The sequence below is a fragment of the Archocentrus centrarchus genome, chromosome 4 (assembly GCF_007364275.1).
Source record: "Archocentrus centrarchus isolate MPI-CPG fArcCen1 chromosome 4, fArcCen1, whole genome shotgun sequence".
Classification (NCBI taxonomy): domain Eukaryota; kingdom Metazoa; phylum Chordata; class Actinopteri; order Cichliformes; family Cichlidae; genus Archocentrus; species Archocentrus centrarchus.
Window position 1 is genome coordinate 28,346,103 of NC_044349.1, and position 258,184 is coordinate 28,604,286.

At 41.1% G+C, this 258,184-nt stretch overlaps 13 protein-coding genes and 1 pseudogene across 29 annotated transcripts; 8 read left to right on the plus strand and 6 right to left on the minus strand.

Moving 5' to 3' along the window:
- The first annotated feature begins 21,222 nt into the window (after nt 1–21,222).
- LOC115778929 (capping protein, Arp2/3 and myosin-I linker protein 3-like) lies at nt 21,223–55,743 on the plus strand. The gene is given in 41 exon segments (XM_030727308.1): nt 21,223–21,304; nt 23,957–24,051; nt 26,820–26,870; nt 26,960–27,019; nt 28,885–29,006; nt 29,167–29,261; nt 29,568–29,638; nt 29,762–29,835; nt 29,913–29,988; nt 30,077–30,165; nt 32,075–32,169; nt 32,482–32,568; nt 33,094–33,203; nt 33,309–33,386; nt 33,706–33,782; nt 34,351–34,455; nt 34,596–34,665; nt 35,497–35,578; nt 35,763–35,859; nt 36,094–36,148; nt 36,772–36,944; nt 37,050–37,118; nt 37,544–37,637; nt 39,899–39,997; nt 40,084–40,203; nt 40,289–40,402; nt 40,492–40,667; nt 40,793–40,880; nt 40,967–41,086; nt 45,975–46,041; nt 46,372–46,559; nt 46,911–46,990; nt 50,659–50,832; nt 51,369–51,567; nt 51,647–52,391; nt 52,515–52,621; nt 52,764–52,823; nt 52,825–52,891; nt 54,649–54,720; nt 54,867–54,974; nt 55,221–55,743. Coding segments are annotated over 41 exon segments (4,803 nt in total). The 5' UTR covers nt 21,223–21,246; the 3' UTR covers nt 55,457–55,743.
- Nucleotides 55,744–78,156: 22,413 nt separating this feature from the next.
- On the plus strand, nt 78,157–84,783 carry nrl (neural retina leucine zipper). The gene is made up of 5 exons (XM_030727905.1): nt 78,157–78,307; nt 80,282–81,097; nt 81,204–81,491; nt 82,519–82,734; nt 82,991–84,783. Exons 2-5 carry the CDS (start codon nt 80,480–80,482, stop codon nt 83,150–83,152), a joined length of 1,284 nt encoding a protein of 427 aa, XP_030583765.1. The 5' UTR covers nt 78,157–78,307; nt 80,282–80,479; the 3' UTR covers nt 83,153–84,783.
- Nucleotides 84,784–85,551: 768 nt separating this feature from the next.
- LOC115779383 (GTP-binding protein REM 2-like) lies at nt 85,552–94,519 on the plus strand. Of its 2 annotated transcripts, XM_030728018.1 has the most exons (6): nt 85,552–85,936; nt 86,082–86,133; nt 89,171–89,480; nt 89,599–89,672; nt 91,506–91,683; nt 93,918–94,519. In XM_030728018.1, the coding sequence occupies exons 2-6, from the start codon at nt 86,089–86,091 to the stop codon at nt 94,208–94,210; spliced, it is 900 nt and encodes a 299-aa protein (XP_030583878.1). In that variant the 5' UTR covers nt 85,552–85,936; nt 86,082–86,088; the 3' UTR covers nt 94,211–94,519. The 2 variants fall into 2 exon arrangements, with proteins under 2 accessions (XP_030583878.1, XP_030583876.1); XM_030728016.1 differs by lacking the exon at nt 85,552–85,936 and having other exon boundaries at nt 85,969–86,133.
- A 1,837-nt stretch (nt 94,520–96,356) lies between these two features.
- Nucleotides 96,357–98,101, minus strand: LOC115779116 (multifunctional protein ADE2-like). The gene is made up of 7 exons (XM_030727604.1): nt 97,926–98,101; nt 97,660–97,839; nt 97,439–97,552; nt 97,254–97,337; nt 96,862–97,042; nt 96,618–96,776; nt 96,357–96,523 (listed from the first exon to the last, which is right to left on the minus strand). The coding sequence occupies exons 1-7, from the start codon at nt 98,058–98,060 to the stop codon at nt 96,357–96,359; spliced, it is 1,020 nt and encodes a 339-aa protein (XP_030583464.1). The 5' UTR covers nt 98,061–98,101.
- Nucleotides 97,499–167,183, minus strand: LOC115779111 (multifunctional protein ADE2-like). Of its 3 annotated transcripts, XM_030727595.1 has the most exons (16): nt 166,772–167,183; nt 166,053–166,550; nt 165,919–165,978; nt 165,220–165,828; nt 164,640–164,717; nt 164,230–164,387; nt 159,396–159,435; nt 159,111–159,308; nt 157,824–158,002; nt 157,558–157,737; nt 157,341–157,454; nt 157,156–157,239; nt 156,763–156,943; nt 156,519–156,677; nt 156,191–156,406; nt 97,499–97,533 (listed from the first exon to the last, which is right to left on the minus strand). In XM_030727595.1, exons 1-15 carry the CDS (start codon nt 167,139–167,141, stop codon nt 156,240–156,242), a joined length of 3,075 nt encoding a protein of 1,024 aa, XP_030583455.1. In that variant the 5' UTR covers nt 167,142–167,183; the 3' UTR covers nt 97,499–97,533; nt 156,191–156,239. The 3 variants fall into 3 exon arrangements, with proteins under 3 accessions (XP_030583455.1, XP_030583454.1, XP_030583456.1); XM_030727594.1 differs by lacking the exon at nt 97,499–97,533 and having other exon boundaries at nt 156,066–156,406; nt 166,772–167,182; XM_030727596.1 differs by lacking the exons at nt 97,499–97,533; nt 164,230–164,387; nt 164,640–164,717; ... (2 more) ...; nt 166,053–166,550; nt 166,772–167,183 and adding an exon at nt 159,592–159,633 and having other exon boundaries at nt 156,067–156,406.
- Nucleotides 99,395–106,383, plus strand: LOC115779114 (amidophosphoribosyltransferase-like). 3 transcript variants are annotated; one of them, XM_030727601.1, is made up of 11 exons: nt 99,395–99,663; nt 100,305–100,371; nt 100,672–100,878; nt 102,125–102,237; nt 102,341–102,486; nt 102,683–102,755; nt 102,921–103,072; nt 103,160–103,287; nt 103,381–103,602; nt 105,511–105,631; nt 105,737–106,383. In XM_030727601.1, the coding sequence occupies exons 1-11, from the start codon at nt 99,536–99,538 to the stop codon at nt 105,907–105,909; spliced, it is 1,530 nt and encodes a 509-aa protein (XP_030583461.1). In that variant the 5' UTR covers nt 99,395–99,535; the 3' UTR covers nt 105,910–106,383. The 3 variants fall into 3 exon arrangements, with proteins under 3 accessions (XP_030583461.1, XP_030583460.1, XP_030583462.1); XM_030727600.1 differs by lacking the exon at nt 100,305–100,371; XM_030727602.1 differs by lacking the exon at nt 99,395–99,663 and having other exon boundaries at nt 100,368–100,456.
- On the plus strand, nt 116,241–122,433 carry LOC115778896 (cytochrome P450 2J1-like; annotated as a pseudogene).
- On the plus strand, nt 160,055–172,934 carry LOC115779115 (amidophosphoribosyltransferase-like). Its single transcript, XM_030727603.1, has 11 exons — nt 160,055–160,182; nt 167,609–167,675; nt 167,977–168,183; nt 169,195–169,307; nt 169,407–169,552; nt 169,749–169,821; nt 169,986–170,137; nt 170,225–170,352; nt 170,446–170,667; nt 171,499–171,619; nt 171,715–172,934. Exons 1-11 carry the CDS (start codon nt 160,055–160,057, stop codon nt 171,885–171,887), a joined length of 1,530 nt encoding a protein of 509 aa, XP_030583463.1. The 3' UTR covers nt 171,888–172,934.
- LOC115779113 (uncharacterized) lies at nt 172,307–178,246 on the minus strand. 2 transcript variants are annotated; one of them, XM_030727597.1, is made up of 9 exons: nt 178,088–178,246; nt 177,919–177,982; nt 176,245–176,300; nt 176,079–176,112; nt 175,956–175,981; nt 175,756–175,804; nt 173,644–175,134; nt 172,556–172,598; nt 172,307–172,470 (listed from the first exon to the last, which is right to left on the minus strand). In XM_030727597.1, exons 1-9 carry the CDS (start codon nt 178,163–178,165, stop codon nt 172,461–172,463), a joined length of 1,851 nt encoding a protein of 616 aa, XP_030583457.1. In that variant the 5' UTR covers nt 178,166–178,246; the 3' UTR covers nt 172,307–172,460. The 2 variants fall into 2 exon arrangements, with proteins under 2 accessions (XP_030583457.1, XP_030583458.1); XM_030727598.1 differs by lacking the exons at nt 172,307–172,470; nt 172,556–172,598 and adding an exon at nt 173,467–173,516.
- A 339-nt stretch (nt 178,247–178,585) lies between these two features.
- On the plus strand, nt 178,586–189,129 carry aasdh (aminoadipate-semialdehyde dehydrogenase). Of its 2 annotated transcripts, XM_030727428.1 has the most exons (15): nt 178,586–178,966; nt 180,139–180,259; nt 183,983–184,272; nt 184,380–184,572; nt 184,658–184,899; nt 184,981–185,087; nt 185,166–185,338; nt 185,671–186,007; nt 186,104–186,216; nt 186,310–187,006; nt 187,089–187,252; nt 187,538–187,549; nt 187,699–187,824; nt 188,281–188,412; nt 188,685–189,129. In XM_030727428.1, the coding sequence occupies exons 1-15, from the start codon at nt 178,701–178,703 to the stop codon at nt 189,078–189,080; spliced, it is 3,369 nt and encodes a 1,122-aa protein (XP_030583288.1). In that variant the 5' UTR covers nt 178,586–178,700; the 3' UTR covers nt 189,081–189,129. The 2 variants fall into 2 exon arrangements, with proteins under 2 accessions (XP_030583288.1, XP_030583289.1); XM_030727429.1 differs by lacking the exon at nt 187,538–187,549.
- A 530-nt stretch (nt 189,130–189,659) lies between these two features.
- Nucleotides 189,660–214,070, minus strand: cracd (capping protein inhibiting regulator of actin dynamics). 4 transcript variants are annotated; one of them, XM_030728166.1, is made up of 9 exons: nt 213,933–214,070; nt 197,023–197,182; nt 196,453–196,585; nt 196,199–196,354; nt 194,966–195,178; nt 192,496–194,869; nt 191,821–192,011; nt 191,566–191,728; nt 189,660–191,234 (listed from the first exon to the last, which is right to left on the minus strand). In XM_030728166.1, exons 3-9 carry the CDS (start codon nt 196,492–196,494, stop codon nt 191,074–191,076), a joined length of 3,300 nt encoding a protein of 1,099 aa, XP_030584026.1. In that variant the 5' UTR covers nt 196,495–196,585; nt 197,023–197,182; nt 213,933–214,070; the 3' UTR covers nt 189,660–191,073. The 4 variants fall into 4 exon arrangements, with proteins under 4 accessions (XP_030584026.1, XP_030584022.1, XP_030584023.1 ...); XM_030728162.1 differs by having other exon boundaries at nt 194,966–195,181; XM_030728163.1 differs by lacking the exon at nt 213,933–214,070 and adding an exon at nt 200,144–200,187 and having other exon boundaries at nt 194,966–195,181.
- A 4,135-nt stretch (nt 214,071–218,205) lies between these two features.
- chst14 (carbohydrate (N-acetylgalactosamine 4-0) sulfotransferase 14) lies at nt 218,206–220,838 on the plus strand. Its single transcript, XM_030727757.1, has 2 exons — nt 218,206–218,499; nt 219,567–220,838. The coding sequence occupies exons 1-2, from the start codon at nt 218,206–218,208 to the stop codon at nt 220,392–220,394; spliced, it is 1,122 nt and encodes a 373-aa protein (XP_030583617.1). The 3' UTR covers nt 220,395–220,838.
- Nucleotides 220,839–221,014: 176 nt separating this feature from the next.
- cep135 (centrosomal protein 135) lies at nt 221,015–231,501 on the minus strand. Of its 4 annotated transcripts, none has more exons than XM_030727417.1 (26): nt 231,239–231,501; nt 229,766–229,940; nt 229,479–229,669; nt 229,214–229,381; nt 228,961–229,102; nt 228,766–228,850; nt 228,533–228,661; nt 228,209–228,424; nt 228,055–228,120; nt 227,818–227,968; nt 227,513–227,742; nt 227,262–227,417; nt 227,047–227,184; nt 226,890–226,967; nt 226,613–226,764; nt 225,680–225,795; nt 225,435–225,589; nt 224,177–224,232; nt 223,881–224,049; nt 223,672–223,782; nt 223,354–223,539; nt 222,986–223,195; nt 222,649–222,851; nt 222,457–222,561; nt 221,568–221,723; nt 221,015–221,402 (listed from the first exon to the last, which is right to left on the minus strand). In XM_030727417.1, the coding sequence occupies exons 2-26, from the start codon at nt 229,876–229,878 to the stop codon at nt 221,381–221,383; spliced, it is 3,504 nt and encodes a 1,167-aa protein (XP_030583277.1). In that variant the 5' UTR covers nt 229,879–229,940; nt 231,239–231,501; the 3' UTR covers nt 221,015–221,380. The 4 variants fall into 4 exon arrangements, with proteins under 4 accessions (XP_030583277.1, XP_030583279.1, XP_030583276.1 ...); XM_030727419.1 differs by having other exon boundaries at nt 228,209–228,409; nt 228,596–228,661; nt 229,766–229,944; XM_030727416.1 differs by having other exon boundaries at nt 221,016–221,402; nt 229,766–229,944; nt 231,239–231,500.
- A 634-nt stretch (nt 231,502–232,135) lies between these two features.
- exoc1 (exocyst complex component 1) lies at nt 232,136–245,622 on the minus strand. 4 transcript variants are annotated; one of them, XM_030728226.1, is made up of 20 exons: nt 245,535–245,622; nt 242,647–242,778; nt 242,432–242,562; nt 242,169–242,328; nt 241,865–241,882; nt 240,268–240,455; nt 239,859–240,086; nt 239,197–239,329; nt 238,958–239,067; nt 237,710–237,859; nt 237,399–237,507; nt 236,478–236,522; nt 236,002–236,165; nt 235,708–235,821; nt 235,378–235,457; nt 234,975–235,203; nt 233,284–233,467; nt 232,978–233,177; nt 232,668–232,862; nt 232,136–232,581 (listed from the first exon to the last, which is right to left on the minus strand). In XM_030728226.1, exons 2-20 carry the CDS (start codon nt 242,768–242,770, stop codon nt 232,429–232,431), a joined length of 2,715 nt encoding a protein of 904 aa, XP_030584086.1. In that variant the 5' UTR covers nt 242,771–242,778; nt 245,535–245,622; the 3' UTR covers nt 232,136–232,428. The 4 variants fall into 4 exon arrangements, with proteins under 4 accessions (XP_030584086.1, XP_030584087.1, XP_030584088.1 ...); XM_030728227.1 differs by lacking the exon at nt 241,865–241,882; XM_030728228.1 differs by lacking the exon at nt 236,478–236,522.
- Nucleotides 245,623–258,184: the final 12,562 nt, after the last annotated feature.

Consider the following 258,184-nt stretch of genomic DNA (forward strand, 5'->3'; position numbering starts at 1 on the left):
AGGTTTTCCCAAAATTTCAGCATCCCAGGAGAATCATCCGGAGTTTAGGGATGGTTTTTTATTTCTTCTGTTATTGGGCAAAGCAGAGGTTGTTGGGCTTTGAGCAATTTATACTGAGATAAAACAATCAACCTATATGCAGGCCTGGTAAATGATTAAATAGCATATGGAAAGTATGTGGTAATAATGCATTTGTTTACTGCAGTCTCTATTTTAATGTCAATCTAAGTGTAACCACAAATATTTTTACAGGAAGTTGTGTAGCCTATTATTTCCTTGATGGGCACAGTTACCTAATTCCAGGAAATTCTATCTCCTATAATACAGCAAAATTCTTTTCATTTCAGAGTTTGTGTTGATTGAAGAAAGTTTCCTGGCTTTATGCTAACCTGCAGACAATGCAGGAATATACAAAAGATTTAAAGAAACACTTTTAAAAACACATCAGAGCTCAATGGGGAAAAATATGCTCGATATCTATACTGATATGGACTGGGTTATGTATTAGAAACAAAAGGATGCTTTGATGAAAATTACCAACCTACAAAGGGCTGAATTCAAAGACACTCTGAAAATTAAAGTGAAAAAAGTCCATTTTTATTTCATTGCAGGAACTCCAAATGGTGCTCAGTAGTTTGTATGGCCCTGATGTGCTTGTATGCATGCCTGACAATGTTGGCTATTTTCCTAGTTAGACCACTTATGGTGTCCTGGGGGAATCTCCTCCCAGATCAGGATGAGGGCATCAGTGAGCTCCTGAACAGTCTGAGGTGCAACCTTGTGGTGTCAGAGGGACCAAAACATAAAGCTCCAAATGTGTTTTATTGGATTTAGGTCAGGTGAGCATGTGGTCCAGTCAATTCCTTCATCATCCAGGAACTGCCTGCATACTCTGTAGGGTCCAGTCATGGCCTCATGCGACTAGTAGTGACACTGACCTTTCCAAATACAAAACTAGTGAAAAAATAGATGAGAAGGGGGAAATGTCAGTGTCCTCCACCTGTAAAACCATTCCTCTTTTAGGGGTTGTCTCATTGTTTCCCCTCTAGTGCGCCCTCTAGTGCATCTAGTACTACTTAACTGACCAGATCAATATCCCATAAGTTTAACTGACTTGATACTACACTCTGATTAAAAAGTGTTCTTTAATTTTTTGAGCAATATTTATGAATATCTCCCCAAGGTAATCCCCACAGGTGAAATACACTGCCAAACCCGTTCCCCTTGGAGCTTCATCTACTCCTCCGCACTCATCTTCTGCTCCACAGAGAAAGCTGAGTCTATTGGAATAACAAAGAGAACAGCATTTGATCCAGGTGGACATCTGGATGCATTGAGTTTAAGCCTTGTTTGTCTCCCCCTGGGATCTCAGCAAGGAGAGGGAGCTTCTCCAACCAGGAGAAAATATCACAATTTTTTATTCCTGCTAAACAGAAATAAAGAATGACAGTGTTACAAGTATTGGGCTTTTATTAGGATTGTGGGACAACTTATTTGGGTTGATGATAATGCAGTTTGTTGTGACCAGATCAGCAGAGAAACTTTAAAGAAGAAAGGTGGGTGAATGTCTTCAAACTGAGGAGCAGAATGCAATCATTCGGTGTGACATTGTTATCACAACAGCTGTCTCAGCTGCTTTAGATGACTGGCATGAGGGGGAATGCTCTAACAAACATGTGCATGGCAGAGTTATTTCTGATCCTTTCATTTCTGAGACTGTCTGAGGAATAACAAGTCAAAACTAAAATAGTGAAACGTTTTTAGAATGACCCTGAACCAAAATGAATAAGTGAACAGGAGCTACAAGGGGGGAAAAAAATTATTAATTCAGATAAGAATGACTCAGCACCTCTCATTGACAAAATATTGCATTGAAACAGCTGAAGCTTAAAAGCTTAGTGATGCAATTCAGTGCAACACAAATTCTCATTTTTTTAACATCAAAAACTTAAAGGTCAGAAGATTCTATAGAAGACACTACAGAGAAAATTAAGGAGAATTACTCAAAAGTATAATTTTGCAGGTCACTGGCAACGAATTGCAGTACTCTTTTGTTTTTACTCTCACCTGTATTTGCATTTACAATTAAAGCTGTTTAAAGCTTCTTAGGTTCTCATAAGGAAAAATGAGCTGTCGGGAACTTAAACTGTTCTTTCCTTCCTGGCACAAGAAAATTCTGGCTTAGCTGGTTTAGTGTGTAGATCATGCTGTCTCTTTTCTAATGTAGCACCCCACCGCTTTATATTGTGTTCTGACCGGGAACCCCAGGATTGACCAAACTAGGTGGGGTGTGGGTCCGATGCAAAGTGGATACCACGAAGGTTCACTTGTGGACAATGATGTGATGACTATTAAGAAACTTAAATCACACACTATTTAAAATAACACTGACTCAGATGACTCTTTAACTCCAAAACTGAACATTTACTGAACGTGAACGCAAGATAGAAAACCACACTTTTAAATGCAAAATGTAAGACACAAATGAAACACTAAAACACTTGTATTCTTATAATACCAGTAAAAATATTGAACTCAACCTTAGCTTTTCCCAATCAGTCCGAATGGATTAGGCTTATAAGGGTTAATTCTAACTACTCCGTCATTCAAATATACACAGTCACTTAACAGTACTCATACATGGGCCCCACACACACGCTCGCATTCACACAAACGTTGCAGGCCTGATTGTTGTGTGCTGCAGCACAGTGGCGAAACTCCTCTTCACTCACCGATAGCTGCACCAGAAACGTCTGACTTACAGTTCCGCGTTGCGAACCAGCTCACCCTCTCGTCCCCTCCGGACGACAGTCAACCAGTTCTCGTCTGCAGTCTGTTTCCGCTCACCACTCGCCACCGACAGGGCAAAGAAGATGGCGCTCGTCACCACAACGAGCTCCTGCTAGCCGTTAGCTGCTAGCCGCCGATGCTGATGCCTCGCTCTGAATCACCGTCGTCTGCGGCTGCACAGCTGTCGGGCAGGCGGTTTCCCAACGCCTCCTACTAACAGTCACTGGGTAGTATTTACTAGTCAGTTCTCTTCTGTTAGTTTATCGTGTGCTAGCGCGCTCCGAGCCAACACTGCTGCGTCCGTTCTCCGTTTTTCTCTCTTCTCCTCTCCTTCCTCTCTCATCACACCCAGCCAAATACAACAGGTAGACCTGCACAGACCACCTTCACTGACCACTCAGAAAATACGAACTAAGAGTGTTAGCTCTGTTACATTCAGCAACTTTGTAAGAAAACATTATATTTACATAACATTATTCCTCTTCCATTACACAATACACATTATATGCAAAGTACATTACACTCCTGTTAACTTTGCTTTTATGTTCAAAGGAATTAAGCTTATTTAATCCCCATTTTTCCATCCGGGCTACACCCTCCCCCTTCTAGAATGTTTTGATGTCCCCATCAAACCAACAGCTTAGCTAATTTGAATCTCCATGCACTGTCTAGTGAGATTCAATTTAACGCAGGAAGGGCATAAGGCCATAGGGTGACACCAGAGGGTCTGGCAGGGGTGGCATCGTGAATCTCTGTACGTGCCGCTTCCAACCAGCACTCCCTGGCTCAATACAGTTAAGGGCTGATCAGATGGTCTTCCCAGCTCATCATAACTCAGTCTGACAACTGGCTTCTTGACTCTCTTTGTGCGTTCCGTTGGAGGGTCCCTGTCTTCCAGTAGCACCTCCCTCTCCACTGCTACTGCCTGTAAGTCAGTAACTGTACCTTCCTCAGAGTTGTGAAGCAGATTTGGGGAGTCGAGAGCTTCTGGAGTTGAGTCACCCTCCTCCAGTTCAGGGGATGAAACTTCTAGAGGAACTACGCTTGGGGCTTGACCTTGGCCTTGGTCTCTTAACAACAGACCTGGCCGTGTCAGAAGTTTCTCACAGTCCATATGTAATGATCGTGATGGGCCTGCATATTCACATTCAGACTCTGATGAGAACATGGCATATTCCTGATCTACAGTTTGTTTGGTCATTGCAAGTCTCCTTTGTGATCTTGTGACCGGTGTCTGAAATGATTCAGGCTCAGTGTCGTTTGGCAGTCTCACTAGATAGCCAATTGGTAGTAAGTGGTTGCGGTGTACTATCTTTTCTACCCCCAGTCCCTTCTCAGGTTTTACTCTGTAGACTGGTAGGTTGGGAAATTTCTCCACCACGACATATGGTGTAGGTCGCCACTTACTTTTCAACTTGTGTTTGCCGGTAACACCCAAGTTTCTCAGTAGTACTCGGTCTCCTTTTCCCAGAGTCTGCTCTTTCACATGTTTATCATGAGCTTTCTTGTTTCTCTGATGACTCTTGTCAGATGCTTGTGTTGCAAGGTGGTATGCTTGACGCAGATCAGCTTTCAGCTTAGCCACGTACTTGTGATGTGACAAACTCTTTTGATCCTCATCCAGTGCACCAAAACAGATGTCCACAGGTAGACGCGCCTCCCTGCCAAACATGAGCAGGTAGGGCGAGTACCCTGTTGCTTCGTTTTGAGTGCAATTGTAAGCATGCACCAAATGACTGAGACTCTGACTCCATTTCTGCTTTTGCTTCGGATCTAGGGTTCCGAGCATAGACAGCAGCGTACGGTTAAATCTCTCTGGTTGCGGATCTCCTTGAGGATGGTAGGGCGTTGTCCTAGACTTCCGAATCCCCAACATTTTGAGAAGATCTTGAATGAGTTTGCTCTCAAAATCCCGACCTTGATCAGAATGTATCCGTGCCGGAAGTCCATAGTGCACAAAGTATTTCTCACAGAGAATCTTGGCAACTGTGGACGCCCGTTGATCTTTGGCCGGAAAAGCTTGGGCATATCTGGTAAAATGATCGGTTACTACAAGGATGTTGGCATACCCCTGGGAATCTGGTTCCAAGGACAGAAAGTCTATGCATACCAGATCAAGTGGTCCGCTACTGGTAATCTGGTTTAATGGTGCAGCTCTTTGGGGCTGAGCTTTACGCGTGATACATCTACCACAGTTTCTTATGTACTGCTCTACTTCCGCACACATTTTGGGCCAGTAGAATCGATCCCGTATGACTTTAACAGTCTTGTCCACTCCTAGATGACCAGACTCATCGTGCAGCGACTTCAGAACCATGGCAACCAGCTCCCTTGGTAACACTAGCTGATATACCTCATTACCAGATTGCCTCTGCACCTTTCTGTAAAGCAGATCATCTCGGATCACCAACTTATTGGCTTCTCTCTGAAGCAGTACGGCTTCTGAGTTGGCCTCCTTGTCTGGTGAAAACAGGAATTCTCCATTCACAGATTTCTTGACTGGAGCAATCACTGGATCATTATCTTGCACTTTAATAAGTTCTGCCTTACTTATCTGGGTCAAAGCACTGTGGTCCAATCGAGTGGGGAAAACAAAACACTCTGGGAGTGCCTCAGGGGAAACCCCTAATGACTCGGCATATCCCATGTTCCCTCCTGCCGACTTTCTGCAGGAGATTTGCTTGCAGAGGGCTTTGACACTGTCGAGGGGCATTGTTTTCCACTCGGGGCTCTCCGATGGCAGAGGATTGCGTGACAGTGAGTCAGCATCAATATTAGTGCTTCCAGGTCGGTACTGTAAAGTGAAATCGTAAGTTGAGAGGGCAGCCAGCCAACGATGACCAGTGGCATTGAGCTTGGCTGTGGTCAGAATATACGTGAGGGGATTATTATCGGTCCTCACCGTGAACTGAGCACCATACAAGTAATCGTGAAACTTGTCCACTACTGCCCATTTCAACGCCAGGAATTCAAGTTGGTGCACCGGGTAGTTCTTTTCCGAGGAACTGAGCTTTCGGCTAGCAAACGCCACAGGTCACAAACCTTCAGGATGTTCTTGATTGAGTACTGCGCCCAAACCATGAAGGCTGGCATCGATGTGTAACACATAGGGCTTGGATGGATCGGCGAATGCCAGAACGGGTGCATTTGTGAGACAGTGTTTAATCTTTTGAAAAGCCTCTGTGCAAGCAGGACCCCACCTATCTCCAAAGGGTTGATTTACACTGTAATAGGTCTTTTCTGGGACTTTAGCAGTTTTCTTCTTTCTCTGAGTGGGTGGGTAACCTTTGCAGAGCTCGGTGAGTGGTCTGACTTGAATAGAGTAGTTTTTTATAAAGCGACGGTAGTACCCACAGAACCCCAAGAATGACTGCAGTGATGGAAGGTCAGTGGGTTGCTTCCAGCGAGTTACTGCTTCCACTTTGCTTGGGTCGGTGGCAATACCATTTTCAGACACTATGTGTCCCACATATGTCACTTGAGGTCTGCAGAACTGACATTTGTCTATTGCCAACTTCAGTCCAGTCTCTTCCAGTCTGTCAAGGACCTTGAACAGTCTTTGTTCATGTTCTTCCAAGGTTTTTCCAAACACTATTAAATCATCCAAATACACTATGACCTCAAGCATGTGCATGTCCCCAACCGCTTTTTCCATTACTCTCTGGAAGGTTGCTGGGGCTCCTGTTATCCCTTGGGGCATCCTTTCGAATTGGTAAAATCCCAAAGGGCATATGAAAGCGGTTTTTTCCTTGTCGTCTTCTGCCATTGGGATTTGATAATACCCGCTGCGCAGATCCAGGACTGAAAACCATCTGCTTCCAGACAAACAGTCCAAGGCCTCGTCAATTCGAGGAATGGTGTACTGATCAGGAATAGTTCTGCGGTTCAGTGTTCGATAGTCCACACACATCCGCAACTTCCCCGTTTTCTTTCGTGCCAATACGATGGGTGACGCATAGGAACTCCTTGATTCCTTTATTACTCCTGCAGCCAGTAGTCCTTGAAGGTGACGGCGCAAATCATCCAGATCAGCAGGGGCCACACGGCGAGACCGTTCTCTGAAGGGGGTGTCGTCATTTAGTCGTATATGATGGTGCACTCCTTTAGCCAACCCAACGTCCCACTCGTCGGTTGAAAACACATTACTTCTCTCTGCAAGTTTCTGTTTCAGCCTCTCTTTCCATTCAGCTGGTATAGGGGAATCCCCAAAGTCGAACAGTGATGGGTCCAGCTGAGATGAAGCTCTTGTGTGTGTGCCAGGGATGTCAGTCACTATATCCACCACATGCAAGTGTGCAACCACAGTACCCATTGGAATGGCAGTGGCTTTGAGGGACTCATTGCGCATAAGAACCAAGAACTTGTCTTTGTCAAGGGTCTTGGAGAACAACACCGTTGGCTGCACTAACACACTTGGGGGAAGAGCATGTGAAGGTGCACGTTCTGTGATCAGGATACTGTCTCCGATCGTGTGTGTTTCTTTGACTTTACAGATGGCTATATGGTTTTTCCCAGCCGGAATAACCAGTGGTCCAGGACCCGTCCACTTTACTTCGGCTACAGGAAAGTCATCATCTGTAGGCAACTCGGACTTAATGGTAGGTAAGGGCTGAGACTGCGAAACGTTCACCTTGCTGGTGCGAACAGTTTTTGGGCTCCCCTCTTTCTGACTTGAAGACAGAGGTCTAATTTTGTGAACATTGGTGCCAACTAGAACAGGTATGGTATCTGAGCAACGAGGATCTGGGTACACTAAAGCAAGAACTGGGACAGCCTCCACGTTCCCTTGGGTCTTTCCAGGCAACTCCAACTCAATTTGGATGTAGCCTCGGTAGGGGTAGCTGGTCTCTGACTCACTTAGGCCCCAAATATCTAAACCAGTGACAGGTTGGAGAGGCACATGAGGCAAGTACCTTGAATACCAACTGTCGAAAACTATCGTTACCTGAGACCCGCTGTCTAATAGGGCAGTGCAGGTTATGCCATCCACCTTCACACAGGCAGTGGAGGGTGGCCCTACAAGTCCTTCTGGGACACCAGCTGTGTGTACACTCACAGCGCTCCGGTTGACCCCTACATTTGTGGTAGTTTGTTCTTTTGCACTACCAGGAGCTTCTGGCTTGCTTTCAGTTTCCGTTGGGCATGAAGGAGTTTCTGTATCACTTTTGGGTAGTTCTCTGGGGATTTACATTTGGTGGAAATGTGCCCATCTTCGCCACAGCGATAACAGAAAAAATCACTGGGATCTCTGAGTGCCGTAGCTCTCTGATGCATGCGCACAGGAGAAGTCTGGTTACGGAGTGGTGACACTACGGTCTCTTTGCTGGATTTAACAGACATAACTGAGATCTGCTTTCTTAGTTTCACCACTTCTTTCTTTAAAGCTTGAATGTTGTTGTTCTCTTCCAAGCTGTTGGGCTCTGCCTCATCAGTGGGTGGAAACTCAAGGGAAAGGACACATGGAGCCCCTGACGCAGCCGTGAGCCCACTGACTTGGGTTTTGAGGTCTTGGAGCTCAGCTCTAAGATCCTGGACATATGCCCCTGTGGGTACAGTAGCACTTTTGACATGCACAGCTTTTGTGGGGTTAAGTCTACGGCGGGAGGCTTCATACTCTTCTTCAATGCGCACCTCATTCAGCAGCTGCAAGAAAGTAGGTGGATTATCTCTTCGCTCCCTCAAACGCAAACTTAATAACATCATGTCAGACCTTGCGGCTCCTTTAATGAGTTGATCAAGGCGGGCTTTGTCTATGGAAGTCGGGGACAGACCTCCTTTTTTCACTACTTTGTTCAGGGATCTTTCCATCCTTCGCAGAAACTCAGAAAGTTTTTCACCGGGATGCTGGCATAGCATTCTGAATGAGAAGTACAGTTCTTCTCCTGTCTCTGGTGTGTCAAATGTGTTCTCAATCACATCCACGTACCCTTGGGGTGTGGCCTCTGGGTTATTAAAGCGGACGGCCTGCAATATTTCCAGAGCAGGACCTTTTACACTTTCCATTATTCTCATTTTCTTTTCTTTGTCAGGCCGATCATATTCCTCTATCATCAACCGAGCTTGCAATATCCAGTTCTCCAATGGCTCCTCTCCTGGGGGAGTAGGGACAATCCCTGAGAAGGTTCGTAGCCTCCTGTAGTTGCTGTTATCACTTACCGGCTTGGCTGTGCTTTGCAGAAGGTCTCCCACAGCTCTGATGATAGCTTCCGGAGAAGAGGCCTGAAGTGGTGGAACAGGGCCTAACTCTGTTGGTGGCAACTGCAAGTCCTCTGCGAGCACTTGGTCAGCTGACCCTTCCTCCTCCTCTGAATATCCAACAATTCTCCATGGTGCATTACTACCTTCCGGCAGGATGTCTAAGGGAATAGCTTTGGGATTTACTTTCTCTCTGCATTCACACAGTACAGTCAAACATTGACTCTGAGGATCGTACATGCGTCCTCTGACTTTAACACGTCCAAGAACTTTAATGGATTGCAGAGTTCCTTCTATGCGTTCAATCTCAGTGTCTTCGGGAACATCTTTGAGCAGAATGGCATGGGTAGGGTTAATGCCCTCTCCTTTACACCAATGCCGTAACTGTGCCATCCCTCTGGTGTACCAATTTCCCTTCTATTACACAGAGTCTGCTTACTGGTTTCCTCCGAGTTTACCTATAGCTTATTTTCATTTCAGATTATCTCTACTTAAAGAGTTGTCTGAGCCAGTAACAAGGGTAGACTAATATTAGCATTTATCCCAGCGGTGCCTCCATTTTATGTAGCGCCCCACCGCTTTATATTGTGTTCTGACCGGGAACCCCAGGATTGACCAAACTAGGTGGGGTGTGGGTCCGATGCAAAGTGGATACCACGAAGGTTCACTTGTGGACAATGATGTGATGACTATTAAGAAACTTAAATCACACACTATTTAAAATAACACTGACTCAGATGACTCTTTAACTCCAAAACTGAACATTTACTGAACGTGAACGCAAGATAGAAAACCACACTTTTAAATGCAAAATGTAAGACACAAATGAAACACTAAAACACTTGTATTCTTATAATACCAGTAAAAATATTGAACTCAACCTTAGCTTTTCCCAATCAGTCCGAATGGATTAGGCTTATAAGGGTTAATTCTAACTACTCCGTCATTCAAATATACACAGTCACTTAACAGTACTCATACATGGGCCCCACACCCACGCTCGCATTCACACAAACGTTGCAGGCCTGATTGTTGTGTGCTGCAGCACAGTGGCGAAACTCCTCTTCACTCACCGATAGCTGCACCAGAAACGTCTGACTTACAGTTCCGCGTTGCGAACCAGCTCACCCTCTCGTCCCCTCCGGACGACAGTCAACCAGTTCTCGTCTGCAGTCTGTTTCCGCTCACCACTCGCCACCGACAGGGCAAAGAAGATGGCGCTCGTCACCACAACGAGCTCCTGCTAGCCGTTAGCTGCTAGCCGCCGATGCTGATGCCTCGCTCTGAATCACCGTCGTCTGCGGCTGCACAGCTGTCGGGCAGGCGGTTTCCCAACGCCTCCTACTAACAGTCACTGGGTAGTATTTACTAGTCAGTTCTCTTCTGTTAGTTTATCGTGTGCTAGCGCGCTCCGAGCCAACACTGCTGCGTCCGTTCTCCGTTTTTCTCTCTTCTCCTCTCCTTTCTCTCTCATCACACCCAGCCAAATACAACAGGTAGACCTGCACAGACCACCTTCACTGACCACTCAGAAAATACGAACTAAGAGTGTTAGCTCTGTTACATTCAGCAACTTTGTAAGAAAACATTATATTTACATAACATTATTCCTCTTCCATTACACAATACACATTATATGCAAAGTACATTACACTCCTGTTAACTTTGCTTTTATGTTCAAAGGAATTAAGCTTATTTAATCCCCATTTTTCCATCCGGGCTACACTAAGATGCATTCACAGGCTGCCTTTTTTCTATTTGTTTTGTTCTCAACTTTTGTGATTTAATTTCTTTCCTCGTCACACCATCATGTGTAATGAACAGCTAGTGACTACCAGCGATCTCGAACCGCGTGCAGCTCTTTTTTCTGCCATTGTTGGACGTGAATCTCTACATGCTCTTTACATTGCAAACCTGTATGCATCAAATAAAAAAACAAGAAAAAGAAAGTTTATTATGTCTGTAACTTCTAGTTATCAAATATAAATCCAAAAACATAAAATTTGCAGAGGAAAATAGAGTATTTAACAATGTGGAGAGATTTCTGCGCTTTCACTTTCAATGCTGCCGACTTACTGGTTCGCACAATCTGCAGTGAGAAATTATTAAACAACAATAAAACAATGAAGATAGACTTTATAAGTTGACTAGCCTTCATGATAAGCCTCAAATATGTTTTGCAGATTGTTTTTTTATGAAAATTGCTTCTACAATCTACAATATTTCTTGACTGACTAACCAAGACTGACTTCCAATTTTTCTTCTGCTTGAATATTTCCTGTGAATGCCCCTGAGCTTTCCACAGAGGTCAGAGTGGATCCAGTCTGTATTCAAGTAAAAATATCTTTTAATAAACAGGTATTCAGGCATATTTTACCACCAGTTCTCACAGCCTTCACTGTATGAATTATGACTGACAGAGCAAAGTGAGTGCATCTGAATGAATCAGAGCAGTCAAAGAATGCAGTGGTGGAAAAATGTCAGTGAATACCAACAGTGTTTCAAACTTTCAAAAGCTTTATTGTCTGATTTATAAAGTTTTAATGAACAACATGTTGAGCAAATACAATGAGGTAAACTCTGGTCCTTCACTTCTCTGCAGCAAAGATCAAGCTCCAGTATCAACACTGCACACCTCTCCATAAATAAGTTTGTATTCATGAGGCTGAACTCTGACTGTCTCTTCCGGAAGGTTTTTGGAGTGGTGAGTCTTTTTTAAATCTCTTTGTCTTGCCATGTTGAAGGCTCCTGTAATAATCGTAATCTCTGTCTTAATTACAGCCCTATGACCTCATAATGCACTTGCACTGACTAAAAACAAAGGCCAAGAAAAAAGTAAAAGAAAAATTAAACTAATCAGACATTTCCCTGCATGATTTGGTTGACAGTGTCAGCAAACAGTATTAGTTCTTTGCTGCTTGTTTTGCACACAGACTCATTCTTCTCCATCCAGAATATCTTACAAATTAAATAAAATGCTCCTTTTGCTTTTATTTTGAATTCTTATTATATTTAATGAAAATATGAGTGTTTTATGAGTGTAAAAGATAGCAAATTGGTTTTCCCTTTAGTTAAACCCAAAGATATAATGCTATAATGAGATATATATATATATATATATATATATATATATATATATATATATATATATATATATATATATATATATATATATATATATATATATATATTTTTTTTTTTTTTTTCCCGGTGATGTACTTTCAAATTACAAAACTATTACATATTCAAGGACGAGTCATCTAGCGTGTCATGCTATAGTAATTACCCTCACAGATACATAATGGCATTGGGTCTCCACACAAAAGAGAATCATTTATATCCACAGCATAAATTAGTCTCCAAGGGATTGTGAAATTATAAACCTGACTTGCAGTAAGTCAAGCTGAAATGGAATAGGCTATTATTAGTATGCAGAATATTTACAGGGCTTAAATATGAATTACTGACTCTGGTTTTGGCGCCACCCAAAATGATTGCCCAAGTGACCGTGGAAAATTTATGAGGCAATTTATAGTTGCTGTCTGTTTGTAGTTGTTATCTGTCTTCAAGTCATAAACATCAGACATATGACTAACAAAAATACACGAGTCGTTTAAAGGAATAAGAGATGAAGAGAAAACTATAACAAAGAAAACGACTTTATACCCCATTTAGAAGTGAGAGACCTGTAAAAATTAAATTACTGAAATAATAATTAGATAATATTTACATACCATGTAGTGGACTGAATAAGAAACAAAACCAAGAAACCAAAATATATATTTGTGGATCTTTATTACTCCCTGTTAATATTTATTTTGCACTGAGGAAGCTCTAATTGTTTCGACATGAGTACCAATAGCTAGAAAACTGTTCTGACATCATGTTAGAGACATTATGTTGGCTGAACTACATCAGAGGATCATCTTCAGCTGCAGCTTGCAGAAAATACTAAACTGAATGTAAACTCTAAGTGCCAGGATATAACTGCTTATCCAACAGACTGGACATCTCCATCCAGGACAGGTCCCACTGCACTTCTGTCACGTCCTGCTTAGTTGCAGGAAGCGGCACCGCTGGTATGTCTTCTTTGGAAAATGGCCAGTGGCTCTGAGTACCCAACATCTGGCATCTTTAGAAAAAAAACAAACAAGCAAAAAAAACAATAATCCCTCAAGCATTTGACAGTATGTTTGATTTGTGAGTCACGCTAGGATATCATCTGTCTAACAACATATTTACAATAGAAAGTGAGAGGTAAAGCTGGCTGAAGAGCTCCTGGGTACTGTAACTTACCTGTGGCGACAAACAAGCCAGACAGATACAGGAATAAGACACAGAAGTACAAGCCCAATGGACAGGATAATCCATTTCCAGTAGCCTGATGACAAGAACAAATAGTATTTGTTTTAGTGTTAAAAGGATCAGCCAGTTTGTACACACACACATTGCTACACAACATCATTTAGTCGTATTTCTCATTAGCAGCTGAAATCACACCAAGAAACCTGTTAATAAGGTGCAAAGTAATGTGATTCATAGGATGTTATTGTTATTGCTTATGCGCAATGAAATACTGTTACATCTAACTACAATACTCAGTCAAAAAAAGAAGAAAATAGCACAATAAGTAGGGAGATTAACCCTCAAGATTAGCATTTTATGGAGTGTTCATTCCCAAATATGTTTTCAACTTGAGTCAAGTTTTTTGTTATTATTTGTGTGAAAAGAAATTAATCTCCGATAGAGGACGGGACGCTAGCATCTGGCCTCAAACTTACAATTTTTGGACTAATAGTTGGACTTTCTAACCTCTGGCTATGGCTACACCTACAGTACTTTCCAAGATGCACATCAATTGTTTCTACAAACCCAGCTTAATATCGCAGGCTAAAATCAGGCTGTGTGCATGCTCGTGCATATCACAATAGGTAAAATTTAAGAAAATGTGGCCATGAGACAACAGAATTTGTTTTGTTTCACCCATTATTATTATTATCATTGATCTCATTATTACAGATTTGCATCTGGAAACCTGAGAGGTATGCTACGAAGGAAGCTCAACACAGCCGGGCTTTCGTTGCAATCACCGGCTTGAAAAAACCTGCAATCCTGGTGGGCGATCACAGGTGTCACAGTGCTACTTAGTATATTCCTCTGTTAAGCTCTGTGCATTTCACACATCATACGACTCTTCTTCTGCACTAAAGCATCCCTAGGAGTCCTGCATGCTCCAATCAGAGACATTATCAGATGATGATAATAAAATGGTGATAAAAATCTATAAAGAACATTAAATATATAACCGTAGAATGCAATACTGTTGCAAATAAGACAGGGGAGTAATGCTGCAGAACATCACTAATCTTGGGATTTAGTTCACAGAGCGATAAAACATTTTAACTCAAGCTAATTATTTTAACCCTGCTGTTTATTTCTAACATGATGGCTGCACATCACAGCTCTAAGACTTTAAACTTGACATGTTTAAATATTAAAGGTTAGTGTTCCATGGCCTACTGAATGAGACATGGAATTTGCTTTAGTTTGCTGCCAGATGACTAAAATTAATTTTACTGAATGAATAGATGAGGATTTTGGATACATTTTATACCATTGTTACACAGATGATACTCATTTCCAGTGGACTTAAGACCTGTGGAAACTGCAGATACCTTTAACAAGAAGCTTAAGACCCACCTGTGCAGGACTGGTTTTAATTAGTTTTATCCACTTATACTGTCTTAATTGTTGTATTTTATATTATATTATAAGGCACTTTATGACTTTTATTCTTGAAAAGTGCAATATAAATAAACTTTGCTTATTTATTGTGTTTCTATGTTCATGTCTTCCTCATGTCTCTGATGTTTGTCTCCCTCTGTTTTGTGCACATTATTTATCTTGACTTTTTTGACCACTTTGTTTTGTTTTGGTACATGATCTTCCTTGTGTGTCATAAATCTTTAGCCTCCTGTCTTCCTGTTGATTGTTTCCACCTTTGCCTTATTCTCATCTGTGTCTTACTTTGCAGTCATCCCTCTGTGTGATTGCATAGTCTTGTTTTTTCCCTTTGTAGGTCACCTGTTCATTTTGAGGGTTTTTATCTCTAGTGTGTGAATTCACATCTTCCCTTTTTTGAACTTTGCTTATCTTGGGAATTTTGTTCAGCCAAGAAAAGCTAGCTTTTTTTTCCCCCTTAAACCTGCTCAAGACTCCTCCATTTCCTGTATCACATAACATATGGTGTATAGAACGTAGTAAATACATTACTGGACACTGCTGCACCTTCTGTTGATGTGAAATTACCTGAAAGACATTTGAACAAAATATAAGCAAAAAATATAAAAATATAAACACAATCATTATGATGCGATTATACAGCTGACCTTGGGTCTCAGTGTTGGGTCTCACTGATAACCAGCTCTCTGCACTCTCCATCTTTCGATCCTGAGACGCACACTTGTAGGAACCTTCATCTTTCCGTGTCACATTCTCAATAATCATGTTCACCGCTTTGTTGTTTGAACTGGGAGACGTGACAGAGACAACTATTCCATTTTTAAAGAAGGTTGTTCCACTGTAGTTCGTCGATTTGTACTGACAGTACAAAATAACTTTCTCCCCCTCAAATACAGGGAAGGCGGGAGTCTTCAAGATGATATTGTCATCTATGGGATAAAGATAGCAGACATAAATAACTCCTCACTCATTATTGTCACATTTAAAACAACAAAAATGCAGTCACTCATGCATCACATCTAAAACCTCACTGTGTTATTGTCTGTCTGTAGTGTGTTTTCCCCAGTTTGTCCAGAGTCACTGATACACAGGACTCACAGCTTACTGAGATCCTGACTGCGTTGCTGCGACCCTCAGGTCCCTCACACCAGTATAGGCCACTGTTCCCACTGGTAGCATTAAAGACACATGCATCAGATTTGCTTGTGACCTTGGCGCCCTCTAATGGCAGACACTGGTCACGTTGGACGTCCATCGTCCTCTGTGCACGGCCTGGAGAGTAATGCCTCAGGTTCCAGTCTTTGGAGTTCGTCTGAGATGAGGGGCACTGCACAGTGAAGCTCTCCCCTCTGAAGATGAATCTGGTGCTGGGAGTCAGAGTCAGTGAGGGAGGGGTCAGCTCTGGAGTAGAAAGATCCAAAGGGATTAGAAGAAGAAGCAGAGTAATTTCATACTGTAGCAGCTGATACATTTTTCCATGTTAAAGTTTTACTCATGAATGTGATTATCATAAATGCACTTGCGGGCCTTGTTTGGCTGCAGAATAAGTGGCTCACATGGGACCGCAACTGATAGAACTACATATCTCTGTAAATTATATTACAATTATTGCACAATTACACTTTACGCACTGCAGCAATGTGCAGTAATGAAAGAAGAAATCTTGTTCTGAAGCTCAGCAGCAGCGACTCTGGAAATTCAGAGATGACAGATATATTTTGTCCTACTAAGGTAATTGACCTTTCTTATGAAACGCAACTTAATTTTCATACCACTTAAAATTTGATGCAAGCATTCACGTGTCCCTTTGGTGATCCCCTCAGTTTTTCTTATTATGTAATGCATACAAAACCCATTACTTACAGATCAGCCTTAGCTTCCCTTTGTGTAGAATTACTGAATGTTTGCTAACTAAAAATGCACACGGTTGGGATAAGCATGATACCAGCGTGTGTGTCTGCATGTTAGCACACAGCTCAGACTCACAAAGTATTTAGAATGAACCTAGACTCCAATTCTTGCTGCCTTGAAGGATTTTAAAACAAAGTATATATTGCAAATACATTTTTTGGGATGCAGATTGTTTAATGTTGTAATATTTTAATTTTCATTCCACAGTTCAGTATTATACAGAACATACTATATCCTGATAATAATAACTGTAGAAATTAAAGCTGATAGACTGCAAGAAATAATCCAAAAAATGCATAAAATTTATCTTAAAGAAAGAAGAAGAAGCTCAGGCCATGACAGTTAAAGTGGGCCCACTATGCCTTTCCTAATTTTATACCAAAGTAACATTATTTAAATAATGTTACAATGGTAGATGTTCATAATAAACATGGCTGAAAACTGAGGTCAGGGTACGTGTATATAATACACGTACCCTGACCCTGACCTGTCTCTATGAGTCAAAAGCTCAGCCTTCAGACTGCTTTAAATGCTCAGTTACATACATTTTTTTTAAATTCTTCACTCTTTATGATGCCATAGAGAGTGGATATTGTTAATATGGTCATCTCAGGCACACAGCTTGCGTTATGAGCACAAAAGTCATACTCACATGCTGTTTGGACATTTTGTTTGCAAAAGGCAGCCAATCAGAAGAATGCTGGCTTAGAGGGAGGGAAAGAAGCTAAAACAGCATCATTTTAGATTTTACAGGTTGAACTGAAGTGTTGCACTAAGGCCCAGTATAAGATAAATACAGATTATTTTGAACTTTGAATAATTCAAAGTTACTTGTGGAGAGTCCAGAATAAAAATATGGTGCTGAAAATTAGTGTTTTCCCTTTTAAGAAGTTGTTTTTAAATTCATTTAAAAATTATGCACATTATGGTTTTAATGTCTGTTAAACCAGGCGGAACATTTCCACATGCGCGTGTTCTTGTGTGCATATAGGAGAAACCTGATGCCTCACTGCAGAGGTTGTAGCTGCTCACCTGACACGACGAGCTCCGCCGGCTGGCTGTAAGCGTGCCCTGCCTTGCACCTGTAGTTGCCCGCGTCCTCCCGTGTTACAGCAGTGATGAAGTAGCTGTCATCTGAGATCAGGTGCCCGGAGTTCGGGGTCAGAACAGTTTTTGGTTTGTCCCACTCAAACTTCCACTCAACAGTGGAGTTTGACTCGACTGTGCACTTCAATAACACAGATTCGCCGAGGTAGACTTTTGACCCTGGAGGCCACACGGACACAATGGGTTTTAGAAAACCTGCGAAGCAAGAAAGTCCCATTATGGTCTTTCTCCTGCTTGTGTCAGATATACTGTACTTATGTGTGTTTATAACACCTCCCATACCTCCAAGTGTTGCAGCTTGGAGAACAAATGCCGCTAGACCTGAAATACGGACAAAATGTTTCACAGAAAAAGTCAATTTTTTTTTCATATTCTACCACAGATTGTTCCTGTCACATCAATGACATTTTGGGTACAGTATGTTTTCTCTATTCTCTGTCATTCATGAGTAAAATATATCAGCATGAACACAACAGGCAGCTCAGATGGCTTATTCCCACATGGCTGCATGCCAGATAGTCAGTCACGGTCCACTGCCATTATTTTTTTTAAGTTATATAATCAAGACATAAAGTAATATTTTTAAAGTAAACCTCCGCAGGCTAATTTAATACAACCAGAAGCAATAAACCTGTGTCTATAAGACATAACAATCTTTTGCTGTGCTAAGAAGTTGCTTTAAAGACCATCTGAGCCACATTTCTTTGCCAACACTCGCAGTCACAGGACTGCCACACAGTGTGACAGAGAGCAGAGCTTCCTATGCCTTAATGAGACTCTTTAGACAGTTATCATCCCCATGGGAACAGAAGGAATGTACACAGATCTGCTGTATTTCCTGTTAGACACCCACGCCATGCACACGCATATACAACAGTGTCACATAGTGCTACTACCATCATATAGTTTTAAAACGTAACTCATGCCTGCCTTGGATGGAACAGCTAGCACAACAATTTGACAGCTCTGTCCAAATCATTTCCATTAGGCCTATTCAAATTCTGGCTGGTGCACATCATTTTAATTTAACACTGTCTGAAAGTCCCGGCTGCAGGCTAACAGCCTGGTAAAATTTATAACCCTGCATACCATACTACTGATATCTGCATCAAATAAGAGTGCTCGGCTTTGGCTCCACATCAGCACTACGCTGACAGCAGAGTGCAGATGCCTCTTAAACTACTAGGACATGGTTTTGTCCACCGGTACCAAGAGTTTTGTCATGACAACGCTCATTTTTTTTTTCTAATGCTGCCCAGCAGAGGTGTGACAGAAGGTGTGTAACAGTCAATCAAGTGTTATCTGTGATACTCACCCAGCAGTGGGAAGATAAGGATGATGTTCATTCTGTCAAGGATTGAATGTTCAGATTTAGATGTTCAACTCCTCTGCTGCTCTTTGGGGGGAAATAAAGGAAAAAATGGAAAAAAAAAATGGGAAAAAAAAAAAAAAACGTTTTTGAGATTTCCAGTTAATACGATGTATATTTCAGAAGTCCAGAGTTGTTTTGCAGTTTGTTTTCTTTCAGAGGCTATAAGACGGAGACTAATTGGATCTCTTAGGAGGCGTTTCAGCCGACTCTCACAGCAAACCACACACAGAGATTAGCATCTTGGTGGAGATATTTCCTTCCTCTGTCAACTAGTTAACAGGTGGAGCCTTCAGACAGACAAAAAGGCAGAGAGGTGAAGATTTAAAACCACAGCACATCCAATTTATCAGCGAGAAGCTTAATTTTCTCTCTTTCTTTCTTTTTTATTGTCATCTGACCTTACATACTTGCCGCTGAGGTGAAAGTATTTATATTTATTTATTCTCTTTGATCTGTCTCAAATCATGCTGTGGCTGTTTTGAGCCTCCTGCCAATGCTAAAACCCTGCATTTTCACATTTTTATTTACTCGTTCAGGTTGTCTTTTGTTATCTTTTGTTTGCTCCATTTATAGCCTCTCTTTCTTTCCACTGCCTAGTGACGCCGATGTTCATTTTTCTCTTTGGGGAGCATTTCTCTATATTCACTGTAATCCAGTCAGTTACAGTGTGATAAAGTTTTGGCAAATTGATTGAGAGAAATCTCAGTCCCCCAGTCTGCAAGTTTATATTCAGCCCAGGGCACAGGCCAGAACATTGGTTCAGGCTGAAATATCTCAACAAATATGAGATTGTTATGGATATCCATGGTGCCCAAAGGATGAATCCTAATGACTTTGGTGATCTCTGGAGTTTGAAAGTGTATCTATTATGCTTTTCCTTATTTTCTCTCACATACATGCTGCTACATTCGTGCTCATATTAAACATGGCCAGATTTTCAAATAATGAGATCACTATATGTGCAAGTAATCCCTGTGAGCCAGAAGCCTTTCTAATCTCTGAACTGTTAGAGTGTCTGAATATCCCTGATATGGTTATCTCAGGTACACATCTGGCTGTAAGCACAGAGCCCAACCCAGCTGGTTTCCAGGCCTTCTGTTTCTGAGATGCAGCCAATCAGAATAAAGTGAGGGTGGTCTTAAAGGGAGAGGAGTTAAAATGGCTTGTTTCAGAAATTGAATGAAGTGAGTAAATAATAATGAAGGATTATTTCGAACTGTGCCTCATGCAATGTCTAAGAATAAAAATTGAAATAGAAATGGGATTTTTAATAGATCGAATTTATCCTAATGCCACTTGCAGGCTAGTCCTGTGAAACATCTACATACTGTCCCATTCATATTCCCCACAGGGTGAATGATTGTCCCATGGTTGGTATTTATGTTTTTGTTTGTTTTTCACTTGAAGTGCCTTGAGATGTTAGAATCTTGCATGACCCCCCCCCCCCCCCCCCCCCCCTCCCCCCCCAGAATAAAGTGTGATAACTTCAGAGACCTCTAAATTTCCATGTGGATCTCTATCAGCCTCAGCTGTGCAATTAAGAAATGTCAGTTTGCTGAACATTAGTGCTCTTTAGAATATAAATGAGAATGAATTTTATTTTATTACTGTTAGAAAACAAATATTGCTCTTTATAATATTTGATGAGCTCCGCCTACATCCATCCCATTTCCTGCCTCTTCAGTGGAATACCAGGGACAACCAAACAGAGACCCACAGGACAAATCTTTTTTTTAATTGCACATTTTATGAGGTCTTATAACTCTCATAATAATATCTAGTTTGAGTGTTGCATATGTTTCCATAGGTTTGTATCTTGTGATTTCTAACTTGGGGGTGCTCTCACAGGTAGGCTAACCACAGCCTCATTATCCCACAGTGATCCCCGCCTCCTCCTCCTCATCATCATCACCCCCTCCACCTCCCGTCTCTCCCACCATCCAGCCTCCCGACATCCAAAGGGTTTCTTCCAGGAAGCGCGTTGGGCAGTCGGATGCTCTGCTGGAATGCCTGGGAGAGAGAGAATCCTTTCTGTCCATTTCTAAGAGAGAGAGAGAGAGAGACATTGGGGAGGAGGTGGAGGAGAGGAAGAGGAGGAGGGGTGGCGGCAATAGGAGAGAGGAACAGACATGGCTTCGAAAGAGCTCACTGCCTCTGGTTTCGTGAGTGTGAACAAGGATATCACAGGTGGGTAAAGACTGCCGCTTGGTTATTTTGCTCCCCGTCTTGTGGCGGTGTACTCGCGGTCGCCCCGGGCGCGTGTGCGGTCAGGCTCCTGGTGCTTTTTCTGCGCGCGGCTGTCGGAGGCTGCGACCGTACAGACGCATTGGATGATTGTCATGAGCTACACCTTTTCATTCAGTCCTGAAGATTTCCGGGGCGTCTCTTTTTTTTCCCCTTTCTGCGCGCATATGAATGAGTTAATCTGCAAATTAATTATTTACAGTGCAGGGAAATTAGCTTTGAGCCTGCCCTCTCTGGGTAGATCAGGTAATAAAAAAAAAAAAATAAAAAAAACCCAGCCCTAGGCCAAAGAGGAAAAGGGGCGTTGTGAAAATAATGGTGTGTACTCGTGGGTCTGGTAGCATCTTGTTCCCTGCACGTTTTTTTTTATTACCAACACACCCATTTCACAGTGAGGTTTCCCCCACTCTAACCCTGAACTCTTGAGTATTTCATCTTTGTTTTTCTGCAGCCTAACCAGCCAGAGCGCTGATGCTGACTGCACGCGTGCAGGCGTGTGTACGCGTGCGTGGGAAAGTGAAGAGAGGGGCACCGATAAAGGCAGATGTTCACCGTATCTTGCCAGCAGAAATGCATAAGCTATACAAACTCAACAGCGCGACAGAATGCACAAATATTTACTCCCCTTTTCTCAAACAGCAACAGCTTACATATGTCAAAGTCACAGCATTGCCTCGATTTTAATATCATACACGCGCGCAAAAGCACTTGCACATGCACCAACAGCACACATGCTCAGGGTAGCAGGGACTCTGCTGCTGTGTTAATTACTCCTAATGGCTCTATTAGGCTCACTGTGATGATTAATCCAGTGGAATCCCTGCCTCTTCATTCAGCCACCTGCCGGGCGGCTGCACCGCCTCATCCCGCCCTTCCTGCACTGACTGACAGGTGGAGAACCCGGTGGCTTGCCGGCGTGCACAAGGTCACTTTAAAGAGCCTTTCTTACATCTGAATGGACTTTGGTTATCAATCTTTAGCTCACATATCTCTATTAATATGGTTAATTCTGATGTTTAAAATGTATTAAAAGTGTCAAAAAGTACTCCTCTTGTTGTAGGCAGGTCATAATATTTGATTATCTTTCATGCATCAAGTGTGTGTATCTGGTTAGGATCATGACACTTGACTGATTTATTTACAAAAAGGTAGCTCATCTAAACCCCTTCATATGACATCAGAGACCAAAGTAGTAAAATAAAAACTGCTCTTTTTTTGCTGAAATTTGATGGGGTAGAAGTGTAATGGGGCATAAAATATAAATACCCAAGTAAAGTACGTACATAACTTGACTAAACATACTTAACTGCAATTGAGCTTGGCCACCCAAAGCCTCGGGTGCACCTAAAAATACAGATGAATAGTGCCATGAAAAGAAATGTTGGCTTCACTGTCCATTGTGACTGTATAAACTCCACTGCCCAATCACACCAACCCAGCCTCTGTATCGATTTCCTCATAAACTCGTCAGTCAGGATGCTGTGCAGCCAGAGTAATTGAGATGCTGAATCATGTGATTTCTGCAAGCGACTGTATGTTTCCGTGATAGTGTGTCAGTGCTACGTGCGCCCAAACTGTGAGTAAGATGCTTCCTCTGGCGCATCAGGCATGTTGTGTGCTGGATATACAAGTCAAGGGTCAGAGCACCGACAGTGACGCTGTTTGACAGGAACAGTTCTCAGTGAATCACAGACACTGATGCTCAAATGTGTCATGTTGCTCCTGTGAGGAAGAAAACAACACTGCAGCATATTGTGAACCATTCTGATGATACCTCAAAGGAAATACCTCAGAGGCAAAACATTGTTATGTATCACAGTCATTCAGTAATTAATCCATGAAATCTGGTAACTTCCCACTGAGTGCTTTTGTGCTTTGGAGCACAACCTGAAGCACTGTCAGTCGTTCTGGTTCAGTGTTAAGTGTATATTATATTATTACATATAATCATTTAGATCACCGGGTTAGTTTTATCATTTAAAATGCCACAACAGGTCAAGTCTGACATACCCCTCAGATAATGTTGCGCAGGTTGATCTGTATAGTGATCTGAACTTTAAAAAAGTTCTAATTTTGTTTGTTGTTGTTGTTTTTTGGCACATTTTACTCCATTTAATTTGAATTTCTGTCATAGCACTCCTTATTGCTTTAGGTCTCTGAAAGTGATTTTTCTACTGTGTCCCTTTAGGCAACTTCAGCTGCGCAAAAATCAATGTGTACAGACATGAGGTCCTGTAAATAATCCTGCACAGTGAACACTATGTCTCATTTTATGTCCATCAAAGTGGTGGTGTTGTTGTAGGATTTTGCTGTGCCTGTGTTTTAGAATTAGTGCACATTAATACCAGACAATAGCATAATTAACAAAAATAAATACAGACAGAATTTCTTTGTGATTAGTCTCTGGTTTCTAGCCTCTCTGCAAGAGACTTTGGAAGAATAGAAAAGCATTCGCGAATCTACAAGACAACAGCTTGCAAGCAGTTTTTTTTATATGAAAAGCTATAAAATTTGCACAAATGGTTGTTTGTTCCTTTAGCAGACTGAAACTGAGAGAAATTATGTTGTAACATATGTTAATGTTGTCATCCACAGAAAGCATCAGGAAGATTATTGATAAATCATCTATAAAGTTTGTCCGTGGCATTAAGATTGACACTAAAAATGGCAAAACAGAGGACAGAATTCTGGTAAGTTGCTGCTTTCTGTTTCTTTGCTGAGAGCGTGGCTGTTAGAATGGGTTCTGCTTTAACACTGGGTTGCTGATGCAGAAGAAAAAGAACACCATAATGGTGCTACATAAGAAGCCTGACACATGCATCATGTATGTGCTATGACTTTGATGTTAACTTCCCCTGCAGTGTTAATAGATCTCTGTCACAGTGTTGATTTCTGAGACAGCAGAGGCAGAAGATCCTCATTATTTAACAGCGACAGCAAACATCTTGTTTCTTTGGTCACTTGCTAACTGCATTATGGCTGATGCCCCTCTTCTGTGACTGCTGTTGGCGGCTTGGCAGGATGAATATTGGATAGACAGGATCTGCGGGAGCGGCTGTGGATCCCTGTGTGCCTGTGGAGGCAGTGGGGGGGCCGCACAGCTCACAGCCTTTGATTCTGGGGGTGCTTTCATGAGAGAATATAGGACAGAAATATGAAATTTGTATTTGAGTGAGTGAAACTGAGCCAGCTATCTGATTAAAATCTGGGGCAATCAGCTTGTACACTGTGGACAGGAAATCAGACTGGACCCTGTATGAATGTCAGTGTTTGCGAAATGCATAACACTTCCTCTGTATTTGCAGAAAAGGACACAACTCATGCATACTGGAGCTCATTCACATGGGGAACACACACTGCAGAGCAGGTATAATTGATTGAGTGCACCATTAAGTGCAGCAATGCAACCGTACATCTTCATAGGCATAATATAAAACAATTCCTTGTCTGACTGGTGTAGTTTTTATACAGTTTTAACACACTGGTGACCTCTGTTGCCTCTTCTGCAATTCCCCCAGTGAGTGAATGAGCTTTTAGAAAAGGGACTTTTTTTGCCTTGGTAGTGCACATTTTCACTCATTGGATGCTGTAATGATTCATCATGTGGCGAGGATGGGCAGTTAGGAGAGTTTCTCCTTGTACAGCCTTTGATATTCAGGCACTTTGATATGTCTGTCTGCCAGAAACATCTTTCCAATAATCTCTTTCCAATCCTTGTTTCCTTTACTGCTTCCGATTAAAAGCTGAACTGGAATGCAAGAGTTCTATCTCCTGCTGGGCGCACATAGTGGATGGAAAAATAGATTGGAGGTTGATCAAATGTACTGGGTTAGCATTTGGCGGGAGAGAGGAGACTTTAAATGTGTTAGGTTATTGTGTTCCTATTTCGTTGGAAGTTCAAGGTTTGAAGTAAGGAGTTGAAAGCTTGCTTTGTGATTGGTGGTTTGCTTTGTCACTACGGTTTACATGAATTTATCCTCAGAGGCCTCAAAACTGTCAAACAAAGCAGAATTAGACTATCTGTTATGTAGCTGCATAATCGTGCCACAGTATGTGTGAAGTGTGTGTGTGTATAGTCTCCCTTTGATGTGGAAGACTCTGATAAGTGTCTCTCTCCTGCTGCATCAGCATGATTTACTTCTGTTTACTTGTAAGCACCCTCTTAACTACCACCCGTAACCCAGACTCATCACCGTAATGCGATACAATCTGGTCCTTCTAATCAACTCCTTCAGACAGTCTTTGAAGTGAAGCACAGATCTTCACCTCTCTCTTTCACTCTCTCCATCTCACATGCACATTTTGAATTTTGAATGATTTCATTTTCAACACCTCACTTGCTGTGTGGGTGTAAGAGGCTGTCAATGTGTGCTTCAGACAGGCCTGTGTCAAGCTTCCTTCTCCAAAAAACATAACAGTGGCGTGAGCGAGCTGTAATTTAATTACTTATTTCACTGGGGAGAGCCACATGGGCATGCATTAGGTCGGGGGGGGGGGGGGGGGGGGGGGGGGCTTTGTCTTTAGGGAGTGTTTTAGCAGGCCCATCAGAGAGAATGGAGTAAATGATTGGAAGCGACGGAGCAGAAGAGGAGAAGAAAAAGAGCAGAGGGCAGTACTCAGGGGCTGGTGGAGAGCTGCAAAATGCCAAAGAATCGCTATTCTTTGTTTGCCTTGATGGATGGAGACACTGACTTTTTTGCAAAAAACAAAAAAGAAAGAAACTGTTTCTCATGAAGAGGAATCAGGGACAGAATCATATTTATGCAAGAGCTGCATGACATAAATGTTTCCAAGCCAAAAATGAGCAGGTTCACGCAAAGAAATGCTGCGTGTGCACCTTCAGATGGAGATATGCAAAAAAGCTCTGGACTTGTTTTCAAATTTCCATTCACACCCATACTCCCATCAACTTTGCATTGAACTAAAAGTGATCCAACATGCCTCTGACTGCACACACCAAATTAGAAGAGATGGCAAAGCAAAAGAGCTAATTTGATGTTATGACCCAGCATAACCCACATTTCTGTGTTTAGAACAGATCCTATGATGCGAAGGGTAGTGAAGACATCTATTAGACTTGAAATTTGGCGGTTCTCATATTAAAGACCTGGAGCGATGCTAAATGACCAGAAGAGATTGCTTGCTGGGCCCAAAGGCACACTGCAGTCTCAAACTAAATATATGAGCCACTGTCATCTTTACCCACAGCAGAAGTAATATAAAATTTTGCTTGATTGTGATTAAAACATTGCAGCCTGTCACCATTTCTCAGACTTTAAGATGTCAGTCTGTTAGTGTTTGATGGCGTATCCCTGACATAGACAGCTATTTCCTGGATGAGCAGATGAATACTCCATTACCATGGAAACCCCTGGGACTGTTTTCTCCCTCGGGAGTATGACTGTGCAGTGAACTTTTCAAGTGTCTTGATTCAATTTGTTTTATTTCCTTTTTCTAGGTTCTCACAACATGGCGTCTCTATTTCCTGGCGCCAAAGATTCCCGCTAAGGTACTTGCCACACTCTCACGTTAATGTGCGGTGTGAGGCTTTTAGATTCGTACCAGCTGAAATGTCAACTGTGTGTCTCTTGACTACAGGTAGAAACCACATTCAACTTCTTGGAGATTCGAGCTTTGAATTCTCAACCTGAACACCAGGTGAATTTTTACATTAACATTGAACTCCGTATGCACTCCACTGCACTTTTACAACAAAGTTGTCTTTGCAGTTGTATAATGATGCAGTTACATCACTTTGGCCTTCAAAGCAAGACAAAAGCATTTTAGACATTTATCAGCCACTGTGACATTAAGAGCTCTCCTGTTAACTTTTTTCCCTGTTTTTATTTAAGCCTTTGCTTGTGAAATTAAAAAGGCTTCTTTTTCTACTACAGGAACTCGATTACCTGTAACCACACGATTCTTGCCAGATCTGCTTTTTTCCCTCCAAACTCTTCCACAAGACCGCTTTGCAGGCTGGTCCCTGGATCTAGATTTTAGCTCCACTCAGGAGGTGGTATTACATTGAAGGATATAAAAGCTTGTTTGTTGCACAGCAAGGGCTACAGTGTGTTGCACAGTTTGGAAAGTGTGCTGTTATGTCTAGGAGTAAGGTATTAAGGCTTGTGGTGTGAGTGATCCTGGATGAGCCCCCTATTTATTTTACATCACGCCTCAGGGAAAAGTGACTCACCTCTTTCTACACTAAGGTCCAGTGCCGAAGCAGAATTGCAATTTAGAACAGAGTCAATTCACAGATATCAATCTAGTGACTCTGATAACTGTGGTCAAGTTCATGACTAGTTAGGAACAAGGAATAAGGTGGAGTGAAGCCAGCGTCATCAGACACCAATGTAAACAACTCACCGTTAGTCTCAAGTTCAGTCAGCCATTGCTAGCTTACACAGAACTGAGTGAACAGCAACTCCCTCAGGCAGGCAAAGAGAAAATATACTGATGTTCAGTACAAACAATCAAGCATAACTTTAGTTTAGAAGACAAGCTTAGATGCATTTTCAGCGGGTCAGCTGTTCTCACTGCCAGCCCATATCAACTGATGGCAGAGTTGATACCCCTGTACACAACCAATTAGCAAATCCCATATAGGGTGTGCTTTTCAAGCTGCTTTAGCCTACCCACAGTTGTTGCACCTCTGCAAGCTGCCTTATAACCCAGCTCCACCCCAGTTCCTGTTAATGATGTGTCTGATTAATGCCTGCTGTGTTCTGTGTTGGGGTCTTGCTACTGCTCTCCTTGGCTTATGTTTCTTATGTATGTGCATGGAAGAGCTGTTAGTTCCCAGAATAAGCCATGCCACCAAACATAAATTACTGCAGATGGAAATAATCATCTGCTTTTGACTGTAGTGGGCCTAACTAAAATACAAATTGCGACCCATGTGATGACAGTTTTCACATTGAACTCGTGGTAATTAATGTCAGCAGAATCAAGTCTGGATGTTGTCCAAAGTTGTGCTACATTTAGTGCACAACAGGAGATTCTCCAATTCAGACTCATTTTCACTACTAAAAATACCCGAGGAATTTTCTGCAGTGAGGTCGAAATGACCCACTCACTATTCTCACATTGGCTCAATTTTACATTATGCAGACTGTGTACTAGGGAGCTGGCAAGGTAAGAACCAGTCTGACTGATTCAGACATTTGCTTTCTTACATGTCTAAAAAGTCTGGAGATACAGTGAGTGTGTGAAAACGACTATAGCGAAAAGCAAGAAAGATCTTACAATCTAGACCTTAGGGGCTCTTAAAGGTTCAACTCATAGGAATCTCCAGGTCAGTAGTCATCGAGTTGCTGTTGTGGAAAAGAACTACAGCATAACAAAGATTAAGCTGCAATATCAGTTATAAAGGTGAACTTGGTTATGTGCTTATGGAAAGGATAAATTTTTCCCATCATAGTCAAGTTATTTATTAAGTGAAGTATAAGATTCAGCCGCCTCCTGCCACTGCCACAATACTTTTCAGCCTCTTACAGACACTTTTTTTTTTTTTTTATACACAGGTTGTTATCGACACTGACAAGTCCAGTTACTCCCTGAGGTTTGAATCACGCGAACACCTCAATCATGTGGTCAGCCATATAAATTTCGCTCTGTCTCGAATATTCAACAACTCAATTTTTGCGTAAGTGTGTCACTGTCTCTCAAGATAAAATGAGAATAAACTGTCACGTCTGTGCAGTGGTTGAAAAATTGGAAAGTTTAAAGAAGGATGACCTTTATTTGCGCAATTATCAAAAGATAAATGATTCCTTACAGTATCTGTCTTTCTTTCATGTTTGCAGCCCTTCCATCTGTCATTCAGACAGTGACCTTTCGGAGGGCAGCAGGAAGTATTCACCCAGCTCTGAGACTTCAGTGGAGACGCAGAGGGCCTGTGGTAAAAGAGACGTTATCATCAAACACGGGAATATGCATGCATGCATACACATGCACTCACACACAGATATGAGCACGTGTACACCGCTTGGCAGACTCAAGAGGAAGTTGGCACACATACTTCACAAATGGTCTCCCAGATGTTCTTTTTAGTGCTGTCACACATATAAAAGATTGATAATTTGGACAAATGTTTCTGTGTGCATTTTCCTCCCTTTTCTTTCCCTTTACTGCTGAAGGAAGCAGCTGTTCTCATCATCTCTCCTTTTTTTCCTCCTCTGTTTGTTCCTCCCCCTGCCTCTCTCAGGAGGCTTCTCAGAGACTTACGCTGCTCTGTGCGACTATAATGGCATCAGCTGCAAGGAGGAAGTGCAGTGGGTAAGAGCTGTGGGACTGTGCCTGTGTTACTGTGAGTGTGTTTGAGTGTTACATATATGACTGTGCACAATATGAGGGGTCATACACTGCAGCAAACAGGCTCATGGATGATGTTGCTCCTAGGATGTGGACACCATCTATCACTCTCAGGACAACAGGGAGTTTAACCTGTTGGACTTCAGCCACCTGGAGAGCAGGTAAGGAACGAAGGGCGGTTGAACAATATTACCAAAAAAATATAGTACCTCATTTATTCAATTTTTCCCTTTTCCAGGGATCTGGCAGTGATTGTTGCATCAATGGCTTACAACACCTGGTTCACTAAACTCTACTGCAAAGACCTGCGCATTGTAAGTATAAACTTGTCTGTTACAGCTTAATGTATTTCTGAAGGGTCGCCAAACTGGGTTTCAATACTGTATGTCCTCCTTGCATCAGGGGTCAGAAGTCACTGAGCAGGTCCTGCACACAGTCAGCAAATCCTCCAGCCTTGAAGAGATCACTCTGGAGAATGCCGGGTTAAAATCGTGAGTAGCGCCTTTCATTTGCTTTTTGTGCTTTCACTTTAATATCAACTGTCTGAAAAGGGTTCTCCCGCACTTTCACATCATTAATGTTATCTTGGCTTGACCTTTTAACAGAAGACTTTCAATGCAAATGACAGCATTTACTGAGCAGTGGCGATCTAACCAACAAGACAGTTTAAATGTGTTTTGTGAACTGTGGTGTTTTTTGTTTTTTTTTTATTTGTTTGTTTTGAGGGGGGATCTTGAGCCATGCTAAGAACTTAAAATCAGGATACATCGGCCTCTGATGCTTCAATGAAAATGTCTTGGTCTTATTTTCTTTCACCTTAATGAAAGTGCAAGGCTAAATCTCTGCAGTTCTGTATTACTGTAAATGATTCTCTGTGAATGGGGTGTTTAAGTTCATAATGACACCCGAGGCTTTGTCAGTCATTTGAATTGCTGCAGTTTCAGTTGAATTTCATTGAATATCTTTATGTTTTAGAATGTTATGTTATGTTCATGCTACCGGTAAAGAAGTATCTTGCTACAAGGGACTTTTCAAAGGCACTTTGTAACTGCAAACGGCAGTATCATGTGACAAATACAGCTTGTTTTGGTAGTTGTTCATTGGAACTGTTAATGCGAGGTCCACAGAGATGCCACCAGAAGTCAAAGAGGCTATCGTTAGGTTGAAAAACCAAATTAAACCAGTCAGAGATACCAAAAACTTTAGGAGTGGCCAAATGAACAGTCTACTGCATTCTTAAGAAGAAGCAACACCAAAAGGCCCACAAGCCCGCAGAAGACAACTTAAATGGATGGTTTCAGAAGCACCTTGGTCAAGAAAAACCTTTTGCAATTAGTCAAGTCAGGAACACTCGATGAGATAGGCCTCTCATTGTGGAAGTCTATATTCCAGAGTCACCAGAGGGTTTACAACAAGGTGCAAATCGCTTGTTACACTCAAGAACAAGAAGGTCAGATTAGATTTTGTAAGAAAGCTTCTAAAAAAAAAAGAGTCTGCACAATTCTGAAAATATTCATTGGATGGATGATACCAAGATTAACTTGTATCAGAATGATTGAAAGAGAAAAGTATGGAGAAGGAGAGAAACTGCTCATGATCTGAAACATACCTCGACAACATGGTAAAGGCAATGTTTGGCATGAGCGCTTATAGCTGCCTGTGGAACTGGGTCGCTAATGTTTATTGATCACGTGACTGCCGATAGACGTAGCAGGATGAATTCTGAAGTCAGTCACCTGATCTCACCCTAACAGAGCATTCATTTCAGTTACTGAAGACAAAACTGAGTACAGAGAGAACCACAAAGACGCAGCAGCTGAAGCAAAAGCCTAGCAGAGCATCTCAAGTGAAGAAACACAGCATTCGGTGATGGCCTGGGACTTCAGGCAGTCACTGACTGCAAACTTGCATCCAAGTATTAAAAACAATCCTCATATTTAAAATTATGTTAGTTGGTCCAATAAATTTTGAGTCTCTGAAAATGGGGTAGTGTGTATAAAAATGGCTGTAATCCCTAAACAGTTCATGCCAAAAAGTTGAGCTGGCCTCAACTTTTTCAGCTCTGCAGTGATTTGGTTAAACATCAACTATCGTATGCTTTCATGTCCCCTCTCACAGACACAACCCCAGGGACGATGTCGACAAGTACTGGAGCAACACTACCAACACTGTAGCTGGCCATGCATGGCTGTTGTAGCTTTCTAGCTTGTAGTGGGAATGCAGCACAAGCCAGGCAAAAAAAAAAAAAAATCATATTTCAAGACATCATAATGGGCACTTATCCTTTATAAACCAAGTGATTTATAGACTTATGAAGGACATTTTCTGCATAATGTCCGATAATGGAAAATAAGTTGCAGTCCTTAAGCAGCTGTATGTAACTGTGCACCCGTTTTACAGAGACTTCCCACAGAAGATGTCAGTAGCGCTTTCAGAGAATCCTGCTTCTGTCATCCACTCCCTCAACTTGGCCCACAACTCACTGGATAACCAAGGTATCGTGAAACATGAGCCTCTTTTTGTCAAATTTACTGTTTGGGTGTGAAGAAGACCTCAAGCCAGTGTTTGATGTGATAAAGAAAAACACCCCTATTTTTATTGACTCTTAATGTTCTATAATTAAATATTACCCAAAAAGGGTCTGTTGGGTCAAACAGTGACAGAAAACAGTCCTTCGTTTTCAGTCTCATCAGGTACCTGAGCTGTTTTCTCAGAAGCAGGTACAGCTGTTAGAGTTAAAAAATTGCTTTCAAGTGATGAAAAAATTCTGTGACTCACTTTATAGATCTCTTGTGTGCATGCTGCAGGTGTGTCCAACTTAATCCAGCAAGTGTGTCGCCTCAGCAAAGGACTTCGTCTCCTCAACCTCTCCAAGACCTCTCTCACCTCCAAAGGTTAGGACCTGCCACCCTTTTTTTTTCCCTTCATTTCTTTTTCCCATCTGTTGAGTTAAATAAAAGTAAGGAAAGGCTGTTACTCACCAAACTCAGGAAGAAGACAAGAAGACAACTCGGGTTAGATCATACCGTGAGGGGATATGAAGTCTCCAGACTTTATATGCAGATAATTTTCTTCTGTAGAGTTTTGTTTTATGTTTTTGCCCCGCTATGACTCCATATTGACTTACAATGTCTTGTGCTGCCCTGCAGGCAGCGTGCCTTCTGTTACTGTCTCATCTTACAGGGTACCCAGTGGAGAATTTAAATATTACATTGAATTGCACTACTTCCCATAACACCCACTGATACCTGCTGCTACAAGATGTTTATGAATAATTTAAAGACACAAAATGTTTTGAGAGCATTCTCGCTCTCTTTTTTTAATATTGTACAACTACCAACTCTCGCTTTTCTTTTCTTTTTTTTTCCATTTTGTCCCTCGGCTCCCTTCTCCCCTTTCCCTCACGCTCGCTCTCTCAGGAGTGGTGTCTCTGTCTCAGGCTTTGTGCTCCAGCGATGAGTACTCTAACTCCCTGCTGCACCTGGACCTGAGCAAGAACCCCGGGGTCCTCTCGGGAGAGGATGCATCGGTCAGAAAGCACAACCCATCCGGAAACACAAATACACGCTGCCCCATTTATCCTCCACTTTTCCAGCCTAATATGATGTTTCTCTTCTTCTCGACCTGTTCACAGAACCTTTATCTCTTCTTGTCTCAGCCCAACTGCCTGGTCCACTTAGATCTATCGGGCACAGACTGCTGTGTTGACTCAGTGAGTATTTAATGTGTGAATGCGATCAAATGCGTATGCTTGGGATGCACCGGCCAATGTTTTTCCTGCGGTTTCACTTTAATTCTGGGCTGACTAAATGTTCAAAGAGTGTGCGATGACATGCTCAAAGTTGCTTTTTTTTTCTAACTGAGATTTCTGCAAAACAAACAAACAAACAAACAAAAAAAATCAAAATAAGCGACAATGCCATCAGTATCTGCGCATCCCTAATGCATGTGCAATGTTAAAAAGAAATGCATTTCTCTTTCCGTGCGATTCTCAGCCCAAATTAATCGTTTCCACCCTGTGTGTCACGCAGCTATTTGGGGCTCTTCTGAGGGGGTGTTGCGCTGATCTCTCCTTTCTGAATCTTTCCAAAAATTCCTTCTCCCACAGGTTAGTCATATCTTTAAGATTACCTAAACAATAAATGCAGCTCCAAATCCAAATCTGGGAAGATATCATCCCTATTTTACCTCAAAGGCATCATCTTTCCGCTCGTGTCATTCGTTTACCATTTATTTCTTTAGCAGTTCTTTATTTATTTATTTATTTTTTTTGGTCAGTCGTTATCTTAATTTCTTGCTTAATGGGAAATCAGAAATGTGCTTTGTGGGAATCACTGGAACATTGTGTTTCCTCTCTGTGGGAGTGTCTGCTGCCGTTTAAAAGCAGAACTCTCAGCAGTGTCTGCATAGATAAGACTCATGAATATTTAAGCAGAGCTATCTATCATTTGACCCCACTCACTCCCTCCTCTTACACCAAAGCAATATTCACTCATATTTCTCATTCTTTGTCAGTACTCTACACTCAGCTCTGCACTCAAATTTACCCAGCATGTCAACAATGTGACTTCATCTCCTGTGTGTGTGGTCGGGTTCATCCCATCCCACTCTCTGTATTATCTCTTCACCTTTACATCTCCTCTCTTTGATCCTCTGCCTTTTTTTTAATCCAATAGGAAAGTGAAGGATACGCTGCCGTTGTTCCGTCAGTTTTTCAGCTCAGCTTTCAGCCTCACTCATGTCAGCCTGGCCTCTATGAAGCTGCCCCCTGATGTTTTGAGGTACCTACCATGTTGCCTCTAGTTCTCTATCCAAATATTCTCCCTTTTATCTGAATTTCTCTGTGCCAGCAAAACCTTTAATATTCCCTCTCCTTGTTTTTTTTACTTGTCCGTCACTTCTCTTCTTTCTGGCTCCACAGGGCTCTCCTCACAGGGTTAACCTCCAATCCTCATATCAATGACCTTCATCTGGACATCAGCGGCTGTGAGGTGAGACCTCATCTTCACATCTATGCTGGATTTCAACACAGGAGGTGTCCAGGCGCAGTACTGAGCTATAGATCACCTGTGATTTTGAAGCACTCTGAACCAAATAGACAGTACTGACGTGAGCTTTTACTTATGCTTTCAGTTGCATTGACAAGTGCAAGAAAATTGCAAGTCTTCGTGGCCTCTATATGCAGCTGGATTGATTTAGATGAGAGTGTATATCTGGCATCAGATGACGTTGAGATAATCAAAAAACATTTCTCCTCATCCAGAATGTGTGAAATTCACTGATATATTTTCAAATTGGACATTAAAGACATTAAAAGTGAAAGTGTTCAGATCATTTACTGCAAGCTGCTATAATCAGTATTTGTAGACTGAAGTGTAGATGTACTTCGAGGATAAGTACCTCCAAATTATATCTTGTAATTGTAGTTAGTTGCATCTTTAAATAACTGTCACAGAAGTGTCAGGTATGAAATATGGCTGTCATCTGTCAAAAACTGTTAATTTGAAACTGTAAATGTATTTTACTTATTTTATTAGATTTAACCAGCTCACAAACGGTAATGTTTTATATTTTATGTAAATAAAAAAAAAAAGCTATGCTAAACAGTACAGAGGATGTGTACTGAAGCATAAAGGGTTTTCTCTGTCTTTGAGCTGAACTGCTGCAGATCACAAACAAAGCAAAGCTTGCACGGACATAAATCCATAAATTTGCCCCACTGCGGGAAAAATGGAACAATTCCCCAAAGACTGGAGTTAAAATGACTCTGATTCATGGCTGTGCACATGTTAGTTTTCCCATCTGTCTCTATCTTTCTCCAGCTAAGGTCTGCCGGAGCTGCTGTAATCCAGGAACTCTTCCCCAGAGTCTCCTCCATCGCCACTCTGGATATCTCTGACAACGGTACAGTGGCACACTGCCGCACATCCCACCGTGACCTTGACTTTTTGTCTTTGGGCAGCCGAGGTTAGTGTGGGCTGCTAATGGGTCCTACCATATTGAGCTGTGTGTGTGTGTGTGTGTGTGTGTGTGTGTGTGTGTGTGTGTGTGTGTGTGTGTGCGTGCGCGCGCGCATGTGTTTTGACAGGTCTCGATGCAGACTTGCTCACAGTACTACCAGCCCTCTCCAGACACTCGTCCCTCAAACACCTTCATCTGGGCAAGAACTTCAACATCAAAAACAGGTGCTGTCAGTGCTCTCTGTCGCGCTTTACTGCATCTATTTATGGATATACCCTATGGATATACTCGATGTGTGTGCAAGCATGCTTACACGGCATATGCCAGCTTGAATATACACATTTGTTATTTTATTTCTGTTTTCATAAGTGGCTGCCACTCCTCAGGCAGCAGAAGATGACTCAACCCTGCTCATCCTGCTTTGTCTCAGTGTTTGTCTCCACGGTTTGTGTCCGCAGGGTTCTGGATGAAGTCTTGCAGAAGCTAGTTCAACTCATGCAAGAGGAGGAATGTGTGAGTAATTAAAATATGTATACAAATTGTAGGGTATGGTGTTCTGATGGCAAACACTAGAAATAGAAAATCACAAATCAGCTGCAGAGACAAAAAAATTCATCATATTCTGGAAAGGAAAACGTATAAACTTAATTGACTCTTATTTAATTAATTTATTCAAACAATAAATAATGCTTTGTTTTACCAAAAACTGAATCATTATACAACTTTTTTTTTCAAAAAACAATAACATTTCTCAGTTTTGCCATTTCGTATGTCAACTTCCTTTATGTGGTCTTCAAATAAAAGTATGAATTAAATCACTTGCAGATAATTGCGGTCTGTTTTCTGTTTACAGTTAAAATGCTACACAGATTCCTGCACACATAATTTTTGCATTGTGTTTCACTGTAGACGTGTCACTGTTTCATCAATTATTACTCTTGCTCTGTTAACATTGCGGACGCAGTGTCTGTATCACTGCACATATTGTAAATAATTCATGCAAACAGCATGTAAAGTCGTGCTGACAAGAAGTCAAATCACTATTCAGTAAATTTCACCTCTGCGCTTTACCCTCTTGGCTTCTCTTGCTGTCTTCTCACACGATTCTTCCATTTTTGTGTCCCCTCCTTCTCTAGGCCCTTCAGTCTTTGTCCCTCTGCGACTCACGCCTGCGTTCTCGGGGCACCGTGCTGGTCAATGCCCTGGGCAGCAACACCTGCCTGAGAAAAGTGGACCTGAGCGGGAATAGCATGGAAGACATTGGAGCCAAAATGCTGAGCAAAGCCCTTCAAATCAACACGACACTCAGGTGAAGGAAAGACTGTTAAGTGCAAAGTTTTTTTTGCAGTTTTTGCAGCGACTTGTGTTCTGTGTGGAAGTTTGCATTCTATGCAACTCTGACCTTGCCCTGCAGGAGTGTGACATGGGATCGCAACAACACCTCCGCAGCAGGATTTCTCGATGTGGCCCGAGCGCTTGAACAGTAAGAGTGTTAAAAAAAAAAAATCATCTACATCTATTCTGTATATATGCCCACTGGGCTCTAATCAATGAATAAGAGCATGTCTTATACATCAGCTGCGAGAACTATTTTTAAGAAATGTTTTAAAAGTGTGATTAAGTACATTTAACCATGTTGCTGAGCTGAGCAAATTGTTGTTTTCCACTATGCTATCTTAAATGGTCCAGACTTGCCTTTGGGCAAAGAATGACATGGTTGCAAGGATCAAAGTATTACTCAGTCACTAAATGGCACAGGAAAGATATTTTAGGATGAGCTCTGTCCGGTGGGGATATTAACCTTAACTAACCCTGGAATCTGTAACCCACTTTATTTTCTCTTTTTAGTCCATTACTGTCTTGTTCAATAACTTGTCCCTTGCCTGCTTTTCTGCTTTCTCCTCTCAGTAATTTCACCTTACAGTACATGCCTCTACCCTTGAGTGACATCAGCCAGGCATACCGCAGTGCCCCTGAGAGGACAGAGCAGGCACTGACCAAGGTTGGCATCAGAGATATACCACCATTACATTAATTCAAGAAATATGTCAAACTGGGAAGATTTAAAAAAAAAAAAAAAAAAAACTCACAGCAGTATTTCTCCATCAATGTTCTGAGAGATGATGGGGTGAAGAGTTGTCAACCAACCCTAAATATCTGCAAGTTGTTACGGATAACCCAGCCCCCCAAAGCAGTCTAGTAGTAATTCATTAAATGCTTTGAGACCACAAATGAGCAGATGTTTAGGGCTGCAGACAAGTATCCAAAAAAGGAAGCAAATACAGTAGAAGAACTAATTATTTGATCCTTATTTGTTCACTTACAAAGAAATAGAAACAGTCTCTATTTTTTTTGGGTTTTTTTTAATGGAGAGAGACAGAATATCAATAAAAAAAATTACATAAAGATTATAAATTAATTTGCATGTCTTTATTTTTTAAACCCATCAAGCAAACATGTAAACGGGGATAAAGAAACAGACAGAAACAAAACCAGGCCGTGTGGTGATTTATGTTGTGAGGACACTGATTTGCATGTCATTGACTGAAGTAAGTATTTGATCCCAAAGCAAAACATGAATTAGTGCTTGGTGGTGAAACTCTTGCTGGCAAACACAGCCGCAAGACGTTGGTCACCAGGTTTGCACACAACTCAGGAGGGATTTTGGCCCATTCCTCTTCACAGAATCTCTCTAAATCCTTCAGGTTTCTTGGCTGCTGCTTTGCAACTCGAAGCTTCAGCTCGCTCCACAGACTTTCTATAGGATTGAGGTCTGGAGGCTGCCTAGGCCGCTCCATGACCTGAATGTGCTTCTTCTTTAGCCACTCCTTTGTTATCTTGTCAGTATGTTTTGGGTCATTGTCATACTGGATGACCCAACCATGACCCATCTTCAGTATTCTGGCTGAGGGAAGGAGGTGTTGACGGTGTTTCCACCACCTTTCTCATGATCATCCTCACCCCATGAGGCAAGATCTTGCTTGGCACTCCAGACTAAATTAACTGATGGTCAATATATATTTCTTCCATTTCTGAAAAATTGCACCAACAGCTGTCACCTTCTCACCAAGTTTCTTGCTGGTGGTCTTGTGGTCCATTCCAGCCTCAGGCAGGTCTATCATCTTGTCCCTGATGTCCTTTGACAGCTCTTTGGTCTCACCCGTGGTGGTGGAGAGGTTTGAATGCAAGAAATTGATTCTGTGGACAGGTGTGCTTTATACACATAATGAGTTGCAATCAGGAGTATCTGTAACTGATTGATTGTAATCTGTGTGCTCGCCAAAATTCTGGCTGGATTGCAGGTGATCAAATACTTATTTCACTCAGTAATGTGCAAATCAATTTATAACTTTTATGTAATATGTTTTTTGTTTTTTGTTTTGGTTGATATTCTGTCTCTCCCCATTAAAATGAAACTGCCATTAAAAATTAGAGGCTATTTATTTCTTTGTAAGTGAGCAAACTTACAATTTTAGCAGGGGATCAAATAATTATTTTCCCCACTATATGAAGTCTTTTCAGTTAAACTTGGACCTCTTAAGAAATCTGTACAGTTCCAAACTAAACAGTGAGGTTCACGCATTCATTAAGAAAAGACCTTTTTAGGTTTCCCTAGAAGCTTCATATGTCTAAGATGATAATGTCCTACAAGCTCACAGCGAAAGTAAGAATATCTTAAGCCTAACTGTGAAAGAGCATTTTTTTTCATGTGTTCTTAAGCTTCTGCAGCACTTAAGTTTGAGTGCAACCATCTACCATAAAGAGTCTCTTAACATATTCTGTTTGCAGTGCTGACAAACAGACAGTGATAAATAAATGTGAATAATAATTTTGTTAATTTATTTTTGTCTTTAGTTGTTTATGAAGACATATGGAAGCTCAAACAGTGTCGGGAAAGTGGCATTTTAGGAGATTCATAAATTAGACTTAATAAGCTAATTCTAGTTATTACTGTAATTATTACTCTGTAGGGGATAGGAGCGAGACAAAGGCACTTGATAGAAGACTTTGTTCATTTCTAAGAGCTTTTGGGAGACACCTCTAAAGCTTAAAGAAGGAGTCTACAATCATCTTAGTTTTAATATGCTTTTGAGAACCGGGACTCTGAAGTTTGTTGTAAAACGACAGCACCCACCACTTGGCTCTTTGCACTTTGTTCCCTCTGCTGCAGTCTACCTTTTGCGTCATCATGTTCTCATGTGCTCTTCGTGTTTTCATGGCCAGATTATAATTGTGACTGTATCCTGACGCTTTGCCACGCAGATCCAGCGCGCTCTGGTGAGGAACAACCAGACTCAACGCTTCTCTCAGAGGCAGGCTTTGCGGCTGCATCAGGGCCTGGTCACCAGCACTGCTGAACAGGTAGCACTCATCGGCGTGTCTCTGAGCTCCGCGTCTATTTATGAGTGTTTGCACTTGTAACACTCCCCCGCCTGTCTGTTTCCAAGGTGATGGAGCGCCTCTGTGTGCGTGTCCAGCAGCAGGTGTGTTTGTTGCGGGGCGTCGGAGAGCTGGAGGAGATTCAAGCTGCAAAACAAGTGCTAAAAGAGGCGAGGAATTCTCGCGCTGTGAGTGATGTGAAATGTGTAAGTGTAGTGTTCGCATTTTTGTCACGCTGAATATGAATGAATCCCTTCTCTGTGGTGCTCCAAGCTCTACCCTTCACTGTGTGAGCTGGCTCATGTGCTGTCTGTGGATGGGCCGGTGCGGCAGAGACTGGACTCTTTGGCTGGTGAACTCGCCAAAGCTGCCGACAAGGAGCTGCAGGTACATCACACAGCCTCTTTATTTTTCTTTTTTTGAAACTGTGATCCGTAACAGATGACAAAGTCACCAATACCTGGCATCGATTGCAGGTGATCGTCGACTCCATGGTGTCTCTCTGTCGCGAGCTCTGCCCTCTATCTTCTTCTGCAGCAGAGAGATTAAGCCCACCCCTCTCATCTGTCTCTGAGCGTGTGTCCATCCCTCGCTCTGCCATTCGCACTGCCCTTATGGAAAGAGCAGCGCAGGACATTCACAGGGCCTTGGAGTAAGTGAGACGATGAGGCAGCAACAATAAGTCTGAATTTGATAAGAAGAATATTGATTTGCGCTCACTTTTACCAAGCCTCTTCCCGTCAGTGTCTCCCTTTCCTCTAACCCAATCTTCTGCAGAGAAGTAAAGCTGTCAGTGGTTTCCTATCTCACCAACTCCATCGTGGACCAGATCCTTCAGGAGCTCTACGCCACCCATAAGAACCTGGTAAACACAAAGCATTGACTGTAAACTTGTGAAAGATAAGCAGTTTGAGTGTGTGTCAAAAGTTTTAAGCACACTGTCTTTCTCAGACTCGGCAGGTGTCTCATCTTAAATGCTGGGAAGGGACGTGTGAAGATGGGACAGGCTGGAGGTTTAACAGGCACAGAGACTCTCTGGACATCACAGATGAAGAGCTTGGCACAAGCATAGTGAGTGTGGACATATGGACATATGTTTGATTTGGGTCAGAGCCCAACAGAAGATCAGAACGGTTTCCAGTTTTTAGTTTGTTCTTCCTTCTTTATCGTATGTGATAATGTTGGCAGCGTCTCAGAGCATTTCCATTCTCTTCTACAGTACTGTGCAAAACTTTTGAGCCCTTCATTTCTTTATATTTTGCTTCTAAGGAGCCTTGTAGTTTTTTTTAAAAACACATAATGCCTTCCTATTTGTTTAGTTGAATCTACAAAAAAACCCAACTTGGCTTATTTCAGCGGTGTGCAGTGTGTCCATTTGGAGAAAACTGGAGGTCAAAAAAAAAGAAGTGGTAAACCCCCAAAAAACACTATCAACAGCAGATGAACAATATCTAAAAGTCATGTCCTTAAGAAATAGGAAAAAAATCCAGCAAAGCCCTGCACGTATTTCCTAGACTATGACTTCAGGAATATGATCTTTCAAAAGTGTAGCAGAAGTTCAGCATTAAATTCTGAGAGTTTGAATTTACTTGAAATTTTGATAGTATGGCCTGCACTACCATATTTGAAGGTCTGTGGAAACTATAGTCTGTAGAACTATTTCAAAGATAGAGGGTTGAAATTAGAATATACAGTCTGACTGGCCGTGGATGCTGCCTGTAAACAAAAGTATGAATTTTTCAAAAATTCATTTTGGGAAAGTTAGGCAGAAAACAATCACAGATGTTATAACCAGACACTAAATCTTTCTAGACATTTCAAATTGAAGTTTTTAGACAAAGTCATATCACAACAAACTAGCATTCTTTTTTTTCATTTTCAAACTCAAATATCTTCAATACCATTGATCTGATTAGTTTTAAGTGGCACTTTTCCTATTAAGAAGTGTGTGCCCCCATCCCGAATTTTATATTTATTTATTTGGGTTTTACTTATTTTTTTTTTTTTGAGGAAATCAGTGATGGTCAGGATGGAAGCATTGGTCAGTTGACATGTAACGACCCAGGGTCCTAACAGGCACTTGGGCACCGACCCAGTGCCCACACTTTAAGATTCTAGCTAAGTCTATAAAGAGTTAGGCTGTCACACTGTCAGTCTACTTTCTGCAAACTTTACCTAAGCGCGTTATCCAGGGTTTATACCCTGTGACGTTAAATGTGTGGTTGTAAGTGACAGAGAGGAGGATTAATTACCTTCAAACTTACAAGAAATGAGAAGTTTACTGAAAGTCATCCATTATCTGAACCATTTATCAAAATCATGGTTGTGGTGGGGCTGATGCCATTGGCACGTCTAGTCAGCAGTTGATCACAGGGCCAACTCTGAGAGACAGTTAAACATTCACACTCAGTGCCAATTTTGAATTGCCATTTAACTTAACATCCATGTCTTCAGACTAAGGAAGACAGTCAGAGTACTTTGAGGAAACATCCTTGTTGACCAGGTGGTTTGAACCTCAAACCCTCTTATTGTGTGGCGGGAATCCTAACCACTGCACAGCATGCACTTACATGAAATTAGAGGAAGGATGTTATAATTAAATATACTAAAAATTAGCTGTATAAATATATATATTTTTTAAATGAACTGAAATAGAAATGAAAACAAGAGGAAATCTAACTGAAACAATAGTATACACTTAGAAAACTAACCATCCATCCATTTTCCTTCGCTTATCTGGGGCCGGGTCACGGGGGCAGCAGCCTAAGCAGAGAAGCCCAAACCTCCCTCTCCCCAGTCACCTCTACCAGCTCATCTGGGGAGTACCCCAAGGCATTCTCAGGCCAACCGAGAGAAATAATCTCTCAAGCGTGTCCTGGGTCTGCCCAAGTAGACATGCCCAGAACACCTCACCCAAGAGGTGCCCAGGAGGCATCCTAGTCAGATGCCCGAACCACCTCAACTGGCTCCTTTCGATGTGGAGGAGGAGCAGCTCTACTTTGAGTTCCTCCCGAATGGCTGCACCCCTCACCCGAGAGGCCAGCCACCCTTCGGAGGAAGCTCATTTCTGCCGCTTGTATACGCGATCTCATTCTTTCAGTCACTACCCAAAGCTCATGACTATAGGTGAGGGTACAGACGTAGATTGACCGGTAAATTGACAGCTTCGCTTTCACACTCAGCTCCCTCTTCACCACGACAGACCGGTGCAGCGTCCGCATCACTGCAGAAGCAGCCCCAATCCACCTGTCAGTCTCCTGCTCCCTTCTCCCGTCACTCGTGAAGAAGACCCCGAAAACTAAATAAAAATAAATATGTACAGGAAATATTTTACTTTTTGTCAGTATGGCCAACTATGTCTACACAACCAGGCTGAGGAGGCTTTAAATAGATTTTTATCCCATCTAACATTACCTCTTATCAATATTAAGCAAATGAAAAAAAAGCCCAGCGAGCTGGATGTTTTTAAACACATTGCCTCCAGCATTTGTTTTACCTATAAGCAGCTCTGTGTAGAAACCGAAATCCTGGAGATATGATAAAGTATCATAACTCCCAAAAAAGACCCCGGAGGACTGTGATGTTCATAAATATTAGTTCAATATTTCAAACCATTTTCAATTTCTGTCTGACATGGAAAGGAGAATTGTTTCTCAGTTTTGTATTTTGTTACATAATAACGATATTTCATATTTGTCATCACAAATCATATATGCTTCAGTGAGTTTGGTGTTGATTAAATTAGGTTTACGATCCCCTGCTCGTTTTTCACCTTATTAAACTTGAGCACTAAAACTAAGCCAGAAACAGTGTTTCAGTAGTGACAAAACTTGCAGGAATGAGGACTTTCTCCTTGGAGTTTTGACATTTGAAACATTAAGCTGACTTTCCTGACAGGAACACTACAGTTAAAGGTCAGAAATTTTGAAAGGCTCCTACTCCTTCACTGGAGACGTTCTAACAATACTTGAATTGATGATGTATAGTCAATTCAATTGTGTTTTGGCCTTTAGAAGCTTCCACTGATTGTAGTGATTGAAGCACGATATTGAATGCCCATGTTTCAAAAGGCCAATAATTGCTACCCTCAAAGCCTGACTGGCATTAAACAGAAATCATGTTATTGTTACACACAATAGACAATGGACAAAGAAGAGAAAACTGACTTTTTACATATGAATTTATATAAGTTTGGCTCTCTTCATGATGTTGCACAAAACTATGAAATTGTTAAAAAAAAATTCTTATCTTTTAATGGAGCAGCTTCACCTCCATCCCTATTCCAGTTTTAAAATGAGTTCTCAGTTGTGTGCTGTATCTACATTTACTCATTAACAGTAAATTAGAGCTTTTTTTCTCTCTCTGTCTATTCCTACCTGCAGAATCATTCTTATCATCTCTCCAAATGAGGAAACTAAACCTGAAACCGAATATTATCTGAATGCTACCAATATGGCTGGAATGTAGGGAGGCCAAATTAACCTGAAAAAAAGAATAAAAAGAGAATCTCTGCTGACACACAAAAAGAGCAGCTCAATACTGAGCAGCAGGTTAAAGCGCTGGAGCAAACCGTTTCCCTGGCATCAAGCACGGGACCGTCGATATCAGCTCAGTCAATGCCTGCCTCATACGCCTCGATGTCTCCTTTAAAACCTGCAAGGAATTTGAAACACTGGTATTTCATTAGTTAATGCAGCTAATGAAGAAACTTGTTGTCTCACTCATATAAAAGGCTGGTTTACTTTGGCATCTCAGCTCTTTATGTCGGATCTATCCATTTCAAATTTCTTACACATTTCAGTCAGAGTTCAAAAATCAATAATCTAGAGGGGAGTTAACAGTCTTTATATTATCTTCTCTTGTGCCTGAGTTTGGTGACGGTAACATCTCAATAGACTACCAACCTTGCTAATATTATATGTGGAGACCCTCAAGGATCCATCCTGGGACTCTTTTGTCCTCTTTAAATTTTTCATTTGTATATTTACTTCTGATCTTACGCACAATAACCAAACGCTCAGTTATCTTGATGGGCTGTTAGTGTTATATTCGCGTGTTAGCAATTTTGTGAAGCTGGTTTCTAAATGCTGAGATCATTTTAGTTTTGCAGTATATAAGCTAAATATTTAACATTGCTGAAATTTTGACCCCATTATTGTGCTACTTTCTATGTCAGTATGGACCAAAATGGTGAGACTGACTCACCATTTTGCTGACATTGCCATCCTTAGAGCAGCACCTTAGAAACCCTTAAGCAGCTGTTTTTAAGGCTTTCTCCTTAAAAATCTCTTTGCAATCATTTATTTTAACTTAAAAATTAGGTTTCCTTCAGTTTGTTTGTGCTTCCTTACCCAATCTGTGTCTCGTAACTGTAGCAGGGAGACTTCTGGTTTATGCGATCCTATTCTAACATGGCTCTTGGCTGGTAACTACCTTTCCATCCACCAGCTCCCCAGTGTCTCGATATGGATGCCATCATTACTTTGCACAACAGCACTTCTGCCTCTCTGAGGCCACTAACACATTGTAAAGCAGTTCTGTGACTGTCTTCATTTTGCTTGGACTTACCTAGACACGTCTGGCTGCTATAACTGCCATTATGCATTTTCACAAGGGCGAGAATTTGCAGTTGTTCCATTTTTCTCTAACACACAAGAGAGTCGCTCTTTTTCCACTAGACCAACATTATATACGTGAGGCCATCCGGCTGAAGGGGAGCGCTCAGCTGGTTTCTACATGTGAAATTCATAAGCCTTTGCTTGAAATTTAGTACAGCACCATGTTGAACATATCTAAAAATTGTGCCTTGATTTGACAAATCTCCACTGACAAAAGCACTGATTGCCCTGAAGGGCGACTTGTATAATATTTGTGTTGACCTGTTTGCCTGTTTCTGCATCTCACTCTAATTCAGCATTGCAACGGCTTTTTTTTTTTTTTAGTGCTTGTTTCGGCCCCGGACACAATAGCCATTAAGAAGCACAGCTCTAGAACAAGACGAATACGACCTGTCTCCACCAGGCTGAGTGAGTACTGCTGTATAGCCTATTATCCTCTCTCCTCAGTCTAGCTCTGACCCCTTCCTTGTCTCTCCCAAAGCTCCATTAGTGTTTTCGGTAGTCTGTTTTCCCCTTTTTCCATCTCTTCTTCTCAGAAGTCTGTTAATGGCTGTTTTAATCTAACCGGAACCAAGCCTGAGTCATTATATGTCAGAGCAGTTGCCGATTGTTTTGAATTTGATGACTTTGAAGCAGAAATGATGACTCCCTCTAATCTCCCCACTCCTTGACAGTTCCTTCTCAGTTTCTTGCCCTCGCATCCTCTGTAATCCTTTTGCTGCTTTTTGCTGCCATCAGGCCTGTGTGATGACTCCAGCTCCTCTCCACCCCCTTCCGTGCCATCATACTCATCGCCGCTCTCCCGCTCTGCATCCTGGGAGGGCCTGTCAGAGCTGCCCACACAGGGTCTGCCCCTGCATCACGTAACGCGAGTTCGTCCGAGGCCTCCACGAAGACACAAGGGAGGGCACATCCCAGCTGAGAGAGTAAGGCTGGTCTGATCTTGGCACGGTCTGGCACATATTAAAATGTTAAATAATCTGAAGCTACACCCAATATTCCAGTATACATCACCTTTACGCAAATCTGCATCCATTTATCAATATATATCTATGCATAATTCTCCCATTTCCCAAAATTTGTGCCTGCTGGCAGTGACTGCTGTCTTTACAGAAGTAATCTATTCAAAGTGGGTGCCTGCAATTGGATTATGTCATCTCAGTAAAGGCATTGTAATCCATTCATTTTATTGCATACATAAGATTTACAAATGGAATCCACTAAACTGACCTCTCTAAAAAGAGTTTAAGCATGTTTTTGTGTCTGTGTGTGAACAGCACTGCAGTGAAAATGGAGGGATAAGCCCTCTGGATGATGGACTCCCTGATTTCTACACAAAAAGAGTGCTCCCTGATAGGTAAGAGTTCCTTTTATATTTCCACTTTGACAATACTTCCTCTCTTTTAGAAACCTATCTACTGTAAACCTGTACTGACCTTACAAAACATCCCCTCGATGTTGCGTGTTAAAACTGTGGCTCACATTTACTTAAAATTACTGCCATTTTCAACAGTAAACTGACGGCTTTTAGATTGAGCTCCTGCTTTTCCCAGCAGTCATCATTTTCCATTACTGCTGGAGCTAGGTAATCCATCACAGTGGACGTGTTGTCACTTTAAAGTTATTGTTGCAAATTCATGCTACTAAACTCTCCCAGTCTTCAAGAGTTGGTCGTTTCACAGCAAATACAAGAAGACATATTTACTTACTGGTTACCTTTGGGCTTCTTCATCCAATCATGTGGCTTGTGAATACCGAATTTAGACAAATGAGCATATCTTTTAAAAAGGCCACGACTGACTGACCAGATTTAGCCCAGAAAATAATGTCAATGGACAGCCGGTGCTTGGTGGGCATAGTCAGAAGAAGATTGTTGTTTTGATCTGCAGTAAGATATATTTAGCAGGTTTTGTTTTGGGACAGATCCCCGCCCTTCTGTGCACAGATTTGGAAAGCAGAAGGCAGGGAAAAAAACACCTAGCCATCATTTGCATATATGGAGAGCAGCAGCAAGACCCTAGCCCAGAACGGAGCGGGCATCAGTGACAACAGACATCATGTTAATTAAGGCAGACACAGCATGAAAAGAAGGAACTGCAAATATGTGCAAGATAAAACTGTTCAAATAAAGTGTCTGGTATGTGATGTGAAAACCAGATGTGTAAACAGACATCAGCTGAGCTGTCAGCTGATGTGTGGACTGGTATTGAGATCAGGCGATCTGTCAAAATCGAGGCTGAACTTGACCCGAGCTGCGTCAGTGAACGGGCGTATGGGTTGCAGTGATTTTAAAATGTATATTATGTTTAATGCACACCCATGGATTGCATTACGGGGATTACAAAGGGAACATTTCATCAGTCAATATAATGATTTCTATCCGATTATGTAACAAAGAGGGAAACTGTCTCAGTGGCAAGGACAGCCAGTCAGAGGGACAGCCAGTCAGGAGAAAGTTGGCTTAAAGGCAGGATGAAGGAAGCTAAAACAGCTCACTTCAGAGGATGAACTGGGGGGGGGGGGGGGGGTGCACCGAGACCTAGTGTGAGATGAAAGAATTAGTTTGAACTTAAAATTGTGCAAAGCTGTTTTAGTCGAGTCCAAGAATACATATATAGAGAGGGACTAAAATCTTGGGTAACCTACTGAAATGTAGCTTCAGCATTTGTTTGGTAGTGTTACCTGTTGTATTCATTATAAACAAAAGTAGTTCTTCTGTGAAAGGCTGTTGGAATTGATGTTTTATTCTCAATTATGCCTTTTGAAAAGCTGGCTTTGTGTGTGTTTACATTTGCCTGCTTCACTGTGTGGAGTGTATTTCTCCTTCAGTGGATTTGATTATATATTTAAATGTCAGAATAAAAGGAATTTTTAAAGCAGATGCCTTCAAAGGGTTGAAGGTTTTATTGGTTAGTCGGGAGTGGTTTCTGCATCTCTGACTTTTTTGCCAGGCTTTGTTTTTGATAATTTCTAATTGCTGAATGGGATGTTTTTAAAGGTTCCATTCCATTAGTTAGTTGACAGAGATACATTTAAGCAATCTTACCTCAACAATCCTTCAAGTCATCACAATTTAACTGACCTGGATTCAGAAAAAAACATAGCATGTCAAGACACAGAATCAATGATTTTTCCTCCTTTGTTGTGAACCCTGCTGAGTTCTGACAGTGTGTGTGTTCACACCTTCACTGAGCTGTTATTTTAATTGGCTTATGCTTCGTGATTTTCATAATTCAAGAAGACTATTTCTCTGGTCAGTGTGTTGTCTGTCTTTGATGTGATCTCGTGGCTCGTTCCTTATGTCCTGCTGTCTGCTCAAACATTCAGAGGCAGATCGAGCAAATTCTGGAAACCATCGTCTCTTTTTAATTAAAACATAAACTTTGCGATGATTAGTGGAGCTGGAGCTGACTGCGTGGAGCAGGTTGGGTTTGGTAGCACATTGGTGGCTGTATGTTGTTGATCAAAGGAGTCTGAGATTTCTGTGAGGTACTTTGTGACCTAATGTCACGTCTAGTTTGGTGATTTTGTTCGAAGTGTAATTGGTTGCTGCGGTATTATAAAAATAAAGACACGCAGACACAGAGCATGCAGTTCAGCTTCCACACTGCATCTCATATCAGACACTGCAATGAATGCTGAAAATATTTCTGCATAACTCTGTTCCGGCTCTTAAAGCCCACAAGTCTGCATCCACTTTTCACAGTTACTAAAAAAAAAAAAGAATACATTTTTGCTGTAGATGTTCGACAGTTTTACATGTATTTGATATAGTCTTCTATTCAAGCGGCGCACAGTCACACTTGCATCAAAAATCGCAGAGTAAAGTTAATATCCTGAGGAGAGTTTTTTCAAGGCGACACTCTGGGACCTAAAACTCACAATATCACAGCATGCCATATAGCAGTGTGCAGCGTAAAGCTGCTGCCTGAGGCTGTCACAGGTCACTAAACTTTTATATTTCCACATAAATGATCAAACTCTTACAAATTTAGTGTACAGATCAAAACTTTAGAGGAAAGTCTTTTCGCTCCACACCAATTTGCAATGATCTGGAATTGATGTTATTTTAATCTCCTGTCTAAATGGATAGTTTTTATGTAACTGTGACATAAAAACTGCATGTATAGAATCACCAGTCAAACCTGATAAAATCTGCTCAAAAGGTACATTTGTCCTAAAATTAGGGTTAAAAACTGTATTTTTTTTTTATTGAACTATGGATGTGCATAGTAAAAACAACATTACAGCTTCATTACTGGCTCAGTACAGAGTGCCGACACAATCGGCATCTCTGCTCATGCCTCATCGCAACAAAATTGTCCAACATATTTCCCAGTTTGGCTGTTTAGTGGATCTTTGATAGCAATGACGACACAGAGCACTCATTTGATCTTCCAGATTATATCTGGGGAGTGGATGGAGGTCTTTCTCCCTAGCCCCGACTCCACCCAAATGCTCTAGACATCAACACAACCACCTGAAATGTAGCTCTGCTTTACTGCGCCCTTGTACAGTTTTCTGAAACATAAATATCGCTCACAGGTGACAACAGATTCCTGAGCCTGCTAAAAATTAACACTTAGCAACGTGGATAAATTAAATTGGGACGCAAAAAGTGGCCACACATTTTTGGATGTGTCTGGCATGCAGAGGCAGCATTTTAACATTTGGAATTGACGCAGCCTTTATTTTGGTGAAGCTGAATTCATAAACAGCAGCCAGAGCTTATCAGAATCATGTCGCTCCTTTCCGCACAGAAGCTCATGAGGTGAAGTCAGTGCTTTTAAAGTGATTACTTTTATCTAAAGTGCACTTTTTTTATATTATAAATCACTGTGTACCACAAGATGTAGCTTAGCAACACACAAAACACAGCAGTAGAGCAGACAGGCAGCCAGCCCGGATGGCTCTGATGAATTCAGTGATAGATTCAGTGACAGAGGTGACTCATGTGTAGACACCAAAGATGAATATGATGGACTGAAGCATGTGTGTTTCATCGACCTCTCTCACCTCTTTCAGTCAGCTCTCGTCTCTGCACAAAGCGCACTCTCTCAGGAGGAAGAAGAGGAGAAACATGCTGGCGATCTTCGGCTTCCGTAAAAGCCGCAACCAAACTCTGTCCCATCCAGGGCCTGAGTCAGAGGCTGAAGCTTATGGAGATGGGAGTCACACTGTTGCTACAGCACCCACGGGGTGAGTGTGTTTACACACACTCACGTGCACACGGATTCTTTTCGAGAAAGATTTGGCCTCGAACACGGATGGAAATACAAAACGTCTCCAAGGACTTTTTCTTTCCATGTTCAACTCTACATCTTCACATCTTCTGCTCACTAGCTCACTTCTAGGGAGGACAATCCTCAGCACTGAACCCCATAAATACTCCAACAAATATCACTCTAAATCTTCCGTATTTCTGTGTTGATATAAGAAATGGCTGATAGCTGCCAAAGTGCTGGCTTTCTGATACCAGAGTGTGTACACAGATGTAGATGGCAGCTGGTGTCTCCGAATTCGGGATCCAACAGTCAGCCGCGTGATTAGAAATGAACACGCTGCATGTCAAATACAGATTACAATGGTGTTACATCTGATTTTTGGCAGGAAATTGATACTTCCTGTTTGCCCTGTTCTGAAAACTTGTTACAGTTTTTGTGTATTTTAAATATGTGGAATAAATGAGCAGATTGTGTGGCCAGGTTTTCATCTTCGTATCTTCCACCTTCTAGGACAGCAATGGAGAATGTATACACTCTCCTCCAGCCTCCGAGATCTAGTGCCAGAGCCGGATCTCCCAGTGACGGAGCTGATGGGAAAATGAATGACCACCAAGGGAAAAGTACTGTCGTTTTGAGTCCACCACCAGTGCCAGGCATCCCTCACACGAGTGTGGGTGGAAGCAAACACCCATTTTATTCTCCAAGAGAGGTAGGGCTAGTAATCCACTACTATTATTTACTCAAAGTTAGCAATGTATCTGTAACCTCTTCTTGTTTTGTTTTGACAGAAACCTGAAGTGGATGCTGTGTTTGAACAGCCGGAGGAGACAGACAAGTACTGGGCGGATGACAAACAGAGGACGGCAGAGGTGCTGCAAGCAGACAAGCAGTGGATGATAGAGGGAAGGCAGAGCGATGTAGACAGACAGCGGTTTGACGACAGGCTGCAAGATAGAACTTTAGGAGAGCCGAGAACGACAGACAGACAGACAGACAGGTACTGGACTGAGAGCAGGCATCCAGACAGGCACATGGACAGACAGTGGACTGTGGACAGACACACTCAGAGGCAGATTGACAGAAAAATAGAAAGACAGTGGATGGGCGGCAGACAGATAGAACGGTCGTGGTCGGAGAACAAACCAGCGGATTTACAGGTGGACAGTCAGTGGGCTGAGAGCAGACATCAAGGAAGAAAGACAGACAGACAGGTCCAAGCGCTTCAGCTGGCTCAAAGGCCTCTTCCTCCATACCCGCTGGACAGGACGCCCTCTCCAAAACAGGAAACGGACCCTCTGAAAAGCATAGAGGTCGCAGCCATAGAGTGGCATCCGCAGGATATGCAGGGAGACAGACATGCATCCCTCGATGCAGGTGGAAGTTTCACAGAGGGCTGGAAGACGAGCGGAGGAGGAGGTGGTGTCCCTGCCAGTCGAGCGGCATCAAAACCCGATCCCCCGCCACAAAGCAGCAAACCCAATCTGTCCAAACTGAGGCAGAGGCATCGACTCGAGAGCTCAGATGCTCTGCCAGGTATTACACAGGTCAACCATGTTCATTTGCTGCAGGTCAGAAAGCAGATTTTAGCTTGCAAAGAGTTTTCACTGCAGTCTTTGCTGCAAGTCTACAAGCCAGTCACTTCTCTTTCATCTGTAGCTACAGAGGAGGAAGGAGATACAGAGAAGGATCCTGGAAATATGGAGAAGAAAGAGAGAGAAAAGAGACGAGATTCTGAAGGTCACCCTCCTCCGATTCCTGAGAAGGTGTGGAATTTAAAGCCACATACAAGTCAGTTTGTTCCATTTTTTTTTTCCCTCCCCAATTCTTTTTCTGTAACTTTAAACCAAATTTGCTCATTGATAATGTTGTCCTTGTGTTTGTTCACAGTCTTGTATGCATGCCCAGCCAAAGACCTCCTCATTTGTGACTTTTCCAAAAGAATCAGCCAATGAGAGGAACTTACCGCCCTCCTCCTGTCCCACCTCCTGTTGATAAGCCAATACATGGGTTGCCAGACAGAGCTGCAAGCCAAGGTACCTGCGCTGAAAAGAGTTAACAGACAAATGTAACCTCTGCTTACATTTCTATTTTGAAAAGCAGTAAGTTGTTTGCTAATATTTTCCACTTTTGTGAAGCAACAGCTAGTAGCCAGCATGGCATTAAAAAGAGTGCAAATTCTGTTTTTAAACTAATCATGCTCATTACCTCAATTTCACAACATTAAAGGTATGTGACTTGTACATTTTTTTTTAAGTTAATTAAATCAGCTGGTGCATTCCAGCTTATATTCACTTGGACCTAAAAGTGGTATTGATCTTCTCTAACTCTAACAAGAACTGAACAAACACCACACAAATACTGCCACATGTGAAAGATCATTTGTCTTGCCAGAACTGAACACCTTACAGTAGGGTGGCATGTTAATCTTGCCACCCCAAAGACCTGCTTTAAACCACAGTGCAGACACAGTGATAGAGTGAGGTATGTGCACTTCTGGATCAAATTCTTGGCATTGATCCTGCAAGTCTCTGGAACTCTGCTGGAGCCACAGAACAAAAATCTTGCAAAGATTTTTAGTGGTTCGATAAAGGTTGCTGGTTGACAGTGGTGTATGGTTCACATGAAATGCATTCATATTCACCATCAAACCATTCAGAGAGCCCTTGTGCTCTCCAGATGAATGCATTGTCATCTCGGAAGAGAGAACTCGCATCGGGACAGAAATGTTTCATCGAAGGGTAAAATTCATCACCTAGAACAACTTCGTATTGATTATCAGGGACACTTCCCTTTAAGGCGACAAGTGGACCCAAATCATGCCTCCAAAATCCCTTCACTGCTGGAGCAAAGGCTTTTCCTTTGTCACCCCTTTGTATATGTAAGATGTAAGCAGAGCCATGAGACTGCAAAGGTTTTGCAAGGAAGACAAAAGAAATGAGGAAGATGAAGAGAAAAGGAGATAAAAACATCCATCCATCCATCATTCTCTTCTGCTTATCCTTTTCAGGGTCGCCAGGGGCTGGAGATGTCATTTAAGTGAATATTTTGATTGATAGAGATATCATTGATTGAACTTTTTAACAGCAATGGAAAAAGAATTTGATAGATTTTGATCAGTTAGAACCCTGATCTCAGATCTAACAGGACATTCAATAATTTATATGCAACACTTTAAAGAACAATGTTGGCAGCGTGACGTAACACATCTATTGCAGAATCCTCCATCAAGGTCTTACAGTACTGTACGTCTGTGGCCACTGCAGGGTCATAGTTGCAGCTGCTCCTCTGTCCACACATGCTGCATGATTTCCTTTCAGTGAAATGAGTGTTTGCAAGATCGGAAAGTCCCACATTCAGAGACTTTCGGTGATTTCCAATCACTTCCCCTGGAGAAATAGTTCCACCGACTATAAAACTCTAGCTGAAATTATGCTGGTAATTTCAGTCTCCAGTGTAGCAGCAGAGGGAGGGTCTAAGATTGAGAATAATAAGACGAAAGCCTCTGCAACAGATGCATTTATTACAGTAAAGGAGGCCCCCAGCTTAAGGCCACTTAGTTCATATTTGCCCGCTTAGGCACAATGACTGTTTTAATGCCGCTGCTGTACCTCAGAGAAAAGTCGGTGACTGTATTTTGCATTTTGGTGCGAGAAGTAACCACACAGTCTGCTGGTGTTTACTTTTCTCTCCATGCACATGAATTATTACTTTTTTCTGTGCATTATTTAATGTGATTGAGTTTTGCTTTAAAAATATCTCACTGTCATCTCAAAACAAATGTGCTGTTCAGGCGATGAAGGACTCAGACCTCAGGCACCAGTGAAACCACAGAGGAACAGAAAAGCAATGTCCTGTGACGCAGGTATAATCGCATTATGAGCTACAAGTATTCACCTCACAACAGTCGTAATGCACACACGTGAATGAAATGTGTTTCGTTGATCTCTGTTTGTGTGAAGCGTCTGTATCTAACTGTTAATTTGTGTCTCCTGTCCTCACCGAACTCAGGCACTGACAGGGAAAGCCCTAATAACGTTGAGAAGCCCCCAAATCGCAAACCCCCCGTGAAAAAACCTAGACTACCCCAAAACAGAAATAAGTCACTGGACTTGTCTGGTACATGTCTCTCTGTTTTTATTTATGTGTTTGTTTGTGTGTGAGAGACCAGCTGTAATCAGTTACTGTGTGTGTGTGTTGCTGTAATGCAGACTCATAATTACTGCCCATATAGAATGAAACACAATTATGATACAGTGGGTGCGTCTTTGTGTGTTTCTGTTTTCAGAGCATTAGTTGATGTAGCTGTTGCTCTCCAGCGGAACAGTACCGATGACATACTAATGATCCCGTTCCACTTCACAGACAGCTTCAACTCAGCACTGGGCAAAGCGAGCTGTTGTGATACCTGCGAACTTCACCTGCCGCTGTCCAGCCAGAGTTGTCATCCAACGAGGTCAAAGAGTGAAGAGGAGAGAAAACATCGCAGCGGGGCAGACATCATAAAGCGTTGTTCACTCGCTTCTGTTCAAACACTTTCCTCTTGTCACTTTCCTCCCTCTTCACCCTACCCTGAGTTTCTTGTCTTTTATCTCATGTGAAGCTTTTTTTTTTTTTTTTTTGTGGCTACAGTATTTTAAAAGTATTTGCTACTTTAGAGGAACCCATAAGATCATTGTCGTGCGTGGACGGTCGGCTGAGTGCTTGAGCGTTGTGGCTTTGCTAGACAGAAGAATAATTAAAAAAAAAATAATTCTTTATTAGAACGTGGTTTCTTAAAACTGCAATGCATTTTTTTGACCGCTGATACAGTTGATTGCCTTGGTTGACACTTGAAAATGAGTTGCTTCTTATTAAATGAAACTTGATGATTTATATCTAGTTTTGCTTTCAGGAACTGAAAGGTAATATATTTTATAGAAAAAAAAAAAAAGAAATATTATGTTTGAGCACCCTCACTGTATGAATAAAACCCTAATGAAAAACATCCAGGACTTGTTGTGACTGCGTTCTTATTTGAGTTATTAGTCACTGAAGTAGGACGTGTTTCTAACCTGTGCAAGTCCATCATATCACATCAATAATTGGTAGTTTATATAAACAATACAGGGCTGGTTTTAACTCCTGATGGACCAAAAATAGTATTATTATTTACCTACACAAACACATAAAACTAGCAACAAAATTGTTGATCAGCTCCATAGTTATTTGAGACAAAGTTAACTAATATTTGATTACAGATTAATTGATTTAAAAAAGAGGAAAATTCACTGGTTCTAGCTCCTAACACTTAAACATCTGCTAGTTTGCACAGTGTTCTGATGGTTAACTCAGCATCATGTGAGTCTGCTAAGGCAGTAGATTTTATTTTGCGCACATAATAACAATGTATTAACAACAGCTGGCTTTGCCCAGGTGCTAAGTAGAAGCTATCTGAAAGGTGGAACAAGATCATTAGTATGCAATCAGTATGATTCCAAGCAACAGCTACATTAACTGATGCTGTGAAAAGAAAAACATACAAGAACGCTGTCTTGCACACAGTAACAATTTATTATCTCCCTGTTTCTTCCCTATTATCAAGTTATAATTATAGAAAATAATAATGTGCAAACAAGATAAATATTCCTTTATGGTTTGTTTTGACTGATAGTCAGACAAAACTGAAAATTTTAATATTTTGATTGAGGTAGAAAATTATGGAGTTTTTTTATGGCATTTTATACAACAAATATTAAATAATTTTTTGTTAATTTGTATTGATAATGATAAATTATGTGATAGTACAACACAAAATTCCTGCAAGTTTCCTAAATTCACTAACAGAAAAAAAAAATGAATTTGATGAAACAACTTTAATAACAAATCATGGAGGACCTGGTGTTCAGAGTTGTGCAGAGGTCTTGAGCCACGCCTTATTTCTTTATATTTTCCATCCCAGGACTCAGACTTTTTGGTCTTGTTCTCTGGGCTTACTGAAGGTTTTTCTTTGAACATTTGTTGCTCATTTTCAGCCCAGTACTTGTACCTGACCATTTTCAGCAGAATGTTTGTTTGTTTGTTAATCCACTTAACACTGACCTATGACTGATTCAAGCATAAAAAAGGCACTTAACTCGTTGTATCTTTAGGCGCTTTGTTACTAGCAAGTCTGTCACAAAAAACACACAATATGTTCCCATTTTTTGAAAAATGCCAAATATAACGGTTTAACAGGCATAAGGTAATATTTGTGCACCAACAAGGAGATTACCACAGAGCTATGGTATTAGTCAAAAACCTGGCGTATCTCGGCATGGTCTCAGTGGAACAGTGGCAGTCAAAAAGCCATTCTTAAGGAAGAGAAATAATAAAATACAGAGGTAATCCAAATTACACAAGACCTGGACTGAAAAATCAGTGGCAACAGGCTTGATGAATCAAAATTTGAAATTTAGTTTAAATCGTTATCTGTATGTACAGAGGAGGTCAGGAGAAAGGTACAACAGTGAGTGTCTACAGGCATCTGTCAAACATGGTGGAGGCTCTGTCATGGTTTGGAGCTGCTTTTCAGCCAGTAGTGTTTGGGATCTTGCCAAAATTCATGGCATTATGAATGCAGATGAGTTTCATCAAATTTGATCCAGCAGGCAACATCAGCTGGAAAGTGTTGCAGTGGTTACAGCTTCATTTTTCAGCATGACAATGATGCCAGGCACACCGACAATGCAGTTAAAGCACACCTGGATAGAAAAGTACACAGTGGACCACTATCAGTCAGGGACTGGCCCAGAAAACTTGCTTAAGAGAGTTCAGGTGTTGTTGAAGAATAAAGGTGGTCCTACTGAATACTAACTTTCAAGCTCATTAGAATTGTACAAACTCTATTTTTGCCTTATATGCTGCATTGTGATTTATGTTTGCAAGATTCAGTAAATCGCTGCACGTATTTCCTATTTTCCTTGCAAAATATAAAGCAATGAGGGGTGGTTCAAGACTTTTTCACAATACTGTCACACTTCAGTGAAGCATATTTGTAAAACACACAAAAAAACCATAATTGATCAGATTTTATAAATGAAACTGGGGGAAATCATCCAGTCTTGGCTTTATAGCATTGCTATTATGGCCAACAATTTTTTTGTTTACTGACATCTTTGTTTACTGACATTTTATTAAGTTGTCACAGTTGTACCACAATATCAAATTAGAGCTGCATGAATATCCTTCCAAATAGCAAGAAATGCAGTTTGAGATGAATGCCCTTAGCACTTGATTTAAAGGCAACCAAACTTCTATTTAATCTCTAAAAGGGTTATTACCATATTATTACCTTGGAGGTGGGCCCGAGAATTACTGACTTCTAACTCTACCATTGTGTGTGCGATTAGGTCCACATGAGCCAAGGGATGAATACTTTGTTAGACATTATCCCACCCTGCCATCATGTAATTATTAAGATCACATAATCAGTGTGTGAGGGGGATTTGAAATGTCCGGAAATGGATTTATAGGTGGCTGATACTTAGTAGCACAGGCCACCACAGGTCCAAGCAGTAAGTGAGGAGTGCTCAGACCTATGCATAGGAGAGACCAAACACCCTCTTCACAAACACATGGCACAACAGAACTTTTAGAACTGAAGAAGCTCTCAATCATCACATCAGTGTCATGTTGTCTTGTGTCTTTGAATGTGTAAATAAGGAGCTAGTTTGCAAAAGTCAACTTTAAGGCAATAATGTAATTTTGGATTTGTTTTGCTGCCCCCGTGTGGCCACAAATGCTAAACTCATGTGGCAATTCCTGTTGCTAAAAGATATTAATAAATGTTTTTTGTTTTTTAAATCGATTACATAAAGTTAGGGCCCTGCACACAGAAAGGCTCCCTTAGAAACAACAAATGGCAATGAAACTCAGTGACTTGTAGGCATGATAGAAAAAAATGCCCATTACAGGGTTAAACTAATTAAAACTTTGAGATGAGTAGCTGAGGCAAAAGTAAATGTAAACTGACTGACACAGGATGCAATGTGAGACTTACAGCTGAAACCTCTCCATTATAATCTTTCCAAAGCCTTATTTTAGAGCAAAGTTTGCCAACTTTTTGATTGGTTTTCAGCACTTTCAGTTTTTATGTCCTAGAGACCATTTAAATTAAATAGACAGTGCTTCAGAATTACTGCCTGGAGGCATGTTAGGCACAGTTATAGCCTGTGACGACTCTTGCTAATCAGGCATTTTTAGCTTATAACTATTGTCTAAATTTATTATTATTATTAATATTATTTCTGGCCCAATAAAACCAACACTGTGGGAACCAAAATAAAAAAATCCTGGCTTCAAAATAAGAGTTGGCAATCCAGTAGGTAGCTCCACCCATCTTTTATGTACAGTCTATGGTCTCAACATCAATGTCAATGTTTTTTTGTTTTTTTTGGCATATTATCTCATCTAGCTCGTGTGTGTATAGCTGTAGAGTTAATACCCAAAGCTCCAGCTATGGTTCTGCAGTGTCAAACTGATTTTCACGATCACAGGTGGATGCTAAATTTACTTCCTGACTTCAGAAATGCCCCCCTCTGGTTGGCATGACAACCTCACATATCCACAAGTCAAAGAATGTGAAACAGCAGGGGGCGACTGATCCTTACAAATGAGGCAAACACTGGGCTTTAGACACACACAAGCCACACACACACACACACACACACACACACACACAATCTGAGAAAAGAAGCAGTCTCGCAGGTTGTCATTAGCAACCGTGCTGTGACCTTTTTTTCTAAAGATGCTATAATGACTCAGATAGGAGTTACAATACTGCCACGCAGCCAGGAAATATTTCTGCAGTTGCTGAAATGGAGATAAAGAGGTTGTTTTTTTCCACCGAATCAGTGATTTTTTTTTAATGAGCAAACAGCCTTTGGGGGAAATGCTAAAGAGGTTTTTCAGTTGACTTAAACTAATTGCTGTGTTCATTAAATGTAACACATGTATATTTTGTACAATTTACAAACACATTTCTGCAATAGATCCCAAAAGTCCCTTAGATCGCCGGGAAATACTGAATATACAAGCTTGTATTGATGTAGTTAATCAATCAGCCCCCTTGTTACTTAATTACATTTTCTGGCTAGATATTCCTTTTTCCCCACAGCTACTCCGGGCCCAGCCACTCTGCTTTGTCTCAGAAACAACCAGCTGTCTCTTGATGCAATTTAACATCTCAAACTCAGATTTATGGGGAGTTTAGATGAAGTGTCTTGGCAGCAGCCTCAACAATGACTTCAGAACAGCGGAGTGAAATACAACACAGGTGTTTGTTCGAAAACTGATGTGGAATCCATTTTAGAATAATATTTTCCAAAACGAATGTGCCCACTGTTACAGATCTGCAAAGAGAGTGGGTGCAGCAAGCAGTGTGTGTGAGTGTGTGTGTTATATTATTTGAATTAGTATGCGTGTACTTGGTCTGGACCATCTCAGGTCCACCATTACAATTTCAGCCTACAGATGATCTAACTATTAACATACACTCTAACATCAGTGCTTTTTATGAAGCCAAATACTTGGAGTCAATTCAGAAATGTTGTGTTTGTAAACACTGATGTCTCTGAGATCAGTACAGCTCTTCACGTTTGTCATAGTTTAGGCATTAAACATAGAAAGTAGCTAAATTAATTGAAACCTGGGGCAGAGCAAAAACCTAAGCGTCCATCTTGGTCCGGGTCACGTGTTTTCTTAAAAATCTTGTGAACACGATGACAGGAGAATGATCTTGGCTAGGATTTTCAAATTGGCTTCTGCTAAAATGTCGGTCGACTTAATTTTTACCATAATCATGCCAATCATTTCTTATTCCTGGTTCTTATTTAGCTATGTGCTTTTGAATTGATATGGCGACTAAAGCCACTGAGGCTCATGTGCACCTCATTATGATTCACTGACACCTGTATGTGTGCCCTCGAACTTCCAGAGGATTCGTGCCACCTAAACAGCACTGACAGCTGACAGCATTTTTTACTGTCTCACATATCTGTGTGTATTTTCCCAGAAACGTTGGATTTTAAGTGTGCGACTCACTCTGACACTATAGCAGCGCGTGCCAATTAAAGCAACAAGAGACCATCACTCTGATCACACCATACTGGATGTTAATCCTCATTCTTCAGCACAACATGGAGCTAAAAGTAACAATGGCACCCTGGTATACTGACACCCTCATAAATACACTACAAACGCCACATATGTTCTGGTTATTGCTGAAACTTTGTGTCATCATAAAGGGTTTTTTTCCCCATGTTTCCAATGTTGCGTGTTATGGTTTGCCTCTTAACAAATGTCCCTCCTTTTTTTGTTTAATGAGAATTTTTCATGATTGTATTATATGCAACATGAGTGTAATAATGTTCGCTTATTTAAATAAAACATTTGATGTCTCACTTTGTACTGATTAGTTCACTTCATGTCACAGATACATTAAATACATGTGTTTAGTTCAGATGTCTCTGATGATAAATCCCTGGTGTTTACTATAGATAAAGATATGGTAACAAAATAAGGAGCGGGTGAGTGTACATGCCCAGTTTTTTCACACAAAAATAAAACGAATAGAGGTTTAATAAATGCGTGTATCTTTTTGTTCTTTCTTCATCTCCTTCACCAAATCCATGAACCTACTCTGACGTCTTCCCCTTGTTTCTCCTTCCTAGCAGCTCCAACATATCCACTCTCCCTCCACAGCATGCCTCTGATGCACTCAATTCTAATCCTGGTCACTCCCAATGAAGATCTTGACCTCTGCCTGCAGTCTTTTTGTCAGCGACTCCAAACCATACATTGTAGCTGGTTTCCCTACCAGCTTGGAAACCTTCTCTTTCATTCTTGCTGTCCTTTTGTCACAAATCCTGCTCCAGTCTCTTCTTCATCTCCCTTGTGCTCTGCCGGCCACCACGAATGGCTGACCCCTGTCTCCCTAAACTGACATGTGTGAATTAGCACTTGTCCACTCTTTTAACAAAATCTCTCAGTGATCACGCCAACCCTGTGACTTTAAAGAAACTGTGGTGGTCCTGGGCTGTGTGCCCAGCGTTCACTGAGTTCTGTTATGTTCCTAGTTTGTTTTGATCACCCAGCTTGTTTCCTGTCTGGTTATTAGTTATTGTTAGGTTTTTATTGCCTAGTTCCCTTTGTTCCTGTCTCCCCAGCGTCTGTGTTCTTGTGTCTGTCTATAATTTTGTCATGTCCCTGGCTGCCAGTGTTGTGACTAGTCCGCATCTCCGTCCTGTGTCTGTGTGTTTCCTGTTTTACTTTGATAGCCCCTAGTTCCTTGTGCTTTGTGTTTAGTTTTGCTTCCTCTGTTATTAGTTTCAGTGGTTTCACCTGTTGTTTCTCCGCTTGCCCTGATTACCCAGTGTGTGTATTAAGTCCTTATTTTTCTCTGTTCTTTGTCGCATTGTCGTCTACGATCCCTGCTGTGTGTCTTCCCGTTTCATACGGTCCCTTAGTTTCATTCTGGCACCTGTCCAGCCCAGTTTGTTTGTGTCTTTTGTCACCCTAATCAATAAACCACATATAAGTTCAGTTTTCCTTTGAGTCCTACATTTGGGGTCCAACCTTTGCTTGCCTGCCTGTCTGCCACAGCTACCATGACAGAAATGAAAGGAGGAAGGCTTAAATGCATGAAACAAGATTTTCCAAGAAAAAAAATAAACAGAGTTCAAAGTGCAGAGCAGAGCCCTCCCTGCAACGTCCGTGCTCTTTAACACAGTTATGTGGTAAATTGTGAATTAGACACCCTCATTCCAAAAGCATCAGAATCCAGTGCTCAGAAGATGTATTATTGCAGATCATGGTGATGAAAATTGATATAGGGTCCTTTCAGGAGAAAAAATAAACCAATGACTGCACAAATTTAGAAAAAGGTAGTTTATTTATCCAAAGCAATCCCACAGTCCAAAGACATGCAGTTACTGGGGTTGGGTTAATTGGTCACTCCAAATTGCCCATGAGTCTCTCTGTGTTGTCCCTGTGACAGGCTGGCATCCTGTACAGGGTGTACTCTGCTTCTCGCCCTATGTCAGCTGGGATAAGTCCAATTCATTATGATAGTTTACTCATAAAAAACTGGCCCAATCTTATCTGCTGGAAATCTGATGTTTTGACTGACAGGGGCAGAGGTACTTTGAGTAAAGGTTTGCTCATCCTTTCAAGTGAGTTGCTTAGTTAGAACATAGTTTAAGCATTTTTATCCAATGGTTAAACCAAAGCAAATAGGAGTGGTATACAAATTGTGTAGCTTAACAAAATACACCATGTGACTACACAGTCACGAGTCCTGTGTGCGTGTGTCAAGCTTGGAGTGAGTAAAACAGTAAAAGATGCAGGATGTGATCATCTGAAGTTATAGTTAATTTTATGAGCACACACAGCTTATGTAGCAACTTTGGATTTTTAAAACACAAACAACAAGAGAAACTACATCATGAAAATGCTAGATACTTTGATACTTGTTAGTGGGCAATGCCCGATCAAGAAAATATGTATCAGGGAATATTATATATGTTTCTCTGCATGTGAGGAGGGGGAGAGTTGGGCCTTTGTGATGAAGTAATGCAGGGCTCTTTCTGTGAGTTCAAATGTACGTTTTTCTGCAGATGGTTGGAAAATGGAACTATGTTAGTAAAGGAACTGTAACAGAATAGTTTTGCTTATAAAAAAAAAAATGGACATGCGATGTAACTGATGTTTTGAAAGAAAAGACGATTAAATATATTTTTGAAGAGACACAGGACCGCTAGGCGGATGGGATGGGGCATGTGTAAGCATATCTAATTTGAAACGCACAAGTGTGAGGTGTGATTCTCACACAAAGTTACAAAAGATATTTACTTATATCAACCAATGGTTCATCATACAGGTAACAAAATTGAAACAGTTCTGTATGACATTCAGTTAGAGAGGCTACATCATGAAAATGGCGGATGTTTCATGAGAGGAAATGTATGCTCAAACTCTGTGTGTCTGTGAGGACTTATACTACCTAGCGGACCTCATCTGAGTGAAGGTCCCATTGGTCTCTTTGTGGCTGCAAATAGTGCAAACTATTGTTTTCATTATTATTATATTATTATTTGTTTTTAAGTACTCTAGCAGGCTTCAGAGTAATTAGCAGCGCTATGAGTCCTGAATTATTTGCATCAAAATTAAGTCTATCATATGTTAATGGCATAAATATTGTTCAGAATGATTTGAATCATGTTAAATCCTGTGACTGATTAAAGGTTTCCCGTGCTAACTCACCCTGCTGCCTTAGTTTGAAACCTCGTTTTCGGACACTAGTTAATCAAGTTTTAATGTCTTTGGACGTTAAGTAGTAATTTATTTTCATAGAACCAATGAGCAATCCAAGTTCGGTTTGTGTGGGTCACAATGCTTGTTTCCATCTAGTGGTTGATTAGAGTCACTGCAAACGAGATCACTCTACCTTTATCTAGACGGGGGGGGGGGGGGGGGGGGGGGGGGGGGGGGGGGGGGGGGGGGGGGGGGGGGGGGGGGGGGGGGGGGGGGGGGGGGGGGGGGGGGCGATAACTTAACTACAAACAACATTTTAAAGCAATTCTTGGCCCAAACATCAATTTAGAGCCACAAACATATTCAAGCATTATGATATCTGCTTATTTACGCTATCTGTTGTATTTTGTGGTTTTTAATTTTAAGTTTAATTTTTTAAACATATTTTGACTAAAGAATTTCCCAACTTTAGGCCAATGAAGGATATCTGTAACCTATCGCAGCTGTCATAGGGAAAGAGGCAGGGTGCAAACTCTTATTTTTATCTTATATACTGTATTTCCGTTCATGTTTGTACATTTCAATAAATAACTGCACCTGTTTCCCATTTTCCCAGCAAAATCATACTGTAATGATCACAGCATATGTATGTATGTTTGTATAGTTCCCATTTCCTCCAACACGAGTGGACCGATCCTGATGAAATTTTGCATCAACATTGCCTGGGGCAACCGTAAGTGCCAACATCTTTATGGCATATATAAATATTTAATACAAATCCCACAGTCATGTATGTATTTTGAAATTTGACACTTAGACAATGGAATGTTATAGTACAGAATGGAATGATGGAATGTTATAGTACAGAATGGAATGATGGAATGTTATAGTACAGAATGGAATGATGGAATGTAACAGTACAGAATGGAATGATGGAATGTTATAGTACAGAATGGAATGATGGAATGTCACAGTACAGAATGGAATGATGGAATGTCACAGTACAGATGGAATGATGGAATGTTATAGTACAGAATGGAATGTCAGATTAAAATGATGTCACAAGATAATGTATCATAGCCTCATACTGTAATGATTGTAGTGTGTGTATTTATATATGTTTATATGTTCTGTGATTGATTACAAACAAAACAGAATAACTGTGACATGAAAAGGAAAAACTACCAACTTGTTTAAGTGGAACTGATCACAGTGAATCTTAGCTGAGTTGGTGCAAATGAATCAAAATTGACTAAGCCTATTCTGATACTATGTAAAACATACAGCAGCTTAAACACTTATAAAATAGTAAAAGAAAAGAAAAGCACATTGAAATTTAATTACAATTAGTTTTATTTTCCAATTCCTTTGAAATTTCAATTTTGAAAAGTTTAGAGTTTCATGGAAGAAACACAGGAACATGGGAAGAACATGCAAACTGCACACCAGAGAGAAGCTGAGGAAGTAAAATACCCCCAGCCTTCCTCCAGTGAGCCCCGCAGAAACACAAAAGTGCTTATAATTCAGTTTGATGCTATATATAGTATCAGTCAAAAACCTTTGACTGGTACTGTATATATAACATCAACTCAACAACCTTATATTGTCAGGCAAAGGACCCAACAATATAAAGAGAAAAAAACCCAACAATCAAAATGACCCCCTATGAGCAGCGCTTGGCGACAGTGGGAAGAAAAAACTCTCTCATAACAGGAAGAACCTTCAGCAGAACCGGGCTCAGGGAGGGGCAGTCATCTGCCACGACTGGTTGGGGGGTGAGAAAGGTTGGTACTCTCACTCAAAAAAATGTCAAAGTTTTTTAGACACTTGTTTGAACAGCATCACTAGATTACAAATTGGTGTCCTATAATCATTATTATCTATGTGCACTATTTTAAAAATAGTTGCAAATATCCCAACTTTTTTGAAAAGACAGGTATAACCTTCACAGTATATATGTCTTTTTAAAATTGGTAAGCTTGACAAAGTAGGGGCTAAATTCTGCTTTGTCAAGTTAAATTTCTCAAAGTATTTTAACAAACCCTACATTGTATTTCTTTATATCTTGAAAATGACGCTGGTGATCATTTTTCAATAAGATGTTAAAGAAGAGGGTTTGTTCAAACTAGTGATGGGACTGTAAAGTCAAGTCTGAATTTCACTGTCCAGGCCTCTATTTAAAAAATTTACAACATTAGAAGCTCAGCGTGAAAACTTCTTCCTGAGGGTTCTGCCCAGTGATCGATTTGAAGGAGAGGGCATTGTTTGTTTGCTCCTTCTCTCTTCGCTGTGAGGTTCGGTGTTTGAATCTCAGGCACTGGAGAAAGGTTTCTGAGCTTGAAACAGTCCATTTTTCTTAGTGGTCTTAGATTTTTTTGAGCAATAATATTAAAGTCTCTGAGACAGCAAACTCAATGCTTTACCACCTGATTCCATGCAAGCCTGCAGCACGTATTTTGGATTTAAATTTCTGTGTGTGCAGGCTGTCAACACTTGTGTGGGGGAGCAAAATTCAGCACACCCCTAGTCCTCATTGTTGCACCACACACTAATGGAGCAAGAGCCACTTTAGTATGGATGTCTGGTTTTTAAGCAATGTGGTCAATTAACTTCGCAAGAAGTACAATAATAAAGGTCTCATTGATTAGGTAATCAGGAGACAGCGGACTTGATAAAGAACTATCCATCCAGTGTGAGCTTACGAAGTTACGCAATTCTAGCAATCAGAAAACTGTGGAGCTGGCTCAGGATTCAACTGTCCATGCAGGCTGAACTCCTCTGATAAACAGTTGCTTCTTTCTGAATTCTGTGCTGTCCTGCTCAACGTTTTCATCATTCTCACTATTTGATCCAAGTTGTAGGATCTTTCCTGTGCTACATCCAGGGCTTCACCAAAATAGTGATAAGGCTGTTTCTAAAGCAAGCTTGAATATTTTTCTCCATCACTCTGCAATAACTGCACCACCCTACACAGTTACATTATTGCCACTCGAATGACGGTGGCCCGAGGCACAAACCTGAGGCTCTACACCTTCAGGACCATGGCGCTAATTTCCCTTATAACTGTGGCAGCAGAACGGCAACTTCTGATTGAGCATCATTAGCATCCAAAGACATCCACTCACTGAAGAAAAAAAAAAAGACAATATGGTTGAGCAAAAACAAACCTTTAACCAGCGTACACATGAGTATATTTATGATAATTTCTGCTGCTTGTTTGCTTGATGACTTTAACTTGTGACTTACTCGTGTAAAATATCTTGCATATAGTGGGTGACGACTTTCCAAGGAATTCTGGGGTCACCTGAGGCCACTTTAAATGCCTGCATCCATTGCTCCCATTTCTCCTGACATCAGAAGACAGTCAGACTTTAGGTATTTATGACACATCAACAAAAAGTTCTGCGATGGGACTTTGAAAGAATCACTGTTAACCAAATTTAAAAGCTGTCTGCATCTAAATAGTTCAGATAATATACATATATGTTACATATAACATTATATATTAACAATTCAATGTTGGATATTAACATACAGCAATGTGCTGAATATTCTTTTTATCATGTCCCTCAGGATTAATAAAATTAATTTATCAAAATATACAGATGACAAATGCTCAACTTGTTTTGTTTGTTTGTTTGTTTGTTTGTTTGTTTGTTTGTTTGTTGTTTTATACCTTATTCTGTTTGTGTAGTTTGAACTGAAGTTTTCCATAATATTCCACCTTTTCCAGCAACGCAGTCACAGTTTTGAACAATTGCGAATGCACGTTTTCCAGGTTATTCCAAGTATTGATTCTTTCTGCATGAAAAATCTTTGCAGCGCCTAAGAGGTCCGGGTTATATTTAAGGGTTTAGCAGATTTAGCAATGTTTTTCCAGTTTTCTCTTGATGGAAACCAAATAACATCTTGGCTTAAACAAGTCGATTTTGCTCTGAGAGAAGTTTTAATTAGACCAAAACAAAACTAAAAGACATAGGTGATGAATAAAATAAACACAAGACTAAATTTTCCTGTCCCAACATGAACCAAAAAGTAATGGTTATAAGTTTTTTCATGCTCACGCTTTAATCCCTGAAGTGAAGCACACTATAATAAGTTTCATGCTGTAGTTATGGTGACTGTAGTGCACTGTGTTTCTTACAGCTGATGTGAACACATCCTACTCTTCTCCTCATCATTCTTCTGCTTGTTACCAAGCAACATGATGATCATATAAAGGCTGAGGGGAAGAGAGGAGCTAGAGAGAGAACATGTGTGGGTAGAAGAGAAAGATAAGTGAAAATAAAAGGATGCAGACAATCCAAAGAAATGTGTTCATGTAAAACCCTGAAAAACCCCTCCCATATTAAATTCAAATCCTCTGCTATTCCTTCTGGGTTGAAGAGAGATCCAGCTTGTATGAGTAAAGCTTCTGAACTTATTCAAAGTGTAGAATAAAACTTAAAAAACTGCTTCTTTTTTTTTTCTAAACTGAGTACATGCCTATTTAAACTACTGCCAAAAATCGTCTGTGCTCTGTGAGCTGTTGTTGCATGGGAAGTGACTCGTGAACACAGGCAATCATAAGATGCAGTGTAATTTAATGTAATTACAAGCACGTCTGCAAAGGTCAAAAGTGAGCTGTTCTGCTGGGTTGTCATAGGAACTGCCTCCCTAATGGGTGACAGAGGCTACTGCCTTTGGAGTCACATTTCGGCCCAAGAGCTTGTTTGTTAGACGGCGTGGCTCAAACGACGTCAGGTTTGTGGCAGCTAGCAACGTAACCTACACAGGTACTGCTCACTGCTAATCAGGATTATGTAATTCTGTTATGTAATTACAGTTTTAAAAGAAGAACTTGGCAGCTTCTTGCTAAAGTGGGCTATCATATCTGAAGTCAAAAATGCACACATGTAGATTTAACAAGAATTTAAAACGAGTTTTAAGCATACTAAGTGATGGGAATGTTCATATTTTTGCTAAATTTAGCAATAGAATAAAAGTCAGAGTGTGATTAGAATGTATCCTGAGGGGAACATGAATAGAATCAAAACTCCGTAATTAGATCTCAACTGCTGCGCCAGTTGGTAGAAATTCAAAATGGTGAGCTTTGATCTGTTTCATTAAACTGCCCACATAACCAGGTGCTCACTGATGTGTAGCTGCATCTATTTTTAAGTGATCTCAGGACAGGCAGAATATTCTGTTCAACACTGGGATCATTTTAAGCCATGGCCCTGAAAAATGTTAATCTGGCCTGCGCAACACATTATGTTCTCAATTAGGTTTGGCCTGTCCAGTTGTAGCTGTCCGTGACATGTGCTTCCTGCACCCACATCATAGCACAAAAAGGAAAGGAGGAAAATTGATGTTAAAATGTTGAAGGCATACAATTTTAAGACAGTTCAGACATCATTTGTCATTTGTGCACACCGCAGGCTTTATAAGCGACATCTTGCTAGTACTGAGTTGGATCCCTTTTGCCTTCAGAACTGCCCTAAATTATTGTGGTATACAGTAGATTCAACAAAGTGCTGGAAACATTCCTTAGAGATTGAGGAATAACACCATCACATGTCAGCTACACATCCATGATGCAAATTGTTCATTTCACCACATGCTTTAACTAGATTGAGATCTAGTGGCTGTGGAGGCCATTTGAGTACAGTGAATCACTGTCATGTTCCAGAAACCATTTGACATCATATGAGTTTGGTATATGTCACATTATTCTGCTGGAAACAGCCATGAGAATGGAGATGGCCAGCAACAATACTGTTAGCCTGTGGCATTTAAACAACACCAAGGTGCCCAGAGTGCATCAAAAAAATGTTGTCCACGCGCTAGATATCATGGATCCAAGCTTTCATGTCCTTTCCTGCCAAATTCTGACTCATCAGACAGATCGTGTTTTTCCTGCTATTGTCTAATCTTGATTGTCCAATTTTGGTGAGCCCGTACGAACTGTAGCCCCAGTCTCCCTGTTCTTAGCTGACAGGAGAGGCACAAGGTGTGGTCTTCTGCTGCTGTAGCTTATCTGCTTCAAGATCAAGGTATTATGCCTTTAAAGACGCTCTTCTGCATACCTTGGTTGTACCAAGTGGTTATTTGCATTGGTGCTGCCTTTCTATCAGGACAAAGCAGTCTACCCATTCTCCTCTGAACTCTAGTATTAACAAGGCACTTGGCCCGAAGAACGGCTGCTAACTGGATTTTTTTTTTTTTTTCAGACCATTCTTTGTAAATCCCAGAGATCACAGTAGATCAGCAGTTTCTGAAATACTCAGACCAAACCATCTGGCACCAATAGCCATACCATGTTCAAAGTCTTTATACCACCTTCTTAACCTTTTTGATGCTCAGTTTGAACTTCTGCGGGTCGTCTTAACCATGTCTACATGCCTAAATGCTTCGAGTTGTGTTAACATCAGTTGAAAGGGTGTACCTAATAAAGTGTGTGGTGAGCATATGTATGATGTTTGATGTACCAGCAGAGCTAAAGAGTTAATGCACCTACAGCACAGTGTATCCAATTTCATGCCAGAGGATTAGGCTGTATGATACATGTGAACTACATAAAAGAGGGGCGCAGTACAACACTGAAGTACTGCTGCACAGCAATCACACACAAATAAAAACAGATGGCAATAAAAGTAAAATTATGCAGTATAAATATAAAACCCAGTTATCAGAATTGTTAAGAGATACAGCTATTCCAAAGAAAGATCGCTCAAACCCACAGGACTAACCAGATTAACTCTGAAATAATTTGTTTAAAGGTTGTGCCTACACTGAATACAGCTCTGAATGTCCAACTAAAATAATGTGTTCAAATATTCTTTTAGATTTTTCTTGCAAATTACATACTGTCAAAAATGTCTGAGATCTCACTGTGAATCATCTGAATCATCAATAAGTTTGGCTCATTATTGACTCAGGGAATAGTATTAGTACTAAAGTGTACAAAGTGTTTGTGACATTAAGAATGACAGTAAAAATATCGTAATCCTGCAAGAGGATGATGGGGGGGGGGAGAACAATCATATGAGTGAGGGAGGGGCAGAGAGGGGGATGAATTAACAGATTTAGTGTCATCGCTCAGTCTGGGAGAGGAGCCAAAGTATCGACCACCTTAATCCGTTCATCCCTCTCTTCCTCATGCTCATCCTCCAAAACCACCGCCTCTGTCTCTCTGTCTGCTGCCACCCCCCGGTTTATATCTCTCTTCATCTTTGTTTTTTTTTTTAGATTAAAGTCGTCTAATACTCCATGTTTGGTGTGTGTTATGCGCCTTGAGGCGACTGTTGCGATTTGGCGCTAAATAAATAAAATTGAATTGAATTGTGATGTTGTGCACATAGACGCTACACTGTCAGATTTAGAGTCTTGCCATTAATTAATCATACAAAAAAATTATACTGTTTATGAATCAATGAAGAGGTCATTTATTTGTGGATTTTACACACTACAAGTGCATAATTATGATGCCGGCTAAAGTGATAGCATTCAAACATCATGTGTATGAATAATAATAAGAACACCAGTAGTAGTATCTATTATTTTCCTGGCAGATTATAACTATAATCATTATCATTAGATTATAATTTTGTGGCAAACTCATTAAAATAATTAGACACTTAAATATCAAAATAGCAGCAGATGTGTGTAAATGGATATGATATCATTAATGGGACATGCATCCATTGGATCTGAGGTTTGGATAGATGGTTGAGGGCCGGGGCGGGTGAGGTAATAGCAGCGCTACTGACAGCTTATGTGTACATTACAGACGGCACGGTATCTGTTAATCTGACACTAGTTTCAGCTCTAATCCCGTGACTAGCCTGATAATTCCATTCACATGAGCAAGATGGTCTGGAGTGGCCATCAATAAAAGACAGTAAATAGCTACAGGATATGAAATGTGTAATCTTATAGGTGCACAAGTTCAAAGTCAAACATAAATGGGCATTTTAAAGCTTAACAGCTGAAGTGATGGATTAGAAGCCTGTTAGAAAAACACTCAGATTAGAGCAGCCAGGAGAAGGAAGTTAAATGATGAGCAATGTCCCCAGAGAAAGAATGAATATAAAATATTTAGGTAAACTGGTCTTTGCCCAAGATATGGGCATCACAGTATACTGCATGGGATTTCTGCTTGTTAGTCATAAGACAAACTGTTAACAGTCTACACTTACACACCAATTCAGGCACAACAATAGCCTTCTCTGACCTGTTGAGGCATGAATGCACGACCTCTGGTGATGGACTGTGGTTTGCACTGTGAATTTGGCAGCAGGGTCAGGGCCTCTGCAGATCTGCACGTCCCGCAGACTCGACCAGACTAGGAGACTGAAAGCTACATCATTCCCAGCAGAGCATTGTATCGGAACAAGATGATCAATGGCATTCACTGAATTTGTCAGTGGCTTTAATATTGTGGCTTATCTGTAAATACAGTATATTTAAAACAGGTGGTTGATAAATGCTGCAAATATGCACTTTTCACAAAAGACACATAATAATGCTAGACTGTGTATATATAAAATACCTGCATTCTTTGTAATGGCCAGTAATGTGCAACTCCTCAGGTTGCAAAAAGATACCCAGTTGTATACAAATCTATGGTAAAATGATCTACCTGCTTCTCCTGGGATCTATGACCTCAGTAAATACTTTCCTGATTCATTTATATGGCTTCACTTCCTAGTTATGCACCCTACTGAGTCCAGTAAACAAACTGTGTAAATTGTGATAAAAAACAAAAAAACAAAACATAAAGGGTGTTGTAGAAAGGAGAATGCAGTGTCCCTGGTTCTTCAGTCATGTCTGGTTTGAAAACAACAAGATGGCCAAACTAGTTACAAAGAAACTTTATTAATGATGGATGCGTCCATCCTTTATATACAGTCTATGATGATAATAAGAATTACTATTATTAATAAGTCAAAATCTGTGCTCTAAAATAACCTACTGGAATGCATTCTAATGCTATACTTCCAGGTACTTCCTATGAATTGTTTTCATAGGAACTACTTTCTGGAGTATGAACAGCTACAAACAAAATTTCAGTGACCTCTATTGTAAGTTGAAAATTTATGTGCAGATATCGCAAAACCTGGACAAAACTTTATCGATAAATACAGTTAACACTACTTTTTTTCCCCCAGCCCCCTATTAATCAAACATTTTTGCCTTTGGCATGATTACATGATTATGATATAACTATGTAAATTCACGTATCTCTTTCACCACTGTGTGATCATTTCTGTGCATTTGCGTGTATAAGTGAAGAGTGAAGAGACAAAGAGGAGGAGGAGGAGGGATGGATCCCCTGTGAGGTGAGACCGGTAAGCCTGTTGCTTGTAGCAGAGTTAGTCAGGATTAGGACATGTATCTGTGGGATAAGACCGAGTTAGAGGGACCCAACAGTCCTCCACCTAACACCATCTGTCCAAACAGTCCAGGTCCATCCTCAAATCAGTCACTCTCTCATATCCCTCTCCTGTCTGTCTGCATTCTCTTAGGTCTCCTGCTTCTTGTCAACAAGTTGTTTCCCCCTGCTGCTTGTAGTTTAGCCTCATCCTGAGTTTCTCAGTAGCTCCTGTGGTGCAGGATTCATTACAGAAGTGGGGGAGTGGGGGAGTGGGGGGGGGGGGGGGGGGGGGGGGGGGTGGGGGGGTGGGGGTGTGGGGGGGGGGGAGTGGGGGGGGTGGGGGGGGGGGGGTGGGGGGGGGGGGGGCACGCACAGTGACAAATACAAGTCCAACTCATGACCTCTGTTGACCTCAGAGCTTCTCAGTATAATGCTCAAGGCTATGAAACCAGGTTAGTAGGTGATTCTTCACATTCAGGGGGTTGGGCGCAATAGATATGGCTTACTCAAGCTTTGGGATCTTTCTGCCAGATCATCGGTTTACTTTTAAAGCATCTACTGGGGACTTACTACTTGAGGTTGTGAGTGACTACTTTATAAAAGAAATATGCGGCATTTATTTTCTTTTATATACATTGCAAGACGTATATATGTGTATGGTAGATATGAAGCTATACCAAGGAGTCAGTTAGCTCAACATAAAGACTGAAACAAGTGAGGTGAAGACAAAGCTAAGCTGAAGATTGTCTCAGGTAGTCTAACGCTGGCTACAAATTTAGCTTAGCAGCAACAGGGCAAAAGGTTATGAAATTCCCTTACAACCTCAAACTTATCTCATTATTATGGAAGCTTGTTTCTGCAGCTAAAAATAAATAAATAAAATTATGCCATTCATCATCCATCCATTTTTTTCTGCTTATCCTTTTCTCTGTCCATAAGTCAAACTTTGGGTTATTAGTTGTCTTCCACACAGAGTAAACTATATTAGTTATTATAAGCATCCTGCGAATAATGAGTTAGGCAAATAAATTAGTAGGAAACAGTGAGGAACATGTTTAAGCACACATTGTGTTGCTTCTGCATTCTGACTGAGAAATGTTTGTACTTCAGCAAAAAAGGTGTAATGGTGTGGAAACATTTTGCCTTCCAGCTTTCATGTTATTATCTCAAATTCAAATTATTTTCTCAGAATTTCAGTTAGTAAGTCAAAAGTTTTAGATGCCAAACTTGAAACTTTGAGCTAATAAGCCCAAATTTGAAATAATGGTACAACTTAATATCATATTATAGAATAAAGCCAAAAATAAAGATTTGCAATACATGAATTTCATCATGTTTCTCCATGCCTTCTGTGGTTCTTTGCCTCTGTCCTCATTTGTTGGTCCTTATATTATTTTGTCCTGGACATCCTGCCTTTATTTTGGGAACTTATTTTGAGTGCAGTGTTGCGTTTCTTTTTTTTTACTTTCTGTCTTTATTCCTTTTTCCTTTCTTCCTGATTGCCTGGCTCACCTTTATTTTTCCCATTTGTGTCCTGTATCCTAATCAGCCCAAAGTCTATATATAGTTTATCTTTCCCTCTGTCTTTGTCAGATCATCTGTTTTCCCGCGCGTGCATTCCCATGCTGCTTGTCCACATCTGCAGTACCTATCTGTTTGCTTTTTATTTTTGTTTTAATGTAACTGGGCTTTTGTTTATCAGAAACTTATTAGCAAGTTACTCCTGGACTTTGCACCACACTCTGCTCAGCTGTGATGCTGCTCTGCTACATGTGCTGCAGATAGAGCTGAGAGTACTGAAAATAATGGAGTCAGGGTTGCTGTGGTAGACAAACTATGTGATTACATCATTTTTTAATTATTACAATAAGTTTTTGCTGCTTTGCATTCTATAAGATTAAAAAAAAAAAGCTGTCATATCAGTGAATGTTTCATAACTGGTGACATACACACCAATATGCTCTAAGTCAACATCAGCCAACAGCAGTAGCTGGTGACTGTAATGGTTGACCTCTACCTGTGTTCAAGTGTTTGCAGTGTTTTGCAGTGTTTAAAAAAAAAAGCTTAATAAAATATATGTCTCTGGAATAATTTTAGGAAGAATTTTAGGCCTCACCTGCATATGCTCTTTGCTGAGATGCTGCAAGATAAATATGTGCAGATGAGGGAGGGGTGATGGTATGTTTGTCATGAAGTATGAGGTAAGTTCCTCTGTGTCTCTCCCTCTCTTTGTCCCTCACCCTCAACAGGAGGCCCTGTTGATTTAGCTGCTAAGCTTTCCCGGAAACACAAATGATGGACAGATAGAGAGGTTAAAAGTAGAGAGCAGAGGGAAACAGAAACTGAAAGAAGAGAACAGAAGCTTTCTATTTAATATATTATAGAATTGTACTTATTCCTCAATAACTTCTCCTGCTTATTAAAGAAAACACGTTTTGTAAAATACATGCAGAGTAAAATTTTAAATTTCTGTTTGTCAGTCTTATGCTTTTTTTTTTTTTCCACGAGTCAGCATGTCTGCTTGCATTAAAGGTTTTGTTTACAGTCCAAATCAGATTTGTGAAGGCACTATTAACTTACTGATTCCTGAACGAGACGCTATTAAGACACTGAGAGACTCAAGCCTCAGGATTAACAAGTTTAGCTTTTAAGGAGCACTTGTTAAATGCTTGTTATGCATTTCTCTGCTCAGCAGATTTAAATTGGTTGGAAGGAGAAAAAAAAACAGAATTAGTTCACAGATTTTGAGCCTAACTGTGAGAGGCAGGGCAGTGTGGCGACGCAGGGGGTGCTAATTTCTGAGAACAAATCACGAAACCCTCTGTTGAAATGTTTTTGGTCTGCACCCACAGTGTTGGAAATCTAGTAGCTGAAAACAAATCCAGAGGGATTAAGACCACTGATGTATTTTCAGTCATTCATCTAAATCATCAGCCATTTATGTTAAAAACTGTGTTAAATTATATTGCCACAAATTAAACCAGACGTAATGAAGTGCAGTACTGCTGTTTGCCTTCTGGACAAATCCATAATTAAGACTCATTACTTTGTTTGAATAATCAATAAATGGGATGACACTAATGGGTGAACATCATTGCTTAAATTCACTAAACGGCACTGCTCAATATTATCTTATATCAGACTGCGGTAAAAGAGATTGCACCTGCAAGTCTTGCATTCAGAAATATTAGTTATATTAGAGCATCAAATGCAAAAAAGCAACATTGAGCTGTTATAGAAACGTCAGCACACTGGTCTTGCATGATTGAAAATGAAAGCCATTCACAAAAATAATATCCTTTCACAAAAAGACTTGCATGTCTGCATAATGTTTGTGTGTAGCTGCACTGCTGAAAGCGGGGGCATCAGTGTTTTTATGTTAATATGTATGTGTGGTTTTCACAGTCAGGAAAGACTCCTGTCTTACTCCAGTGAAATCACACAGAGATGAAAAACAAACCTCTAAAAATAACATTTGAGACAATCGGCTCAACTATTCTGACAAGTGCTTTATAGATGTAGTTTTGCTCCGTTAGGAGCCAAACGCATGTAAAGTTTTAATTTGAAATTCAACTAGAGCTGTTAATTAAATGTCTACTAAAAGTACAATATATTTTTCTGGTGAATTTAGTGCAGTCGAAGAAATGATCAAAAAGCAATAAACTCGGTTACGGTAAAATACGACGTGCAATGCATGAGTAAATTGCACCACTGCTAACAAGTCCTATGGATGTGGGTTTAATTCACCAGGTGTGACATATTTTTAATCATGTTTGTTTCAACAGATTTCTTCAGTATGGTCGCTCATATTTCTTTGCTCTTTCGGGGGGGGTTTGTATTATCTGTGGGATAAGTGGTTAAACAGCTTTAGGTCCAGTGCACAGTAAAACTCCACAGCTGCTTCTTTCAGCATTTAAATCATCTTCATCATTGCAGTGAAACATTTGGCCACAGAGGAATCAATCAAATGGAAGAACAGCACAACCGCCGTAAAGCTTTAGGCTCATTTCAGTATCTGAGCTAAAGTGATTTAAAGGTCCGCAGGTCTGAGTGTTTTTAAAACTTTAGCTTTAATCTGTTTGACTGTAACTACTCACAAGGTTAATATTTAATAGCACTTTTGTGTTAAACCAGAGCTGCTCTTGTCTCATTTTCAGTCCAGTGGCTCTGACTATCCACTGTGAGGCAGTACAGAGCCTGCGGTCCAACTTGTAGCAACACAACTGCTAAACTTTGTTACACTCTGAGGTAAACACTCAGAGATCATTTTAGGAAAGGGTAACCCTTAAGTGTAACCCTTGAAGTAGTTGATGTGCGAGGCAGTCCATGTATTAAATATTTTGTTTTTTATACAAGAAAAAAATGATAGCACCAAAGGAGAGAGATGGGAATTTACAGGTGTGTGTGTGAGAAAGATACAAAAACCCCAGAAAGGAGTAAAATGAGAATAGAGAAACAGAAATGCACAATATGAGTCAGGGGTGACAGAGAGGAGAGGGGGAGACATTGCCAGAGAGTGTGAACATGCCTGTGAACCATGAGAGAGGGATGTGGAGGGGAGAGAGAGAGAGAGAGAGGAGGGGATTGTTGCAAACAGGGATTTGCAGCACAGAGGACAGAAAGAAAGGGGGCAGTGGCACTCAGTGGCAGAGTGCTATACACACTCACATGCGCACGCACATGCACACGCACACACTCTGTGTTTCCTCTGTGTCTCTTTCCAAACGTGTCAGTCAACCAGTCAGTCGATTATTTTGTGTGTGTGTGTGTTCAGTGGGGATGTTGAAAGAGCTCCTAACCATCCTCTTCTCTATGACTGACGGTAAGATCGTTTATTCACTTTGAGTGTTTGGCCATCTCTCACGCCGGGCCGTTATTTCTGCCTGCTTTCATTTTACTTTTTTCTCTCGTGTGTGTTTTTGCTGTAACTCTGGTCCGGAGCCAGACTGAGGCCTCCATGGAGCCCTGTCACTGTTTGCTTTCTTTTACAATCCATTTTGAGCCACAGGGGTGAAACTAATGAGCTGTGAAGCAGAGGCACTAGTCAAAGGTGGATTTTTAATTAGGTGTTCATTTTAATAATAACAACTATTAAATCTGAAGGTCTGTAATTACTGTTGGCGGAAACCATTTTGCTCCTCTACGGCTTTCTTTAATGTACTTGCCAATGTAGCACAGAATAATAAAAATGTTGGAACTTTTCATTTATATTGTGCATCTGAAATTTTTTTTACTTATTATATTAATAATTAATTAATTTATCACCTCAAATTACCTGTGAGTTATTCTGAAATATTTTTATGTAACTCTTTTTTATGTAAGACAAGTTTTTGATCTTAAATATATATATTTTTTTAAAAGGTCAAATTCCTCTATCTTGATGTGTAACCTTTAGCACGTTACCAGTTTCTGCAAAAAAAACCTTTAATTTTCAGCTGTATGGAGCTGTTTTAGAAAGCCTTGGGCTTGAAGTCTGAACTGCTCGATAATTGGATTTGGTCTCTGAGACTTGGAGCTCTTTCTGTCAAAAATGATTAAGCCTGTGAATTCTTGTGCTTCAGTTGATTATGAGTTCGGCGAGCAGATGTTTCTAGATATATTACATCTGCTGGGAAATATTTCTACATGGCGGTGCTCAAAATGCAAAACCTGACATGCAGAAAAAGATATTTTCAAAAAACATCTGACTTCATTTTTTTAGTCGGGAGCTCTCGAAAAGAAGCAAAGTGACAGTTATCGCTGACATAATTACATGAAAGGAAATGCACTTGTTGAAGCTGCACGCAGTCTTTACCCTAAATTTTTATGGTTTTTCTGTACACATTGTGAATGCCTAATATCTTAATATATATAATAATAATTAATATTATATATATTAATATAATTAATATTATTATATTAATTAATATAATTAATTAATATAATAATAACACACAAACACAACCTGTGTTCATTTTTACCAAATTCCAGCTGAACCTTTTTTTAAGGCATTTTTAATAGAATCAGTTTGACTGTAGCATTTTGTTTAAATTGTGCAACTCCAACTCAAAATGACCTCAGACATAAAAACTGAAAATAAATAAGGAATACAAAGATGGGGACAGGCTTTGTAAAGGGTTTATAATCTGTAATTTATTAACGCTCTTTGCAGAGAGAGTTAATACATTATTTAATCGTGCTTTACAGATCCAAGAGAAGTCACGCAGAATAACATAATGTTCATTTTAATAGTAAATGAATATCATAATGTAGTATTGATGTTGATATGTTATTAAAAATGCTAAATTAAAGGGCTTTTTATATGAATTCAAGAGTAAGCTGGAGGACCTTGGGGAGTACTAGGAGCAGTGCAAAGTCTGATTAAAAACAAAATGTCCTCAGATGATATTGTATAAGACAGCATCAGTCAGGGCAGAAATAATCTGGATGTAGGTACACGTGAGCTTACCAAACCTCTGCAGCCCACTTCTCATCTCTGCCTAAGGCTAGCAACTTAAGTATAAATTAGCATAACACACCAAAAATCTCAGTTGTCAACTTTTATTACAGGTAATGTAGGCATCTGGTTTTAACAAGGAAAAAGAATGTGTGAAATAAAACAAAAGCATATACTTCTGAGGCTGCAGCATCAATTTTTTTTTACTAATAAAAATTTGTAGGGTACAGTATTAATAATGTTAGTTACAGGTTATCAGCCCTTTATAGTGGGGACTGAATAAAAAGAAGCTTTATTATAAATGTTTTTAATTTACTGTTCAACCATCCATGTCTCTCATTTTTCCCTTTGTTTCTTCAGGACAAAAGGAACAGAGACAAGGAAACGGGAGCGTACAGTTTCTCACAGAAGAAACACACCAACCAGTGGACTTCCTGACATCACTACTGCTGCTGTCTATGAGCTGCACTGTGGCAGAGGACTGGACTTTCCAACAATCCTGACACACGGAAAAACCCTGTTGAAACCCCCCCAGCAGCAGCAGCAGCAGCAGATATCATGTCCTCTCCTTCCCTCCCCATGCCTTCTCTCCCCCCCAGCCCTCTGGCCATGGAGTATCTGAACGACTTTGACCTCCTTAAGTTTGAGGTCAAATCTGACACTCCTCCGCTCCCTCCTCCATGTGCATACCCAAAATCTGGCCTCCCCCACGACCCCTCCAGCTCTCCGTACACCAGCCACCCTCCGCAGGACTCCAGTTTAAGTTCCAGCCCTTACAACTCACTGCCACCTTCGCCCACATTCAGTGATGCCCACCCACCGCCTTCAGGCTCTTCTTCTCTTTCTTCATCATCCTCCTCCATCTCCTTTCCCCTCTCCATATCCAACAGTCTCACCTCCAGCATCAGCTCCAGCTCTCAGGGGAACGTGGAAGGCAGCCCAGCCCACGGAGGCCCTCAGGGTCCGACCCCAGCCTCGCTGGAGGACCTGATCTGGCTGGCGGCATTGCAGCAACAGTTTGGAGGTGAGGTGACGGGGCCTGCCACTTTGCTGGGAGCCTTGGGAGGGGTGCCAGAGAGAGGGGACCGGGAGAGGGGGCAGGTGAATGGCTTCCTGGGATGTGAGGATGCTGTGGAGGCTCTACTGAACTCAGCTGCAGCAGCTGTCAGCTCACAGGTAAGGATTCCTTATATTATTACAATATTATGATTATTTTATTATTTACATGTAGAGTTGACTTTGTACTTTTCCCTCTCCCATCCTGTGCACTTGCTCCCTTCAGTTCCCAGGTCTTTCTCAGAGTTCAAGCAGCAACCTGGGAGACTCAAGCAGCGACAGTGGAGGTGACATCTCCTGCGCCAAAGCAGCAGACATGTGCCATCGCCCACTCGTTTTCCTCTCATCAGGCCCTCCCTCGCTCCCCAACACTAACCCTGCTTCCGCTCCATACCCCCAACCCCTCAGCCCCCAGGGCCGCCTTCATCACCACCAGCATCACCATCATCAGCATCACCCGCACCACCCCATGCATGGCAACCATCACCATCATCATCACCCACAAACGAATCAGGTACAAATCTATCCAGAGTTGAAGAGAGTGGCTCATTATGGTGATAACACTCAGCAGGAAGTGGTAATCAATAAACCATGGGAAATTTCAGGAGGGGGAAGAAGTGACGCGAGAAAACAGTCGCATTAAAAGGCTGGGCGGAAAGAGGGAGGGATTGTGCAGTGAAGGATTAGGATTAGGCCATTACAACATGGTTATTAATGTCTTTGTCTATTTGAAGTATCACTTTAAGGGTTGTTTTCCACATGGCAACAGTAAGGGAAGTTAAATCTTTATCAAAGCTATGCAAAGATTTAGGAACATTTATGATCCCAATTTAACATTTGCAGGAGTTATATAATTTACAGTAGTTGTAGTCAAATATCTGGAAATCACAAAAGTGTCGACAATTGAAAAGTCACACTGTGCATTATTACAATTAGAGGCTTAGTTGCCAGCTAAATTGATAATTAAACTTTGGTATCAGTCCAGAAGTTCACAACTGGTTGATCCCGTTATTCGTTATGTGCATATACAGCAGTCTCCTTATGAATACCCCGAGGAGGAAAAATATTCGTTGATAATTATTTGTGCTTAAAACTACAGCTCAGTGGGTTACTAATAACTCAGTTCTGAATACTCTCCTCTGTGTGTAATAGGTAAATAAACTTGCTCTGGTTGATCAAGATGTCTGGGTGGATCTCTATATGGAACACAGTGTGAGCTTATGATAATATCTGCTATTATTGCCGCGCCTAATCCCGATAACTGTCTCCCATACTTAGTCAGATTACATGACAGATTATGGACATGTGGTGCCAGAATGTGCCCCCTGACAGCCGGGCATGCTCGCACACCACATGCACACTCAGTTTGACACATCATGCGTACACCATTCGTGTCATCTATAATTCTGAATCTTTGCCAAAGCCAGCTTCACACTCCTCTAACTGCACGCTCTCCCATCACTTCCTGCATGTGTCTCGTTGCCAATTAACAGTGAGAAACAGCATATTTTTCTTGTGTGTCTTCTCCATCTGTTCATCAGTGTGGGGTGAACGAGCGTTTCTCTGATGAGCAGCTGGTGAGCCTGTCAGTGCGCGAGCTGAACCGACACCTGCGTGGAGTGAGCAAGGACGAGGTGGTGCGCCTGAAGCAGAAACGCCGCACGCTAAAGAACCGAGGCTATGCCCAGTCCTGCCGCTACAAGCGTTTACAGCACCGGCACGCTCTGGAGTCTGAGAAACACTTGCTTACACAACAGGTACACATTCTTGCATTTTTTTTTTTTTTTTTTTTTACCCTCGTTGAGATCTCACCTCTAATATTAATCTTTAATCTAGCATCAGCCAGCTTTTTTATGGAAAATTCTGGTTTTAAAGTAGGTGAGGACAGCAAAAACATGCAGCATCTGACTGCTGACACACTCTGCAGACAGAATAAGTAATGCATATCAAGTGAGCACCTTTAGCTCAGCAATGCACAAAGAAATTATAATCTTTCTTCTCCCTGCTCATCAGTTGGAACAGCTGCAGTGTGAGCTGACTCGAGTGCTGCGGGAGAGAGACGCCTACAAGGCTCGCTACGAGAAGTTGCTCAGCACAAACCATGGTACCGGTGGCGACGCCCCACCGACCCACACCAGCAACCCACCTTCCCCGCCCCCTGACTACTTCCTCTGAGTTTAATCCACAGAGGAGGATGAAGAAAAAAGACAAGCCAGCATGGAGCAATCAGTAACGAGTTATCAGACTTTGGGGAAGAAACAAGTACATGTATGTGCGTGTGCGTGCATGTGTGTGTGTCTGTGGGTGGGTGCATGTACGTGTGCATGTGTATGTGTGAAAGAGAAAGTGGAAGTGGAAGAGAGACTTTGGAAGGCTGTTTTGGGGATCATACAACTGTGAAAACCAACCTTGAACGACTAAAGGGGAAGTGACTGTTAATCCAAAGGGTTAGACTCAGCCCTAGGCTGCTTCACAGACTCAGATTTACTTCAATGTCAGTGATAGTTGACATCTCAGGAAACTGACTGAGAGTTTCCTGAGATCTTCGGCTTGTGATATCAGTGCAACAGGTGACAAACACTACTCTGAGAATAGATTTAATAAAACCAAACAAAAAAGCTTCATTTTGCAATAAAACTATCACAGTGTCTGACATTGTTACCGATGCAATATTACATATTGGCAATGTACTCTCCAAATGAGTGGTGAAGGCTCAGTGTAGTTACTTTTTCTCTTTTTTTTTTTTTTTTCCTTTTTTACATTAAGCTGCTAAAGCTGCAGAGGTCTGAGTAGTGCAGTGGTGCTGGATGTGGAGTGGTATGGGCTTAGATAAAATATCCATGGCATGCAGTTAAGCTAATATTTCACAGTTGCCTACCAAAGTGTTTAAGCTCACCAAGACCTGTTACTCTTTGTAAGATTAATAATCATAGGTTAAAGAATGTACACGGATATCTTCCAGTGATTGTGGTAAATGAATAGTGGGGAAATTGACCTTTTGTTTTAGCAAAGAAATGTACTTTTTGCCAGTTGGAATTGTCAAATTTCAGCCATTAACAGACTTGCTGTGTGCGCTCAAGAATGGGTTTTTACATACAGAGACATGGGGCTGGCAGTGTGCTTAACTCAGGCATCTGCAAATGAAGAAAGAGGCAACCCGTTGCAGCAAGCAAAAAAAAAAAAAAAAAAAAGAAAAGAAAAAAAAGAAAAAAGGTGTGGCATGATTTGTGTGGTTGTGTCCAGTTCTTCAGACTAGGAAGCTATTTTTGGGCAGAAGGAATACCTCTGTAAAAAAACAAAAACAAAAAAACAAGCAATAAAAAACACAGACTATTATCATATTATTACAACATGCAGCACCACAGAGCTGGTCACTGTGGACTTGGGTACTGTGGGCTACTGATGCAACAGAAAATTTATGGTGCAGGGATTTAAAAAAAAATGCAAAAAAAAATAAAAAATCACTTCACGGAGATGCATTCTTATTTGTCCCGTGAATTTATTGCCAGGGTTCATGCATTAGAGTTATTTATTTTGTTTGGGTATAGGTTACATAAATTGTTGTTTTATTTATTCACTTATTTATTCAGTATTTATTGTTTATTTATGTTCTGATTCTAATTATTTCACTGGTTTTATTCCATTAGTGTGTATTTTTATTTTCCTACAGTTTATTCTTTTATTCATTTGTGATTAGAATTAACATTATTTTACAAAAAAAAAAAAAAAGGCCCTTATCATGGTTTCCTGCTCCCGTTGTAGTGTGGTTTCATATGCAGATGAAATAAACAAATTACTTTACCAACCATGTGATGTGTCGGTTGTTTTTAACGCCTCTCCCACAGGTTTAAACCTCATCTCCTCTCTATTCACCTAACTGAGCATCTCCCACTGTCGATCTCCTGCAGGCCTTTTTTCTCTTCAGCACCATGCCTGGCTCCATCTCTCTCTTTATCTCTGTCCCTGTATAGTGAGGCAGTGACCCTGGGTGTGTGCTGTTTGGGATGACCTCATCTTCAGCTCTACCTCCCTCTCTGTGTCTCTCGCTCTCTCTCTGGCCTGTATAATAGGAGCAGGATTAGGGCTATAATAGCGCCCTGGCTGCTCACTGCCGGAGTCTATTGTGGCTTTGTGTGGGAGGGGCACACCACTGCTCATGGCCATGTTCACACTCTGACAGAAAACATGTCCAAATACACTCCTTGGATCAAGCACTGGAAAATACTTGATGTATTGGAAATGAGTCTGTCAATTAAAATGTCGTGTGTGTCTTCAAAGAAAAAGAAAAGACGCTCTGTCAAACTTTGTAAGCAAGTAGGTGGGCAGTCACGCCTCTGTTCTACAGCAGGGATAACCTAATAGCACGTTGTAAACATACTCACACTAACACACACACAAAAATGACTCTTTGTAATAGGATTATTTATGTTCTACTGCCCCCTAGCGGGCACTTTTTGCATCGCCTCCATCTACCAGAGGTCATTGAATGCTTGTCTCTGAAAATCTTTGTACAGCACTGCTTTCCACCTGCCTGCCTGCATGCCTCACGCTTCACTTTTAATCACCGAGCTGATTGTGCAACTGCAGCAAACACTTTCAGCACGTGGTGGTGGTTTCTACTGGTTTCATCTCTCTTCTGTGCAACAAATCAACAAATCTGGGGAGCTCTTAAGCGTCAAGTCAGTGAGTCACATTAGCCAGTCTGGAGAGCGCTGATGATGAATGACACTGCTGATTACAGATCTGGACCTGAGCCGTAACCTGAGTGCACAGAATGGCAGTGGAGAGAGAGAGAGGAAGAGGGAGCGAGAGAGGCGTAGGGTAGAGAAAGAGAGTGTAGGAAAGGGAGAGAGAGAGAGAGAGAGAGAGAGCGCGCTAGGGAGGGAAGATTGGGAAAGTGAGAGAGAGAGAGAGAGAGAGACCGTGCTTACTTTTTAGTTGCCTATAGCCACCTGACAGGTGAGAGATCATACCGGGCTGCTTGGGCTGGGGTTCATAAAGTGAGAGTGGTGGGTGGGGGTGGTAGGGGTGAGGAGGAGGAATGGTGATGATGGTGTTCCCTGTGTATCTTCTGGAGTCCTCATATCCGATCGCTTGATTTCAGTTTGCAGATGCCGACAGATGTGCCCGAAGACAGCGAGGAGAATGCGACTAAGGTAGGGTGCTGCGGGGCTACGGGAGCCCGAAAGAAACAAAGAGAGAGAGATCTGAGATTATGTGATGGCGATGTATGGTATTCTTGCTGAATGTGTGTGTGTGTGTGTGTGTGTGTTGTAGGTAGGTGGTGGTGCGGGGGGGCGGTGTCCTGAATTACAGAATACTCGGAGTCCGTGTCTAGTGTGGGGGGCGGTGACAATGAGTATTTTTAATAACAATGCAATGAACAAATGATTATGTTGGTGCTCAGTAATTAACTCACTCCGGGGCTCAATATAGCTCAAACTTTAAAGGTCATTTCAGCTCTCTGATAACTTTATGTCATCATTCAACGGATTTTTGGTTTCCTCGCACCTCCTGTTAACCGTCACCACTTCTCACTTTATTGTTAGCTGTTTGCAGCGGTGGAAAAAATCAACATCTGCTGTGTACTGTTGCTGCTCAGCGCTGAAGGTTAGCCTTCAAGTTTCCCTCCCTCGCTTTCCTTTATTAACATTAATCCTCACAAATCTTACCATTTAATTGGTTGAGGGAAAATTTTTAAAAAACCGAGTGTAATTAGCTACAGCCCTGAAAAGGCTCCAAAATGATAAATGATTAAAAATATATATTTTTAAAAAGCACTATAACCTGTTTGTTGTTTTCTATCCACTGCTGGCAGCCTTTGGAAATGAGTTCATATTAATTTTTTTTTACCACTTGGTAGACAGAATATTTTAGTGTTTTTAAACCACCTTCTGGCTAAACAATAGGTAACCACAGAGCAAGTTAACACAGTAAAATTTAGCAGCTAAAATGCCAACTATTTCTCTTTAAGAGTTTGTAGAGATCAAAAAATGGCTAAAATGGGAGTGGATATTGAATGTACCTTATCAGGTGGACATAAATAATAGACTATATATAAAAAGTTGATGTAACTTCTGAATTGTCTGAAATGTTAAACCAGTCACAGTGCCTTAAACCTGCATTTGTTTTCCTGAAGATCAGCTGGGGGGGGGCAGCTCCATTGGTTGCAATTGAATAGACGTCTGTGTTAAACAGACCCTACTGCGTTCTTGCTCTGTGACCTCAGTGAAGACTTTCCCAGTGAGCTTATGGCCCCAATCACTTGCTCTAAGTCATGTTAAATTTTCAAAAATATGGCTCCAATTGGATTCAGACAGACAATTAAGAAGGGCATGCTTTAGGCCTGCCTCATGAGTGAGAAGTCACTTACAGTGTCCCTTGGTTTCTTCGTCAGGTTGTACCCTTACCCACATCTGGTTTCAAAATACCAGTTTGGCTCGGGTGACCTCACAGGATTTCACAAACCAATGGATGATGGCAGGATAGCTTTATTTCCAGTCCATTTGAGCCCTTTAATAGGCAGCCATGTTGGCAACCTGTTTTCACTCAACTCCTCACACAAGTTTACTGAAGTGAGAATAACTTGACACTGCATATTCATTTAACATCTTTGAGACTTCAGCCAAATGTGCTCAGTGGTGTCATCACTGTGACCCGACATGTAACCAGGGTAACCAATGGTGGGAAAATTCATAAGGTGTAATTGTAAACATTTTGAAAGGGATGTCTCTTATAACCCAAGCCATGATCTTTTCAGAAGAAAAGTCAAAAACATATTAATGACAGCAGAACGCGAACACTGTTGTTGTGGCTGGAAGTCATAAAATGGTTATACTACCTAATCTGGATACCCATCACCTGATGACTCAGCCTTAGGGGCTGATGAGAGTCTATTTGGGCCAAGAATTGCTGTTCTGTGCACCTGTGATTGTTTGATAATGAAGATAAGTTTGTTTTAAAAAGCCTAATGAAGACACAAATCTTTGTCACATGATAGCTGATGGCCTCAAAATTTCATTTCAGCAAATGCAGTCCCTCTTTTGCTTTTTTGCAGGGATCATTTCCATGCAGCCCAAATCCGCTCAAACATGATTGCTCAATACTGCAAACAAAAACCCAGCAAGCTTCCCGTGCCAAAGCTCTTGCCTGCAGAATCTGCATATTCATATCCAGATTCTGTTTATTGTGATGCCACATTACCTGCCTCCTCGTGCTGACCTTTGTCTGTAGTTTGTTGTCATGTTGATTCTAAATGGTTCCCCTAGTTGTTAAAACGTGAACCCAAGCATCATAGACTGATGAATAAAGAGTAAGAGTGTGTTGATCAGCATGCGCTAATACGAGAAAGATTTTGAGATAATCTAATGAAGAATATGATGGTTTGAATCATTTTGAAGTGGTGTCAACAGACTCTTGTTGGGATTTTGATACACATGTAGCAGAGTATGTGTTAGAGCAAAGCAGATGTGGAGTCAAAAATGTATAATATATATGTACTGTCACTGGTCTACTTGTAAAGTAATATCAGGTCCAACAATTAGTCAGGTTCTACTCCAGTCTAGTACTGCTGTGCTGAGGAGCTTTTGTTCTATTATGAGGTTTATTAAATGAAGGATTTCCAAAGCTTCACTTATGTTAGTGACTGCTTGAATTTTGAGGATTAAAAAAAAGGTCTGCCTTTCTTTGAAGTCCCCTTTAAGGGGAACTGTTATGCTCATACTCAACACTATTTTTGTTTCAGTTCAGAAAAATCTTTATTTATTTTATGCTGGACCTTGGGGCAACCCCTCAGTTCATCTACCGTCTGAAACAAGCCCTTTAAGCTAACTTTTTACTTTACCTGAAGGTTTGAATAATATGGGGGGGCTTATGTGGTCGCATCCAGTGCTGTTTGCATGAGATGATCGTATCAGGGATATCCACTCTTACTGACATCATACATATCTACAAGTAGGAAAAGCTGTCTAAAACCAAGCATGTAGAGCAGTCGGAAGTCCGAGCTTTTGGCTCAAACATTTTTTGCACATAGCATCCACCACTGTAACAATGTATGACAAAAAAAATAAGGAAAGGTTTATGTAGATCAGGTTTTGGGATTTGCCTTGTTTGGTACGTGAGAATCACCATTTCATAAAAGAGAGCATGTTTGCATGTCTGAGCATGTCTGCCCATGTTCCTCTTTCCCACCAGTCTGACAGTATGACTCTGCCCAGCACCCCGACCGTTCGCAGAGGAAGCACCCCTCTGCCAATTAAGCACCAGCTCCGGCGAGAAGAAGCCGTCCACGATGAATGCGACTGGACATCGGGTGCGGCCGGGCCTTCGGTGTCACCAAACAATTTCAGCCCTGCCTTGGATGATACACCAACCGTGGCTGTGGAAGGCAGACCTGACGGGCCATTAAGGATTGCTCTCCTTGGACAGAATGGCGTCGGGAAGTCTTCTCTTGCCCTGGCCCTCGCTGGAGACATGGACAGGACTGCGTCTGTGGATTCTGATGGTACAAAGTTGTTTGTATGCAGAGCAGTGTATTTCAGTGGAGTAAGTGAGAAGCAAATAAATAAACCACAGTGCCCATCTCCCTCCTGAGACCTAACTGCTGCTCCCTTTGTCCTTAGGGGAGGGTTATGTGCACACAGTTACTGTGGATGATGAGGAGAGCATCATCATTATCTATGACAACTGGAGACAGGTGAGCCAAACAACGCTCCAACTCCCATGCTTCTTGCTCCCTCATTAGGCCATAGAGCCCTCTGTGTTGCTGTATATAGTGTGTTCACCTGCTCCTCACTGTTTCAGTATGCTGAACACTTGGACTGCTTTATGGAAAAAGCTGAAATCGCTCCTTTGCAGGTTGGATTTTCAGCTCTTGGATTCATTCGCTTTTCTGTATTTGAAGAAGGGATAAAGCTTAGCTGCATTAAGAGATTAGCTAGGGTAATAGAAACAGAGTTTGAAAGAGCATGTAGAGACATTTGCAACTGGCAGCATATTAATGCATGAACTTGAGTATATCCCAGCACTCACTGGCCACTGGGATACACTACCTCTGATAAATTACTAATACAGCTTGCATATGACATATAAAAATACATTATATTGTCAAATAAAATATGTAAACCTTTCAAATTGTTGAACTACAACACATAAACAAATCACTGCATATTTAGCATATGATCTGTTTACAGTGTGCACAGTACGCGGACCACTCTGCATTGTTTATCGCAACCACTGTAACAGAAACTGATGTCAAGCTCAGAGAACTGTTGTGACAAAACGAGGACAGTCACATCTGCAGCATCTGCATCTGTTCGACTGAGGAAAGCTCATTATCAGGTTGCTTTGCACACTTTTTTCTTCTTTTCCCGCGAGTGCAGCTCAGAGGCATCTGTGTGTGGATGTGAATAAGAGCGAGAGAAACACACAGAGGGAGAGAGAAGGAGTCGCCCACAGATCCGATGTGCCAAATGACTGCATTAATGTTTCTGATTTAGGTGCATGTGTGAAAACACTGAAGATACACTCTTGTGGCACAATCTGTCTTTTCTGATGTGGGGGATTATGATGTGTTACTCTTTGTACTACCAGATGTGAGAAAGAGTGAAACAGTAGCCTTATAAGGCATCTGCATCCATCCATCCATTTTCTTAACCACTTGTCCAAGTCAGGGTTGTGGGACGGCTGGAGCTTACCCCAGCTGTTGTAGGGCGAGAGATGGAGTGCACCCCGGACAGGTCGCCAGTCTGTTGCAGGGCTTACGCAGAGAGACAGATGACCATTCATGCTCACATTCACACCTATGGCCAATTTAGCATCAACAGTTATGACTTTGAACTGTGGGAGGAAGTGGGAGTACCTGTCGAGAACCCACACAGGCACGGGGAGAACATGCAAACTCCACACGGGAAGGCCCCAGCTGGCCGGTGGATTCAAATCTGCCGTGAGGTGACAGCGCTAACCAACACGCCAAAGAATTTACTTATCTAATTTCACAATTACACCCTTCGGGTTCATAAGTTGCTTTTGGTCTGTGCTCAGTTGTTGTCTTAATTAAAATGTAATGAAAACTCTGTGGGCCATGGCAGCACTGATGAAAGACAGACTGATGTTAACTCCATTTTGTGTGAAGAATTCACTCAGGAATTCGATATTTTTGGACTCTGTGTCTCTTTGCTGCTCGGAGAGAATGAGTGTGCGTGTGTTGACACACAAGGGTTTCAGGTAGCGTTGTCTACAGTTGTCTACGATAACTGAACAGAGAATTTTAGATCAACTGCCTGCTGCTCCTTCAAGCAGCACCTCTGCTGTTTTTCTGCATTTAAAGGGAAATATTCATCAGAGCACTGGAAATAAAACATGAATGAGTAAGACTTTGGTTCATGAAGCATAATGTACCAGTTTAAATGAGACCATCTGATGTGTGTGTGTGTGTGTATTTTTATCATTGCATTGCTCTATTTCACAAATCACAAAATACATCATCTGTCAGTAATATATTGTGTGTCTCCCTGTGCCCGTTATTCAGGACCTGTCGGCTCTGCAGTGCGAGGTGTGCGTCTTGGTGTTTTCGGTGACTGACAGGCGTAGTTTCCACCGTACCGCTCAACTTCGGCTTCTCCTGAGAGAGACTCAGCCCCAAACTCCAATAATCCTTGTTGGTAATAAGAGTGACCTCGTTCGCACACGTGAGGTCACCGCTCAAGGTGAGATGAAGCTCAGTTTTTATCTTTACTAAGTGTCATAAAAATATATATATATTTTCTAATGTATTACACTTACATATAAAGCATATGAGGCGGTTGTATATTCGTTTCTGTGTCATAAAGATTCTTTTACAGTGCAGTTCTGTTTTGGTTTTCTTCATTACAGCTGCTGTTGGGATTTTCAGGTCTTTCTTTCTGTCCGTAAACAGCGTAAATGTGAATGTCATGCTTTATTGCAGTGTGGGAGTATAATTACAGTTAAAGCAAAACCGTGTTCACTGTGATTACACTGCCTGTCCACACTCCTGCAGTCTTACATCATACAGGCTGTGTAACTATGTACTGTCCAAGCCTACATATGCCATACCTCCTCATTTAATTCACCCATACTGCAAAGGGAGACCATGGACTGCAGCAGAAGATAAAAATAAACACGAATGTACTAAATAAGTATACGAAGAAACTAAATTAAACCAAAGAAGAAAAAAGAATTCCTGCCTGGCTAGCTTACTTCAAAACCTGACAAACAAGTTCTGCCCCCATCTCTTGGGTTCATCTTTTATTTAATCACTTAATATTTAGTTTAGTTTAATTTTCACTGTTAGAAAAAAAAAATCTGAAAGCAATCAATCCAATCTTTGTATAAACCTCTTGATAAGCTACTTCTTACTGCTCCCGAGTGTGTTTTACACAGTTGGGAAGCTATGAAAGATAACTCAGTATGCCTTTCATTGCAAAGAGATAAAAGCTTGTTCTTTGCTGTTTTAAATATCTGTTTGAGACTGGAGAACTGAAAACTTTACTTTTAAAGGGTAATTGCTCCTTTGAGTAGAATATCCTTCTATAACCCCAGTTACAAACCTTAGATGATATGCAACTGGTTGCTAATGACTTACCCTGTAGTCACAATATTTACAGCTACCTGTCATTATTGGTTCAGCTGTGTAAACACAGATCTATTTAATTAATTCTGTCATACTTTACACTGCACTTTATGATAAGCTGTCTGGATAAAAGAGTGAGCCTGGGGGACAAACAGGCACCCTTTGACTGGTTAAGGCCAGTGGTTGGGTCTCTAGAGGGTGAGGGAATATGTCCCCTCCAGTATATATAATAAACTCTGAACTCTTATTAAGGCACGGATCACATACCTGCAATGTAGGGGTGAGAAATATAGCCTTAAAATTATATCACAATATTTCAATAAAATTTGTGATAATGATATTTATGACAATATAGAAAAAAAATACTGAACAACGTATTATTGATGCTTGCAGCTTGCAGGGCAGCAGCATTTATAAGTATTAGTAAATGAAGGGCCTTTTCCATTCTTCTTTTCCAATGAGCTACTGTCATTGATCTAATTTGAAGTGTTAATCTACTGAAGCAAAGTGCCACCAGCAGCAGCATTATAGTACAGCATTATATCCACTGACACAGCACAAATCAAAGGTAAGCACAGAAGTGTCCTAGGCAGTGCTGTCCCTGGAAAATTAAAAATTTAACACTTTAACAGTAACTAACCTTGTAAGTCATCAGGGGCTGCGCAACACTGTCACATAATAAAACTGAAAAATATGTTGGGTCGAGCTTTTTAACCAGCAGCTTAAAGCAGGACTTCAACCACTGCTATAAGCAGCTGTAATTTCCATCCACTGTTTCCGCTTCCAGGCACATGAAATGCATCTATCGAGTAGAGCTGGTGAAGCTGAGCGGTTTACTTTTGGGTTGCACATCACAAGTTGCTAGTATCTCCTCCTTCGTAGCCTGGTTGTACTCCCTAGCGTGTTTTTGCTTCAAGTACTGTACTGTGCTTTGTTGGCAGTTGTTGAAGTAGCTCCTTTTTTAGGTGCTTAATCGTCACTGGAGACTGACATGGAGCTTTTGCTCTCAGACATGCCCAGGCTTGTCTCACTGTTGCATGCACTAGGGAACATAAGCGCACGGTGTTGCTGAAGCAATGGTATCAAAATATGACATTTTATATCACATAAAAATTTAGACGGTATGATATGGCACAGCCCTACTGCAACATCGCTGTTTTGAGACTAGCAGGGAACTCTTGGTGTGTCTTATATCTAACTGTGTTCCCTTCAGTTCCTCTTCAGTTTTCTGCTACTAGTAATCTATTACAGGTAACGGGGTATCATATGGTTTATAATAGATGAACAAATAAATATAAATTTAAAAGCTGTGACAGCTGCCTTTTTTCTGGTCCTGTTTTCCTCTCTCAGAGGCTATGTCTAGTGCTGCCCTCTTCAACTGTCTGTATCTGGAGATCTCCGCCTCTCTGGATCACCGTACCGTGGAGCTGCTGGAGTGCGCGGTGCGACTAGCCAGGGGCCAGTCTCCGTGGCCTCCGGGGACCAGCGCTGAGGACATGAGCGGAGGAGGCCAACGCGAAAGCATCACATCGCGTGCCAAACGTTTCCTGTCCAACCTGGTGCCTCGGTACCCTCGAGAGCGAGAGGTGGGGAAGTTCCTGAGGCAGAAGTCCCGTTCGTGCCATGACCTGGGGGCACTGTGATTGTGCCCCACAAGGAGCAAATGGTTAGTTTATTAATAGGAATAGCTGGAAGAGATGTATTATACCAACAAAGAGAAGAAGAAGAGGTAGTGATAGAAAACAGGAGATGAGTGACAAAGAAAATGTGAAGGAATAATAACAGGACAATGTTGTGAGTGATCACCCAGCAGAGGGGAGCAGGCAGAATGGTGTTTATCTTTAGGACGATATTGAAATTCTGGACACAGAAAAAGAAAAGATTAAAATACTGTTGTAGAAACATGTAAATAAACTGTAGTAGTGATACTTAACTGCCACCTTCACAGCTTTGAGAATTAAATAAACTGTTTTTTGAGTCTTGAGAAAGTCAGTGCACACTGGCCTTGAGGTCTGTTATTTTACTAGCTACCACGTGCTTTTTTACGCTGAAGAGGAAAGCACAATAAAAACAGTCCAAGCCCCAGATACAGTCATGACCACACATTTTCATAACTCATTTACAGGTTAGGCTTTCTGGTGATTCATTGTAGTAAGCAAAAAATAGTGACGGGTAAGTGATGACAGGTGTGAAATAAAGAGCTTTTAAAAAACCTGCACTCAAAGAGCCCAGCATGGGAATAAGAGAAGGAGCAGAAAAAGGAAAGGCAGATTATTGTATATGGAGTGATTGTTGCCATGTTACTGTTGTCAAGGAAACCTGGAGTCACTGAGACTTACACATTATGTCCATTTCAGCTCTGACTGCACCTCTACCCTTTCTGGTGCATGTCGACTGGGAGAGAAGGAGGATGATTCATGCACAGTAAATCATATATTTAAGTATAGAATTCAATGCAAATTAAAATGCAAAGACTTTTTTATCAGATATCAGCCTCCGTGCACTCATCTGAACAACGCTCAGAACCCTCAGCACTACCGTCCTCCCACTGCCACCCACACGTGAAAAAAGATTTAGCACATCACAGGTCATTATACCCATCATTTGTTATCAAAGGGAGAACTGGGCTATAATACAAGTAAAAAATAAAATGGTGGCATGATATTCTGACTCATTCTCTTGGCTGCAAACTACTGGAACGAAATGAAAGGTTAAGATTCTGGATTGTCAACATGTGATGCAGGCTCCCTCGTGTGGCTGATTTAAGATCCTGCAACTAAGCAGAAAATGAAGGAACGCACCCGGTTTATGATTTTCTGGCAACCAGTTGACTTCAATGAAATGCATTTATGTGTTTAATATGTGCATGGCTGCATGCAAAAAAAAAAAAAATCACTAAATTCATTAAGTTTTTATAATAAATAAGTACGGGTGTTGGTTGGCATCTGAATTTCTAAAAATAGTACAGCTGTTGATCAGATGAAATGAAAGGAAAAAAAAAATTATGGCACAAGGAATTATATTGCAGGTGTAAAAACAGAGGCACCAACTCTGTGGGGAGAATGTGTATAATATCTACCTGAGCCAATCAATTGCTGATTTTTAACTCAGCCTCTGTTGAAATGATCCATGTTCAGCAAACCTAGTCAGTAGGATCACTTCAGCTGAAACCCCAGTCATGCAGATAAAATCAGAGTGAGCACCTGCAGGAAAACTGGCTTTTGTCCAGTTATAAACTGAGGTAGAAATTTCTACATGTTTGAATAGCCCTCGTGAAGCTCTCTCTCTTTTTCTCCCAACTTTGATTTTTTTTTTTTTTAATATATATTTTTGGATATTTTATCTTCTGGCTCAGTGATCAAAAAGTAAATACAATCAAATCAGAAACAAAAAACAATATGAGAACATTTAAAGCAGACGTAGGTTTACACCAACACACACACACACACACACTTAATGGCTTTAAGAGAAATCATGTTTCTCTAATCCACACAGGGTCAAAGTATACATACAAGTTAAAAATATACATACATCACCACTAAAATGTGGTTAAATGTCCATTAGCAAGTTGCACCTCAGACAATTTTTGTAGCGATCAACAAGCTTGTGACATAATTGTGGCTGGTTATTTGATCATTATTTGGTAAAGTTCATTTCAGCTAGTTGGTTTCTTGGCACAAACCCGACGTAAGAATCGTCCACAAAGTAACGTTCTGTAGGGTTTAAGTCAGGGCTTTGGGAAGTAGACAAAGACACGATGTTGATAAAGAAGGAGGCATGCTGGGCTCTTCAAAGCCTGCAGGCCTGTAACTTCTTGTCAGCCAGCTTGAGAGACACCCAGGTGTTGAGCATGGATGCCCTCAGTTTGCACCACACCAGGTGGTCCCTCAACCCGAAGACCTGCGCTGCAAACTGAGCAGCAGCCTCGGGAGACAAAACTGTGGAGCAGCCAAGACCTGCAGGAGAAAAATAAAGAAAAACTTGGTTACCCAGAGGGGAAAACCACACATGATCATTAACTCTGCACATTACAGTCAGAGCTCTGCTCACCACTTGGCATGCGGAGGGATGACCAGACATCTTGTGATCCCCAGTCTGGAGTGAGAGGAGGGCAGTTGATAACAGGATAAGCAGTATTTCCAGACATCACTGGGCCAAGGCCGTTACTTCTCCCAGCCACAGCCACAAACACAGTGGGTATGCCGTCACCTGGGAAAAAGCAGAGAAATTATCATCTGATAAAGAAAGTCCAACTTCATTATACAAGTGGATTTACGTCAACAGTAATGCGCACCTTCGTATTCTGCTTTAATGCGGAGTGTCTCATCGGGACCCTTGTGCGCCGAGGTGACTCTGAGGACGCAGGGGATCCCATAAGAGGTGCACGCCTTCCTGATCTTTTCACAATGGGCCATATCTGAGGTGGAGCCCATCAATACCACCACCCTGCCGCTAGCCTGTGACTCCAGCAGCAACTGAAGACCGCACATGAACCATTAGATCATCAGCTCATTGCAGTGTTTAACCGCTCATGACAGAAAATCTCTGTTGCACTTGCTTTTTATGAATTACATGAAAAGCAGCTGCAGGTTTGTGTTATGTTAAATGACATACATTGGTTAGATGACTCAAAGCAAACAATAATACCCCCACAAGCTAAAGAATAGATTAGATTGTTTGCTCTACCTTGACCCTTTCTGAGACCCACTCAAAATTCCTCTTCACCATCTGCAGCGCCTCTGGAGTAACTTCTTTGAGGTCTCTGTACACCTACAAAGGGAAAAAAATACATATATACACATTTTAAGCTTCTTTTTTTCCCCCTTTCTTCTTCTAATCAGCATGAAAATAAAACAAAGTCAGTCAATGACCTGTTTATCTTTTTGCTGGCTTCGATCTCCAGCTGGCCACAGCCTCCATGAATCATTGTCGATCACGTCAGCAAGCACAATCTCTTGAGTTTTCACGTTGATGCCAAACTCAATCTATAAGCAAAGAAAAAAAGAAGTGATTAATTCTAGTCCTGCAGTAGATACAGAAGAAAGGTGCTTGCATCAAGTTAACCAGCAGGGGGCAGTGCTGCACAGCATACCTTCATATCCACCAGCGTGCAGTTCTGAGTGGCCCAGGCCTTCTCCAGAATCTCAAAGATGGCCACAGTGCTGCGATTCATGATGTCCACCTCGCACTGACCAATAGTCAGACCAGCCAGACAGAATTTGGCCTCCAGCAGCTGCTCCTCTGACCACTGAGGATCATTGTTGGCATCATCCTAAAAACATAATCCCTGATGAGTGTGCATGCAACACCAAGACTGAAAACATATTACATTCAATCAGTGCGTGCCTTTAGACTCACTTTAAAGAACATCTCCAGCTTTAGAGGGGAGAAGCGGTAGCCCTCTTTGACTCCTGGATTCCTCTTCAGGAAAGACCCGGTTGCCACCCTCCGACATACCCACTCAATGGGTATCATCTCACAGTGGGCTGCCATGAACGCTGTGTCTGAGTGCTGCTTCACAAAGGCTGTCTTAATGCCTGGGAAAAAGCGTGGATATTAACGAATGGCTAAATTCCAATATCTGCAACCACATGACATAAAGAAATCATTTTGTATGCATTGGGATACAGATTGCTCTTCAAATTACCAAACTTTAAACCCATCTTTGATTATGATGGGGGGGGGGGGGTCTGGTTAATTCTGAGTGGAAAAATCCCAAGTCACAAGACAGCCATTACCATAGCTCACACACCGCACTCAAGAGGCATATGGTTAGAGTTAGCCAATTACTTATAAAGTATGGTGGAAAGTCCTTTTGGGATCACACAAGTTTTGCATGGCCTTCACATTTAAGTTTTATTACATGGCTGTAATGTCTGTTCATGTATGAGATTAAATCACATCCTCCTCCTCAAACAAGGCCCAGCAGGATTTAAGAAGAAGAAGAAAAGAAAAAAAAAATTCCCATGAATGTAACAATTTATAATCATGTGTGCTCATAACAGCTAAAAATAATGATTTAATAACTGAAAAATTCAGCAAATACGTTGGTATCATTAAATTTAAAAAAATGCAAAAATTAAACTGAATCAGGTTTCACGTGTGTGGAAAATTTCTGAGCAGGTTAGACTTCTGATATTTAAATAAATTGCAGGGCACTTCAGACAAATCATGCAAATTTAATTAAGTCAGCCTGGGCTCTGATAAAGTGTGACCAAAGGTTTTACAATTTCTTGACATTTATTGAACTAAACAGTTGGGGCAGACTTTACTCAATAGCTGAAACCTAAAAGATCAATGGGTCCAAAGTCTTTTTCCAGTCACTCTACTGACCTTCTTTTCACTGCTGAGTCAATCTACGTTTGATGCAATCTGTTGCTCTCAAAGTCTTCTGCAGAAATTATTTGCCCAGTTACTGCCTATGTGTGAAGACTTTTTATGAAAACAAAAAGAGCTGCAATAATTATACACATGCGCTTTACACCCTTTATTTACCATGTATCACACAGGTCGACTTGCAACTGCTTTTGCCCCTTTTTTCAGAATAACCTCAGCTGTCAATTTTATATTATTGGGAGTTAAGACGATGTAGCAACAGTTTAAAACGAAAAAAATATTTCGAAATCGAAATTTCCGCTTCTCCACACGCCCTCCGTCTCTGCTCCGTGTGTCCGTCATATCCTTCCTGTGAATGGAGCGTCTTTGTTTTCGTGCGTTCCGATGATGTACCGTAAATTAATGTTGCGTAAAACTCGACTTCTCCTCTTTCACGAAGCGTTTGAATTTTCGCTCTAGCCCACGTGGTTTAGTTACGTAATGTGAAGTGCACGTGGTAAAATCTGAGAGAAGCGGATGCTTTTGTGTGCGTTCAGACAGCAGTACCTTGTGAATGCCTTGTGCTACCGTAATACACCGAATATCTCAGGCATCCAGGTACGAGGCTGTCCTGCAGTTTAACGGAGGCACGCATGGAGTTCGAGGAGTCCGGTATCGGGGAGGAGTGCGGGGTTTTCGGGTGTGTCGCTGCCGGAGAGTGGCCCACTCAACTGGACGTGGCTCAGGTCTTAACTTTGGGGTTGGTGGCCTTACAGCACAGGTAAGTAACGGAAAAGGTTACTTCAGCATTAGTAACGCCCGAAAAGTTACCACACTAGCTAATGAAATTATAGATTTTCACTTTAGGTGGAATATTTGGTTGAAAAGTGATTGAGCCATTTTTGCAAAAAGCGAAGTCCATTACATATGCAGTACTGTGCAAAAGTCTTGAGCCACGTGTCATTTCTTTAATTTTTGCAAGTAACACTGGAAATGGATGAAGGAGGCAGGAGCAGAGTTTGAATAAGGTTGGTCAATAATTGGAATGATCCCACACAGAGTGGAGCCAGCACTGCTACCTCCCCCCACTTCCTCTCAACTGAGCCTATTTCCTCCCCCACCTCAGTATCACCTTCTTTGTCTCTCTGCTCTTCTCTCCATGTTTGAGCTGACCTGGAAACGCTTTTTCCCCCAGTTTTGATTTGCCTCAAGGCAACTATTGCAGATTTAACACCCTGACTCTGGTTTAATCTTGCAGAGGTCATTCTTAACACACTTGTCAGTGATATATGACAATTTACACTGCCATTTTGTGTGTGTGTGTGTGTGTGTGTGTGTGTGTGTGTGTGTGTGTGTGTGTGTGTGTGTGTGTGTGTGTGTGTGTGTGTGTGTGTGTGTGTGCGTGCGCGCGCGCTTATCCAGGGGGCAGGAATGTGCTGGGATTGTCACAAGTAATGGAGCCAGTCCACCCACATATGCAGCACACAAGGTAACACTGAATCATGATCAGAAGCTTCTTCTATGAGAAAACAGAAGCACAGTTTAACCCAGAGTCTCAAATACAGCCCCGGCAGGTATTTGGGTTGCCTTTTGAATACATTTTCATTGTTAGTCACATACAATAACACAGCTGGACAGGATCACACTGTATTGTAATGTCTGAGCCTCTGCAGGCCTGTTTTAAGACACCTATTGCTAATTTCCTGCTTTTAAACATATCACTTGCTGTTTACTTTGTAATACTTTTTGCAAGTTAAAACATTCACAGAGTAATCTTGTCATTTCTTAGGGAATGGGATTAGTGAGCACCGCTTTCTCACCCGAGGCTCTTACTAAACTGCGCCATGGTAACCTCGGCATTTGTCACACACGCTATTCAACTACTGGGATGTCAGAGCTGCAGAACTGCCAGCCCTTTGTGGTGGATACACTGCATGGCAAGATTGCTGTAGCACACAACGGAGAGCTGGTTAATGCCCATGCCCTGCGGAAAAAGGTGAGGAGGGCTTGTCTGCTTGTCCAAGCTGAATGTTGTGCATATCAATGTGACATAATGACAATTAACATTGCACAGTCTCACTTACTGCTGAAATATTTATTTGCTAGATCCAGTCTTAACTAAGGTTATGGGCTGCATCCCAACATTTCCATATATACACAACTAGGAGCCGCATCTATCATCCAGTAATTAGTTTGACTACTGAGTGGCTTGCACGCTCTCAAAGGCTGCTTTTTTTTTTTTTTTTTTTGCAAAAATAGGTATTAGAATATTTCTTTTAATCTCCAAGTAACCTCAAAACATTGAAGGCCCAGAAACGATACCAATATTGAAACATAAAGCATTATTACACCGATCTTTCTAATGATGAATCTGGAAGTCTGCCTCACCTTTTGACAACCCGTCATCCAATCCATATCAAACTTGCACATGTATTGCTGAGGACCTGAGTAAGTGCAGTGCTGAATTTAAGGTTGTCTAGATGAGTGATTCTTGTGCTAAAATAGCCTCAACAATGGAATTGTGGAACATGGTCCATTCAGACTCTGTGTCCTCGGTCTCCCTCGGAATGCTGTCGAAGTTCTGCTGGAGGTGGGAGTTCCTTTTCCCTAATAACAGCTCAATATCTCTACCCCTAAGTGGCTTTGAAACATGTTCAGACCAACAAAAGCTGTATCACAGCAGTGTCTCTCCTCAAGTACACTGTACAGATTTTTATCAGTGATAAGCAAAGTGTCATGTATAAGTTGTATAAGCCAGACCTTTATATGCAATGTGTAAACCAATTAAATAATTGGTCAGTGTAATGGATCACAAGTGTTTTAACTTTATACTCAGCAGCCATCTTGGTAATGGCTCCAGGAGGTTATTTAGACAGTTGTTTTCAAATAGTTTAACACGTTCACTTGGCAAGCAAAAGGTTGCTGGCTCAATTCTAGTCATCTGGAATATTGACACTGATGCCTGGCTCGTCCCACCAGGGTGCTAATTCATATTATGGATTCAATGGGCCAAGAAAACAACGTTTAGACTTACCTGTAGTAGATATGCCAAAACACAGTTGAAACTGCATCCATGTAACAACTTGATTGGCTGACGTATGTTTCCCAGTTTGGCTGTTGAGCGGCTCTTTGAAGCCAGGGGCGGGGCAGCCGTTGCCATTACGAGTTTCTCCCAAAGATTTCTTTCTGCATGAAATAACATTAATTGATCCTTAATCAGTCATTGTAAATATGCCTCTTAGGTGATGCGCCATGGTGTCGGCCTCTCCACCAGCTCAGACAGCGAGCTCATCACCCAGCTGCTGGCACTGACTCCACCTATGGAGGAGCTGGACTCACCTGACTGGGTTGCAAGGTGAGTGTTATGATTTAATGTTGCATAAATATAAGCACAAATATTTTTGCATCTACTTTAATGTTGGTTTTACTGTTATTTATTTATTTATTTTTTATTGTAGAATTAAAAACCTCATGACTGAAACACCAACATCATACTCACTGCTGGTCATGTTCAAAGATGTGATTTATGCCGTGCGTGATCCTTATGGAAATAGGCCGCTGTGCATTGGACGGCTTGTTCCCATCTCTAAACTACACGGCCCAGGTATTCTCCACATTTGCCACGTGTGACGGTTTGATTAGAAACAGTCTGCATGCAGGACACAGACATGTTTGTTTACTGATAAAGAAGAGGCCTCATGAGAGGTCAGTGGTGCTTGAGCCAGAGCTTTGAGCCTTTGCCAGAGGTCAGATGTGTAAGCTGGTGGATGATTAACTTGATTCATGTTTTTTCTGGGCAGGCGCTGAAGAGGAAGACACTGAGGGCTGGGTTGTGTCATCAGAGTCGTGCAGCTTCCAGTCTATTGGTGCCAAGTAAGTCAATTTTTATTTTTTTAAATCTTCTTTTTTTGGGGTTTTTTCTGCTTCCAGAAATATTTTAGCTTTAACAAACTGTGAGATCAATGAAACAACGTTCCTTTAGCCTCTGTGTATTTAATGTTTCGGTCATTATATTGTGATGTCCTTTCTGATTAACAGGTATTACAGAGAGGTCTTGCCAGGAGAGATAGTCCAGATATCCAGACATGGAGTCAAGTCTCTGAGTGTTGTGCCCCGCCCTGAGGGAGACCTCCCAGCCTTCTGCATTTTTGAATATGTTTATTTTGCCAGGCCAGACTCTATTTTTGAAGGTATGAATCTTTATTATAGGAAACATGCTTACCCATTGCTCATTTCTTAACTGTAGTAACACTACATAATATATCAATGGACTGCAGGACAGATGGTCTATACAGTCAGGCAGCGCTGTGGTCGGCAGTTGGCCATCGAGTCTCCGACTGATGCAGACGTAGTCAGCACTGTGCCAGAGTCTGCGACCCCTGCTGCTCTGGGCTACGCTCAGCAGGTGTGGCTACAGTGTCTGCTTTACCTCAGTAATGTTGTAATGCAACATAGTAGACCTGCATTCTCACTAGCTTTTCTCCTGTCTTGCTTTCAGTCTGGTCTTCCATACATCGAGGTTCTGTGTAAGAACCGCTACGTTGGAAGAACGTTTATCCAGCCAAATACCCGCTTGAGGCAGCTCGGAGTGGCCAAGAAGTTTGGAGCACTGACCGACAACTTTGCTGGGAAACGAGTGGTGCTCATTGATGACTCCATCGTCAGGGGCAACACAATTTCCCCCATTATTAAACTGCTGAAGGAAGCTGGTGCCAAAGAGGTTGGTTGAAGAGAGTTTGGCAGATAGTTGTTGGCATGACCAGTGGCGGTTTCTGATATGGGCGACATGGGCAGCCGCCCAGGGCGGCATTTCATCTAGGGCGGCATGACCGCCCCCCTTCCCCCAATGCATTGCGATCGCCGCAGCAGCGCCTACCGCACTACTCCACTTGTGGGGTAATGGGCGCCCTCTGCCTGCTGTGTATTGCATGTAGCTTTCTGCAATGGTCAGACAGGTTGTAACAGAAGGAAAGGGGCAGGCGGGGGATTCTCTGTCTCGCTGTCACTGCTTCACTAGATCGTCACACACACACAGCGCTGCCCCGCCCCCTTCTCCTCTCAGCCTGGGGTGCGAGTCAAGTGAAGCAGTGATGGCGTGAGAGTGAGACAGTCAGCCGGGTTCATTCATTCATGCCTGTACAGTTTTGGCCTGGTTACAGCCAACAGTAACTGCTGAATTATAAATAAAGGCAACTCACCCAAAGCTCTGTATATTTACCTCCGCCAAGGAGGTTATGTTTTCGGTCGCGTTGTTTGTTTGTCTGTCTGTTTGTCAGCAGAATTACTCCAAAAGTTATGAATGGATGTCACTGAAATTTTGTGGAGCGGTTGGAAATGACAAGAGGAAGAAGTGATTAAATTTTGGTGGCGATCCAAATCACGATCTGGATCCAGGAATTTTTTTTAAGGATTCTTCAGTATTGCGGGATACAGGCAGAGCCTTCCCCTTTAAGAGACACCACCCACTTTTCTCTGCCCCGTGTGTGTGTATGCGGGCTAGCGTGGGAGATGAGCGCGAGGGAAAAAGTGTGTTCGGTGGCGGTGGAAAAAGGAATAAAAGTTCTGTTGCTAAAATCCTTCGACTTGCTGCATTTCTCCGCCTTGCTAAAGGTGACCCACATGGATGAGCAAGTTAGTTACCAGCCACGAGCCAAGCGAAGTAGAGACCAGAGGTCTCCCTACTACGGTTAGGAGCCGCGATCTGGTCGAGGTAACACACTATTGCGGGATAGGGGGTTATTGTTGTCTGGGAAAGATGAAAGATTATTTCAAAGTATTTAGATACACGTATTACAGCGTCAGTGACCCTATGGCCTTGGCGGAGGTTTGCGCTCTCTGAGTGCTTCTAGTTAAATATATATCACACCTGGTGCTATTAACATGAGTTTCAATGGAGGTTTTGTTGTGTTGGGCTGGCAACTGTCAGTCAGATCTGACAACCCTGTGGATGGGCGGTGGTTATAACCTATTCAGCTTCAGTGCAAATTACGGCAGATGGAAAGGAAAAGGTCAAAGCCATCAGGTGTGCAGTTTAGGAAAAAGAGAAAAGAACAACAGGAGAAATAAGGCAAGATGAAGGTAAGCAGAAGCTGTGTAATATTTCAGTTTCTTCCATGTTTTTTCAAATAAAATTTAAAAGAAATTCTGAGTGTGCCTGTGATGGTGGGGAGACCTTCAGTTAAAAGCTGTCTGTCAGACCATGGCAGAAAGCTACATGCACCACACAGCAGGTGCTCATTACCCCCCAAGTGGAGTAGTGCGGTAGGCGCTGCTGCGCGATTGCTATGGGGGGTTGGGGTAGGGGTGGGAGGGCGCCGGAAGGGATGCTCGCCCAGGGCGCCAAACAGGCTAGGACCGCCACTGGGCATGACACACACAACATTTTGGTACAGTGACTCCAGGCTGGTTGATTAGGATGGTAACACAAACTGGAGTTTTTGTGGGGTTTTTTGTTCTTTTTAACTTTATTCTGCATTTTTAATTTTAAGCTGATGTCTTCAAGACAAAAATAATATGGATTATTGTTTTGCTTTATAGTCATGTATGAAATGACTGAAATATGCTGTGTAATACCTTTTGCATGATACTAACTTGGTGTTTATAGTAACTTAATTATTCTCCTGGACAGGTCCACATCAGAGTTGCCTCTCCACCAATCATGTTCCCTTGCTACATGGGCATCAACATCCCAACCAAGGAAGAGCTCATTGCCAACAAGCCGGAGTTTCAGGACATTGCTGGTTATATTGGTATTTAGAAATGCACAATGTGTACTTACTGCCTCTACCATTAATTCCTTTGATAGGTCACGTACATCAGAAAACCCAGGTGTTAACTCTAACCCTGTTTTATAGGTGCTGCCAGTGTGAAATATCTGACTGTGGAGGGCCTCGTATCTGCTGTCCAGGAGGGTATTGCTTCCCATAATGAAAAGGACAAAATGAATTCCAATAACAAGTCCAGCAGGAAAGTGGGCCACTGCACTGCCTGTCTGACTGGGAAATATCCAGTGGAACTGAAGTGGTAACTGCTGTGCCAGCACGTCCACAGCAGCACTGTGGATGTGCTGCAAGCTTTAAAAGAAACTGTTAAATATATGGTTTATCTCAGGGCTGCCACCATCTGGGACATTAAGATGCTACACTACAGAGGGTCATTATGTTCAGGACCTTAAAGATTCTGAAAATGTTGCTTTTCCTCACCTCTGGGGACTTTGTTATTTATTTATTTTTATTTCCTGTTACTGGATGTGTTTCTGACCACAAATACTTTTTTTTTTTTTTTTTTTGTGACATGTTGGAATGCATATGGAAACAAACTAAGTATTTACAGTCATGGTTATTAGAATTTGCCAACAGACAATGTTGTGAGTGATCACCCAGCAGAGGGAACCAGGCAGAATGGTGTTCATCTTTGGGATGATATTGAAATTCTGGACACAGAAAAAAGATTAAAATATTGTTGTAGAAACATGTAAATAAACTGTAGTAGTGATACTTAACTGCCACCTTCACAGCTTTGAGAATTAAATAAACTGTTTTTTGAGTCTTGAGAAAGTCAGTGCACACTGGCCTTGAGGTCTGTTATTTTACTAGCTACCACGTGCTTTTTTACGCTGTAGAGGAAAGCACAACAAAAACAGTCCAAGCCCCAGATACAGTCATCAGTTTCATAACTCATTTACAGGTTAAGCTTTCTGGTGATTCATTGTAGTAAGCAAAAAATAGTGAAGGGTAAGTGATGACAGGTGGGAAATAAAGAGCTTTTAAAAAACCTGCACTCAAAGAGCCCAGCATGGGAATAAGAGAAGGAGCAGAAAAAGGAAAGGCAGATTATTGTATATGGAGTGATTGTTGCCATGTTACTGTTGTCAAGGAAACCTGGAGTCACTGAGACTTACACATTATGTCCATTTCAGCTCTGACTGCACCTCTACCCTTTCTGGTGCATGTCGACTGGGAGAGAAGAAGGATGATTCATGCGCAGTAAATCATATATTTAAGTATAGAATTAAATGCAAATTAAAATGCAAAGACTCCGTGCACTCATCTGAGCAACGCTCAGAACCCTCAGCACTACCGTCCTCCCACTGTCACCCACATTGTTATCAAAGGGAGAACTGGGCTATAATACAAGTAAAAGAATAAAATGGTGGCATGATATTCTGACTCATTCCCTTGGCTGCAAACTACTGGTACTGGATTGTCAACATGTGATGCAGGCTCCCTCATGTGGCTGATTTAAGATCTTGCAACTAAGCAGAAAATTGGGAAACGCACTCTGTTTATAATTTTCTGGCAACCAGTTGACTTGAATGAAATGCACTTATGTGTTTAATACGTGCATGGCTGCATGCAAAAAAAAAAAAAAAAAAATCACTAAATTCACTGGAAGCAGATTCATGCAGGGGTCGTTTTGGGTTTTTATAATAAGTGTACATGTGTTGTAACATCATCCATTAACAAGCTCTGGTTGGCATCTGAATTTCTAAAAACATTACAGCTGTTGATCAGATGAAAAGAAAAAAAATATGGCACAAGGAATTATATTGCTGGTATGAAAATAGAGGCACCAACTCTGTGAGGAGCATGCATATGATAACTAACTGAGCCAATAAATTGACCTCTCTTTGAATGATTCATGTTCAACAAAGCTAATCAGCAGCATCTCTTCAGCTGAAATCCCACTCATGCTGATACAAAATATACTAAGTACCTTTATTTTGTGTAAATTTGAGTAATTTTTGTAACAGAAACTTTAAATGCATTCAATTGGAAACAAAACATCATAGAGAACATTTAAAGCAGACCAACACACCCCCACAAACACACAAACACAGGTTTGAATACATCCATCCATCCATTCACTTCCACTCATCCTGTTCAGGGTCGCGGGGGGGGCTGGAGCCTATCCCAGCTGTCATAGGGTGAGAGGCAGTGTACATCCTGAACAGGTCTGAATACAATTGTTGCTAATTGTTTGCTATATAACTTCAGTGACTGCAAAATTAAATGTGAAAATGAGGTGGGCTTAAATCTGTATCTGAGCTCCATGAATATGAAGTGTGAATAAATATTAGCAAATTATTTCAGTAGTGTGGTTGTGGATACGACCATCACAGACAATAAAATCTAATGCTGTCATCTTAAACCCTCGCTGTTCATAGACCTCTTAGTTGCAGCTGCAGAACATTCACGCAGATGTGAAAAGATAAAGCATTCAGCTTTTCCTGTGCAGTGACAGTCATCCGTCTGAAGCCTTTTAAATCAGCGATGTCTCTCCAGTCTGTCTTCAGGGTTTAATCTTCCTCATATATCCACCCTTTGGATGCTGTACACCTCCAAACCCAAAGATTATACTTTTCTAAGTTAACATATTTTAGAAAAATATCACTTTGATATTGGTATTTTACTTTTACTATTTTAAATCACTTATTAGTATCTATATTAGTCACCCACACTGGATTAATGAACACTGTATGCTTTAGATCAGTAGTATAAAACTGAGGCCTGTTGTATTCACTCTCCTGGATGCTCAGGGCCTCACTCTTAGCTCCTGCTAAAACCACTCTCATCTGTATTTAGAAGCTTCACTTTTAACATAGCATTGTACCACCTTTTTAACAAAGTTCAAGTTGCTTAGGACAGTGTGACTTGAAATTTGGGTTTGAAGACCCATCTGCATTTGTGCAATGTGAATAAATAAGCCTGCCTTAGTACTACATGGAATCTCCTGTCAGGCATCATAGCAGCTAAGATTAGCAGGCACATGGCTCAGTAAATGAGCAAACCAGAAAGGAATTGGCAGTAACATCACAGGAGCAAAACAGCAGCTACTGGTAGATAGAGCAGTCACTCGAGACTGTAAGACAGTCCACTGCTTGGATTGATTACAAGGATGCCTATGACTCCATGCCTCATACATGGATCCTGGAATGCCTAGAACTGTACAAGATCAACAGGGCCCTAATAGCCTTCATCAGGAACACAATAGAAATGTGGAGAAAAACACTAGAGGCCAACTTCAAGCCAGTTGCACAGACACCATCAAGTGCAGGAGTTACCAAGGACATGAGAAGCTCAATAAAGTGATGATAAAGTGACCTCCAGAAGGGGCCCTAAAAAATATCCATCCATCCATCCATCCATCCATCCATCCATCCATCCATCCATCCATCCATCCATCCATCTATTCGCTTCTGCTCATCCTGTTCAGGGTCACAGAGGGGGCTGGAGCTTATCCCAGCTGTCATAGGGCGAGAGGCAGGGTACACCCTGAACAGTTCGCCAGCCTGTCGCAGGGCCAACACAGAGAGACAGACAACCTTTCACACTCACGCTCTCATTCACACCTATGGGCAATTTAGTGTATCCAATTAACCTATCCCCAGTAAGAAAAATAAAAAATATAATTCTAAATAATTATATACATACAATAATGCTTCTAGTCTAGCTGCAGGAGAGACACTTGAATATTGTGACTTCCATCAGCATCACATCACATCACATCTTTTGTTTACTTTGAAGTTAAATATTAGTTAACTCGGCTAGCTGACGTGACTGAGCTGTGCACTCAAGCCAGAAGTCAAATTAAAGGTGAGCGGTGTATCAGTAATTGGATTCTCGGGAAAACCACTTGATCTGCCTGTCACTCATCCTCTGCCAGTGAAGCTGGCTAACCAAACACATCAACATCCTTTTGTTGTGTCTCACAACAAAAGGATGTGACACTTCTCCAACTTATAACCCACTAGCATAGATTTATTGGGGACTTCTGCAGCCTGATCTTGAAGGAGGTGGTCTCTTTTCACGCTTTCTCTCGTGGTCCCCGTGGCGTCGTGCTTTGCACCCCTACGTCTCTCCTCCAGACCCCATACATGTCACCTTGTATTGTGAGTGTCAGGATCATGATGTTTATCTTGAAGCTTTCTCTCAACAACTGCAGGATACAACATGGTCAATGACATCTACTGATATCATTGCTGGTCCTGAGGGTGTAGCCGCCCTGGTTGACATCACACCTGAACAGTTACAGTGGTATAAGATGGAGGACACAGCTGTGCCTCATTTTACATTAATGGTTGCCGCAGACCATGAATTGGGTGCTATGTCTAAAAGAGCAGCTGAAACAACAGACTGGCTGACCACTCAGATCACACAGGTCAAGTATTCACCTTCACTCAAGGCCTATCGTATAGCTAATACAGGACAAGATAATTTTGTACTGGCAGCTGAGGATGTGGCCAGGACTCATGGCCGGGAGCGTACAGATCATAATCAAGCTCAGTTTTTGTTGGACTCTCTTCCACCTGACCTATGGTCGGCAGGCCCAGAAGACGTCAGGTATTGTACCAACACTCCTGATGTCACATTCACTTATCAAACTAGTGAACCCATTTGGATTCCACAATACAGACACAAACCACAGGCAGTTGATTGATGATTTAATGCTAGCTGCTCCATCAGCTGACAGCTGCTTAACAGCTACAATGTCACTATTGAAACACTTACACAGGTGTGGGTTTAAAGTTTCCCGGCAGAAGATTCAGTGCTGCCGCCCAGAGGTTGTATTTCTAGGACAAGTAGTGTCAGGTCGAGGCTCCACTGTTTCTGGAGCACACAAATCTGCAATTTTGGCTCACACCAAGCCCCTAACGGTCAAAGACGTGCTCTCTTTTCTGGGTCTCACAGGGTTTAGCAGGAACTGCTGTGACCTCACAGCCCCTCTCAGAGCCCTAGTAAATGAAAAAGGCATGAGAAATCTCACTGCAAAACTTGACTGGACATTCGAAGCAGAACAATCATTTATTTCTCTGAAACAACTCTTGGCACGTGCCGCTGATCTTTCTACTCCAGATTATAAGTACCCCTTTTTCTTGGATGTTTCTGTAAAAGCACAAACGGCAGACAGCGTGATTTTCCAGAAAAAGGGGGGTGGATGACAGGTACTGATGTACATTAGTGTTGCACTCGACTCAACAGAAATCAGGCAATCACCATGTGCTAGACATGCAGCAGGAGTGGCCAAATTGATACAGAAAACAGCACACATTGTAATGGGACATGCACTAATGGTACTCACCACACACAGTATTGTGGCATTTGTAAATTCAGCAGCATTTACCATGTCCTCTCTGAGACAAAATAGGCTAGAGAAAATCCTAAGTGCAGCACACATTACCTACACACATGAAGGAATCAACATGGCCGAACAGATAGGTGAAGGAGAACCACATAGGTGTGAGGAGAGAGTAGAAATAGACACCAAAATGAGACAGGACTTGAGAGGAGAACCAAACGACAATGCAGAAGAGAATTTTTTCACAGATGGCTGCTGTTTTAGACACCCGACCGAGGGGCTAAAAGCAGCCTATGCAGTGATTAGGCAATGCCCAGATGGCAACACAGAAACTGTCACAGCAGAAAGAGTGTTGGAGAAACCTTCAGCCCAACTGGCTGAGGTCCTGGCTCTTACAGCAGCCCTACAACAAGCAACAGGTAAAATTGTGAACATTTACACTGACTCAGCTTATGTGTGTGGGGTGGTCCATGTAGAACTTAGTCAATGGGAAAGAGCAGGCTACAGAACAGCTAGCGATGCTCCAATTAAGCATGAGAAGGAAGTGGAGAGAATCAATGGAGAGAAAACTCACCCAGAGGTGGCATCCGCATTTGCCAGCAATGGTTGAGAATTTTGTAAGGGAGTGTACAGTTTGTAATGTATATAATGTAAAAAGTACAGTGAAGCCTCATCAAGGCAAATTCCCTATTTCTCCGATGCCCGGACAGGAAGTAGTGATCGACTTCACAGACATGGGAGAAAGAGTCAAAGGTCAAAGGTACCTTTTGGTGCCAGTTGATGTGTATACAGGGTGGTCAGAGGCCATCCCCACCAAAAGGGAAGATGCTGCATCAGTGGTGAAGTTCTTGATCAATGAATATATACCAAGACATGGGTTTCCAAAAAGAATCAGATCAGATAATGAAACTCACTTTAAAAACAAAGACTTGCAGCAAGTTGAAAAAGCACTGGGTTTAAAACATGCATTTGGAAGTGTCTATCACCCTCAGTCTCAAGGAAAAGTGGAGAGGATGAATCCCACATTAAGAGACAAATTAGCTTAAACATGTGCACAAACAGGAATGACTTGGGTTAAGGCATTACCTATTGCTCTTTTAGGGGTCAGAAGTGAGGTGAATAGGAGTACTGGATTTACCCCATATGAACTAACACATGGCTTACAATTTCCAGGTCCAGCTGCTGGAGGAGTTTCCAGAGGAGAGGCTTTTTCTCTGAAACATAAGCCAAATTTTGATCAGTTAATGAGTATTATCTCAGATTTCTCTAAACAGGCGCAACCAGGAGACCAGACCAAGGAAGGAACACCACATTCGAGTGAGTGGGTCTGGCTCAAGGCCATCAAGAGGAAGTGGTCCGAGCCGAGGTGGAGAGGACCGTACCAAGTGGTCGAACGCACTACGTGTGCAGTAAGGTTAAAGGGTAAAGGTGACACTTGGTATCACTGGAGTAATTGTGTTCCAGCAGCAGAACCAATCAGGACACTGAAGGACACCTGGAGTCAGGTCAAGGTGACTGCAACTGGACAGCAGGACTAATGGTATGGACTAAGGTGTGAGGGTTAAACGCACTCGGGGGGAAGGTTTCGCCCTGATACAAGGACAGTATTGCCAACCATTGAAGGACATAAAAAAAAAGGACAGTTAGGAGTTTATCACTTCATTTTTATTTTTTTTATTTTCATTTTTCACATAACCTAAAGTTTAATCAGAATAGTTAGAATATTTGAAGACATAGTTTAATATCTTAAGTTGTGATTTGACTTCAACCTAACCATGCAAGTGCTTAATGGGAAATTGATCGCAGGATTAACTTGTGTCAGTATAGCCATTGTGTTACTTATTTTAATATGGGAAACTTTGCAGAGACGTCAGGTAAGGGAGGAGGAGATGCCAGGTCCCACACACATGCCCAAACAAGGTAGGTCAAAAAGAGACATAGCTCAGCAGAAAGGCACACGACCAGATGATGTGTGCTTGCACCATATTGGTGGGATTGAATTAAATTATACCTATAATACTGAAGTGTCTTGGATTTTTGATTTGTGTTCAGTGATTGATTGTGGGGGAAAACCATCAGCGTGGAATGGCTATGATGTATATCTTTGTGCACCTCCTGATATTGATGATATGTGAGGGAGACAACAGCGGCCTTGCAGGTGGCTGGGATGTCAGACGTTTTGTGCCTCATGGCAGCATGTGTGGGCCTACACGGGCCCCTGGATCCTCGCCCCAATCACGGAAAATTCTGAGGTGTCAAAGATCAAACTGGTAAGACAAACTAACTCTGATCCAACTAGAAATGCTTGTTATTGATACTCACATTTTCAAATTTGACTAAAAATCCCCAAGACAGTGTCAGAGGACGGTCACTGAAGAAAGTATATTTAACGATAGGAGTGGATGTTTTGGGCAGAAACCCCGAAGCCCTAATGAAAATCAATCTGATTACCCCTAAAAAAAGACTAGCCAAAAACCAGGTTCCGGACAAAAACATATAAAGAAAGGTAACAATGAGACTGGAGTCTCAGTAGGGAAAGGAATAGTGAAAGTAGACTTATCTAAATTAACCACACAAGGGGCGCTAACTTTAGCCACTGGCTATGCTGATAGAAATTTATGGTTAGATTGGCTTGTGAGCACGGCACAAGAAAATAATTGGTTGCCTTGTGTAGCTTGTGCATCACCTAGGCCCAAACTAAGGACTGCACCTGCTCCCCTACACCCCAAAGATGACCCAAAGGGTTTCCATTGTATTCCAGGACTTCACTGCGCTCAGTTTTCAAAACTTGACCCAGTAGTCAGTAACACAATTTCTCCTCCAGGCTTCACTCCAACCCCAGGTAATTACACATGCTTAACTAAATGTGGAAATACAACTGTAGGACACATAGATGTCGAGTGGTGTGAGAGTCTGATTAATCACGGCACGCAGCCGTAACAGCTCTTACAGTGATTCTGGAGGACAATCAGTGAGCCACTGCAATAGCAAAGAATCCAGTGAGCCATTCAAGAATGAGTGTGTGCAGAATAATGAAATCAAGTTGGAATCCTGTCCAACAGATGACGTGAAGGCAGATATGTTGACAAAGCCTCTTGCAAGACAGAAATTTGAGTATCTTAGGAGAGAGACTGGACTTGTGCCATTGTAAATCTGTGATAGAATGTCCTGCTATGTAGTTCTATTATAAAATGGGCAATATATTTTTTGTTGAATATAGCAAGGCAAAAATAAACTATAAACAGAAAAGACTAATAGCTTAGTCTTGCAAGTCTGGTTAAATTTATTATTTCAGCATTACCTTGTGTCTTAATACTGAAATGAATTGGGAGTGTTGAAATATGAAGCAGTAAGTTGTTCAATGGTTGTTAATGGTGAGTTTATTATGCTGCCATCTACTGTGTCTACTGAGTACTGCAGCTGTACTGTTCTAGATAATAATAATTAAAAAAAGAAAAAGTCTGTACTCATGAACTTGTCTGACTGTATTGTGCCAGGTGCAAAGTTTGATGGAGAGTAGATGTCCCTGATGGACATCTACACCTCCCGCTGCATCAGCAGAGCCAGGAACATCATCAAGGACAGCTCACACCCTGGCTTTGACCTGTTTGACCTGCTGCCCTCTGGCAGGCGCTACAGGTGCATCAAAGCCAGAACAAACAGACTCAAGAACAGTTTCTTCGCCAGAGCAATCACCACCCTGAACTCACACACTCACCCACTGTAACCGTGCAATATTATATTATTCATACTGAACAATATCTGACATTCCTATATTGTGTAATATCCAGTATTCATTCACTAGTGCAATATTCATTCACCAAGCGCAATATTCATCATCTTCATTATTATATGTATACACATATTTACTTTTCTTACAATGTACAGATGCACCAATGTATGTATATATTTTTATACATTCTATTTTTTGCATATTTTACACATTGTTTATTTCTGTATATCTCTTGATTATATTGATCATACTAGATTATAATATTTTTATAATATTTTTATTTTAGAGAGTTTGATTTTCTGTTACATGGCACTGAACAGGAGTGGCCCTCCAATCTCATTGTACATCCTGTATAATGACAATAAAGGCATTCTATTCTATTCTATTCTATTACGGTGTGGGGTTGTTTTTCAGGAGTCAGGCTCAGCCCTTTACTCACAGTTAAAGGAACTCTTAATGCTTCAGCATAGCAAGACATTTTGGACAATTTCATGCTCCCAGCTTTGTGGGAACAGTTTGGGGATGACCCCTTCCTGTTCCAACATGACTGTGCACCAGTGCACAAAGCAGGTCCATAAAGACATGGATGAGGGAGTTTGGTGTTGAAGAGTGTGCACAGAGTCCTGGCCTCAACCCGATCGGAGACTGCAAGCCAGGCCTTGTTGACCAACATCAGTGTCTGACCTCACAAATGTACTTCTGGAAGAACTGTCAAAAATTCCCATAAGCACACTCTTAAACCTTGTGGAAAGCCTTTCCAGAAGAGGTACAGCTGTAATGGCTGCAAAGGGTGGAGTGACATCTAATTAAACCCTATGGATTAAGAATGGGATGTCACTCAAGTTAATGTGTGTGAAGGCAGGTGAGTGAAATTTTTTGGCAACATAGTGTAGCATAACTTTGCTGGACTATATGGTTGTTGGTTCTGTGTTCTCAGATTGTATACATTTTCTTTGTCACTTTGTCTTTGATACATATAATTTCACAACTATAATTTTTCATTTTTTTCCAGGTCATGACTGTAAATGAGAACTGGTTCTCAAAAATTTTACCTGGTAAAACAAAAGTTAAAAAAAATTGTTAATAATAATTTTTCCCTCACTGTGTCAATTGCAGGTTTTATGTCATGCTTTCATGATTTCTGCCATTATGCAACAGACTGTGCAACACTTTTACCAGGTATAGTGTTAAAGTAATGCTTACATAGTTAGGCATCTATTGTTAGGTAGTATACAATAGTATAATGTAATATATTCTAAAAGTGTATAATCAATTTAATTTTATTTATTTGATTGGTACTTAGGGTTTCTATGTAGATATTTCTACATTGTGGTATTCCTTGTTTTTGTTGAGTTTCCTGTTTTTGTTAGTGGCATGCTTTTATTTTGAAGACCAGCCTCAGACACAAGTGAGATCTCAACAACCATGAATCTTATCTTGACCGCTGAGTTTCAGTAAAAAATTAGCCCATCCATTTATCTGATTGCACTTTCATGGTAGCAGCACAGCTAAAACACTACTTTAATTCAGAATCAAAAAGTGAAGAAATGGAGACATTATACCACGTTCTTGGCTTGGAGTGGTTAGATGGCAGGAGCATTTTAATATTTTTATGTATTTTTCTGCTGTTGACTGATATTTTGAAGGACCAAAAAACTTTCCTCCCGGACTGTGGGCTCTTCCATTTTTCGGCGACGTTCATCGCATCAGACCTGACAGAATTCACCTGCAGTTCAGGGAGGTATGAGTCCTAACTTTTATTATTTTATTATCATAGAATAAAATATCAGAGGATTAAAGATCCTGTTAACTTCTAACCTATTTTTGAATACCTGTTACTTTTACTTACTTTTTACTTTTACTTCATGGAAGAATATATTTAATATATATGCAATAGTTGGTAAAATGGAAATTTTATAAGTAATTTACATCAAGCTCAGAAAAGACCCTACTGAAAACTCTGGAAATCACTAACTCACTGGACTTTATCCTCAGTTCCCTTTAGTCACACTTTTTTCCAGATGTTTTGACCACCAAACTCAAAGTAAAATGGTTTATTGAGGCCATAAAACATTAGGTCAAAATATAAAGTATGTGGTCAGAGAGAAGTTGCGAATTGCAGTTCACTAGTTTGGTGCTCTTAAAGCTGCTTTTGGAACCAAACTCAAGAGGCTTCAATTACAGCCACGTTTTAGGTCACTCATATTCTCATATCAACATTTTTTCATGTGATTCCAGCTTGGTTTCTTGTTAAGAGACATAATATTAGTGAGGCAGCATTGCTCCATTCTTAACATTTTTCAGTTAAGAATGCAGAAGAGGGATATTATTCCTCTGAATGTTATGTGTAAGCTGGGTGGGACACAGAAAGAATAAGAAGAACTTGGGAAAGGCCAAAGATTTTTTTAAGTTTTCCTTCTTAGAAAATATATCAACTTACTACTGAACAACAACACCTGTCCACTGTCTTTTTTGTAGTTTGCAGAGAAATATGGAAAAATTTTCACCCTTCGACTCTTTGGTCAAAGAATTGTGGTCATTAATAGCTACAAGTTTGTGAAAGAAGCCCTGGTCCAGCGAGCAGAAGACTTCATCGATCGTCCCACCATACCACTGTTTGAAGCTTTATTTGGGAACAAAGGTTGTGTTTTTTGTTTTTCTCTTTCAGTTTTTCTTTTCTATTTCATTAGTACTTAGTAAAATAAACAGTAAAATTGTGACACATCCAGGCTATTTTGGTGTCTTTATGTTTTCAAAGGTCTTGTGGGTTCAAATGGTTATTCATGGAAGCAGCAGAGAAGATTTGCTCTTCATACACTCAGAAACTTTGGTCTGGGAAAGAAGACCCTGGAGTTATCCATCTAGCAGGAGTGCCAGTATATCTCAAAAGCTTTCACACAACACCAGGGCAAAACAATCTATGCTGTTTTACTGTTTTTTGTTTTTTGTTTTTTTAATATTTCACTGCTTATTTCACTGCTTATTACATGGACTTGTTTAGTTTTTCCTGCAAAATGTAAACAAATTAGTGCATGGGGAAAAAAACCGAGTTAAAAGAAAATCACCATCCTCTATGATAGAGCTGAAGCTATGAGACTGATTATCACAAGTCAATAGCATTTGCTTACTTTGATTTGATATGGTGTACATCTCATGTGTCATATCCAAATGTTCTGATTTCATTTACAGGAAAGCCCTTTAATGCCCAGCCACTGATAAACAACGCTGTGTCAAACATCATCTGCTGTTTGGTGTTTGGGAATCGATCTGAGTACACTGACAAGCAGTACCAGTCCATTACTCATAACTTCAGTGAAATGTTGCACTTACAGGGAACCGTGTCAACACAGGTAAACCTCCTTCTAACATGCCACATCATGCAATAATCATATTAAATCAGGATTTATACAAAATGCATGTCACATTCACTTATATCTGTGAATTGATTTCCTTCTTCGGTCTTTCTCAGTTTAAGTGGAGTGTGAATCCCAGTGATCCTGGGAGTTATGTTTTTAGGAGCACAGTCTCCTGGTAGAGTAGAGAGTAGAGTATCTGATTACAAATACCCTAATTTTTACATCAGAATCCATCAGCTCATAAAGGGAAGTGCAGCCGTAGTGCTTCTTGAAGCAATTCTTGAAATTTTAAAGTCATGTTAAAACTCCTTATTTAGCTTATCTGGGCAGTTATTTTCAAGCATTATATTGCTATAAATGAAGGACAACCTTTTATGCTTTAAAAGTAACAATTTATTATTTTTTTTTTTTTAGAACTTTGTACATTTGCAAATATTTACAGTTTTGATTCAATGCTGTCAAGTTGTTTCAACATGGTGAGGAGAGGAGGGTGAAGAGAGATGGAAGAGGCATGGTGTGAGAAGGGGTGAGTGTGAAAGAGATGGGGTAATAGACAGAAAAGGGAATGGGAGGGAGAAGGAAAGAGAGGGAGGAGGAACAGAGGAGGGAAAGAGAAAGAGGAAGTGGAGGGGTGAAGGTGGAGAAGATGATGAAAAAGTGAAGAGGAAACTGCTGCTCAGTCTGCTCACTCTCCTCAACCTTTGCATTGTTTGGACACACTTCACATCACATTGTCCTCTTCAAGGTTCTTTAAAAGCGGCTGCTCTTCCTCATCCACTTTCAATTTTAGTTTCTTCTTGGCTTTGTCCACTTTCAGGCTGAACTTCTTCTTTGCCTCGTCCACTTTCAGGTTGAGCTTCTTCTTTGCTTCTTTTATTCGCCTTTTCATACCTTTTTTTCCCTCTATGTCCGTCATTACGTTCTCTGCCATGTCCATCTTTATCAAATCTTCTATCTTTTGTTCAATTGCTTGTTGTACTGCCAGTAATTCTTTCTTCACATTTTCTACTTCCTTCTTCAGGTTTTCTTTGGCCAGCAGCTTTTCTTCTTCAGTATCCTCTTTTAGACAGATATTTTCAGCCTTCATGGCATTAAAGGACACAGTTCCAAAGACTGAGGTGCTCAAAAGTGTTTCGCTGAAGATTTTATTGTTCATTGTGGAAATTAAGCTACAGATAAGGACAGAATCACATAAAAACTCTGCATTAGGCCCACATTTTTGCAGTACTCGTTTGTAAGGTTCTGCTCCAAATACAAATAAATCTGATGCCTTTTGCACAGGTGAGTGTGAGTTATGAAAAAATGCTTTAACTGTTTGGAAAACTGAATTAAGAGTGGTGAAAATCACTTTTCTGCTGTGACAAATGTGCCAAATCAACTGAGAAAAACTTAAATCAGGGGAAGAAATTAGTAACAGAGTAAATGAAGCTACCTGTCAAATGTTCAGAGCAGAGCTGATGCTGTGTCCGACCAAAGTCTTCTGCAGTACTTTGTAAATGTGTTGCTGTAGCTTCTGATGCTGCTTATGTTGCCTAGCTTTTGTTTTCCTAATTTGAAAAGTGCTGAAACTAAGCGATTGAACATTCTGTCTCTTTTGAAATTTGAAACATGCCCCGCCTACATAGAACAGTATTCTCAGGTGCTCCTGTTGCCTAGCAGCAACAGCTGTTACTGACTGATGGACACCCCAGTAATAAAGAAATGTTATTGGGGTTTGTTTCATCCATCATTTCCTTCTGCATATCTTTTTAAGGGTTGCAGGGGGGCTGGAACTCATCCCAGCTGTCATAAGGCGAGAGGCAGATTAGACCCTGGTTGAGTCACCAACCAGGGTCTAACACACAGAGACACACAACCATTCACACTCACACCTGTGGGCAATTTAGAATCACCATTTAACTTAACTCCACAAAGTACATGTCCTTGGACCATGGGACAAAACCAGAGTGCTCACAGGAGACCCACGCAAACACGGGGAGAACATGCAAACTCCACACAGAAAGGTGCCGGCCAAGGTGGACCCGAGCCCCGGACCTTCTTGCTGCGAGGCAACAGTGCTAACATCACACGACCCATTTCTTTCATTATTTTTTTAAAGAAAACATGTCCATGTATTCTTAAGCTGGAATCATCATCACTACACTTATTTTTCCTTATGTAGGAGAGCCAGGGTCCTCCTAAGGAAAGTTGGAGGGTTTCGTGCATCCTGGTGAACTTTTTCACCAAATGTAGTTTAACATCTCAGATGTGTTTCAGCAGTATTTCTGCTCATATTAAAAAATGTACTTTTATGTCACACAGCTCTTCCTTCTAGCTTCTCCATCACTCCGTCACACTGTGTATGTAATGGACACTGAGAAATATGAACTGCATTTAGATGTTAGATTCAACTCATTGTCATTGTGCGCACAAGGCACACAACGAAATGATTGTTCCAGATCACTCTGGAACAATGCAGCCAGAGACCAGCGCTACCGTTAGGCAATATGGTTTAAGTGTCTTGCCCAAGGACACAACGCAGCGCAGGGACAGGGGCTCGAACCTGCAACCTTCCGGCTGCAAGGCGAGCGCCTACCCAAAATATTTTTCCCCCAAATATTTTCCCCTTTGGAAGTTATATTTCTACCACCACCTCTGCTGTTTTCTGTTAGATTTCAATTCTTTGACTACAATGTCTCTTTCTATGAGATGCACACAGATGTGGACCTCTCTTTGAATGTTAATGTTTATTTATTCGTTAAAAGATGATTTAATCAGATTTCCAAAGTGTGGAATGATTTAATAACTGTTCTCCTGTTCTGTAGATGTACAACGCAATGCCCTGGCTGATGAAGTGGCTGCCTGGACCTCATAAGAAGATGTTCACTCTGGTACAACAGATAAATGACTACACAGAAATCAGGATCAGAGAACACAAAGAAAACCTTAACCCAGGATTACCAAGAGACTATATTGATGCCTTTCTGATAGAGATGGGAAAGGTGAGCTTTGGGCTTGAATTCTATTGTGTTTGTTCTGTTTGGTCTTGTAATGAAATATACCAACAGATTTTAATTTCTGCTGTTTGTGTCTCTGATAGAATGAGAACAAGAATTCAAGTTTTGCTCTCAGCAACTTACGTGCTTGCACCATGGACCTGTTTTTTGCTGGAACTGAAACTACCACCACTACTTTACAATGGGGGCTGCTTTTCATGATCTATTACCCTGACATAAAAGGTGTGTGCACGTGTGTAACATTTCCAACATTACTGTGTATTTTGTCTTGTTGTGACTTTATATTGCTGGGGGCCTCTCACACATCAGTGTTATATTACGAGAAAAAGCATCAGAAGTAGTTTGTGTAAGTCATTTATGTAATTCAGAACAAGTTATTATAGTCATATATATATATATATATATATATATATATATATATATATATATATATATATATATATATATATATATATATATATATTTATTTTTATTTTTTTGTTATATCATTTTTATCATTTATTTTTTAATGTTTAGGTTTCAGTTTGGATTCAGTTAGTTTCCAGAGTATGTCTGATTCTTTAAGTTTAGTTAACAAATTATTAAATACTAAAACTCAAGACATTTCCTGCATATTTTCCTGTCTTCTATTTAGGGCAGCAGGGCGGTGTGGTGGTTAGCACTGTTGCCTCACAGCTAGAATGACATCTAGAAGGTCTGGGTTAGATTCTTGCTGTGTAGAGTTTGCATGTTCTCCCTGTGTCTGTGTGGGTTTTCTCTGAGTACTCCAGTTTCCACCCACAGTCCAAAGACATGCAGGTATTGGGGTTACATTAATTGTTAAAAAAAAAAAAAAAAATCCAGCATTTTATCAAAACATCTGGCATCACCTGGTGAAATCACACAATCTTCAAAACCAAGTTAGATTTTTTTCTGTTTTAGTATTTCAGTTCTTACAATTATTTTTAATGATATTTTTTCAGGGCACAATGATCCTGGCTACCCTGGATTCAGTCCTACATGATGAGTCGATGTGGGAAACTCCACACTCTTTCAACCCTCAACACTTTCTGGACAGGGATGGTAAATTTCGCAAGAGAGACGCCTTCCTTCCATTTTCTGCAGGTTTGTTGGATGTTAACACCCCTTATGCTGTTTTAGCTAAGACAAAATATCACGGTTCATTGGCTTGTTGCAGAAATGCAGTAAAATCTGTGATACAAGTGGATATCTTGTAAATTGTTTGAATAAAACTTGTGTCTTGTGAATTCTCAGGTAAGCGTGTGTGTCTTGGAGAACAGCTGGCCCGGATGGAGTTATTTTTGTTTTTCACCTCCATCCTTCAAATGTTCTCTCTGTCACCACCTGCTGGAGAGCAGCCCAGTCTGGAGTTTCACTATCTTTTGTGACATCAGGTCTGACACAGAAAAAATGCAGATGCAGACTCACATCAGTATGCACAAGTATGCACATGTCTGCTTGGGTACTGAAATTTTTTTTTTCATTGGAGGAAGCCCCCATCCAAACATCGGTGTACTTTCATTTTGTTGTGACTGCGAAGTTGTCCACACAAACATGACACTACATGGGTCATCATAAGCCGCCCAGGAATTCATGGTGTAAAATCTGGAAAAATGGAAAATCTTGTGGATTTGTACACTGATGACTTGCATACAAATGCATTTGTGTTTTAGCCTTTTTGTTGCCAACATGATTTGTTTCGTCCACTTTTAATTAGTTTTACTGTGATTTTTATTGCTGGTGTCACTGGATGCTGCAGGCACGTTCAAGCTAATAAAGACAAAACTGGTGGAGCAGGGCATCAACCCAAATGAAGTAACAGACCAGCTCTACTTTCTGACTGAAAAAGAGACTGAAGCTGTATGTTCGTACCTGTGTTTGTGAGATATTTATAGCAGAAGTGTCTGTGAGAATAAAGAAAGGAAAGAAAAAATACAAACCTAATAAATGTTTGTTAAACAGTAGTTCACCTGTAATTAATGGATCTGTTTTTTCTTTCTTTTTTTTTTTGTACAATCCTCCAGTTTCTGGCTGCGGGTAATGTGAGAATGAATTCATTTCTGTGGCAAATACATTTTCTGCTGAAAGTAGAAAAATTAGAGAACAGACAATAGTTTGAGCTGAAACTCAAAAAATGGACTCTGGACTTTTTTTTCCAGTGCTGCTGTGTTGGCAGTCCAGGTGACGTCTTCAGATATGTGGGTCTCCAAGGACTTAAAGGCAGCTCCTCTCTCTACACATACTCCATTGATGTAAAGTGGAGCATGGTCCTCTCTCTGCCTCCTGAAGTCAATGACCATTTCTTTGGTCTTAGTGGTGTTCAGCTCCAAGTTGTTTTTGCTGCACCACGCTGCCATCTCCCGTATTTTCTCCCTGTAGGCTGATTCATCACCCCCCATGATCAGGCAAACTTGATGATGGTGTTTGAGGGGTGGATGGGAGCACATATGTTGTATAAAGTAATAACAATAAATTGTCTTCTAAAGGTTACATTAATATCTTTAATGTTTACCAAGGCTGTTGAATACTGAACTGCACTGATGGCAGTTTTGGGGACCTTAGAAGCCAGAAAAGTAACGTCATCAGTAAGATTTGTGTTGCCTGAGCATATTAAACCCATGTGACTTTATTAGTAACCATTTCCTCTTTCCTTCTAACTAGCGTCTTTCTTCTTTTCTTCATTCGCTGCATTCTGTGTGAACAACACTTAAATGTTAAGAGTTAAGTGCCTGAATAAAGAGGATCTGCCTCACAGGTTTGTGTTTTTAACAGACTCTGGAGAGCATCTGGAGAATTGCTGCAGTTGCCCACCAAGGAGCTCATCACAAGGACAGTCTTCTCCCTGAGACTTCAACATGATTTTAAACTATCAAGTGTTTGACCAGTACACCACTTACAGTTAGACCAACTCAGTCCGTGTCACTACCTGTAAGCAAAGGGTTTGATTTTGGAGGTGAAGAGCTCAGCATGATCAGGTCAGCTACAATACAGCTTCATGGAAACCTTCACTATACTGCACATTATTTCTATATTTTCAATGCCATAACAGAATGTATGTTAGAATAGAATAGAATAGAATAGAATGGAATAGAATAGAATAGAATGCCTTTATTGTCATTATACAGGATATACAATGAGATTGGAGGGTCACTCCTGTTCAGTGCCATGTAACAGAAATCAAACTCTCTAAAATGAAAATAGAAATATTATAAAAATATTATAATCTAGTATAATCAATGTGATCAAGAGATATACAGAAAATAAACAATGTGTAAAATATACAAAAAATAGAATGTATAAAATATATACATACATACCTACATTGGTGCATCTGTACATTGTAAGAAAAGTAAATGCGTGTATACATATAATAATGAAGATGATGAATATTGCACTTGGTGAATGAATATTGCACTAGTGAATGAATACTGGATATTACACAATATAGGAGTGATAGATATTGTTCAGTATGAATAATATAATATTGCACAGAGATGTGGGTGTTGCACAGTTACAGTGGGTGAGTGTGTGAGTTCAGGGTGGTGATTGCTCTGGCGAAGAAACTGTTCTTGATTCTGTTTGTTCTGGCATTGATGCACCTGTAGCGCCTGCCAGAGGGCAGCAGGTCAAACAGGTCAAAGCCAGGGTGTGAGCTGTCCTTGGTGATGTTCCTGGCTCTGCTGATGCAGCGGGAGGTGTAGATGTCCATCAGGGAGGGAAGAGGGCAGCCAACGATTCTTTGTGCTGTCTTGACTACCCTCTGAAGCCTGACCCTGTCTGCCTCAGTGCAGCTGCCGTACCATACTGTGATACAGTACGTCAGCAGGCTCTCAATGGATGAGCGGTAGAAGGTCAGCAGCAGGTTTGAGTCCAAGTTGTTCTTCCTGAGGACCCTCAGGAAGTGAAGACCCTCAGGAAGTGAAGACCCTCAGGAAGTGATGTTGTCTAAAACACAGCAGACCGTATGCAAGAACCAGTCATATGAACTGAACTGTTAATATACTTTGAATGGAATATCTACTGTGTTCCAGTGGTACATTGTGGTACCTCATGCAAGTTTTTCCTGTTAAAGTCCAGCTTATCAGTCACACCCAAGTGTAAAACCCTTCAGGTTTTTTATGTTTCACACATGGAATAATTTCCATCAATTTCCATCCAGTGTCATGTCGGCCGGTGGGAAAGGACCCAGGTGCAGAGGCAACAGTTCACAGGAAACAAGATTTATTCCAAAAAACAGATATAGCAAAACAGGCGAGGGTTGAAAATAATCTGGCAGGCACGGAGAATCTGAAAAGTGAAAGCAAACAGGATCAGGCAGGAAATGACTAACTGAAAAGGTGATGGTCATGGCAGGTTAGAAGGCTTACTCAGAAACTCAGGTTTGATGACTGGTCGGGGGCTTGGCTGGCGGAGTGAGTCTGCGCTGAGGAGGACGAGGGTCATGCAGGCGTAAGCAGGAGAGCAGGTGGCTGAGAAGACGGGCTCCAGCGTGGTGGAGGCTGGTTTTACCGCTCTGAGGGAAGGTGATGCTATACGAGTGGAGATGATGAAGCAACAGGAACGACAGAGTGAATAACGGGTAAGCAAGAGTGTCTTTCCAAAATGCAAAGGAGCTTGGTTTACCACAGGGAAGCAGAATAATCTGGCGGCCAGTAAGGATCTCAGCTCCTTCTAAATACTCCTGACCTTGATGACACCAGGAATGGGTAGGTGCCGAGGTGACAACTACCTACCCCAATGGATCATCTGGAAAACAGAGACTCCCACAAACCGTACATCCCACTACGACCCATGAAGATTAGAACAAGATTACACTTTTTTCCAAAGGGAGTGAAAAACCCATCTTCATAATGACACTGATCCTAAATTCTGAATAACTTTGAAGGAAGACAGCTCATAACTTTTTAACAGGCTCTCCCTGTACTGATGCTCCTGTATCATCTGCTCTAATCAATAATCACACTCAAAGTGCAATCTGCACCACAGCTCAAAACTTTGAAGTCAATTAGAAAGGTTTTGTTTTCTCTAAGAAATTTGGTTTTATGTTGAGAAACATTAAACCAACCAGAAATGTAAATGCTTCATTGTGACACTGATCCTAAATTCTGAATAACTTTCAATGGAATATCTACTAATATCCAGATTTTGAGAGCAGTTTCAATCAATATCTCCTGTGTGGTACATTGTGGTACCTCATGCAAGTTTTTCCTGTTAAAGTCCAGCTTATCAGTCACAAAACCTTTTTCCAAACACATTAGCACAGACCAACACAACTGTAGTGATCAAAGAAACAACACATTTACACACTAGTGTGTGGATCATCCCATTTTGTCGTCCTAGTCTGATTAGAACAAGTTTGCACTTTACTGTAAAGGGCGTGACACACCCAGCTCTACAAAGCATTCAGTTTTTAGCACTTTGACACATTCCACAGTTTGATTTCTGACTATATGAATCCTTCAACAAGGTTTTGAATTGTTTCTTTCATCCACTTTGACTTAAATAAACCTACAAAGCTGATGCTCCAGACCTCAGACTAACCTAATGTAATGCTGCTTTTGACCCACAAAATAGTTTTGAGCTCTGCATGTTTGCAAGAAGATGTTTGTAATCATATATTAGCCATCTGGCATTATCAAACTGCATCAAGTACCACAATTTGACACTAAAACACAGGAGTGAGTGATGCTAAAAATGGGCTTCTGCATGTCTTGTAGAGATTCATCACAAGTGATTTATGCTCAATGATTTTGTTAAAACCTCTGAAAAGATTACTGACCAAGCTCATGTAATGTGACATTAAAGCCAATTTCCAATTAAAATCCTGGACATTTCTAACTGACCCCAAAGATTTGAGCAGTAGTGTGTATTGTATGCATGTATGTGATGAGGATTTTGTTTCAAAGATCAGAATTTTTGAACTCTGTCTTTCAACAAAACTTGACTTGAACTGTTTGAAGTTCTGATAGCAAACTGTCCCTAACAAGTCCACTTTATTGCATGCTCATTTTCTCTGATTAGTGGTGCATAGGTGTTTAAGAAGTGCACGTTGTTGATGCTTATTAATCTGTCATGCTTATGAGTGGCTCATGGTTGCTTAAAGCCTATGTCTGTACTTGACCACAGAGGCAGAGCATCATTCAATCCTGCCAGCTGCCTCTCTTGGCAGCATTTTGAGGATGACCGACTCCACTTTCTCTGCAGGAAGACAGCTCATAACTTTTTAACAGTCTCTCCCTGTACTGATGCTCCTGTATCATCTGCTCTAATCAATAATCACACTCAAAGTGCAATCTGCACCACAGCTCAAAACTTTGAAGTCAATTAGAAAGGTTTTGTTTTCTCTAGGAAATTTGGTTTTATGTTGAGAAACATTAAACCAACCAGAAATGTAAATGCTTCATTGTGACCCTGATCCTAAATTCTGAATAACTTTGAATGGAATATCTACTAATATCCAGATTTTGAGAGCAGTTTCAATCAATATCTCCTGTGTTCCAGTGGTACATTGTGGTACCTCATGCAAGTTTTTCCTGTTAAAGTCCAGATTATCAGTCACTAAACTATTTTCCAAACACATTAGCACAGACCAACACAACTGTAGTGATCAAAGAAACAACACATTTACACACTAGTGTGTGGATCATCCCATTTTGTCGTCCTAGTCTGATTAGAACAAGTTTGCACTTTACTGTAAAGGGCGTGACACACCCAGCTCTACAAAGTATTCAGTTTTTAGCACTTTGACACATTCCACAGTTTGATTTCTGACTATATGAATCCTTCAACAAGGTTTTGAATTGTTTCTTTCATCCACTTTGAGTTAAATAAACCTACAAAGCTGATGCTCCAGACCTCAGACTAACCTAATGTAATGCTGCTTTTGACCCACAAAATAGTTTTGAGCTCTGCTTGTTTGCAAGAAGATGTTTGTAATCATATATTAGCCATCTGGCATTATCAATTTGCATCAAGTACCACAATGTGACACTAAAACACAGGAGTGAGTGATGCTAAAAATGGGCTTCTGCATGTCTTGTAGAGATTCATCACAAGTGATTTATGCTCAATGATTTTGTTAAAACCTCTGAAAAGATTACTGACCCAGCTCATGTAATGTGACATTAAAGCCAATTTCCAGTTAAAATCCTGGACATTTCAAACTGATCCCAAAGATTTGAGCAGTAGTGTGTATTGTATGCATGTATGTGATGAGGATTTTGTTTCAAAGATCAGAATTTTTGAACTCTGTCTTTCAACAAAACTTGACTTGAACTGTTTGAAGGCTGATAGCAAACTGTCCCTAACAAGTCCACTTTATTGCATGCTCATTTTCTCTGATTAGTGGTGCATAGGTGTTTAAGAAGTGCACGTTGTTGGTGCTTATTAATCTGTCATGCTTATGAGTGGCTCATGGTTGCTTAAAGCCTATGTCTGTACTTGACCACAGAGGCAGAGCATCATTCAATCCTGCCAGCTGCCTCTCTTGGCAGCATTTTGAGGATGACCGACTCCACTTTCTCTGCAGGAAGACAGCTCATAACTTTTTAACAGTCTCTCCCTGTACTGATGCTCCTGTATCATCTGCTCTAATCAATAATCACACTCAAAGTGCAATCTGCACCACAGCTCAAAACTTTGAAGTCAGTTAGAAAGGTTTTGTTTTCTCTAGGAAATTTGGTTTTATGTTGAGAAACATTAAACCAACCAGAAATGTAAATGCTTCATTGTGACACTGATCCTAAATTCTGAATAACTTTCAATGGAATATCTACTAATATCCAGATTTTGAGAGCAGTTTCAATCAATATCTCCTGTGTTCCAGTGGTACATTGTGGTACCTCATGCAAGTTTTTTCTGTTAAAGTCCAGATTATCAGTCACAAAACCTTTTTCCAAACACATTAGCACAGACCAACACAACTGTAGTGATCAAAGAAACAACACATTTACACACTAGTGTGTGGATCATCCCATTTTGTCGTCCTAGTCTGATTAGAACAAGTTTGCACTTTACTGTAAAGGGCGTGACACACCCAGCTCTACAAAACCTTCAGTTTTTAGCACTTTGACACATTCCACAGTTTGATTTCTGACTATATGAATCCTTCAACAAGGTTTTGAATTGTTTCTTTCATCCACTTTGACTTAAATAAACCTACAAAGCTGATGCTCCAGACCTCAGACTAACCTAATGTAATGCTGCTTTTGACCCACAAAATAGTTTTGAGATCTGCTTGTTTGCAAGAAGATGTTTGTAATCATATATTAGCCATCTGGCATGATCAATTTGCATCAAGTACCACAATGTGACACTAAAACACAGGAGTGAGTGATGCTAAAAATGGGCTTCTGCATGTCTTGTAGAGATTCATCACAAGTGATTTATGCTCAATGATTTTGTTAAAACCTCTGAAAAGATTACTGACCAAGCTCATGTAATGTGACATTAAAGCCAATTTCCAGTTAAAATCCTGGACATTTCTAAGTGACTCCAAAGATTTGAGCAGTAGTGTGTATTGTATGCATGTATGTGATGAGGATTTTGTTTCAAAGATCAGAATTTTTGAACTCTGTCTTTCAACAAAACTTGACTTGAACTGTTTGAAGGCTGATAGCAAACTGTCCCTAACAAGTCCACTTTATTGCATGCTCATTTTCTCTGATTAGTGGTGCATAGGTGTTTAAGAAGTGCACGTTGTTGGAGCTTATTAATCTGTCATGCTTATGAGTGGCTCATGGTTGCTTAAAGCCTATGTCTGTACTTGACCACAGAGGCAGAGCATCATTCAATCCTGCCAGCTGCCTCTCTTGGCAGCATTTTGAGGATGACCGACTCCACTTTCTCTGCAGGAAGACAGCTCATAACTTTTTAACAGTCTCTCCCTGTACTGATGCTCCTGTATCATCTGCTCTAATCAATAATCACACTCAAAGTGCAATCTGCACCACGGCTCAAAACTTTGAAGTCAGTTAGAAAGGTTTTGTTTTCTGGATGAAAATTGTTTTATGTTGAGTAACATTAAACCAACCAGAAATGTAAATGCTTCATTGTGACACTGATCCTAAATTCTGAATAACTTTCAATGGAATATCTACTAATATCCAGATTTTGAGAGCAGTTTCAATCAATATCTCCTGTGTTCCAGTGGTACATTGTGGTACCTCATGCAAGTTTTTCCTGTTAAAGTCCAGATTATCAGTCACTAAACTTTTTTCCAGACACATTACCACAGACCAACACAACTGTAGTGATCAAAGAAACAACACATTTACACACTAGTGTGTGGATCATCCCATTTTGTCGTCCTAGTCTGATTAGAACAAGTTTGCACTTTACTGTAAAGGGCGTGACACACCCAGCTCTACAAAGCATTCAGTTTTTAGCACTTTGACACATTCCACAGTTTGATTTCTGACTATATGAATCCTTCAACAAGGTTTTGAATTGTTTCTTTCATCCACTTTGACTTAAATAAACCTACAAAGCTGATGCTCCAGACCTCAGACTAACCTAATGTAATGCTGCTTTTGACCCACAAAATAGTTTTGAGCTCTGCTTGTTTGCAAGAAGATGTTTGTAATCATATATTAGCCATCTGGCATGATCAATTTGCATCAAGTACCACAATGTGACACTAAAACACAGGAGTGAGTGATGCTAAAAATGGGCTTCTGCATGTCTTGTAGAGATTCATCACAAGTGATTTATGCTCAATGATTTTGTTAAAACCTCTGAAAAGATTACTGACCAAGCTCATGTAATGTGACATTAAAGCCAATTTCCAGTTAAAATCCTGGACATTTCAAACTGATCCCAAAGATTTGAGCAGTAGTGTGTATTGTATGCATGTATGTGATGAGGATTTTGTTTCAAAGATCAGAATTTTTGAACTCTGTCTTTCAACAAAACTTGACTTGAACTGTTTGAAGGCTGATAGCAAACTGTCCCTAACAAGTCCACTTTATTGCATGCTCATTTTCTCTGATTAGTGGTGCATAGGTGTTTAAGAAGTGAACGTTGTTGGTGCTTATTAATCTGTCATGCTCATGAGTGGCTCATGGTTGCTTAAAGCCTATGTCTGTACTTGACCACAGAGGCAGAGCATCATTCAATCCTGCCAGCTGCCTCTCTTGGCAGCATTTTGAGGATGACAGACTCCACTTTCTCTGCAGGAAGACAGCTCATAACTTTTTAACAGTCTCTCCCTGTACTGATGCTCCTGTATCATCTGCTCTAATCAATAATCACACTCAAAGTGCAATCTGCACCACAGCTCAAAACTTTGAAGTCAGTTAGAAAGGTTTTGTTTTCTCTAGGAAATTTGGTTTTATGTTGAGAAACATTAAACCAACCAGAAATGTAAATGCTTCATTGTGACACTGATCCTAAATTCTGAATAACTTTCAATGGAATATCTACTAATATCCAGATTTTGAGAGCAGTTTCAATCAATATCTCCTGTGTTCCAGTGGTACATTGTGGTACCTCATGCAAGTTTTTTCTGTTAAAGTCCAGATTATCAGTCACAAAACCTTTTTCCAAACACATTAGCACAGACCAACACAACTGTAGTGATCAAAGAAACAACACATTTACACACTAGTGTGTGGATCATCCCATTTTGTCGTCCTAGTCTGATTAGAACAAGTTTGCACTTTACTGTAAAGGGCGTGACACACCCAGCTCTACAAAACCTTCAGTTTTTAGCACTTTGACACATTCCACAGTTTGATTTCTGACTATATGAATCCTTCAACAAGGTTTTGAATTGTTTCTTTCATCCACTTTGAGTTAAATAAACCTACAAAGCTGATGCTCCAGACCTCAGACTAACCTAATGTAATGCTGCTTTTGACCCACAAAATAGTTTTGAGCTCTGCTTGTTTGCAAGAAGATGTTTGTAATCATATATTAGCCATCTGGCATGATCAATTTGCATCAAGTACCACAATGTGACACTAAAACACAGGAGTGAGTGATGCTAAAAATGGGCTTCTGCATGTCTTGTAGAGATTCATCACAAGTGATTTATGCTCAATGATTTTGTTAAAACCTCTGAAAAGATTACTGACCAAGCTCATGTAATGTGACATTAAAGCCAATTTCCAGTTAAAATCCTGGACATTTCTAACTGACTCCAAAGATTTGAGCAGTAGTGTGTATTGTATGCATGTATGTGATGAGGATTTTGTTTCAAAGATCAGAATTTTTGAACTCTGTCTTTCAACAAAACTTGACTTGAACTGTTTGAAGGCTGATAGAAAACTGTCCCTAACAAGTCCACTTTATTGCATGCTCATTTTCTCTGATTAGTGGTGCATAGGTGTTTAAGAAGTGCACGTTGTTGGAGCTTATTAATCTGTCATGCTTATGAGTGGCTCATGGTTGCTTAAAGCCTATGTCTGTACTTGACCACAGAGGCAGAGCATCATTCAATCCTGCCAGCTGCCTCTCTTGGCAGCATTTTGAGGATGACCGACTCCACTTTCTCTGCAGGAAGACAGCTCATAACTTTTTAACAGTCTCTCCCTGTACTGATGCTCCTGTATCATCTGCTCTAATCAATAATCCCCCTCAAAGTGCAATCTGCACCACAGCTCAAAACTTTGAAGTCAATTAGAAAGGTTTTGTTTTCTGGATGAAATTAGATTTTATGTTGAGAAACATTAAACCAACCAGAAATGTAAATGCTTCATTGTGACACTGATCCTAAATTCTGAATAACTTTCAATGGAATATCTACTAATATCCAGATTTTGAGAGCAGTTTCAATCAATATCTCCTGTGTTCCAGTGGTACATTGTGGTACCTCATGCAAGTTTTTTCTGTTAAAGTCCAGATTATCAGTCACAAAACCTTTTTCCACACACATTAGCACAGACCAACACAACTGTAGTGATCAAAGAAACAACACATTTACACACTAGTGTGTGGATCATCCCATTTTGTCGTCCTAGTCTGATTAGAACAAGTTTGCACTTTACTGTAAAGGGCGTGACACACCCAGCTCTACAAAACCTTCAGTTTTTAGCACTTTGACACATTCCACAGTTTGATTTCTGACTATATGAATCCTTCAACAAGGTTTGGAATTGTTTCTTTCATCCACTTTGACTTAAATAAACCTACAAAGCTGATGCTCCAGACCTCAGACTAACCTAATGTAATGCTGCTTTTGACCCACAAAATAGTTTTGAGCTCTGCTTGTTTGCAAGAAGATGTTTGTAATCATATATTAGCCATCTGGCATGATCAATTTGCATCAAGTACCACAATGTGACACTAAAACACAGGAGTGAGTGATGCTAAAAATGGGCTTCTGCATGTCTTGTAGAGATTCATCACAAGTGATTTATGCTCAATGATTTTGTTAAAACCTCTGAAAAGATTACTGACCAAGCTCATGTAATGTGGCATTAAAGCCAATTTCCAGTTAAAATCCTGGACATTTCAAACTGACCCCAAAGATTTGAGCAGTAGTGTGTATTGTATGCATGTATGTGATGAGGATTTTGTTTCAAAGATCAGAATTTTTGAACTCTGTCTTTCAACAAAACTTGACTTGAACTGTTTGAAGGCTGATAGAAAACTGTCCCTAACAAGTCCACTTTATTGCATGCTCATTTTCTCTGATTAGTGGTGCATAGGTGTTTAAGAAGTGCACGTTGTTGATGCTTATTAATCTGTCATGCTTATGAGTGGCTCATGGTTGCTTAAAGCCTATGTCTGTACTTGACCACAGAGGCAGAGCATCATTCAATCCTGCCAGCTGCCTCTCTTGGCAGCATTTTGAGGATGACAGACTCCACTTTCTCTGTAGGAAGACAGCTCATAACTTTTTAACAGTCTCTCCCTGTACTGATGCTCCTGTATCATCTGCTCTAATCAATAATCACACTCAAAGTGCAATCTGCACCACAGCTCAAAACTTTGAAGTCAATTAGAAAGGTTTTGTTTTCTCTAGGAAATTTGGTTTTATGTTGAGAAACATTAAACCAACCAGAAATGTAAATGCTTCATTGTGACACTGATCCTAAATTCTGAATAACTTTCAATGGAATATCTACTAATATCCAGATTTTGAGAGCAGTTTCAATCAATATCTCCTGTGTTCCAGTGGTACATTGTGGTACCTCATGCAAGTTTTTCCTGTTAAAGTCCAGATTATCAGTCACAAAACCTTTTTCCAAACACATTAGCACAGACCAACACAACTGTAGTGATCAAAGAAACAACACATTTACACACTAGTGTGTGGATCATCCCATTTTGTCGTCCTAGTCTGATTAGAACAAGTTTGCACTTTACTGTAAAGGGCGTGACACACCCAGCTCTACAAAGTATTCAGTTTTTAGCACTTTGACACATTCCACAGTTTGATTTCTGACTATATGAATCCTTCAACAAGGTTTTGAATTGTTTCTTTCATCCACTTTGACTTAAATAAACCTACAAAGCTGATGCTCCAGACCTCAGACTAACCTAATGTAATGCTGCTTTTGACCCACAAAATAGTTTTGAGCTCTGCTTGTTTGCAAGAAGATGTTTGTAATCATATATTAGCCATCTGGCATGATCAATTTGCATCAAGTACCACAATGTGACACTAAAACACAGGAGTGAGTGATGCTAAAAATGGGCTTCTGCATGTCTTGTAGAGATTCATCACAAGTGATTTATGCTCAATGATTTTGTTAAAACCTCTGAAAAGATTACTGACCAAGCTCATGTAATGTGACATTAAAGCCAATTTCCAGTTAAAATCCTGGACATTTCAAACTGACTCCAAAGATTTGAGCAGTAGTGTGTATTGTATGCATGTATGTGATGAGGATTTTGTTTCAAAGATCAGAATTTTTGAACTCTGTCTTTCAACAAAACTTGACTTGAACTGTTTGAAGGCTGATAGAAAACTGTCCCTAACAAGTCCACTTTATTGCATGCTCATTTTCTCTGATTAGTGGTGCATAGGTGTTTAAGAAGTGCACGTTGTTGATGCTTATTAATCTGTCATGCTTATGAGTGGCTCATGGTTGCTTAAAGCCTATGTCTGTACTTGACCACAGAGGCAGAGCATCATTCAATCCTGCCAGCTGCCTCTCTTGGCAGCATTTTGAGGATGACAGACTCCACTTTCTCTGCAGGAAGACAGCTCATAACTTTTTAACAGTCTCTCCCTGTACTGATGCTCCTGTATCATCTGCTCTAATCAATAATCACACTCAAAGTGCAATCTGCACCACAGCTCAAAACTTTGAAGTCAATTAGAAAGGTTTTGTTTTCTGGATGAAATTAGATTTTATGTTGAGAAACATTAAACCAACCAGAAATGTAAATGCTTCATTGTGACACTGATCCTAAATTCTGAATAACTTTCAATGGAATATCTACTAATATCCAGATTTTGAGAGCAGTTTCAATCAATATCTCCTGTGTTCCAGTGGTACATTGTGGTACCTCATGCAAGTTTTTTCTGTTAAAGTCCAGATTATCAGTCACAAAACCTTTTTCCAAACACATTAGCACAGACCAACACAACTGTAGTGATCAAAGAAACAACACATATACACACTAGTGTGTGGATCATCCCATTTTGTCGTCCTAGTCTGATTAGAACAAGTTTGCACTTTACTGTAAAGGGCGTGACACACCCAGCTCTACAAAACCTTCAGTTTTTAGCACTTTGACACATTCCACAGTTTGATTTCTGACTATATGAATCCTTCAACAAGGTTTTGAATTGTTTCTTTCATCCACTTTGACTTAAATAAACCTACAAAGCTGATGCTCCAGACCTCAGACTAACCTAATGTAATGCTGCTTTTGACCCACAAAATAGTTTTGAGCTCTGCTTGTTTGCAAGAAGATGTTTGTAATCATATATTAGCCATCTGGCATGATCAATTTGCATCAAGTACCACAATGTGACACTAAAACACAGGAGTGAGTGATGCTAAAAATGGGCTTCTGCATGTCTTGTAGAGATTCATCACAAGTGATTTATGCTCAATGATTTTGTTAAAACCTCTGAAAAGATTACTGACCAAGCTCATGTAATGTGGCATTAAAGCCAATTTCCAGTTAAAATCCTGGACATTTCTAACTGACTCCAAAGATTTGAGCAGTAGTGTGTATTGTATGCATGTATGTGATGAGGATTTTGTTTCAAAGATCAGAATTTTTGAACTCTGTCTTTCAACAAAACTTGACTTGAACTGTTTGAAGGCTGATAGCAAACTGTCCCTAACAAGTCCACTTTATTGCATGCTCATTTTCTCTGATTAGTGGTGCATAGGTGTTTAAGAAGTGCACGTTGTTGATGCTTATTAATCTGTCATGCTTATGAGTGGCTCATGGTTGCTTAAAGCCTATGTCTGTACTTGACCACAGAGGCAGAGCATCATTCAATCCTGCCAGCTGCCTCTCTTGGCAGCATTTTGAGGATGACCGACTCCACTTTCTCTGTAGGAAGACAGCTCATAACTTTTTAACAGTCTCTCCCTGTACTGATGCTCCTGTATCATCTGCTCTAATCAATAATCACACTCAAAGTGCAATCTGCACCACAGCTCAAAACTTTGAAGTCAATTAGAAAGGTTTTGTTTTCTCTAGGAAATTTGGTTTTATGTTGAGAAACATTAAACCAACCAGAAATGTAAATGCTTCATTGTGACACTGATCCTAAATTCTGAATAACTTTCAATGGAATATCTACTAATATCCAGATTTTGAGAGCAGTTTCAATCAATATCTCCTGTGTGGTACATTGTGGTACCTCATGCAAGTTTTTCCTGTTAAAGTCCAGATTATCAGTCACAAAACCTTTTTCCAAACACATTAGCACAGACCAACACAACCGTAGTGATCAAAGAAACAACACATTTACACACTAGTGTGTGGATCATCCCATTTGTCGTCCTAGTCTGATTAGAACAAGTTTGCACTTTACTGTAAAGGGCGTGACACACCCAGCTCTACAAAGTATTCAGTTTTTAGCACTTTGACACATTCCACAGTTTGATTTCTGACTATATGAATCCTTCAACAAGGTTGTGAATTGTTTCTTTCATCCACTTTGACTTAAATAAACCTACAAAGCTGATGCTCCAGACCTCAGACTAACCTAATGTAATGCTGCTTTTGACCCACAAAATAGTTTTGAGCTCTGCTTGTTTGCAAGAAGATGTTTGTAATCATATATTAGCCATCTGGCATGATCAATTTGCATCAAGTACCACAATGTGACACTAAAACACAGGAGTGAGTGATGCTAAAAATGGGCTTCTGCATGTCTTGTAGAGATTCATCACAAGTGATTTATGCTCAATGATTTTGTTAAAACCTCTGAAAAGATTACTGACCAAGCTCATGTAATGTGACATTAAAGCCAATTTCCAGTTAAAATCCTGGACATTTCAAACTGACCCCAAAGATTTGAGCAGTAGTGTGTATTGTATGCATGTATGTGATGAGGATTTTGTTTCAAAGATCAGAATTTTTGAACTCTGTCTTTCAACAAAACTTGACTTGAACTGTTTGAAGTTCTGATAGCAAACTGTCCCTAACAAGTCCACTTTATTGCATGCTCATTTTCTCTGATTAGTGGTGCATAGGTGTTTAAGAAGTGCACGTTGTTGGTGCTTATTAATCTGTCATGCTTATGAGTGGCTCATGGTTGCTTAAAGCCTATGTCTGTACTTGACCACAGAGGCAGAGCATCATTCAATCCTGCCAGCTGCCTCTCTTGGCAGCATTTTGAGGATGACAGACTCCACTTTCTCTGCAGGAAGACAGCTCATAACTTTTTAACAGTCTCTCCCTGTACTGATGCTCCTGTATCATCTGCTCTAATCAATAATCACACTCAAAGTGCAATCTGCGCCACAGCTCAAAACTTTGAAGTCAATTAGAAAGGTTTTGTTTTCTGGATGAAATTAGATTTTATGTTGAGAAACATTAAACCAACCAGAAATATAAATGCTTCATTGTGACGCTGATCCTAAATTCTGAATAACTTTCAATGGAATATCTACTAATATCCAGATTTTGAGAGCAGTTTCAATCAATATCTCCTGTGTTCCAGTGGTACATTGTGGTACCTCATGCAAGTTTTTTTCTGTTAAAGTCCAGATTATCAGTCACAAAACCTTTTTCCAGACACATTAGCACAGACCAACACAACTATAGTGATCAAAGAAACAACACATTTACACACTAGTGTGTGGATCATCCCATTTGTCGTCCTAGTCTGATTAGAACAAGTTTGCACTTTACTGTAAAGGGCGTGACACACCCAGCTCTACAAAGTATTCAGTTTTTAGCACTTTGACACATTCCACAGTTTGATTTCTGACTATATGAATCCTTCAACAAGGTTTTGAATTGTTTCTTTCATCCACTTTGACTTAAATAAACCTACAAAGCTGATGCTCCAGACCTCAGACTAACCTAATGTAATGCTGCTTTTGACCCACAAAATAGTTTTGAGATCTGCTTGTTTGCAAGAAGATGTTTGCAATCATATATTAGCCATCTGGCATGATCAATTTGCATCAAGTACCACAATGTGACACTAAAACACAGGAGTGAGTGATGCTAAAAATGGGCTTCTGCATGTCTTGTAGAGATTCATCACAAGTGATTTATGCTCAATGATTTTGTTAAAACCTCTGAAAAGATTACTGACCAAGCTCATGTAATGTGACATTAAAGCCAATTTCCAGTTAAAATCCTGGACATTTCAAACTGACTCCAAAGATTTGAGCAGTAGTGTGTATTGTATGCATGTATGTGATGAGGATTTTGTTTCAAAGATCAGAATTTTTGAACTCTGTCTTTCAACAAAACTTGACTTGAACTGTTTGAAGGCTGATAGCAAACTGTCCCTAACAAGTCCACTTTATTGCATGCTCATTTTCTCTGATTAGTGGTGCATAGGTGTTTAAGAAGTGCACGTTGTTGGTGCTTATTAATCTGTCATGCTTATGAGTGGCTCATGGTTGCTTAAAGCCTATGTCTGTACTTGACCACAGAGGCAGAGCATCATTCAATCCTGCCAGCTGCCTCTCTTGGCAGCATTTTGAGGATGACCGACTCCACTTTCTCTGCAGGAAGACAGCTCATAACTTTTTAACAGTCTCTCCCTGTACTGATGCTCCTGTATCATCTGCTCTAATCAATAATCACACTCAAAGTGCAATCTGCACCACAGCTCAAAACTTTGAAGTCAATTAGAAAGGTTTTGTTTTCTCTAGGAAATTTGGTTTTATGTTGAGAAACATTAAACCAACCAGAAATGTAAATGCTTCATTGTGACACTGATCCTAAATTCGGAATAACTTTCAATGGAATATCTACTAATATCCAGATCTTGAGAGCAGTTTCAATCAATATCTCCTGTGTGGTACATTGTGGTACCTCATGCAAGTTTTTCCTGTTAAAGTCCAGATTATCAGTCACAAAACCTTTTTCCAAACACATTAGCACAGACCAACACAACTGTAGTGATCAAAGAAACAACACATTTACACACTAGTGTGTGGATCATCCCATTTTGTCATCCTAGTCTGATTAGAACAAGTTTGCACTTTACTGTAAAGGGCATGACACACCCAGCTCTACAAAGCATTCAGTTTTTAGCACTTTGACACATTCCACAGTTTGATTTCTGACTATATGAATCCTTCAACAAGGTTTTGAATTGTTTCTTTCATCCACTTTGACTTAAATAAACCTACAAAGCTGATGCTCCAGACCTCAGACTAACCTAATGTAATGCTGCTTTTGACCCACAAAATAGTTTTGAGCTCTGCATGTTTGCAAGAAGATGTTTGTAATCATATATTAGCCATCTGGCATGATCAATTTGCATCAAGTACCACAATGTGACACTAAAACACAGGAGTAAGTGATGCTAAAAATGGGCTTCTGCATGTCTTGTAGAGATTCATCACAAGTGATTTATGCTCAATGATTTTGTTAAAACCTCTGAAAAGATTACTGACCAAGCTCATGTAATGTGACATTAAAGCCAATTTCCAATTAAAATCCTGGACATTTCTAACTGACCCCAAAGATTTGAGCAGTAGTGTGTATTGTATGCATGTATGTGATGAGGATTTTGTTTCAAAGATCAGAATTTTTGAACTCTGTCTTTCAACAAAACTTGACTTGAACTGTTTGAAGTTCTGATAGCAAACTGTCCCTAACAAGTCCACTTTATTGCATGCTCATTTTCTCTGATTAGTGGTGCATAGGTGTTTAAGAAGTGAACGTTGTTGATGCTTATTAATCTGTCATGCTTATGAGTGGCTCATGGTTGCTTAAAGCCTATGTCTGTACTTGACCACAGAGGCAGAGCATCATTCAATCCTGCCAGCTGCCTCTCTTGGCAGCATTTTGAGGATGACAGACTCCACTTTCTCTGCAGGAAGACAGCTCATAACTTTTTAACAGTCTCTCCCTGTACTGATGCTCCTGTATCATCTGCTCTAATCAATAATCACACTCAAAGTGCAATCTGCACCACAGCTCAAAACTTTGAAGTCAATTAGAAAGGTTTTGTTTTCTCTAAGAAATTTGGTTTTATGTTGAGAAACATTAAACCAACCAGAAATGTAAATGCTTCATTGTGACACTGATCCTAAATTCTGTATAACTTTCAATGGCATATCTACTAATATCCAGATTTTGAGAGCAGTTTCAATCAATATCTCCTGTGTTCCAGTGGTACATTGTGGTACCTCATGCAAGTTTTTCCTGTTAAAGTCCAGATTATCAGTCACAAAACCTTTTTCCAAACACATTAGCACAGACCAACACAACTGTAGTGATCAAAGAAACAACACATTTACACACTAGTGTGTGGATCATCCCATTTTGTCGTCCTAGTCTGATTAGAACAAGTTTGCACTTTACTGTAAAGGGCGTGACACACCCAGCTCTACAAAACCTTCAGTTTTTAGCACTTTGACACATTCCACAGTTTGATTTCTGACTATATGAATCCTTCAACAAGGTTTTGAATTGTTTCTTTCATCCACTTTGACTTAAATAAACCTACAAAGCTGATGCTCCAGACCTCAGACTAACCTAATGTAATGCTGCTTTTGACCCACAAAATAGTTTTGAGCTCTGCTTGTTTGCAAGAAGATGTTTGTAATCATATATTAGCCATCTGGCATGATCAATTTGCATCAAGTACCACAATGTGACACTAAAACACAGGAGTGAGTGATGCTAAAAATGGGCTTCTGCATGTCTTGTAGAGATTCATCACAAGTGATTTATGCTCAATGATTTTGTTAAAACCTCTGAAAAGATTACTGACCAAGCTCATGTAATGTGGCATTAAAGCCAATTTCCAGTTAAAATCCTGGACATTTCAAACTGACTCCAAAGATTTGAGCAGTAGTGTGTATTGTATGCATGTATGTGATGAGGATTTTGTTTCAAAGATCAGAATTTTTGAACTCTGTCTTTCAACAAAACTTGACTTGAAGTGTTTGAAGGCTGATAGAAAACTGTCCCTAACAAGTCCACTTTATTGCATGCTCATTTTCTCTGATTAGTGGTGCATAGGTGTTTAAGAAGTGCACGTTGTTGATGCTTATTAATCTGTCATGCTTATGAGTGGCTCATGGTTGCTTAAAGCCTATGTCTGTACTTGACCACAGAGGCAGAGCATCATTCAATCCTGCCAGCTGCCTCTCTTGGCAGCATTTTGAGGATGACCGACTCCACTTTCTCTGCAGGAAGACAGCTCATAACTTTTTAACAGTCTCTCCCTGTACTGATGCTCCTGTATCATCTGCTCTAATCAATAATCACACTCAAAGTGCAATCTGCACCACAGCTCAAAACTTTGAAGTCAATTAGAAAGGTTTTGTTTTCTCTAAGAAATTTGGTTTTATGTTGAGAAACATTAAACCAACCAGAAATGTAAATGCTTCATTGTGACCCTGATCCTAAATTCTGAATAACTTTCAATGGAATATCTACTAATATCCAGATTTTGAGAGCAGTTTCAATCAATATCTCCTGTGTTCCAGTGGTACATTGTGGTACCTCATGCAAGTTTTTCCTGTTAAAGTCCAGATTATCAGTCACTAAACTTTTTTCCAGACACATTAGCACAGACCAACACAACTGTAGTGATCAAAGAAACAACACATATACACACTAGTGTGTGGATCATCCCATTTTGTCGTCCTAGTCTGATTAGAACAAGTTTGCACTTTACTGTAAAGGGCGTGGCACACCCAGCTCTACAAAACCTTCAGTTTTTAGCACTTTGACACATTCCACAGTTTGATTTCTGACTATATGAATCCTTCAACAAGGTTTTGAATTGTTTCTTTCATCCACTTTGAGTTAAATAAACCTACAAAGCTGATGCTCCAGACCTCAGACTAACCTAATGTAATGCTGCTTTTGACCCACAAAATAGTTTTGAGCTCTGCTTGTTTGCAAGAAGATGTTTGTAATCATATATTAGCCATCTGGCATGATCAATTTGCATCAAGTACCACAATGTGACACTAAAACACAGGAGTGAGTGATGCTAAAAATGGGCTTCTGCATGTCTTGTAGAGATTCATCACAAGTGATTTATGCTCAATGATTTTGTTAAAACCTCTGAAAAGATTACTGACCAAGCTCATGTAATGTGGCATTAAAGCCAATTTCCAGTTAAAATCCTGGACATTTCAAACTGACCCCAAAGATTTGAGCAGTAGTGTGTATTGTATGCATGTATGTGATGAGGATTTTGTTTCAAAGATCAGAATTTTTGAACTCTGTCTTTCAACAAAACTTGACTTGAAGTGTTTGAAGGCTGATAGAAAACTGTCCCTAACAAGTCCACTTTATTGCATGCTCATTTTCTCTGATTAGTGGTGCATAGGTGTTTAAGAAGTGCACGTTGTTGATGCTTATTAATCTGTCATGCTTATGAGTGGCTCATGGTTGCTTAAAGCCTATGTCTGTACTTGACCACAGAGGCAGAGCATCATTCAATCCTGCCAGCTGCCTCTCTTGGCAGCATTTTGAGGATGACCGACTCCACTTTCTCTGCAGGAAGACAGCTCATAACTTTTTAACAGTCTCTCCCTGTACTGATGCTCCTGTATCATCTGCTCTAATCAATAATCACACTCAAAGTGCAATCTGCACCACAGCTCAAAACTTTGAAGTCAATTAGAAAGGTTTTGTTTTCTCTAAGAAATTTGGTTTTATGTTGAGAAACATTAAACCAACCAGAAATGTAAATGCTTCATTGTGACCCTGATCCTAAATTCTGAATAACTTTCAATGGAATATCTACTAATATCCAGATTTTGAGAGCAGTTTCAATCAATATCTCCTGTGTGGTACATTGTGGTACCTCATGCAAGTTTTTCCTGTTAAAGTCCAGATTATCAGTCACAAAACCTTTTTCTAAACACATTAGCACAGACCAACACAACTGTAGTGATCAAAGAAACAACACATTTACACACTAGTGTGTGGATCATCCCATTTTGTCATCCTAGTCTGATTAGAACAAGTTTGCACTTTACTGTAAAGGGCGTGACACACCCAGCTCTACAAAGCATTCAGTTTTTTAAAAATGTTTTTATTTTTCCATTTTACACATTGATTTCTTTTTTCCATTTCTCACAATCAGAATTTTTCAACAAGTTCTTAAAATTTTATTTTGTCTTTCCTCCCTTTTGCGACCAACTGTTCCCACAAAGCTGAAGCTCCAAACCCCAAACTAAGTAAATGTAATGCCTTTTTGATAAGCACAATAGTTCCAGCTCTGTTAATGTACTTACTGAAAGATGTTTCTAATGGTAGATGAGCCTCTCTACATTAGTGTATTATCTATTTCTGTACTCACAGTTTGTTGTTCTTCATACAGAGTGAACTCTGCTCCATCTTTCTGCTGGTTTGTCTTTCCTCATCCTGCACCTTCATGTCTCCTGTCCTCTGAAACACCACTGGCTTGTTTTTGCCTTGAGTTGTAATATAAGAAATTACAAAGATTCGGCAAATCAGTAAAAGTTTTCATGCCTTCAATGCTGTTAAAGACTTTAATCTTAGCGGCCCCCTGTAGCCCTTGGAGACCGCTAATCGAACAAGTCTGCCAGACCACATCGTAGCAGTTACACATGCTGTAGTAATATCGTGTGTAATATTTCAACTTACTAAACATCAATAGTACTTTCATAACTCTAACTATAATAATATATATGAACAGGGGCGCAGCGATATACTTTCTCAGGTGTATAGGACACATTTTCAAGCGCCCCACCGTCCCCAACGTTCACAAAAACACACACAACGCACGCTATCAATGTTTACAGTGTTCGTGTGTGCAGATCTCACTCATTCATGGACTTAGATAATACAATACTTCTATTAAAGGTTTTACAGGCTTTTGGCATAACTTACCGATTGTCGTTTAACCATTTTGAAAAGCTTTTTCTCCTCCCAACAACATTTTTGATCCTTCTCCGTCGCCCGTCCTGTTTACTTTAATACACCTCACGTAACTATCTGACCTCAAGTGGTAACATTTTTCAAATGAAAACATTCGATCGAGTGTGTTAGTAAGCGTTATTCTGTTTGTGTGTGTGAGTGTGTGTGTGTGTGTGTGCCATAGCTGTACATGCTAATGCACACGATAAAGCGCATGGAGTACGTTTTGTTCTTAGCGGTTTTTACGGGATTTTTGCGAACCGTTAGAGGAAGGAAACAGCGCTCTGACACACTTTGAATGCATTATATGCAATTGTGAATCCTCTGGTTTTATATGCGAAAAGACTTATTGCTCTATCGTGGTTGCAATTTTAGCAGCATCTAAAAGCAGTCGGGAGCGCCGCCGCTCCGGCAGGTCACAATTAAATGTACTTGATCTCTGTTACTTGTTACCTTCATTCAGAATTCATACGGGCCAAAAACTTGCGAATGAAACTACAACACAGTTATGTATCATATATTATGACTTTGTAATTCTTTCACATGACATTAACAAAATGTACTGTGGAAAAATGCACATTTGTATCAACATCCAACTACTACTAAAGTACTAGTACTTTAGTACCACGAAAGAAACTCTTTCAGTGCGTTATGCACACATGTAAATTATGTACCAAGTTTAAAAAAACGTATGTGGTCCAAGGAGAAAATACATTTGAATAATCTGATTTCAGCAAAGAGGCTGGTATTGGCGCAGTGAGTAGGCGCTCTCCTTGCAGCCGGAAAGTTGCCGGTTCAAGCCCCTGCCCCTAAAGGTTTTCCCTATATTTATAAACAGAACCACAACACAACTGGCAATTATGACAACATATTTACATCCACAAGGCTTTAGTGTTTTATTGTTTATGTGCAGAAATTCAAACAACTTTTATATTCTATTTTTTTTTTTCTTCAATTAGCAGACAGCTTTAATATCTTGAATGACAATCCCTCCGTTTGCACACTATCAAAGCTTAGTTTACATAACATGGACTTCTTCATCTTCTCAAGCAGAACAAGTGTCACTGCAGGATCATGTGCCTCTCTGTTTCTGTACCCCATCTCAGTCCACATCTGAGTGAAAAGCCCAGTACGAGAAAACAAAAAGATTACATTGAACTGTGAATCGTGCACAGCTACTCTATTGGAATCCAAGAATAAAAAATATGGAGCTGGAAATAAGCAAAACAGATTTTTTTTTTTTTATTAAAAATATCATACAATTACAATATTACAAATTACAATACAATCACATTAATCAGAAATTACAATTTAAATTCTGAGTTAGGATAAAAATTCTTTACATACAATTTTTCTGGAAGAAAGGTCCATGTTTACATAAAAAAATATGAATTTTACATCACTTAAGTTGGTTTCTTAAAAGCATCCTATTCATTAAATCAGTACAGAGCTTTAATCAGTATGCTAATGAGAAAGAAAATGTATCAAATATAAATAATGGCAGAACTGATAAGCAAAAACAATGACAAGGCTTAGAAACACAAAAGTTCCAGACTGCTTTTGTTTCATGCACTTTGAACCTGGAGCTACACTATATGTTCAGCTTGTGTGCATCTTAATAATTAAAGCCCTGCTGGTGGGACAGGTAAACAGGAACTATAATACAGACTGAAACTCATTCAAAAACCGTTAAACAGGCAACACAGAACTAAATACTGAAGTCAAATAAACTGAATAAATAAGCGTTATGATTTGTTACTGTTCTGGATAGAAAACATATCAAAGACCTGAAAATGCAGTCATTTAATCTGTGGAGGCTCTGGGTCCTCCTGGTCCAGAGGGGAGTTCCCCTCCTGGATACAGAGCTGCTGGTCATCCAGACCCTCCTCAGTCATGTTGTGTGAGGTCTTAAAGGGACATAAGAAAAAAGTTACTAATGTTGTGATTAAGGATCCTTTTTATTGTGCTGCGGTGTATCAGTCTGTTTGTTCTTGAAGGATTTCAGTGACTTTTCATCCTCCACCATCATGAGCTGTACAGATTGGTTAGACTCTGGGATTTCAACATACGCACTGACCTCTTTACCAGGAGAGCAGTGTATACTGCTCAAAAAAATTAAAGGAACACTTTGAAAACACATCAGATGTCAATGGGGGGTGGGGGGGTGGTCATGCTGGATACACTGATTGACTGGGTAATGTATTAGGAATGAAAAGTTGCCACATTGTTTCATGCAAGTGAAAATGATCAACCTGCAGAGGGCTGAATTCAAGGACACCCAGGAAATCAAAGTGAAAAAATTATGGGGCAGACTAGTCCATTTTGCCGAAATGTCATTGCAGCAACTGAAAATGATACTCAGCAGATTGTTTCATTCTGTCACAGGCTCAGGGTGAACCTGTTCTCACCTGTGGAAAGCACAGGATGCCAGTGATATACCTGCCAATTCTGGTATTCCCTTGCAAATGCTAATTAGGTACTCCATAGTGCCGGCAGTGAGCACAGGGCCCACTAGAGAACATCAGGTTCTCAGGCCACCCTCATGAAGTATGATACTGGTCTTTCTGATGGGTTGAGGACGGTGCTGTCGGCTCTCCTAGAGTTACTGCCTGTCTCCTCTCCTCCATGTTTTTGAGAATATGCTGGGAGAGCCAGCAAACCTTCTGGCAATGGCATGTATTTATGTGCCATCCTGGAGGAGCTGGACTACCTATGCTACCTATGTATGGTCCAGGTATCAAATGCTAAATAAAAATATAAATGCAGATAAAAATCAAGTTGCAGCATTTTGTAACAGCTGTAGGTGAGCAATGGCGGCCTGGCTAATGAAAAAATAAAAGCATGTATTAACATTTCAAGACAGAAGAAGCTTGATTTCTGACAGCCACCTAAACTGGAACAATACCTCTTACCACTGTGTTTACATGGGTATCAAATGGATTTCTCATATGAGGCCAGAAGTTATCCAAGAAAGAAATTTAAGTGCCTTGATGCCATAGTCTGATTAAAAAGTGCTCCTAATCTTTTTGAGCAGTGTATTTACATGTTTTCACATTGTTTACTGGGCACCTTTAGTACAAACATCTCTTTGAGGATGAATTAAGTTCTTTCTGAACTAATTTCAGGTTGTAACATTACTTTGACTCTCAAAACTGTTTCTGTCTTCTCAACCAACAGGCATCACCTGGATCCTTAAACTTTTGCTGACTTTCAACAGCAAAAATTGACATTTTAAATGATTTCGGTTAAATAAGCAAAGCAATGTATTAAGACTGTAAAATATTAAGCAGTAAGAATTTCAGTCATTTCCCCTTTGACTTATACAATGTTTAGAAAAGAGATGCACTAACCCTCCATATTGCAGTCCAGTATTAATTTCTTCCTGTGCTACTAAAAACAAATGTAAAAAAATATTAAATTTAGTATTACTATTGCTCATTTTTATTAGGACCATTTCAGTTTTCCATACCTGCTTTGTGTAAGTTTAGTTCAGGTTTCCAGATGGTTTCCAGCAGTCTGAGCTGCCATTCCTCAGTCCGGACGATGACGCCTTCATTCTCCTGATGACGCTGCTTTCCCACCTGATTGGTGGAGAGTTTCACCTGATCCTGTTTAATCTGTGGAGGCTCTGGGTCCTCCTGGATACAGAGCTGCTGGTCATCCAGACTCTCCATTTCCTCACAGTCATCCTGTGTGAGGTCTTAAGGAACAAAGGGACACAAGAAAAAAGTTCCTAAAGTGATTATAGGAAAACACTGTAATCCTGCCCCCCCCCTCAACATTAAAAATTTGGAGCTTATGATAAAAATATAGTCTCTGTAGTCTCTGATGTGCTTTCCTGCACACAGCATCAACCTGTGGCTCAAACGTGAGTTTATCATCAATCAGCGTGCCAAGGTACTTGTACTGATTAACCACCTCAACTAACTGGTTGTTGATGGTTACAGGAGAAATGATAACTGGATTTTTACCAACATTTATAATCATCTCCTTCGTTTTCCTGACATTAATATCATGGAAGGAAGACTTACACCACTGTATGACATCATCAACCACCGGACCATGGTCAGAGTCTCCATGGCTCACCAAAGAGAGGACAACAGAGTCATCAGCAAACTTCAGTATGTGATGGCCTGTGTGCCAGCTCCGGCAATCATTTCTGTATAAAACAAATAACAGAGGTAATAAAACACAACCTTGAGGGGATCCAGTGGATGATGTAAGAGCATCTGATAAAACATCGTTGACCCTCACACGTTGTGACCTATTTGTTAAAAAGTCCAGCAACAAACATATTAATGTGGCACTGATGTTATGGGTTTTCAGCCTCTGTGCTAAAATATGAGGCTGGATACAATTAAAAGTGGATGAAAAGTCAGTGAATAACAGTCGCACCAAGGTCTTAGCACCCTCCAGGTGTGACAGAGCCAACCCCCCCTACCAGACCTATAGGCAAACATTAAGGGATCCAGATCAGCCTGAACTGCAGTCAGCAGTGCTTCATTTACAATTCTTTCAGCTGCTTTCATAACAAGTGGAGTGAGTGCAACTGGACTGTAGTCATTTAGTGATCTTGGAGCAATAACTTTGGGTACAGGAATGATCAGTGAGTCCTTCCAAATGCGAGGGACAATGTGGAGCTGGAGGGATGCTGAAAAAATAAAACAAAAAATATCCGCCAACTGCTCAGAGCAGTTCTTAAAGATCTGACCTCCAATCCCATCAGGACCAGGACTCTTCCTTTATTTTATTATGCTCCTGTTTACCTTACTTACCTTACTGGCTAAAATCTGAATTATCATTAAAAAGAACATCATTCCTAAAAACTTCCAACTCATCGCTAAAATCATTGACATTAAAATGATTATAAAAATTATTAAATTCAGCTGACAGCTCAGCATCAGTTTTACCACTGAGGGAAATTAGACACTTATTTGATTTCAACCCTTTCCAAGCAGGTCAAGATTTACCTGCCTTGAGCATGCACTCAACTTTGTTATTAAAATTTTTCTTGGCAATTTTAATTTCCCTTTCCACTTGCTTTTGTAATTTTGTTGTACTGGGTTTCATCACCTCGATTGAAACTAATATTATGTAGCTTAATGGCCATCTTGAGAGATTTGGTGTCTAATTGTTTGGATAAACAACAATAAACTTCAGAGGAATAATCAATGTCCGGTTAGTGGTTGGATGCATAGACATGTATGTTTTAAAATGTTAATATTTGACTGTATGCTAAACATCTGTCTGTTGTAAGTCGTGGAAGTCTTCTGGAATAAAAATAACATAATTTTAACAGCTGACCTGTTTTTTGTTCAGTAAGCAGCAGAGCTGTTTATACATGTTTAATGTTTTTATTCACAGATGACGTTTCTAAAACCAAGCAATCAGTAAATTTAAGCTGGAAGGCGATAGAAACACTGGAGCTGAGCTGTGATGTCATCAAGTCTGCTGGTGTTCCAATTGAAAAATAATCCCCCGTACTTGAGAAATTCGTACTTGTCAAGTTCGAACTTCTCAAGTACACAAGTTTGTACTACTTGAGTTTTTCTAGACGCCGCACCGAGCGCTGACTCGTACGTCTCTAAGTGACCCCAAAGATTTGAGCAGTAGTGTGTATTGTATGCATGTATGTGATGAGGATTTTGTTTCAAAGATCAGAATTTTTTAACTCTGTCTTTCAACAAAACTTGAGTTGAACTGTTTGAAGGCTGATAGCAAACTGTCCCTAACAAGTCCACTTTATTGCATGCTCCTTTAACTCTGATTAGTAGAGCATAGGTGTTTAACAAGTCCACTTTGTTAATGCACATTAACCTGTCATGTTTATCATGTACAGTCTTGATTGAAGTGATTGAAAAGAACATGTAACAATCTTGTATTCATTCACAAGTGTCCTACTGTGCCAGCCCAAAATGTATGATGTAAAAATGGACTGTGGTGCTGGTCATAAAATAGGAATATCATGAAAAAGTTGATTTATTTCAGCAATTCCATTCAAAAAGTGAAACTTGTATATTATAGTTATTCATTACACACAGACTGATATATTTCAACTGTTTATTTCTTTTCATTTTTATGATTATAATTAACTAATTAAAACCCCAAATTCAGTATCTCAGAAGATTAGAATATTACTTAAGACCAATACAAAAAAGGATTTTTTAGAAATGTTGGCCCACTGAAAAGTATGAGCATGAAAAGTATGAGCATGTACAGCACTCAATGCTTAGATGGGGCTCCTTTTGCCTGGATTACTGCAGCAATGCGGCGCAGCATGGAGTCGATCAGTCTGTGGCACTGCTCAGGGGTTATGAGAGCCCAGGTTGCTCTGATAGTGGCCTTCAGCTCTTCTGAATTGTTGGGTCTGGCGTATCAGATCTTCCTCTTCACAATAGCCCATAGATTTTCTATGAGGTTAGGGGTGTTTGCTGCTAGAACAGGGATACCATGGGCCTTAAAGCAGGTACTGGTAGCTTTGGCACTGTGTGCAGGTGCCAAGTCCTGTTGGAAAATTAAATCTGCATCGCCATAAAGATGGTCAGCAGCTCTAAAACTTCCTGGTAGACGGCTGCGTTGACCTTGGACCTCAGAAAACACAGTGGACCAACACCAGCAGATAACATGTCAGCCCAAACCATCAGTGACTGTGGAAACTTTGCACCGGACCTCAAGCAACGTGGATTCTGTGCCTCTCCTCTCTTCCTCCAGACTCTGGGACCTTGATTTCCAAAGGAAATGCAAAATTGACTTTGATCAGAGAACATAACTTTGGAGCACTCGGCAGCAGTCCAGTCAGAATCAGAATCAGAATCAGAAGGTTTTTATTGCCATATGGGTGAACAGGTTCACAGCATTAGGAAATTGCTGCGGTACTTCGTGCTTACAGAAAAAAACAAATAAGTATAAAAACTATAAGACAATATACAAGTATACAAATTGCAAATATACAGAGATATTAGAGCTATAACTATAGCACAATATTACAAAATTACAAAATCCAGTCCTTTTTGTCTTTAGTCCAGGTGAGACGCTTCTGACGCTGTCTCTTGTTCAAAGTGGCTTGACAAGGACTGTGACAGCTGAAACCCATGTCTGCGACAGCTGAAACCCATGTCTGCATACGTCTGTGCTGGTGGTTCTTGAAGCTCTGACTCCAGCTGCAGTCCACTCTTTGTGAATGTCCCCCACATTTTTGAATGGCTTTTGTTTCACAATCCTCTCCAGGGTGCGGTTATCCCTGTTGCTTGGACACTTTTTTCTACCACATCTTTTCCTTCCCGTCGCCCCTCTATTAATATGCTTGGACACAGAGCTCTGTGAACAGCCAGCCTCTTTAGCAATGACCTTTTGTGTCTCGCCTTCCTTGTACAAGGTGTCAAAGGTCGTCTTTTGGACAACTGTCAAGTCAGCAGTCTTCCCCATGATTGTGTAGCCTACAGAACTAGACTGAGAGACCATTTAAAGGCCTTTGCAGGTGTTTTGAGTTAATTAGCTGATTAGAGTGTGGCACCAGGTGTCTTCAATATTGAACCTTTTCACAATATTCTAATTTTCTGAGATACTGAATTATGGGTTTTCATTAGTTATTATTTAAAATCATCGAAAATAAAAGAAACAAACATTTGAAATATATCAGTCTGTGTGTAATGAAATGGAATTACTGAAATAAATCAACTTTTTCATGATATTCTAATTTTAAGACTAGCTCCTGTACAAAGAAGTGATTTGGCATTATGTTGAACCATCATGCCATACATTCAGATGCAAATAAACATTTAAAAGACCTTTCTGAGTAAATTCAGAGCACTGTACTGTGTTATGTGACCTTAACGTTTACTCCTTTTTCTACAGCAACTGCACATCCCAGAAATTCCATCGTCTGATGACTGGTGGTTGCATAGACATGTCTACTGGCTGATGAATGTGAGAAACATACTGAACTTAGAGGAAACAAACAAGATAAAGCATTGATCCATTACCAATATCAGTGTTGGTATCAACACTATCAAGATTTGGATTGATCCACCCACCTCTACTTTCCGCAGCCATCTGTAGAATGGGAGGCAGAGCCTTCAGCTTTCAGGCCACTCTTCTGTGGAACCAGCTTCCAGCTTGGATTCGGGAGACAGACACCCTCTCTATTTTTAAGATTAGGCTTAAAACTTTCCTTTTTGATCAAGCCTATAGTTAGGGCTGGATCAGGTGACCCTGAACCATCCCTTAGTTATGCTGCTATAGGCCTAGTCTGCTGGGGGGGTTCACATGCACTGTTTCTTTTCATTCACCTTATTTACTTTGTTTATATCCCACTCTGCATTTAATCATTAATTGATATTAATCTCTGGCTCTCTTCCACAGCATGTCTTTCTCTCCCCTCAGCCCAACTGGTCGCGGCAGATGACTGCCCCTCCCTGAGCCTGGTTCTGCTGGAGGTTTCTTCCTGTTAAAAGGGAGTTTTTCCTTCCCACTGTCGCCAAGTGCTGCTCATAGGGGGTCGTTTTGACTGTTGGGTTTTCTCTGTATTATTGTAGGGTTTTTACCCACAATACAAAGCGCCTTGAGGAGACTGTTTGTTGTGATTTGGCGCTATATAAATAAAACTGAATTGAATTGAATTGAATCTGAAAAGCTGAGTGACTCATAACTGATGAGCTGTGTTTTTTCAGTGATTCGAACTTTAAGACTCTTCATCCATTAAAATCAACGCATGCTTGCACATGGATCTGAATATGCAAACACAGATCTCAGTACACACACACACACACACACACAACTTGAATGGCTTTAAAAAACAAAAATCATGTTTCTCTAATCCACACAGGGTCAAAGTATATATACAAGTTCAAAAATGTACATACAACCCCACTAATATTTGATTAAATGTCAATTAGCAAGTTGCACGTCAACCAGACACTTTTCGTAGCTATCAAGAAGCTTCTGACATAATTCTGGCTGCTTATTTGATCACTCTTCTTGGTAGAATTGGTAAAGTTCATTTCAGTTGGTTGGTTTCTTGGCACAAACCCAACTTTTAAGAATAGCCCACAAAGCAGGGTTCAGTAGGGTTGAAGTCAGGGCTTTGTTGTGTGTGTTTGGGCTCACTAGTTTGTTGGAACACCCAACTGTCTTTTCAACTATCTAGCTATTGATTTGAGATGAAGTTGAAGAAGTTGGAGGGAGCCCTCTTTTTTGCACTATTACATCCATTTTGTGCAATGTATCAGTACCACTGGCAGGAAAACAGAAGATCACATTGTATGATGTTTAAATAATTAATTTGGATTTTATTGCGTGAAATAAGTATTTGATCACCTACCAACCAGCAAGAATTCTGGCTCTCACAGACCTGTTATTTTTTTCTTTAAGAAGCCCTCCTATTCTGCACTAATTACCTGTATTAATTCCATCTGTTTGAACTCGTTACCTGTATAAAAGACACCTGTCCACACACTTAATTAATCACACTCCAACCTCTCCACCATGCCCAAGACCAAAGAGCTGTCTAAGGACACCAGGGACAAAATTATAGAGCTGCACAAGGCTGGGATGGACTACAGGACAGTAGGCAAGCAGCTTGGTGAGAAGGCAACAACTGTTGGTGCAACTATTAGAAAATGGAACACAAGATGACTGTCAATCTTGCTCAGTCTGGGGCTCCATGCAAGATCTCACTTCGTGGGGTAAGGATGATTCTGAGAAAGGTCAAGAATCAGCCCAGAACTACACAGGGGGACCTGGTCAATGACCTGAAGAGAGCCGGGACCACAGTCTCAAAGATGACCGTTAGTAACACACTATGCAATCATGGATTAAAATCCTGCATGGCACGCAAGGTCCCCCTGCTCACACCAGCGAATGTCCAGGCCTGTTTGAAGTTTGCCGATGACCATCTGGACAATCCAGAGGAGGCGTGGGAGAAGGTCATGTGGTCAGATGAGACCAAAACAGAGCTTTTTGGTATCAACTCCACTCACCATGTTTGGAGGAAGAAGGATGAGTACAACCTCAAGAACACCATCCCAACCGTGAAGCATGGGGGTGGAAACATCATACTTTGGTGGTGCTTTTCTGCAAAGGGGAGAGGACTGCTGCACTGTATTGATAGGAGGATGGATGGGGTCATGTATCACAAGATTTTGGCCAACAACCTCCTTCCCTCAGTAAGAACATTGAAGATGGGTTGTGGCTGGGTCTTCCAACATGACAATGACATGTTAGTTGCATTCCTTAGGGCAACTAAAGAATGCTGTCAAAGTTCTGCCAGAGGTGGAAGTTGAAGATCTTGCAGACTGGAGCCTCTGACAGGTGTTCCCAATGCACCCTCATAATACATTTAGGTCTGGCTGTCCAGCATCCTCCCCTGCCACCTGATCCAACTCACCACCATGTGGTGATCAGTTGACAACTCAGCTCTTCTCTTCACCTGAGTGTCCAGAACATAAGGCCGCACATTTGATGATAAAATTACAAAATCGATCACTGACCTGCGACCTAGGGTGCCCTGGTGCCACGTGCACTTATGGTGTTTGTTATGGACAAACTGTGGTCTGCACCAAATTCCAATAACAAAACACCATTTGGGTTAAGATCAGGCAAGCCATTCCTCCCAAACATGCCCCTCCAGGTCTCACTGTCATTGCCCCTGTGCCCCCAGACACTCGTGCTGAAGGGGTTTCTGTACCAAATATTAAGTTCTGTTTTTCTATTGTATCAAATACTTATTTCATGCAATAAAATGCAAATTAATCATTTCAAAATTATACAATGTGATTTTGTGGATTTTTATTTAGATTCTGTCTCTCACAGCTGAAATGTACCTACGATAAAGATGACAGACCTCTCCATTCTTTGTAGGTGGCAAAACTTGCAAAATCGGCAGTGTATCAGATACTTATTTTCCCCACTGTGCTTCTTCATTGTTGTCAGAAAGCTCAATCTCTGTCTTGTCTGACCATTTGACTTGTCCATGTGAGCAGCTGCAAATATTAGTTGAATTTAGTCAGATTTTTGGAGCAGAGGATTCTTCAGCTCCCTCTCAGTCCATGGCAATGTAAAACTCGGTTCACTGTGGACAGTGATGCTGGTGTTCCAGCAGTTCCCAGTTCATAGCAGACTTGAGCCTTGGTGGCTCCTGGGTTGTCCTGAACATCCTAATTTCCTTTCAATATCTTTTAAGATATTGTAGAACCTCCAGCACAAATTATTAAAAGATTTAAAGGAAAATTTGTATACTTTTGACTATGTGGATTAGAGAAAATTAATTTAAACTTGTGCACCCAATTATTATTTTTTTTCATTAGTTAAAGCTATATGCGGCACAATCTTCCACCCTGGAAGAGGAGAAGTTCAAATAAATAATTTAAATCTCCAAATTATCTTGACATTCATGTTCATGAATGTGTATGTTTATGCACTTCTGAACAAAACTGCATCATTTTATTGCAGTCAGAGAATACAGCTCCACGACTTCATATCTACATGTTTAAGACATGACAATGAGCCACCATGAACAAGTTGCTTTAATTTCACTTTAGCTTTTCCCAATGTGAGTGAAAAACTCTTCTATGCAACTTAAAAAAAAAAAAAAAATGTACAGAAATACATAGAGCCTTTAAACATTTGTCTCTCAGTGGAATGATTTGTGTGTGGTAAACATCTTCAGTGAACGAGTTTTCAATGTAGACAAAGACATGGAGTTGATAAAGAAGGAGGCATACTGGGCTCTTCAAAGGCTGCAGGCCTGTAACTTCTTGTCAGCCAGCTTGAGAGACACCCAGGTGTTGAGCATGAATGCCCTCAGTTTGCACCACACCAGGTGGTCACTCAACCCGAAGATCTGCGCTGCAAACTGAGCAGCAGCCTCAGGAGACAAAACAGTAGAGCAGCCGAGACCTGCAGGAGAAAAATAAAGAAAAACTTGGTTACCCAGAAGGAAAAAAAGCAAAAAAAAACAAAAAAACACACATGATCATTAATTGCACATTACAGTCAGAGCTCTGCTCACCACTTGGCATGCGGAGGGATGACCAGACATCTTGTGATCCCCAGTCTGGAGTGAGAGGAGGGCAGTTGATAACAGGATAAGCAGTATTTCCAGACATCACTGGGCCAAGGCCGTTACTTCTCCCAGCCACAGCCACAAACACAGTGGGTATGCCGTCACCTGTGAAAAAGCGGAGAAATTATCATCTGATAAAGAAAGTCCAACTTCATTATACAGATGGATTTACGTCAACAGTAATGCACACCTTCGTATTCTGCTTTAATGCGGAGTGTCTCATCGGGACCCTTGTGCGCCGAGGTGACTCTGAGGACGCAGGGGATCCCATAAGAGGTGCACGCCTTCCTGATCTTTTCACAATGGGCCATATCTGAGGTGGAGCCCATCAATACCACCACCCTGCCGCTAGCCTGTGACTCCAGCAGCAACTGAAGACCGCACATGAAACATCAGATCATCAGCTCATTGCAGTGTTTAACCGCTCATGACAGAAAATCTCTGTTGCACTTGCTTTTTCCTGAATTACATGAAAAGCAGCTGCAGGTTTGTGTTATGTTAAATGACATACATTGGTTATATGACTCAAAGCAAACAATAATACCCCCACAAGCTAAAGAATAGATTAGATTGTTTGCTCTACCTTGACCCTTTCTGAGACCCACTCAAAATTCCTCTTCACCATCTGCAGCGCCTCTGGGGTAACTTCTTTGAGGTCTCTGTACACCTACAAAGGGAAAAAAATACATATATACACATTTTAAGCTTATTTTTTCCCCCCTCTCTTCTTCTAATCAGCATGAAAATAAAACAAAGTCAGTCAATGACCTGTTTATCTTTTTGCTGGCTCCGATCTCCAGCTGGCCACAGCCTCCATGAATCATTGTCGATCACGTCAGCAAGCACAATCTCTTGAGTTTTCACGTTGATGCCAAACTCAATCTATAAGCAAAGAAAAAAAGAAGTGATTAATTCCAGTCCTGCAGTAGATACAGAAGGTGCTTGCATCAAGTTAACCAGCAGGGGGCAGTGCTGCACAGCATACCTTCATATCCACCAGCGTGCAGTTCTGAGTGGCCCAGGCCTTCTCCAGAATCTCAAAGATGGCCACAGTGCTGCGATTCATGATGTCCACCTCGCACTGACCAATAGTCAGACCAGCCAGACAGAATTTGGCCTCCAGCAGCTGCTCCTCTGACCACTGAGGATCATTGTTGGCATCATCCTAAAAACATAATCCCTGATGAGTGTGCATGCAACACCAAGACTGAAAACATATTACATTCAATCAGTGCGTGCCTTTAGACTCACTTTAAAGAACATCTCCAGCTTTAGAGGGGAGAAGCGGTAGCCCTCTTTGACTCCTGGATTCCTCTTCAGGAAAGACCCGGTTGCCACCCTCCGACATACCCACTCAATGGGTATCATCTCACAGTGGGCTGCCATGAACGCTGTGTCCGAGTGCTGCTTCACAAAGGCTGTCTTAATGCCTGGGAAAAAGCGTGGATATTAACTAATGGCTAAATTCCAATATCTGCAACCACATGACATAAAGAATTCATTTTGTATACATTGGGATACAGATTGCTCTTCAAATTACCAAACTTTAAACCCATCTTTGATTATGATGGGGGGGGTCTGGTTAATTCTCAGTGGAAAAATCTCAAGTCACAAGACAGCCATTACCATAGCTGACACACTGCACTCAAGAGGCATATGGTTAGAGTTAGCCAATTACTTATAAATTAAAGTATGGTGGAAAGTCCTTTTGGGATCACAAGTTTTGCATGGCCTTCACATTTAGGTTTTATTAAATGGCTGTTATGTCTGTTCATGTATGAGATCAAATCACATCCTCATCAAACAAGACCCAGCAGGATAAAAAGCCATCATTTCCCATGAATGTAACATAATTTATAATTCAAAAGTTTTTAAATGACAATTCATTAACAAGTAAAAAAAGAAAAAACAGCTAAAAATAATAATTTAATAACTGAAAAATTCAGCAAATATGTTGGTATCATTAAATTTTTAAAAAATGCAAAAATTAAATAACTGAATCAGGCTTCACGTGTGTGGAAAACTTCTGAGCAGGTTAGACTTCTGTGATATTTAAATAAATTGCAGGGCACTTCAGACAAATCATGCAAATTTAATTAAGTCAGCCTGGGCTCTGATAAAGTGTGACCAAAGGTTTTACAATTTCTTGACATTTATTGAACTAAACAGTTGGGGCAGACTTTACTCAATAGCTGAAACCAAAAAGATCAATGGGTCCAAAGTCTTTTTCCAGTCACTCTACTGACCTTCTTTTGACTGCTGAGTCAATCTACGTTTGATGCAATCTGTTGCTCTCAAAGTCTTCTGCAGAAATTATTTGCCCAGTTACTGCCTATGTGTGAAGACTTTTTATGAAAACAAAAAGAGCTGCAATAATTATACACATGCGCTTTAATGCACTCACGTTACCAAACAACGCTTCTCTCCATGTGGGAACGTTGCCTCAGGGTGAGCGTGACAAAACCTGCAGAGCATTTTTTTTCCCCCTCTTTCATAAACTGTAACTTTTTAGCTACAACCATTTCACTGAGTCCTCACCAGACTCCTGCAGCAGCTGGAACACGCAGCTTGTCGTTTTGTTAGAGATGGCTGCTTTGCCCTCCATCTGATCTTTCCTCACAGCGTTCCCAGCGGTGATCTGGTCTTTGGATTGGACCAGAACCAGTCCCGGCTGGTCCGGGAGCTCGAAAATCTGCTTCGTCTTTCCTTCGTTGAGCTTCTGGCCGATCTTCAACTCTGAAAGATTGAAAATTTAAACTTTGTTAAATTAAACTCATCATCTAACGAGAGCTGTAAAGTGCGCGTTTAATGGCTGCACAGTACCTGGGGTGGATGCCATGGCGCCGGTTGATCCTGAAAAGACCTGAAAGATAAACCACAAAATCCCTCTAAACTTATTGAGAAGCAGAAAGTGTGCAGGCAGCCGAGGAGGGGAAGTGGGCAGTGTTTTACGTCCACCGGCAGCCAATCATGGACCTCAACTGATTCAAACAACCAATCACAGCAGTGTAGTCTTTACCACGTGAGGAGAAGCCCCCTCAAACATTAAATCTTGACAAGAAGAAAAAAACTTTTGGAGGTTTATCCTAAAGTGTCTTCTTTTTTCTCTTTGATGAGAAGGTCGTCGACTCCACCGGGATAAAAGTTTGTTTTTTGACCCAATCGATCAGTTCGATTAGAATTAATCGTAAAATACCACGTGCGTTTCTCCATTTCAACACATTTGATTAAATTCGTTATGAAAACAGTTATGGCGGCCTGGTTTTTATGTTAAACGCGTGTCTTTTCCTTGCGTTTCTTCCTCTTCGGACATGTCAACTGACTTTGGGATGTTTTAACGAACCACGTTGTCCCGCTGGAGGCACGCGTGTGATCACGACTAGTAGCACGCGCTCACAAGCACGCGCTCATTGCTCTCAGGCATCCGGGCACGAGACTGTCCCGCAGTTTAACTGAGAGGCATCGGGGGGGCTGGCGGCCGCATGGAGTTCGAGGAGGCTGGTATCGGGGAGGAGTGCGGGGTTTTCGGGTGTGTCGCTGCTGGAGAGTGGCCCACACAACTGGAGGTGGCTCAGGTCTTAACTCTGGGGTTGGTGGCCTTACAGCACAGGTAAGTAACGGAAAAGGTTACTCCAGCATTAATAACGCCCGAAAAGTTACTACACTAGCTAATAACATAACAGATTTTTACTTTAGGTGGAATATTAGGTTGAAATGTGATTCTGAGTTATACTTGAGCAAGAAAACCTAATGTGCAAAATGTGAGTTTTTGCAGAAAGCCACGTCCATTACATAAACAGTACTGTGCAAAGGTCTGGAGCCACCCATCACTTCTTTCTATTTTGTAAGGAACATGGAAAATTGATGCGGCGATTTCTTTTAAAGATGCATGGAAATACGATATATAAGGCAGGAACAGAGTTTGAATGAGGCTGATGGGCAATAATTGGTATGACCACCTTTAATCTTAAACACACTCTTAGGCAAGCTTCTTGGCCAATCCATGACTGATAGTGTTCTAGTGTGTTTTTCTATCCAGGGATGCTTTAACTCAGGGGTGCCCAAATTCGGCCCGCGGGCCGCTTCCGGCCCCGCCCCCTACGTCCGGTCCGCGAATTAATTAACATACAGTTTGGCCCTTTAAGTTACTTTTTTGACATTTCGCCTTCACCTCCAATTTAGGGGGTTAAGCGAAATGTCAAAAAAGTAACTTAAAGGGCCAAATTGTATGTTATTTTGACATCAATACGAGGACCAGAAGGGGGCGGGGCCGGAAAAGGGCCGCAAGTTTGGGCACCCCTGCAGTAACTGCATTGTCAGTGTGTCTGGGATCAATGTCATGCTTTGTATAAAAGATCTGATCTTCCTGGCGATACGTGAAGAAAAAAAATTTGCCTAACGGACCAGTCTAAAACTAAGAAACAGTTAAATTTGAGGACTGTTTAATGGACAATGTCAAAAACTGTCCAAGCAAAGGCATTTGGAACCATTAATCACAACAAAGAAGAAGAAAAAAAAACCCACTTAGAATAAACTGATGTTAAATATGACATGAAAATGTGTCACTACAAAAGATGTCCACATATTAAAATATGATAAATTAACATCTGGATAACTAATAAACTGTGACTGAAAAGTGTAGTGCATTGTGCCATGCATTATGAACAATGCGTGTTGTTCTACATTTCATGATACCCATCTCAGTAAGCCAAGACCTCCCTCCCTCACCAGCCACCTCCTCCAGCTCATCCAGGGGGACACTGAGGCTTTCCCAGACAAGCCGAGACCCCAGGGCCTCTTCCCGGTAGGACGTGCCCAGAACACCTCACCCAGGAGGAACACCTTAACATCAACTTAATTTGATCTTAATTTGATTAAACGACTAGTACGTCTGGTACTGACTAGTAACAGTAGCCATGATTAGTCAACTAGTTGACTAGTTGCATACATCCCTACTAGAAGCAGCACTTCTAGCAACCAAGCAGCCATCCCCTTCTGAATGGGTACTGGTTTAGATCAAATAAACACACCTAATATCTGTTTATTCCTTTGCATACTAACTTTCTGTCTAGGAGGACCACCTTGTCTCAGTGGTTATGAAAAACTGCCATATGGTTCCCAACATAGCCAAGTTTTCAATCTTCTAAGGGTACTATAAAGCTCCTTTCTGCTTCAAAGGAGGAGAGTGCTATAACAAGGAGCAAACTTCAGCCAGCTTCAGTGAATGACTGCGCACTTCCACTGGCAAACCTGTATTTCTACAGCTTCTGTGCTGGAAATGAATCTGTAGTCAAGCCTGAACATGGGTAGCTGTACTGCAAGCAAATATTAATTTCTGGATATTCACCTAACACAGAATCAATTTTCCCAGTGAGCAGGGTGTTCTCTAATTTCCCCATCCTACTGACTCTGCAAGAGTGTGTTAAAAATATCAAGGACCTTATAAAATTCTGCTCTGTAATGGGACTTTGGGGTTTGTGAGCACTTGTTTCTCCACTTAAGTGCTTGGGCGGTTGCTTAATTTGTAGCACTGGAGATGGGCTCTAAGTCTAAAGAATCCACAATGACAGATGCCTTCGCAAAAAGGCTTTGGAATGCATGATAATTTCATTTGTCTTTCGGAGTGGGTTGGGCATGACATACAACAGCCTGCATGCCAGAGGTGGTTTGGAGAGAAGTGTTGAGACATTCTAGTTGTCCAATCTAAGCTCCTGCCACCACAAGACCCAGTATTCTGTCACCTTTAATGAACTGTTGTTGCAGACCAGTAGCAGAAACTTTGATAAGAGAATTATTTTCTGCCAGTTCCTCCAATAAAAAAGTGGAAGTGAGGACAGAGAGCTCTCAGGGAGGTTTGAGGTTGAGGTACCTGGCTTGAAACACTCTGACAAATCAAACATGTGGAGCTACCCACTGTTGCAACCCCTTCTGACAAGGGAGCAGCTGAAAGTAGCTTTTATCTTGTGTCCCTTCAACAACTAAAGCAAACCTGAGTGACTGGAATTGAATAGTATCAGCTATTCATCTGATGTCATTGCTCATTAAGTCCAGCACTTCGCTCTACGTGAGAGGACTGGTGTAATCCTGCTTGTGTGTCTTCAGCCAGTTTTGAAATGCTGTTGTCTTCTGCTTGCTTTTGTTTTAAGAAGTTGGCACAGGCTTCCCATATTCCCAACACGACCGCTTTCAGTTCAACCTTGTCAGGCTAAATATTTGGTGGAGCCTACATTCTTGCTTTCTCCCGTTGCCCGGCTCCAGCTGAGGAGAGTTGTAAAGTTAGTGTTCCCTTCCTGAACATACACTGTCCAAACATGGAAGTGTGAGTGACGTTTTGCACGACCAGGAATCTGCTCAGCATGCGTAGAAATGTTTTCAATTTCTAAAGTCTACATTCACAAAAGCAAGGTCTGACTTGCTAGCAGGTGGTGACATTTTTAATAGACTTTAATAGTCTTGTAGAAACATAAAGCCTCTTTTAAAGTGGCACCATAGTGCAACCAGCAAAATGTTATGAAACACCTTTGCTGAAAGGATAACACATTGTTGGCATGTTCTTAGTTCTTATGAAATATAAGAGACAGGTTTGAAGTAAAAAACTAATTATACCTAAATTTAGCAATATGTCATGTAGGTTCTCAGTCATCCAGTCCAAGCTAGTTTTAAATGCTTGAGTTGAAGGCAACTGGACCTCATTTTCTGGATCATGAAGTTCTCTTACAAAGAATTCACACCTTGGATCTTGTGACTGAAATGATTCATGCATTTATTCACACCTCAGCTCATCTGATGTGACTCTGACTCATGTGAACGACCCTCTGGACCACCTAAAGGGTAATCACTCTCCGTCAGTTTCTAGAACTGAAGAAGCCTCTTGGATGAGAAGTGAACAACCACTGGTTAAGGAGATGGCCCAGCACAGAAGAGCTACCTCGTCAGGCCTGGACTCGTCAGTCTGTTTACACCTACAGGCCAGTGGCCAGTCTTTCAGTGATGACGATCTGCTTGTCCTGGAGAGGGGGTGGGGCTCTGGTTTGAATGGGGAGTCAAGTAGGCCATTTATGTAAAAACAGGACGACCGTCTCTGAACTTAGGAGGGGGCCTCAGAGTACTTCACCATAGTACAATGCTGTGATTGCAGCCATTCCCAAATTGCTGTGAATAGTACTGATGGCCATTGATCAGTGGTGATAAAATAATTTCCATATTAACAATCATGAAACTGAGCTCATGGCTCATTGTTAGTCAATGGCGCTAGTTCTGGTCGTTATGCAACTGAACTGTTTGGAAGGTTGGGGGAAAACTGCAGTCAGCTGAAACTGAAGAAGTCACTTTTATGAACGATTAAGCATTTCTCCCATTGGGAAAAAAACTGTGCAGCTAAACAGAATCAACCTTTTGGGATTTTCTTACCTGGATTATTGAGGATGCATCGTTAAATGATATTTGTGGGGTTTGTACCAGTTGATTTTGATCATTGGATGGGTTACTAAAAATTTTAATAATTAAAATGGCTACCAAATATCACATCACTTGATTAATCAGCTAGTTCTAGCAGCTCTAAAACATGATGCTCACTTTTATTTCTGTATAATAATAATAATAATGATGATTTCATACCCCAGTTGTGTAACAGTCACATAGGATTAACAGATGTTACCTGTAATTCTGGCGATGGAACAGGGGAAGCCATTGAACAGACTGAGTTGATCTTTATTATCGGGATGTGGTCCTGCTCCTCTTTGCACCGGGCCTCCGCTCTTTCAACACCCACAGGGCTGGCGTTCAGCTTTTTTACTGGTGTGTGCAAAACGGGGTCTGAAAATAAACAAGGACAAGGGTTTAACTTCACTTACTCTTAAAGCAGTACTAATGTAACATAATTTCGCTCCTGATGGGGTTTCATCATGAGTTGTGCCTTTTGTTAGCAGTCACGACCGTGCCCTTATCTGTAATTTGATTGAGTCTCCGTGGCATATCATGGGACTTAGGCAAAATTACAAGAGCTTCAGTCAATTGTGGATATCATGTGACATGAAAAGTGAATACAGAAGGAGGCATATTTCAGACCTTGATCCACAGCTTTCCTCTTCATTCTTCTGTTTGCTGAATTAGTATCCTCTTCCTCTGCCACAGTCTCAGAAGTGCCTGAAAACAACACCCAATTTAAGACAGTTACAAATAAACAAGAAAGGAATTGTTTTTGGAAGTTTTTTTAAATGAAGTTGAACAGGCTCAAGACCACCTTGTGACTCCTTTTCCTTCAAATAAGGTAACAGACTCAATGGATTACCTGTACATGTGTCAACCAAGCAAGGCCCACTGTGAGCAGGAAAAACCATGAACCAAATGTTAATGGTTTTTCTGTCTTTTTAGAAAATATTTATTTCCCTCTTCCTTGAAGTTTGTTCAGGTTTTTTTCTCCATATATTTTCTGGATTAATTAAGTTTATCTAATATCTTAATATAAGGTTATGGGTAATATTTTAAGGGATAATATAAGAAACAAAAGCCTTATTATTATTTTTTGTCTCTGGTGGTCTAAATTGTTTTATGGTAACTGACTACTGAAAGCACTGCATCTTTTTTCCCCCCATCCAACTCCTTCATGCTAAATCATGATTAAATGAATAAATGATGATCAGCTCACTCATCAACATGTGATCTTGATCCAGTTGATGCTCCTTGACTTTGTGCAGCTTCGACTCAGAGTTTGCTGTGGCATCGAGGGTTACTGATAAGTCAGAATCAGAGGTGCAGGTTTTGTCCTCCATGGCTCCCTCCACTGCTCGCCTCATGTTTGTTAAATTGCCATCCACGTGATTTTTCTCATCACAGTTGTCAGATACTGTAAGTTCGACTGAATCTGCAGACTCAGCAGCTCCCGTGTCTTGCAGTGAGCCGTTAGTCGTGTGATTCATAATGGTATCCACTTCATCGTAGAATCTCATGAAGCGTCTCGGGTCAGTTTCGTCTGTCTTGCCCCTTTGAAGGGATCTGTAGAGATACTTGAGGTTCTTGTACTTAGTGTGGCACTGCTTCCAGTCGCGTTCAATGCCCTGCTGCATTAACCTGTTAGATATCTGGACAAAAATGTCCCTCTTCCTGGTTGAGCTCTCTAACTGCCTGCGTATGCGCTCGTCGGACCAGACTTGGATCAGGGCTCGCACCTCTTGGTCGCTCCAGTTTCGACCTGTATCTGACACTGTAACCACCTGGAACTGATCAGAGCTGGAATCTGTGTGTGCTAGATGGGCATCTGGAATGAAAGAAGAACAGAGTAAGGAAGGAGAAGTGTGCTTAAGCTGCTGAACTGCACATGTGATTTGACACTTTTGTTTTGGCATACCTGTGCCTCGCCATTTTACTTCCATGTCTCCATCCATGTCATAATCGTCACTGTTGTCATCTTAAAAATAAAAAAATAAATAAGTTTCATAAAGCCTTGAATACAAACAAAAGTTACTTGCACTGCATACTTACCATCATCAATTTCAATAACCACCTCACTCTCTGAACTCGTCATCTGCCCTGTGTGGCCTGCTGGTGTTTGTAGCCTCCCTACTTCCATTTCCCCATCATACAATCTCTTTTGCATTTCCCTGGTCCCATTTTCCAGTCCCTTGTCCAGCAAAATGGCTTCCACTTCATCAAAAAACTTCATGTACTTCCCTGGGCCTCCCGCGCCGCTCCCTCCAGCAGCATGTGCACTTTTAGCAGTCTTATAGTCATATTTCAAATTCTTGTATTTTGTACGGCATTGTTTCCAGTTGCGGATCACCCCAAAGTTTCTCTGCATCTGACGAGCCATCTCTTGGAAGATGGATTTGTTGCGCAGCGTGCATTTCAAACGCTCCCGAACACTGCGGTCAGCCCACACGCACAGCAGCGCTCTCACCTCGTCGTCTGTCCAGTGGCGGCCTCCCTCTTCAGCCACATTTGTGGAGTACGCAACAGCCGAATGAAATCGAGTCTTCATTCCTGTGAACACATGAAACCATTGTTATGTTTGGGTTAGGTTTGGCTAAATATTGATTTAAGAATAACAAAACAAGATTGTTATCTAAGTGAATTGGTTTTTTTTTTTTTAAAGCAAGCAAGCTAGAAATTGGTGTATTTATCATTAAATTAAATGGCAGTTTTTCAAGGAAAAAAGTCATGTTGTTATCATCAGTGCTACAGTTGGTGTTGGACATGTTTACCTTCCTGCACAGGGTAAAGTCTTCTTTGATTAACCACATCTTCCTCCTCCCATGGCCTTTCCAGGGGCTTTTCTTCCACTCCTGAGCTGTAGTTTGCTGATGTGCTGGCATCAGGCTTCCTGCTCTGAAGTCTCATGCTTCTGCATTTGGCCTGACACTCCCTCCAGCTGCGCACAACACTGAGCCTCCTCAGACGCTCTGAGATCACCTCAAATGTGGTTCTGCTCTCTGCTACATGCTGAGCTCCAACCTCGTCCCACACTGAGAGTAGAGCCAGCACTTCTGCCTCCCCCCACTGCCTCTCAACTGAGCCTTTTTCCTCCCCCACCTCAGTATCACCTTCTCTTTGTCTCTCTGCTCTTCTCTCCATGTTTGAGCTGACCTGGAAACGCTTTCTTTTCCCCCAGCCTGTCTGTCCCTGCTGCCCGGTTCCCTAGGCAACCAGGCGGTTAAGCCTGAAAGCAACGCCTTCATGCTGAAAAGCAGCCTCACCACTGGCTTAAGCTGTGTGCTGAGGGGGCGGGACCAAATGTAATCTGAGAAGCAGCTTGGTAAATGGACTGAAACTGCAGCAAGACGACTCTCCATATATGGCAGCCCCACCGCAGGGAAGCAGCTCTGCCTTTTCTTTTTTTTTTTTTTGTCTTGTATCTGCTTCCTTGGGCCCTCGTTAAGCCCTCGTTAAACCAGTTTTGATTTGCCTCAAGGCAGCCGTTGCAGATTTAACACCCCGACTCTGGTTTTAGACTTGCAGAGATCATTCTTGACAAAACACACTTCCCAGTCATATATGACAATTTACAATGTGCCATTTTGTGTGTGCGTGTGTTTATCCAGGGGGCAGGAAAGTGCTGGGATTGTCACAAGTAATGGAGCCAGTCCACCCACATACGCAGCACACAAGGTAACACTGAATCATGATCAGAAGCTTCTTCTATGAGAAAACAGAAGCACAGTTTAACCCAGAGTCTCAAATACAGCCCTGGCAGGTATTTGGGTTGCCTTTTGAATACATTTTCATTGTTAGTCACATAAAAATAACACAACTGGACAGGATCACACTGTATTGTAATGTCTGAGCCTCTGCAGGCCTGTTTTAAGACACCAATTGCTAATTTCCTGCTTTTAAACATATCACTTGCTGTTTACTTTGTAATACTTTTTGCAAGTTAAAACATTCACAGAGTAATCTTGTCATTTCTTAGGGAATGGGATTAGTGAGCACCGCTTTCTCACCCGAGGCTCTTACTAAACTGCGCCATGGTAACCTCGGCATTTGTCACACACGCTATTCAACTACTGGGATGTCAGAGCTGCAGAACTGCCAGCCCTTTGTGGTGGATACACTGCATGGCAAGATTGCTGTAGCACACAACGGAGAGCTGGTTAATGCCCATGCCCTGCGGAAAAAGGTGAGGAGGGCTTGTCTGCTTGTCCAAGCTGAATGTTGTGCATATCAATGTGACATAATGACAATTAACATTGCACAGTCTCACTTACTGCTGAAATATTTATTTGCTAGATCCAGTCTTAACTAAGGTTATGGGCTGCATCCCAACATTTCCATATATACACAACTAGGAGCCGCATCTATCATCCAGTCAAAAGGCTAATTAGTTTGACTACTGAGTGGCTTGCACGCTTTCAAAGGCATTTGTATCTGCAGTCAACACTAGCATTTTCAAGATGCAAAATAAGTATTAGAATATTTCTTTTTAAATCTAAAAGTAACTTCAAAACATTGCAGCCTGAGAAAGAGAAAAAAATACCAATATTAAAACAAACCATTATTACACTGATCTTTCTAATGATTGAATACATTTGGAAGTCCTTTTTGGGCTTGTGTCAAGAAGGGCATCCAACATAAATAAAACTCTGCCAAATCAAACATGCGCTTCTACCTGCTGTAGTTTTATCTGAATGAATGGGGAGAGAAAGACACAACTTTAATTTTAATGGTCACTGGGATGTAAAACTGGGATTTACAGAGCCATCAAAGGTGATTTAAAAATAAAAAAAAAAAACTTGAAAAGATTGCTCCAATCTTTTCCAAATTAAGATTCTCTTTTTTTTGCTGCAAATTATTCTTTTGTTAAACGTGTTGCCCAGGATACGACTTTATTTATGGCATCTTCTGGAATATTCACACTGATGTCTGGCTCGTCCCTCCAGGGTGCTAATTCACATTATGCATACAGTAAGCCAAGAAAAAAACAATGCATAGATATCCCAAAACACAGTTGAAACTGCGTCCATGTAACAACTTGATTGGCTGACGTATGTTTCCCAGTTTGGCTGTTGAGCGGCTCTTTGAAGCCAGGGGCGGGGCAGCCGTTGCCATTACGAGTTTCTCCCAAAGATTTCTTTCTGCATGAAATAACATTAATTGATCCTTAATCAGTCATTGTAAATATGCCTCTTAGGTGATGCGCCATGGCGTCGGCCTCTCCACCAGCTCAGACAGCGAGCTCATCACCCAGCTGCTGGCACTGACTCCACCTATGGAGGAGCTGGACTCACCTGACTGGGTTGCAAGGTGAGTGTTATGATTTAATGTTGTATAAATATAAGCACAAATATTTTTGGATCTACTTTAATGTTGGTTTTACTGTTATTTTTTTTTTTTTTATTGTAGAATTAAAAACCTCATGACTGAAACACCAACATCATACTCACTGCTGGTCATGTTCAAAGATGTGATTTATGCCGTGCGTGATCCTTATGGAAATAGGCCGCTGTGCATTGGACGGCTTGTTCCCATCTCTAAACTACACGGCCCAGGTATTCTCCACATTTGCCATGTGTGACGGTTTGATTAGAAACAGTCTGCATGCAGGACACAGACATGTTTGTTTACTGATAAAGAAGAGGCCTCATGAGAGGTCAGTGGTGCTTGAGCCAGAGCTTTGAGCCTTTGCCAGAGGTCAGATGTGTAAGCTGGTGGATGATTAACTTGATTCATGTTTTTTCTGGGCAGGCGCTGAAGAGGAAGACACTGAGGGCTGGGTTGTGTCATCAGAGTCGTGCAGCTTCCAGTCTATTGGTGCCAAGTAAGTCAATTTTATTTTTTTAAATCTTCTTTTTTTGGGGTTTTTTCTGCTTCCAGAAATATTTTAGCTTTAACAAACTGTGAGATCAATGAAACAACGTTCCTTTAGCCTCTGTGTATTTAATGTTTCGGTCATTATATTGTGATGTCCTTTCTGATTAACAGGTATTACAGAGAGGTCTTGCCAGGAGAGATAGTCCAGATATCCAGACATGGAGTCAAGTCTCTGAGTGTTGTGCCCCGCCCTGAGGGAGACCTCCCAGCCTTCTGCATTTTTGAATATGTTTATTTTGCCAGGCCAGACTCTATTTTTGAAGGTATGAATCTTTATTATAGGAAACATGCTTACCCATTGCTCATTTCTTAACTGTAGTAACACTACATAATATATCAATGGACTGCAGGACAGATGGTCTATACAGTCAGGCAGCGCTGTGGTCGGCAGTTGGCCATCGAGTCTCCGACTGATGCAGACGTAGTCAGCACTGTGCCAGAGTCTGCGACCCCTGCTGCTCTGGGCTACGCTCAGCAGGTGTGGCTACAGTGTCTGCTTTACCTCAGTAATGTTGTAATGCAACATAGTAGACCTGCATTCTCACTAGCTTTTCTCCTGTCTTGCTTTCAGTCTGGTCTTCCATACATCGAGGTTCTGTGTAAGAACCGCTACGTTGGAAGAACGTTTATCCAGCCAAATACCCGCTTGAGGCAGCTCGGAGTGGCCAAGAAGTTTGGAGCACTGACCGACAACTTTGCTGGGAAACGAGTGGTGCTCATTGATGACTCCATCGTCAGGGGCAACACAATTTCGCCCATTATTAAACTGCTGAAGGAAGCTGGTGCCAAAGAGGTTGGTTGAAGAGAGTTTGGCATAGTTGTTGGCATGACACACACAACATTTTGGTACAGTGACTCCAGGCTGGTTGATTAGGATGGTAACACAAACTGGGGTTTTTGTGGGTTTTTTTTGTTCTTTTTAACTTTATTCTGAATTTTTAATTTTAAGCTGATGTCTTCAAGACAAAAAAATATGGATTATTGTTTTGCTTTATAGTCATGTATGAAATGACTGAAATATGCTGTGTTTGCATGAGGAGTTTATTAGGTTCACTAACCATCAGCTAAATGAAGCAACAGTGTAATAAGAGCAGATTTCCAATATGGCTGAAAATTTCTTCTTTAAGACTCTACAAAGCAGGATTTTCAATTTTGGGATTTTTAAAATGAATTTTCAAAATTTTCCAGAAATCATGCACATTGATGATTACCTTTAATCCCTACTCCTCCCTCATTCCCAGGCCCTCTTATGAAACTTGGTATGAATATTCAGTGTGCAGAGATCTACAAAATGCTTTTGACAATTTTTTACTGTTTCTTAGCTTATTTTTTACAAATATTTGAAATTTTGAAGCTAAACAGTACATTCATATTTAACTTCAGTCACTATTTCTCCCTTATTTACTGGGTGAATCTTTTGAAACTTGCTCCAAGTATCCATTCATTGAGCAAATCTTAACATAATGCTGGAGAGGAATTTCTGATTCTTCCCTTTAAAAGGCCAGAACATCATTGGTGCTGAAATGGGCACTTAACTACACGGCACCAGCATGGAGTGAGATTGTCAAATCTTTACACGATACTAACTTGGTGTTTATAGTAACCTAATTATTCTCCTGGACAGGTCCACATCAGAGTTGCCTCTCCACCAATCATGTTCCCTTGCTACATGGGCATCAACATCCCAACCAAGGAAGAGCTCATTGCCAACAAGCCGGAGTTTCAGGACATTGCTGGTTATATTGGTATTTACAAATGCACGATGTGTACTTACTGCCTCTACCATTAATTCCTTTGATAGGTCACGTACATCAGTGTTAACTCTAACCCTGTTTTATAGGTGCTGACAGTGTGAAATATCTGACTGTGGAGGGCCTCGTATCTGCTGTCCAGGAGGGTATTGCTTCCCATAATGAAAAGGACAAAATGAATTCCAATAACAAGTCCAGCAGGAAAGTGGGCCACTGCACTGCCTGTCTGACTGGGAAATATCCAGTGGAACTGGAGTGGTAACTGCTGTGCCAGCACATCCACAGCAGCACTGTGGATGTGCTGCAAGCTTTACACTAAGATGCTACACTACAGAGGGTCGTCGTGTTCAGAACCTTAAAGATGCAGAAAATGTGGCTTTTCCTCACTGCTGGTGGCTTTATGAGACCCCCCCAAAATTACTGGATGTGTATAATTCCAGGTGTTTATTTACATGCCAGAAAAGCCCACAAGACTAATGACCAAAATATGAAATCTTTATTTTGTTTGGACTGTTTTCTGAACTTTGAATATGATTGATGTATGAATCATAAACAACCATAAAGATTTTTTTTTTTTTTTTTTAAACTAGAACATCACTGACCATTTTATTTAAATAGAGAAAACAAAACATTAATTCAAGAATTGATGCAACTTAGAACCAAGTCTAAAATCTATCTACAGAATATAGTCAAATAACTTCTGTTTTTAGTTAAAATTCACCACAGGGTTTTCTTAAAAAACGAACTGATTAATTATGAGCAGGTTTCCATCGTTGAAATAGCTGGTCATACTTGAACTTCTGGGGGCTTTTCCTCAATAATCCCCCCCCTCGCATCACCATTTTCTGTATATGTTGGAAAGGGAAGAGCAGGTTAGCAGGAACACACTGACCCTGGGAGGACAAACATTTTGTATAGAATTATAGTCACCTAGGACTGTAGCCATAGGTCATTTTGCTCTGTAGTGAACCTCCTGTAAATGAAGCATAAATGATTCAGGTAATCAATAACAGGATACTAAGTCAAGAAATCACTCCATGGCTTTTCCCTGTTCTTCCCCCATCTCGACAACCATGAATCTGATCTGATAAGTCCATTCAGTCAAAGGAAAAAAAAAAAAAAAAAAAAAAAAAAAAATTGAACTACTTGGAGACTCACTGATGAAATGCATGTCGTGGACTCTCACATACTTGACACAAAGCATACCATTCATGTAAGTTTCAGAAACTAGTGATTCTCAAACTGGGGAGTGAGGTGTGGACAACTAGGTGAAAAATATAAAGTTTAAAATTATTACCAAAAAAAAAAAGTACATAAACAGGGGTTTGGTGATGATATAGCGCTTAGCTTCCAGTAAAATTCAAGTCGAATCTTTTGTCTTAATAAAAATTTGGGCGTGTGGGGCATGAACTTGTCTTTGGTTTCTGTGAAGAGGCGTGCCAGTAAAGATTAAAGAATCACTGTTCTCTACAGAAAAATGTTTCCTTTGTCACATTTCAAAAAGCCTTTTAATTCATTGAACTGTATCATTTGATGTGACTTCAGTTTTTTTATGGCAAAAAAAAAAAAAAAGACCAATAAAAGTTAAGTTACACCAGATGTTTTTTTTTTTTTTTTTTTTTTTTTTTAAAGTAATTCTAATGTCAACCCCCAAATCCCAAACTTTAAAAGGAGTGTTAGAAAAACGCCAGCCAAAAGTAACTTACAAAAATTTTAAGTTCTCACAAAGTAAGACCTTCAATTTATACATTTTTATCTTAAGTTTGCTTGTGTTGCTTAGGTGAGTGAGCCTACAATGAGGATGTGCAGTTAAGCATGTGCACACACCCCCACTCACCTTCAGCGGGTGTATCCTCTTAACTGTCCTCTTTTCTAAATTCCTCGTAATTGCCTGTATGGCATACATTTAGGGGACATCTGTAACTATACTTTTGTAGCTACAAAAAAAAAAAAAAACTTAAAAAGGATGAGGAAAGAAGAAATGTTGTATGATAAAGTGAAATTTAAATGAGGCTTACCCATGTCAGAAAAATCCTCCAGCACATCTTCCTCATGTTCTGCAGGCTGTTGGCTTCTGAACTTTTGAAACCTGCCGTGCTTAATGGAGCTATAAGAAGGGCCACCACCATGAGGCATCTCCAGTTCAGATGGAGAGATACCCTGCCTCAGCATCTCTCTGTGGCGTTTGGAACCTGGGGAGTATGTGCAGTACGCTTCCCTAGTGCGTTTGGACTGGGGATGGCTGTTCCCGTCTAGCTGCCTGTGGCGTTTCCGCAGGACTGAGCGGTGAGGTGACAGTGCAAGAGCAGCCAGAGATAAAGAAGAGTGGCCTCTGCTGGCCTCAGAATTTCTGGCACAGAGACGACACGGAGGGCCATTAAAGGAAGTCGACTTGTTTTGGCACACAAACCTGTGGTAAAGTTTCATGAACTCCTCGTCTACTTGTTTCGGTGAGTATGAGACAGAGGTCGAAGGCAGGTCGGAATCAAAGGACAGGTGTCGTACGAACCTGCGATGACCGCCTGCTGCTGTACCTGAGTGAGGTGAGCGCATCTGTGGGATCTGCTGGGCATTTTGAGGGTAAAGTGGCACAACAGGCCTCTTTGTCGGGGAGGACAGTGAGTTGGTGAGTGACCTCGGCCTCATAGGCTCTCTGGAGCTCACAGAATCTTCACTGGAGCTTCTGGAAAATGAGTGAGGCGATCTTCCCAGGCTGGCCACCGCCCTTGCTTTTAAGAGAGACTGCCTGACTGGGGAGCCGTAGATATCAGGTCTCTGTATTGCAGCAGTGAATTGTGGTGTGAAAGTGGAGCTCCCAGCCATGTCTAATGCAGAAAGAGACACTCTTTTGTTGGGGGATTTAGCACAAGGCCGTGAATGACTGACCATGTAGACAGAAGCCTGTTCTTCCAGCTGGGTTTGTTTAGGAGGGGACAGCTGAGACACCATGAAAGTCTTGTTTAGTGATATCTCTCTTGGTTTAAATGATTCACAGGAAGCAGAGAAATCCATGACAATGACAGGCTTGTGCTGCTGTTTTCTCGTGAAGTTTTTCTCCTTACCAGGAGATCGATGCGGTTCCTGCGAGTTTTGCTCAACAGTCACAGTCTGCAGAGGTGCTGCTTCAGCCCTCATGAAATGGCCTTTCATGGGGCTGCTGGAGCTTTTCTTGGGAACATCTTTGAAACTCATCTTTTTTGGTTTGCTGTTGGTGTGTCGCAGGGTGACAAAGGTGTTGTTGAGATTGCTTCCATTTGACTGATGACGCCACCTGCGGTACTGCCTCAGCACAGAGTCGGCTGCTGTCGAGACATGCTGCCGTTGCCAGGCCTCCCCTATTCGTCTAATCATGTTTGGATAGAGCTCCGCCAAGGAACTGCCATGACTTCGAAGAGACATTTCCAGCTCCTCGTCTTGGTCTTTGGGTTGAAACTCTATGTTTGACAAGTTTCTCTGACTCTCATCCAGTGAACTCACACTCAGCTGAGTGATGTCATTTCTAGTCATCCCTGTATGATGCAAATGGGGAATTAGAAAACAACAAAAAAAAAAAAAAACTTGTTATTCAAGAGAACAGTGCCATCCCTAAATTTACTAGTAGATAACTCCCTCGGTCTTATTTGAAAAGTTCAGACACTAACCAGCTACCCCTGGCCCATCAATAAATTTTCCCTTCCAGTTGCCACACAGGTTGCTAAATGTGGCAGCTTCTTAATATTATTCAGCTGCTACTACATAGAGGTCTATAATTTGATGAACTCCAAATTCTCCATCTCCATCTGTTGCTCTGAGGGTTCACTAGAAGCCCACTCAAAGGAAAATCTGCAGCATGTGGAAAACTTTCATTTGCTCCTATGCTGAGCTCACCAAGACTGAGAGCACTACTAAGGACTACTTTTGCCAGCTGCAGACCAAGGTGGTGGAGTCCATCTCCAGGAGACTCACTACACTGCTCAGTTAAGTTAGTCATTTGTCACAATATACTTGGCAACTAAAATATTTGTAGTGACAAACCTTATTAACTGTATTATTTAATAATTAACGTAGGAAAGCATGTATCTTTGCTGTGCACCTCTCCTATCTCAAGTGTAATCTAGGACTGTGAGAAACACTGGAAGTGCTTTTCTTACCATTATCCTCCACAGAATGTTGGATGCTGATATCAGATGATGAGACCAGCTGTTGAAAATAAACCATCATTATGTAATGCAAGACATTTAATACACAAGAAAATTACAGGTATTCTCTGGCGCTCAAAAAAGGGCGACTCCAGAGACGACTACGACCTGGATGACTGAGAACCTACAGACATAATTCCAGATATATTTACCTGCGAGCCTCCTGTGGTGTCCTGTGCTGTGTAAGAAATGATCAAGTAATATTAGATGATCCATATGGTGAAGCACAGAAATAGATGCATATTATTTTAGCTTTATATAATAAGAAAAATTACTTTTTAATGACTCCTCTCTCAAATCAGTGAAGCTCTGAGGAGAAAAGTGTGTGATTAAAATAGTTGTATGTGTGTACTACGCATGTATGTTATAGAAACATAGCTATGGTGGTCTAAACAGCTTATGGTATTTTGTGTTGTGCACAGCTGCAGGAGTGACACAAACCTTTGCTTCCAATGAGTTCAGCTTCTTTTTGGACAGCTTCATGTAGCTTCCAAGCGCTTCATCAGAAGACAGAGACAGATAAGATACACAATGAGGTCAGACAAAAAAAAAAAAAAAAAAAAAAAAAAAAAAAAAAAAAAAACACTATTACAGAAAGTCAAATTTTAGGCAGTGACTTCAGGTACCAGGACCATCTCTGTAGAACACAAATATACTTAACACTGAAACCTGATGAACCTTGCCTAGCTGCTGTTTTAAAAATTCCATTTAACTTTAATTTAATTTATATAGTGCCAAATCACGACAACAGTCACCTCAAGGTGCTTTATATTGTAAATTAAAGACCCTACAACATGTGTCAAACTCAAGGCCCACGGGCCAGATCCAGCCTGCGATATAATTATATAGGGTGGAAGTGAGCCAGACAGTACCGTAATAATAAATCATGATTAAATACACAGTTGTGTATAAAGACAGAGTGAAAACAGGTAACTAAAGAAGAAAGACTCAGTGCATCATGGGAACCCCCAGCTGCCTAGGCCTATTGCAGCGTAAGTATAAGCTTGACCAAAAAGGAAAGTTTTAAATCTAACCTTAAAAATAGAGAGAGTGTGATACAGTTCTATGACAAGATGGGATAAGATAAGATAAGATGGGGCCTGATTATTCAAGACCTTGTATGTGAGAAGAAGAATTTTAAATTTTATTCTGGATTTAACAGGAAGCCAATGAAGAGAAGCCAATATGGGAGAAATATGCTCTCTTTCTAGTCCGTCAGTACCTTCAGCATTTTGGATCAGCTGAAGGCTTTTTTTTTTTTTTTTAGGACAGCCTAAAAGTAATGAATTACAATAGTCCAGCCTAGAAGTAATGAATGCATTAACTAGTTTTTCAGCATCTCTGAGACAGGATGTTTCCAATTTTAGAGATATCGCATGAATGCAAGAAGGAAGTCCTACAGATTTGTTTGTTGCGTTTAAGGACATATCTTGGTCAAAAATGACTCAGATTCCTCAGTGTTACTGGAAACGAAGGTAATGCTATCCAGAGTAAGTATCTGGTTAGATACCGGGTTTCCAAGGTTTGTAGGTTCATTTATGCAAATTAAACCAACCACTCATATTCTAACTGGAACCCAGCTACCAGAAACTTCAGAGTAAACATGACATGGCCTTAATCTCTGAATAACAGAGTTGTGCAGTCATGCTTCTTCCAACTGAGCCCCAAAAATAAAACGCTCTCAAAATCATGGAAAAAGTCATCCATGCGTTTGTTTTTTCTGGAGTTGAAAGCTGCAAATCTTTTAATGCTGGTATGAATAAAAAGTCACTCTCTCGCCTCCAACTAGTTCAAAATACAGCGGCCAGGCTTCATTCGGATTATTAGCACAATGGCATCGCACCACAAAAAAATCTGACCTTTATTACAGAAAGAAAACAAGCTCGACGTTTGATCGAGCTACTAACAAATACAAATATTCAGGCACCAAATATTTCACACCAGTTTTGCTCAGATCTTTGCAGCTCATTTTTAGCAAATAACATTAAACTAACGCTTTTCCGCACTGTTAAAGACAATGCCGCAATTATGAAGGCACGATGTGTCAGGTTAGCGTCGGGTTACAGTTCCTGACAAACACAGTATTATTAAAAGCTTTGCGGCTTGCTTACTTACTTGTGGGGCTTATTTCGTCGAGGGCCACCTCAATCCCCGCGTCCAGATATTGAACTTTTGAATACTGTCAGAAGCAAACGAAGAGGTTAGTTAAGTCGGCTTCTCGCTTTTGTAAACTTTGCTTATATGCTAAGGTTCTGGCTAACTGCCCGCAGCCTTATCAACACACCTTGTCTATGATTCGATCCAGGGAGCGTTTGAACCTAAAACTGTTTTCGTGTAATTGTTTCTTTATAATGTCGTCCATTTTGCATCTAAAATTATTTTTGTGAGAAGAAAAAGCAGCTGGACGGTTAAAAGAAGTGAAAAGGAAAAAAAATGCGCTTTCGAGTTTAAATATTCTACCGTCACAAAATAGCGGAATGTGATTGGACAGTGGACATTTGATGCCTTCACTGCTAGTGGGAAAAAACAATGCGTAAATAACATCTTTACAGGTTTCATTTAAAAGACACAGTTAAAGTGTAAAACTTCAGAGATGTTAGCAGCGATAAAGCAGCGCGGCTGCTGTTCATGTCAAAGTGACTGCGAGTAATAATAATTTTGTGAGCAAATAGTTAAAATGATATTTGCGGTCAAATAGCTGCCATGGCCAAGCTTAAGAGGAGCATTTGATATAACTGTTCGTTTGGCGTCATTTTCAGTTACCCTAAACTAACGCGTCATCTTCCCTCGACAAACCTACTTGTAAACAAACATCCTCTTCTGAACAGAGCAGTAGCTGAATTATACAAGTTTTGTGTGTGTGTGTGTTTTTAATCCAGAATGCATGCTATCGGTAAATGAGCGTCGATGAAGGGCTCTTCAGCATGTCTGCTCGGACGCTGCAAGAGCTGGTGGCCGCCGCCGCCTCCCGGTACGCCGGCAGAGTAGCTGTGACACACCATGGCGTTTCGGTGTCTGGAAGAACGGCGTCCCTGACCTACAGAGATTTGGTTGAACTCGCCGATGAACTCTCTCGTGCTTTGCGGACGAACTGTTTTTCTTGCAACGGCGTGATCGGACTGTATTGCGTAGATGATTTGTTTATTCCTGTCTGGATTTTGGGGTGAGTGTAAACATTAGGATCGATCTATATGGGTTTCATTTAAGCCCAGTACTGATTTTTAGAATCAAGGAGATGGATAACCAATATTTGGAAATGATATACATTTGCTGTATATCGAAAATATAAAAACACAAAAGATGGAAAGGTAGCTGGTCCAGTTGACATACCTGAGTGGACTACTTTAACAAAATCTTAGAGAGTGAGAGGATGCCTGGGGAACGGGGAGAAGTGCACTGGTACCGATTTTCAAAAACAAGGGTGAGGCATGGCTTCATTGAAAGCACTACAGATGCAATTTTTGTTTTGAGAGTGTTGATAGAGAAGTATATTGAAGGTCAGAAGGAGCTTCACTGTGTCTTGGGTGGAACTGCAGTACTGCATGAGGAAGTCAGGAGTGGTAGAGAAGTATGAGAGGGTGGTGCAGGACATTTATGAAGACAGCAAGACAGTGGTGAGATGTGCCATACAAGTGACAGATGGGTTCAGGGTGGGGGTGGGATTATATTAGGGAACTTTTTGTTTGCAATGGTGATAGATAGGTTGGCAGATGAGGTCAGCCAGGCGTGTCCATGGACTATGATGATTGCAGATGACTTTGTGATCTGTACTGAGAGTAGGGAGCAGGTGGAAGAGAGCCTGGAGAGGTGGCAGTATGCTCCGGAGAAAAGGGCATTGAAACCCAGCCATAGAGAATACATGTAGTGAGGCTGAGATGGTTTGGACATGTGCAGACGAGGAATAGTGGATATACTGGACAAAGGATGCTGGAGCTGTCAGGCAGGAGAGAGACTGCAGAGGAGGCTCATGGATGTAGTGAAGGAGGACTTGATGTGATAGAGGAGGATGCTAGGGATAAGGTGAGATGGAGGCAGATGATCCACTGTGGTGACTCCTGAAGGGAGTAGTCGACAGAAGAAGAAACATGAGATTTTAGCAAAACTGCAAATTTGCATCCAGTTCACATAAAACTATCCAAAAGACACACACACACACACACACACACATATATATAAATGACAAGACTTGCACTTATCTTGATGTGTGCATGCTGTCATATTCTGAAGTAAAAGCTCTATCATTATTCTAATATTTGTCAATATGTGCTCTTGTGTGCATGCGTATCACTGTTATAAAAAACCATAACTCATAAATAACTCTGCTTTGTTTGCCAGGATCTTGCAGTCTGCTGCTGCTTATGTCCCACTGGACACAGAAGCTCCTGGACTTCTGTCTGCCACAGTCATGAACCAGTGTGGCCTTAAGTACTGTGCTGTACAAACCAAACTCCTGCAGGTTGAATTTCCCATATTTTATCAGCATGAATACAATAGCTATCGTAGTGAGTAATTTTGCAAATGTAGTGCATGCTAATTATCTTTAAACAAATGCTCAGGCCTCTGCTAAAATGTTAAACCATCCAGACAAGAAATAAACAAGAGAAAAGTCATCATGGCCTTACTTGTAATGGGAATACAGGGCAAAAAAGTACTTTTGGGGCACCAGTGACATGCTCAGCATCCACCACCAACTTCTACTTTCAGTCTAAGTCCACAGTTATATATTTATGCTTATGTTTTTTTGGGGGGGTATGTTAGGGTTATTTCTAAGACTTTGCTAAAAGGCTGTTCTGGATGGAGATTGCTTTTGTTATATGCTGTGGTTTAAACGTTCGCATAATATATGATAGCGGCGGTGTTTGCAGGGGCATTGGCCAGTTTTGGGGGGTTTCCAGCCAAGATTTTCATTTCTATCTGCCGGTCATTGTGTATGAGTACAGATAAATTGCAAAAAAACGAAAAAAGAGAAAGCTTTCTGTGCCCAAAATCATGTCCCTTGAATCTTTATTTTCATATCTTTTTATAAAGATTAACCCAAGGGCAAAGTGGTAAACAAAGATTTTTATTGCTTACATATTAGTGTATTTTCTACTGATGCCTATTGTTGAGGATTCGAGTGGATCGAGCTGTTAAGCTTGGGTGCTCCTGGTTTTCTAAGGAGGGGGGTTGCATACCGGTGGACTCCTTCGACTTCCAGGCGCACTGTTTTTGTTTCTAGGAGGTTGATAGCATCTTGGTCCTCACGAGAGCGCACAACCAGTTTGTCATTTCGGAAAGGCAAAACGTCGAGTTGCCATAATCTTTCAACATTCCAGAACAGTTGCTCGTCTGGATTAGCAACTGAGGTGAAAAGGCACTGCTGCGCCGAGGGCTGCTCTGGCAAACACCTTTCTGCACCTTGTAGGGCCCATCCGAGGGCTGTGTGGATGGCTATGGGTCCGCCATTAAATCCTCTGCGAGTTGGCTTAGTGGCGGTAATGAGATGCGCATGGTCTGAGCCGAGCAACACCAGTGGCCGTGCTTTGTCGAATGATGTTAGCGGTATTCCTCGCAAGTGGGAGTGTCGTCTTTGCAACATCTGCAAGGGGTAGGTCTGCTCCACCAGATCTAGACCTGCTGCTGTAAATGCTCCCTGTATCTTGTACCGCTTCCGTGGGTTTTCTTTGGGGGAGATCTCGAAGTTAACCTTTGACCCTTGCAGGTGCGTGACGTCCGTCCGTACAGTGCGTAGGGCAAGAGTCTCAGACTCCCCGTTCAGCTGGAGCTGTTGAACTGCTAGCGGCAAGATCATTGTCCGTTGGGCTCCATCATCTAAGACAGCAAAGGTCTCTAGTGAATTGGAATTGTTGTGCAACAAGACCGGAACCACCTTCAGGAGTACTTTACTGGACGCTATACTCGGTGTCAAGTATACGCGACTCTCTAAGGCTCTTGACTCTTGGTTGTTGGAACGGCGCTGGGCAACATTGTGGAGCACTTGGAGGTGGATGTCACCGCAATCACTGCAGGGTTTCTTGAGGGTGCAGCACTCAGGTGTATGGTTACGCGCACATTTCCAGCAGCGCTTGGTCTCTGTTAGCCATCTGTCCAGTTTTACAGCTGATTGCTCTTTGATGCTGGGACAGCGACTGTTGTAATGCTCTTTACTGTCACAGAAGATGCAATGTACTTTAAACATCTTCCCTTTGCCAGGTGGCATGAAGGTGCTTAGTTGACTGGGTTCTGCACCATGGTAGACTGCTACACTCCGACCTTTGCCCCTAAATGGGATTTGCTCCTTCCCACTACTAGCAGGTTTCTCTGATTGATAGCGTTGTGCTAATCTGTTTGACATGCGTTGTTGTTGAGCTTTACTTTGTAGCCAGCTATTCAGGTCTTGCAGGTTGTAAGGGTTGAGGCTTGTGGTGTTAAGCTTCCCATGTAGCTGGAGGTATTCAATGAACCCATCCCTGTGATATTTGGGCAGCTTACTGAGTAGGCGGTCAACATGGGAGCAGCAGTTGAGTTCCATTCCCCGAGGTCCCTCTAAGGAAAGCAGCATGCTCACTAAGAGATGGACTCTGAGAGCGAAGTTCTGGAAGGTGTGTTCATCTCCAGACTTTACATCAGGGATTTTCAGAATAGCTGCTATTTCGCTCTGTGCTAGCTGGTGTGGCTGGCCGTACTGAAGTTGTAATGCTTGCATGGTTGCTGTGAATGGGAATGGCTCATGCCGACATGCCTGGCCAATCATCTGTGCTTCAGGAAGTTTTAGGTGTTCGAGCAGCACATGGTATTTGTATTTCTCAGTCAGTTCAGAATGGGGTTCGAGTAGGTTGTCTAAAGCTAACTTTAGGTTAGCAAACTCCCTTTCACTATCTGCCGTGAAGTCTGGGATTTTAGGTTTAGGCACACCATATATAGAGCGAGGCTGTGGACCAAAGTTGTATGGATTCATAGTTTGGCCTGTAGGAATCTGTGACTGAGCAGCTGGGAAGCTGTTACTCACTGCTGGGAAAGGTGGCAGAGCCTGGTGTGGAACTGTTGGTGGTTGCACAGGAGCGTAGTGGTGCGAACTGTAGGTTGAGAGATCCTGAGGTAAGGTGTAGTTTGGGCCCATTTGTGATCCATGATAATCCGCTGTGGGCTTATAGGGCACACCTGTGGTCGTCAATAGCTGCTGTACCTGGGGCTGGTGCCTGGAGATAAACACCTCTTCACCGGAATACGGGCCTGTCACTTGGGACGGTGAGGGAACTGTTGTTATGGGATGCTGGTGAGTTGGAGTTGGTGTCACCATACCGGATGAGATGTCTGAATAGGGGGAGTTGGAATGTCTTATGGGTTCCGGACATACCGGTGTGAATGCAGAGTTAGCCCTTTCACTACCAGCTGCAAAGGTGTGGTCTCTCGGCCCCACCTCTCCTTCCAATGTTGGAATCACACTCGTTGGTGTATGTCTTTCAGTGCGAGGCTCTCTATCGCATACCTGCTTCTCTGTGGATGGGGAGCAGTTTGTAGAGTCGACACAGGTAGGGGGGCAAAGTGGTGCCTGTGTTTGTGTGTGAGTGGGTGTGGTATCTTTCACACGGTGACACTCTTCATTCTCCTCTTCTTCCTGCAGGAATGATGTAATATGCTCTAACAGTTCTTGACGACGACGTTGTCTGCATTCATATTGGCGCAGTTTGTTGGTGACTTGAGCTATTTCTGCTCTTTCTTCCTCCTCACTCCTAGATATAGAGTCAATGAGTTGTTTGAGTGACACTGTGCTCAGTGGGTCACCTGTACTTGACCTGCGTGAGGTTACTTTGGTGCCTAGAAGAAACGCGGCATCTGCCTGTCCGCTGTTCACAATGGCTGCTGCTCCTCTCTGCTCCTCGTACCCTCCTTCATTGGGGTGGGAGGAAAAGGCAGGCTTATGTGGATTGTAGGCAAGGATGTATTCTTCTAGGTGCTTGGGCGTGCGGTGCTGTCTCACATGTCGCTCCATCACATCTGTGTGAGGGAGGGATGCTGAATGTTCCTCTGATGACATATTCTACAGCAGTCAATTATCTGGCTCGAAGGACCTTTGTTGACCTATTTTGTATATTAAGGCATTTTTAGTGCAATATTATCCCAACTTTGTGATTTGTTAAAGAGCTCTGTTTTTCTTCGAGAATATTTACATTGCTGTTTTTTTCTCCTCCTCTTCAAGCAATTTCAGACGGCTCTCATCAAACACGTAGCTGTGAAAGTTTGTGTGGAGTTGATCAAGTTCAAACTGACCCTGATTCACATCGAGCCGCTGCAAGTTGCTGAGCATGAACAGGGAGTAGAAAAAAACAAAGCTCTATCAGGAAATAATCTCAGCGATACAGCTGTGGAGACAAAGGATGCTAGGCACAGAGATTTGGCATATGTGTTGCACACATCTGGAACAACAGGCTTTCCTAAGACTGTGAAAGTACCGCACAAGTGTATACTCCCCAACATATTGCATCTGAGGTCAGTAAGAACTCCTTTTTGCCTTTGTTGTTTGCACTAGCATGGCATTTAAAAAAGAAATAAATATATATATCAATTAAAGAGAGATCCGTTGTCGTTCTGCTCAGATCTTTGTTTCAGATGAGGGCAGATGATGTGGTTTTCCTCGCTTCACCTTTAACCTTTGATCCCTCCGTGGTGGACATTTTTCTCGCCTTATCATCTGGGGCTCAGCTCCTCATTGTCGCTAATGTCATAAAGAAAATGCCCAATCGACTGGCCCAACTGTTGTTCAACGATCACAAGACGACTGTCCTCCAGGCAAGCATCGACCCATTTGAGTCTGTGTTTTGACTGAGACAGTCTCCGCTGTTTGTCCAGTGTTTTATTTTCATTGTTTTCACAGGTCACGCCCACTCTGCTGTTACGTTTTGGCCATCGTATTCTAAAACAGGACCTGCTGTCGTGTGGCTCTTCCCTGAGGGTGTTGGCTCTGGGTGGAGAAGCCTGCCCATCGCCCGCTCTCCTGAGGAGCTGGAGACATGAGGACAACAAAACCAAAATCTACAACATCTACGGTATCACTGAGGTTTCCTGCTGGGCCTGCTGTTACAGAATACCTGAGTCTCTGCTGCAGTCTAGCAGCCTGTGAGTGGACCCCCTTTTTCAAATGTTCACGACTTTGTTTTAAATATACTGCAGTTATTTAACATTACAAATGTCTTGCAGCACGGTGTCTTCTGTGCCTCTTGGGACTCCTTTGATGGGCACAGTAGTGGAAGTCAGAGATGAACGTGGCTGCGTTGTTACAGAGGGTGAAGGACAGGTCTTCATAGGTAGAAAAAAAAAAATTGCAAATAAATCACATTGAGATGAAGAAAATCCTTCCAGATTTATATGATCCTTTTCTGCAGGTGGAGAAGACAGGGTGTGCCTCCTGGATAATGAGGACACTCTTGTCCCTGGGACGATGAGAGCTACAGGAGACTGGGTGGATGTTAAAGATGCACAGCTATACTACCTTGGGCGGAGAGACCGAATGATCAAACGCAATGGAAAGCGGGTGAACTTAGACAGCCTGCAGCAAGTAAGATGTTTTCAAATGTGTGAATATAACTCATGCTGAGTCAGACCAATAACACTGCCCCGCAAAATACACATGAAACAACACGCGTGTGTTTTTAACATCCATCTTTATCGCTTTAAAATGTGAACATTGCCTTAACTTTTGTAATATTCTACATTTTAAAGTTCTTTTGAGATTTATTATCACAGATGCACAGCAATAAGAAAAAAGCGAGGAAAACAAGAGAAAAGCAATTTCAGCTGATTTAATAATTACGTTTTTAACTTTCTTTTTTTTTTAAACTTACCTTTCTGGTCTTCCTCCTTTACATTTTCATCTTCCCTTCTTTCCAGCTCATGCTGAGTCTGCCTCAGGTGGAGGCCTGTGCTGTGTGTCTGCACAAAGGATTTCGACTTCTCGCCTTTGCTGTGGCATCCACATCTGGGCACCAGAAGGCAGCTTCTACCTCCTTATCTGTGCGGCAACGTGCAGAACAAATTCCCTCTTCTTTTGCTTTTGGCGAGCGTGCAGAGAACCTGCCCTCTTCTGTCAAACACCCCTTGGACGAGTCAGCCGGCGCAGACGGAGATCTGAAGAAGCTCGTTCTGAGCCGGCTGTCTCTGCTGCTGCCTGCTCACAGCGTTCCTGACACATTGGTGCTCGTCCCGGCTTTATGCCTGACTGCTCATGGTGAGCATTAGACACACTGTCACTGCTGAGGAGAAACAGCAGCCAATTCGTTCACCGTTTTATCCGTTCACCTTTCTAACGTGCACTTTTTGACAGGAAAAGTCGACATGGAGGAATTAGTGAGAGTATACGAAAAACAGAGACAGTGTTTAGAGTCTTCAGTGGGAGACTGCAGTGAACTCAAGCAAACTCTTCAGGCTTTGTGGCGGGTATTTCTACTTTTGATGACACCATTCCCTTTCTACATTTAAATACACTGTTGTCTCCTTATGTTTAGTCTCTTTTAAACCATCTGTCAACAGGATACTTTAGGTCTCGCTGCAGATGTGACCACTGATGAGAAGTCCAACTTCCTGCTGAGTGGAGGAGATTCTCTTAAGGCTCTGCATCTCTGTGAAGACATCCTCACTGCTGTGGGAGTGACCTCACCAGAGCTGCTGGAGGTGATACTTGATGGGACCTTCTCTGATATTGTGCATCATGTTGCCAGTGCAAGAGGGATGCTGGAGCGTGAGAACTGCCCTTCAACGCTGTCTCAGGCCAAGAGACGACATGCCAGTGCCACCTCTGTGGTTCCAGCGAGGAGAGCGCGCAAAGACTCAACAGCAGCTGAGAGGCCGCAGGTGCAGAAACAGGCTGTGAAAGTTATTAGAAGAGGGGGCGAAGTGACAGAAATGAACATCAGATATACAGAGGATGACAAAATATTGCAGAATGAAATTGTTGGAGAAAAGGAGTCTCACGGAGATGCTAATGTGGGCCTCAGTCTGAGCTGGTTCTCGGACACAGGCAGATGTGTGGATGCCTCCCCGGTACTTCTAGTACAAAACAGAACTGATGACAGGTCAGACTGGTCCGAAACAGTGTTTATCGGCTCACACTCCCACAGGATCCAAGCTTTAGACGTTACCACTGGAAACCTTCTGTGGGAGCGAGTTCTTGGGGACAGAATCGAGGCGTCTGCTGCCGTGTCTCACTGTGGCACCCTGGTTGTAATAGGTTCGTGTCAGCTCTATGAATATCTCACTCAAATATTTTATCATTTTAGATTTATCTTTATGGGTGGGGGGTTCTTTCTCAGGTTGTTACGACGGCCGTGTGTATTTTCTGTGCACTGAATCGGGAAAGACGCAGTGGGTGTTTGAGACGGGAGATGCTGTGAAGAGCTGTCCAGCTGTGGATCCTCTCACTGGGCTGGTGGTAGTGGGCTCACATGACGGGCATGTTTATGCCCTGAACTCACAGGTGAGTGCTTGGTGCAAAGAGACACAAAGGCTGTAATGATTCAGAAAAGTCACAGGTTGATGATTACGCTGGAGACCCGTCTGTGCTTGAAGTAACAGCGTGTAACAAACTACTTATTTGTAATGTCTTAGACCCCTAAATTACTCATTAGAAACGGTATTTGGAATCGAAATCAATACAAAAAAATAGTATTAGAAAATATTTACTTTTACAGATTTGTATACATAGTTCTTGTGTTAAAATTTATTCATTTCCAGTTGGTGTTTTTTTGTTTTTTTGTTACAGTCAATAAATAAGGTAAGTGAATAAAACTTTGTTTAGTTACTTACTTTCCTTCTCGCATTTCGGTAATTTTGTAACGCTGGAACATGTTAAATAAAGAAATTTGGAATAAAGCTTACCTTCTCCTCTCTGGACTGATAAAGGTGTGTGTGCTGTGCTTTCAGGTTCAGCAGTGTGTTTGGAAGCGTCACTGTGGTGGAGGAGCTGTGTTTTCTTCTCCACATCTTCACTCATCACGCCGCCAGCTGTACGTGGCATCGCTGGGAGGACGCCTGCTCTGTCTCAAGATTGTGAGTGAAGGTCATTTTGCTATTTGGTGCACAAGTGGATCGAAAGAAAGAGAGAGGGAGGAGCAAAAGTCTATTTAAATCACTAATTCTGTCATAAATATTTTGTAGGATGGTTTTGAGTTTGTTAGCACAATCACTGACATGAGAAATGGATCATCTGCCTCCATCTCACGTAGCATCCTCCACTGCCACGCCAACCCTCTGCATGTCCTCCTTCACTACATCCACGAACCTCCTCTGAGGTCTTCCTCTTTTTCCTCCTGCCTGGCAACTCACTCTTCAACATCCTTTGGCCAACATATCCACTATCCCTCCTCTGCAAATGTCCAAAGCATCTCAACCTTACCTTTCTACTTTTGTCTCCAAAGACAAACTTGCTATTAATTTAATAAAAAAGAACCATGTAAAAAAATAAGTACTGGCACTCTGTGTCTCACAAGGGTTTCTCTTTTCCAGGACAGTGGAGACGTCTTGTGGTCTTACTGCAGAGACGTTCCTTTCTTCTCATCACCAAACTGCTTCTCTGAGCACATTGTGGTCGGCTCAGTTGACGGACACATCTGCTGCTTCAGCAACACAGGGGAACTGGTGAGAAGCTGACTTTGATGCAGTATTTTCCAATTTAAATATACAAAGCCTGATTTACTAAAGGTCTGATGTTCTCTGACACAGACACAGCAAATGGTCTGAAAACTTTTTGTAAAGAAGAGATTTCAGGTTCTTTAAAAGAAAAACATTACAGTTATAAACATTTGTTACAACAACATTGAGTGCAGACTGTTAAAAGTTGTGAGGGGTCTGACTGCTTTCTGAATCCTCTCTGTAATTCATCACTGTATGACCCTTGTATGTCTTTGCAGCTGTGGCAGTTTCTAACAAAGGGTCCAGTTTTCTCCTCTCCGTGCATCACGCCAGACCAGCAGAGGCTTCTGTGTGGATCACATGACGGTCGCCTGTACTGTTTGAACTGCGCAGACGGCTCTTTGGTTTGGACTTTTCAGACCACAGGCAAGGTGTACTCCACCCCATGTGTGTTTGACGGCTCCGCTGTGGGCAGGAGGGGGACTCTGGTGGGCCTGGCCTCCACTGATGGCACAGTCTGGATCCTGGATGGAAAAGACGGACAAAAGCTGGCCTCGCATACTCTACCTGGGGAGCTGTTTTCATCCCCGGTGGTGTGGGAAAGGTCTCTCATAGTCGGATGTCGTAATGACTACGTGTATTGTATAAAGCTGACTGTAAAAGAGGAAACATAGAGGATTTTTGTACCTTTTTTTTTTTTTAAGGTTTATGTGTCAGAGTAGTGAGGGTGCTTTGGGAAATAGGATTTGAAGTTTCCTATAATGTATGTAATTTTAAAAAATTAAATTTTATTCAAATTTTCCTTATTTTTTGAGCTCTGTATGTCAAGTTACAATAGTGGATGATCCTATTAAATATATAAAAATGCCACAAAATATATAAAAAAAATAATGAGGTTAAGTTTAGGCGTCAGTCTTCTCTAAAAGCTTGGTTCAGTTTTTTTTAACTCATGGATCTGTTTAATTACAAATGAGCAGACATCCCTAATTATGGTCATCTCAGGCACTCTGCCCCACCCACTTAAACCAGGGTAGCATTAGGACCTCCCAAAACATGGAAAAGCTGTAAATGGAAACAGCAGTGCTGAAGAGCCAGTTAAGTTATCCAAACCTTGGAGTCTAATATAGGATACACATGGATTATTTTGAACAGTGAATCATGCAAAGCTACCCTAACAGAGTCTAAGAATAGAAGTATGGAGCTGGAAATAAGCAGAGTCAAGATTTCAAACAGAATGTGCTGCAGTCCTGTGGTTCAGACATCAGTATTTAATTTACAGTACTCATAACATTTTTGTATCTCCTTAAGAATTTTTTGTTCATATCTGTAAGTGGGACAAAAAAGTGCAAATAATACCAAACATTTTTTTGTTACATACAACACTGCGTACACTACACTATTGTGCACGACCAAAGTTAGAAACAAAATGACAGTGAATTTACCTCTTTTAGGGGCCTCTTTTCTGACCAGACCTGTGGTAATGCCTTTGACTTACAGTACATACTTACATAGATACAGATCATTGAGTGAGTGGCAGGAAATAAGAATCAAGGGGTTTTTTTTCATAGAGGAAATGTTTACATTATGTAGGATCATATCACATTTAAGAGGAAGTGATGGCGCAGGCCTACTAAGACGAGCGTGTTACAGGAGGACAACTACAAGAGTTGTAGGTCTACAGCTAGGAGATGTTGTGTCTGTCTCCATAAGCAAAGCAAAGTAGTAATAATTATAATAAATAAATCCAAATTACATCGTCTCACAGCTGTGAGGATGAGGTGCAGGTTCACCATAAATGCCCAGTAACACTTGTGGTCTTCAGTGCTGTGTTTAGGTGCACCCACCATGTGTGTGTGAGAGAGATTATGACCGATTGTTATTTTATTTTTTTTTTAATCATGGCAAAATTGTACAATAGCTCCTTGGACAGCTATCACAGTCATCACGGACACAGTGAGAATTGTTAAGCTAAGATTTTTCCAGTATGAGTTTTTTTTGTTTTTTTTTTTTTTAAAAAAGGCATCTTTTGTACATGACAAACAAGGCTCAGAGAAAAGATACAGAAGAGATAAATCTGCTGCTTTACATAAACAATGCCAGGGATGGGAGAAGAGATGCCTGTAACACTTCCAGAAGCAGTTTCAGCAGGGTCACGCTGAGGTTTTAGTTTTACTGGTAGCCCTTAAAGCGTGATTCAGACAGTTACCCTCTGTTAAACACTGTCATAGATCAGAGCTTATAAGTGTTATATTGTGTTGAGCAAATGATTTATTTACAACCATGGTTACACCGTTGGCTACACAATTAAAAAAAAAAAAAAAAGACAGTTGGCTATTGCAGAGGACAACCATGTTTGTGATTGGCTGCAGAGGACTTTTAGGGACATATACTTTGTGTTTTTATACAGTATGTGCATGCTCGCATCAGTTGTTTATATCTGTGCGACTGTATTGGATTAAGTGAACGTGAAGCGCACTTTAACATCATAATAGTACCAGCCAGTGTGGAGGGTTAGGGAGGTGATGGAGAGCTTTACTGGTTTCACAGTCAGGAGTTCTCATTGTGAGGGGAGGGACGGGTAATGGTGACTCTCCAAGTGCTTCAGAGTCTATGGGCAGTGTGCACCCTCAGTGCAGGCCGGAGTCCCGTGTGAGGCGGTTTGAGGTTTTATTTGATGATCTGAGGACAGTCGCTCCAGGCTTTGGCCTTTCGTTTGGCCAGCGCAAGCCAGGCCGGCTCTGTGGAAACCTGTGGCGAGTCACTGGAGGGGAAGCGCTTTGACACCTCTTTGACAGCAGGTGGTGACGGTGTAGAGTCTGCAATCTCAACTGCAACAACAAGTGCAGGGGGAAAAAATGGGTTACAAAACTCTTTTGCTGCACCGTATCCAATTTCTACGCTCAGTTTATAAAAGATTACATTTAAATGAGAGCTTCAGGGGATAATTAAATTAGAGTAATAAAACACTTTTTACATAAATGGATTACAAGTAATTGGAATAAAAAAAAAAAAAAAAACACAGAAAAAGAGCTCATTCTTACATTGATGCTAAAACCACTCAGCATATTCACATTACTTTTGAAATACTGTACTAATAATAAACCAAAAACTATATGTCAGCAAAAATATTGACTTTTCTATAATATAAGACAATTTTACCGGTGACAGAGCTCGGTAAAGTGTTGGCCTTTTTCAGGTGTTCTCGGCGCTCGAATTTTCCCAGCAGGCTGTCGGGTCTCTTGAGCTCCTCTGGTGTCTGAGGTTTAGATGAAGGACTGGTGCTCCCACTTCCTTTGCTCTCTGTGGGGCTCACCAGCATAACCTGCAAAAGAGATTTGGGATTCTTTCAGACAATGGAAACTGTGTTGCGGAGATCCTGAGAAAGCGGGTAAACGGGTTATCTGGGGCACATACACTGTCTCTCTCTCTGGCTTGTTTTTCTGCCAGTTTGGCCTCTCTTTGGCTACGGCGCTCCTCCCGGTTCTGCTGCTGCTCCCTGAAGCCTTTCTGCTTCTGCAGAGCCAATGTGATCCATAAGGGTCCAGCCTCCTTCTCCTGGACCCTCGCACTATCCAGTGAGTGCCTGCTCTGCAGGGATGGTTTTTCTGCAGGGGAACACATTCACAATAATACATTAATATGGATAGATAATGTTGGAAACCTTTGATCCTACAAAAGACTATTTTTAATTTAATAAAAAGAGGGTCAGTTCACCTGAGAATCTAATTTTCACGTTTTTCCTCTGGGCATATTTACTTAACAACAAGGGGTGTAGTTTGGTAGAAAGAAATGTCAAAATAAATAGGATAAATAGCAATTTGATTTTGGGGAGAACATCTGTTTAGGCAGTAAATGTTGTCAAGATACTGTAAATGCATTTATTTGATTTACTGCCAAGATTTAGATGAGAAGATTAATGCTACATAAGTCTCTCTACTTAAATAGGAAGCTACAGTCTGGAGATGCTTAGCTTAGCATGAAGTCTGACAGTGGAGTGAAACAGCTTGCACACCTTGGTTTAAAAGGTAACAAAATAAATGGTGTAATTTTAGCGAACTAACAAACGATGCTGATCAAAGTGATGCTGACCTCTCCTGATGAGTTCTGTCTTTCTGTCTGCCTTCTCCCTCCAGGGTATGTTAATGGAGGGGAAGAATGATCTCTTCTCCTTCGGCTCTTCTTCCCCTTGGACATGACATTGGCCGCTCTTGTGCAACAGGGCCACTGCTGAAGGTTCCTCACTCCTGCCAGCTTGCTCCTGGCTGGATGAATCTGCGCCTCCTGTACTCTGCACTGTATCATCACTGGGAGGCCCGTGAGCTACCTTAGGTAGCGGTGATGGAGGAGGTGTTGGGACCGTACCTGTTGGCTTAGGCGATGTTGCTGGCCTGCGGTAGAGCGGTGGCTTGGAAAGCACTTTCTCACCCTCGCTGTGTGGAGTCGGGCTGGGAGACTTACTCAGTTTAGCCCGGGGGAAAGCAGGGGAGGCAGACGCGTGCAAATACTTGCCGACCGCGCCCTCTTTCTGAGGCGATGTGGGGCTTGATTTGTCCGAAAAGACAGAGGACGTGTCAGAGTCTGGCTCAATGGGGGTGAGAGGCGAAGGGATGCCATCAAAGCTGTCCCCAGCACTGTAACGTTTCTTCTTTTTCTCCGTGGACTGCTCGCTGTGAAAGCGCAGAGAGTAGTTGGTCCTCCTCAGCTTTATGCCAAAAGGAGAAGGCTTCTCCTCACTGTCCTGGCCCTGCTCCTCTCCCTCCTCTCTGCTTTCAGATGCCCCTGTCTCACTCTGAACTCTGCTCTTCAATTCTGGCCCCTCAGATTTAATTTCAGAACTGGGAACCAGGAAAGAAGGAAGGTCTTTGGCAAACATACACTCATCTGACCCTCTTTCTACGATGCGGACACTTTTACTTGTCCTGTTCTGAGGTTTACTTGTTGGAGAGGGAGAGGCTGCAGTGGGGCTTCCAGGTGGAGCTACTTCCTCTCCTGCTTCTTTACGTTCTGCACTAAACACCTCAGAGCTCCTATTTGAATCTCCAAACTTCTTCCTTGCAGGGGTGATGGAGAACTTGGCGCTGGCAGACATGGTCTTCCTGAGGTTTGTGTGAGCAAACAGAGGCTGTTCTTCATTGCTGGACTGAGGCTGGCTTCTGCTTGGCTCTGGGTACTCATCATACTTCCCCTCCTCTACTCCCTTGAATATCTTTGATCTGATACTTGCCCATTCTGCTAGGACGGCTGCACTGGATTGGTCGGTACAGAGAGTGGATTCATTTAGTGATTTGGTTTTTCCGGACTTGCGTTCCGGGGACGTCTTGTTCTTTGTTGGCGGCGTTCCCTGGGCCTTTCTATCCTCTCCCAAACCCAGCAGGGACTTGCAGGCGGTGTCTTTGATCTGGTCTAGATTGACAGCTGTCCCACATAGCTGGGCGCCTGTCACTAGGATGGCCGTATGGGGAACATATGGAGATGTTGGCAGGTTGGGGGAGTCTGGTCCTTCAGAGGAGGAAGCCTTCACTCCATCTCTTTGATAAGGGACAGCAGCACTCTGGTGGCTGGAGGTTGGGGTAACAGGCATCAGATTGACCTTCTGGAAGAGAATCTGCTTCTCACCAGAGGACACTTTAAAAGAAAAAGGCCTCTGTCTCTCCTCCATCTCCCTCCAGCGTAACTCTTCAGCTCTCCTCTTCTTTTCTTGTGGGTCAAAACTCCCATCGCCCTCTTCCAACAACATCCTCCTCTGCTCCTCTTCTTCTTTTCTCCGCTTCTCCTCTGCTGCCTTTTTTTCCTTTTCTTCCATTTCCCACCTCAGTTTTTCTGCTTCCTCCTTTTTCTTTCTTTCCTCTTCTTCTTCCATCAGCTTCTTCCTCTCAGCCTCAAGCGCCAGCTGCCTTCTTGCCTCTTCCTCTTGCTTCCTCATTTCTTCCTCCTCTTGCCTTTTCCTGTCCTCTTCCTCTTTCCTCCTTAGTTCTTCTAGTTGTCTCCTTTCTTCCTCTTCTTCCCGCTGTCGACGCTCCTCCTCTTCTCGCATCCTCCTTTCCTCTTCCAGCCTCCTCACGCGCTCTTCCTCTTCCTTTTGCCTCCTTTCCTCCTCCTCTCTGATCTTCCTTTCCTCCTCCTCTCTGACCCTGCTTTCCTCCTCCTCCCTTCTCTTTCTCTCTACCTCCTCTCGCAGCCTTCTCGCTTCTTCTTCCTGCTGTTGCTTACGACATTTCTCCTCCTCCAGTTCATGCAGCCTCAGCTCCTCTGCTCTCTTCCTCCTCTCTTCTTCCTCCTGTCTGAGCCTCAGCTCCTCCAGCTCCCTCATCCTCCTTACTTCCTGTATTTCCTCCTCATGGAGTCTCTGTTTCTTGAAGCTTTCAAGGGACTCAACAGATGCTCTGCGTTGGTCGTCTGGGGAGACACCTGCCACCTCTAGGTCATCTTGCATCACACCAGGAATGGATACCTCTTGGAGGTCCTGTAATGCAAAAGTGCAAGTAGTGTCAGTTTTCTTAACAATAACAAAGGGTGTCACAAAATAAACCAACATGCAAATCCATGTGAGGAAGCTCACCTGTGTAAACCGCCTGTGCTTGCGGGAAATCCGCTGGTTTTTCGGCTTGATGGAGAGTTTATGCTTGGCGGCAGTGTTGTCTAAGCGAGGAACAGACTGAGGGACGGCATCGAGGTTGATGGACTCAATCGTACCAGTGGGTGGAAGAACTCGTTTGGACCTTGGAGACTTCACTGGGGGGCTGTGTGGTCCAGATGGCTGAGCTCCCTGGACCTGCTTTTGCCACAATAAGACAGAATTTCTTTAAATTTAATCACAAATTCATCTCATCTTCAGTGTAATCCAACAATTTAGCATTTAACATTTTTGGAGTTGGACAGTTACAAGCACACAGCTTGTAACTCCTTGTTGTTCATTTAGGTGTGGCACACTGCCAGTAGTGTCTAGTAGCTATTACAGCCAGTAGCCACGAACTGCTCACCTCACAGTGGTGAGGAGCAGAATTACAGAGGTCTGTAAAACTCTTCTGTCTCTACATCCCATCCATTGTATTTGGACCACTTTAGGTTAATAGATAAAAAATAAATAAATACATTTATGGAGCCATAAGAGGGAGTTATTATTCTGAGAAAAAAGCAAAGAATAACTTTAATAAAAAGGATAGTCATCTAATTGTGCCAAAAACCCATAAAAATGGAACAAAAGTGTTTCACTTTGCAAGGTTGGATCCATAAATGGAGAAGGCAACACACACACACACACACACACACACACACACTCACGCTGGATGAGATAACCAGTGATAATCTTGTACCTTTTCACTGTTCAAAATATTGTTTTCTTCTGAAATACACACAAATAACTGCAACGCCTTCTAGATCCTTATGATAATTTGATGATGTCGGGCCAACATCGCGAGTATTTCAAACTACAATTCAAAAAGACCACTGAAGACACCGCGCACAGAACGCGGCAGTGTCAGTAGTGTGATGAGGTTGCAAAAATTGAAGCAATGTGGTACCTTTACAGAATAAGGGATTATTTTTTTTTCTTATTTTTATATTTAAGATTTTTTCCTCATTAACACACACACAAACAAAAAAAGTTTTTTTCCTTGTGTTTTTTCTCAGAAACATTCCGCCCCATCCCCCTATTTTTAAATTTATTTATTTATGCATTTATTTAATTTTACTACAACGGTATGCAGTGACATACTAGTAAAGGTCTTAATCAAGTTCTTCTTGTTTAGTGCGGCCCGAGACTCAAACAGAACAGATTATGTTGTGTTAATACCTTTGGCTCTGTTCTTGGTGGCTCTGCTTCTACCTGGGCCAAAACCTTCAAAGGGCTCCGGGGAACCTCTTCCTCATCTGAGCTGCCCTCATCTCCCTCACTCCTCCTCAGAGAAGGAGGCCTTTGGCCGAATTTTATACCTTGTGCTATCTGCCTCTGTGAGGACCAAAAAAAAAAAAAAAAAGATTACAACAAACAGTAGCTATTTGAATTAAAGAGAGGCGTTGAGCTAGTGAGTGTCCTGTAAGGCCCACCTGTAAATTCCTAACTTTATCCGACACGTTTTCCTGGGACATGCTGTGATCTAGACCGGCCTCCTTCACCGGCTCCTCTGGAATGAAGATGCTGTCGTGTGAGAGAGCTCGAGATCCGATGGGATTCAACTCCCTGCAGGAGAAAGAGAGCGTCTTCAGTGCTGCAGCGTTGTCATCTCTGTCAGTCATTTATCACAAGCATGCTGCAGCAAATCACTTTGCACAGTGAAATGATTGACCTCATTACACACCTGTAGTGTTGTCATTACAAGCTCACATTGTGTGAAGCCTTTTGCCTTTAAGCTGATTCAAAGCAGAGCCTCACCCTTTTATGTATGATTATGTGACCTCAACTTGCAGCATTTTATAACCAAGTGTTTTAACACTTTCATTTTTCTAGAACTGAAAAAAAGAAGCTGAGTTGTTTTTAGCAGAGAGGAGAAAAATACGAGCTACTATAAAATAGGCACAGGAATTTAGATCTTTGGTAGTAAAGTGAATGGACGATAAACTCAGTTTCCTTGTTTAAAACATTTTTTTTTTTAAAATAAATGCAATCTATGTACAGACCTCAGATTTTGATCGTCGTCAGATGTAACTCCATTGCACACTTCCCCTGTAGAAAAACTGGCTTTTAGCTGTGCTCCATCAAAGCCCTCTTCCGCCTGTCTTTTCTTCTTCTTCCCAAACAATCGTCTGAAAGGCTGGAATTTGCCCTCTCGCCTTCTCTCTGCCAGAAAACGAAGAATAGATGACAACAGCAGGCACACGCAATCAGATCATTAATCTTTGTATTTCACCCTCGGGCGAGATAACAAGCAGGATGTTGCCTATAAGCATTTAAAAAAATTTTTTTTTACATATGTATGTAGATTAATGAAATGCAGTTGACGGACTTGGAATGGGAGGAAAACCTTGGCTCTTTGGTTCATACTTACTTGTATTTACAGGAAGTGGGAAAGATAAACACCACATATAAAAAAAGAGAGCAACATCAGCCAAAGCTGCTTTAAAAAGGATGGTGACCAACTCCCCTCTTTACTGACTGAAAGCAAATTTACAACTGAAAGCGGGGAAAGCTCATAAATTCCAGTTAGCCTAACAGCTCAGAACAGAAGCAGCAGAACTTCAGAAAAGATCAACCCTCAAGGCCACACATATCACAGATAACGCTGGTAGATTCGCTAATCTATCAGCCTGCGAGGTAATTACTTGTAGTATGCCGAATTAGACATAATAAAACAGAGCAGTCGTTATAAATCCTGTTAGTGCTGGCAAGCTCGGTGCTGATTTATGAGGAAGTGCTCAACAAAATGAAGAATTTAACTTTGGACTTTCAGCAGATATCTTTACCACCTCATCACTGCTTATGCCAGTAAGTTATAAAGACTGAAGCTAAATGTTCCCATGTGTAAACACAAAAACACTGCTGTGTGTTCTTTCCACGGGATCCCAACAATTAAATTGTTTGCTTGACAACATTTAACAGAACCTCAATGAAACAGTAGCTCATCCAGCTCACGATCCAATACAATTCAAAGGTTACTGCTCATAGAAAAAAAAACAAAAATGGCCTTGAGCATAGCATGGGTGAAGATGAATTAGGTGATCATTGTATGTAAGTTTGACTAAATTTTGACCAATGTTGTTGGAGTACTGATTCTTGTGAATTTGCATGGATGTGACGTCAGCTCATTGGTTCTTCAGCTGGAGCTAAAACTGTAGGCAAACATCTTAATGATCTCATCCAAGGAGGTAATGTGATTGCTTCTGTTTTTTGGGGTTTTTTTTTTAATTAGCAGGATACATCAAATAGTTATTAACAAATTTTATCAGAGGTGTGTGTGTGTTGGCCCAACTTGGAAACAATCAACTTTTGGAGTCAATCCAGTTTTGGATATGGATCCAGGAACTTTGTGAGACAGGGCAAACTTAGATATTCCATGTGATATCTTCACAAATGCAAACCAAACTGAAAACGGGAGCCATCCCCTGATGTTCTCAAACTAATATCACAAACTAATCTGGATCCAGGGACTCAATTTTCAGCCTCGGCAGAGGTTACCTGTTTCACTGAGTACTGCAGAACATTTCTCAGTGACTCTTCAGCACTGCTTCAGCTACCCAGCTGTGTGTTTTACTTTTGCCTGTGTATTTGTAATGTGTGTGTTTGTGTACTCATGAAGGTCTGCTGCCTGAACTAAGTGGTTGAGGTTACAGAGCTACAAAGCTACTCTACACCACTGCGCAGACAGGCATTCACTGGGCACTGCGGGTATCCCTTTCAGTGCTATAAGTAGAACCTGGTGTGGGATTTCACCTTCCATGCTGCTCACTAAACCAGAGGCATGACGGGAAATGATACTATAAACTAACTTCCCCACTCCTTGACCCTGAAGTATTTGCATCTTTTTTTAATATGAATTAGTGAGGACATGTTTACACAGAAAATATTTAAGAAACTGGGGGTCGAGTCAACTTTAAGTCCCTAATCGTTTCACTTTCTCTGGATTTAAGTGGATTAAGATATTTTTATTTCTCCACCCCAGCACATCCCATCTCCCAGCAGTAACCCTACCTCAAAAACATAACCCCAGTTTTACTTTTGAAAAATGTTCTGAAATACCTTGGAAATATTAGGGACAAAAACATAATTACTGACCTGCATAAAAACTATTCAATTTTTTTTTTAATAAAAATTAAACAGAGGTCCCTTTATTTTTCTCTGAAACGTGGGCAGTGCAGGGTCCCTTCTCATCATGACGACCTAGATCTCAAAGGACTTTATAAAAAAATTATAACTAGCAAATCTAAGGCACACAAATCAACACTGTATATCTTTTTAAGTTTAGCCATACAAATACGCAAGTGTAAAAACAGCAGGTTGGCATTTGGTTGTATAGCAGTGAATTACCAACAGTCTTTGCTTTTGATCAGTGGTGAAGAAACAGTCCAGCACATAAACCTAGAAAATCACAGCGAATGGACTTCAGGTTTACCAAAAACACAGGAGAGTGGTATCTGATCTAACTCTGAGAAAGATGGCAAATAAGTAGAGCCATTAAAATTTTTTGCATTTTTGCATGTTCACCCAAATCAGCTCATCATCAGATGGGACCGGGATATCCTTATATTTGAGCGTCTGAAATAGGGCTATCAAAAAAAAAAAATTAAATTAATTAAAAGCGATACTAATCAATTGATGCTGGTCAATAAAGAATTTACGGTGGGGCCGGATGTTCATTCGCAGCGGTATCCATACTAACAGTGGCGTCTTCGCCTCCTCCTTTCACCGCCAGCAGCTGAAACAGCTGACATTCACAGCACTGAACAAACCTTACGAGGAATTTCGAGAGATCACTTAAGCTCCAGTTTTAACAACGTCTAAATATTAAACAGTTCATAAACCATAAACGTTAACCTGGCCGCCGCACACGTGTAACTATTAGCAATTACCCAATAGCCGCACTAGCTCTGTTAGCATTAAGGTAGCGGTTAGCGGCTACAGCGAAACGATAATGTGGGAGCTAAGCAGCAAAAATTATCAGCCCTGCTCGTCTGTAACCTTAATAAACAGAGTTAATTTAACAAGATAACAAAATTATTTCTCTAGTGTTATGTTTCTCTTAAAGTCCCAGACAGAAGCTAATTAAGGTCTACCAGCAACCAGACAGAAGAGGTGGCAGCCTACCTTAGCAATGAAACCACTACAAGTATGTACAAGTACGGTGCTGCCTCAGGACTATATTTTTTATTAAAAAAAAAAATATATATATATATATATATATATATTTTTTTTTTTTTTTTTTTTTAATTAAAAAAAAAAATATATATATATATATATATATATGGCATCACATATGTATGTGTGTGTGTGAATGAGAGGGAGACAGTAACAGTGAAGTTGCAAGGTGTAGAGGTAGTGAAAGTGAAAGTGGATGAATTTAAATACCTGGGGTCAACCATCCAAAGCAGTGGATAGTGCACAAAAGAGGTGAACAAGTGAGTGCAGGCAGGGTGGAGTGGGTGTTGACAGAAGGATAGCAACAAGAGTGAAAGGGAAGGTTTACAAGATGGCAGTGAGACCTGCTATGACGTACGGTTTGGAGATGGCGGCTCTGACAAAAAGACAGATGGCAGGATTGAAGATGTTAAGAGTTTCATTGGGGGACTAGACCAGGAGGGACTAGATTATAAATGAGTATATCAGAGGGACGGCTCAGGTTGAGCAGTTTAAGGACAAAGTTAGAGAGGCAAGGCTGAGATGGTTTGGATATGTGCAGAGGAGTGATAATGGATGTACTGGACAAAGTATGCTGACTATGGAGCTGCCAGGCAGGAGGCAAAGAAGAAGCCCTCAGAGGAAGTGAAGGAGGACATGCAGAGGATTGGGGTGATAGAGGAGGATGCTGGGGATAGATTAGATTAGATTACACTTTATTAATCCCTTTAGGAAGATCCCGTCAGAGAAATGATGATCCGCTGTGGACGCCTAAAGGGAACAGCCAAAAGAAGAAGAATGCGATACTTTACAGTTACATTAATGTATTTTTGCACCACGTCAGAGAACTTTAAAATAGTGTTTGTTTTTTTAAAGCAATGCCTCTTCATTTATTTGGTCATTTTTCCCCTGTGGTATTGAAAATTGTATCAAATATTTTTGCAGCAAATGGTACTGAGTTTAAAATTCTAGTATTGTGACAACCTAGACTGGAATCAGGCTCATCGAACGACAGTATAGTAGACTGCCTAATCTGTGGATTATCTCAGAGCAGTACTTTTGGGATATATTACAGAGCGATTATGAGGAAGTCACTGATATTTTCAATCTTTGTTTTTTTTTTTTCCTGCTGTGTTTCTTTTTAATAAAGCTGATGACATGCTCAATAGGACCTGTTCACGCTCAGTGCAAGAGCAGCAACCCATATTACAGTGTGACCCTGATGCTCTGTTTCCCTACAGCACGCTCTTCCAGCATGAGGGCCAATCCAGCAGTACAAAGCCCATAATGCACTGCCGTGGGCATGCTCACACACTCATGCATGAAACAAGAAAGGACACATTTTTCCTGCAGAGAAGACGACTCGGCAGCAGCACAACCTTTTTATAAGGGTTACCTCTTGCTTCCCATGTGCTTGCAATGCAGGGTGCTTTGACCCTGCTACTCTTGCTGGTTTTTCATTCTAGCCATCTGATCAGGGACTGTTTCACATCTGGTGAAGGTAAATTAACAAGCTGGAAGCAGAGCAAAGCCAGCAGGAGGCTGGCTAAAAAGAACTATTTCTGCAGTCCATGTGATCTACAAATGTAAGAAAAAAAAAAATTCACAGCAGCCGTGTAATATTCATTGATAGAATGTGCTTTATGTGTTGTTATAGGTTTAAATGCTGGGAAACAGAAGTACTGAGAAACTCTTATAAGAGGGTGGGCTGAAAACTTTATAGGCTGACTAAGAAGGAGTTTATCATACAGTAATTAAATTTGGCATGCTTTAAATTCAACCTTTACTGATGCTAACTGCATGTTTTCTTTCCAGATAAACCCACAATGGATACAGAATTGTGGACTTGGAAAAGTCTATATTCTTACTCTTGGAATCTACAAGAAAAGCTTCACATGACTAAGAGTTCAAAATAATCATTAATTATTTTCTAATGGGCCTTAGTGCAGCTCCTCAGTTCATCCTCTGAAATGAGACATTTTAGCTCCATTCACTTTAAGCTACCTGTCATCTGACTGGCTACCCCTCACAAACAAAAGGTTTGGACTGCAAGTGGAGGGGCTTTAGCGCACACTCAGAAGCTATTTTCTTGATATTTTAACATTGATGTGTTGCTTTGTTTCCTTTACACTCTGCTGTTTTAACTCTCCATGATGGCCTCTTGACAAGATTATGAAACTGCTCTCAAGGATCACAGACAAGCAAGAAAAAAGCGATTAAATAAGTCAGAACGTGGACACAGCACACTGCTAAAGAAGTAAATCTCTTCTGTCAAGTCAAACCCATCACCACACCATGCAGTTCTTAAAGAGACAGTAAACAAAAAAAAAAAAAAAAAAAAAAACCACGACATGATGTGATGGACTTAATTTGTTTTTCAATAGACTGTCTCTTTAAGAACACTCATTTTATTCCCATTTACCTGGGCCTTTGGATTCGGTTACCTCTAAGACCATGTCATGCTTAGTATCCATGGCGTCCGTTGCTATGATCACTGCCCACCTTGGCTGTGATGAGAGAAGAAGGAAATGAACATGAGGATGCTGCTATTGAACTCTTAATTCAGGGAACAGGAGAAAAGAGAAAGGGCCTCTGAACATGTACTGGCTTGAGCAGTGCTTTCCATTTTACTCTCCACTGCCTCTAGCATGATCATCAAAAAGGTCGGCTTTGTTAGCGCTTGCAGAATGTCTCTTGGTGATTGGCTTTTCTAGGATATGATAAAGCCTCCGCTGTTTTAAAAGCAAGATGAGCTCTCTGAGGCCTCTCTGTTGTGGCAAAAATAGTGATTTTTAAAAAGCCAGCTTTACCCAAAGCAACATTTCCCATTTAAGATGCAGGTATTTTAACATCTGAGTTAAATATGCTCAGCAGGATGACCCTTTGCACTGTCTCATATTTAAAGATCCACATGAACCACCTCGTATTTGCGTCTCCTAAACTGACAGGAAAAAACACACCACAGATGGCTTCCTGAACCCTGAAAACCCGCGCATCCCCTGGTCAACACCTGTCTGCAGCACGCCGGCCGAGCCAGAGGTTTTCTGATGTACTGCAGAAATGTGTTGTATTATAAAACCACAAGCACCCTGGATAAAACCAGAGAATGTGAGAGACAGTACTGAGAGAGCTGGAGAGAAGCCCGCTGCCTCCAGTGGGATCAGCATGTCGTGGGCTTCCTTCCTGAGGGTGACAGAGCCGGACAGACTCTCTCAGAAATGTCTCGCCCCAGAAAAAGGCTCTTTGTCCCGTACTGACTCCAGTCAGCACAGGACAAGGAGCAAACAAGCATGTTTGGAAGTAGGAGTGTGAACACAGACAGAGAGTGTGTGTTTTGAGGAAAGAGACTGTATGTGATTGTGTCTATAAACAGAGATATTGTGGAATCGCTTTTTATTGTTTGCCTGTTTGGCTGCTTGTGCCAATGTTGAGAAAGTGTCTGTGTGCTGAAAAGCTTTTATTTTGTGTTTATGTGTAGTCCAATTGCTGCAGAGGACAGAGATGAGATGAGAGAAGCACGAGGAGCAGCCATGTGCTCTACAGAAGCAGGGAAATGCCTTTGACAAGGATACAGCTGCATCATAGTATGGCGGTGGCATAACACAATGCTGCATCTCAGCACTTTTGAACGACGCAGCAGCTCAACATCCTTTGGGCCAGACAACTACCAGAGTCCTGATGGCAAAGCTTAGAGTTGTAGCAGCTAAGTGCCATAATCTCAGAGCACAAGCAGCTTGCTGACAAAGCAGACAGACGGACGTGGTGGAGCCGTGTTAACAGTTTACCTATTTCAGCTGCGCAGCTTGAGATGGCTGCGCACCACTGCAGTAAAACCTTAGGGAACATCGATCTGCCCTTTTGCACAAAGCTCGTTTTACCCAGATGAACTTTCGTGCTGCCTCCGCCGTGGCTTTGGGAGAAAAGTGGTGAAATAAATACAGTACAGTGACAAAACAACAGGTCTGGGTTTGTTAGATGTGTTAGCATCAGGTGCAGAGTGAAGAATGGGAGCATGGTGTGGAGGGTGACGTGGTAAGCGATGGATGAGGAAGAACTTCTAATCAGAGGATCTATCAGGGTGATTCTAGGGTTTGGACATGCATCATATCTCAATCTATACTAACTGCTGAAACAGCCAGGGCCACAGGACACAGAGATTTGCATGAGCAAACACAACAAATGCTTATCACGACACACTAAAATAGTTCACTTGGTGCACACCTGCACATGTGCAAGCACGGCTCCTAGGTCTCCTGATCTGTTTGTTTTAAGAACAGCAGCACAAAGACAATGATAGTGAAAGGAGCATCCAAGTGCATTTGTAATCAAGTACGCCCTATGTTTAAAATGGCTAAATTAAAAATTAGTGGTTTCCTGCTCGGTCTGTAAGGTCACTGGTGCAAAACCAGTGAATAAAGCAAGCCTAGAAATGGTGGCCTCGGTTCCTCATGGTAGACGTTTCTATCCAGTGTCAAACTGGGTGCAAACTGCAGTTTGTGGACTGGCTATTTGAGGCCATGTTAAAAAGGACAGTTTAGCAAAATTAACATATTTGCAACCTGTTACAAAAAACTGTTTTGGTCTCTATGGGTAGATTCCCCTCTTCTTAACAACGGTACTTTTTATAAGTGCATTTGAATACTGTTTAGGCTTAAAGTTAGGCAAGTAGTTGCTTTGATTGACAGGTGTGCCAAAACAGAGCTATAGCCAGCAGCTTCTTGCTAGGCCTCACCTCTGCTAATCTGAGCGATTAGAACTTAACCTCTCGATTGTGTTTGTGTTATTGGTTATCAGTCATACACAGACTGTATCAGTACATAACACAAAGCGTTATATGTGCAAAGATATTTGCCAGACAACTGCAGGTTTCCTAGCAGAACATTGCCCAAAGCATCACACTGCCTCCACTAGCTTGCCTTTCTCCCATAGTGCAGCCTGGTACTGACTAAGCGATGCACACACACCTGCCCATCCACATGATGTAAAAAAACATGATTCATTAGACTGGGCCACCTTCTTCCACTGCTCTGCAGTCCAGTTCTGATGTTCATGTGTCCATTGTTGGCACTTTTGGTGGTGGACAGGGGTCAGCATGGGCACCCTGACTGGTCTGCTGCTATGCAGCCCCACAAACAACAAACTGTCATGCAAGGTGTATTCTGATACCTTTCTATCAGAACCAGAATGAACTTTTTCAGTAATTTCAACTACAGTAGCTTGTCTGGTGGATCGGACCACATGGGCCACTCCCCATCCATCCATCCATCCATCCATCCATCCATCCATCCATCCATCCATCCATCCATCCATCCATTCTCTTCCACTTATCTGGGGCCAGGTCGCGGGGGCAGCAGCCTAAGCAGAGAAGCCCAGGCTTCCTTCTCCCCAGCCACCTCCACCAGCTCAACCGGGGTCACTACCCAAAGCTCGTGATCGACCGGTAAATCGACAGCTTCACTTTTACACTCAGCTCCGCCTTCACCACGACAGACTGGTGCAGTGTCCGCATCACTGCAGACGCAGCCCAGATCCGTCTGTCGATCTCCCGCTTCCTTCTCTCGTCACGTGAACAAGACCCCGAGATACTTGAACTCCTCCAACTGGGGCAGGAACTCGTCCCTGAGCTGGAGAGGGCACTCCACCCTTTTCTGGCTGAGGACCATGGCCTCAGACTTAGAGATGTTGATTCTCATGCCAGCTGCTTCGCACTCGGCTGCGAACCGTTCCACTGCGGGTTGGAGGCCACCACCTGATGAAGGTCCGAACAGGACCGGATCGTCCGCAAAGAGCAGAGACGAGATTCTGAGGCCACCAAGGAAGAAGCCTTCCACCACCTGGCTATCCCTAGAAATTCTGTCCATAAAAATTATGAACAGAATTGGTGACAAAGGGCAGCCCTGACGGAGTCCAACACCCACAGGAAACGAGTCCGACTGTATGCATGTTCTGGACACTCGGGTGAAGAGAGGAGCTGAGCTGGGCCACTCCCCATGTGCATCAATAAGCCTTGGGTACCCATGACCTTATTACCCATGGTTCACCACTGTTCCTTCCTTGGACCACTTTTGATACATACTGACCACTGCAGACTGGGAAGACCCCACAAGAGCTGCAGTTTTGGAGATGCTCTGAACCACTTATCTAGCCATCCCAATTTGGCCCTTGTCGAACTCGTTCAAATCCTTACACTTGCCCATTTTTCCTGCTTCTATCAAATCAACTTTAAGGATAAAATGTGTACTTGCTCCCTAATATATCCCACCCATCAATAGGTGCCACGATGAAGAGATCATCAGTGTTATGCACTTCACCTGTCAGTGGTCATAATGTTATGCTCGATCTGTGTTTCTTTCATCTCTAATGGTTTGTCAACCATGTGAAAAAGAACTTAAAGCTGAGAAGTTTGGTGTGGAAAGAAGCTCATACAGTAATCTGCTGTGGCAATTTTACAGCAGCCCAGTTTTCATGGTTCACAGTCCAGTCATTTACTGATTGATTGACAGTTAATTACAGATTGTTTGTCTGGCATGTTTCTTTTGTCATAGTTAACTTTGATTTTAAACTAAATATCTAAAGTTGATGCAAAGCAGCAGATCAAGGTGTTTATTTGGAGTATTTATTATTGTCATTGCTGCATATTTTCACTTGCATTTACAAGTGGATTAACCATTAGCAGAGTGCTTTAAGCTTATCCCAGTCCATAGATGTCTACTTTTAAGCTCAGTAAAGACCCAGTTTTTTTGCAGCTAATGCAAATCTCAACTCTTACCACCTTTGTGCCACACTTACTGTAGGGCTAAAGGAGAACAAACACACAAGCAAAACACCAACATATGCTGATGCTGTTTCTACTGGCATTTCAAGAGACCTGTGAACATTCTGCTGAGCAAGTCAGACCCAGACCTACTTCCACTTGAGTTAGAACTAAGCCATAATCTGTTGTCAAGAGGAAAAGGCTACCATAAAAAAATATTCTTATGAAACTGTTTTCCAGATCATGTAGTAGCGCCAATATCCCCATATTCACAGCTTTAATTCCAAAGAATTTGACACGTTGTGTAAAATGGAAACAGAATGCAATGATTTTCAAACCTTGTAAACTCATATTTTTATTTTCAATTGACTATAAAAAAAACAAAAAAAAAAAACATACCAAATATTTAAACTAAGACATTTTACTGTTTCATGAAAAAGTATTAGCTCATTTTGAATTTGATGGCAGCAACACAGCTCAAAAGAAAGTTGGGACAGGGCAACAAAAGGCTGAAAAAGTAAGTGGCACTAAAAAGAAACAGCTGGAGGAACATTTTGAAGCTAATTAGGTTAATTGGCAACAGGTCAGTAACAGGATTTGGGCATAAAAAGAGCATCTTAAAGAGACAGATGTTCTCAGAAGTAAAAATGGGCAGAGATTCACCAATCTTAACACCTACAGTACATAATATCGTCAAAAGAGTCTGAGAATTTGGAGAAATCTCTGTGCACAAGGGGCAGTGCCGTCAGGCCGCACTGCATTAAAAACAGGCACGGACTCAAGAAGACTCCCACAACTCATTGTTTGTGAATAAAGTTTCTATGCCATCCACAAATGCAGGTTAAAACGCCATCATGCAAAGGAGGTGTATGTGAACATGATCCAGAAACACAGCTGTCTTCTCTGGTCCAAAGTTCGTTTAAGATGGGGTGAGGGGAAGTGCAAAACTGTTCTGTGGTCAGACAAATTGAAATTTGAATTATTTTTGGCAATTGTGGATGCCGTGTCCTCCAGCCTAAAGAGGAGAGAGATCATCCAGCTTGTTATCAGTGCTCACTTCAAACTAAAATTCAATTCAGTTATATTTATATTAAGTGCAAAATCACAACAACAGTTGTCTCAAGGCATTTTATATTATAAGGTGAAGACCCTAAAATAATACAGAGAAAACCCTAACGATCAGAAAACGCCTCTATGAGCAAGAACTTTTCCTTCCCTATCAGCGACAGTGGGAAGGAAAAACTCACTTTTAACAGGAAGGAGGGAGACAGGACAAATGACATGCTGTGGAAGAGAGCTAGAGATTAATAATAACTAATGATTAAATGCAGAGTGGTGTATAAACACACAGAGAGTGAAAAGAGGTGAGTGAAGAAGGAACACTTAGTGCATCATGGGAAGCCTTCAGCAGCTTAAGTTTATTGCAGCATAACTGAGGGAGGGTTCACTGTCACCTGATCCAGCCCTAACTATAAGCTTTATCATAAAGGAAAGTTTTAAGCCTAATCTTAAAAATAGAGAGGGTGTCTGTCTCCCAAATCCAAACTGGGAGCTGATTCCACAGAAGACGGGCCTGAAAGCTGAAGGCTCTGGCTCACGTTCTACGTTTAAATACCTTAGGAACCACAAGTAAGCCAGCAGTCTGAGAGCAAAGTGTTCTATTGGGGTTATACGGTACTATGAGGTCTGTAAGATAAGATGAGGCTTGATTATTCAAGACCTTGTATGTGAGGAGAAGGACTGTTTCTAATTTTAGAGATATTGACCAAATGCTCAAAAGCAGTCCTACATATTTGTTTAATATGTGCGCTGAAGAACATATCCTGCTCAAAAATGACTCCAACAGCATTACTGGAGGGCTAGACAATGCCATCCAGAGTAAGTATCTGGTTAAACACCATGTTTCTAAGATTTCTGGGTCGAGTACAATAACCTCAGTTTTATCTGAATTTAGAAGCAGGAAATCAGGCACTTGCCTGCATCTCTGATTATATTGGTGTGCATTCGTGTCTATGGAATCGGCAGCTTGCACATCTGGAAAAGCACCACCAATGCTGAAAGATATATATAGGTTTTAGAGCAATATATGCAACCCATCCAGAGAACATCTTTTTCAGGGAAGGCAAATTGTAGTAACACAATGCTAAAACACACACTGCATCTATTACAACAGCGTGGCTTCACAGTGGAAGAGCGTGGGTGCTGAACTGGCCTGCCTGCAGTCCAGACTTTTCACCAGTGGAAAACATTTGGTGCATCATGAAATTGATTTATGACAACGACGACCCAGGAGTAGTCAGCAACTGGTCTCCTCAGTTCCCAGATGTTTTTGGACTGTTGTGAAAAGATGATGTAGGCAAACATGATCGTGTCCCAACTTCCTGAGACATGTTGCTCCCATTAAATTCAAAATGACCTTATTTTTAAGTGGGATTATGAGATTTGCAAATCATTGCATTCTGTTTTTATTTACATTTTACATAGCATCCTAACTTTTATGGAATTGTGGTTGCACATGGGATTACATCCCTGCTTGATGAGTGACTTTAAGAGACTACGGCTATAGAAGCAGTTTCACGAGAGTGCACCTGTGCACAGTAGTGCTTGGAGCCAACATTATTGTGCTAAAATTCTCATAATGCCAGTGACAACATACTAATACTAAGCAGGTAGACATTTACCATTTAAGTCAATATCAGTCTTTAGATGGATCCCATTAGTAATCTAACTGCTTGAAAATCACCAACCTCCACTCGTGTGGGAAAAGCTTAACAGAGGCACTAAGGACGCTTTAGCATGTACAGTTTGATCGGACAGGCCTTTAGTAAACACCAGGTGAGGTGTTCTTTGTATTTGTCCCGTTTTTTTGAAAGCCAAAGGGTGCATGTGGAGTAACAATGGATTTAAGAGTCACGTGCAACATGTATCACATGACCATGGTTATATTTTCCACATTAGGCAAATGTTAAGTGACTAAGCTTAACAAATACAAATACAGTAACATAACCTCGTAGAGCATGAGCAGAATAACAGATGTTCTGCAAACAGAGAGACTATATCAATGTACGGTTTAAGTCAGCCTGACTTTGTGTTTAAGAATGCTTTCTTACCGTCCTGAAGTAGCTTTGTGTGCGAGGGGATCTGCGAATGTGTTGCTGTTCCACCTGCCTGCTGTCACTGTGGATCTAGGGCATTACCTGGAGTCAGGTGTCAGATGCAGCAAGCAGTTGGTTGTGTGTGCATGCGTGTATGTGTATGTGGGCGCACAGGAGAATGACTCAGTAAGCATCCCTTGATATTTTCATGCTTATGAGAATTTTATTGGCCCAGTAAGGTGCCGTGACGTGTTGCGGGACGAAAACTCATGTCAGTTTCAGCTCATGTGTGTGCTGGAGAGTGAAGCACACGTACAATCTGAAGGGAGGAGGTGTGTGTCGGTGGGCACAGGGGCAGTGAGTGCTGAGCGAAGAGAGATGGGCGTTCTCCTGTGTCTGTTAGTGCTGCTGTGCTGAGGAGGCACAAAGTGACACTTTGTTTCCCCGCCAGATAGCCAGTGCAGGAGAACAGAGTGGCATTCAGCATTTCAACTGGCCGATGCTCACAAAGGCTTTCATTGTGGGTTAACTGCAATCATGTATGCACATGTGTGATTATGATGGTTTATAATGCGGCCCATCACCGTTAGTTAGTAGTATTATGGTCACAAATGTCTGTTGTAGTCTATTGTGTGACGCTCACAGCTTTTAGAGCTGCCCAGCTGCATTCAAGACACACAAATCGACTTGTGAAACTATTTCATGGTTATGTTTTTTAAAGCAAACATCAATTTTAAGAGGGGAAAAACAGCAGCTAATTTCCTGGACTCTAGTGGGCTCTGTGTACATTTTATGGTTATATTAATCTGACATAGTATCATAATGGCTGTGAGAATCAGCACTGTTACTGTGTAATAATGGCAACCCCCCCCTTTCCAGTTTTGGCAGGATCACACTGCAGACTCACAGGGATATGGTAATGATGGGGCTTTACCAACCTGGATGCCGCCTATGTTACAGCAGCACAGCACTTCAAAGACAGACTGTTCTCCCACTGCCTATGTGTAGAAATAGACCCCCCAGTAAAGCAGCACAAACATGCTCTCATACAGATATTCACATCCATATGTATTCATACAGACAGGGTGAGCAGAGAGTCTTAATGACTCCACTTTGTCTGAGAAGAGCCTGAGATCGAACACCCCTCTCTATGCTGAGTGATACTGTAGCAGCCACCACACTTGACATGCGGTAAAGCAGTCATTCAAAAATTTTATGGAAATTGGAAGACATGCCTGATTATGTGGAGATTGTTCATAGCAAAAAAAACAAAAACCTAAATCACATGTGTGGATGTAAGATAATGTAACCTTATGATTTATAAGGACCACATATGCACACAGAAAGGAAAAAAAAACTGATTTCATTAACTATACGCACCTACATATGTATGTGATCTACAGCCTGCTGCGTTCCCTTGTTATTTTGATATATACTAAAATTTCCGGGGTGACCTAAATGCACCACACATATCAGGAAAACATGACTAACAACATAAACACAATACACACTGTGTGTTCATATTATTCAGGTCAGAGATGTGTTACATAAACATTTGTAAGATCATCCAGGGAGAAAATTTCTAAAGAGTTGATATAAACTTGCATCACACAGGACTGAATAATTAGGACAGGCCTCCTCAGAAACTGACTGCCAGACTGTAATTACATTTTTTTAGCTTTGGAGAAGGACAGCAATGATATTAATGCAAAGATCTGTATAGCCAGGTGTGGTACCTAGAAAATGATTTAAAATATTTACGGTTTGAGTGCTTTTATATGATTATTATTGCACTATTTATTTGGGCCGGGACCAGTGATCATAATGTATCAGTTACCCTTGTCGTACAGTCATCAATACACTGTGTCAAATACTGTTATTTTTACCGAACCATGTTGGCACTCTAAATGGATCCTGCTGCATTTAGACCCACCAGCGGCACTACTTCATGACTTCTCGTGCCGGCGTGGGTGAAGAAAAAGAAAGTTCACCAACATGGTGGAAAGAGATGAGGGAGAGGAAACCCAAGAGCTAATTTATAAATTTAATGTAATCCCTGTTTCTTTACCTCTTTAGGGGTATTTTTCCTTCTTCAGTTCTACATATATTATGTATCTTAGGTAATTATGCAATGTGTGATTGTTGAATGCCACTATAGCGTGTCATTAATTTTGTATTCTCTCCAGTAGTTTGTGTGTTTGTGTTTTGCTCTGCCCCTCCATGAGTCTGGTTCTTTTGGAAGTCTCTTGTTAAATGGAGTTCTTCTGCCCCACCGTCAACAAGGGCTGCTCATGGGCTGATCGTTGGGGTTCTCTATCTAATATTGAAGGGTTTTTACCTTACTACATATAGCACCTTGAGACAACTAGTGCTATATGAATAAATTAAAAATGAATAATATTGAATATAATTGGGAAATGCACTTTGATAGTAACATACTGAGTTACTCTGTGATTCCTGTAGCTGCTATTTTGAACTAAAAGAAAACAAACTATAGTTCTAGTTTCATTTCAGAATACAAAGTCACGATCTGAAACGTGCAGGTGGGTCATGTAAAGTGATGCAAACTACTAACAAATGCTCAGTCAGGTCAGTGCACCACGTGATCTGCACATACTCTTTGGACACATGTTCATCTAATGACGAACCAACCTTTTTAAGTTAACAGGGGATGTTTTCAGCATCGTTTTTCTGATATTTAAACACAAACGGAGACCAGTGTGTCAGACAGGCATTTTCCATCTTACAGAATTTGAAATTGAATCATTTTTATCTGAGGTCACAGGGCCATACATGACTCAAATAAAATAAATTCATGTCTGGCACTAAAAAGACACTCAGCAGATGTTAGTTAGTTAGTCACCATTCGGTGGTGATGACTGTGCACATCAGTAGATACAACAGAGGCTGGATGTGAAGCTGATTGTTGTACCTGCTAAGTAACACCACTTATCTGCTATCTTCAATCACACAGTGACATCTTTACCGTGATGGCTTTCCCCACATTCCGTCTGCAAAGCGCAGACCCGACTGACACACAAGCCCCTCTGTGGCTGCTGTCTTTGTATCGATGATCTAAAAGATGAATACTACAACAGTCTATATCTTCCTGCCTGTCAGGCGCAGAATCAGCCTACCAGAAAACAGACCAGTTTACTCCGCACCAGCACCATAAACCCAACACCAGCAGCGTGTAAATTAATCCCTGGCGAGCTGCCATCTATTTTCGTTGCCTGTGTGTCTCAGCATCAAAGTCCATAGAGGATGACGGTGATGCAGCATGGATTTAAAGCCTTTAAATGACGCGTGGAAAAATAAATCCATAATTTCATTTTTTTTCGCACATGTAGGCCCGCACCATATGGCCTGCGCATGGTTTTCGAGCTGACACAAACATCCTGACATTTCATACTGACTGCCCATTTGGAGAAGACAAAGTAAAGGAGTACATCAACATACACCCTAAAGGCACCGATCGATGCCTGACCGTTAATGGCAGATTAGCGGATGCTGTCGCACAGGGATTACAGTCTATTAATTGCAGACTAAAAAGCGCTTGGAGAACAAAGAATTTGGCCTCTGCTTTCCACACATTTTCTCACAGATGGCATCCAAACGGCGTTTAATTGAGGAGCACTGTTTTGGGGAAAACAATCTGGCCTGTTGACATCGGCGTTTGTGCATTTCAAGCCGGATCAAATTGCAAGTACCTGCCCATTTACAGCACAAACACACAGGCGCGCACACACACACATCTGCGATGGATGGAGCGGAAGATCTGAGCAGGTCAATGGGGAAAATGCGGGATGGTCTACAGTGACAAGGTCAAGAGCGTCGTGAAAATGGAAGTCAATCATCATAAACACAAACGATATGGAAGAAAAGAAGAAAAAAAAAATAATCGCACCACCTTTGCTTCAAAACGCGATCTGCTCCTACCGATCCGCGCAGAGGTAAACCCAGCTCCGGCAGCTCCGACCCTTTTGTGTTGCTGATGCTGCGGGTGCCCGACAGGGAGACGCACGCACCGCCCGACGGTCCCGCACAGCTGCACGCGTGCCCAATGGAGATGAAGATGAGAGGGTGTGGCTGCCGGAGAAAGGAGTGACGGCGGAGTAACAGCGCAGCGCCAGCATATGAGCTCCGGTCACGATGCGAGCACGTTACTGTAACGTAAGCGCGTGCTTATGAGTGATAATTAAAGAAACGAGGAGCTGAATGGAAGCGCTGCGAAAACACCGAGGAGGGAGGGGAGGGGCCACATGGTTTTCCTCAAGGTGTTAATCCTGCAGGGATGTCTTGAGTCTGTAGGTTAGCATTGATGATAAGACCCTAAACCATCATAGGTTGCGGTCCGCAGGTAGGATGACCGGGAACTGCACGTGTTCCCTGTTGGCCCATCCAGCACATTGAAAAATGCCCCACATTTTGTCTGCAATTTGCAAACGTCAACACATGCGAGTCTCTCCCAAAAAAAAAAAAAAAAAGTGATTTGCAAAGACAATTAAGCAACAAAAGTGACAGAAGGTTTAAAGTTACTGCCATATAAAAATAATAATAAAAAAGCAAAAATACACAAGTGCATAAAGATCACAAGAACAAACTTAGATTTAAAAGTGCTTTGTGTAATTACCCTCCGCAAATTTGAACCCTTTCATGCATAGTGGTCACCACAGTGGACAGTTATTCAAAAGCTGTTCTCTTGTATGTGCATGTGTTTTGTTGTTATAGTTGCATATCAGCCAACACAATGGATGCTTGTGCATCATCCCATACACTGCTACCTATTAACCAGTCATGAGAGGTTGTTTGTGTTATTTTATTTGTTATTTGAATGTCAGTCAATACCAGCAGTAGTGACAGCCGATCTGAGGATGCAATATAATTTTTCTGTTATTGGTTTATTAAATACATATTTATCTGCTTCAAACAATAGGTTCATAAACAAAATTTGAATCGCATGTTTGTTTGTTTTCCCATGCCCAAAGAGGAATAAAAACACTCAGGAAAAAACAAAAAAAAAATCTTGACTGAGATTCTGATGATTCATGCATGAAAGGGTTAACTAAAACATTCACCACCAGGGGGCAGCGTTTTCCCAGTTGGTATATTGAATCGTTTCCAGAGGTGTGCTGCTGTTCCTTTGACGTTTCCTTTTTCTCTTTTCTTGCCTTAAACTCATTCCATCAGAAGGCTTTGAATGTGTTTTTAATAAGGCTCGCACCATCTACAGGAAATAATAAACCAAGTTCTTAACATCCTGGTCACAGCTTTAGCTAATTTTGGGGAGGTTTTAAACAAATTTTAAAACACACTTTTTCAATAAGTGCTTTAAAGCCTCCATTGTAAGGGCCAGAGCTGCACACCACTGATGTCAAACATGTAGCCTACATAGACTGTGAGTAGTTTTTAAGCGAAATGTGAACATTTCAGGCAACCTCTAAGATTCAGTAATGTGTCCCACACAAACATACTTGCTGCTCCATATTCAGGTTCCTCCACATTTATTATGCAATGTCAGAATAACTGGAGAAATTAGTTTTTGTCTGGGCGTTTTTTCACCAATAGGAAACATGATGTCATTTTTTTGTGTGTTTGTTTTTGCTCGCAAGAACTTCCTGCTGGCGAAAATCACGGATCTCCCGGTTTTTTTTTTTTTTTTCCAGCACGCAAACGTGAGGATAATATACAGGAAAAGGCATGGCGTAGATTATTGATCATAACTCTGGTTTTACCTGAGCTATTGACGCGATTTAAAAACTGATACGTAGATTGAAGTCTGCACTTTCAAGTCACGGGCCGTTTCTCAATACTCAAGTATGCAAGCTCGAACTTGCGTACTTGACAAGTACAAACTTCCCAAGTACGAGGGATTATTTTTCAGTTGGAACACCAGCGGGCTTGATGACATCACAGCTCAGCTCCAGTGTTTCTATCGCCTTCCAGCTTAAACACGGATAATTTTTTTATTATTATCCGCTCACAAGCACTTGGTGGCCGTGATATTTATTAAGTACTATATGGTCAGAATTTAGAGAATTGTAGTATATATCATAGCTGGAGCTTTTGCCATTGTGCAGTTCTCTCTACAGCCCATGAAATCATGATGTCTCATCTCCTGACACCAACCTTATTACGTGATCACATTTTTCTTGATAATTATACTGTATATTTTTCAGGGGCTGTACAAAAGAACCAAGGGTCAGATACTTTGATACTGAGACCCAGGCTGTGGTGGGAGAGGACTGATGAGGAGGAAGAACCCTAAATCAGGAAAAGACTATGCAGCGTTACTAGTTAGAACTTTTTGTCTATACTCACGACAGTCTTCTACTCAGTTTATTGGTGGTCAAAAAATATTGTTTATTCATACAAGAAAAGTACACGTATATAGTAAAAACAAGATTAAAGTATGGTTGTTTATCTTATTATTTTGCCTTGGTTGTCATTAAGTTGGAACAAAAATAATGGTGGGCTGAATCTACAGCTGCTTCTCCCGCCAGTCACTGATGAATTTCTAGCCTTAGTTCATCTTAGGCTCAGTGGCATCAGTGATTCCAGCTTTGGGCGAAGCAGTTTTGTGGTGCTGTAAATATTTAGGCTTTGTATTGAGTACTGATTTATATTTCAAAACTGTATATTTTCAAAATCGAAATACTTTTGACATCTGATTCATGTTTAAATAAAAGTTCTGAGGCAAGGGACCATGGATTAGTTGAGGATCTGCCGAGCTATGTCTGAATGAGGTAAAAGCACACAATGCTAACTGAACTACATCCACCAGCATGCATGGGGATACCTTCCCCTCCAAGGAGGAGGTGCTAAGGATAAGTGCGTTTGCGCCTTTTTCTGCACTGTCCTGGTGTAAGTACAATGGTTCCCCTCCACACACACACACACACACACACACACACACACACACACACACACACACACACACACACACACACACACACACAACACACGATTAGATGAAAACATACCTATATAAAAATAAATTGAGCCTAAAAAGCTCTCTAAAAAGTTTCTACATTTAGTTTTTATGGGTTTGCTTTTGTTGTACTTAAACATATTAGTAAGAATTTTACTTTGAAAATCTATGTTCTCGTTAGCTTGATATGAGTTTGCGCGGTTGAAAAACTCCTAGAGAGAAAAAGGATGTGAGTACTCTACAGAAATTATTACATTTATTTTTCAGCTTCAAACATCTGTTTAAAACATGCGCCCTGGGGTCCAGAGCCGCTGTGAGATTTCGCCCCACTCAATTAAGTGACTTGTTGAGGTCACCAGAAGAAAGGTGTGAGTGGGGGCTGAGGCGCCTGGGAAGGGAGCTCAGGACTGCACTGTAAATGGGAGACGGTTGTTGTCGTAATCCACCACCTCTGTTCAGTGATGGTCGTTCACAGTGGACATAGATGGCTTCTTTAAGATAAGATAAGATAGTGTTTATTTGTCACATGCACAGTTATACACAGTACAATGCACAGTGAAATGTATTTTGTACCTGTAACCATATATACACACACATATAAATAAGAAGAATAAAAATAAAAATAAGTAATTCACACTATACACTATACTCTATATACTATACACACTTTTACATGGAATTATAGATTATAATATTTACATTGTGCAATAATAGTCCAATAGTCTTTAAAGACTTCTTTCACAGTTTCACCTGAAACCACTCATTGTAATGAACCGGGCCTTTTTTTCACACCTTGGCGCATATGATTATACACATGAACTGGGGTTTAAATACCAGGGTGTCTCCACCAGTTGGCTTTAGAGCTGAATGAGAGATGAAACGTCTTCAAGAAACTTTAAGTCCAGTCGCTTTTTTCAAGCTCCTGAGAATATCCATCCAGCGTCTCCGTGTTATTTCTTTACACTTAAGAAAATACAGATTAAGATGTAGTGGTTTCATTTTTCCAGCCCGCCTGAGATCAAAGTTAGATAAAAATTAATCAGCAAACAAGAAGTTTGCAGCGTCGAGGGTGCTTTTATTTTGACACTCTAAACAGGAAGTGCCTATATTAACCTACAATAACACACTTCACGCACTTTTGAACTTAAGTATGGGTACGTGGTAGGTAACAAGAGGGGGTTTACAGACTTTGTAGTTAGCGTGAAACTTACAAAAGCTGGCAGGCATCAAACAGACAAGCGGGACACAAAGCATGTTCCCTCGCAGGCAGGACTACAGGATGAAGAGGAGCGGAGGACCTCGGAGCGCCTCGATTATAAACTTCATGTCAGCGGTGAACTCGGGCTCCGTCCGCCGCAGCTCCGCCGTGCTGCCGTCGCTGCTAACCTTTTTGGTGATCATAGCATCCGGAGGCCTGCTGCTCATGATAGAGAAAGGAATGCTCAACGGCATGGAGACGCCTTCACCCCGCGGTAACGGCAGGCGGCTCGACTTCAGCCGGCAGGCGGGGGAACGCAGCGCAGACGCCGCAGACGTGGAGTCCCAGGTAGGGGAACGCAGCTGCGCTTTTCTCCAAGTGAACAGACTCAACCAGAAGAGATTTAGTTCGTCTGTATGTTTCATAATAGTTGCTGATCGGTCATAAACGGGAAGCTTAAGGGCTTTAGAGCAGTTTCTTCAGTGGTGCGTGTGAAGAAAAAAAAAAAAAAAAACAGTTTTAGGTTGGTTTATGTAAACGCTCAATTCTCATTAAAACAGAAACTGCTTTTGCAAGACTTTTAAGACGGATTTAAACATCTGTGGATCACCGCAGCCTATAATAAAAGTGCAAGTAAATAATATTTAAACATCTTTATGGCACTACTCCTAGAAAAGTTGGGGGGAAAGTGAACTAAAACTAAACTAAAATTAGATATGAACTGAAATAATTGTTGGTGAATGGCTGTAGATAATACAAGAGCCCTGACCACCCCCGTGTATCAGTCACTGGACATGCAGCTGGACACTGAACATCTGTTTCAGCTCCTCTCACAGAGGCAGATGCAGAAAGTCTCTACCACCTCAGTACTTGCATTCATATTAGATTGAAGCTCATTGTCATATTTGTGCTTTAACGGAGTAATTTGCAACTCCATCTCCAAACTGATCTCAAAGTAAAAAACAAATCATTAGGCACTCGAAAAACTCAAATGAAATGGAAACACAGGAAATGCCTCTGTCACAATCTTCCAAATCATGAGATTCTAGTGCAGATGTTTAAACTCAGGAAGTCAAACGTTTTGAAAAAGTGCTGTTTGCATTCTGACCTCACGAAAAAAAAAAAAAATCTTCCTCTGATAAATACCCTCCATATTAAGAAAACTAAAACTATCACTGAAACGACTGAACACGCAAATGAAACTAAACATTTACATAATTTACATAAACTGGCAGAAACCTCAACTTTGTGTTTGAGGGCCAAGACATCCTGAACTTTAGTGTCCAGAATGTTTCAATATTTTTTAATTTGATGCTTGTATTGTTCTTCCTTCCTTACCATAACTTGCCAAGTGATATTTTTGTGTAAAATTAATGGAACGCACCTCTAAGTGACTGGTTTCTGTTCACCGTTAGATCCTCCAAGAGATCCGTAACCGGACCATCAGAACCGTGTGCAGTCAGAAAAACATGCCTCACAGCATCTGGTCACTGAGCCCCCCGCAGAGGAAGACGCTGCTGCAGCACATCCTCGTGAACGACGAGTATCGCTTCCTCTACTGCTACGTCCCCAAAGTGGCCTGCTCCAACTGGAAGAAGGTTTTGAAGGTCCTGAGCGGAGCCCTGGAGAACGTGGACGTCAACATCAAGATGGACCACCACAGTGGCCTGGTCTTCCTGTCCTCTCTGAAGCCCGAGGAGATCCGCTACCGCCTCAAGCACTACTTCAAGTTCATGTTTGTAAGGGAGCCCATGGAGCGCCTGCTTTCCGCATACAGGAACAAGTTTGGAGAGATCCAGTCCTACCAGAAAAAGTACGGCGTGGAGATCATTAAGCGCTACAGAAAGGGTCGCGCTAAGGATGCGGCTGTGACAGGAGACGATGTGACTTTCGCAGAGTTTGTCCGTTACTTGCTAGACGAGGACGTGGAGCACATGAACGAGCACTGGATGCCCGTGTATAACTTATGCCAACCTTGTGCCGTTTCCTATGATTTCATTGGCTCCCACGAGCGCCTGGAAAGCGACGCCGAGTTTGTGCTCCAGCGTGTTGGAGTGCCTCCTCATGTTCACTTCCCAGAGAGGCAAACGTGGTACAAGCCGGTCACCACAGAAACATTACACTACTATTTGTGCAGCTTACCACAGAAGCTACTGAGAGAACTTCTGCCCAAGTATATTTTAGACTTTTCTCTATTTACATACCCTCTCCCCAACACAACCACTGAACACTGTCGGCATTAAACGTGCAATGCTTTATAGTTTTAAGATTATTTTTTATAGAGAATCATTTGTACTATTTTTAGGGAGCAAATAGTATTTTAAGAGCTGTTACACAGGTTTACTTGATGCCTGCATATCTTTTTAAAATGATGATTACTGGAAGACTTCACTCGACTTCAAAACCACTAAAGCTTGAAATCAGATGCAAAGGAAAAGGTCACCAAACCATACAGTATATCGACTGTTACAGTAAATAAACCAGCTCAGTACACAATCATGGAAATGTTAACATGGTTGAAAGACCAAACTCTGTGTTTTGTTTCTCTATGCACTGTAGACTTTAGAAAGAAAAAAAAAAGGTAGTTCAATGGTTTTAGTGGGCATTCAGTGGTTTAGCAGGCTAAAACACAAACACCATGTTCGGGGATGGTTGAGGGTTTCGAATCAAGCTTATTTAATGCTCAGTCACAGCCTCTCATTCCCAGCTCCCCCCCCCCCCCCCCCCCCCACCCTTGCCCCTCTTTTCCTACAGCTAAGATTATTTACCATTTAATAAAAGTAAATTTTACTTTTTGTGACGTACACTGCTGCAGTTTCTTATTTTTGCATCACTTTATTTTGTGAATAAGTTAAGCATTGTTAAAAACATGAACATCAAACAAAATACAAAATTACTTCAGGGACTAATTCATGACTTTTTTTTTTTGTTTGTTTGTTTTAAAAATCAGTGGCTGTACAAAATACTCTGCAGTTCAAGTAAAGAATTCAGAAATTAAAAATGTTAGAACAGTTTTTACCTTTAGTGCACAACCACCACCACCTATTTCAGTCCTGGGTACACTTTTATTGAACGGAGCAATACAGTTTCGCTGAGGTACTCTGCACGTTTAACTGTGCTGAGGTCTGCAGAGGCCTTCACTTTTTATGTCCAGACTCAAGACGTCACTCACAAGCTTCTAATAGTTTCTGACTCGCTCGTCGGTTCCTTCATTTTATTTTTGTGGCAGTCAGTCTTTGAAGCTCACGCTCCTGAACAGAGAAGGAAGGAAAGAGGTTTGAAAAGTGTGAAATAATGGCAGTTTTTAGAGAAACTCTACTTAAGACCATGTTGGTTTTAAGTCTCTTTCACCTACAGTTTAATAATCTTGAATTAAAAAAAAAAAAGGTTTCATCATTTTCATGTTTGGAGCTTACTTGTCTGCCAGTTTGTCAGTGGAGCGATCAAGAGATCGGAGGATGGAGCGTTCTGGGGAGATGTGATGAGGGCTACTGGAGGCACTGATGGAGGATGAGGTTTGCAGGGTGGAGAATGACAGACCCTGTCTGCGCATTTCCTGAAGTGCCCTTTCACTGAGGCAGCAGAGAGAGGCAATGAAACACTGTGTCAAAGTATTTGTATCCATGGTTATGCCCTTGTACATGTAGCTACATTAAACTGCAGTAAATACTGCATTTGTAGGCCTACTTTCACAACTTTCTCATGGATCAACACTGGTGAGGTTTCAGCTCCAAGTACAAAACTTTTACTGCTGTACCTTAAACTTAAATGTCTTAAGATGCTACAAAAAGATCACACATTGACTGTTTTTTTTTTTAACTGGATCTTAGTTTAAAAACTTTTTAAGCTGGGGAAATAAATTAGTTTGAAAACTGCTGTTACATCAACTCATGTAATTATGAGGCTGCGGGATGCATCATATTAGCTGAGTGATAAGATGGAGTTTTAACTTTTGCATCAACACTTGCAGCAGTGGTTCCGCTCAATGTGACATCTGGTTTAGAGTTCAGATTAGGCCAATACCAAATAATATGATAAGGATGCGATTTTTCCATCTGCTCTGCATCACTAAGTAGATTCATAACATGGCTGTAGCTGCAAAAAAAAGCTTTGGAGGACTTGAGAGATCATCTTGAATGCTGGGAAATGAAAATATATATTTCTATTTGATTAATCTAGAAACAATTGCCATCAGATTACTCAGTATCACTCACAGATAGATTATTAATCCCCCAAAGGGAATTGCAACTAAAGCAAATACGCCCCTATGACAACAGTGTAAAGATAAATGGTCTTGGAGCTCACCGTTCAAAGCGCTCAGAGGTCAGCTGCCGTTTCAGAACATCAATCTCTGTCTGCAATTGAGACGCCTTGCCACGGAGCTGGGACACCTCCCTGGCATGCTCTGCACTTTAAGCAGACACACAAATCACCAACTTTTTCTTTAAGAATGAGATTTTATCCCATTTGATCGAGTATAATGACGGACTTATTTACGTTTTGCTATCAGCCAGGGTGAGCCGGTCACGCAGCAGTTTCAGCTCCGACTCTCGTTCGCTGACCGTCAGATGCGTTTGGAACTCCTTTTGCCGATTTGTGGAGAGTAACGTCTCGAGGTTGCGCACAGTCAGCCTCTCGCTGGCTAGCTGCTTCTTGAGAAGCTCCGCCTCCGACTGGACATCCTCCAGTTCTCCCGTGACCTAAAATCAAACGGCACATACATCATAACTATGTTTGACGGAAAAGAGAGCAAGTGGAGTGAGATGCAACCACTTCACTGCCAATACCAGAAGAAACAAGCTAATAAATAGGCCAGCACCACAGCATGCCTCACCCGCTCGAGGTCCATGCTTTTGGAGGTGAGCTGACGTGCGATGAGTTCCTTGCCGGAGTCCAGTTTAACGCAGAGCTCCCTAACAGAAGCCAGATCAGAGAGGAGAGCGGCCTTCTCTTCCTGTGCTTTCTGTAGCTCTTCCTCTAGTCGGGACATCCCACGAACCAGTGAGGAAACTTGGGCCTCATAAGCCTGGAGCGCCTGCGTGTGCTTGGGAGAAACAGAAAAGTGAAAAGGTACATTTAAAATCACATTCATATAAAGACTAACATTAAGATTCATCTCACTTGCTAACCTGGGATAGCTGCTAGAAATGTCTCCATAACATCAACGTGAATAAGCTGCTTTTTCCTCACGCCACGTCTCACCTGCTGCATTTCTTTCTCCTGTTGTCCGACAGCGTCTCGGAGGCGTCTGCGTTCTGTGTCTGAAGAGAGCAGCTCCAGGCGGATGGAGTTACTCAGGCCTTCAGCCTGCAGTAACTTTTGCTGCCTCTCCTCCATCTCGATGTGCGCCAACCTGAACCGCTCCAGCAAATCCCTGTTGTCCTGCTCCTGTGGGTCAACAGAGGTGTCAACAGAAAGATGTCCAGGTAATTATAATATGTATAAATTTGCACAGAAGTAACAGAACATCTAGTTCACAGAGTCTCAAACAGCTATAGGAACACAGGACTATTTTCTTGCCTTTGAGGTAATAAGTTTCTCTATTCTGGCCACTTCAGAAATGTAAGCATGGACCCTCATCTTCAGCTCATCCTTCTCATGCAAAGCCTCTTCCATTTCCACATGTACAGCCTGGACAAAAAGATAAACCGTTGGTGTTAATTCCTTTTTTTTGTACATGACACAGAAGACATGGCAGCTGAGTGATTACAGTAAGACGTTGTTTTTACTTGGTTCTCTCTGGTCATTGTGGCCAGGTCATCTTGCAGTCTCCTGTTCTCTCGGATTGTAACTTCTCTCTCTCTCCTGAGTGCAGCCAGCTCCTCCTGAGACGCATCCAGCTGTCTCCGGAGGCTGCTCAGCTCCCTCTCGCGACTGTTTAACGCTCCTTTCAGCTGACTGAAAGAATAAAAAAATAAATAAAATAAAATGTGACAGTTATATTGGTTTGTTAGAATAAATACTTGATTTCTTGTATTGGGCTTTTATCCTAACATCTACTTGCAATAGAGCCAACAGTACTCACGCTAATGAGCTGTCCATGTTTGTGACTGTGAGTCTCACATCTTCAAGGGTCTTTTCCTGTGTAAATATCAAGAAGTTCAGCTTAAGAACAACCTGTACATAGGTGCAAACGTAAAGTCTATTTTGATACAAAACTCATGTCTGCATGTAAATAGTTACTAGTCATTGTCTCTATTCCTCCTCTCCACAGTGGCCGTGAAGAAAACCCCAACTCATTCCTGTGTAAGGCATGGAGTACAACTCGCCACCAACAGCCCTCTTTGTGTACATGAATGCTAGGAATGTAACAATTTTCCAAATCCACGGTTTGTTCCTTGGGCCATGTTTCAGTTCAAGATCAAAATATGCTCTTAAAAAAAAAAAAAAAAAAAAAAAAAAAAAGGTAAAGTGGACGCATCTCTCCATTAGTTACATGGTAAAAGCTTACAGTTATGAAAGCAGAGGCTTTCATAAAGGGGAAGACAGGCAATGTTTATATCATGGACTCAGTCTCAGTTTAAGATGCTGCACCCGGAATAAATCCCTTAAGTTTACCCAAAGGGAAAATGAAGACTCAGTCAGTTAAATCTGCTGAGCGCGTTTCTCTGTATCCCATCAATCTCCCAAGATTACATGCTGACATGCAAGGGAGCCAACATTTTTAAGGGGTGAAGTCTGCACTAAAAACACAGAAAGGGTGTGCTTTCATGAGACTTATACAGCGCCCAAGCACAACTGTCCCTCCTCCTTATTCCCCCACTAGCCTCTGTTCACACTGTGCTTAATAATCCAGGTCCAAGTACGCTTCCGCTTCTCTCAGCATTTCGACTCCCCTCTCACACTTGCTCGATCTTGGACACGCATGGTTTTGAAAAGTGCTCTTGTAGAACGCAATGAAGCTCATGATTTTTTGGAAGTGGTGATACACTCCCATGCTTCACAGAGTTAATTAACTAGACAGCAATTTTCACGGAGACAGCTGTCATGGTGAACTCAACGTTAGGGGTCAAAAGTGAGATTTGCCCATGTGTGTCATGACACTCTGGGATTTTTGAGGCTTCCAGCTGCACTCAAAGCTTCCCACTTGATATTTTTATAGTGGTGGAAACCCTTTAAAAAGGAAACATTTCAAGGCCAGTATGGAAAGAAAGAAAGAGGTCATTAACTTTCTGTATACATGGGCATGTGAGTATTGTTTCAAAGCAGACATAAAAAAATGATCCTTTCATAAACATTTGTCATTTTGAACCATTTTTATTTATTTTATCTTTTTGGGCTACCTTGTTGGTTAGTTCCTCCTGCAGAGCGACCAGTTTCTCAGTCTTTTGGTCCACCTCATCCTGCAGAGCATCTTTTTCTTTATCCAGGGCAGAGATTGACTTCTGAAGGACGGCTACTTCCTCCTTGTGCTTGGAGCTCTGCTGACTCAGCTCCCCTGTAAGGCAAACTATAATTAAGCAAACAGGAAAGGAGCCATACAGAAAAAGGCGGAACACCACATCAGTGACCGTTGCGACATATTTACCCATTTTCTCCTCAAGTTTGTCAATCTGCACATGGGCGGCATGCAGCTCATTCATCTTCACAGACAGCCTGTGCTGAGTATCAGACAATGACTTCTCCATCTGCTCCTGTAGCAGCCTACAGACAGACAGGGAAAAGCTCTGTAACAAGCTGGTGACAAGTATAACAACCCCTTAGTGGAGCATCAAGTCATCATTATATTTTGGTTATTTGGTTCCTTTTACGGGAATAATGAGAGCTTTCAGAAGGTATGATGATAGGTAGTCTAAAGAAACCAATATGTTCCCTTTCTTTTCTGTGTCTGATTTAATACATTTGTGGACATTTGGGACACTTTATATAGTGTGCGATTAAAAAGTTCTGCTACTCCATCCATTAAAAAAAATCATAAATCAAGATCATATCCTTGCCAAAGGACAGCGTCCAGCACAGCTGCAATTTTTAGATCACTCCTGGAAGTCCTATTCTGACCACTTCCGGCAGTGCATCTGATTTGTTCGACTTTTGTTTTGTACTGAACAAAGTTCCATGCAGAGAATCATCACTAACAATGACAGCTGTGTATCTGGCTATAAATCCAGTGACTAAAGAGCCAGCAGTGTCCAGCCCTGATGGTCAGGAGTTCTACTGTAGTGTCCTGAAACCCCAAACAGAATACTGACCAAAAAACACATAAATCTAAGATGTGCAATCCAAATGGTCTGAACAGGACTTCAAGTAAGTGATCTGATAACTTTTTTTTTTTTCCAACCCCATTTTAAATTTATACGAAGTGTCATGGAACTGTTCTATCACATGACATATTTGATACATTTGTAATAGAATATTTATTTAACACTGATTTACAGATCATAATTATGGCACCATTAATCAATTATCTTAGAAAAACCCTGAAGTGGAAGTGCGTGCAGCAGATATAACAAACACTTCAAACCTCAGAGCGTTAGACTCAGCCTTCTGCTGCGTGACCTCCTCTGCACTGTGGACCAGAGCAGCGGACCGAACCTTCAGCTCCTCCTCTGCAGCCTTCTTGCTCTCCTTCAGCAGGCGTACTTGTGATTGGAGGTCCAGTCTCTCCCGTTCCAACTGCACTCCAAGAAAAACATTTATGAACATTACATAATATCACAGGATTGTGTGACTTCAAATATGAGCTCTGGTAGCTTCAAAACATTTCAACCTATTGACTGAAATCCATCCATCCCACTCACACTCTGAACAGTGTTCACAAGGTCGAGAATCCTCCTCTCCTCTCCTTGTCTGTCTGTTAGAGCTGAAGTCTGAGTGACCTGCAGATATATATGCACAACATGTGTCCACAGAACTGTAACAGTGATTCAGAATCAAAGGCCTTATTCTTGGACCGACCTTTAACCTCTCCATCAGTGTGTCTCTTTCAGTTGTCATCTGCTCGAGTTTTGCTTCTGTTCGTTTTATCTCCTCCTGTAGTTTCATGACATTACTCGACACATCTCCTCTGCGGGCCAGCTTCAGGTCATCTTGAGCCTAAATGAACGAGAATCGTTTAAGTGTAAGAAAAATGTTTTATTCATAATTGATGGTAGAATGTATGTGAAACTTACTTGTTTAAAGAGGGTTTTGAAATGGTCCCTCTCATTGCTGAGGGCCTTCACATCATTCTGAATGTCCTCCAAGTGCTTCTCAAAGTCCGCCAGAGCGACCTTCAGCTCATCTCTTTCCTTAATTACATGAAGAAGCTCTGCTTCTGCAACACTTGCCTGAAAATTTAAAGTCATTCTTTTGCATCACTGTAATATGAAACAACCTTACTTGTTCACCAGTTTCTTATTTTTTTCCTTCAATTGTCTCTTACCCTGACCACTTTGGACCCTGGACTCCTGCCCCTACTTGGACTAGAACTGGGGCTTAAGTCACGAGCACCGGCTCCTCTGGCCCTTTTGTAGCGCTCAGCTTCTTTGCGATAGCAATCCCTCTCCTCTTCTAGACTCTTGACAAACGCATCGAGACGAGATGGGGAGCGTTCCCTTCCACAAACGCCATATTTTGCACGCATGGCCTCCAACTCCAGCACCAGATCTTTGTCTAAGACAAATAAGAATAAGAAGTGCAACAATATAACAACGCAAAGATGCTGAGTTATACCAAACTGCTGCTCACCGGCTGCCGCCATTTTCTCCACTTTGTCCTGAAGCCTAGTTTTCTCATCCTCCAGGAAATTCACCAGTCCCTCCATCTTCTCATTCTGCTCTTTGAGGTCCACCAGCTGATCTCTCAGACGATCTTTTTCAAAGTCACTTTCAGACTGCTCCTGAAGTTAATAATTTCAAGTAATACCAGTTTAGGCAAAAATATCTATTATATATAATGTAAGAACAGGGTATACTGTGTACATACCCTTCTTGTGTTTGTGATAATATCCTCCAGATCTTTGATCATTTTCTGCTGCCTTTGAATTTCTTTCTGTTGAGAAGATAAAAATAACACTTAATGACTTTACGCCTATAAATCCAGCATATATTTTGATTTTCTCTCCGATCACATTGCTCACTTTAGTGTCTTGTAGCTCCATATCAGCCGTTTCCAGCACGCGCTCTTTGTCCATCTCCATCCTCTTCGCGAGATCGTCGATGTGCGTCAGCTCTTCACACAGTTCCAGGTTCTTTAAAGACAGATTGGCTACTTCGGTGGAGGCATCCTGTTTTTTCTGCCGCAGTCCGTCTATTTTCTGCTCCAGTGTCCTGTTGGTCTCCTGTAAGTAATCAATCTGCGCACACACAGCTCAAGAGATTGCTCCCAAGTACCAACAACCATTCAAACCCCCTTTCCTTCCCCAGAATTTTCAAAACTATCGTGCTGTGACCGCAGTGCTTGCCTGCAGGTTAAGGTGGGCGATCAGTTTTTCATTGCTGATGTTCTGAGCTTCAAGGGAAATTACATCATGAGGTCGCCCCCCACAAAGTGCGCGATTCAGGCGGTCAATCTCTCTGTCCCTCTCCTCCACCTAACCGAAGTGCATTTAATTAAAAAAAAACAAAAAAAAACTGATTACCTCTGTGACAGCTTAAAATATTCACAATGTAATATGCACCCATTTAACTTACTCACCTGTGTATTTAAACGTTTTGCAAATTCCTGAGCATTTTCGAGGTCTAGTTTTAATTTCACGATGTCTTCATGTAACTCCTGGATTCTATACAAAAATTAGAGCGAGTCAGACAGAGTACGTGCCAATGCAAGCATTAAGAATCGACAGCTCCATCAAACGCCTGCAACAACTCTTGGTCACAGAAGAAAACAAACCTTCCATCTGCCAGCTGCAGCAGGTCCGCTATATAGGGATCATCAGGCTGCTGCACAGGATACGCTGATGTAGAAGACGGAGGTACAAGCTCATCAATCTGCATTCTCTGCCGTCTGAAAGGAATACTGCGCTTTTTTCCACCTGTGAATGCACGAGAGAGTGAAGAAGGATCAAAAACAAATATAGCCAGATGCCAACTAGCATTTTCCATCCATTATCAAAGAGCTTAGGTCTGACCTCGCCTGCCATTACCTGGTGTCTGCACAACAGCTTGCAGGTTCTTCTCCTGAAGCTGCTGGATGCGTTCAGACTTGGCCTTGCTATCCTTCTCCAGGCAGCGAACCTTGTGCACATACTGATTATTTAAAAACTTCAGATCAGTCGTCTCGTGGTCCAGTTTTCTGATGTGGGTTTTGAGCTCTGGAACGTGAATGTGGTATGCACATGACGATTTTGGGGAAAATGTTTCGGATTGTGCTGAGAAGGCAGCGCTGGCTGGTCATAATCGAGTAATTACCTCCAATGACACGATCTTTCTCCTCCTTCAGTTTCAGGAGCTCAAGGTGTAGCTCATTGTTTTCCCTGATCACTCGGGCATTCTCTGTCCTGTATGGCTCCAGAAGAGAGTCAACGTTTCGGCTTTCTTTCTCAGTCTTCCCTGCTGACAGTTTGGCATTGCGTAGACTTTCAGTGGTGTGGACCAAGTCACTGTAACGCAGAGAAAGACATGGCTGAACTACACTGGACCACATGGTGATATTACGAGAACGAAGGCAGCATGTGAAGATGATTCAGAGGTTTCACCTGAAGAGTTTCTCCACAAGTGGTAGCGACTCAATTCCCAGTGGCTGCCGGTAGCCCAGCTGATCCAGACGTTTTCGCAAATTGAGAAACTTCCTTTCTGCATTGCTGGTCATGGTTGGGATGTCAGGATGCACCTTGATATCAGCCAATATCGACCTCAGCGACTGCTATAAACCTAACTGCAAATAAGACAATGTTAACTCACGGCAGTGATGTGTCACTTCTGTTTTTTTGCTGGCTAAACGTTCTAACATAGATGGGATATGTAGGGGACACAGACCCCAAAACATTTTGAACACATATATTTGTCCTTCCAAATCAAGACATGAGCTTTGTTTGCTATCCATAAAATAAAATTGTGGGTTAGTATCTCAAAATTTAGACTTTTTAACTCAAAGCTCTGAGAAAAAAACTTTAAATTTTTGTTAGTAAGTCGAAAATGTGAGATAAGAACTAGAAATTTCAACTTAGCTCTGCCAATCCGGATTTTTTTTTTTCCCCCACTGGCAGAAACGTACTTCCATACAGACTAACACAGAATTTACTCCTCTGGTGCTGTGAGCATTCAGACAGGTTTATAACCATGAAAAAGCCAGGAGAAAAAAAAAGGACACGCTCCAATACTGGAACATTTTATCACCAGAAGCAGAGCCACTTTCTTTAAAATTTAAGATTACTGATAATTTTCCAGCTACTCTTAAGGTAACAGTGTCGAGTTTAACAATACATAACTCAACATAATACATGTTTTGAATGTGCAAATGATTTGCAAATTAGCAGGAATCTTCCTGTAGCACATCTGAGTGATTATGAGAGGTTTATTTATCACTGAGCACATTTAACAAGATGTCTTCTCCAAATATACACAAATCAGCTCATTCCTCGCTGACTTTGACGTTCAGCCTGGGAAAACTCACCAGAGAATTAAATGGGAAAAGTTGAGACTAAGTATTAAAATCCAGACATTTCTACCATAAACTCATGCAGAACTGAACAAACTGATGCATACGAGTTCTCTAAAAGTCTATCTGATGATTTAATTTCGTGGGGGAGCCCATCCATGCCTCCTACCTAATTGTGTTTCCAAAGAGAAAAAACCCACAACAACACAACACAGGCATGGCTGCATCGCTAGTCATGTGATACTGAAGCTACCACAGCATGGCACCTGTTACATCAATAAAGAAGGCATATAAATTTAGATATTTACTAAAAATATATTACTCATAACTCTAGTTATGTAAGACTTGTGTTGGGTTTAAAACAAAAACAAATCAGCGGATTTTTTTTTTAATGTTTGCTAATGTTAATTAGCAAGTTTAACTTTAAGCATATTAGCTAATCAGAGATATTAACCTTGTGTGTGGATAAATACCGAGGTACCTGCTTTTACCTGCGGTGACCTGTTAGTTAGCAACGCTTGACTACCAGTAAGCTAGCGTTAAATCCCAGAACAATTCCAGCTCGTCTTACCCTGGAAGTGCTTTCCTGGTGGCTAGCGTTAGCTCGTCCAGCGTAACTCTACATCACCGACAGTAAGCTTCCCTTTTCTTGGACCGGTGACTTGCACGAGCCTCATTATAGGGTGGCATATATTTCTCTGGTAGTCAGACAATCATCGGCTCTGAGTTGACACGTTTCCGCGGTAAAGTGGTTTGAAAAGAGCGCCGACGATCTCCGGTTTGGATTCGTCACCATGGAAGTGCGAGGCTCGGGGCGGCATTTAGAGCTGCGTGTTTTGTGCACCGACGTTGTCCGTAGTAAAGGCGGAGGGGTGGAGTCGACACAGACGCTTAGCTTAAAATAAACACAGTGTGAACATTAACGCAGGGGCGTTTCCAGGATTTTTCGATGGAGTGGAACCAGGGGCAGAAAAGCCAAAAAACAGGAGAACAGAACAAATAAAGTGCAGAAGAAAACACATATGAGAAGTGGCACTGCGCAAGAGTTTGAACATTGTTTTTCAAAGTTGCACAACAAGGATTTAAACTCTTTACTCAAATAAGACATGATCCTACTCCAGAGTATCAAAAACTGAAGTGCAGATTGGCACTTATCAGATTTATATGCACGAGATCTTAATTATTGATTCATTCATGGAGATGATTCTAATTGTATAACTTTTAAAGTAAATGTATGCAGTACAAAATGCAATATTTGCAGGCAAAAATACAGTGGCGTAAACTTAACAAACTACATTAAAACTGTCCTTCAGTAAAGTTACACTCCACCACGGGTCCTCTCTCTCATCCAGTGTTACTGAAATGATAATGAGGCCAATTACATTTCTGGTGGGGTCTGTGTCACCCCCTTTCCCAACACTCTGGATACTCCCCTGACTTAACAGTAAGATAAATCAAATACTAGGAGTGGTTTTGCAGATGCTAATTTATTATGTACAAATGACATCAAGAAATAATAAAAATACAACGAACAATTAAGTATTTAGAGAACTGTTGCTGAATTGCAAAGAAACACAGACACACAAAATGCAGCAATATCCTAAGCACTGTCTTTTGTACAAATTCCCTTTCATTCAATAAACACACAAGGAAATGTTTATAATTGAAAAAGCATTACATAGCAGTTTGGGAGTTGCTAGTGTATCTTCAGCCAGTGTGAGGCAGTAGTGAAACATCAAGGAAAAGTGCATAGCAGCGAGATTAATGAGACTGAGCAATGCTGGAGAAATACTCCAGCATGTCCTGGATGGTAAACTCCATGGTGATCCCAGAGCCAGGGTAGCATCTGCCTATGAGATCTTCAAAGTGCTTGTACTGACGGATGAACTCGTCTTGCATGGAGTGCCACACCACCTGAGCGAGTAAACAGGAAGTGCAACAGTTCAGAGGCAGGAAGAGGTGCGCAATTATTTTAATCCCATAAACTATGTTTTTCTCACCTGTAGCAGGCTTTCTTCTTCACACAGATGTTTGTCCACCTTCTTATAAAGGTTGTCCAGTCCCTTTTTCACCTCTTTGCCGGGATACTCTTTGATTACTTTGCGCAGCTCTTGCTTGTTGAAGGCCAGCTGATAACTCACCTCCTCCTCACGTACACCCTGGGCTACACGTGCTTCAACTCCTTCAAAGAAATGCTGGAAGAGAGAGATAACAGTTTGTTATTAAAAACTGTCCGCTTTTATTCAGCATATTCCAACTCAGCTCAGATGACCGAATTTCATGATAACTTTAAATCATAACTCTTCTTACATTGAGTTTTTCTAAAGGCTGGCCCAGAGAGTTGATTACGTAAGACTGCAGATGGTCTGTGTATTTGTGCTTGGCCTCTCGTCTCTCCGCATCCAGGCAGGAAATCTTTAGACGTGACAGTGTAGAAAAGATGTGGTGGAAATTCTCCATCATCACAACGTCCCGTGGCGTTTTCTGGCTTTCGTTGGCAACCTTCTCCACTGAGAAGACAATAAAGAGTTAGAACTTTGTTCACAGAAGATCACACCAACACCACATCATCTTCAGCTAATCAATAAGGACTTCCTTAATAATCAGCGGTCTCACCATTCATGAAGACGGCCCTGATAAGTTTGACATAAGCTTTATCCAGGTCTCCTCGGCGCTCTGCATTACGGAAGATGGTTTCAGCCAGTTCAGCAAACTCCTCAAACCCGGTGACAAAAGGCAAGATACCAACTTTGCTCTTTTTAGGTATCTTAAATTCTTCCATCTGTCTGATCTGATTAGACTGTTTAAAAAAAAAATAATAATAAAATTCATTATCACAGAAACTGTAGGAAATTAAAGTTTACAATACTTACATGCTTTGCTTAACAAGATAACTGTCAGTAAAACTCTAAATGTTAGGCAATAAAACTATAGCTTGCTTGCATGACTTCATCACCACCACTAAACCTCTGTTTGGTGTCGTGATCCTGAAAGTTCCTGACAACTTCAATTCATTCATTTATTCATTCATTCATTCAGCTACTTTGTAGAACTCTTCCATCTCTGGGACATGTTCGCAGGTGCATGCACACACACCCACAACCTTCTTAAATTGATTTTTACATATTACTACATAATTATGAGCCAGCTGCAGTGGAGTTAGAGTCCTTCTGCCTGTGGGATGTGAGACTCTGTAGAGAGGTAGCAGAATAATATTCAGGCCCACCGCAACAAAGACCTACAGAATTTATCAGTAAGAAAACATGAGATGGAAAGTGCTGGGGACAGAAATAAAGAGGCATGTGCACTAGTCAATCTAATCGCAGATGGCATTATTCTCCCTAGCAGATGAAAAATTTATTTAAAAGATCCTTAAATTATTTAAGAAAAAGCCATAGACAGTGAAAAAGATTAATGTAGCTACAGTCCAAAGACATGTTTGTTAAGTGAAGTGGTGATGCTAAATTGGCCGGAGGTGTGGATCTCAGAGCGTGTGGTTGTCCATCTCTCTTTTCGGTCCTGTGATGGACTGGTGACATCTGACAGCAGAGATAGTCTCCAGCCTGCCACATGACGCTGAGTTGGATAAACAGTTAAGAAACTCGATAGATGCACTATATTGCCTAAAGTATTCACTCGTCTGCCTTCACACACGACCCTGAGTGGCATCACATTTTCATTCCACAGTGTTTAATATGATGTCAGCTCACCCTGTGCAGCTATAACAGCTTCAGCGCTTCTGGGAAGGCTTTCCACAAGCTTTAGGAGTGTTTATGGGAATTTTTGACCATTCTTCCAGAAGCACATTTGTGAGGTCAGACACTGATGTTGGATGAGAAGGCCTGGCTCACGGTCTCCGCTCTAATTCATCCAAATACCACAGTTATAATACCACTAACAGCTGACTGTGGAATATTTAGTAGTGAGGAAATTTCACGACTGGACTTGTTGCACAGGTGGCATCCTATCACAGTACCACGCTGGAATTAACTGAGCTCCTGAGAGCGACCCATTCTGTCGCAAATGTTTGTAGAAGCAGTCTGCATGCCTAGGTGCTTGGTTTTATGCACCTGTGGCCATGGATGTGATTGGGACACCTGAATTCAATGATCTGGATGAGTGAGTGAATACTTTTGGCAGTATAATGTATGTGGTGGGCATTAATATACCTGGGTCCTGCCAAAGTAAAGTCTGTGTGGGAAACACTGTAATACATAGACCTTAACCAGAAAAAAATTCAGCACAAAACTTCCACTTCTATTAAAAATAAAAATACTAATGCCTCTTACGTGTGACGCCCTACTCACAATGCATTTGTCAAAGTTCCTCTTGACAGTCACAAGCACATTTCCCAAAGTTGTGCTGAGGTAAGAGGCTGGGTCAACGTTCTCAGCTGTCCACACATGATGACTCATCTTTACCAGCATGTAGAGAGAGTGGAAGCTGTCAATCTTGTCACCCAAAGCAATGAGGCTGTTGAGCTCCGTCTCGATGCTGTGGAAGATCTTATTCATCATCAGCCGCACCATGTCTTTCCTGTAATTGCAAAAAAGAAGTGAACAAGTGTAGAAAAAAAACAAAATCCTGAATAATGTTTGTAGATGTAAATATGGGTCATATTTACACCAGAAATGTTAGCAATGAACCCTGAATTGGATAAGAACAAGAAAATGGATGGATGGATGTTAGCAATGATCTGTGAGAACTCACTCTGATGACAAGGAGTGTCTGTGTTCTGCCTGGGGAGGCCTCTTTGATAGCATGCTTCCATCTAATTCCTCCATTTCTGGCTGAAGGAACAAGAAACACTAAACATGACAAACCTAAACAAACATCTGTTGATGCATATATGAATGATGTAACTGAAAACACACTAGCATCTGTCATTACTGTTTTAATTTATGCTTTCAGGGGAGACAAATGGTCCAGTTTCAGACACCACCACATGAGCACAGCTATTGCTGCGAAGTATTAGAATTCATTTAGATGCCATTTGACCTTTCTGTAAAAGCTATTTCCAGTATATGATCACAGATGTACCTGTGCAAGAGGGGGTGCAACTGTCAGATGCTGCTGCAGCTTAAAGAACTTGCTGATGAAATCTTGTTCTGCAAGGCACAAAGGCTCCAGCTCACTGAGGACCTGCTCAAATATCTGCAGAGACAAAAACCCTCTATTTAATTTCTCAGGATGTGCACACACACACACACACACACACACACACACACACACACACACACACACACACACACACACACACACACACACACACACACACACAGCTTTATTTCCACTTCACATTTGAGTCTTTGCTTAAATGTATGGCAGTGTCACCTTGTCAAATTTGGTTCTGTCAGCCACATCCAGGTCGGAAGCGGACATGTTGCCCATGTCCAGCAGTGATGATGACTGGGAACGCCGGCTGTTGGAACCCTGCACTGTGAGCTTGTTCAGGCTTGAAGTAGAGCCTGTCAGCTTCCCAGAGCTGCCATGCAGGCCTAATGCAGCACAATAAACGCAATGTGAGTTAATGTCCGTGTTTTGGGGGAGGGCTAATACAAGTCAATTTTCAAAAATTCTGTAGTGAAGTAATCCAAATTAACATGAAATTACATGGTTAGATTTTTGTCACAGAATCAGAATGTGTGAAAATGTACTGTGAAGATTTAGCCCAAACCAACCAGGTATACGGTGAGGTAATGGTTTGTACTGGAGAAAGGGGTTCAAGCAGGAGTAATTTTAGTGCAGTCATATGAGAAGCACAGTTAGAAATTGACAGTGGAACAGCTCCATTCAAATGTCATACTTACTTTCTGTTTCCTGTTTGAGTGCACTCTCTTTCCGCGGAAGCGTGGCTGCAGCCAGTTAGAAAGGCAGGCACCAAAGACAAACACAGGTTAGGCTTAACACATGCAGCATGAGAGGGGTAAGGCTAGATGTTAGATGTACATATATGCTGACGTGCACCGCAGTGACTTGGGTAGTAGCTCAGACAAACCTTTGGAAAACAAAGTCTTTGTTCTTGTTTTCAAAAGGAAAAGCTAATACAGAGTGCAAAAAGCTTATAAATCTGCCAGAATCACAGCTCAACAAGGGTCCTATGCACATTATAAATAAAAAAAAAAATCAAAAAAAAAAATATCACATAAAGTCCCTGTGTAAAGGAAAAAGAAGACATTACTTAAAGATAAACTTTGGATGCACACATAAGATTATAAGAGAGAAACACGGTGCTCAAAATGTCCTAAATAGAAACCAATGTGAGAAATGTGCAACAGCAAAGCCATTTACAACCTTATTGTGAGGCAAAGCAAACGTTAAAGCGTGTGTTTGTTTTTAAATCGTATGTGGCCGGTGATTCTATGGATGGAGTTTTTCTCTCCCAGTGATTAAAGTTAATAAAGCTTCCCGAAATAACTCCCCAAATAAATGTCCAGACACATCATCAAGATGGCAGCTGAGTGGCGAGACCTGTTCTAGAAAGACTAAAGGTAAAATATGCTTTGGATAACAGGTATGGTGCAGAAAAGGCGTGAAAGCACAATATAAGAATGGGCTAAAATAGTCAAGAGATGCAGGGAAATTCATGTTGCCTTTGAGTGAGCTACATAATGCAAACAACAGAGGAAAATACAACAAATGAAATACCTGCAAACTCCCAAACACATACCATTACAATACCTCTGGAAGACAAATGTAGTTAAGTTTAACAAGTAAATCGTAGGGCTTACCAAATTTGCCCTTCGGGTCTTTGGATGTACCCGCCATTTTTATTTTGGCAACTTCAAAGAACTCTTTGATTTCTCGCTCATATAGTCTGCTCATATAATCAACATAGGTCTGTAAAAAAGAGAGAGGATATTTGTTAAGACTTCCCTCTGCTCTGCTATTTGCTTCATCATAGTTTATTACTTAACTGTTATTTTTCAAATACTCTCTCCTTATTGAACTGTATTCACCACAAAGTATTTAACTCAAGAATATTTGCTGTAGTATCAAACCACACAAAAAGCAGGTGTTTTTGCAGGATAACAGCACTGACCCTTGATAGGCCCTCGTACTTCTCCCTGTGGGTGTTCTTTAGCCACTCCATGAGCTTGGCGTAGCGCAGTAAGTCCCTGTGGAGGGGGCTGTGTTTGGGCAGGGTCAAATCAGCTGTGTGCTGTGACAGGGTAGAGCTTTGGTCATGGCCCTGAGGAACACAGTGATGACAGATAATCATTAGCAATACATTTGTTAAAAGGTACACCATACAGGAGAAAAGTTATATTACTAGTCTTTCCATATATGCACGCAAACACACATTATGCAAAAGGAAGACTTAGCCTGCTTCCTCTCACGATCATCTGAAGCGTTACCTTAGTATACTGTGTATCCAGATGATGTCAAAGTAAACAATCTAAGACGTTCTTACACTCCAGATCATCACATTCTCAGCCAACTTACTGATCAGCATCCCTTTTGATGCCGAACTGATGTTCTTCCCACTTCCCCCTAAGCTTGTTCACTCTCTGCTTCAAGACATGCACGCAGACAGGCACAGCATCGTATGATGTGAGACCATTAGCAAAGAAGCCATGTTAGCACACAAACAGAAAGAACCCTCAGCCGAGGCATTTGACGAAGGAGGAGAAGGATGGACAGCGCCTCTACAGTTTTAAGATCAAATGTGAGATGTTAAGTAGTTAGAAACATATCCCATGCAATAAATAATGTGCTATGGTGAAAAGCTTGAGCTCTCATGGAATGTATGAGTTATGAGTGAGAAGTCAAACATTAGCAAAAGGGGGCACGTGGGGGTTGCTGTGAGGGTACTCACTGGAAGTGACAGACAGGAGGACCTATAGAACTGAGGGATGGTCATTTTGAAGTGACTGAAGTGGTTGAACTGACACAGAGACAAAGAGCAGAGTGGGATGATTCAAAGTGGGATACACAGAGAATCAAGAATAGGTGGGACACAGCTGAAGGGAGACGACAGACGGAAGCCCAGGAAGAGAATCTTAGCTAAACAGGAAGCTCATTAGGGGAGAAAGAGAGATACAAAGAGTCTGGAAAAGTAAAGGAGAGACTGCTATCCTCTATTTCACAGCAGATTCACAGTGACCAGCCACCATAACAATTATTATTAAATCTGCTTGCATTACTTTGTTCCCAGTACAACTTGTTCAGTTTCACAGTTCAGTACCACTGCAGCATTTAAAGAATATTTATTCTGATGAGATTTTTCTTCTTTAAATGTTAGAATCAGACAATGAAGACATATTCCTGAATAAGCTATCCCTGTTACCTGGTGAACAAACACATTGTTGAGGTGATTCGTGAGGCGGCGAGCAAAGGTGTCTCTCAGCTCAGCGAACAGGAGCTGTTGCTGGGTCACAGCCATCAGTTTTTCATGCCCTACAGAAAGAAAATGATGGCACTTTAATTTGATTACTTTTTTCCTTTAAAAAAACAACAACAAAAAAAAAGCACTAGTTCATCTACGTGTTCAGCAAGTAATCAATAAAGCTTCATTTTTAAACCTACCTGGTCTGAGAGCCACATTCATGCACTGCAGAAGAGCTTCAGAGGCATTAATACAGGCCTCTATACCTTTAGGGGATGTCAGATCTCCCTCCTGTAAGGCCCTGATGTGTCCCTTTGATAAGTCCATGTAGTTCTACAGAAGGAAAACAGAACTACACTCAGAAAACAAAGTCCATTTGTCTAGCTATAAAAGAACAGGACTAATTTCCCAGCCAAAATCTCAATTATTGTTATAGCTGAAAGTAAAACTGAAAGTAAACTAAAGCAGACTGATTCAAAAAAGATATTGAAGATATTGAAATAAAAAAATAAAAAAAAACCTCCCTCATAAAAACTGCACCAGGGTTCATTACACACCCTTTTGAACTTTACTAAGGCTTAAAGTCAGAGGTCAGTCTGCTTTGACTGAAAAGTGAAAATGAACTATCGTCTGTGCTTCACCTCAGTTTTTGAACTTCCATGGCTTACAGTGTGGTTAACTGTACTAAAAGCTCATCCAAGAAGTCTGTACTTTTAAGTGAGTGGAATTCTAGCATTTCTGTACGTTAATTAGCAGTAATTAGTACTAACCAAGCTTACTCCACCCTTTTGGTCCAAATATGGCTCCAAAAAAAAAAAAAAAAAAAAACATACTTTGGAAAACATTTAAATATTCTTCTAACCACTAAGAACTGGATCTCGTCTAGCAGTTTGCTGTTGTTGGTGTTGCTGATCTGGATGAGGCGGTTGCTCTGTGAGATCTGGTCCATTTGCTCCTTCACACTCTGGAGCATCTCTTCATAGCTGCTCAGCTTGCCCTCGATGGTGTCCACCTCTGCCAGCGCCTCATCAAGCAGCTGCATCAGGATATTAACCTGTTTCTCAGACGCCATGATGGACTGAATGTTGGCCTTAATGTAAGAACAGATAAAGAAGCATATTCACTAATAATTTATTTCATTATTAATGATAGTGGGTTTAGATCGCTAAACAGTTGCCACCCTTTAAAAAAATATAAAAAATTATCTCTGATCATATTTAGTCATCTTAAATACTAGTTTTAACATAAAGAACTGAACTGGTTTTACTCACCCCATCTAAAACCTGAAGCTCCTTGAAGAGCTTCTCTGCAAAAGCCTCTGCATTGGAGATGGCGTACTCGCACGTCTCCATCATGCTCTCGATATCTTGCTCCTCACGGGTGCTAAGTTCCTGGTATTCATCTAGAACATCCTCATCTCCCCCTGCAACACTCTGACTCTCACCGCTTGGCACAGACTCTAAGTCCACGAGAAGAGAAGAAAAACACGTGCAGGGCGTAAGTCCAAGAGCAAGATTCAGAACACGTGCTATGGCGTCTTCAGACTCAATCAGGTTTTCTTCAGGTTTTGAAAGAACAACTACAGACACAGTTGAGTAAGGGATATCCAGATGTTTCATGGTTTTAACAGTACAGCTGTTCCTATTTTCTATCAGTGATGAAAATGTAGCATGACTATGAGCACAAATGAAAAACAATATGAGGTAGTGGCAGGAGTTTGAAAATAAGAAGCATGTCTTAATGTACTTAGTGAAGAAATTATTATAATAATTAATCTACAAGCTGGAACAACTGAACTAACAACTGTATTTTATGTCACTTTGGATCAATTAAACTACAGGTGTGCATCAAACAATACAGGATATATTAATAAGCATATGTCAGTATATAACTGTATGTATTAAAGTTGCAGTTCACAGCAAAATCAAATATAAATATTTTGACTCTGGCCTCTACAGATGTTTATCCATCTAGATTGTTTTTGTGTGAGCTGCTTTGCACATATACAACTGCAGAGATGCTGGCCTTTTCTTGAATGTCACAGAACTAAATGTCATTTGCTTTGAGGAGCTCAGGTAATAAAAATAAGCACTTTTTAAATCTCTGCATCTCTTTCCATAAAATTGTGACCCAGTTATTAAAATCTGTGCACACCTTGCTGAGAGCAGTTTCATCTGCTAAACTGCACCCACCAAAAGGAAGTGCACATATTCTCATGAGAAGAGGCTCACGCTTAAGACAATGAGACAGGATAATGCTAGTTGGTTACGTGTTTCTTTTGCTTGGCAAATACAGACATCAGAAAGCAAACAGTCCCAACATCAGACTACTTTTAACATGGATTGTAGTTTTTTTTTTTTTTAAATAAACAGCTCCTGATATCTGGAAAGACGCATCACTGTTGACACAATTACGGCCAATTTAGAATCACTAATTAATGTAACATGCATGTTTTTGGACTGTGGGAGTAAGCCGGAGTACCCACACAGTACAGTGAGACACATGCAGACTCCACACAGGACCACAGCTGGCCGGGAGATTAGAACTAAAGATCCTTTTGCTATAAGGCGATGGCACTCAAAACAAAGCATATGGATAAATAGCTACAAGCCAGAGGACAACTATGTAAATTTGATTTTGAGACAGTCATTTTAATGTGGCATGGACGAAAAAAGGAGATTAAAAACATGATCTAAATGTGTGTAGATATTATTCAAAAATAATCATGCCTATTTTTTTTTTTCCCTAATGACACGAGTCAAACAGCAGCAGCTTTAAGGAGGTGAAAGTCTCTAGTGAGAATGGTGGTTTGATGTAATGAAAACACAATGGAGAGGAGCAAGGAGGGGGAAGTTAAGTCCTACCAACCTTCCGCTTTAGGAAGTTCTGGCCAGAGAAAGTTAAAGAGAGAAAAGTGAGAATAAAGAAAAACTTTAAACACAGAAAACCATACCACAAACCAGGATACAGAGAATCTCTTTGAAACTATGATATTAAAAAAATTAGATGGAAAAGAAAATCCAGGGGATTCTCACATCTAAATTAGATTACCTCAAACTCTAGCAGCAGCAGTTTGAGTTGAACAGACACGCCTTTAAACAAATACAATCAAATCAAAGAAAGAGGCATGCTGTCACAGAGATGGCTAAAGGTAGAGTAATTATTTATGCACCTTCAAGCAGCTGAGAACTGACATTCACGAACTCCAGCTTCTTCCTCAGATAACGCTGGTTCAGCTTCCAGATGCAGGAAATAAAGGAGTTTTTTTCAGCTGTGCTGCTGGCCACCCACCGGTAAACCTTCTCAAAATGAAGATCAAACTCAGGATTTTCCTAAAGCACAAGCGCAGGAAACAGTCTATTAGTCAATGTCAGTCATTAAAACCCATTTTCTGAGTGGAAACAACAAAATGAGAGAGAAATTAATTTTTCTGACCTTGCTTGCATCTTTGGCATCTACTTCTGTCAAATCTCTGAGCTCCCAGGTTAGCTGTCGCTTGTAGAAGTCCCCCTTGTCAGATTTTTTCACCTTCACTACTTTAACCTGGACAGGCCTCTCTGTGGTAACTGGAAGAGCGGGAAGCAGATTACTTCAGAAATATAAACTTCTTATCATCACACATTATTTCTAGCTCAATATGTGGTGACTACCTGTAGCACACAAGAAGCAATTCTTCTTCTTCTTTCCCGCCTTGCAGACGTTGACGATGCCGAGGAGTCGCTCGTCGTTCGGTGTGAAGATGTCCCTCTGGAGAGCATGCTTGATGGCTGTCATGGTGGATGCTGTCATGCAGAGCATAATATGTTCGTTATTTTGACCATATGGGAGATGCATCCATCATACATGTTTAATACATGCATCTCTAGAATTAGATCAAATCTGTCTCCCACTGATGTACATGAGGTCATGGATCATGGATTTATTTTTTCCTCACCTTGGCTTACTGTAAGTTTCAACTCAACACCAGTCAGACTTACAACAATGCTACTGTTGAGCTACTGGCACCAAGAGACAGGGATGCACTGATACATCGGCAGATACCGCAAAGATGGCATTTACCGATATCAGTGGCTGGTATTTTGTGTCACATTCATTTTAGGCTGTTAAATACTCAAAAATAGTGACATGAGGACCTAGAAGACTTTAACACAGATCAGTTATTTGTTTTTCTAGTGAAGATGTCTTGGATCTCTTAGCACAAAGGGGAAGTGAATGTTATTTTAAACCTTAGCATCAGCACAGAACAAATTTTACGCAGGTCTGTCACTGTTTGGGTGACTACAGCTGGTCCAAAACACAGCAGCCTACCTCTTAACTGGCACTCGCAAGGAAGCCCATACTGGCTTCCTTGCATTGGCTGCCAGTCTGTTTTAGACTTAAGACTTTATTGTTTGTGTTTCAAAAGGAACCAAAAGGTTGTTCAGGCGTGACAACCTGGGTACATCCTAGGAGAGGCATTCCACGCACATGCCATTGGGAAGAGGGTTGAGCGAGCCCTCTCCAGCATGTCCTGGGTCTGACTCAAGCCAGACCCAGGACATGCTGGAGAAGGCTCGCTTGGGAACACCTTAGTGTTCCTCGCCAGAAGAGCTGGAGGAGGTGGCTGGGGAGAGGGAGGTCTGGGAACCTCTGCAACCCAGACAAGCAGCAGAAAATTGATCGATGGACCTTTGGCTTTAAAACAAGACTGATCACTTTTTACTTATGTTACTATCATTGTGTTTTTTCATTCTAAGTTTTCTTTTTTTTTTTTTTTTTTAAATCTGTTTTATGTTATTTTAGTCTTTCACCTGTTCAACACTTAGGTCAACTGTCCTTTGGATTTAAATATGCTTGTAAATAAATTTGACTTGACCTAATAACCCAGTAATTCCTAAATTACACTGGCTGCATGTTATCTTTAGCACCATTTCAAGTTTTACTCTGGAATAATTAATATTTATCCCTTTAAATGCCAAGGTGCTCAATCAGATCAAAATTCTGCTGTTTATTCCTAGGTCTCTGCTAGTAAAGGCTTTAACAGTAGAGCCCCCAAATTGTGGGGCAGTCTACATATTGAGACCAGACTGGCTAGATCATCAGTGTCTTCAAATCTATCTTAAATCAGTAGCATAAAAGGCTTTTATGACATGTGGGTTTTGTTTTTTAATGGTTTCTGGTTTTTTTTCGTTTTTTGATGTTCTTATTGTATGTTTCTTAGCAGAACTTGCAGAAGATGCACTTTCAGTAAGCATAACCATTCTTTTGTTGTCCTTAGCATACTTCAGTCTTGTCTCTTCTGCAGAAGTGGAGTTTTTCTTGGTCTGCAACCTTGCAGTCCATTCCTGTTTCCTGTGCAGGGTTGTAGTGATCGTCTTCTTTGAGGTAGCAATTCCCGACTTGGCCAAGTCATTCACTAGTCTCTTGGCAGTTGTTCTGGGGTCTTTAGACACATCTCTCACTAGTTTTCTTTCCAAACTTGTTGAAGTCATTTGCTTCCTGCCTCTGCCAGGCATTTTTTGTACTGTGTAGGTCTCTTTAAATTTCTTAATGATGCTTCTCAATCCAGTTCTTGACACTTGGAAATACTGTGACAACTTTATCTCTTGCTTTGTGAGCATAAACAATACTTTCTCAAGTCTAAACTGATTTATTTTGTTTTTGGCACAATGATTTCTCAAGTGACAGCTCAAACACTTGCTGAGGTTTTCATACTGTGTGTAAATTGGAAGATAACCCTCAGTTTTAGCTTGATTTGACAAGCTTTGAGCATTACAAAATAAAGGTATATCATTCTACAGCAGTGGTTTGTGATATGGTCAGTTTTTCAGGGGTTTCTCCTGAAATAATTCTGCTATTGTGAACAAATATAAATAATGTATGCCTTCTAAATCAAACTAGTATGTTTGGAAATCCCTTGCTCTGTTAAAAAGGGACTTGGGAAATTTTTGACAAAGTTTAAATTTCATAGGGGGTTAATAAGTTTATCCTCATCTGTATCTCAAACATATCTGTGATGAATAATATCAAATAATTTTGAGCCAGAAAGAACATTATTGTCACAAGGTAAAAGCTGCAGTCATTTTATTGTAAAGTGACTGATATATATCCTTTATTTATTCAGGTTTTTTATAACCATTGCTCTTTGGTCTGGGACTCTGTGGAGACTTCTGTCGTGTTAGAAAACACTTAAAAGGTTACGTTTACGGTCGTCTTGTGTCTCATCTCTTTTCTAACGCTGACAGGATTAAGGGACATCGGTTAAAACTACAACAAAGTGCCCACCAAGCACAACAAATGAGTTCTACAGGCAGGTGGTGGATACTGCAGCTGAGACCCTTCCTGCTGTCCTCCTCTGTCGGTTAGCTCTCCGCCTGCTAACGCCTCTGCTAGCTGGACAAAGCTAGCTGCTGCTGTTAGCATTAATGACGCCGGCTGCAGAAACCAGGCAAAGAGTGTGCCTACACCAGTGAAATACTCAGCTAAACCACTGTCAGAGTTTCCATTCAAAAGACACTCTATGCGTATTTTCACAGGTGTACTAGTAAATAGCGGTTACCTTGTTTTTTTCAGCTCTCCAGCCCTGCGAAGCGCCGCCCTCTCACTTCCTGGTCCTCAGGAGCTGTCACGTGACAGTAACATCCTCCACCACTGTGACACGCTTAAAATAACCCTGCGCTCAAGCGACAGAGGTTGTATGTATTTGTTTTACCCAGTTTTGACATAATGGAAAGAATAAAATAAATGTCTATATAATTATTGCTCAATGTGTTTGAAAGATGTGTTTTATGAACACTGCCATGATTTTGAAAATGCCCCTCACAACATAACAGATCACCTCACTGTAGAAGTTTAGATTTGTTCTCTAATTTGTGACAAAGGTGACCAGATGGCCGTTGCTGTGTGGGACTGCACATTGTTTTTATTCCTTGACTTCTGTCCCACATCTTGAGACAATGTCCCACATTTGTTATAGCTATTTTTTTTTTTATTTCACAAAGGGTGAAATATGGTGCAAAGTGACACAAAATTGTCAGATATGTTTATAAAAAGGTTTGCCAATTCATAAAGACTGTCATGAGTCCATAAAAACAAAATTTCCTTATATCTTTACTGTTTCGTTTAACAAGAGAGCTGGAAATATATTTGGCCTTTACATGATAAATAAAAATCCACTAACAGTTTACCCAGTTTATTTTATTTGTATTTTTATTTTTAAGTTAGATATGAAAATTGCTAGTGTATCCCACTTTGTCCCCACAAACACAGTATTTACCCCACATTTAGTATGGAAACCCTCTTTGTCACCAACTCTAAGTGAAAGATACTCATTACCCCACTCTCTGAAAACACGGCCTGACAACAGAATGCTTTATTTTCTGTAAAATTATTGTTCCATTTTTCTTTAAAAACTTCAGACTTGTCATTTGATAAAAAAATATTAGTATGCAGTAAGCAAGTAATACAAAGGGTGAACTTGATTGTTTTGTGTATGTGGTGCACTCAGAGACAGATTCAGCTATTTACTGCAAGTGAATTGTACAGAGGGAGGGGGCAGACAACTTACGAAGTTAGAAATTAACTATACAAAAAAGGTTTATGCCATAAACTGAGGCGAGAGGAAAGTCCTTTTGCAGTGAGACATTCAGTTCAGTCCCTTCAATTAATTCAGGGAGGGACAGCCATTTATGAGAGGAAAGAGAAGACAGGAAAGAGGAGCAGATGGAGACACAGTCTCTACAGGTAGACAGGTAGAGTTAAGAATATAGGTTTTCCCAGTTGAAAACAGATGATGCCAAAATGTCATGTCATTCAAACACGATCTTTTTAAAACACCAGGTGGCATTATTAAACCACAACATAGCTATTGAACTTTCCATGGTTTGTATCTTGAGTTGTATTCATATACACAGTCTATGTTTAAGAACACAACGATGTTGTCAGTATTGTACCAATGCATTTACCACGTTTTCCATCAATAAAAATGGTATATGTGCTCCTGGTTTACTGCAAAAGTCCACTGAGGCTGTAAAGACATTTGGAGCACACCAATAAACAAATGTCAACACAGTGAGTCAGACATGTGACACAGATGAAAATCAAGGATTAACAAGTGATCTGCAGACAGTGCCTTGAGGTACAAGATCTGCACTGAAGTTATTGTGCAGAGACGACGCTGAATCTCCCGGCTGGTGAATGTGACATGCACTGTCACCATCAGTTAAATTCAGAGCTTCTTGCTCTGTGTGATGAAATGGAGAGAACATGTTCAAAGTATATGATGTGTGCTTTCATATTTTCATTTTCATTGCTTGTCATGTATCATAAACTCTGCATCATATGTCCAAGTTAAAGAAACTCACTAAAAGTCATGAATTATTTAAGTAATGAGAGTAGCATCAGTGTTGGGTGTGATGCAAGCCTCTGTTGTAGCTCACGGATGTACATTGCACAGACATGAAAACTGTCACATAATATTCATGTTACAGAGTTATGGCTTTAATATGGAAATAACCAAGAACTATTTTACATTTCAGAGGAAATGGTTGGGAAATTTAAGTCTTGGGTAAATGGTCAAAAAAACTGAAGATAATAAAATCATCATGATATTGTAGATGAAAAAAAAAATTGATCTGACAGGAAAATCACTGACACTTTGTAAAGTGAATTATTAACCCCTAAATGTGTTTAATATCACAACACTTTCAGTTATATGAGCCAAAACTTTTAAGGAATCCTTACATGCTTAATGTAAATATTTTGTGGCTACTGACTGTAGAAAAATAGGTAGTTCATTGTGCTTGGGTTATTATTTGTGTAAAGATAATATTGCCTTACAGCCCTACATGTGAAATATACATCTTATATATTTATTGTTTGTCATTTATTGTTTACTTGTCTAGGTGGAAATCTGTAACATGAACCATGCCACACTGCAACATTTAAAGCCTTTTCTAGCTAAAAACAACACACACGTGGTCCACACACATATTACAAAATATAAATGCACTGTAATTATCTTCATTTTTTCTGTTTCCTGGGTTCGCCCAGCGTTTACACTCATGCCCACACTTTTTTTTTTGTCAATGTCAGAGATTATAATGATCAGTTGTGACGTTGATGTTCCTACAACAAAGTGATGCTTTTGCAGATGCAGCAACTTCAAACTTACTAAATTATAACTACTGAAAGCCCGTTTAGTGAGTGTAGCATCAATGAAAAATAGAAATTTAGAGGGGAAAAACAAAGTGGGCCCTGCAGGTAAGTAATTTTCCCAACTCATTACAGGAGGACACTTCTGTGATGCTGGAGCCCCGGTGACACGCACGGGTGACATGCAGATGTGACAAAACAAAAGGGCTTTTCACGCTGGTGCTGCAGTGTCAGGGGACGGTGATTACATCTGTGTAATCTACATTTGACATTCACACCGATGATTAAAGGCTGATAGCATTTTCTGCTTCTGTGTCTGTTTCGTTTGATATCAGGATGGCATTTTCTGCAGCCTTTAATATGCTTGAAGAAGCCATCATTGATTGTTTTAGGCTTGCATTTGTTGTATTGTCAGGATACACACAAAAGATTAAGTTGGTATATGTGCAGGCTGTCTTAAAAGCTACTACGCATAGTCTTTAATTGGTTGTTATTTAACTTTTTGAAAATCAAACCACAAGCTGTAACAAACTCCTCTTCAAATGTATGTTGACCAGAGTGCTCTTCTGCCACTGTTTTCCCTCTCAACTCCCATCATGTGGCTTTAGCAGTTAAATTATGGGACAAGTACATAAATGATAGGCACACTTGACTGTTGCGATGCAAAAAAAACACACCCTTGGAGCAACACAGCATTGAGCACTCGCACAAAAACTTGTGTGAATGCCACACTTGAGTAACCTCATCCCAAGGTGAGGGCTTTGCTCATCTCTGGCAAATTACGCAGAAAGAAGAACATGCTAGTCATCCAAAGTGAAGTAAGCATGAGAGCCGCTATTACATGAGCAATGCTCCATGTAGAGCTCTTTGCTTATTATGAGGGTCAATAATGTGTGCGATTTTGTTTTGAAGTAATCATGTAATTTGAAATGTGCGCGCGTGAGTGTTATCTGGTGTGCTCTGCTGATTGTTTATGCAGCCTCCCGAGACATGGAAAAATATAAATTGGGAAATTTCAGGCATTATAACCTAAAATTGTTGTAGCTTTGCAGAAGTGAAGACCCAAATGCAAGATGCAGAGAGGCAGAGGCTGCTGCAAAATGATGGCAAAAATATTATATATATATGTTTTTTTAGTCTAGTTGTGGATTTTTTTTTTCCTGTGGTGGAAACTGGCTTCCATAGGACTTTTTTATTTCACAAAATAATACCACTGACAGCTGATCGTGGAATATCTAGTAGGCAAGAAATTTTACAATCTGACCTGTGCAATGGTGGTGCAACCCATTCTTTCACAAATGTTTGTAAAGACAGGCTACAGATTTTGATTTTGCATCTGTGGCAATAGGAGTGAAAATTCAATTCAAATTCATTTATATAGTACCAAATCACAAGAACCTTCACCTCAAGGTGCTTTATATTGTAAAATAAAGACCCTACAATACTAGAGCAAAACCCCCAACAATCAGACGAGCCCCTATGAGCAAGCAGATGGCGATGGTGGGAAGGAAAAACTCCTTTTTAACAGGATGAAACTTCCAGCAGAACCATGTTCAGGGAGGGGCAGCAACTGTTTGGGGATAAGGTGAGAGAAAGACACACTATGGAAGAGTTTAAAATTAATTACTAATGATTAAATGCAGAGTGGTGTATAAACACACGTAGAGTTAAAAAAGAAACACTCATGGGAAGCCAGCAAACTAGGCCTGTTGCAGCATAACTAAGGGATGGTTCAGGCTCACCTGATCCAGCCCTAACTATAAACTTTATCAAAAGGAAAGTTTAAAGTCTAATTTTAAAAGTAGAGTGTCTGTCTCCTCAATCCAAACTGGGAGCTGGTTCCACAGAAGAGGGTCCTGAAAGCTGAAGGCTCTGCCTCCCATTCTAACCCTAAGTATCCTAGGAACCACAAGTAAGCCAGCAGTCTGAGAGCAAAGTGCTCTATTGGGGTGATATGGTACTATGAGGTCTTTAAGGTAAGATGGGGCCTGATTATTCAAGACCATATAAGGGAGTAGAAGGATTTTAAATTCAATTCTGGATTTAACAGGAAGCCAATGATGGTTCCATAGAGGAGGGGCATCAAAGCTGAAGGCTCTGCCTCCCATTCTACTTTTAAATGCCCTAGAAACCACAAGTAAGCCAGCAGCAAAGATCTCTAATAGGTCAGTATGGTACTATGAGGTCTTTAAGATGGGGCCTGCTTAGTCAAGACCTTCCACGTGAGGGGAAGGATTTTAAATTCAATTCTGGACTTAACAGGGAGGCAATGAAGAGAAGCCCATGTGGGAGAAACATGCACTCTTTTTCTAGTCCCTGTCAGTACTCTTGCTGCAGCATTCTGGAGCAACTGAAGGCTTTTTAAGGAACTTTTACAACAACAACAACCCAACAATGAATTACAATAGTCCAGCCTAAAATGAACAAGTGCATGAACTAGTTTTTCAGCATCACTCTGAGACAGGATGTTTCTAATTTTAGAGATATTTTGCAAATGCAAGAAAACAGAAAAAACCTTAATTCAATGATTCTTCAATGAAAAAGTTTCCATATAGTTTTTTTTTGTCATTTGTGATCATATTATGATGATAAATGGTGGCGCCTATCCCTGCTGACACTAGCCCAGAGGTGGCAGGGCTGTTAAGGAAATCTGAAATAAATCGATCTACACAAACAGGTTGTCTTTATTATATTTTAATTTGCCTTTGCAAAGGGGTCAAACAGCAATAGTGTGCAACAGTAGCCTGCATGGCTTTCGTCAAAGAATGAAAATAAGCACAGAATTATTCATGGAAACCCATTATCAACCCAGCACGGTCACAGAATACAGGCAGAATATTCCATGCAAATAAGCTTGTATAGTTGAGTATATTTTGCATTAGAAGATTATATAAAGACAAAACATGATACTTCAGCCAGGTCAGCTTAACAGAGAGAATCTTAAAGATTTCCATCACAGGGGACACCCTGGAAAACTTGCAAGTCAATCACAGTGCTAATACCGAGACCCACAACCACACACTCTTGCGTCCGCACCCACAGCCAGTGTAGATTCACCACTTAACCTAACATGCATGTATCTGAAATGTGAGAGGAAACTGGAGTTTCCAGAGAAAGCCCATGCATGCACATGCAGAGCATGCAAACTCCACCCAGAAAAATCCCAGCCAACCAGTAGGGTGAAACCAAGAACCTTCTTGTTCTACAGCAGCGCTAAGCAATGAGTCACCACTGCGTCTTGTGTGTGATAGAAAGTGCTTCATTAGTCCAAATAATACTGAGCCTTGTTTTATACTAAGTCAACCAGCAGCTAGCTATTGCTTCATATATTAAAGAAATGATATGAGTAATATCAACTCTTGGATCAAGTTCAGAAAAAGCAATAAGCATATTTTAAAGGATGTCAAAACTTTCTTTTAATTCAATATGCAGCGTGTTAGAATTGTCCTATTATATTTCCAACTAATCTGGTGGTATATACTTAAATTCTCTAACTGGCAATCCAATAAAATTATTTACCAAATAAGCTCAAAATGTCTAAGGAATCATATACACTCTGCAGTGTGAACAGTTTTTAACGTTCATAGTATGTTTTATTTTATTAGGAATTTTCATTGGATAAACCACAGGACATTGGTGGGCTTTGTGTTAACAGAGGCTGAATTTGATTGTTCTGCAAACAGAAACACACTGATGTGAAGAAAGCATCTTTGTCACATTGATTATAGCGAGGGGAAGAAGATTGCCTTTTACTGACATTCATTTAGCCGACTCTGCCTACACAGGAAACTGTAAATGTGCCAGCACTGAATGTGATGCTCAGGGTAATGATAACATATATTAATATGTATAGCCATGTAGTGAAACATGATTGCAGAAAATCTCATGTGAGAAAAAGTGGATTTCTGTTACTGGGTACAACCAGCATATGTAATATCATTTAAAAGTGAAAATGATTTGAGTCATCAATCAGATCTAAAGTAAGATGATTTCAGTCCTTTAACTGAGGTCCCAAAATAGATGCTTGCTTGATTTTTTTTTTTTGACATGTAAAATTGAACCATTATCTTCTGATTTACTTTGCAATTCAATTTAAGCTGCAGAATATTAATAATATTATTAATATTTAGACTTTTTTTAAAAATCCATAAAGCCATTACTGTATTGGTATTACATGAACATTTTTACATATGCACTACAATGAAGACATATTTGAAAAATTCATTATTTCACTTTGGTTTTCATGATGCTTGCAGCTATTTTGTATTTACTTCAATTTTCTTTATGATTCGTCTAATTTGAAACACAATAAACTTTCATATTTTACAAAGTTTGTCTTTGATGACTTGTTAATAGGTTATGCTCCCTGCTAATTTTCCTCATTTCCAATCATGAACATCGTTCCAAGCATCCTGTTACTGTGTAAGAAATTGATGTGTTTTGGTGGGTCTGATTTTTTTTTAATACTTTAATTGATGGCTCTGGGCACAGTGGTGAAAGTTAAAGGCACACTAACTGCCACACCAGAACTACAAGAGCTGATTCATATCTACAGAAAATTTCCTTTATGTCACCTGGAATCAACATCAAAAGACAATTTTGATTGTACTGTCAGATGAAGACAATTTTAAATGTTTTTTAAATTATTATTGGGGTTTTTTTTTGGCTTTGCTTTTTTTTTTTTTTTTTTTATAGCTTCACCAGCCTATGACTTACAGTTAGGTCCATAAGTTTTGGACAATGACACATTTTTGTAATTTTGCTTTTGTACACCACAGAGGATTTGAAAACAATCAGGATTAAAGTGTGATTAAAGTGGAGGGTTGAGGCTTGAATTCAAGGGGTTTAAAAAAGTATTGCATTGCCTTTTTAGGGATTACAGCCATTTTTATACACAGTCCCCCCAATTTCAGAGGCTCAAAAGAAAGTGGACAATTAACTGACCCAGTTTCATGGCCGGGTGAGGCCTACTCCCTTGTTATTTCATGACAAATTAAGCAGATAAAAGATCTGGAGTTGATTCAAAGTATTGAACCTGTATTTGGTAGCTGTTCACTGGAACTTTCAGTATGAAGTACAAAGAGATGTCGATGCAAGTGAAGGAGGACATCATTAGGTTGAAAAAACAAAAACAAACAAACAAACAAACAAAAAACGAACAGAGAGAGAGAGCATCCATCCATCCATCCATCCATCCATAGCATCTCCCAACTGGGCCTGTGACAGGCTGGTGACCTATCCAGGGTGTACCCTGCCTCTTGCCCTATGCCTCCCCGTGACCCATCACCAGCCTGTCACAGGCCCACTCGGGAGATGCTTTAAATGTAATGTAATGGATGTAAATACAGAGGAACAAGATGCAAACTACTAGTTACACTCAAGAACAGGAAGGACAGATTAGACTTAGTGAAACCAAGATTAACCTTTACCAGATGGAAGGAGAAACATATGAAGACTCAAATAAACAGCTCATGATCTGAAGCATCATATGTCAGACATGGTGGAGGCAGTCTTATTTCATTGGGCATGTATGGCTGACAGTGGTGTGTGAGACTGCTGATAGAAGTAGCAGGATGAATTATGAAGTCTGCAGGGCTATACTCTCTGCTCAGATTCAGCCAAATCCTGCAGAACCCTAACCCCAAGCATACTGCAAAAGCAACCCAAGAGTTTCTCAAGGCAAAAAGAAAGGAAATTCTTCAATGGCAAAATCACCTGATCTCAACCAAACAGAGCACGCTTTTCAATTACTGAAGACAAAACTGAAGGCACAAACAAACAGCACCTGAAGATGACTGCAGAGCATCTCAAGGGAGGAAACAACATTTGGTGATGTTTGAATTAAAAGTGAAAGTCCACTGTCAGGGTGTACAGAGGCAAAAATTACAAAAATTGTGTGACTGGCCAAATACCTGTGGACCTAACTTACATCATACCCTTTTTAGACACTTTTCCACTCTCCAGCAGACATTCTTCCTGGTCCTGGTTTAGCTGCTGTAGTCTTCTAACAACAGGCAAAGTCTCTCTAAGAAATTGCTTAAACTTATTACTTCATGCTTGTCACCGTTAGGGATTATTTTTTACTCAGTGAATAAAGGACAAATGTTTAAAGGTAAACTCCAGTAAATTAATTAATAAACAGTGGATCAACCAAATAACATCACCATATTAGAATTAGATACTTCTTCCCAATAAATTATGCTGCTGTAGTGTCTCCTCGCAGGACTGAACCAGAAGTCTTTTACTTGTAAAGCGAATGTGTAAACTGCTACACCATAGAGCCATGAATCCGTGCTAATATAATGAATTAAAATTTTATGCATTAGTTTTTATCCTGGTACAAAAAATAATGGTTGATTGACACAAAGTCCAAGGCACACCAGTGTGCTTTGTTAACACCGTTTGTGAACCACTGTACCAGCTGTTAGCATTATCTTCTTATTTAGCAGATGTTTTGCTCCACTCTAATCTAATCTGTCAGCTGAAAAGCAAATTTTGAAAAGATGTCAATCTATTCCTTTCTAAGTCTCCTTTCAAAGAAGATTAATAAGTAAAAACTGTGGAAGAAATGTTAAGATGGTAGTAGTTTAGTTAAATACTGGGGCAAATTCAGCTTCAGATATGCTGAAGTAATTTGGTCCTGTGTTTTTCCTTTGAAAGAATTACTGCACAATAAAGCCCATAATCTGTGTTTTGGCTTCAAGTAATATGTAAATCATTGACAATAACCTTCTCTAAATACCTCTGGGTTTTAACTCCAAAAATTCCTTTACCCCGACATACGCAAATGCCAGTCAGCTTCATAACAACACAGAACTCGTTAAAGGTCATGGCATTTCATGACTTCTCCAGAATGCTGGACCAAGGGGGAGCTTTCATGAGAAAACCACCACAGCAGGTGTTACTGAAGCAACTTTAACATTCATTTCACCTCAAAAGACCTCAAAAACCTGTGCTTCTATGACAAATACACAAAAAACAAACAAACAATATATTGTGTCATCCTGCTGCGATGCTTGACCACTGACCTCCAATGTTTGGTCTTCATTCATAATAATAAGGAAAAGTGAGAGATAAAGGATGGTTAGAGAGATTAGTGTAGGAGGATGACAAGGGTGGAGATGAGTGTGATGATTCCTTCAATTGCTCCATTATCAGTGCACTCCATTTGTTTCTACTTGTGCCATTAAGCAAACTCACACAGGAGTTTGAAGACAAAACTCTGGTGAGAGCAATTCAGTCCTCTGTCGAGTGCATCTTGTGTTTCCACAGCAAAACAACTTAAAAAAAAAAACGAGCTTTAATCTTTTACAGCAATTCAATATATATGCATTTTATTCTGTTGACAGGTAATGAAAGCGGTAAATCCAAACAGTCTTAACTTCTCAAGCAGACTTATGTGCACATGCAAGCGACAACAGTGCTATTTAAATCTTAAGACAATGACACATATTTCTCTGTGCACTAAGCCCTTATGGAGTATCTACATGAATCCAATAAGTCTTCAGAATCTTTCTTGCAGCGTCTCTTTCTCATTCGCGTTTCTTGCCATGCCTGAGTCAATAAATTCAAACTCCCTGCTTGTAACAGTGAAGCCAATTACAGCCAGAGTATACCCACCTTGCTTTGTAGTAGCTTATTAATTCATCTTATATTCATTTTGGGTTTAGCTGAAGAAAACAGGACAGTGGTGATAATCATTTCCTTTTGTTACACCGTCTGGATCAAAATGAAATGCAGCGTCGCCAAGTATTTCTGCTTTCACGCATGCCGCTTCACACAATGGCCAACAAATTACCTGTTATTAGAAAAGATAATTCAGTAATGATCCATAATGAGTCTGTCTAATAATGATGCATATTTAACCATCCACGACTGTGTGAATGCATGAAAAGTTTAACAAAAGTCGAAAAAATGACATAATTCATTATACTATACATTATAATATTTTATACACTTGCTGTATGGACTGGGCTGTTTGATTTGCATGAAAAATAATCACTAACAACTGAAGTAAGAGTACAATTCCTGCCTTAAACTAATTTTGAACAACAGTGATGTAATTATAAGCTGTTACTATAATTCATTAACTTGAGTTTTTGCTTCAGCTGTTTGGTGTGGCACATCAGTGAGACTGTTAAAGTCATTACTGGGAAATGTGTTTGTTTTCTTAAAGGTAACACAGCAGTGTGCTGCATAACTAGTAGTAAGTGTTTATAGTATTATTCTGAAACAGCACTAAATAAGTCTTGCTACAATATCACATTGCAGTACTGCTTACCACTGATTATTACAGTGTGTCTCAAGCGTGAAATAACATTTTCCATCTCACAGGTGAGGTGATGTTCTGATGATGACCACATAAAATGAAACCAGAGCCAATTTCAAGCTTAGGAACAAAAAAAAAGAGAAGCATAAAAGTGACTTAGCAAATAAATGTTAACAAATAAACAAATACTTAACAAATAAATGTCTAAAATAATTGTTCATTATAAGTAAGTACAATCATGTGAAAAACATGATTTTTCATGGCTTCTGTCTGTGACAAATTGAGTACAGCCGTGACTCAGTAGCTTAGAGAAGCACCTTCAGCTGCAGTAACTTAAAGAATAAATTCTCTGTATAACTGTATCAGTCTCTCACATCACTGTGGAGGAATTTTTGCTTATAGGCTGTGTTTGGCTCCACTTTGGTCTCATCTGTCCAAAAGGACATTTCTCCAGAAGTCTATTACAAGCCTAAGCTGGGCTGCTATATTCTTTTTAGAGGTAGCAACAGGTAGTTACTTCTTGGTGCAGATTGAATTTCCTCATATTCAGTTATTATTACTATATTTAAAAAAAAAAAAAGAAAAATAATGGAATACATTGTGGTGGTCCATCAGGCTGTAAACAGCCCACAGGTTAAAGACTGTGTGGTGAGTGCACAGGACTGTGTCAAAATGGTTTTCAGGATTTTCCTTTAACAACATTTTACTGGTGGAAGAAATAAAATGCATGTGTTTTGATGCATGTTAATACATGTACAGAGGATATACAAATAACATCTAAAACTACTGGTAATATGAGAATCTTTTGTTTGTTGGGTATGACTTTGTTGGCTTTGATTTGGTTTTATGTTTTCTCCTGCCTTCTGCCTCCCCTGCTTCTGTCATCATGCTTAGTGTTATTTTTAATTCATACTTCATTATTTCCACATGTAGCCTATGCCAACACAATGTGTACCTTACTAGAAACGTAACTGCAGACTGCGGTGACACAAAGTGTCGTCAGCAGTTATGATAAGTTTGTTTTTGGTAGCAATGTGTAACGTATACATCATATACTACACAGCACAATGATACTACCTCAGTCAAACAAAATGTAATAGGCGGAAGTTAGGGTGCTCATTCTGGTGTCATAATGGGCAGTGCGGCAGACAGAGAGTGGAACCAATTGTAGGACTATGAAGGCAAAACGCGAACTCAAAACCACAACTTTACTGCTGAGGTTTTTTTTTTTTTTTCACGGAATATGGAGAGCCTCTACAAGAGCTAATAACTCTAACTGGAATACGAAACTAAGGCCTGAGGATACAAAGGTGGCACGACAGGAGAACGGCGTCAATAATAATATATTTCTGAGAAAGTGGCCTCATCTAAGGAGTACAAATAATTACTAGTATAAAGGCTAACTCCTGACTTCAGCACATTTAAAGCAAGCAACATTAGGCGGCTCTTGCTAGCCACGTAGATTTCTTCACGTTCTTGATTGCGTCATGTCAATAATTTGTTCACTTTTCATATTTTTTTTAACAAGCTGGAAAAAATCCTAACCTTCATAATTTCTGTATGCCTTATGTAACATTTATGTCGTAGTTAAAGTGGCTGCAACGTCAAGATTTTGGCAAAATAATTTAATTATAAATACCATCCCTGAACCCCATCACATGGAGGACAAACATTTTCCACAACTAATGGGGGAAATTTACAAGATTTTCACGTTTTAGTTTTATAACAAAGTTTAGTTTGTTAAATTACAAATTTAAAAATGTGTGTGCGCTTTAGCATATTTCCTG

Bases quoted from the DNA above. Each gene is read 5' to 3' on its own strand.
- aasdh (XM_030727428.1), top strand. From the start codon at position 178,701: ATGAGCGTCGATGAAGGGCTCTTCAGCATGTCTGCTCGGACGCTGCAA. The intron at 185,088-185,165 runs GTAGAAAAAAAA...CCTTTTCTGCAG, and splicing joins TGAAGGACAGGTCTTCATAG to GTGGAGAAGACAGGGTGTGC. The intron at 186,008-186,103 runs GTGAGCATTAGA...ACTTTTTGACAG, and splicing joins TTTATGCCTGACTGCTCATG to GAAAAGTCGACATGGAGGAA.
- cep135 (XM_030727417.1), bottom strand. From the start codon at position 229,878: ATGACCAGCAATGCAGAAAGGAAGTTTCTCAATTTGCGAAAACGTCTG. The intron at 228,851-228,960 runs GTTTGTTTTCTT...ATTTTTGTATAG, and splicing joins CTGCAGCTGGCAGATGGAAG to AATCCAGGAGTTACATGAAG. The intron at 223,783-223,880 runs GTAAAAACAACG...CTTTTTGTCCAG, and splicing joins CAATGACCAGAGAGAACCAA to GCTGTACATGTGGAAATGGA.
- nrl (XM_030727905.1), top strand. From the start codon at position 80,480: ATGTCCTCTCCTTCCCTCCCCATGCCTTCTCTCCCCCCCAGCCCTCTG. The intron at 81,098-81,203 runs GTAAGGATTCCT...TGCTCCCTTCAG, and splicing joins CAGCAGCTGTCAGCTCACAG to TTCCCAGGTCTTTCTCAGAG. The intron at 82,735-82,990 runs GTACACATTCTT...CCTGCTCATCAG, and splicing joins AACACTTGCTTACACAACAG to TTGGAACAGCTGCAGTGTGA.
- LOC115779111 (XM_030727595.1), bottom strand. From the start codon at position 167,141: ATGGAGAGAAGAGCAGAGAGACAAAGAGAAGGTGATACTGAGGTGGGG. The intron at 159,309-159,395 runs GTACTGTGCAGC...TCAATCTTTCAG, and splicing joins CGCCATGGCATCCACCCCAG to AGTTGAAGATCGGCCAGAAG. The intron at 157,240-157,340 runs GTCATTGACTGA...TTCCCTTTGTAG, and splicing joins GCCAGCAAAAAGATAAACAG to GTGTACAGAGACCTCAAAGA.
- LOC115779114 (XM_030727600.1), top strand. From the start codon at position 99,457: ATGCCTTGTGCTACCGTAATACACCGAATATCTCAGGCATCCAGGTAC. The intron at 99,664-100,671 runs GTAAGTAACGGA...GTCATTTCTTAG, and splicing joins TTGGTGGCCTTACAGCACAG to GGAATGGGATTAGTGAGCAC. The intron at 100,879-102,124 runs GTGAGGAGGGCT...TATGCCTCTTAG, and splicing joins CCCATGCCCTGCGGAAAAAG to GTGATGCGCCATGGTGTCGG.
- LOC115779115 (XM_030727603.1), top strand. From the start codon at position 160,055: ATGGAGTTCGAGGAGGCTGGTATCGGGGAGGAGTGCGGGGTTTTCGGG. The intron at 169,308-169,406 runs GTGAGTGTTATG...TTTTTATTGTAG, and splicing joins TCACCTGACTGGGTTGCAAG to AATTAAAAACCTCATGACTG. The intron at 171,620-171,714 runs GTATTTACAAAT...CCTGTTTTATAG, and splicing joins GGACATTGCTGGTTATATTG to GTGCTGACAGTGTGAAATAT.
- LOC115779383 (XM_030728018.1), top strand. From the start codon at position 86,089: ATGCCGACAGATGTGCCCGAAGACAGCGAGGAGAATGCGACTAAG. The intron at 86,134-89,170 runs GTAGGGTGCTGC...CTTTCCCACCAG, and splicing joins GCGAGGAGAATGCGACTAAG to TCTGACAGTATGACTCTGCC. The intron at 91,684-93,917 runs GTGAGATGAAGC...TTCCTCTCTCAG, and splicing joins ACGTGAGGTCACCGCTCAAG to AGGCTATGTCTAGTGCTGCC.
- LOC115779113 (XM_030727597.1), bottom strand. From the start codon at position 178,165: ATGGACGACATTATAAAGAAACAATTACACGAAAACAGTTTTAGGTTC. The intron at 177,983-178,087 runs GTGTGTTGATAA...TGCTTCTGACAG, and splicing joins TGGATCGAATCATAGACAAG to TATTCAAAAGTTCAATATCT. The intron at 176,301-177,918 runs GTAAGTAAGCAA...CTTCTGATGAAG, and splicing joins CGACGAAATAAGCCCCACAA to CGCTTGGAAGCTACATGAAG.
- cracd (XM_030728162.1), bottom strand. From the start codon at position 196,494: ATGTCCCAGGAAAACGTGTCGGATAAAGTTAGGAATTTACAG. The intron at 195,182-196,198 runs GTATTAACACAA...TTGTGGCAAAAG, and splicing joins CACCAAGAACAGAGCCAAAG to CAGGTCCAGGGAGCTCAGCC. The intron at 191,235-191,565 runs GTAAAATTGTCT...TTGTTGTTGCAG, and splicing joins TTTACCGAGCTCTGTCACCG to TTGAGATTGCAGACTCTACA.
- chst14 (XM_030727757.1), top strand. From the start codon at position 218,206: ATGTTCCCTCGCAGGCAGGACTACAGGATGAAGAGGAGCGGAGGACCT. The intron at 218,500-219,566 runs GTAGGGGAACGC...GTTCACCGTTAG, and splicing joins CCGCAGACGTGGAGTCCCAG to ATCCTCCAAGAGATCCGTAA.
- exoc1 (XM_030728226.1), bottom strand. From the start codon at position 242,770: ATGACAGCCATCAAGCATGCTCTCCAGAGGGACATCTTCACACCGAAC. The intron at 237,860-238,957 runs GTAACAGGGATA...TGTGTTCCTCAG, and splicing joins ACAATGTGTTTGTTCACCAG to GGCCATGACCAAAGCTCTAC. The intron at 232,863-232,977 runs GTAAGAAGAGTT...TCTCTCTTCCAG, and splicing joins AGCCTTTAGAAAAACTCAAT to CATTTCTTTGAAGGAGTTGA.
- LOC115779116 (XM_030727604.1), bottom strand. From the start codon at position 98,060: ATGGCAGCCCACTGTGAGATGATACCCATTGAGTGGGTATGTCGGAGG. The intron at 97,553-97,659 runs GTATGCTGTGCA...CTTTGCTTATAG, and splicing joins GCACGCTGGTGGATATGAAG to ATTGAGTTTGGCATCAACGT. The intron at 96,777-96,861 runs GTGCGCATTACT...GCTTTTTCCCAG, and splicing joins CATTAAAGCAGAATACGAAG to GTGACGGCATACCCACTGTG.